Source organism: Amblyraja radiata, chromosome 1 (genome assembly GCF_010909765.2).
Source record: "Amblyraja radiata isolate CabotCenter1 chromosome 1, sAmbRad1.1.pri, whole genome shotgun sequence".
Taxonomy (NCBI): domain Eukaryota; kingdom Metazoa; phylum Chordata; class Chondrichthyes; order Rajiformes; family Rajidae; genus Amblyraja; species Amblyraja radiata.
The window spans coordinates 123,641,021-123,929,378 of NC_045956.1; the positions used below are offsets into that span (position 1 = coordinate 123,641,021).

Here is a 288,358-nt window from a genome sequence, read left to right on the forward strand (position 1 = left end):
ATTAAAAAAACGACAGACGGACTGCAGAGACCGCTGCGACGTGAGTCGCGCCGCCCACACAATTATTTCTCTTTCTACTGAAGCTGGCTGGTCTGCACATTTCTGGGGTTTTTCCAACATTTTCTGTTTTTATATAGGGATGATATATTATAGGTATGTTACAATACTTACCTTCAGCGGCGCTGCAATTCTGCCACTGGCCGTGTGCGCGATTTTGGTGCGTTTGAGAGGGGGCGGGGTTAAAACGCGTTTTTTTTCTTACCTTGTCCTGGATTATATTTGGTTGGAGTGCAAGATTTTGTTGAAGAATCGTTCCGACGGGCGTTCTGTCTATTTTTTTTTTAAATCGCCCGACTCGTTCAGCGCTGGAGTAATTTTAAAATCAGCTTCCGATGCCGTCTGCACTGACAACGGGGACGGATTTCATGTAGGTGACAGGTAAAAGAAAGCGGTTTATTTTTAAGTGTAAAAGTGGTCCTTAAGATACCTTTAGTTCATATTTTAAGTTGCGAAACGGTGATTTAGTCCCCATACCAATGGGCAGTGTTTTCCATGCAGATATGGGGGATCTAAATCACTGCAAACCACAACATTCCAAATGGTCGCGTTCCAGAAAAACCCACAGGCAAGTTGATTTAAATGGCCTTTAATTTACAGGTATTAAACATTAAATTCCTTCCATTTGGCCTATAAATCCATGACAATGAGATTTAAAAATTATGTTATATTGTGAATTATTGTGTGAATGTTATTTGGACACTTATGCTATTTAAAAATGTTAATCTATTCTTAAGAAATTGATAGATGTTTAGATCTAGTAATTGAATTTTATAATTAGCTACAATTAGGTAACTAACTAATATGCTTTAATTTCAAGTCATCTAAGTAAGATTGTTTCATATTTGTTTCAGAATGCTTCAATCTAAAATAACTGAACATTTCTTTTAGTTCTCTCAATTTTTAAGAAAGTTATGGCCATTTGACTGTCCTCGATCACAGCTTTTGTGTTAATTCAAGGGAAAAGCAATAGAGAACAAGATGCTAATTTCCGAGTATGAAAATGGCCATAACTTTTTAAATACTGAAGATATGAAAGTGAATTAGGTGACAAATTAAACTTCCTTTTATGCTTTATCTGATGGGATAAATTGCAGACTTGATTTTAAAAATCTCAAAATTTTGTAACATTGCTATATATTATGTATGACTTGATGAGCATGTGTGTCAGGCTTGCTGCTTTATATGGCAATGTTTTAAGCCTCTGTTCCAATACTAAATCCACTTCTCTTGGTTATTTTTTAGGCTTAATTTTATATTATTTACAACATTTGTGTATATACTGTTGCTTATTTACTGTCACATGTTTTAATGTTATTCCCCTATATATTAGAGCCCAATAATGCCGTGCCTGTGCAGTCGGTGGGCGGCACGACTTTCGTCAGCAGCGGCCTCTGCAGTCCGTCTGCGTTTTTATTATTTTATGTCTTTGTTTTTATGTAGTTTTTGTTATTTTTTGTTGGGGTATGTGTGTGGGGGGGGGGGGGGGTGGGGGTGTTGTGGGGGGGGGGTGGGGGTGTTATGGGGGGGAGCGGGTAACTTTTAAATCTCTCCCTGCACGGGAGACCCGACCTTTTCTTTGTCGGGTCTCCGTTGTCGTTGGGGCTGCAACGAGGAGCGGCCTCCAACAGGAAGACCGGGGGCTGTGGTGCCGACTACTCACCTCACCATCGCGGAGCTGGCCGAGTCCAGAGCGGGTGGAGCTGTGGTGGACGCTGCTGCGGCCCGACCCCCGGAGATTCGGTGGCTGCAACTGCGGGTCTGGCGGGCGGCACCGGGAGCCCGCGGGTCCCTGGAGGGAGACCGCTTTTCGGGGCTTCCGCAACGGCGACTTCTCCCGCCCGAGTTGCGGGGTTGAAGAGCTCCTGGAACGGGGCCTACATCACCGCCCCGCGCGGCTTGGAATGGCCGCGGGACTGCGAGCGCACGCCGGGGGCTCTAACACCAAGACCCGGTGTGCGACCTTGCATCACCCGGCGTGGCTTTAATGGCCGCGGGACAATTCGCCATCGCCCGCCGGGGGCTTTGACTTTGACTCTGACATCGGGGGGGAGAGTGCAGTGGAGAGAGAAGTTTTTTTGGCCTTCCATCACAGCAATGTGATGGATGTTTATGTAAATTATGTTGTGTCTTGGGTCTATTTGTTTGTAATGTATGGCTGCAGAAACGTCATTTCGTTTGGACCTCAAGGGGTCCAAATGACAATAAATTGAATTGTATTGTATTGTTGTGTTGTGTTTCTGGATTGCATTATTTAGATATAAAACCCTGGTTTCAGATTGAATCACATTTAGATAAAATTGAATATCATTGAAGACAACAGGACATTTGACCTCAGGACAATTAGGCTGTTTTCACTCTGTTCCTAGACTTTCCTTGCAACTTTTAAATTATGAATCAACTTCATGGCCTCCAGTCTTTGAAAGTTTTCCTTGAGTTTCGATTAAAAAACCTTATGACATTATTGAAGATGCAATCAAATCGGACAACCACAGAATAAAATCATTATCCCTTAATTTAATTATATAATTTTGGATATATAATTAAATGTCTTAGGTAGATAAAAATGTTGGAGAAACTAAGCAGGTGAGGCAGCATCTATGGAGAGAAGGAATAGGCGACGTTTCGGGTCTAGACCCTTCTTCAGACAGATGTATTTTTATTTTTTTTGCTAACTAGTGCTTTGCATTTTGTTGTCGATGTTAGGCATTGACTCCATCCTCTCTTCCAATTTCAATCCCATTTGATGTTATAAAGCTTTGAGACATAAAGCAGACATAAAAGATCAAGCCTTTTCACTGCAGCATAGGAGATATGTAGCAAACTTAAAAGATCAAGCCCTTTTCATTGTGCCATGACATAGAATCCGTGCCTGCAACATTTGTGGGACGTGCAAACTAAATGTAGAACTGATCACTTGTATAAACTGTTGGTGAAATTCAGGGAGAAGAATACTGATTGTTCCTGTTTACTGGTTCAGCACAGCCACTGGCTTACTTATGCCTGAATGTACTGAATAAAAATAAATAGAAAAACGTCAAAGTATTTGTCTATTGATATCATTCACAGTAATATCTCCCGTGCACATGGCCACAGTGCATCATGCCATAATCTGCCTCCAAACCCACAAGCTCAACATGTAAGCTGCTTCCCCGACCATAGGTAACAGTAATTACAAACTTGCACATTAAAAGACACAGGGAGCAATACTAGAATATCGACGCAACTGCTATTGTCTCCACAAGTTTATTTCATTTTTCAAACATACACATTAATTTACATATTTCACAGACAAACACAAAATAGCTGGTCTACTGTACAGTCTAAATTCCAACGAGAGGTAAAATATATTGTGCACATACATAACTTTCAGATTTAGGTAACAAGGTATTTTTAATGTTTTATAAAGGAATACAACATTGATCAAATAGCTGTTTTCAATAGTTCTATATGGTACCACCTCACAAAGCTTTCACAGGCAGTATTTCTCTGGTCGAACAGGTGTTGCTGGGAACAGGGGAATCAGAGAATTGTATTTATTTAACGGTAATCATGGTAACCACATTTCTAATAACACCTGCAAGCTTGAAACAATACTTTTGAAGAAAGGCATTAGTAAATTTTGTAGAATATACAGAAATAAGTCAGTTGTACTTCATTTCAAGTTTATCATCTATCAGAAAGGCCTCAGTAAAAAAATTGCCAGTTTATCTTCAGTCTGCACAATATCTGTTATCCTTTGACATGGACAGAAGAGACTGCAGGTGCTGGAATCTGGGTCAAAAAACAAACTCTTGTGGAACTCAGTGAGTCAAGCAGCATCTGTGGAGGCAAAGGTAAGGTCCATGTCACAGGTCGAGTCCAGTATTAGGGCTGATGCAGAGTTTCGACCCAAAATAAGGTATATCCATTTGGCTCCACCAATGCTGCTTGACCTGCAGAGTTCCTCCAGCAGTTTGTTGTTTGACCTGTAAACCTTAACTATGTGAAACCACATTTAAGCGCACCTAGATCACTACCTGCACCATATTGTCTTATTTCAACCTCAGGATCAGTTCAATCATAAGGTGTAGAATGTTTGTGATGATAAATTGAGAGATTTTTTCAAACTGTGCAAAATGAGCTGCATAATATTTATATTTGCAGATTTTCCGTTTATTTTGGATACCCAATGTCTAGTGACAGCATCAAGTACTCACATGTCAGATTCAGTAAAAACAGGTAGAAAACAATTCTCACCCTACTCTATCGTTCTGATGTGGCTGGACTCCAACCTTGGAATAATTATTGGATGTTGTCTATTATATTTTATGGAGCTTTCACTTTAAAGTTGCCAATTGGGGTCAGAATTAAAACTAGTTTAATATGGCCAGGATTTATTTCATTGTCAGGAAGTAAGAATATTATTAGTATCTCATTACTATTGGCTGGATTTCATTTGAGATCCTAGCAATTAATTTTAATATTTTTCCCATTCCTGGAAAATAAACAAATGAATTACTACTGTACAACATACTCATTCCTTACTGTTAGTCAACAACACAATTAGCTCTAAGACTTAAGGACCAATGATGAGAGTTCCAACAATTAAAACATTCTCACACAATCAAACATACATGCAATAGTCTGGTGACAGAATTTTACATTTACATAATGAAATTTCCCAGTCATTCCAACAAAACATTGTCACTGAACATGTCACAGAAATTCAGTAACTTCAGTACAAATAGCCTTTTCAAACACTGATTTACATTATGCCCACATACAATTACATAAGTCCCACATTGTCACTGAGAATTCTCAAATCACACACCATGCTTGCAGATAAGGCTACAGTGTATCGTCACCAGGGCTTGAAATGGCATCTACTTCAAGACACAAGGAGATTTTTCAATTTCTGATGGTATGACATGAATCCCCAGGATCAGGGGACTGAGTTATGAGGAAAACGTATTCAACCCTGAAAGGAAATGTGTGAGGATGATCTTGTATAAGTTTCAAGGTGAATATACATCTACAAAATGTAAAAAATATACTACATCACGGTGCACTATAATATTTGGGACACGTTCTACCTGTAACTGATGTTAGGAATTTCCTTTTCAATAGTATTCAATGTATGAGATGGATATTGGAGGCAATTTTTTGTGATCATTTGAGAGACAATTGGGCATAATGGTGGGTGAGATAAAAAAAGATCTCTAGATTAATCATCTAAGGCTGGCTGTTACACTGTCAAATATAATTATTAACAAAATATTTAACCATTTTAAAAACAGTTCAATTTGAAGCAAGTTGATGGTTGTGGGTCTGTCCCACATAGGCAACTTTTTAGGCGACTGCAGGAGACTATGCGGTCGCCACATGTTCACGGGTGGTTGCCGGGGAGTCGCTTTCATGGTTGTGAGGAGTTCCCGCATTCTGGGAACTAGTTATGGTCACATCAATTTTTTCAACATGTTGAAAAATTAGCGGCGACTAGAATGGAGAGTAGTGAGAATTCTCGTGCCGTAGGTGGGTCGCCAGGTGGTCGAAGGTTCTCTTAGGTTCTCATAGGTTGTAGCCGGTGCTGACCGGTGAATTTCATTGGCTCATTGGGAAAAAAAACCCAGTCGTTTTCAGAACCGGTAATGTTAATGTCCGCCGAGCTTCACAACCGTGTATCTCTGGCTTCTTAAAAGTTGTCACCACTCCTTCTCACCCCTCTCTCCCCCTTCTCCCTCTTTTAAAGTACACTGTGCTTTTTAGCTTCTTAATTACAGTGCCAACCTTCCTGTTCATCGCGGTGTGTCTATCACATTGGCTTTGCACCGTGTGAATTTCACGCAGACAGCGCTCCCCCCGCTTGCCCTGTCCCCCGCCTGCATAACGGGCTGGTGAAGAAAGCAATGTGTTTGTGTGTGTTCCACTCTGACAGTCGCCATTCCAGTTGCCAGTTTTTCAGGGGACTGCCGGCAACTTGACAGTCACTGGCAGTCGCCTGAAAAATCTCCTAAGTCGGACAGGCCCATTACTTTCCACAGTAGACATCAGGGGTGAATTTTGCAAGGTTTTTTCGTTTATCAGTTCTAACTTGGTAGAATTATGAAAGCAATATAAATTTATCCTGTAGACTACGGAGAAAATTCTGAACAACATTTTGGAAATAAAGGTAAAATTTAATGCCCAATGTTCCCTGACTAGTACTATCAATAGCTTGCAAATAACTAGAGAACTGACAGGGGAAGTTAAAATCAAAAATCATCATTAAAATATGTTAACTTCAAGCCCTGTTGTATACAACTTTGCACAGTTATCTGCATTGAATTAGAAATGCACCATATATTCTGAAATATTGCACTTAGTGGCCTATTGTCCCTCAATACAGAGGCTACACAAAAGTATAAAACACAGATCACTCCAGCACCAATGCATCATTTTACATTTGCTCCATTTAGATAAAAAATGTCAGACATCAGAAAGATAACTTGAACTACACTTAATATTACACAATCACGACACATTGTTTATTTGCACAAAAATACTTACCTTCTTGATTTGCTTTATTGATACGGTTGTTGATACAGCTTTATTAAATGCTGGCTAAACTGAGGTTTCTGAGCAACAACAAAAATTGTCAAACTAGCATTAAAATTACATGAAAGATGATGTAAATTCTCAGTGGATATAATTTTTCTTTAAGAATGCGGTAGGGTACGGCATTTTAAACAGATTTACATTCATGCTTTTCTCTACATTAATACGTGACAAACAATTATAACTAAGGCTGTCACGGATTGCCCTAGATTGGAAAGTGCAGCCACAAAAGCCAAGGTTACATTGCCATCTTCAGCTCCAGCGTTAGGGGGAGAATAGTTGATTGCCAGTGCAGTGGTGCATACTTACTTTGCCCATGCACTCACTGTTGATTTCTAGGATGCCCTGTAAGTTGTTGAACTGAAGGATTGGATGCACCGTGTATCTGTACTCAGCTATATACCAGCCACGGTTGATACATCTGACACTTACACAGTTATTCTAAAAGAGTTGTTTGTCTTCACTTAAGAGAGGTTAGGATTTTTTCTTTATTTATAAGTACATTTTGAGTTTTATTAATTAAGAGCCGTTTCACATTTTAAAGTGAATTTATCTTTTTAAGGTTTTTTAGTAATACTTGCTTTTTTATATTTTTTACAGGTTTCCAAATGTCTCTGATGATCTAAGGCATTGTCTGGGATAAGTAAGATCACACTAAATCCCCTGCATCCTATGGCCAAATCATATGCTCATAAGTGATAGGATCAGAATTAGGCCATTCAGCCCATCAAGTCTACTCTGCCATTCAATCATGGCTGATCTATCTTTCCCTCTCAACCCCATATTCCTGCCTTCTCCCCATAACTCCTGATACCCGTATTAATCAAGAATCTATCAATCTCTGCCTTAAAAATATCATCACAACCTATGGCTAAAACTTGCACATATTTAATACTAATGGTTGTAGAACAATTATTCCCATTACCTCCCCAAGGGCCATAAATGACACATACAAAATAAAAATAAAAACGGACAACAATTTTCAATCTTACAGGACAGGTTGTTGTAGATGGCCTACAATAGGTACTGTTTAATGACACAGGCCCAGGCTCTGCTTTCCAGTAATATTTGAAGAAGTCAATTTCAATCTGCAAGTTGTCCCAGTGAATCAACAGTTAGTCTGAACAAGTAGAATTGTAGTTCCCTCCCGGTACAACACAAGTGGTGTGAGATGAATGTTCCTACACCACCTAGCTTTAGTGAATTTGAGTACCAGGTCAGGGCCTCACTCTAGGGTTGAACTGGCATTATTTTTTGAACTGGAATTTTTTTTTTTGTCAGCACACATCCATAATTAATTCACAACAACATCAACATTTGTCAGGTAATGTTAGATCTGATACTGCTGGTATATATATTGAAAACACATTTACAAATACATATTATTCATCAAGGCATACTGTTAATTGGAATTGCTACCTTTTAAATGACATATGAATACTTACGGCTAGACAAGGGTAACAAACGTTCAAGCAATCAAGCTATGTTTACTCAGTATTTTAAATGCAAACATTTCCAGTGTTGAATTTTGTGCAGACTGAGGATTGGCTTTTTATCATCAATTCATCATCCAGAAAATACTTGAAAGGCCACATAAGTTTAGTAAACAGGGAAATCTTAAGTAATTTATAGATGTAGTACACTGAGTCTAGGAAGCTTTTGTTCCTAGGAACCCATTGTTCCTGTAACAGTCACACAAACCTTGAGTCTACAGATAAAACGCAGAATCAATACAATATTTGTAAAGGCTGACTAAGTGTCAGTATTAATGGAAGAGGTCTTAGGAAAGAGTACTGAGCACAGACTAGCAAAAAATAAATATAGATTGGTTTGTTTAATAATATATAGAGGCCAAACAGTTACATTTTCATGGACTAATAACTAAGGACTAATTTTTGTGATATAGACACAATTTGATTGCCTCCACATGTTTATGGACGTCACTAACAGCCGCAGTTTTGTTGCTGTGGGGGTGGGTTCTCTGTGAGTTTTGTGTTTTGTTTTCCTGCAGCAACAGTAGGATCTGTATCTAAACTCTCCAACATCTTCTCACAGATGATGTCAACAAGCCGCTCAAATGTTTGCTTGACGTTGATGTGATCCTTGGCACTGGTTTCAAAAAATTCAAAGCCTTGCAGAAAGAAAAAGAAAATATTAGTTCCTTAATGGACTGATTTTACGAACAAACACAAAAATAACTGCTTATGCTCAACATCTCAGCTGTTTTTTAGTCTGTAATTGATGAGTTCTGGCTGAACAATGTATTTGGAAGCATTCAAATGTTATCTGGAATAACGAGCGAAAAATATTTTGTAAATATGATTGACCCTGAAATGAAAAATCAGTGAGCCATATTTCCAAATGATTTCCTACTGTATTACAACTATAGGTACAATCTGTTTTCTATTCCTGGGCAGGAGTTTAGTTCCCACTGCCTGCAGCCTGGATACCACCCATGGATTATTCTCGATTCATGGGATGGCCACCACAGTGATTCTGGCAGTGCACGGTCTGGTGAGGTGGGAGAGAATGCAAGATCGCAGGGCTACTGCAGGGTGGGAACAGGGAGTATCCAACATGAAATAACCTCTTAAATGTCACACTCGACTTGTAACGCAATTGAAGTCAGTATTGATCCAAGGCTTTTTTTTAAGTAACACTGGTAAGATATTTTGTACCTTTCCACTCAAGTGGCAGTTTAAATTTAACAAGTCCCCTTTGTCAAATTTCCAATACCAATATCTGAGCAGTCGCTCAATGCTATCTTTGCTAGTACAGCTGCTGGCCCAGATCCCAGGTTCAAACCTGACCTCGGGTGCTTTCTATGTGGAGTTTGTTGCATATTTCCCCTGTGATTGCATGGATTTCATCCGGGTGCTCGGGATGCTTCCCACATCCCAAAGATGTGTGGGTTTGTAGATTAAATGGCATCTGCAGATTGCCCTGAATGTGTAAGGAGTGGATGGGATGATATATAACTATTGTGAATGGGTGATTGATGGTCGGCATAAACTCAGTGGGCCAAAAGGCCTGTTTCCATGCTGCATCTTTCAATCAAAAACTTACACAGCTTTTTTCTGCAGTCTGCCTTCTGAATTGTGCAGCTATTTTCACAAGACAGTGAATCACAACATATGTATGAACTGCACCAGCATTTTACATCATTTTTATTCTGAACTTGGGAATTCCTTTTGGTGAGTTAGCCATTGTGATAAAACCTCTTCAAGTTGCCTGGTGCTACCTGAGGCAAACATTTCCAGAGGATTCAAGCAATAGTCATAGAATATGGGCACCTTGTGAAAATTGGAAAGGACACAAAGTGGTGGAATAACTCAGCGTGTCAGGCAGTATCTCTGGAGAACGCGGTCAGGTGTCGTTTTGGGTCAGGACCATTCTTCAGATTATGTGAACGGAGCTTCTGAAAACTGTTCTGCCACTGCTGGTGCCTGGGTAGCCTTGTTATCTCCTTTCAGCATCAAGAGCAGGCACCCAAGGGTGCTTACTGGAGACCTCTTATCAATCGCACATTGTATGTTCTAATTGGGGCTGATGTTCACCAAGTCTCCTATGATCCACTTTCACTCCTGATTCCTCTGCATGGTATTTTACTCTAAATCACATGTTCCCCTTTTTGCCAGTAGTTGTATCTCTCTAAATGCTGAAGGGAGAGAGAGAAAGAAACACAGTTTGATGTGGTAGGTGAGAGGGTGGTGTGGTTTGCTGTAATAGAAGGGTCTTCTGCTCCAGCTTCCACTTGCATGACCTCTGATGGCTTTTCATCTGAAAAGAAAGGAAATTCGGGTTATCAGGTAGAAAACTTGAGCTATTCTGTGTAACACTTAAAGACCACGCCATGCCCTTTGTTGCAACTGTGTCTTAGCTGCTGAGCCAACCACTTGCCTTAATACTTGTCCATCCCCGGCAGCACTGTCAGCAGGTCACTGGAAGAACTTCAGTCTTCCTTCCTCAGGTCAGAATAGAGGTCTCGCATTGAGGTTGAGCAATGTTTTTTTCTGCGAAAGAAGAAGACATAATTAAAGCACTTCAAAAAATGTACCTATTGAATTAATTAAGTTTAATATAATGACAGTGGCAGCAGGCACACATGAGGAATGGCTTCTCATACATGCAGAGTGTGGGAGAGGTGCACTAGCAAGTTGCATATAGTAATGGGAGCAAGGATCATTGGTGCGGATTACAGCCCAGGAAGCGGGGTTAAGGTAAGGGATGATGGAGTGCGGTAAACAGCAAGTGCACCAAAGGAAAATGCTTACCTTAGCTGCCTTCCTGAGGAATTCCAGCTACCAAGAAGGTAGTGCACATCACCAATGCCACTTTCCTCCAATAAGTGCACATCACAGATCATAGGAGTTTTCTGCCACGACTTCAAGGAGAGTGTTCACTCTTCTCTGTATTTTAGTTAGCAGACCATCCAGGTTTAGTTCAGAAACATATGCTCCCACCCATCCACCCCCTCAACAAGGTCTGACTCCTGCCTTTGTGCCGTCAACGTCCCTTAAAGCAGAAGGAGGTTTGGTACCAAATCTCTGCATAGGGACCTTCTCAAATAGCTCTCCTAGCTGCCATGGTTACTTGCATCCCATCCTTGGGCACTATTGCTCCCCAGTATAATTGGTTTGCATTGCTGGCCTGCCTTGAATAACCTGAGGTAAGTGATCTCTGCTGAAGTCATTACGAAACCTGTAATTCCTCAAAAGATTATTAGTTAAAGATATACAGTTAAAAAACCCATCGCGGGGCTTGTCTCAACAGAGGCCCAGGAGCCGTTACAGAGGGAGGAGCGACCTCCGTGTGGTGAGTTAAAAAACCCATCGCGGGGCTTGTTTCAACAGAGGCCCAGGAGCCTTTACAGAGGGAGGAGCGACAAAAATCTGCAATGTTCCATTCGCAGATCACACTTCAATTTAAGGGGGCTGGTGGAAGCCTCTGATTGGTCGAACGGACTAGAGGAAGCAGCCGTTACAGGACTAGAGGAAGCAGCTGATTGGCTTGTATCCCGGGTAAGGCTTTATTGTATTCGGATAAGGGGGAGAATGAGGGCCAGGGCAGTTTACTGTTCTGGATGTCAGATGTGGGAGATCATGGAGTCTGAGTGCCCTCCAGACGTCCACATCTGCGCCAGGTGCGTCGAGATGGGGCTCCTAAGGGACCGTGTTAGGAACCTGGAACAGCAACTCGATGACCTCTGTCTGCTCAGGGAGAGCGAGGAGGTCATAGATAGGAGTTACAGGGAGGTGGTCACTCCAAGACCACGGGAGACAGAAAACTGGGTCACAGTTAGGAAGAGCAACGGGCAGAGGCAGGGACTGGTGAGTACCCCGGTGGCTGTACACCTTGAAAATAAGTACTCATGTTTGAGTAAGGGTGGGGGAGACAGCCTACCTGGGGGCAGCGACAGCGGCCGGGCCTCTGGCATAAAGACCGGTCTTGTTGCTCAGAACGGTAAGGAAAAGAAGAGGAGGGCAATTGTAATAGGGGACTCTATAGTCAGGGGGTCGGATAGGCGATTCGGTGGACGCAGACAAGAGACCCGGATGGTAGTTTGCCTCCCTGGTACTTGGGTCAGGGATGTGTCTGAACGGGTCCAAGAAATCCTGAAATGGGAGGGAGAGGAGCCTGAAGTTGTGGTGCATATAGGTACCAACGACATAGGTAAAAAAGGAGAAGAGGTCCTGAAAGAAGAATTTAGGGAGTTAGGTAGAGAGTTAAGGAGAAGGACTGCAAAGGTAACAATCTCAGGATTACTGCCTGTGCCACGCGACAGTGAGAGTAGGAATGGAGCGAGGTGGAGGATAAATGAGTGGATGAGGGACTGGTGCAGTGGGTATGGATTCAAGTTTCTGGATCATTGGGACCTCTTTTGGGGAAGGTGCGACCTGTACAGAAAGGACGGGTTGCACTTGAACTCGAGGGGGACCAATATCCTGGCGGGGAGATTTGCAAAGGCTACTGGGGAGACTTTAAACTAGTATGGTTGGGGGGAGGGACTCAAATTGGGAAAGCTAGCAGTCAGTGTGTGAGGCAGGAGGCAGAGAATGGTAGCACTCTGACCCAAAATGTAGGGGAGAGAGAAGAAAAAGACAATAAACAGAGAATAAGAGAAGGTGGGTTTCTTAAATGTGTATATTTTAATGCTAGGAGCATTGTAAGAAAGGTGGATGAACTTAGAGCCTGGATTGACACCTAGAAGTATGATGTTGTGGCGATCAGTGAAACATGTTGCAGGAGGGCTGTGATTGGAAACTAAATATTCCAGGATTTCGTTGCTTCATGTGTGATAGAATTGGAGGGGCAAGAGATGGAGGTGTTGCATTGCTTATCAGGGAAGATATTACAGCAGTGCTTTGGCAGGATAGATTAGAGGGCTCATCTAGGGAGGCTATTTGGGTAGAACTGAGAAATGGGAAAGGGGTAGCAACACTTATAGGGGTGTATTATAGACCGCCAAATGGGGAGCGAGAATTGGAAGAGCAAATATGTAAGGAGATAGCAGATATTAGTAGTAAGCACAAGGTAGTGATTGTGGGAGATTTCAATTTTCCACACATAGACTGGGAAACACATTCTGTAAATGGGCTGGATGGGTTGGAGTTTGTAAAATGTGTGCAGGATAGTTTTTTGCAGCAATACATAGAAGTACCTACTAGAGAAGGGGCGGTGCTGGACCTCCTGTTAGGAAATGAGACGGGTCAGGTGGCAGAGGTATGCGTTGGGGAACAGTTCGGGACCAGTGATCACAATACCATTAGTTTCAATATAATTATGGAGAGGGTCAGAACTGGACCTAGGGTTGAGATTTTTGATTGGAGAAAGGCTAACTTTGAGGAGATGCGAAAGGATTTAAAAGGAGTAAATTGGGACATTTTTTTTTATGGGAAAGATGTGGAAGAGAAATGGAGTACATTTAAAGGTGAAATTTTAAGAGTACAGAATCTTCATGTCCCTGTTCGGTTGAAAGGAAATAGTAAAAATCGGAAAGAGCCATGGTTTTCAAGGGAAATTGGACACTTGGTTCGGAAAAAGAGGGAGTTCTACAATAATTATAGGCAGCATGGAGTAAATGAGGTGCTTGAGGAGTATAAAGGATGTAAAAATAATCTTAAGAAAGAAATTAGAAAAGCTAAAAGAAGATATGAGGTTGCTTTGGCAAGTAAGGTGAAAGTAAATCCAAAGGGTTTCTACAGCTATATTAATAGCAAAAGGATAACGAGGGATAAAATTGGTCCATTAGAGAGTCAGAGTGGACAGCTATCTGCAGAGCCAAAAGAGATGGGGGAGATATTGAACAATTTCTTTTCTTCGGTATTCACCAAGGAGAAGGATATTGAATTATGTGAGGTAAGGGAAACAAGTAGAGTAGCTATGGAAACTATGAGATTCAAAGAAGTGGAAGTACTGACACTTTTGAGAAATATAAAAGTGGATAAGTCTCCAGGTCCGGACAGGATATTCCCTAGGACATTCAGGGAAGTTAGTGTAGAAATAGCAGGGGCTATGACAGAAATATTTCAAATGTCATTAGAAACGGGAATAGTGCCGGAGGATTGGCGTACTGCGCATGTTGTTCCATTGTTTAAAAAGAGGTCTAATAGTAAACCTAGCAATTATAGACCTGTTAGTTTGACGTCAGTGGTGGGAAAATTAATGGAAAGGATACTTAGAGATAATATATATAAGCATCTGGATAAACAGGGTCTGATTAGGAACAGTCAACATGGATTTGTGCCTGGAAGGTCATGTTTGACTAATCTTCTTGAATTTTTTGAAGAGGTTACTCGGGAAATTGATGAGGATAAAGCAGTGGATGTTGTATATATGGACGTCAGTAAGGCCTTTGACAAGGTTCCTCATGGAAGGTTGGTTAAGAAGGTTCAATGGTTGGGTATTAATGGTGGAGTAGCAAGATGGATTCAACAGTGGCTGAATGGGAGATGTCAGAGAGTAATGGTGGATGGTTGTTTGTCAGGTTGGAGGCCAGTGACTAGTGGGGTGCCACAGGGATCTGTGTTGGGTCCACTGTTGTTTGTCATATACATCAATGATCTGGATGATGGTGTGGTAAATTGGATTAGTAAGTATGCAGATGATACTAAGATAGGTGGGGTTGTGGATAATGAAGTAGATTATCAAAGTCTACAGAGAGATTTATGCCAGTTGGAAGAGTGGTCTGAAAGATGGCAGATGGAGTTTAATGCTGATAAGTGTGAGCTGCTATATCTTGGCAGGACAAATCAAAATAGGACGTACATGGTAAATGGTAGGGAATTGAAGAATGCAGGTGAACATAGGGATCTGGGAATAACTGTGCACAGTTCCCTGAAAGTGGAATCTCATGTAGATAGGGTGGTAAAGAAAGCTTTTGGTGTGCTGGCCTTTATAAATCAGAGCATTGAGTATAGAAGTTGGGATGTAATGTTAAAATTGTACAAGGCATTGGTGAGGCCAATTCTGGAGTATGGGGTACAATTTTGGTCGCCTAATTATAGAAAGGATGTCAACAAAATAGAGAGAGTACAGAGGAGATTTACTAGAATGTTGCCTGGGTTTCAGCAACTAAGTTACAAAGAGAGGTTGAACAAGTTAGGGCTTTATTCTTTGGAGCGAAGAAGGTTAAGGGGGGACTTGATAGAGGTCTTTAAAATGATGAGAGGGATAGACAGAGTTGACGTGGATAAGCTTTTCCCACTGAGAGTAGGGAAGATTCAAACAAGGGGACATGACTTGAGAATTAAGGGACAGAAGTTTAGGGGTAACATGAGGGGGAACTTCTTTACTCAGAGAGTGGTGGCTGTGTGGAATGAGCTTCCAGTGAAGGTGGTGGAGGCAGGTTCGTTTTTATCATTTAAAAATAAATTGGATAGTTATATGGACGGGAAAGGAATGGAGGGTTATGGTCTGAGCGCAGGTATATGGGACTAGGGGAGAATACGTGTTCGGCACGGACTAGAAGGGTCGAGATGGCCTGTTTCCGTGCTGTAATTGTTATATGGTTATATGGTTGTATATTACTCTAGTACCTTCCACATCTGCTCAGCATTTGCTTTAATAAGAAATATTGATAATTTGCATTAAAAATTGATGCCCAAATGAATAATTATAATTGAAGTATTTTCAATATGTAAAGTTTTCAACTTTTCAAATTCAATTTTCAAATTCAAATTTTCAAATTTCAATTTTCAAATTCAATCTACATCATTTAAATGTTAAAACCTTTTGAAGAACGTGGTGATTGGTGCTTAGTATTTTGTCCCTGGCACATTGCTTTTTTCAACCCAGGGAACAGGAGCATTGCAACTCAGAAAAGTGAAAAACTGCTGATGTTGGAAATCTCAAACAAATCAAATAATTGAAACACTCAGTGGGTCAGGCAGTATTTGCAGAAGGGCAGCAAAGTTTACATTTCAGGTCAATGACTTTTCCCAGAAAGGTCATAATTAAAAATGCCCTGTTCTTCAAATACACACCAGGGGAAAATTATAATAGCCAATTATATGCAGCCAACCTGCATATCTACGGGATGTGGATGGAAAGTGGAGCAGTCAATGGGAGAACATGCAAACTCCACACAGACGGTACCCGAAGTCGGGATTGAACCTGATAGAACAATATCAATTTATGAGAGGGATAGATAGGATAGGCAGGCAGAACCTTTCTCCCAGTGTGGAAATGTCAAATAGTAGAGAACATAGCTTTAAGCATAGATCATAGCTCTTGCTCTAGTATCTTTGGCTTTAAAGCCAGAGGGGCAATGTTTAAAAGAGATGTGTGGGGCAGGTTTTTTATTTACACAGAGAATGGTGAGTGCCTGGAGTGCGATGCCAGGGGTGGTGGTGGGGGCAGATGCAATAGTGGGATTTAAAATGGTTTCAGATAGGCATGTGATTATGTAGAGAATGGAGGGATAGGGTTCATGTGCTGGCAGAAGGAATTACTTTAACTTGACATTGTGTTCCACACAAACATTGTGGGCCTATGGGGCCTATTCCTGCGCTGCATTGTTCTAGTTTCTAATATTTAGAATAGTTTAAAAATATTTCTCATAAGGTTTACTTTCATGGCTAGTTTTATGGGAAATGTTATAAATTAAGGTATGATGCAATGGCTATCCTCCAAAGGTGCCTTATTGTAAAACATATCATATTTTGCCTTATTTCACCATGCTTGTTCTGCCTCTCTCAAGCAAGAGTGAACTACTACAAATGTGAAAGGCAAGCTCCGATCACCTGATATTTCAATGCCACACAAATAGATAAAGAACGCTGGGAATCAAATTTGGTTCAAGATATTCAAAACACGTAGAGGATGACTGTAACGAGGGGGTATTTCGATAAGAGTGTACATTATCAGCAAGATGTATTGAGGACTGGCCAAAATTAGTGCTAAACAAAACGATTCACTTTGCTCAAGCATACCAAGTTGGTCTGCCAGTTGTTTTCCTCTCTCCATCGATACAATTCTTTCATCCTCCATGTCACATTTATTGCCAACCAGTACAACTTGTGCATTGTCCCAGGAGTATGTCTTGATTTGGGTTGACCTGAAAGAAAATTGAGAAATATCTAAGTCAATCTTTGCATATAATTTCCCTATTGTTGTAAAGATAACATTATTAATATTATGTAAATTATAATTACTCACGCTCAGAAGATCTGTCTCGAGAGTAACTCGCATAACTACACTTGCCTTCAATTTCTCCATGATGTAAATGGAGGAATTTCATGAATGAACGATAACCATTTGCGGGTTGTTTCATGTCATTGGGGAAATGTGACCAGTTACTTCAAGGAGTGAGCTAAACATGCATGATTTCTGCATCAGAGTACACAGGATTACATCACTATACCATCATTGGACCAATACTGGGCCAAATGGTCTTCTTAGTGCACTACAAAGTACTGGAGGAACTCAAGTGGGTCAGGTAGCATCTGCGGAAGGAATGGACAAGTGGCGTTTTATGGAATGGACAAGAGGCGCTAAATACACATCTTATTTGAGCATGAGCAAAAGATGAGCAAAAGATCAGTGTGATACTTGCACATAATAAAGTACACCATAACATTTTGTGTCTTTTAAGTGACAAATTTAAGACCATCAAAAATCCTCTAAATCCTTTCCAACCAAGCAAATCCACTTAAAATTTGCTACCATATTACTACACAAGACATTTTATTTAATTTTCTATCAGCTAGGGCTATGGAATATAGTTGCTAGGAGACTTCATGGAATATTTTCCTTAATAAAATATTTAGCACACCGATTGATATGCTTTATATGCTCTTACTGCAAATAATATCAAATGATGACTAATAAGGAAGCACATCATCTTGAAAGATCAATTATTTTTGAAGTGATAATGTAATCTTTAAGAGGACAAAAATCAACGAATCAACTATATATGATATACTTTTCAAATAACTTTGAAAAGTATATCATATATAATTCCTGTGACAAGGAATTGTTTTGAGAAAATACTATCTCATTCACATCACGTCTGAAACTTTTTATCCACAAAAGTTCTGGGTAAGATAAAGCTGTAAGAAGAGCAAGAAAATGGGATTTTAATTTATTATGTAATTATGTAATGGCTTAGATGAATCGCTTTTACACATGGGAAACACTTCATTATTGAAATGATAGTGAATAATGAAATGACTCCTTGCAGTGAAACATCACAGACCAGTATCTGTGCTCATGATGCTCTATCAGGAATCTTTAAGGCCTTATCATCGTGCTACCTTTGGTCTGGTTTTCAATAATCCTTCATATTTCTTAGTCCGAAATTAATTTAATTATTTTTGCAGCTCTGCAAAGTAGCTTAATATTTAAAGTTGCTACATAAATGTTAAGTAACATTCCTCTTGGCTACGTTAGATGATCTAATAAATATATTTTTTTAAAGCAGCAGTGTGAAAACGATTTTTGTGCATACTATTGTGAACATTTCTGCTCCGAATGTTCTTGATTATCCATTCACACTTTGCAAAGATGAGAAATTAAAAGCTGCGATGAAAATTAAAACTTGAGATATAGTTCTGTCACCCTTGTGTGTTTATAACCTTTTCTAAAACTATCAGTAATTACATTGTGCTGAGAGTTTCTATATTGAAATTAAAATTGCCTGTATCTTAGACATTTTTTCAATATTATTACAATGATATGCTTCATAGGAACAGCTGAACAAATGAACTTGATATCAATGCATTTATTTCCAGAGTCCACATTTCCTACATTTGCTTTCAATGCTTCTGTTGTGACTCACACTGCAGAATGTTAGGCAGTAAATGAAGGAAAGGGTTGAGATTTGCATGGGTGGATTTACTCAGAGATGACAAAAGTTGCCCTGGAAACAAGAGTTATTGGAGGTTCAATCACTTCAGCTTAGTCACCACTCCTTTTTTGTTAAATGCTTCAATCAGTAGTGTTGATATTTTGTTAAGAGACCACATAGAGTTAGTACAATGATATGACAGGCTGCTCATTTAAAACTGATGTGGAAATTTCATGCCTGTGGGTGCGATGGAGACCATTTCATTCTATATATCTATGGTGGAGATAGATAAATATTTGAACGATCAGCTGGGTTATGGGGAACAGACGCAGAAGAGTTGATCAACTATGATCATATTGAATGGAGGGGCAGGCTTGAGGGATCTGGTTGCCCACTCCTGCTCCTATTTCCTTGTGTGCTTGTACGACAGTCTAATGAGAGCAATGTTCTCCCAATTCTATTTGGTTGCATAAATGCTTTATTAATTTGGGCAATTGTGAAAATAATAGCTCAGCCATTCTCAAATGTTGTTCCTGTAGCAATTGTAAATCATCAGCAGTGTGGAGTCAACATATCCTTGCTATTCAGTGACTTGGTTTCACAGCTGATTTCTCAAAGCTGCCTCTGTCTGGAACTATGCCTGTCTGATAATTCAAGCACGTAGCAAATTTTGAAAATGAAGAAGACCAGCATTCCTGAACTAGAAAAATCACTGATTAGTTCTTTAAGATGGGGGTCAAGGAAAAAGCGTTCACATCGTGGCCCTGTTTCCACAAATCTTTCCACCACCATGCACAAGAAACGACAAGCCAGACACCATTGTATGCAAATGCCGAGAAGTGTGTTCTGCTCTGGCTGAACAACTTCTAATCTTGTGCGTGGACTCGATAAGAAGAAGTTATTTAAGATTATGAGGAATGGAGGCTTTTCTAATAATCTTTGAGGATAATGGAGGATGATCTAACAAGACATTTTAAATTAATGTATCAGCTTTGCACTGCCATGGCCAATGCATTAAAAGTAGTAGGTAGTTTATCCATTTAAAAATATAATAAACTCAAAGGTTTTTGATACCTGTATAATAACAAATAAATCAATGCATACAAAAAGTCAATCAGAACACTGTAAAAAGAAGTGGAAATGCAAATGATCTTTCAGAAGAATTAGGGGGCGGCACAGTGGCAGAGTTGCTGCCGTACAGCGCCAGAGGCCCAGGTTCAATCCTGACTACAGGTGCTGTCGGAATTGGGGTTTTGTATGATTTCCCTGAGACCGCATGGGTTTTCTCTGGATGCTCCGTTTTTTTCCCACACTCCAAAGACCTGCAGGTTTGTTGGTTTTGGTAAAATTGTAAATTGTCCGTAGTGTATAGGTTAGTGTTAATGTATGGGGTGATCGCTAGTCAGTGGGCCGAAGGGCTTGTTTCCGCACTGTATCTCTAAATTCAAAGTAAGTAGTAAAAGCTATTTAAAGGCTCCTATGACAAGTTGAAATTGTGGACATATCATTACAGATGTATGTAGCGTGGTGCTGAGGGGATACAGGGAACAATTTGCATGTGAGTATAACCCTATTAAAATTGATAACTATGCATACAAAGAAAGAAAACAATTATAAACTGTGGAGGAAATGATTTATGATTCACCACTGGTTTTGAGAAGTAGCTGGATTTTATTTATGTCGATATTTAATAAAGTAAGCAAAAGTCTAATGGTACAGGATAAATGTCACTCATTTATAGGCAACAAGAAATACAAAGATAGACAAAAAATGCTGGAGTAGCGCAGCGGGACAGGCAGCATCTCAGGACAGAAATGTTAGTGTGGGAATGGGAGGTGGAGTTAAAATGTTAGAAACACATACATCTTCTTCCTGGTCAAAAGTAAATCTTCCCATCCATAATTTATTGCAAAGGAGCCAAGTACCTTTGAGAGGTACCGCTGGATCTGTAAAGGCTTATTGGGTGTTTGTAGCACACCAAATAGATTTTAATCAAGATAGAAAACAGTTGCAGGTTCAAGGTGGCTGGCCATGTGATCATTTCAATCATGGCTCGTCCCGGTCTAACCACCCCCCGTAGGCAATGCTGTGCCCTGCAAAATAACTTAAATCTCCGATTTGAAAGCAGACCTGTCTGTGAGTAATTGTATGAAAGATATTTATCCATTGATGAACGCTATTAACATCTTTGCTGAGATTATGCAGTTTGATTTTTATTTTCATTAAGAGCAGATCAAAGAACGGATTTGGTGACATTATTGTTGAATCATGTCATTTAGAAACAGACCTTTTAGCTCAATGTGTCGCTTGGACCATCAATGACTCACAAACTTTATTCTTTCAAGATGGCGCCGGTGTGTGTGGCTGCCCGTCTGTTGCTCTCACTGTTTTTGGTGTTTTTCCTTGGCACTATACAGTTAAAGTCTCTGCTGGTGTACGATCGTCAATCTCTCTTAGATCTTCAACATAATGTCGGTGCGTTTGATTATCGCGAACATAATACCTTGCCCCCGTTCCTATCGGGAATCTCGGGAATCCCGACTCACCTGGACTGGGCCTTGCCCCGAAGGAAGCGTCGCCGTCGCCGTGGAAAACGCAGCGGTCGACTGGTGAGGTTTAAATTGGGTGCGCCCGGACGCGGGCATCTCCTCCGGGGCCATGGGCGTCAGCAGTTCCTTTGTCAGCGACATCTTCGTGGGCATCGCCTCCGGGGTCTCCAGCCTGGTGCTCTTCAGCTGCCACCGGACCATCTCCTCCCGGGATTTCCGGGGCGCTGTCCGCCTGCTGCGGCCCGGAGAACTGGCCGGACACGCCGTCTCGGAGGGGACGGGGGCGGTCACCAGGTGCGCCGGCTCCTCCGGGTTGATCCTTTCTCCCCCCCCCCTTCTTACGATCAGAGGCTGTGGCGGGACCGGCCTCGCCCCCCCTGCTCTCCTCGGCCCCGCCACCGCGGGGTGAATCTCCGGAACCTGCGGACACTGCTCCGGGATCCCCGATCCGCTGATCTACAGAGTCCATCCCCTTCCAGGATTGGTTTGGTGAACGCCAGATCACTGGCAAACAAAACTTTTATCCTGAGGGATTTCTTCTGCTCCCGTGGCGTGGATTTCCTCTGTGTGACAGAGACTTGGATCGGTCCTGGTGAGTGCAGCGCTCTTATTGAAATTTTACCGGCTGGCTGTTCTTATTTCAACTCGCCGCGGATGTCGGGCCGTGGAGGAGGAACAGCGGCTATTTATAAAAATAACTTTAAATGCAAGCAGTGCGCTATATCATCCTCGTTCTCCAGCTTCGAAGCTACTTTATTTGAGGTGGGTCGCTCTGACCCGGTGCTTTGCGCTGTCATCTACCGACCCCCCAAATATCATAAGGACTTTGTGAATGACTTCTCTGATTTTCTGGCTGGGATTATGCCCAACTATGATCGTGTCCTTATGGTTGGGGACTTTAACATACATGTGTGCTGTCCTGATAAGCCATTGGTGAAAGCCTTATTGACTCTTTTAATTTTGTGCAGTGTGTGTCTGGTCCCACACACGAACATGGACATACACTAGACCTTGTTCTCTCTCATGGCTTGTCTGTGTTAAATTTGGAGATCTGTGATAGTGTGTTTCTGATCATATGCCCGTATTATTTGATGTTGGTTTCTCCTGTGCTGCAGTTAAACCTGGCGCTCCTGCTCGGCGCTGCTGCTGCCGGCCAGTTCTCTGCTGCTTTCGATCAGCTCTGTGCCCCCTCTGCTTCCACTTCTCTTGATACGGAGGAGATCAGTTCTTGGTTTCACTCCTCCTGCAGAACTATACTGGACTCTGTGGCTCCATTAAAAACTTTGCAGCCTAGAGCTAAACCCGAGCCCTGGTTCAGTGACGTAACTCGTACAGCTCGACGGGAGTGCCGCAAAGCTGAACGCAAGTGGAAGAAGGACAAGCTGCAGGTTTCATTTCAAATCCTAAAGGACTGCTGGCGTCATTACCAGAACACTGTTAAAGAGGCCAAAAGAGAATACCTGTCAAACATTATTGTGTCTAAGCGTCACGACCCACGTGTGCTATTTAAAATCATTGACTCTGTTCTTAATGCCCCACAGCCTGTCTGTCTGGAAGCATCGTTTGAAATGTGCAATGACTTCCTGCACTTTTTTATTAATAAGGTTGTTTCCATAAGGGCTCTCATTTTAGCTCCTGCCTCTGGCCCCTCTGTTTCTGTCCCATGCCTGGTGGTATTGGATAAGTTTGTGCCTGTGACATTGGCGTGTTTAGAGGATGTGGTTAGCCATATTAAGCCATCGGGTTCCCCTTGTGATGCTGTCCCTCCTCATCTTTTTAAAGAGGTTTCCCCCAGTATAGGGCAGTCGGTTCTTGCCATTATCAACAGCAGCTTGTGTTCTGGGGTTGTCCCCGTAAGTTTTAAACATGCAGTAGTGCAACCACTACTTAAGAAACCTGGCCTGGATCAAACTGTTCTGGCCAATTTTAGACCGATCTCCAAGTTGCCTTTTATTTCTAAAATTCTGGAGAAAGTTGTTTATGCTCAGCTAAAACTCTTCTTGGACGAGCATAATATTCGGGAGGTTTTCCAGTCTGGGTTTAAAACTATGCATAGCACAGAGTCAGCATTGCTAAGGGTTTTTAATGACATCCTCCTAGCTAATGATTCTGGTGATTATGTGGTTCTTGTCCTGCTGGACCTATCTGCCGCCTTTGATACAGTGGACCATGGTATCTTAGTATCTCGGTTACAACACCTAGTGGACATTTGTGGCAGTGCCCTGGAATGGTTCAGGTCTTATCTGGCAGACAGAACCATGTGTGTAAGCCTTGCTGGTTTTGAATCCTCCTCCGCTCCTCTGTCATATGGGGTTCCATAGGGCTCAATTTTAGGGCCCCTGCTTTTCTCACTGTACTTGCTTCCTCTGGGTTCCATTCTTAGAAAGCATGGCATCTCTTTTCATTGTTATGCTGATGATAGCCAACTATATATGCCGCTGAGGAAGGAAGATGCTTTTTCTGTAATATCACTTCTGTCATGTCTTGAGGACATTAAGTCCTGGATGGCCCTAAACTTTCTAGGATTTAATGAAAAGAAGACAGAGGTGATATTGTTTGGTCCCAATGGCTGCCGTGAATCTCCCCCTGTTGACTTGGGTCCCCTGGCACGGTATGTGAAGCCAATAGTTTTGAACCTGGGTTTTAAGATGGACAGTGATTTTAAATTAGATCATCAAATAGGCGCGGTGGTAAAGTCCAGCTTCTTTCATTTAAGGCAGCTGGCAAAGGTGAAGCCCATTCTTGAGCGGCAGCATTTTGAAACAGTAATCCATGCCTTTATTACATCTAGGCTGGATTACTGTAACGCACTCTATTTTGGAGTTGCTCGATCTTCACTGGCTCGTCTCCAGTTGGTTCAAAATGCTGCTGCTCGCCTTTTAACTGGAACTCGAAAGAGGGAGCACATAACGCCAATTCTGGCCTCCCTCCACTGGCTGCCTGTGCACTTTCGAGTTCATTTTAAGACTCTTTTATTTGTTTTTAAATCTTTAAATGGCCTCGCCCCGCCTTACCTCTCTGAGCTGCTTCATCCCTACGCTCCTGCCCGGTGCCTCAGGTCAGCTGATCAGCTGCTCCTGGAGGTACCAAGGTCTAAGCGGAAGCTCAGAGGGGATAGAGCCTTCTCTGTTGCTGCTCCGGCATTATGGAACACTCTGCCGTTGCACATCAGACAGGCCCCTTCACTGTCCATCTTCAAAACCAATCTTAAAACCCATTTCTATTCCTTGGCTTTTGACCCTGCATGAGACTTTGCTCCTGTTTTAGTGTTTTTAATGTTTTTTTTAAAATTGTTTTTACTCTCTCTTTTAATGTTTTTATTATCGTGTAATAATTTTTTGTCCATGATTAGTCATGTACAGCACTTTGTTGCAACAGTGGTTGTTTTTAAAGTGCTCTATAAATAAAGTTATTATTATTATTATTATTATTATTATTATTATTATTATTATTATTATTATTATTATTATTATTATTATTATTCTCCCTTTCATCTCACAAATGTTGCCCAGATTCTACCTCTCAAGGGACTATTTACAGTTACCAATTCACCTACCAACAGCCCAGATCTTTGAGGAAACCAGATCATCAGAAAGAAAGAAAGAAAGAAAGAAAGAAAGAAAGAAAGAAAGAAAGAAAGAAAGAAAGACAAACGAATACTGTGATATTCTGTTCTTCAGCATGTTATTAAAACCCCACACAGATTAATTGATGGGATTAGTATTTGGTGACATCCTTTGTGGTTTACATTATTTCATCAACCACTATCCTTTCAAATGTTTTCCATGCCCACAGTTAAAGAATACACCTTTAAGAAGAAACACTGCATTAACACCTCACCAAAAACTCAGTCAAAAAGCTGGTGTTTGATCATATTTTAAAATAGCTGAAGTGCAGAAAGAAATGGAAGCTTTAGCTTGGTGGGGCATACCTTCCACATTTACAGCTGATCCACATTGAGACTATACATATAATTTGTCTGCATTGTTAAGGTAACCTGGCTGGACAAAATCATCCTGGAATCAAGTGACATGAATCTAATCAGTGGCAGCTTCTTGCATGACCAAATCAGAACAAGGCCCCTGATTCTCAGTCTGAAGAAGGGTCTGAGCCGAAACGTCACCTAATCCTTTTCTCCAGAGATGCTGCCTGACCAGCTGAATTACTCCAGTTTTTTGTGTCTGCCCACAATCTAGCTCTGAGAAACTTCAAATGATTGTCAAGTGCTGGCCCAGTACCACTATTTGTAGGGCTTTCAAGGTTTTCTTGTGTTCTTGAAAATCCCTGACACGTGCTGTGCTCTGGCATTGGAGACCCCATGGAACACCTGCTCGGGAAAAATAAAACTGGTTTTGATGGACAGAATAGGTTAGGTTTAGGTTGCAGTCAGAAACAGGTGAATTGATCATGGGGAACAAGGACATGGCAGACCAATTGAATAACTACTTTGGTTCTGTCTTCACTAAGGAAGACTTAATTAATCTGCCGGAAATAGCAGGGGACTGGGGGTCAAATGACATGGAGGAACTGAGTGAAATCCAGGTTAGCCGGGAAGTGGTGTTAGGCAAATTGAATGGATTAAAGGCCGATAAATCCCCAGGGCCAGATAGGCTGCATCCCAGAGTACTTAAAGAAGTAGCCCCAGAAATAGTGGATGCATTAGTGATAATTTTTCAAAACTCTTTAGTTTCTGGAGTAGTTCCTGAGGATTGGAGGGTAGCTAATGTAACCCCACTTTTTAAAAAGGGAGGGAGGGAGAGAGAAAACGGGGAATTACAGACCAGTTAGTCTAACATCGGTAGTGGGGAAACTGCTAGAGTCAGTTATTAAAGATGGGATTGTAGCACATTTGGAAAGTGGTGAAATCATTGGACAAAGACAGCATGGATTTATGAAAGGTAAATCATGTCTGACGTGTCTTATAGAATTTTTCGAGGAGGAACTAGTAGAGTGGATAAAGGAGAACCAGTGGATGTGTTATATCTGGACTTTCAGAAGGCTTTCGACAAGGTCCCACATAAGAGATTAGTATACAAACTTAAAGCACATGGTATTGGGGGTTCAGTATTGATGTGGATAGAGAACTGGCTGGCAGACAGGAAGCAAAGAGTAGGAGTTAACGGGTCCTTTTCAGAATGGCAGGCAGTGACTAGTGGGGTACCGCAAGGCTCAGTGCTGGAACCCCAGCTATTTACAATATATATTAATGATTTGGACGAGGGAATTGAATATAACATCTCCAAGTTTGCGGATGACACGAAGCTGGGGGGCAGTGTTAGCTGTGAGGAGGATGCTAGGAGGCTGCAAGATGGCTTGGATAGGCTGGGTGAGTGGGCAAATGCATGGCAGATGCAGTATAATCTGGATAAATGTGAAGTTATCCACTTTGGTGGCAAAAACAGGAAAGTAGACTATTACCTGAATGGTGGCCGATTAGGAAAAGGGGAGATGCAACGAGACCTGGGTGTCATGGTACACCAGTCATTAAAAGTAGGCATGCAGGTGCAGCAGGCAGTGAAGAAAACGAATGGTATGTTAGCATTCATAGCAAAAGGATTTGAGTATAGGAGCAGGGAGGTTCTACTGCTGTTGTACAGGGTCTTGGTGAGACCACACCTGGAGTAATGCGTACAGTTTTGGTCTCCTAATCTGAGGAAGGACAATCTTGCCATAGAGAGAGTACAGAGAAGGTTCACCAGACTGATTCCTGGGATGTCAGGACTTTCATATGAAGAAAGACTGGATAGATTCGGCTTGTACTCGCTAGAATTTAGAAGATAGAGGGGGAATCTTATAGAAACTTACAACATTTTTAAGGGGTTGGACGGGCTAGATGCAGAAAGATTGTTCCCGATGTTGGGGAAATCCAGAACAAGGGGTCACAGTTTAAGGATAAAGGGGAGATCTTTTAGGACTGAGATGAGAAAAACATTTTTTAAACAGAGAGTGGTGAATCTCTGGAATTCTCTGCCACAGAAGGTAGTTGAGGCCAGTTCATTGGCTATATTTAAGAGGGAGTTAGATGTGGCCCTTGTGGCTAAAGGGATCAGGGGGTATGGAGAGAAAGCAGGTACAGGATACTTAGTTGGATGATCAGCCATGATCATATTGAATGGCGGTGCAGGCTCGAAGGGCCGAATGGCCTACTCCTGCACCTATTTTCTATGTTTCTATGTCTAGAAGGATATGGGCCAAATGCAGATGGGTGGCATTAGTGTTGATGGGGCATGTTGGTCGGCGTGGGCAAGTTGTGCCGAAGGGCCTGCTGCTACGCTGTATGACTTCATGACTCTCGATGACTCTATGACTGTGAGTCAGTAGCTAGGAATAGAATTTAAGAATATTGTTAAAAGGGCAAAGGAGGTGATTAAGAAAAGATTATTAGGCAACTAGTTGTTCAGACACTGAACGCCTTAACAGATGGATCCATTTTTAAAAACAACATTTGAAAAAGATGAAATTAAAATGGCACTTTCAAGGTTCAAGGTTTATATTCCTTAGGGTTAAATCATTAACGAAACGGAGGATAAAGGATTTTAAATGAAAAAAATGTCTTCAGCTCAGAGCCCTCAGAGAACAATCCCAAAACTGCTGAAAACACAGAAAACTGAAGAACAGACCTCTGAAGTGGATTCTGGAATGGCTACAAGGGCCAAGACTGAGATGGCTACTAAGGAGAAAAATGAAATGGAGGAGATAAAGAACTCGGTAAGAGAACTGAGAAAGGATATTGAGGATGGAAACTCAAAAATGATGGAAAATATGAATGTTAAATTGATGGAAAATATGTTGAACATTAATGCTGGTAATCAAAAAATTATTGACTGCATTGGCATTATACAAAAACGAATTGAGGATGTGCATGAATAGCTAATGGGGAGAATTAATAAAGGGGAAGAAAAATCTAAGAAGAAGTTTGAGGCTGTGCATGTAATTGTTTCTTCACAAGTAACTGCAATGAAAGACATGGAAACAGTTGTTGATCAAATGGCTGAAGATATGCAGGGAATGAAGTTAGAGCTAGACAGCCTCAAGAGTCAACTCGCTCAAGGCGCCAAAATTTATGAATACTGGGAGTAACTGAAGGAGCAGAGGGAAATAACGCCCGTGAGTTCACTGCCAACTTAATCAAAAAGGTAATCAATTTACCTGTGGAACCGGAAATTGAAGTGGCACATCGAATACCTAGATTTAAGCCAAGATCACAAGCAGATCCAGCCCACCCACGACAGATCATAGTCAAACTTCGGGACATTTCAGCACTGGAAGAGCTGATGAAAAAAATCAAATATGGAGTGAAGATGACCTTTGGAAACGACACTATCAAACTCCTCCGGGATTATCCCTATGAGATCGTGCAAAAGAGAAGAAAGTTCGCACAGACAAGACAGATTCTCCATGGAGTTAAAGATGTCAGATGTGGCGTTTTTTATCCGTCCAGGATGCGCATTACTTTCAAGGGAAAAGAGAAAACTTTCACTAATTCGGACGCATCTTATAAATATGCCCAAGAGATTGTGGCAGAAACAGAAGATTAATCAAGGCAGCAGGACGATATGGACAATTTCTTTCCTTTTATTACTTCACAGAGAACACCTGAAGATAAGGGAAGAAACACTATTCTCTAAAAGATTTAAATGGAAGAGCATTTCCACGTGCGCTGGTCTAGACACCTTATCTCCTTTGGACGCTTTGGAATTCAACTCAAGGACATTCTTTGTTCAAAATGAAGGAAAGACTGATAAGCAACGCAGAGACGAACAGCAGAGCCGAATGTGGAAAACATCACAAGGACAAATGGCGGTTTAAGATCTTAAAACAGCTTTACAAAATATAGAAAATTAACAATAATTAACAATACTAATATAGAAATATAAATGGAAACTAACCTGAACTATATAATGGGCAAAATGTAATAATGTGCTAAAAAGACTGACTAGCGCGTATATAGAGATAACAAATTTTTGAATTAAAGTAGATAATACTGAATGTTTAAGTGTTATGTAGTTTGTGTGGGGAAGGGAGGAGACTCAGGCACCTGGCATAATTCCAGGAGCCTGTTTCTGGTTAACCCTTACAGCTAACAGCTTACTATTATCAAAAGTATAACTAATTATAAATAATTAGTAGATGAAAGTGTTAGATAAATACATTTCACAGTAGCTGAACACAGATCTGATATGTCTGAATGAAATATATATATATATATATAGTGTAATTGGGTGAAATATAATTGATTTTGAAATGGTACCGCCCTCCTAGGTTTAGAGCAATAAAAGGAGCGGAGCTAATTGTACAACATCAACTTCGGAAGTCGAATAGATGTCGAATCCCACAGACGCGTGGGACACGCACTACAGTGTCGAATACTACAGACACTGTAATTTTACTTGTTCAATTTTTTTTTAAATCACAATATGTCACTACTATGTGTTTTTTTTTCAAGGAAAATCGCAAAAGGGATCTACCAAGGAAGTTGGTAATATAAACGCCCCCCAAATATCCAGAGTCCTGAGGTATGGATGCACCGTAATAAATAAGGGTATTAAAATCAGAGAAAATGCAAGATGATAAACAAAAGAAAATGGGAGGAATCACATTGTGTAGCTGGAATATAAGGGGTATTAATGAACCAATTAAAAGGGGCAAAATACTAGCTCAGTTGAAATCATATAACACGGACATTACTTTTCTACAAGAAACGCACCTTAAACATCAAGATCAGATGAGATTGAGGGCGAATTGGATAGGCCAAACATTTCACTCCTCATATACTTCGAAATCCAGAGGCACCGCAATCATTATTCGCAAAGGAATACCATTCAAATCAAAGAATATTATATCAGATAAGGAAGGGAGATATCTTATAGTTACAGGAGAGATCCATGCTATGCCAATCACCTTGGTAAACATATATGCGCCCAATTTTGATAATCCTCAATTTTTTAATAAAATCCTGAATACAATCGCAGAATTTAACTACCAAAATGTTATAATTGGAGGAGACTTCAACTGTGTTTTAGATCCGTACTTAGATAAATCGATGCAAAAACAAAGAGGTAATATGAAATCTAAAACTAGTGAACTCTTAAATACATATATAAAAAATACAAATATAGCAGAAGTCTGGAGGACCGCGAATCCTACTGGAAGGGAATACTCGTTTTATTCAATGGTACACAAAACATACTCATGTATAGACTACTTCCTAGTGGATACAAAACGAATCCCTTATACTATGAACCCTAAATATCACACCAATACGTTTCAGATCACTTTCGTTCTAAAATTAGAAGGAATGTCTATGAACAAATCGTTCTGGAGGTTTAACTCGCAAATTTTGAAAGACTCACAAGGGAGTATATATCTAAAAAAACAGATGGACCTATTTTTTGAGACAAATGATACACCAGATATATCGCCCACTTTATTATGGGAATCCTTCAAAGCATTATTAGAGGAGTCATTATCCCGTATCAAGCTTTTCAAAACAAAAAGAATAAGAATGAACAAAGACAATTAGAAGAACAAATCAGACAACTAGATAGAGATAATGCTAAAGATCCAACTATGGATAAACATAATAAAATTTTAATACTGAAATTTAAGCTAAATAAATTATTATCAGAGAAGGTTATAAGATTATTCCAAATTACAAAACAAGAACATTTCGAATTTGGGGATAAACCCCATAAACTTTTGGCACGCCAACTGAAAAAACGGGAAAAAGATCATGCAATTTTAAAGATTAAATCAGATAGAGAGGAATTATTAACACTACCTAATGATATCAATAAAAGATTTGCTCAATTTTACAAGAATTTATACACATCAAAAACGCTAATAGACAATAATAAAGTTTCAGAATTTTTGGACAATTGTAACCTTCCAAAACTAGAACTGAAGGAACAAGAGGAACTGGGAGCACAAATTACATCTAAGGAAATAGAAGACACAATAAACACACTTAAGAATAGAAAAACACCAGGACCAGACGGATTCAGTAATGAATTTTATAAATGTTTTTACGACATAGTTACACCACGTCTACAGAAAATTTATACATACGCTTAAAGAACAAATCTTACCTGAAACACTAGCAGAATCAACGATCACATTAATACTTAAAAAAGATAAAGATATAGAAGAACCAGGCTCATATAGAGCTATTGCTTTGTTAAATACGGATCAAAAAATATTAGCGAAAACACTAGCTAGATGACTAAGTCAATATGTTAGTAAATTAATAAATGAGGACCAAACGGGATTTATACCTAAGAGTCATTCATTTAATAACCTGAGACGTCTGCTTAACATAATGCACTCTCACAAACCTCAAGAACAAGAGTTATCTATCATTTCATTGGACGCAGAAAAAGCGTTTGATCAAGTAGAATGGGATTATATGATTAAAGTATTGCAAAAATTTCAAATGGGAGAGAACTTCATCGCATGGATAAAATTATTTTATAACAAACCCACGGCTAGAATATTAACTAATAATATACTATCTACAAAATTCCAATTAACAAAAATTAAAAAAAAATTAAAAAAATGTTTTTTAAAAAATCATTAACGAACTTCATTAAGGGTTAATAAAATTATGTTTTCATTAGGAAGAATGCATGGTTATAAGCAAAACTGATTTGGATAAATTATTCACCACAGAAATGTTCACACAGATTTTGGTTTATGTGAAGTGGAAGAAGTTGCTTCCTTGTATTGTGTCATTTTCAAACAAATGAACCCAATGCACTAGACTAGTGTAATGTGACTTTAAGGTTATAAATGAATCCTAAAGTGAAGATTAAACTTTGATATCATTAAAGTTGCATTAACTTCTAAGAAACCTTTTTTTAATCAGAGTTCCAATTTGTTTTTTTCTTGTAATGGCAAATAAGGTAATTGTTATATTCCGGACGGCAGAATGAATAACAACTTACACGCAGGTTGCCTGGATAACGAGAGAGAGCTTTATTACCCACCATTCCCTGCTTATATTGAACACCAACTAATTAACGTATACATGAATATATATGAATACATTACACTGCTCTCCTTTTTAAAGTATTAAATCTAAGTGCTCAGTTACAATTTTGTTGTTGTGATACTTGATTTAAACCAGTGTTTATGAAATTTTAAATGATAAAAATAATATATTTATTTTACATATCTACGCATTTTGTTTTACTTGTGCAGTGAGTTATTTAACTTACAACCCTAACCTGGCTACTGGTTTATGGATTCTGCCTGATCGTCTAACAGTAACAGGTGTAACAGGTTTAGGTGTTGACTCAACTGTAGGCTTGTTTGGCTCTGTTTTAGTACCCTGACTTTGACCAGAGGAATCTGTTTCTTTGTCTGTACTGACTGAACTTTGTGTTTCAATCACAGTGGTCTCTTCTAACTCACTTTCAGATAAAAACTCAGGGATTAGGACTTCATGCTCAGTTTTTGGTTCATTTTAGGCTGGAATCATTTGATCAACATGAACACTTTTGATCCTATCTCCAACTTCAACTAAGTATCTTTTTGCTCCACACACTTCCACTATTTTCCCAACATTCCATTTGTCTCCACTGGACTTGTTGGGAGGACTGAGAATACGAACCTGCTCATCTGGCTTGAAGTACCTCTCCTGTGGGAGTCTAAATGGCGTATTTGACAACTGTTTTTTCTCAACTCCCAAGGCCAAATTGGGTTGAACTAGACTTTGGCGTATTCTTAGCCTTCTCTTCATCAACAGTTCTGCAGGTGTTGTGTGTTGTGTGGTTCTGTACTTCTGCAAGAAACTAACCAAACAATGTTTCATGCTGAGCTTTGAACTACCCTGCAAAACCAAGGATTCCCAGATGTTCTACCATGCCCTCTGTGAATATCAGTAGATTATCCTGATTGCACACACAGGAATGCCTTGTAACATTTTGTCCATGACAGACTGGAACATTTTCGGGAAGGATTTCACACCATAGGGCAGCTTTGTATTTGAATACAAGCCCTTATGTGTGTTGATAGTTAAGTACTGAGTTGGGCATTGAGTTGGGCATAGGCGTGAGACAAATCCAGTTTAGTGAAGACTCTTGCTCCGCTAAGTTCTGCATACAGATCTTGCGAGGTTGGTAACAGATATTGTTCGTCATCAACGTCTTGGTTGAATGTGACTTTGTAGTCACCACATAGTCGAACAGAATAAGGCCATTCAGCCCACATGTCTACTCAGACATTCCATCATAGCTAATTTAGTTTTCCCTCTCAACCCCATTCTCCTGCCTTTGCCCCATAACCACTGACAGCCCTAATAATCAAGAATCTGTCAATCTCCAGCTTAAAAATATACATTGACATGGCCTCCGCAGCTGTCTGTGGCAATAAACTCCACAGGTTCACCACCTTCTAAAGAAATTCCTTCTCATCGTTTTTCTAAAGGTACGTCCTTTTATTCTGAGGCTGTGGCTCTGGTCCTAGATGCTTCTACTAGTGAAACATCCACTCCACATTCACTCTATACAGGCCTTTGACTGTTCGTTAAATTTCAATGAGGGTCCCCTCATCCTAAATTCCAGCGAGTACAGACTTCAAACGCTTATCATATGTTAATCCAATCATTCCTGGGATAATTCTCATAAATCTCCTCTGGCCCCTCTCCAATGCCAGCAGATCTTTCCTCAGATATGGGGCCCAAAACTGCTCACAATACTCCAAATGCGGTCTGATCAGCACCTTATAAAGCCTCAGCATTACAACCCTGTTTTGTATTGTAGCCCTTTCGAAATAAATGCTAGTATTGCATTCACCTTCCTTTGCAGCGATTTAACTTGCAAATTAACTTTCTGGGAATCCTGCACCAACTCCCAAGTAGCTTTGCACCTCCGATTTCTGAATTCTCCCCCCATTTACAAAACCGCCTATGCCTACTACCAAAACACGTGACTCCACACTTTGCTGCACTATATTCCATCTGCCACTTCTCAGCCCATTCTCCCAAGCTGCCCAAGTCCTTCTGCAGAGTCCCTGCTTTCTCTACACTACTTGTCCCTCTATCATTTCGTCTCAGAAACATTTGTTTTAAGAATTTTTACTTGGGTTCTTGAAGGTCATAAAATGAATCCTTCCGTTCTAATAAGCCCTTTTCGGCCAAACAACATACACAATTATAGGAGTGATGTCTAAATGGAGGCAAGCATGTTATTAATCAATTTTACCAGTTACATTAAAAAGCTAGAGGATAAGGATTCAACCCATTCTGCTGGGTTTTCATTTTTTTAATGACAATGTTTCAAAATTAATAGCTTTTGTTCAGGTGCACTTCGATTGGTTTAGATGATCTTTACGGTGTAGAATGTGCTTGTAGAGAGGCCTCTGGGCACGAAACAGTGACATAATTTTCTGTGCATCATGTACTTCAATTAGGCTGTGGGCCGAGGACCTTTTTCGTTCAAGTTCGTGACCCAACTCATGGAACTACCTGAATTTTTAACATATTGTGTAAAAATATTATATAAATCATACCTGAAACTCGTCAAGAACAAAACCTGCACATTTTTTAAAAATATGACAAAAAAAATCAATTTGTAATAATTGTCCAATTCCTGGTGGCGGCGCGACTCGTTGCAGCGGCTCCTACAGCCTGTCTGTCTTTTTTTATTTTTTGTCTAGTTAAATGTAGTGTTTGGTGTTTTTTAAATACTGGTTTTTAAATGTGTATATGTGGGGGGCGGGGGGGGGGGGGGGGGAGGGGGAAACCGTTTAAAGTCTCTTCCCTGTCCGGGAGACCCGACCTTTTCTCTGTCGGGTCTCCGTTGTCGTTGGGGCCTAGCACCGTGGAGCGGCCTCCAACCTGAACGACCCGGGGGCTCGGGAGACTGCGGATCTGCAGACTACTCACCATCGTGGGGCTGGCCGGCCTCGGAACGTGGGGAGCGGTGGTGACTCGCTGCTGCGACTCGACTCCTGGGGCTCGGAGGCTCCAGCAACGCAGCCGCAGGTCCGGTGGACTGGGACATCGGGAGCTCGCGGGTCCGGGGGGAGAGAGAGACCGCTTCCCGGAGCTCCCGCAGCGCGACTTCCCCAGCCCGTGTCGCGGGGTTTGGAACGACCCGGAGCGGGGTCATACATCACCCGGCACGGCTTCATGGCCGTGGGACATTACAGCGCCCGCCGGGGGCTCCAACTTTGTGACTTTTAGACCGGGAGCGGGGCCGTAAATCGCCCGGCACGGCCTAGAATGGCCGTGGGACTTATCATCGCCCGCCTGGGGCTTGGACATCGGGAGAGCAGGGGAGAGAAAAGACTTTTGCCTTCCATCACAGTGGGTTCACTGTGATGGATGTTTGTGTGAACTTAATTGTGTGTATGTCTGTAGGACATTGTTTTTGTTTGTATGGCTGTGGAAACAGAATTTCGTTTGAGTCTCACTGGGGCTCAAATGACAATAAATGTGTATTGTGTATTGTATCAATGCACGTTTGACATTGAGGTCGGGCACAAATTGACCAATCCCGCGCTTTGCTTTATGGATGCTAGGCACCTGGGATCATGGCTGCCTCCTCATTATATCAATAGCAATAGCAAGGTTTCCAAGGAATAAAGGTAATGCTAACCTTGCTGATAATTTTGTTTTTCAATTGATTTATTTTTATAAAGTTATGATGTAAAATGTTAAATAGAAATGATAAATAACAAATGTAGAGTTAGGGTTAGGGTTAGCGTTAGGGTCAGAGTCAGGGTTAGGGCCAATCGGTCAGTTGGTCGGTCAGTCGGTCTGTCAGTCGGTCGGTCAGGCTGGTCGGTAGGCCAAAGAAATGCTGTGGCAGATCGTTTGGGCTGTCGGTCGGCCGAAGGATGCTGTGGAGGATCTGTCGGGCCATCGGTGGGTGGTGAGAGTGGCCGGGCCGCCCGGTGGGTGGTGAGAATGGTCGGTCCGCCGGTGTGTGCTGAGAGTGATCGGACGGCCGGTGTTGCAGTTAATTAATGTGCAACTTTTGGCACTGACGAGTTATGACTTCCGTCTCAATTATATTTTATCTAAATCTGTGCAAAATTTAATGTAGTTCCGAGACATGGGTCACAAAAGTTGATTTCTAGACACATTTTTGATGCTCGGCCCACAGCCTAAATGTCATAATTCAGTAGCACAGGTATTATACATCAGAAATGACATGGGCTTCAAAAGCAAGAGCAGGCCTTCACAGGGCCTTGCTTAGTCATACTGAAACAATAACTTGAATCACCACCGATGTTCTCAATTCTTATGTCAGTTACCTCCTTTCTTTCATAATGAGGATGTCTGGCCCAGATTCAATCATCAGTGTCCATAAAGCACATCACCCATGGCAGATTGTATTATCAGTAATGAAAGTTGCATGGATCCTGATCCCATCATCTACCCAGCCACTACAGCCACCAGAGAAGGCCAAGACCAATCAACCCAAGCGGACTCACTACTTTAATAGAATCGCTGCTTCAGGAGTTGTACGCTTTGTGTTACCTGTGTAACTTGCAGCTGATGTGTAAATAATTATATATAAAGCCACATTGCTTGCATGCATATGTTTCTGCAAATAACATACCAACATAACATGGAGTCTACCAACATTCCCCCCACCACCACCACCACCTATAGTCCTACACAAAACTGGTTTGGATCCCATACAGGTATTTTGAATCAGACAGCATCAAATATGTGATCAGGTTCAATCAATTTCTAATTTAACAAATGATCTAAATGTTGACCCTGAGGAAGGCTGCCATTTGTACAACTACGGCAACCTACAGCTAATGTATTAATTATATGCCACACGCCGTTAAGAATGGCTAAAGTTTTGGCAGAGCTGATATTTCCCAAAATTATATATGTTTCATAGGTCAATAACCCCAGACTGATTAATGAAGAGATATTCCATGCAGCAGGTTTTGTTCATTAAACTCCTTAATTTTCACTAAACTTCATATACAAAACAAAAGGAGAACATTTGGAATCATTGTCAAATCTAGAAGTTGGAAAAGCACAGTCACAGATGAAAACTTACTTTCATCTTTTGCTCTTCCACGCTAATACACCCATTGCCACTTAATTTGCATTCCAGTCTCCTGATCTCCTCTAATCGACCACATCCACCTCTGCAATGTAGAGTCCCAGGTGCTAATGTACCACAACCTGACCAATGATTCTGCCAATCCTAATCCAGTTATTCATGCTGCTCCCATCCCTCACCACCGCTAATACCCTTCCCATCTATGTGTCTGTCAATCCTGCCCCCCACAACCACATTACAAAGGGTAACTCCCAATTGCCCCCCTGCTTCCAAAATATCAGGCTCCAAATTCAGCTGGCAACAGTCCAGGCTCAATTCAGCTTGTGACCAATATCTCTCTGAACCTGACCTCAGGGAAAAGCATCTGATTTAAGGTTTAAGGTTGCAAAATGTACAATTTGCAGTCCCTTGTGCCCAATGACATCAAATCCTCATTGTAGGATCAACAACAAAATTGCTGTGCACACCTTCAGCATCTTTGGGGGCATTTGAATCTCAATGCACTAGAACACCAGAAAATAGTAGATCCTTCAAGCCTGCCCCACATTAAATATGATCATAATTGGTCTATGTGGGCTTCAACTCTACTTTTGCCTTCTATGCCTTGATCTATCATATATTTGTCTGAAGAAGGGTCTCGACCCAAACATCACCCATTCCTTCTCTCCAGAGCTGCTGCCTTTCCCACTGAGTTACTCCAGCATTTGGTGTCTACCTTCGAATTAAACCAGCATCTGCAGTTCTTTCCTACACATATATTTACCCACCTCTGATGATTCACCATCTTCCACCACTAGTTTAGATAAACTATGGACTAATGGAAATAAATAGTAGGGGGTGGAAACACAAATAAAATACAGCAATATGGTATTTTTCTATTTTTATGTAGGCAATTGAATGAATAATGTTATAGATTTGATCATTCTCTCCCACCTCAGCATAGACAAAATATTATTTATTAAATTGGCAACCAAAGTAAAATATTGCACATTTATGAACAGGGAAAACCTGTTGACTGCTTCCTCCATAAAACTGGCAAATTGTTTGATATACTATTATTAAACTGTCAGGGAACTATTCAATTAAATGTCAGTGAACTGAAGAAGTTGACATTTCTAAGCCTAAATTAATAACCACACATTATGAAATAATGACAGAAATTATATATTTGGCGGCGGCTCGGGCACACCGCGACGCCCTGTGTCTCCCTAGAATGGGAAAAATAGCGACGATCCCCTTACCTGTTTCAAGGCTGCTCACTCGGAGCAGTCTTGTATCCATCTCGTACAGCCGACAGGAACTTCTGGACTTCGGTTCCTGCGGCTGCAACAACTTTCTGGGCGATCTCCGTCTTCCGTCTGAGCTCATCAGAGCAACAGAGCACCCGACTGGAGACCGCCAGGTGAGTCGCGGGATTGGAGACCGCCATCCGACCCGCGGAACCCAACCGACCCGCGGTCCTCACCCGACCCTCGGCTCTCACCCGACCCGCGGCCCTCACCCGACCCGCGGCCCTCACCCGACCCTCGGAGCCCAACCGACCCTCGGCCCTCACCCGACCCTCGGAGCCCAACCGACCCGCGGAGCTGGAGAACGCCAGGTGAGCCCCGGGGCTGGAGAACGCCACCCGACCCGTGGAGCTCACCTGACCCTCGCAGCTGGAGAACACCACCCGACCCGTGGAGCTGGAGAACACCGCGGAGCTGGAGACCGCCACCCGACCCGCTGGGCTGGAGAACGCCAGGTAAGCCCCGGGGCTGGAGACCATCAGCAGAGCCGCGGGGCTGAAGACCGCCTGCGGAGCCACGGAGACGCAGACGCGGAGCAACGGAGCGGCAGAACACCAGCGCGCACCAAGCCGGCTCGGCCGACCAGAAGCACCAACAGACGGCGACACGTAGGAAAACACCGCCGGGGACGCAGAGGTGGGTTAAAGGCCAGGTTAGAGCTAGCCCCACACAGGGTAGCGATTCCTAGCCTTTTCCTCGCCAACGTGCGCTCACTGGCAAACAAAATGGACGAACTCTGGCTAAGGATCACCTCCCACAACTGGATCAAAGACTGCAACATCCTGATCTTCACGGAAACTTGGCTCAACACCGACGTTCCTGATAGCGCCATCCAGCTATCGGGGCGTCATTTACTCCGAGCGGACAGGACATCAGACTCCGGTAAGACCAGAGGTGGGGGTCTGTGCATTTATGTAAATAAAGCATGGTGCTCGGACTCCACCATCATCGAGAGTCACTGCTCAGCTAACCTTGAGTTCATCTTGGTTAGATGCAGACCGTTCTATCTGCCCAGAGAGTTCACCTCCACTGTTGTGACTGCAGCCTATATCCCTCCTGATGCTAATGCCAAGCTTGCAATGAAAGAGCTGCATACTGCCATTAGCAATCAACAGACGCACAACCCCGAGGCAGCCTTCATTGTTGCGGGTGACTTCAATCACTCTAACCTGAAGACTGTACTCCCCAAATTCCACCAACATGTCTCCTTCCCCACTAGAGTAGACAAGACACTGGACAAAGTCTACACCAACATGGCTGAAGCTTACAAAGCCATCCCCCTCCCCCACCTTGGTCAGTCTGATCACGTCTCATTGTTCCTGCTCCCTAAGTACTCCCCACTCATCAGACGGGTTAAACCAACTGTGAGGACAGTTAAAGTCTGGTCAGAGGAAGCGGACTTCACACTTCAGCAGTGTTTTGGAAACACTGACTGGAAGGCGTTTGCAGCCCAGGCCACCCTTGACTCCCACACGGACATTGATTCCTACACATCCTCTGTTCTGGACTTTATAAACTCCACCATCAATAGTGTCACCTCCCTCAAACAGGTGACCATATTCCCGAATCAGAAGCCATGGATGAACAGCGAGGTCAGGCTACTGCTGAAAGCACGGGACACCGCTTTCAGGTCAGGCGATGCTCGAGCCTACAGCTCATCCAGGGCTAACCTGAAGAGGGGCATCAAGAAGGCCAAGCACTGCCATAAGCTCAGGATTGAGGAGCACTTCAACAACAACTCCGACCCCCGACGCATGTGGCAAGGCATCCAGGCCATCACGGACTATAGACCCTCCAACACCACCCCCACATTCAGCTCCTTCCTTGAGGAGCTTAATCACTTCTATGGCCGCTTCGACAGGGACAATCTAGAGACAACCATCAAGGCTGTGCTACCTGCCGATCACCAACCCCTCACACTCACCCCCTACGACGTATACGTGGCACTGAGTAGGACTAATGCACGTAAGGCTGCTGGCCCTGACGGCATCCCCGGGCGCGTCCTCAGGGCCAGTGCTGCGCAGCTGACAGACGTCTGGACTGACATCTTCAACCTGTCACTTGCCCAAGCAGTTGTCCCCACGTGCCTTAAAACCACCTCCATCATCATCACCAAGTGCTTCGAGAGGCTGGTCCTGGCACACCTCAAAAGCTGCCTACCCCCCACACTGGATCCCTATCAGTTTGCCTACCGCAAGAACAGGAGTACGGAGGTGCCATCTCAACGGCACTTCACTCCACCCTCTCCCACCTCGACAACAGAGACACTTACGTAAGAATGCTGTTCATCGATTACAGCTCAGCATTCAACACCATTATACCATCAAAACTGATCACCAAACTCGGTAACCTGGGCATCGACCCCTCCCTCTGCAACTGGATACTGGACTTTCTAACAAACAGACCCCAGTCTGTTAGGTTAGACAAGCACACCTCTTCAACCCTCACCCTGAACACTGGCGTTCCACAGGGCTGTGTGCTGAGCCCCCTCCTCTACTCCCTCTTCACCTATGACTGCACACCTGTACATGGTACTAACACCATCATCAAGTATGCAGATGATACAACGGTGATTGGCCTCATCAGCAACAATGATGAGTCGGCCTACAGGGATGAGGTCCAGCACTTAGCAGCATGGTGCGCTGACAACAACCTGGCCCTTAACTCCAAGAAGACCAAGGAGCTCATTGTAGACTTCAGGAAGTCCAGGGGCGGCACGCACACCCCCATCCACATTAACGGGACGGAGGTGGAACGTGTTTCAAGCTTCAGGTTTTTGGGAGTCAACATCTCCGATGACCTCTCTTGGACCCACAATACCTCAACTCTGATCAAGAAGGCTCACCAGCGTCTCTTCTTCCTGAGGAGACTGAAGAAGGTCCATCTGTCTCCTCAGATCCTGGTGAACTTCTACCGCTGCACCATCGAGAGCATCCTTACCAACTGCATCACAGTATGGTATGGCAACTGGTACACACAATTGCTGGGGAAACTCAGCGGGTGCAGCAGCATCTATGGAGCGAAGGAAATAGGCGATGTTTCGGGCCGAAACCCTTCAGCAGAAACCCTTCGGCCCGAAACGTCGCCTATTTCCTTCGCTCCATAGATGCTGCTGCACCCGCTGAGTTTCCCCAGCAATTGTGTGTACCTTCGATATTCCAGCATCTGCAGTTCCCTTTTGAACACATGGTATGGCAACTGCTCTGTCTCCGACCGGAAGGCATTGCAGAGGGTGGTGAAAATTGCCCAACGCATCACCGGTTCCTCGCTCCCCTCCATTGAGTCTATCCAAAGCAAGCGTTGTCTGCGGAGGGCGCTCAGCATCGCCAAGCACTGCTCTCACCCCAACCATGGACTGTTTACCCTCCTACCATCCGGGAGGCGCTACAGGTCTCTCCGTTGCCGAACCAGCAGGTCCAGGAACAGCTTCTTCCCGGCGGCTGTCACTCTACTCAACAACGTACCTCGGTGACTGCCAATCACCCCCCCGGACACTTATTATTATTTATTCAAATCATTTGCTATGTCGCTCTTCCAGGGAGATGCTAAATGCATTTCGTTGTCTCTGTACTGTACACTGACAATGACAATTAAAATTGAATCTGAATCTGAATCTGAATCTTAAGAAAGGAACTTGAAAAAGTTCAAAAATTGTCATCGATATTCAATAAGATTAACTCTCATTCTTCTAAATCCAATGAATATAGACCTAACCTGTTAAATCATTTCTCACAGGATGTGTTCTCCACATCTAGGATATTTTCAGTGAACTTCCCTGAACCATCTCCAATATATCTTCCCTTAAATATTAAGATCAACACTGTGTGTCGTAATATGTCATAAAAATAAGCTGTTAATCACTTTTTTATGGCCAGTGAACTTGAATATTAACAACTATTAATTATCCATACCCACCAAACATCCCGATATTAAGCTGGCTTGAGTTTGGTGAACAACTGTCTGAAGTCTGAACGGATCAGTCTGAAGAAGGGTTTCGGCCTGAAACGTTGTCTATTTCCTTCGCTCCATAAATGCTGCTGCACCCGCTGAGTTTCTCCAGCATTTTTGTGTACCTTTGGTGAACAACTGCTGCGTTGTCCCCAGTTTATCCTCTGGAGTCATAGAACCATATGTTTATTGGTCTTATGATCCTGGCCGTGAAATAAGCTAAGTCTCCTGTTGCCACTTGTCTGGGGCACTCCGTTTTTCATACATATGTGTGTACGAGAAGGCCTACCGGGAGGAGGTGGCTGGTCTAGCACTCTGGTGCCAGGATAACAGCCTCCTCTTGAACATCAAAAAAATGAAGGAGCTGATCATGGACTTTAGGAGGGCACATCATCCGAGGACGTACACTCCATTGAGGATAAATGGGGATCCTGTGGATAGGGTGAACTGTTTTAAATATCTGGGAGTCCACATCTCCGAGGATATGACATGGGCATCACACGCCTCAGCACTCGTGAGTAAGGCAAGGCAGCGCCTTTACCACCTCAGGCAATTGAGGAAATTCAGAGTGTCTCCGAGGATCCTCCAGTGCTTCTACGCAGCGGCGGTGGAAAGCATCTTGTCCGGGAACATTACCATCTGGTTTGGGAATTGCTCTGCCAAGGACAAGAAGGCTCTGCAGAGAGTAGTGCGTTCGGCCGAACGCACTATGGGAACTTCGCTTGCCCCCCTGCAGGAACTATACATCAGGAGGTGCAACGCCAGAGACAACAATATCATGAGAGACCCCTTCCACCCCTGCAACGGACTGTTCCAGCTTCTACGGTCAGGCAAACGCCTCCGTTGCCATGCGGTGAGAACGGAGAAGTTGAGAAGGAGTTTCTTCCCAGAGGCCATTCGGACTGTAAACGCCTATCTCACCAGGGACTAACTCTACTGAACGTTTTTCCTTCCATTATTTATTATGTAAAAGAATATGTGTGTTATGATTGTGTTTATAGTTTGTTTGGTTGTTTGGTTGTTTGTCTTTTGCACAAAAGTCCGCGAGCATTGCCACTTTCATTTCACTGCACATCCCGTATGTGTATGTGACAAATAAACTTGACTTGACGACTTGACGTACAGAAGGTTGTCTTCCTCCTTCATCATTTATGAGTTGTTGATGATTTGTTTCCACTACAATTCTGTTGAGATCTAGAGTGACTGAAAAGTACTATGCATGAAGGTGGGATGGGACAGGTGAGCGGGTCATCGCGTCATGGAATCATACCGCATGGATACATGCCCTTTGGCCCAACGCCCATGCTGACCAAGATGCTCCATCTACAATAGTCCCACCTGCCCATGCTTGGCCTCAAACCCTTTAAGTCTTTCCTATCCATGTACCTGTCCAAAAGTATTTTAAATGTTGCTATAGTACCTGCCTCAACTACCTCACTTGGCAGGTCATTCCATATACCCACCACTCTCGTGTGAAACAATTGCCGCTCAGGGTTCCTAACAAATATTTTCCCTCTCACCTTAAACCTATGTCCTATGGTTCTTGATTCTCTTACTCTACATAAAAGATTGTGGATTCACAAGCACCCCCTCATGATTTATACTCCTATTTAGGATCACCCCTCATTCTCCTGCGATCCAATGAATAAATTCCTAGCCAGACTAACCTTTCCCTATAGTGCAGGCCCTCACGTGCTGGCTATATCCGAGGAAATCTTCTCTGCACTGTTTCCAGCTTATGGAAAATAGAAAGGAGACCAAACCTGAATACAATACTCCAGATGTGGCCTCACCAATGTCTTGTACGACTGGAACATAACATCCCACCTTCTATATTCCATACCCTGACTGATGGAAGCCAACGTATACTGAAAGCTTCCTTGACCACCCTGTGATGCCACTTTCAAAGTCCTGTGTACCTGCAGTCCTAGATCCCTCTGTTCCACAACAATCCCCAGGGCCTTGCCCAATACTGTTCATTATTTGTCCTGGTCCTCCAGGAACTTCTACTGATGATTCCTGAGGTTATCAGTGCCTTCATTTTATCTTTTGAGTGAAAACATGCCAGAGGTTCTGAGGAGTTGGAGAGGTTAGCACATTTTGTCTGTCCTGGAGATCGTTTACCTTGTATGGCCTGCCTTTCAGAGTTGCTGAAACACGATTTGGGCTGTTTTACAGAGAATGTTGGCCATTATTAAAAAAAAGACATATTTATATTGGTATGTCTACCTTGCCAATGAATGAGCAGAGACAGCACTGTAGATCCATTCTAATACTTCTTCAATGCATTCTATTTTCTTTCATTGCCATAAAGTCATACAGCAGGGAACCAGGACCTTTGGTCCAACTTGCCTACACTGACCTGACATCAGAATTTCCCCTGAATAAGGGGATTAATAAAGTCTATCAATCAATCAATCAATGTCCCATCTACACTTGTCACACCTACCTGCATTTGGCTCACATCCCTCTAAACCTATTCTATCCATGTTTAAGAAGGAACTGCAGATGCTGGAAAATCGAAGGTAGACAAAAATGCTGGAGAAACTCAGCGGGTGAGGCAGCATCTATGGAGCGAAGAAAATAGGCAACGTTTCGGGTCTGAAGAAGGGTTTCGACCCGAAACATTGCCTATTTCCTTCGCTCCATAGATATTGCCTCACCCGCTGAGTTTCTCCAGTATTTTTGTCTATTCTATCTATGTACCTGTTTAAATGTTTCTTAAATTTGCGATTGTACCTGCCTCAACTACTTCCTCCGGAAATTCGTTCCATACACCCACAAACTTTGTGTAAAAAAAGTTACCCCTCAGGTTCCTATTAAATCTTTCCCCACTCACCTTAAACCTATGTTCCCCTACTCGATTCCCCTACTCTGGGGAAGAGATTCTATGTGACCTATTCCTCTCATGATTTTGTGCATCTCTATAAGATCACCTCTCATCCTCCTGTGCTCCAAGAAATAGAGTCCCAGCCTGCTCAACCTCTCCCTATACCTCAGGCCCTCGAGTCCTAGGCAACATCCTCACAAATCTTCTTAGCACCCTTTCCATCTTGATAACATCTTTCCTATAACATGGTGCCCAAAACTGAACACAATAAATGTGGCCTCACCAGCATCTTATATAACTGCAACATGACCTCTCAACATCCATACTCAATACTCTGACTGATGGCTAATGTGCTGAAAAAGCACATTTCAGCTGATGGTGGATTGGAATTTGTACTGAAAGTTTTCTTCCATTATAGTTGCCTTGGCCACTTGATAAACATGGTTTTCATCATTTGTCAGTCTATCTTTACACCTGTTTTGTATCAATTTAATAAAGGATTTCATTCTACATTTGATTTGCAAAAATAGATTTTTCTTCCAACCCTGCACTTGCAAACTCATAAATGTTATCAATAATTCATCAATTTTGAAATTATAATTAAAATATGTAACAGATATTGGTAAAATAATAACAATTTGACAAGTATATGGGTACTTCCTGTGAGATTTTACTTCATATGAATCAATTTCTGTAGAGTGCATGTCTGGTGATTCGCCAGCGTCTTTTATACTGATTTCCACAATTCCTCCATTTAGAAACACGAGGGGGCCACCCAGCCCTGCTCCACCATTTATCAAGAGCACAGCTGAACCATCTCAGCTCCATTTTCTGGCATATTCCCAGATTCCTTTTGTATCTAAAAATCTGTTAATCTCTGCAGTGAATAAACTGAACAACCAAGCCATCAAGGCCATCAGGTGGAGAAGCTAGAAGATTCATCATCCACAGAGTGAAGAAGTGTCTCCTCACCTCAGTCTTATTCTAAGTATTACCAGGATCATCCTGGGATCCCTGCCTCAAGACTCCGCATCCAGAAGAATTATCCTCCTTATATCCAGCCCATAACCCTAAAAACGTTTTGAATATTTCAATGAGATCGCCTCCCTTTTTTCCAAACTCTAGAGAATATAGATCTGGTCCATTCAATCATTCCGCATATAACAAACCCCCAATCCCTTGAACTAGTCTAGGAAATCTTTACTGCACTTGCACTTTGGCAAGTATATCCTATCTCAGGTAAGGTGATCAAACCAACATACATTACTGCACATGCACTCTCGCTAAAGCATGAAACAATTGAAACAAGTCTTTCTCATTCCTGCAGTCAAACCCTCTCGTAATCAAGTATAACTTACAAGTTACCCTAATTGAGATGGGAGGAGAGAGAGGGGAGGAGAGAGAGGGGGGCTGAGAGGGGGGGGGGGGAACGGAAGGGGGTGGAAAGGGAGGGGAGGAGGTGGGGGGAAGGGAGGGGAGGAGGTGGGGGGAAGGGGGTAGGGGAGGAGTGGAGGGGAGTGTGTGAAGGGGAGGGGGGGTTTAGGGGAGGGGAAGGGGGTGTAGGGGAGGGAGGGTGGGGAGTAGGGCGAGGCGGGGTGTGTGTGTGAGAGGAAAGGGGGAGGGGGTGAGGGGGGGGAGAAGGGGTAGAGACGAGAGCGGAGAGGGAGAAAGAGGAGAGGAGGGGGGAGGGAAAGAGAAGGAGGGAAGGGGGAAAGAGAGAGAGGGGAGAGAGGGGAGGAAGGGTGAGGAGAGGGAGAAGAGGAGAGAGAGCGAGGGAGGGGAAGGAGAGAGAGAGAGAGAGGGAAGAGAGAGGGAGAGGGAAGAGAGAGGTGAAGAGAGAGAGAAGGGGGGGACCTGAGAGAGAGAGAGAGGAGAGGAGGAGAGACTGGGGAGAGAGATGAGAGAGAGAGAGAGAGAGGAGGAGAGACGAGGAGAGAGATCTCGAGCCGAGACAGGAGGATCACGAGACTCGGCGAGAGAGGAGAGCGGAGATCGAGGACCTCTGGGCGAGAACGGGGACTGCTGGGAGAAGGAGAGGGAGTTGAGACGGAGCGGAGGGAGGACCTGACGATGAGAGGGGGCGAGGAGACAGGAGTCTGAGAGGAGGAGACCAGAGTGAGAGGGAGGAGGGGAGGGAGGAGGGGGGAGGGAGAGGGAGAGGGGAGGGAGAGAGGGAGAGGGGGAGGGGGAGAGGGGGGGGGGGGGGGGGGGGGGAGAGGGGGGGAGGGAGAGAGAGGGGGAGAGAGAGAGAGAGAGAGAGAGAGAGAGAGAGAGAGGGGGAGAGAGAGAGAGAGGGGAGAGAGAAAGAGAGAGAGGAGGGGGAGAGAGAGAGAGAGAGAGAGAGAGGAGGGGGAGAGAGAGAGAGGGGCGTGGGTGGCAGCTCGTGGGGGCCCAATCTGAGAACCGTGAAAAGCAACGGGGGGACCAGCCGATCGTGGCTTCCGCTAAGCGCACCCACCAGCGTGACAGAGCCGGGCCGGGGGGGGGGAGGGGGTCAGATGATCGGGCCTCCCCGGAGAGGAGGTCGTCCCCTGTGACGGATATAGAGGTGAGGGGAGAGAGTGAGGGAGTAGAGGGAAGGAGGTGAGAAGAGGAGGGGGGGGGGGGGGGGGTGGAGGGGAGCTGGGCAAGTGAGTGGGCTGCGAAATGCGGAGAGAGACAGAAGCGGCCTCTCACTCTCTGGAAACCCACAGCTGGAATGAGCGGGTGGGCTGGGCTTCACGAACTTCAAAAAAGGGCAGGCCTCTGGGTAGTGTTGTAGAGCAGAAGGATCTAGGTGCATGGTTCCTTGAAGGTCGAGTCGCAAGTAGATAAGGTGGTCAAAAAGGCTGCAGTGTAGGGGGTGGGGGGGAGATGAGGGTGAAGAGGGGTGGGGGAGGGGGAGAGAGGGGTGAGGAGAGAGGGAGATGGAGAGGGGGGAGAGAGGGGGGAAGGGGAGGAGGTGAGAGGGTTCGGGGAGGGGGTGAGAGGGTTCGGGGAGGGGTGAGAGAGGGGTGGGGGGAGAGAGGGGTGGGGGAAGGGGAGAGAGGGAGGAGGGGGGCGGAGGGAGGAGGGGGGAGAGGGGGACGGGGAAAGAGTGGGAAGAGTGTGGAGGGAGGGGGAGAATGGTAGGGGGGAGGGGGAAGAGTGGGGAGGGAGGGGTAGGGGGGAGAGAGGGGGAAGAGTGGTGAGGGAGGGGGGAGGATAAGAGTGGGGAAGGGAGAGGGTTGTGGAGGGGGAGGGGTGGGGGAAGGGGGGAGGTTCGATTTTATCATTTAAAAATAAATTGGATAGGTATATGGACGGGAAAGGAATGGATGGTTATGGTCTGTGCAGGTAGATGGGACTAGGTGAGAATAAGTGTTCGGCACGGACTAGAAGGCCGAGATGGCCTGTTTCCATGCTGTAATTGTTATATGTGTTATACGGTTATATCTCAGCGTACACAAGGTGGTGACTATAAATCGTGGACGCATTGGTGATAATTTTCCAATGTTCGATAGATTCTGGATCAATTCCTGGGGATTTGTGGGTAGCTAATGTTATCCCACTTTTCAAGAAAGGAGGGAGATGGAAAGCAAGACCAGTTAGCCTGACATCGGTGGTGGGGAAGATGCTGGAGTCAATTAGAAAAGATGAAATAGCGGCACATTTGGATTGCAGTAACAGGATCGGTCCGAGTCAGCATGAATTTACGAAGGGGAAATCATGCTTGACTAATCTTCTGGAATTTTTTGAGGATGCAACAAGTAAAATGGACAAGGGAGAGCCAGTGGATGTAGTGTGCCTGGACTTTCACAAAGCCTTCGATTATGTCCAACACAGGAGATTAGTGGGTAAAATTAGAGCACATGGTATTGGGGGTAGGGTATTGACATGGATAGAGAATTGGTTGGCAGACAGGAAATAAAGAGTTGGGATTAACGGGTCCCTTGCAGGATGGTGGGCAAGGCTCGGTGCAGAAACCGCAGCTATTTCCAATATACATTAATAATTTAGATGAAGGAATTAAAAGTAACATTAGCAAAGTTGCAGATGACACAATGCTGGGTGGCAGTGTGAACTGTGAAGAGGATGCTATGAGGATGCAGTGTGACTTGGACAGGTTGGGTGAGTGGAAAAATGTGAGGTTATCCACTTTGGTGGAAAGAACGGGAAGGCAGATTATTATCTGAATGGTGTCAGATTAGGAAAAGGTGAAGTTGAACGAGACCTGGGAGTCCTAGTACATCAGTCACTGAAAGCATGCAGATACAACAGGCAGTGAGGAAAGCTAATGGCATGTTGGCCTTCATAACTGGCGGGATTGTCATTTGCTGAGAGAATGGCGCAGCTGGGCTTCTACACTCTGGAGTTTAGAAGGATGATAGGGCATCTCATTGAAACATATAAGATTGTTAAGGGCTTGGACATGCTAGAGGCAGGAAACATGGTCCCGATGTTGGGGGAGTCCAGAACCAGGGACCACAATTTAAGGATAAGGAGTAAGCCATTTAGAACGGAGACGAGGAAACACTTTTTCTCACAGAGAGCGGTGAGTCTGTGGAATTCTCTGCCTCAGAGGGCGGTGGAGGCAGGTTCTCTGGATGCTTTCAAGAGAAAGCTAGATAGGGCTCTTAAAAATAGCGGAGTCAGGGGATATGGGGAGAAGGCAGGAACGGGGTACTCATTGGGGATGATCAGCCATGATCACATTGAATGGCGGTGCTGGCTCGAAGGCCGAATGGCCTGCTCCTGCACCTATTGTCTGTTGTCTATAACAAGAGGAGTTAAGTATAGGAGCAAAGAGGTCCTTTTGCAGTTGTACAGGGTGCAGGTGAGACCACACCTGGAGTACTGTGTGCAGTTTTGGTCTCCTAATTTGAGAAAGGACATTCTTGCTATTGAGGGCGTGCAGCGTAGGTTTACCAGGTTAATTTGCCGGGATGGCGGGAATGTACAGAAAATTGTGATGTGTTGCATTTTGGAACTTCAAAAAAGGGCAGGCCTCTGGGTAGTGTTGTAGAGCAGAAGGATCTAGGTGCATGGTTCCTTGAAGGTCGAGTCGCAAGTAGATAAGGTGGTCAAAAAGGCTGCAGTGTAGGTTCACGACGTCATATGATGAAAGAATGGAGCGATTGGGCTTGTATTCACTGGAATTTAGAAGGATGAGAGGCTATCTTATAGAAACATATAAAATTATTAAGGAATTGGACACGCTAGATGCAGGAGACACATGTTCCCGATGTTGGGGGAGTCCATAACTAGGGGCCACAGTTTACGAATAAGGGATAGTCCATTTAGAACTGAGATGAGGAAAAACTTTTTCAGCCAGAGAGTTGTGAAATTGTGGAATTCTCTGCCTCAGAAGGCAGTGGAGGCCGATTCACTGGATACATTCAAAAGAGAGTTAAGCCCCTGTCCCACTTAGGAAACCTGAACGGAAACCTCTGGAGACTTTGCGCCCCACCCAAGGTTTCCGTGCGGTTCCCGGAGGTTGCAGGTGGTTGCCGGAGGTTACAGGTAGTGGAAGCTGGTAGGGAGACTGACAAAAACCTCCAGGAACTTCCAGGGACCGCACGGAAACCTTGGGTGAGGCGCAAAGTCTCCAGAGGTTTCCGTTCAGGTTTCCTAAGTGGGACAGGGGCATTAGATACTCTTAGGGCTAGTGGAATGAAAGGGTATGGGGAGAAGGCAGGAACGGGGTACTGATTGTCGATGATCAACCATGGCTTGAAGGGCCGAATGGCCTACTCCTGCACCTATTGTCTATGTAACAATGTATCTATGTACCCTATCGTAGCCTCATCATATATTTTGAATAGTCCCATAAGATTGTATTGTTTTATTTAAGCAGCCAAGTGAGGGGCATCTCATCTGCGTGACAATGGAGGAGTACAAGGAAAAGAGCAAGCTGTACATGGTAGCCTGGGGAGAAAATAGTCAGGACATTGTAGTGGTGATAAATGCAGCAATTCAATTTTCTGCATCCTCTATTTCTGCCACTATCCTACATGATTTGGTATAGTGCAAAATGAAGACCCAATTAAACAGATTCAGAAAAGTAATCGAGGGAAATAAATTAGTTTAAATAATTAGTTAAAATAGAAAAGTAAGTGTATCTTATATTTTATTTTGTGTATCTTAAAAAATGATTTTGTTTACAATATATGTTTGACAAAAGTTGGGAATAATATATTGACTATGCTGTTTTTCCCTTTTGCACCTATGAATTCTGTATTGGTTCTATTATTTTTTGATTACGGAAAAAAACAAGAGAGCTGTGTAACATTTTAACACTTATTTTGAGACAGAAAATTTCCGAATCCACTTACTGGAGACAATGATCTAATCACATCAATCTGGTAAAACTGAATTGACATTAACAATGTGTCTATAACTGCACCCAGCCATGGCAACATTGGGAAATATTTTTTTTTGTAATACACTGGGATTAGGTTTGAACTTTCTGCCTCCAAGATTTGTTGTACAATATACAGTAATGAATTCCAGAGAAGATAATGAATGGAGCCCATAATAAATTCATTTTAAACTGGATGATGATCCTTCCTGCTGATTACATGACATAAACAACCACAAATGGCTTACCTTGAGGCAGTGTTAAGCCAACTGGATATCTATTTAATTGCCAACAGAGCCAGAGGGATTATGAAGGGAACATATTCTATATGGGAAGTTATTGAAATGTGCTTGCTTGGATGGTGAAAACAAATCCTATAGTAATTTCCCAGTAGGAATTAAGCATACACTTGTGAAGCAAAACCGGTGCAGAGCTGCAATGGGAAATGGGGTGGGGAATGAATGGCATTCTTCAAGAGTAGCGCAGGATCTTAGTCTGAATGGCATTAACCTGTGCTGGGGTGGGAGATTGCAACCTTCATGTGGTCCACCTTGTTTCGACTAATGTAACGTGCACAAACAAGATCAAATAGAACAAGTTGACCTTCAACTTTAGGCTGTGCACGCCATACTCAAGAAGATTAACCTGTGCTCTACAATTGAATAATTTTCTCATGCAAAATTGGAACAATATTGGCAATGGTGGTGGTGGAGCCAGTTATGATGTAAGTCACTTTTAAATGGGCACATGAATATATAGGGATTGGAGGGATATGGATCACGTGAGATCAACCAGAGGAGATTATTTTACTTGGCGTTGTGTTCGGCACCAAAATTGTGTGCCATAGGGGACTGTACCTATGCAGTTGAATTGTGCAAGTTATATCTAAACTATTCAACAAATATATCTCTCCATGAATATAGATCATAATTACTTTCACTAAAATTTATATATTCTTCTCTCCACCTCCATTGAAATCGTAAATTTGGTTTTTCTTTCTGAGTATTTGAAAATGTTCCTGGGGCATTCTCTTTCTAAGGTTTGCATTTCATTTTATCTTGTAAATTATTTAGGCTTGGGATTGCAGAAATATCTACCATTCATGCAGAAAACTCTGAAGAATATAAAATCGTGGATGGAATGAGTGTGCTGAATGACTATGAGGAAAAGTTTCTCATGTTTGTGTTACTCTCTTCCTCCGAAGAGGGGCAGTAGTAGACTTTCAACACTATTAAGCAAGTGGTAAATACTGTAGACCCTAAAAAGGAAAGGGGTGGAAGGTTACCAAGGGTAGATGGGAATAAGGAGCTGAGTTTACAATTAGATCAGCCATAACCTTGTTGGTGAATTGAACAGGTGTAAGAGGGTGAGTGGTCTATCTTGCTCTCAATTCATTATTTTTGGGTGTTGTGTGTAGCCATATTTTAATGACATGTCGTAGTTTTATTTACTCAATTTCCCAATTTACTGATTTACTACGAAGTGGCCCTTTGTAATTCTATGGTCACACCTAACTGCTGTTAAAACTGTGTCATTGAATCATACACCACAGAAACAGGCTCTTCGGGTAGCAAGTCAGAATCTTTTATTTAGGATGTAAATATCAAATACTAGTGGGCATAGCTTTAGGTTCAGAGGGGCAAAGTTGAAAGGAGATGTGAGGGCAAGTTTTTGAAGTAGATAGTGGGTGCCTGGAATGCGTTGCCAGGGGTGAAGGTGGAGGTGGTGTTGGCCATTTCACTTTTGAGCCATTACTTCAAATGGTGCTGAATGCTTGATTCACCATACTAACAAAAGTGATTTGCATTAGGCTTACACAAGCAAACAGCTTCACTATGACCATGCAATAAATTGGTACGGCGCATGTTTATTTGCACATTTGATCTTCAAACCAGTGGAATGTTTCATATATCTAACAAGCAGGTATTCTGCCATCAAATCCTTGATTCGAAACACGGTTTGGTTTGATAAATGCAGGGTGGATAATCTATGCTTAGATCAAGGATTTTATTGTCCCTGATCTCTCAGCATTGTTTAATAGCTGCATTGCTGCAATATTTAGCCTAGTTTTCTCATAGTTTCCATTCCATTTCATTTCAAAATCATTTGAAAATTTGTTAAAGGACAAACACAATTGACATTTACATTAGGCAATGAATACTTTACTACTGAAGCTTTAAGCCAGGTGAACAAATGTAGAATGAAGAGGGTGGAGGAAGAGGAGCTGAACACATGTTTTAGAGGGCAGAGCAGAGCCAATGATTGTATTGTGCATTGATCGCAATGGGATAAGCAGGCGCTATGACAAGGAATAGTTAGTCATAAAGAAAGAGAGAAGTGAAGCAATCAAAGTGTGTGGGTCGGTAGAGGTCAGAAGAGAACCGCTCAACACTTCAATCAGCCTTAACTCTTCACCTATTTTCCATTTAACCTCATAATGATAGTTATTTTAGCATGTTTTCATACAAAAAAAATTAGCAAGGCTCAGAATATGGGGGAGAGAGAAAATATTATTTTAAAGAGAATGGAGACAAGAGAGAGAAAGCACAAGGTCACATTTACCATTGACAATGCTACGGGGATCTGGTTATTGTTAAATGAAGAAAACTGACATCAACAATTGTCTGATCAAGCTGAAATGCAGTTCCTGACATGCAGTTTCTAAAATGAAAATCTTCATACTCACCAGTCCTGCACTGCATTGAAAGATTCTTCATTTGTGATGTCGTACATTAGGATAAAGCCCATAGCACCACGATAATAGGCTGTGGTGATGGTCCTGTAGCGTTCCTGCCCTGCTGTGTCCTACAAAAAAAACAAAGCTCAATCAATGAGGCTCTGAAGCTTACTTCAAATCTTTTTTGTTGTGATTCAAACATAACTGCTGTAAAACCACAGGGATCTGTATGATTTCAAATGTATTCAGAATATGTTGAAATGTATTGCCGTGCTGACATAGCTTGCAAATTGGATTTTATTTTTCATAAAACCTTAATATAAAAAACATTAATGCAAATAAGCCAAAGCTAGTTATACATGGATACCAAGTGCTGGAGTAACACTGTGGGGCAGGCAGCATCTCTGGAGAACATGGATAAGTGATATTTCGGGTGGGACCCTTCGTCACACTGATTGTGGTAGGTGGTGGGGGAGAAAGCTTGAAGAAAGGGAGGGGCTGGACAACTCCTAGCAAATTATATGCGGATACAGTTGAGGGAGTTTTGATACACAAATGGTTGCACAACGGCTAGAGATGAAAAGACAAAATGTGTGAGATAGAATTCGAATTGTGAAGCCAAAGGCAGGAATATAGGTGAAAGTACAGGAGATTTGATCACCTAGAAAAAAGTCCTGACCCAAAACATCATCTATCAATGTTCTCCAGAGATTTAGTTTTGTTTAAAGATACAGAAGGGAAACATGCTCTTCAGCCCACCGAGTCCGCTCCGACCAGCGATCCTCGCAAATCAACACTATCCTACACACAATTTACATTTATACCACACCAATTAACCTATAAACCTATCTTTGGAGTGTGGGAGGAAACCGAAGATCTCGGCGAAAACCCACACGGTCATGGGGAGAACGTACAAACTCCGCACAGACAGCACACACAGTAGTCAGGATCGAACCCGGGTCTCCGGCGCTGCACACGCTGAAAGGCAGCAACTTTACCACTGTGTCACCATGCCGCCCTGTTGCCACTGTGTTGCCTGATGCAACATTCTTGCACTTTGAGTTCTATCGAAAACTATCAATTGATTAGAAATGGTTATTGCATAGTTTATGATTTTCTGTAATGAGTTGTGATATATGTTTTTGTATCTGATATGTTGCTGCAGAAGGAGGAAGAATGATTTTGTCTGAAAACAACTTGAAGCATGAGCACTCTTCAGTTTGAATACGTAGCATTGGTCAATCAGAATGGATTTCTTGATGTATAGGGTTCTTGCTTAGTAAGATTTAATCCGGAAATGGTTCTCATTCAAACTCATTGATTCGGTTTAAATGCTTGGCAGCCATCAATCGCAGATTGCAAAAGAATGGGGAAATATTATACAAGAGTATTGCTCAAATGATAACTTCTGTGTGAGGAACTTATGTTAAGTTGCAAGAGATGGACTTGGAGCTGAGGTTTTCAGAAATACATAGTCCACAAAGAAATAAAGAACACACACCTAGGAGACAGATGGCTTATCATAACATGGAGATGTTGATGTAAATAGGCATAGCTTTGTTTGAAGCGGCTATAACTCTGTCAGAAGTTGTATTTGGTTTAGTTTGGTGTTTAGAGTATAGGTTATTGATGGGGTTCTTCTCAAGACATGAGCATCATGTGTCCTTTCTGTATGGCACATCTTTGAGCTCGGATGTGCAATAAAGGGGATTCGTGGGTGTCTATATTGGGTTGTGGGCACCAAGGCTAGATAATAGTCTGTGATCTGGTTTGTGCTGTTTAAATGTATTTATGTTGAGATAAGAGATAAGGCATAGGTGATGGTGTGTGACCTTTGTATAAGGGTGGTTTGTTATGTTTATAGAAAACTGAGAAAGTAACTGTTTTGATAATCTTCCATTTGCTGTGTGGAATGCTATTAGTGAGGAGGCCTTACATTCCTTTCGTCCAGAGATAGAAGGGGGAGGTTGGAATTAAACTAGACCCGAGCTTGGGCAGAAGCAATCAAGTGTGACAATTAGTGGCCTTTGTGTGGTTGGGGATTGTAGAAATAACTTAAGTCCTTACCACTTTGTAAGAATGGGGCAAAACGCATGTTTAATCCATAAGTAACTGTATTTTAACTATGAAGTAGGGAAATTATTTGTGAAGTGTATTGTGTATTAATTAGGATTGTAAGTATTAGACTTTGTTTAAATCTGAAGTTTTAGAAATAACTTTCTTTTCCAAAAGTGAAAATATATGTTTTGTGTTGTATGTATTGTGTGATTGCTGTATGATGTGTATTTTATATTCTGAGAGGTGGTCTCTGAGAATTAATTTTATATTTCTGTGGTTTTACTTCATTGAAATAAAATGATTTTGAGCAAAGAGGTTAAAGAAAACCACAGAGGAAAAAAAAGGTTGTAAAGGGGCCAGAAAATGGAAAATCATGTGACTATACGTGTTGTCAATCACTGGAAAGGATTTAGTTGATTGGTTGATGCAAATAAGCTAAATGTATGGTAAACCATAATGATTGGCTAATAGTTTGCCACTCCTTCTGTATCATAATTGTCTAATACCTATATAATGTGTTACGTTTGTATCAAAGCAGTAGTTCTTTCGACCTGCCCCAGAGTTTCTAGCTCTGTGTTGGAAGGTTTAAAGAATTATCCAGCGCTGTCAGAATAAAGAATTGATTTTAACAGCAATGGTTTGAATCAAGTTTTCTTGAATTGGACTGACAAAAGAACTCAGTTTAACAAGAACATAAACAAATAGCTCCATATTATTAAAAAAAAAGTTAAACTGTTCAGTTCAATTATTTAACAAACTCTGCAAATGTATTTTGGATATTTTCACCACACTTTGACCAGTAGATTTTTCTAAAGGAAGATTTACCTCTATAATCTTTGCTGCACTCTGTGGCTTGGCTCACTTTCATTGCAAAAGTCAAAATTCAGCCAAAAAGATAAACTTGAGATCATAAAGCTGCAGTGTTCTCATTGATAACATAATGATAATATAATGATAAAGGGATAATCAAATTTCTTTCCATGAATCAAGTAGTTCACTCTACTCCATTATTTGTAGAAGGTCTTTACAATTTTACACTGACCTGATCCTCCCATAATTATTTCATCTCTATATGGTATTAATCCCTGCCCTGACCCCTACTTTCAAATCCAGTCAATTTATGAATTAACATTTTTCACACAGTAGTTAATATCCGTATGCACTTGCTTGTATAGCCCTCAATTAAGTTCCCAACTGGATATTTGAGAAACCACAGCAGGTTATAGAAGAATCATATGCAAGAAGGCATACACTGATGCAGAAATCTTTCGTGTCAAATTCATGATGAATTATTGTGCATATTAAAGTATCACGCAGACAAAACTGTGTCGAGGACCACTGGCATTAAACAATCATAATAATGAAGAATAAGTGCAACAAAATTAGACATTTTTTCCTGAATACATAAATATTCAGCAAAAAAATAGGTGTTAATTGTTGCTGCACTGAGCTGTTCTTGGTTTTGAAAGAAGAAACCTTGAATCATCCTAATGGATACATAAACTTGCACGACTGAAGCATCACTTGTGACTCCGACACCTTGTGAAATGTTGTACCATCAATAAAATATAACTGTAATGTTCGAGCCCAAGTCTGAGTAATGGCATAATTTCCCATTCCAACGACAATTCTCTGTGGGGCTTTAATGCAACAACTACTGCCTTTCAATATCTAAACCTGTAAATGGAATATGGGTGTTTTGAGGCACTATCAGATCATTCACATTACTTCACCAAAGAAGGCCGACATCATCTTTTTTGATTATTCTAATTTATAAAGAGCAGGAAGAATCTGTCTAGATACCATTGCTAAACATGAACATACTAATTTCCCACACATTTACAGAAACACTGAATGAGTGCAGGACTGATCGAGGTCACACTGGAATCATGCACTGCTAACCCCATCACTCCTGGTTCTCAGCCGTTTCCCAACGCTGTTATGATTTTCGCCCTCAATTACCAATTGAATTTCACTTTTGAAAGTATCAAATGAACTTGTTACTACAACCATTTCAGATAATTAGTTCAAGAATACAATGGGTGATTGCCGCTAAAAAATTCTTCATGTCACTCCAGAGCCTTGTGCCAATTGCCTTAAATCAGTGTCCACGAATTTGTGGATATTCTTCCAATCGGACGATGGCTTCTCTTTTAGCACAGTTGAGATTCAAGATGTTTCTGAAAAGATTCATCAAATTATCTCTCACCTTCCCTCCTCGAAGGAAAATAATCTCATATTTTCTATTCTATTGTCAAAATCAAAATGGTTTATACCTGGGAGCATTCTGTTACAATTTCTCTGCACCCTCTGAAGGATCTTCTCCGCAAAACCTGATGCAAGACCGCTGATACAGCAGTTTGTAATTCCGATAGGTTCAATATTATCTCCAGCTTTCTTTCCATCTAGCTCAATTTTTAAAAACAAGAATGCTGCATTTTTAAATCACGTTCTCATCTTTAAAGATCTGGGTATACACATCTCAAAAAAGACACAAAATCTGGAGTAACTCAATGAGTTTATGCTTGTTTAAGAAGGAACTGCAGATGTTGGAAAATCAAAGGTAAACAAAAGTGCTGGAGAAACTCAACGGGTGCAGCAACATCTATGGAGCGAAGGAAATAGGCAACGTTTCGGGCCAAAACCCTTCTTCAGACTGATGTACGGTGGGGGGGGGGGGGGGGGAGAAGAAAGGAGAAAGGAAGAGGAGGAGCCCGAGGGCTGAGGGAGAGCTGAGAAGGGGAGGAGACGGCAAGGGCTACCGGAAATTGGAGAAGTCATTGGAGAAGTCAATGTTTATGCCGCTAGGGTGCAAACTGCCCAAGCGGAATATGAGGTGCTGCTCCTCCAATTTCCGGTGGTGCTCACTCTGCCCGTGGTGGAGGCCCAGCACAGAAAGGTCGGATTCGTGATGGGAGGGGACGTGCTGAGCCACAGGGAGATCAGGTTGGTTAATGTGGACCGAGCGGAGGTGTTTGGCGAAACGAACGCCAAGCCTACGCTTGGTCTCACCGATGTAGATCAGCTGACATCTAGATCTTGTGTTTTGTTTTGATAAACCAGCATCTGTAGTTTCTTGTTTTCTTAGTACATCCTAAGTTCCTCTGTTCCTGTATTCCTATCATAATTTGATTCCTTGATTTTATTGCCTTTTCGTGTTCTGTCAATAAGTATAACTTTGCCGTCCTCTGTGTTCAATTTTATCTACCATCTTTCTGTCCATTTCACCAGTCTCTGTGTCTTGAAGTCCATCACTATAACACCATCATAGCTAGGATTCGCTCTGGTATGGTTACATGAAAGTTCCAATAATTAACTCAGTTTAGTACATATTTAGTCTCATGTTAACCATATTTTCTTTAAAAGCTACAATTACTGTAAATAGCAAAACATCTAATTACAATGCAAGCAATACCTTCAACAACATATGTCTAAAAAAGGTATAAATAATTAATTTTATCAGGTAACTCTTGCAAAATGACAGTCATGTTTTGCAACCAATTATATATTATATATTTAGCTTTCAAGGTTCTGGCTTTTTAATTGTACATTGCAATATCTGAAAGATCAATTATAACATAAATATGATAATTTAATCATATTAATAACAGATGATTAACAATATATATTTGCAAAAATTGGTTTCAAAAGCAAAATACCACAAATTACTGGAAATCCGAGATATAGACATAAACATAGAAAATAGGTGCAGGAGGCGGCCATTCAGCCCTTCGAGCCAGCACCGCCATTCTTTGTGATCATGGCTGATCGTCCCCAATCAATAACCCGTGCCTGCCTTCTCCCCATATCCCTTGATTCCACCAGCCCCTAGAGCTCTATCTAACTATCTCTTAAATCCATCCAGTGACTTGGCCTCCACTGCCCTCTGTGGCAGGGAATTCCACAGATGAAATAATGGTATTTTCTATTCTTATTTGGAATTGTTTATATTCCTCACCTCAATTTTAGATTAAATTCACTTTTTTGTTCCAATTCGAAGCTCCACTCTAAAAATGGTATAGATCAGAAAGAGGACATTCGACACATGCCAATTCCTTCCACACCAATTTGTCCATTTCTTTTCCCTTGTTCTTTTTACCATATTTCCACTTCTATGTTCCTGCATGTTAATTCAATTCCTTTTTGAATCCCTGATTGTTTCCACTGCTTCTACAATCAGGAAATTATCATCAGATCATCATCCTTTTGCGTGTGAAAGTCAGTGGTTGGTAAGCAATTTCCAGTCATATGTAATGTCACTTAATTATAATGTGTGAGAAAACAGCCATATTGACTGTTCTTCTGATATTCTAACCTTCAGAAAAAGTACCAGGGGGAAATATTTGTCTCTGAATGTTTTCACTAAACATTAATGAATTTCCGACAGAGGGTACAATACACTACAGGGACTATACTATCTCAAACTCTGCTCATTAATGGTGTTTTTCTAAGTCAAATACTTAGATCAAACCACTTAATAAACCCACTGACTCCTATGGCTATCTGGACTACACTTCTTCCCACCCTGCTTCCTGTAAGGACTCTATCCACTACTCCCAATTCCTCCATCTACGTCGCATCTGCATCCAGGATGAGGTCTTCCAAACCAGGGCATCGGAGATGTCCTCATTCTTTCGGGAACGGGGGTTCCCCTCTTCCACTATAGATGATGCTCTCACCAGGGTCTCCTCTATATCCCGTAGCTCCGCTCTCATTCCCCATCCCCCCACTCGTAACAAGGACAGAGTCCCCCTTGTTCTTACCTTCCACCCTACCAGCCGTCACATACAACAGATAATCCTCCGACATTTTTGCCACCTCCAACGGGATCCCACAACTGGCCACATCTTCCCATCTCCTCCCCTGTCTGCTTTCCGCAGAGACCGCTCCCCCCGTAACTCCTTGGTCAATTCGTCCCTTCCCACCCAAACCACGCCTTCCCCAGTACTTTCCCTTGCAACCGCAGGAAATGCTACACTTGTCGATTTACCTCCCCCCTCGACTCCATCCAAGGACCCAAGTAGTCTTTCCAGGTGAAGCAGAGGTTCACCTGCACCTCCTCCAACCTCATCTATTGCATCCGCTGTTCTAGGTGTCAACTGCTCTTCATCAGTGAGACCAAGCGCAGGTTTGGCGATCGCTTCGCCTAACACCTCCGCTCAGTTTGCATTAAACAACCTGATCTCCCGGTGGCTCAGCACTTCAACTCCCCCCCCCACCCCACCCCCCCCATTCCGAATACAGTTTTTAAAATTAATTTATAGAATGTAATCCTTAATTGCTGTTAATTGCCATTGCGAAGATGCTAGCAGGCTGCCTTCATGAACTGCTGTGGTCCTTCTGGTATTGATACTCCCACCAAGCTCTTTGGTACAGGGGTGGTTCCAGGATTTTGATCCAGCTACAGGAGAACGGTTGTAAATGCCTCGACCTGGGCTCAGCCAACTCTAAGGAAGAGGAGGTTCTTGCAACTTAACAGCCCACCAGCATTCACAACCAGATATGATAGAACTGCATAGATTTGATCTGCTCCATTGGATTACTTAACTTTCTCTACTGAATGCTGCATTTACCATTCATCATGCATGCAATCCTGAGATGCACCAGTTTAGCTCCACATTTTTAGATATGCTTGATGCTGCTCCATTAGTATTTGGGGTTTTCTTGGAATAAAGGTTCATAAGCCTCCATTATATAAAAAAGACATTAAAGCACAGAGAGCAAAGTTTTCCAAAATAATTGGTGATCTTTGGATATTGAACCTTCCCTACAGTCTGATTATGTGATGGAATGGAAAAAAGAAAAATGGAACAATACAATGCCTGGCCCTTAACCAGGAAACAGAAGGCTTTTCAATACAATAAATTAGATACCAGGAGAGTTGCATTCAATGCCGTTACATTTAAAGACATTGAGTAAGCAGCGCACAGCTGTCATGTGCACCCCCCCCCCCCCAACCCCCCCCCCCCCCCAGTTCCATTGCCAAATAAAATAGGAGTTTCATTCATCCAATAATTCATTAAAATCAATAAATACTGCAATATTTCATAACAACTATTTGTTTTCTTGCTTATTTATTCAAGATCTATCTCAACTCCAGGTAACAAATGAAGACTGATCTTCCTAGAAATGTTTTTGCTGACTGACTTGAATGTAAAATGCTTTAAAAATGTCAATTTCTTGTAAAAGAATAGCTGCATCTAGGAATTGATCTGCTTGATCTCTCCACAATATACCTTTTCATTTTTGCATAACCTCCCCCATGTGTGATCAAGAAGAACCGTATGCTTCTAGCACATCATTGCCAGCAGGCCCAATATATAGGTTTAAATTAGTTGATCGCATATTATTGCAGGTGATCTGCAGAATTTTCGATTTTTATGCCAAATCTGGCATCGATATCACCTGTGCAAATTTTGTCCCTCTTCACTTGCTTATCAAGGAGCGACTTTGTAGTGTTACCATTAAAGAGAGCTTACTTTACCTACATGCTATCTGCCATCTTAGAAGGTCCAGGGCTGGGAACTGAATATTCAAGGATAGACGTCCTATCAAAAAAACAGACAGGTGGGCAGAGGGGGTGGGGTAGCTCTGTTGGTGAGGAATGAAATTCAGTCCCTTGCAAGGGGTGACATAGAAGCAGGAGATATAGTCAGTGTGGATAGAACTGAGAAATTGTAAGGGTAAAAAGACCCTAATGGCCTAGTCTTGCACCTATTGTCTATTGTCTATTATATATTGACAAAGATCACGATTCGCATCAACATTGACAGTGAGAGATAACAAAAGCTCATTGATCATTTGATGAATATCACTCGTATATCAATCCAACAGAAGCATCAGTTGCAGGTAGAACTGTTTGTTTTGCACATTTTGTTCCAATGTCTTCAATAGAATTGGTCATATGGGAGGAAAGCACAATTGACAGTTAATATTCCCACGTGTTTAGCACAAGAGATAGAACAAATTTCTCCACTAGTATTTTTCTCTCGAAATGAAACTATATTTTTGATTTTTCAACCATATGTAGATAATGCAGACTTTGAAAGCCATGAAAGTTTTAAGTGAAATGAAAATAATAATAAAGATCCACTCTTCACAACTGTACTCTTGGCATGCCATGGCACTAAAGTATAGCCTTTAATGACACTGAAGCACAAATTATTTGATAATAAACATTCTGCTCTTTGGGGTAACATGCTATGCATTAATCAGTTGCTGTGTTTCCTACATTACAACAAAGGTTACACTTCAGCAAGTTGCAAAACCAATTGGGATGTCCTGCAATTGTGCAGAATGCTATAAAAAGACTTTGATATACTTAGTTTGAAAAATATTGCTACCAGTTACTGCAGCATCGGACAAACAATTTAATCAAACGTTTAAATATATGCTGTGTGTTTGAGATTCAAAATTGCGCTGCAATATCATCAGTTCAGCCGAAATCCACCTATCAAAGGGCAGCTACAATGCTTTGATTAAATACCTTAGAATGCAAACTCAGGAAATAATCAGCACAAGAACCACTTATTGCTGAGCTAATTTGGAGGTTTGTTTTACATATAGCTGCATCAGCCCAATTTGTACTTCACAGTCCTCCCTGGCACTGTAGCATTTTATTTAGATACAGTGATGAATTTGTCCAGGCTGCTGGACAAACTGATCAAACTATGGCAGGCTGCTCTGGCCAAATCATTCATTTAAATCACTTTTATTGCATCCTGAATATAATTATAATAATAAGCCAGTTGGGTATTCCGAAAAACGGCAGAAATCATGGGATTTTTCAAAAGGTCATTCGAGAATAAAAACAGCGAACGGGGGTGCCTGGTAGTGGGGGAGAGAGGGGTGTAACAGGGAGAGAGAGGGGGTAGATGCGTGGGAGACAGGGAGAGATGGTGAGAGGTGGGGGAAGAGAGGTTTCTGACAGACAACCACTGGTAGAGCCATGGCTCATTGCTTTGAGGAGAGTTGAGAAAATGTCCTCAATCGAGAGAATGCAACTCTCGAGGGGAGATCTTAAAGAGGTATACCAAATCATGAGAGGAATAGATCGGGTAGATGCGCAGTTTTTTGCCCAGAGTAGGGGAATCGAGAACCAGAGGACATAGGTTCAAGGTGCAGGGGAAAGGATTTAACATGAATCCGAGGGGTAACTTTTTCACACAAAGGGTGGTGGGTATATGGAACGAGCTGCCAGAGGAGGTAGTTGTGGCTGGGACTATCTAATCGTTTAAGAAACAATTAGACAGGTACATGGATAGGACAGGTTTGGAGGGATATGGACCAAGCACAGGCAAGTGGGACTAGTGTAGCTGGGACATTGCTGGCCGGTGTGGCCAAAGGGCCTGTTTTCACACTGTATCACTCTAAGACTGACATATGATGAAAGAATGGGTCGACTGGGCTTATATTCCCTGGAATTTAGAAGGATGTGAGGGGATCTTATAGAAACATATAAAATTCTTATGGGATTGGACAGGATAGATGCAGAAAAAATATTCCCGATGATGGGGAGTCCAGAACCAGGGGTCAAAGTTTAAGAATAAAGGGTAGGCAATTTAGGTCTGAGATGAGGAAAAACGTTTTCACCTGGAGAGGTGTGGAATTCTCTGCCATAGAAGGCAGGGGAGGCCGACTCACTGGATGTTTTCAAGAGAGAGTTAGATATTGTAGTGACAGATATTCATATCGTTCAAGGAATCTTTCCTCTAGCCACTATGATTGAAGACAGGGGTTTAAGGGCCAGTCCCACTTACGCGATCTTTACAGGCGACTGCCGGCACCCGTGATAGGTCGCCAAAATTTTCAACGTTGAAAATTCAGCAGCGACCAGAAATACGCTACGACTCTTTGGAGACCTCTCACGATCATAGGAGACCTCTCATGACCATACAGCCTGTATGATCGTGAGAGATCTCCTATGGTCGTGAAAGGTCTCCAAAGAAGTCGTGAGATGTCTCCAAAAATACAGCGGCATCTTTCTGTTGAAAACATGTTGAAAATTTTGGCGACCTATCAAGGGTGCTGGCAGTCGCCTGTAAATGTCGCGTAAGTGGGACAGGCCCTCAAGGTGATTATCGAAATGCATTCACGAGCTCTCCACGAGACATTCAATACCGTTGAAAGATAAATCTTCAAAACACAGTCTCTTAATTAATATTTTCTTTATTGTCATAGTAAAAACAGTAAGATATTCATCTAAACGTCTTCTTGTTTAAGTACATTTTGATCTTACTCGTAGTCAAACTCATGCATGGTCGAAAGCTATGACTTCTCCCCCATGCTTCTTCAAACTAAACTAAACAAACTACCAGGTAGTCTGCGCGAGAATCCCAGCCACAAACATGCTTCAGACTACGTAATAAATCCCACCAACATCATTACAGGCAGATAAAATTTAAAGGTAACTGGTTATAGTTATAACACACTGAGTTAAGCTAAATGGCTACTACAGATATAGCTCTTAGGGCTAATGGAATCTAGGGATATGGGAGAAAGCCGAACCAAGACACTGATTTTAGAAGATCAGCCATGATCATATTCAATGGCAGTGCTGGCTCGAAGGGCTGAATGGCCTACTCCTGCACCTATTTTCTATGTTTCTATGAATACCATCAATATAGTTAAATATCATCCCTCGAGGTTCAACCTTAGTTGATGGACTTCAAATCATGTGCCTCTGCCTAACTTCATATAAAAATTTACTAAGTATTTTTGAATGGCCGCTTTCAGACTTGCACGACCAAAGGGGAAACATGTAGGGACCACATGCTCTATTACCCTGTGCATAGTAATTACCATCAGGGGGTTCTACAATGAGCCGAGAACTACACTTTTTACAGTTTAAAGTAATCTTGCACTGCAAACAGAGGGACATTATTGTTCATTTGCAGACTTATTAAAAGTTGCATTGAGGAGGACATGGATAAGAATGGAACATCTGAAGTACTTCTCTCCTCTTTGCCCCTACATTCAATTACTAGCTGCCCATTTTTAATAGCAATAAACAAGCTGCCTGTAGTTGGAAAACATTCCAGTAATTCAAATACTATCATGAAGAGGAAATCTAGAATATTGCAATAAATTGACTTATTTTTCCATGTTCCTTATTCAATCATTGCACCATTTCAAACTTCTTTCTATCTAATTCTCAGAAATTTAATATGTTCCGCTATTCTGTCATTACAAAAGGCAAAATAATTCAATTGATGAAAGTTATGTTTATATCCCCAAAAGATAATGATTTGCAAGGACATAGTTTACAACTGCCATCAGAACTAACGGCAAGACTTGCAAATATAGATACAGAAAATATAGATGAAAATATAGTTGACGGGTGAATCAGTTGAAACAAAATATCTATTTAATCTAGAACAACTGTGCCAGCAAATTATGACATTGATCTATTTATCATTGTTAGCTGTCATTAGACTAGAAGTGCTGCAAAAAGAAATCAGAATGAGTGCACTGGTGACAATCAAATAAAACCTGCACATCAATAAAGCATTGACAGAAATGTTAGAGACTATAATATCTACTGTCAAACTATGGAAACCATGGAAATTGATGATGCGTGCAAGGTGGATAATTGCTCCTCAGACAGTGCATGCGTTCCCTCATGGCTAACCATATATTTATAAAATTAATTCATCTCATCTGTTTCAATATGTTGCTCCCAGCACTCTAAATTAATCATCGAAACTCAAAAAATGTGTACATATTAAACATCTAGTTCTTCGTTGTGGTAGACACAAAAATCTGGAGTAACTCAGCATGTCAGGCAGCATCTCTGGAGAAAAGAACCAGGTGACATTTTGGGTTGAGACCCCTCTTTGTTTTGCTGGTGCAGTCACTGCTGCATAGATTCACCAGATTAATTCTACATTGTAGATTGTTCTAAGAAGAGAAATTTATTTTACTGACTGGAGTATAGAAGAATGAAAGATGATCCCAATGACTCATATTCCAGATTTACTTTTAAATTACTTAAACTCCATTGCTGGATTCATGTTCCTGAATCAATGGCTCAAATGTTGGGGAATTGATCTGGCAACTTAACCACAATGTTACTACATTTGTAAATACCAAGTAGGCTGTGGGCCGAGGAGCTTTATTCTGCAGTTTCGTGACCCAAGTCACCAAACTACATGAAATTTTCACATATTGTGTAAATTTTTTTATATAAATCACCCCTGAAACTCGATATGAAGAAGACTTGCACATTTTTATTAAATTAGAGAAAAACCGGAAAAATGTCGGGAATTTTTTAGTCCAATCAAAGCACATTTAACATTGAGTTGTCTGCCAGTTGGCCAATCACACGCTTTGTTTCAGGCTAGCACACAAAATGGCTGAGGGGGCTTCACAGATGCCTGTTTTACTGGAGATGTGTTGTTCTGTGGAATAAATGTCGTGGAAACTTGCAGCAGGTAATTGTATTTAGTGGGAAAAGCATTAAAAAGGCTGAAGAAAGTGCTGCGAAATGGATTAAAGTGCAAGAAAGCCTTCAAAGTCCCTGCTGATGTGCTGGAACACAAAGAAGGCCCCCATGAATCAACTCTAACTGAAAGGTGAGACTGAAGTCTGAATTTATGAAAATCTATCTGTATGGACTTTAATTAATTTAATTGCACCATTTTATAATGTGAATAAATTCATTCATTCATTCATTCATTCATTCATTCATTCATTCATTCATTCATTCATTCATTCAATCATTCATTCACTCACTCACTTACTCATTCATTCATTCATTCATGAAATTGAGGGCCTAAACTATAACACAGTCAATTAAACATTTTCACTAATGCCAGCTTGTAGTAGAGTAATAAGTCTTTAACAACTAATCTCGGAGCTACCTGCGAAAACTTACCGGGAAAAAGTGCTCCGACCGCGGGGCCTAGGTACTCGCGGTAAAGAGCGATCGATATCCCTCCGTTTTTCTCCCATTATCGTTAAACGGAGGTTTAAAAATCATAAAAACCGCACGTGCGCAGATCGATCTCCTCTCCTACCAGTCAGTGCCGCGTGGATTGGTCCACCCCTTCCTGCACCATCACGTCTTGACTGGAACTGAGGATGGCCAGCGGAGGTCTCCAGCCGGACATAATTTTCAGAGGAACCGGAAGCGGCCCAGCCCAGCCCGCCTGGCTCAGCCCGACCCGGCCCGCCGCAGTGTGGAGTCGCAGATGTCGCCAATTGGAAAGCGGACACTCTGATTCCGGCGGAGGAGAACGACCAGCGAGCAGCGCCTGCTGTGAGTCCCCATCGCACCGCCAGCTCTAGCTCCTTCCCCTCTGGTCCCCCTCGCTGGCTCCTGCCCCTCTCCCCCGTGATACGGTATGATACGGTACGATATGGTATGTTAGCATTCATAGCAAAAGGATTTGAGTATAGGAGCAGGGAGGTTCTATTGCAGTTGTACAGGGTCTTGGTGAGACCACACCTGGAGTATTGCGTACATTTTTGGTCTCCTAATCTGAGGAAAGACATTCTTGCCATAGAGGGAGTACAGAGAAGGTTCACCAGACTGATTCCTGGGATGTCAGGACTTTCATATGAAGAAAGACTGGATAGACTCGGCTTGTACTCGCTAGAATTTAGAAGATTGAGGGGGGGTCTTATAGAAACTTACAAAATTCTTAAGGGGTTGGACAGGCTAGATGCAGGAAGATTGTTCCCGATGTTGAGGAAGTCCAGAACAAGGGGCCACAGTTTAAGGATAAGGCGGAAATCTTTTAGGACCGAGATGCGAAAAACATTTTTCACACAGAGAGTGGTGAATCTCTGGAATTCTCTGCCACAGAAGGTAGTTGAGGCCAGTTCATTGGCTTATATTAAGAGGGTGTTAGATGTGGCCCTTGTGCCTAAAGGTTATCAGGGGGTATGGAGTGAAGGCAGGTACAGGATACTGAGTTGGATGATCAGCCATGATCATATTGAATGGCAGTGCAGGCTCGAAGGGCCGAATGGCCTACTCCTGCACCTATTTTCAATGTTTCTATGTTTCTATGCCCTCCACTCCCCCATGGCTCTTCCCCCGTCTTTTCTTCGAGCTCTCTAATGACCCCAGGAAATTAGTTTTATCTATTTACAGCTTTTGGAAAATAAATTGAAACTCAAAATGTTTTTAAGCTATATTGAGATGACATGAACCTCTCTATCATTATGAATTTTGAAAACGTCATTTTGTCTGTTGCTGTTTTTATACAGATTGAGGGCAAAACTATTGTCATGAAAATAATGTTAAAATGCACATTTGGGACCAAACTGAGCGCAGTTCAAAAAAAATTCAAACCCTTTATGGCTAAATGAGGTAAAGCAAGTTTCAATATAGGACATAATAATTTTTCAAATAAAAAAGAAGATAAACTTTGTGCCCAATTTGCACTTGAAAACAATATTTGCATTTGTTCATTTGGGAGTAAAGGAAAGCAAATAAATCATGTTTTGACACCAGTAAAGCCTGGTGAAATCGGTTGTACTCATCATTAATTGCAGATTTTACAAATAATATCAAAAATTCCATCCGAAAAGCAGCAATTCATTATTTTTTTCATTTTATGTTTGTTGCATTTTCATGTAAAAAGAATAAGAAACATTTCATTAAAATTTGAATATTGTAATTTGGAGAGTTTACAGACAGAAAAAGAAATGAGAAACGATAAACTGGAAAGTGGGAATAAGATGATAATGAGTTTAGGTTTTATAAGGTACAACTTTTAGTGCAGAATGGATGGAAATGAGGAATTAATTTTATTTCAAAATTATTGATATTAGAGAAAATGTGATGCAGAAAGAGAGAATGTTGACTTGCTAGAACACATACAAACAGCTACAGTATAAAGACCTCATGGTGAAGATGGAGAGGAGATTGAAAGCGGGTGGAGCAACCCACTTGCTTCAACAATGAATGTTAAAGTTTATAGTCAAAGAAAAATAAAGCAATTAGTAAACTAAAAATACATCACAGGGTTTCAATAAAACTGTCCTTGAGAATGTATTTTAGCAGGAGGAAAATACAAGTGTAACCTGCTAACAGACTGCTACATTATTGCAAGCAAAAAAAATAACAACTAATTTTCAACTTGAAATAAATTAGAGACAAGATATATAAAGCAATTATATTTCCAGTAAAAACCACAGAAGGACAAATAAACAGGCAAGACCCAATTAAAGTAGACAATGTGTGAAAAATACCTTCAACATTTCCGCTGTGACACCACCACCAGTCAACTTCATGTTCCCACCCCTTTTTGCTTACCACAGAGAGCGCTCTCTCCATAACGCCTTGGTTTACCCATCCCTTTCCACCCTTCTCTGCCCACTCCCTGGGCACTTTTCCATGAAACCGTAAGAGATATAATTAATGCCAGTCGCTACACCTCCTCCTACATGTCCATCCAGGACCCCAACAGCCCTTCCAAGTGAGACAGTTTCACGTGCACCTCTTCCAACTCATCGACTGCATTTGGTGCCCCTGGTGACCTTTCTGTCCTTGGTCTCCTCCACTGCCAGAATGACGACACTTGCAAACTGAAGGAACAACACCTTATGTTCCACTTGGGAAGCTTACAACACAGCAGTACGAACATTGAATTCTCCAATTTCAAACAATACCATCATCTCTTTCCGCGGATCCCATCACTCCCACCACCCTAATCACTTTCTCCTTTCCCCTCTTCCATGTGCTCATCTCCCAGCCCCAAGTCCTGCATTTCCCTTTCATTCCCCCCTCTTTCTGTTCTCCTGTCCTCTTCCACCCATATTTCTCCCTCTAGATTTATTTTTCACACCTCCTTTTCCTTCCTTATCTGACACCTTTTTGTCTCCTTTGTGTCCTTTTCATCTCTAGTCATTTGCGACTATTTCCACCTATCTATCAATCATATCACACTCATATCACCTGTATTCATTTATTCGAACCAAAGGCTGCAGATACTGGTTAATACACAAAAGGACACAAGGTGTTGGAGTAACTCAGCAGGTCAGGCAGCATCATCCCTGGAGAAAATAGATAGGTGACCTTTCGGGTTGAGATCTGAAATATTGCCTATCCATGTTCTCCAGGGATGTTCCCTGCCATTTATCACTTGCCAGGCTTTCACCACCCCAACCTCTCTTTTCTAGCTATCTCCCTCCTATTTCACCACTCTGAATTAGGGTCCTGACCTGAAATGCTTCCACATGCCTGATGTTAAGCACCTCCAACAGTTTGTTTTTTTTGCTCAAAGTTCCACCATCTGTAGTTTCTTGTGTCTCCAGAAGTTTTAGTTAACCCTCCCATTTCCTTATACCAACAAGAATACAGATAAGATCACATTCTGGAGAGTTGAATAAGAACATTATCTGTCTACTAAAAATGGTTGTGTCCACACGTGTGGTTTGCCTGCATACAACAAGTAGTGATGAATTAGATTAACATTTTACAATCTGCTTACAATCAAATTCACCCAGAGTGAAATTGTTCTTGGGCCGTGGTGCAAAATAGATGATAGTGAATTAGTAGGCTGAGAATCAGGCAGGATGAAAAATGCATGTTAACAGTTCAATACTTAGTGTTTACAGATATAAAAATACAGAAGAACAAAAAATATTTGACCCTTTTTATCCACATAAAAACAGTTTTTATCCACGAGTAGTTGCTCTACTCAACAGCCAAAAATCTGTAGCCTCCCTTTGATCTGGTATTTTGTTGGTTCACATGCTTGATCAATGGTGTTTTATCATTAATGTCTTATTATTATTATTAATGTTTAGTGTTTTCTGAGTCATTTGTAACTGTCACTGTATGTCATGTTGTTACTTGTGGGCGGAGCACCAAGGCAAATTCCTTGTATGTTAATACTTGGCCAATAAACTTACTTACTTAAAGCCACTCTTTTCAAAAAACATTTCTAACATTCTACACTAAAAAATATTATTTGGTGTTGAATAAGCTGCAGATGTTAATAATTTATTTCCAACCCAGTTGGGATCATCTTCAAAATATTCAGCCAGAAGAAGAATTTGCATATTCAACAATGCCTATTTAATCGGGAGCCTGGGATCTCTCGCCGAGATCGCCAGTGTTGGAGCTCCATCCAGCGCGGCCTGTCGGCTTTGGAAGCCGCGGTCTCCGGTAAGGAAGCGGCCGTTCCAGGCATCCCAAGCAGCTGAGAGGGTTCTCCCCAACGCCGGAGCACCATCACCCGCCAAAGAAGGGCCTGGAACATCGGCCCCCATAGCGGCGACTGCGGAGGCCTCAATAGGCCAGACTATGGGTGGACATGGGGATGTGGACTGGACTTTGTGCCTTCCCCCACAGTGAGAACCATTGTGGGGGATGTTTTTATGTTTATTGAAAAATTCTTTAATATTGTGTGTTATCTTTATCTGTGTGCTGTATGGCAAGTCAAATTGCACTACACCAGTTGGTGTATGTGATAATAATGTCCTTTGTCCTTTGTAATTTATACCAAAACATCCAAGGTCCTGTGGGTGTAGTAAATGTTATTTTCATAGAAGTATGCTGTAAACTAATTTTCAGCTGTGTGCTCATGGGTGGCTCATACTGTTGTGGGCATCAGTGCACCATTGAAAACAACCCCTTTTACAAAGTACCAGCTAGCAAGAGTATGTTACATTAGCAATCAAATAGATCAGTCGATTGAAGAGCAGAGCATATTTGTCATTTCCATATTAACTCTTTATGCTAATTCAAATAATTAATTAAATATATAATCCTCATTGTGTTGAGAGAGTTATATGTGTCCATTGCTTGCTTGTTTGAATATGTCATTTCAGTTGAATTTGAAAATGGAGAATATTGTGTGTTCGGAGTAAGGCCCTCTCACATGACCCGACACAACACATCTTCAGGGCTGCCAACATTGGGTGAGAGTTGGGAGTGCGAATTACAAGAGACCAAGCCCGAGGGAGCGTAGCGACTGGGGGGGGGGGGTAGCCTTCCACAGTAGAGCCCAGGCTCTGACCAACACGTGCAGCACATGACTGATCTTAGTGTCTTCATGTATGAAAATCAGATTATAATCAAACACGGCCCATGTTGACCAACCTGGGTCTCACTGCGGTACTACTCCTGACCCTGGCTCCAATTGCATACCTTCTCTCATTCCTGACCCTGAGTCCAGTGCTGAACACTCCCCTGGTCCCAGCTTTGACTGCACACCTAGTACTATTCCAGACCTTGAATCTGGATGCCACACTTGACCTTGCTCAAGTTTCCATCTGATTACTCCTTGAGGATGTTCATCTACATGTTCAATTAATAAACAACGAGATTGGGTGCTAGCGTGTGTGTGTGTGAGATGGAGGGTGTGTGTGTGTATGAGATGGAGGGTGTGTGTGTGAGATGCAGGATGTGTGTGTGTGTGATGGTGTGTGTGTGTGTGTGATGGAGTGAGTGTGTGTGTGATGGGGATGTGTGTGTGATGGAGTGTGTGTGTGTGATGGAATGCGTCTGTGTGTGTGAGCCCACCAGCCGTGAGTGACTGAGCTGCCAGCCCACCAGCCGTGAGTGACTGAGCTGCCAGCCCACCAGCCGTGAGTGACTGAGCTGCCAGCCGACCAGGCCCGAGTGACTGAGCTGCCAGCCCAAGAATCCATTCGGCCCACAGTCCATACTAGCCCTCTGGAAACCAGTCCCTTCAGCCCACAACACCCATACTAGCTCTCCAGAAAGCCCCTCCACCCCCTTACTGGACACCAATATTGAAATGGTGGAGAGATGGAATATTGCGTTGGGGAACCAGTCCTTCCATGTGAACATGGGACGCAATGGGTCCCCCTTAGTCTAGTATATTATATTTTCATTAACTTTATTCTCTCATTTAGAGGTTTCTTAATAGTCACACCATGAAAACAGACCTTTCGGTTCAACTCATCCATGCTGACCAAGAAGCCCCATCTAAGCTGGATGCATTTGACCACATTTGACCACATTTGACCCATCTATCTATATATTCTTTATATATAGTCTGCGCTCCTCGGGGGAATGCAGCAAATCAATGCTGACATTGACTACCTAAAAAGAACTATGGGAACTCAGGTAGCAGCCTGTGAAACATTGCGGGAGGTTTCTGCTAAACTCGACGGTCGTCTGACTGCTGTGGAGGGGCCCTGTGGCCCGGACGCTACTTTTTCGGCTGCCTGCCTTTCTGCGGTGGAGATACAACCGGGCCCTGCGCCCAGTGCGACAGGTCTTTACTCGGCTGTGATGGAGAAGCCGCCGGGCACTGATCCTGCCCCCTTCACTCCCTCTGTGGTTAATGGATGGTTGACAGCAATGCCAGGTGGGTCCGACGATACACAACCAGCCCAGCCTGAAGGTCCAGCCCTGGGACGAACGCAGACCCCCGTGGAGCATGGTGGTGAAGGAAGGGCGCCGACTGAAGCAGGTACCTGAGAACTCTGCCCATCGACGCAGCTACACCTCGCACTGTAAAAACTCCAGCGAGGCGTGTGAGAAAGAAGACCGGCATAATCGGGACTGGTGTGGGTAGCAATATACTGGCTGTCAAAACAAAGATGGTAAAGGTATTTGCTACAAAGTTTGATCTCAGCTTAGACGCCAACACTCTCAGTGACTACTTAAAAACGAAGCTGGGTCGGGAAGTGATATGTAGGAAAATAGAGATGACACAGAGTAGATTCAGCTCCTTCTGTGTCACTGCTGAATGTAATGATGTGGCGGAACTGTATGATCCGCAGCTTTGGCCCGCTGGGTCTTTTGTCCGACGCTACTATGAGCCTCGTCGCCCAAGAGGAGCAGACGGAGGTCCGTCTGGTCCAGAGGAAGCCCCTCGCTCTCAGGATGAGGAGCTGCTGCACGGTAATGATGCTGGGGTGCCTGTCGCATCTGTGGGCGAGGACGGGATGAATGCCAGCTGCTCCGCAGGGAGCGACAAAATACATTAAATGCATGTTGTTTCATACAACACTCGCGGCTTGCGAGTAGGACATTCTGCTACTGATAGATCAAGACGTTTGGTGGTGGACACACTGCTAGACCAATGTGACATTCTGTGCCTGCAAGAAACTTGGATGGCGAAACAAGATCTGGATAAGTTGAACACTCTACACATGAACTTCCATGGGGCTGGAGAGTCCACTACCGACCTCAGTACGAGGCTGGTTCGGGGTAGGATAGCTGGTGGTGTAGCTATACTGTGGAACATCAAATATGACTCACTGGTGAAGGTGGTGCGACTAAATGTTGATTGGGCCATAGGGCTGGAGTGTAATTATAATGAAAATAAATTTACTGTCTTAAATGTTTATACACCGTATGAATCATATGAGCATGAGGACGAGTTTTTGAACAGATTAGCTTTTATTCAGTCCTTTATAGAGGACAACAGCTCATCTTGTGTCTATGTCATGGGTGATTTTAATGCTGACTTGTCAGATAGCAAATCTTTATTTGCAGCACATATGCAGCAGTTTTGTAATGAGTCTAAATTAATTCTATTGAGTAAAGCTCTGTTGCCTGACACAAGTTTTACCTATGTTAGTGAAGCGTGGCACACAACATCTTGGTTAGATCATATTGTGACCACAGCTGATGCTCATGCCTCACTGGAAAAGCTGGAGATTTGTTATGAACTTGCCACCTCTGATCACATACCTATTGCTGCACGGTTAAATGTTGAGAATGTCCCCCTGCTGTCCAGTAATAATAATGCTGCTTCCTCAAGTAAACTGGACTGGTCAAAACTGAGCAGGGAGGTTATGGCCGGATACTCACTGCGAACGGACAGTTTTTTAAATAATATTGCATTGCCTCAAGAGGCCCTAATGTGCTCAGATATGAATTGTAAGGACGTGCAACGCGCTGAAAAACTCTGTGCCATGTATGATGTTATTGTGAAATGTCTCATTGCTTCCAGTGATCCCTTTTGTAAAAGTAAATGTAAGGTACCCAACATCAGACCTGGGTGGAATGAGTTTGTGGCTGAGAAGTACGCTGAGGGCAGACTCGCTTGCCAGGAAGCTACAGAATAACAACCTTACTAACTTCTGGAAAGAGGTCAAAGTTATGAATAATAGTAAAACACCCCTACCATCGGACATTGAAGGTGTTAGTAGCCCAGAAAAAATTGCTGAGAGTTGGCGTGAGCACTACCGTAACCTGTTTAACTGTGTTAAAAGTAACCCAGTTAGAATCAATCATGAACATATTGATCTCTCTGTAGATATGGTAGTTAGGGCAGCAGATGTCTATGATGCCATTAACATGTTGGATAACAACAAAGCCTGCGGTATGGACTGCATTAATGCAGAACATCTAAAATATGCCAGCTATAAGCTCTGCCCTTTGCTTTCCATGTGCTTTAATGGTTGTCTGGTTCATGGTGTCCTGCCAAATGCTATTATGTCTGTAATGTTAGTGCCTGTGCTTAAAGATAAGGTTGGTAAGCTCAACAGTATGGATAATTGCCGACCTATTGCTTTAGCCAGTATCTTATCTAAAGTACTGGAGAGAATACTGTTGACAAAGCTGGAAATGTTTGTCCTTACCACTGACAATCAGTTTGGGTTCAAAAGGAAACATGGAACTGACCTGTGTATCTATGCTCTTAAGAGATTGTGTTCAGGTACACAAGCCTGAATTCATCTGTATTTCTATGTTTTATTGATGCGTCCAAGGCATTTGATAGAATTAATCATGAACATTTGTTTGTAAAATTGCTAGATAGAGGTGCCCCTAAATTATTAGTGAGACTTTTAGTATTCTGGTATGCCCATCAAACGTTTCAGGTTAAATGGGACAATGTTGTATCTGCTCCATTCTGTGTTAGTAACGGAGTGCGGCAAGGAGGAATTTTGTCTCCTATTTTATTTAATGTTTATATGGACGAACTGTCAAATCAGATAAATAGGTTAAAAACTGGCTGTCTTGTGGGCAACACTATTGTTAACCATCTTATGTATGCAGACGACCTGGTCCTGCTCTGTCCATATAGTGCTGGGCTGCAGCAGATGTTGAAGGTGTGCTCTCAGTATGGCCTTGATTATGACATTAAGTACAACGCTAAGAAAAGCCGCATAATGGTAGTTAGGAGCGCTGAGGACAGGGAATCAACTTTTCCGACCTTTTATTTGTCAGACGGTCCTCTTGCTGTGTGTGAGGAAATTAAATACTTAGGTCATGTCATATCCGATGACTGGACGGATGACAAAGACCTTTACCGACAGCGCTGTAAAACTTATCTTCAAGCGAACATGCTTATAAGGAAGTTTATATGTGCTCTGACTCTGTGAAGTGTTCCCTGTTCAGAACCTACATCACACCGTTGTATACAGCCCAATTGTGGTCAAAGTATAAGAAAAAGAGTATGCAAAGACTCAAGGTAGCATACAATGATGCAATGAGGTTGCTACTTCGTGTCCCTAGGTGACATAGTGCCAGTCAATTGTTTGTGTCCACTAGAGTGCCAACCTGTGAGGCACTCTTAAGACAGCTGATGTTTAGTTTTATGTGTCACCTGGACAAGTCAGAGAACCACATAATAGAAGCCCTAGTCAGCCCTCTGAAAAGCTGCTATAGATTCACTTCTAGGCTAAGACTGCATTGGTGCAATAGCTTGTATATTTTATAGGCTAATATGCAATTTTTTTAATGTATTTTTGTATCTTATTTTTTTTCTGTTTGATGTGTTATATGGACCTGTGTCTGTAATAAAGCTTTAATAATAATAATAATATTACTAAAACTCTCATCTTGACCACTTCCTGTCGTTGGAAATAAATTTGCGCTAAAATGATCCCCCATAGCGCTACAATTTTTCGCCACCTTACTCACCATTCTCCTCTGCTGCAAGTCAAATAAGTTTTGTTCCGATCAGTGAAATAGTACAAAAGTTATGAAGGTTTTGAAGGTTCCCCCTCCCCCACAGCCCCCACTCTACCACACCTTCATACGCCCCCTCCCCCACACACCCTCTCCCCCACCCCTCCTCCACATTCCCCCACACCTCCCCTCCCCCACAACCCACCCTCCCCCACCCCCTACACCCTCCCCCAACCCCCACATCCCCTCCCCCCACCCCTCCCCCCACCTCTTCCGCAACACCCTCCCCCACACCTCCCCTCCTCCCCACACCCTCCCCCTACACCCTCCCCCCACCCCCAGACCCCCTCCCCCCACCCCGTTGGAGGGGACCAGGCCTCCCGTGTAATTGGAGCTTATATATGTTTGAATGCTTTTGATTCCCCTACTCTGGGTAAAAGAGTCTGTGCATTCAAATACTCAACACCCTAACTGATGGGCCAATGTACCAAAGGCCTTTTTGACCACTATCTGACCACTCACTATCTACCGATGATTGAACCTCTCTTTATTAATCTACCTCACTTTTAATAGTGTATCATTGTTTCTGGATGCCAGAGACATTTAAAACTCTTAAAATCACCGAGCTTACAGAGTTAAAACTCTTAAAATCACCTAGCTTACAGTTACCAAAGTTCCATTCCTAAATTTGCTGGCTATCAAATTTGACATGGGTGTTTCAGGGGCAGGGTCTTGGTACTGCAACACTCACCATCATTCCCAATCCTGTTGCTGGCTGCATGATATGAAGGTCACTGACAATAACTTTCTTATCTGGACTGAGTGCTGCTGTGGATAGACTGAAGGATATGATCCTGGGCCAGAGATTGAGATGCGATCATAAGATCATGAATTCAAAAATGAAAGAATCATAATTAGGTCATTCGGCCCATCAAGTCTACTCCACCATTCAATCATGATTGATCTTTCTCTCCCTCCTAACCCCATTCACCTGCCTTTTCCCCATAACCTCTGACACCTGTACTAATTAAGAATCTATCTATCTCTGCCTTAAGTATATCCACTGACTGCCTCCACAGCCTTCTGTATCTAATAATTCCACAGATTCACCGCTCTCTGACTAAAGAAATTCCTCCTCATCTCCTTCCTAAAAGAGCATCCTTTAATTCTGAGGTTATAACCTCTAGTTCTAGACTCTCCCACTAGTGGAAACATCCTCCCCACATTTACTCTATCCAAGCCTTTCACTATTCTGTACGTTTCAATGAGGTCCCCCCTCATTCTTCTAAACTCCAGCGAGTACAGGCCCAGTGCCGTCAAACGCTCATCACGTGTTAACCTACTCATTCTGGGATAGCAATAAAGTGTGAGTATAACCAGAAAGGTATTGACAGTCAAAATCTGAAATAAATGTAAATCTTACATTGGTCATATTAATACATGCTGCAGTTTTCTTTAGCCATGCTTGTGGAACCTCACTAAGTATACTTGTGTCTGTGGACCAATGTCATGCATAATAGGTGGTTTCCTCCATTAAATACTAGATTTACACATAATTTTGAATTTTATTCTTTCATTGCACATTCATTAAAAAAATGTTCATGCTGATTAGCTACTCGGAGTCAAGCTTTAGAATCAAAGCAGAGGGTATCTGGACGAATATTATTGGATTCATTCCAAGACATTAGTGGTTAATGCAATGCAGAGATCTGCAGACTAGCAAGGGTGTAATTTGATCCCTGTCATCTGTGTACAGTGAGTTATTATATAACGATGAAAGGTTTCAGCAGGCAAAGCTTCAAATTGGAACGTTTGATCCTGTTACAAATAGATTTCATGTATATAAAAGTCTGAGGTTAAAATTATGTACTTGGCTGTGCTTAATAACGCAGCAAAAATGCAGTTTGCAATGCAGTTTTTCTTTGCCTGTTGCCGATGGAAAGAGATTAAAAACCCCAGACTAATTCACCCAGGCAATTGCTGTCATGGAAGCAACATTTATAAAATTCAGAAGGTAATGGCTGGAAATTTAATTCTGACATGCTCTCCCTATGGCAAGGTTCCTCACCACCAGTGTGAGGAAATTTATTTCTGACATGCTCTCCCTATGGCAAGGTTCCTCACCACCAGTGTGCTATCACAAAACAGTCACAGAGACATTTACTTTAGTAGGTCTTTAAGGAATCTGAAATTGCCAATAATGGAAAAAAAAAGATCAGGGCCAATCTAGAGTTATTTGTTTGGAGCTGCTGAAACTTCAGTAAGTCCCAGACATCCATGTGTGCACTGCCAAATGCAGTAGTCCAACTTAATATATAACAGATGGAGCCTCATGTATGACTACTGTCGATTGCTGGACTTGATGGGCCCTGAAGTGTTGACATTACACAGTGTTTGCTGGAGAATTGCTGCTCAGATCCTATGCCAAGCCAAGCCTGATACCATTGCTGAGATCTTGTTGAATTCAAGAGGGATTCTAGGCCAGTTGTGAAGTGGTTTACAATGTTGAAGGCATACAAACCCTATTGAAATGCTTCACAGCTTCGACAAGAGAAAAAGCTGTGTCCTTATTTGCCTTCCATCACAGCCTATCCATCAGGGGTTCTCCAGGGGCAGATCCTAAACAATATACTATATACTGCCCAAGGACGAGTGGACATGTGGACCATGTGGACTGGCCCAAGCAGGGCCAACAAAATTACCACTTCACATCTGGACCAGATGCGTCTGAGCACAAGCGGTTGCATGCAGGCGGTGCCTGTTGGGCAGAGCACCAACATCTGTCCCATCATGTCTCTACTGATTCAGCATTAGCTTTTCTGGTGTCACTGGAAGATTAATATACAGGTCAAAAACTAAAAGCATTCTCAATAAACCTGGACAATATCCATTCTGCTTTATTAAGACTGCCTGTCCCCACATGTGGTGAAAGAAGACATACTTTCACCTAGAAAAGAACAATGAATGCAATAGCAGAATGCAAATTGCCAACATGAAACATATTCCTTGATTCTGTATAAATATCTTGGTCTTCCTTCAGCAGCTAGGGTGACATAAAGAAGAAGAAATTCTCCTTATGTGTGACTCTCACCCCAAGGCATGATTTTCTCCTGTTAAAGCAGCTTGGACTGAAGATCATGGAATTCCTTCCTTTGAGAAGATTGGGAGAATCCAGTTTATCCAATTGTACTCCAAGATCATTCCCATTGTGGGGAAAATGTTTCTTTTAACAGATAAAACTTATTCATGAACAAAATATTCATGAATTAATTCATTTCTATATGTATGCATTCCCTTTATCTAAATCTATTAAATTATTTATGACAGTACAGGTGCACAACCTTTTATCCGAAAACCTTGGGACCAGACACTTTTCGTAATTCGGAATTTTTCGGCTTTCGGAATGGAAGATTTTTAGCGTAGATTTTAACGGCTGGCTCAGTGGTAGAGTGCTCGGCTCATATCCGCAAGGTCGCGAGTTTGCGCCTCGATCCCGGCAGTTACTCGATCGCGGGTTTGAGTCTTCAATGTAGTTTTTTCTTGCAGAATAGGAGAGAATAGGGAGGGTTAGGCTGGGATCATTCTCGGCGAGATGATCTTAGTGCAGGAGACAAGTGTAGGAGAGGTGTACTGACTGTGTGGGCAGAACTTTGGAAGTGATTACCCACCATTCTCAAAAGCCGCTGTGTCTCCCTGTCCCTGGGATAGCAGGGGGCGATCAAACAGCACAATACCCCCCCTCCCCCTCCAACTCCAGAGGAACCCGCTCCCCGATGGGCCACTCCGGCGACAAGTGGCAGTTCGCCCACAGCCCGAGCTGCGCCACCCCAAGAACAAGACGTACCTTGCACACCATCAGCTTCTGCCCTTACGGGGAGCGTGTTCCTCTGGAGTTGGAGCGGGACTGGGCTGGAGTTGCTGATCTGGGATCTCCGTGCTTGCAGTGGGCCTGGGGGTCGGTGTCCTGATGAGGGGGCGCAGCTCGGGCTGTGGGCGAACTGCCACTTGTCGCCGTAGCGGCCCATCGGGGAGCGGCTTCTGGTGGTCCTGACGTCTCCGGCCAGTTTGCAGTTTTCCTCTGGAGTTGGAATGGGGCTGGGCTGCTGCTGGCTGTGGGTCTCTGGGATCTCCTTGCTTGCAGTGGGCCTGGGGGTCGGTGTCCCGTTGGTCCTGACGTCTCCGGTGACTGGCACGGTCCTGCTGGAATCGCCGACGCGAAGACAGTGTAAAGCCCCCGCGCCGGTGCAATGGGCGGGGAGCTGGAGAGGGGAGGGAAGGGGTCACACACATGGCCGGGAAGCAGAGTGGTGTAGGTGGGGTGAAACTGAAGGGAGCGACAATCTGCTGCTGCCTGCCCGCTGAGTTAAAAAGTTCCCACGCAAGACTCACGATACACTGTGTATCGTGAGTCTACCGTGGGAACTTTTTAACTCAGCGGGCAGGCAGCAGCAGATTGTCAATTATTAACCCTCCCGCGCAATATACCCTCACCTTCTCTTTTATGAATGGGGATTTAGTTCCCCTTTCTTCGAGGACCGACCGGAGGTTCCGCTGTCACCTCTGCGGGCCGCCCTCGGTGAACGTCTTCAAGGACCTTTCTTCAAGGACCGAAAAAATGTCCGCTATTCAGAGCTTTTCGTTATTTGGAATTTCGGATAAAAGATTGTGCACCTGTAATATACACACTTTTAAGATCATGATGTGCGTGCGTGCAGTGTGTGATATCTGGATTAAGACAACAAATATTTCACTAGAGTCTTCTTCAAATGGATGGTATGTTCAAAATTTCCTTTTACAATATTGTGACATTACTTCTGGAACTTTCTAGGCTTGTGACCGCATAACACTTCAGAGTCTAGAAGCCCAACTCCTGCTTTCGCACAAAGCAAATGCGATAACTCAGAAGCAAGTGATACACATCTTGACACCCCAAAGCCTTACCACAGGGGGAGTGTGATTAACTAAATTACCTGGCAAACTGCTGCTTTTATTTGTTTTTATTTACCTGCATTAAGGGATCATTTACAGTAGTCAATTAATCCACATTTTTGAGATGCGAGAAGAAATAGGAGGAAACCCACATGGAGCGCAGGAAACTCCACGCAGATAGCATCCGAAGTCAGGATTGAACTTGAATCTCTGGGATTGTGAGGCAACAACACTGTACCTCTGCACTGCCCTCAATATCAATGAGACATGGGCAATAAATACGGTATTTACCACTGATGTCAAGATCCTGAAAAAATAATAAATAGGAAAATTCTCTTGAGCTTCATCTTATCAAGGACTTCAAAATTTCTTCCTCCCTCCCTTTCTTCCTCCCTACCCACTCCTTTTCCTCAACAATATACGTGGTTAAATCCTTAACATTGCATCATTGATTAAAAGCAATGATAAAGAGTTAAAACATTAACCCTTTTACTCTCTCTTCTAAATTGCCTGAGCCGCAGAATATTTCAAGTTCTTATTTTTCCTTTCTGTTTATCTTATTTAATGCTTGCTTTTTAGGCTCTTTTGTATGCTGCAGATTTGAAAAACATAAACAGGGATTAGTTTGTGCTCCGTTTATCTGCAGGAAACCATTTACACATGACCAATTTGTGAATATTTTATTGCAAAAAATTTTACTTTGTAAAACAGGTACATTTTTGTAACAAATGTATATTTAGCCTTATGTCACCTCAAACACCTGGGATAAATTCCTTAGTTAGCAAAAGCATAAAGAGAAAGCTAAGGATGTAGTTTCCAGTTTCAATGTTGAATATCACAAAGGGCTTTGAAAGCCTGCGGATTAATGTGACCTTCTCATCTTACATGTATGCTCTCTTAAGCGTGCAGTCAGGTGGTCAAGACGACTTCGATGTAAATCTCAACAGCACACAAATGATTTATTTTCAAACAGAAATGAATAAATCTCACGTGCAAATATAAATGAAGACCAAATCGCAGTGTTATAGATTCTGTGCTGCACTCTGTATTAGGAAAATGACAGCACCACTAATTTATGCTCCATTTCTTCAAGGCAAATAACATCAGTCTGTTTCTATGTCATATGTGTTCATGAGATTATAACAAAGACCAATTGGCTTATTTTAACTCCCCGCGTAGGAAGAATCCCCAACAATGTAGCACTCAACTGGTTCTAAATGGGAAATATTATTTCAAATATTATTTGCTTTGTGTATGAATTAATTCTTTCTGATATTAACATTGCTTTTAGCCAAACATGATTAACCAGAATCATTGTTTTTGGAGGGGGGGTTTAATATTTTTCCTGTTTTAAAAGATGCATTCACTTGATTTATTTCAAAGAAAAGTGTTTCTTCTCAGTGCTGATGCAACAGATCAGTCTCATAATCTCATTGCACCATGCCTACAGGGCACCAATGGTTTTCATGAGAAAATTGGATATGGTACTTTGATTACGGTCAGGATTGAAGAATGTTAGCATGATAGCCTCTGACTTAAACATTGGTTATTTGATATCATAATTCAGCATTCTTTTCAGTTCTATGGAACTCCAAATTACCCAGTGTGGAAGAATGCATCATCGAGTCACAGTTTAGGAAATTAGGTTTGTGCATTCAATTTATTGTGCAAATGGTTTGGATCAAGCAGACTAACCTTTCTAACGAACACTTCAATCTATATTATACAGTATTCCTTTTAAGTGAAATAATGATGGAAAGAAATGCCCAAAAATGTATGACTAATTCATTGGAATGGTTCAAAGGATTATCTGGTGCACAACTATGCATGTTTTTCAATCAGTATCCTAATCCATTTTCTGTATTAATTTTTATAATCATTTGAAAGTTTTATCCTTTGTATAGGTTATGTTTTGGCGCCGTCCTGTAGGGGGTATGGCTGCCTAGCCTGCAGCTGTCTGTTTTTTTTCATCTCTTTTTCTTATTTTTAGTTAGTTTAGTGTTTTGTTTTGAGGAGTTCTAGCTTTTTTATGTGTGGGGGAGGGGGGGGGGGGGAGGGGGAAATAAATTTTCAGGGTCCCTACCTGGTCGGAGATGCAGCTTTTCTCCGGGCTGCAGCTTCGACCCGTCCCCGCGCCCTACCAGCGGGCCTGGAGCGGCGTCTCCTGAGGGGACCGCCTGGAGCTTCGGCATCGGCGGCGGCGGCGGCACCGGCTCAGCAGCGGCGGCGGCACCGGATCAGTGGCGGCGGCACCGACTCAGCAGCGGTGGCGGCGGCACCGGCTCAGAGTCGGCACCGGCTCAGCGGCGGCGGCACCGACTCAGCAGCGGCGGTGGCGGCACCGGCTCAGAGTCGGCGGCGGCACCGGCTCAGCAGCGGCGGCGGCACCGGCGGCAGCGGTACCGGCTCAGCATCGGCGGCGGCGGTGCTGCGGGTCGGAGGACGGCGGTGCAGCGCTGGAGCGCCATTGCGGGGCTGGCGGTGACTTCGCTGAAACTCCGGTAACTGGAGCTGGGTCCGTTGCGGAGCTGCGGGTCTGTGGAGCGGCTGCGGGCGGCGGCGCTGAACTTTCCATCGGGAGCCTGGGATCTCTTGTTGAGATCGCCAGTTGAGCTCCATTCGGCGCGGCCCTGTCGGCTCCGGAAGCCACGGTCTCGACTAAGGAGGCCCGACTATGGGTGGACATGGGGATGGGACTGGACTTTGTGCCTTTCCCCACAATGGGAACCATTGTGGGGGGATGTTTTGATGTTGAAACTATCTATTACTGTCATGTTGTATTCTTTTTTTATGTGCTGCATGGCAAAAAGAATTTCACTACACCTAAAGGTGTATGTGACCAAATAAAATTTGAACTTGAACTTGAACTTGAGGTCTTGGGTTATTTTTGTTTTCTTCAAATCAATTATTGGCTCAAATTTGGGATCTTCATGAATGAATAGTTTTAGTTTCTAAATAAATGCAACTCATTGATATACATTTATAGCAGCATCGGCCATTAGGACATTTCTGTGAGCAGTTGTGCTCGTCCTAGCTCCTCTGACGTTACACAGGGACACTAAGTGCTGGAGTAATTCAGCAGGTAAGGCAGCATTTCTGGAGAAATGGGGTTGAGAGGGAAAGATAGATCAGCCATGATTAAATGGCAGAGTACACTTGATGGGCCAAAAGGCCTGATTCTGCTCCTATCACTTGTGAACTTATGAGAACATGGATAGGTAACATTTCAGGTTGGAAACCGTCTTCAGATTGCCACTAATTTCAGTGCCACTCTGTTTCCTTAAGACAATTAAATCTAATCAATTTACTTCTTGAAGGCAGTCTAGAACTAGGGGAGATGGAATAAATTTAAAGGAGATTTGAGGGGTAGGTTTTTCACATGGGGAGTGGTGAATATCTGGAATGTGGTTCCCTGGAAAGTGGTGAAGGCAGATACAATTACAATCTTTATAAGTAATTTAGATGGTTGGGGCCATTCCTAGCCTGTAACCAAACGCCCTGGCCGCGATTTGAAATATGGATTATTATTTTGATTAATTATAAAAATTTCACACTTATGTGAGAACAAAAATACTGTAATTTTATAAGATAAGCATATTCTTCTCTTGTCTGGGGGAAAGTGTCTAAACTAGCAGATTCTGTCAAATATAAACACCCTGTCAGTTTACGCACAAATAATGCAGCAAGAATAGATTGGCCATCTCTTAATTCAATGGATTTGCATCTTGCTAGTTAAGGAGCACGTTTCATCAATTGTATTTCCTATTAAGGAGGGCTCCAAATTTCAGCCCAACTAAAAAGTTTAATAAAAGTGTAAATTGAGAAATTAAAAATCATTGGGTCTATGATTGGAATAGAGTTCAAACCTTGAAAGGGGAATTGGACTGCTTGGCTCTTTTTCAACTGACAGGGATTAGATTACGTTGATAAATCGCTCGAGATGTACTGGTGGGTAGGCTTCAATATCTTTATGTTTATGTCAAAGGCAAGGAGATATATTCAAATGGAATGTATGTTCAAAATTTCCCTTTACAATATTGTGACTGCATCTGATTTATTCATTCTTTGAAAGCAGCTCTTGTTTGGAATCTATGAATATATTTGCAATTGATTTATATTTGACTAGCTGTTTGCTTCTACCGATGGATATCAAGCCTGGCACTTAGAAGTTTCCAAAGGTATGTGATGTTGCAATATTCATTCTTTCAAATTATATTTCTCTTTCAAGAAAAGTTGCAAAGTAGGATGCAACACAAAAAATAATAGATGTAATGTCTCGGGTACATTAACTAGTGCACCATCTCTCAAAGATTCTACGACTATTATCATCCAATGCGTTGTTGTACGAACTATTCTCATCCTTTTACAGAACTCAGAAGCACATAACATATTGAAGAGCATTAGAAAAAGTGGTTTTCCATGTGATTGATTGGACCACAGTTTCTAATTGACTGACACACAGTGCATTCAATTATTTTTGTTGGGCGGTACAGTGGCACAGCTGGTAGAGCTACTGCCACACAGCGCCAGAGATCCAGGTTCGATCCTGACCTCAGGTGCTGTCTGTGTGGAGTTGGCACATTCTCCCTGTGACTACAAAGGTTTGCTCTCAGTGCTCCGGTTTCCTCCCACTTTCTAAGGACCTGCAGGTTTGTAGGTTATTTGGCCTCTGAAAATTGGCTCTGGTGTGCAGGGAATGGATGTGAAAATGGGATAACTTAGGACTAGCGTGAGGAGGTGATTGATGTTTGGTGTGATCTTGCTGGGTCGAAGGGCCTGATTCCACACTGTATCTTTCAATCAATCAATCAATTTGGTTGTGAGATTCCAGTAGCTCTTGTGGAAGCAGCCGGCACTGCAAATTATAGACATGGATATTTTTTTTGCTGGCCCTCCTGGTTTAGCCCTGGGGCAGTGGAGCTTCTGCTTACCTGCAGCATCTAGGGGTTGTGCATTATAGTTTTTGCATGTCCTTTGTGTTTCTAGAGTTGCTCTCCACAGGTTATCAGCAAAGAGAGAGAGTTGTGTCTCCATATTGTAACCTTATCAAATTCTTCCTATGTTACTGTGATGTAGAAATTTCAGCACTCATTTTAATTTAGTTTAGTTTAGAGATACAGTGTGGAAACCGGCCCTTCGACCAACTGAGTTCACGCCGACCAACGATCATCCATACACTAGATCTATCATACATACTTGGGACATTTTTTAGAGAAACCAATTAACCTACAAGCCTGCACGTCTTTGGAGTGTGGGAGGAAACCGGTGTACTCGGAGAAAACCCACAAATTGCCTGTCTATTTGGTCTCCAGCTTCAATTGAATTAGGCTCAAATATAAATATCTATTCCACTGATTGCTGACACCTAGTCAAGATCTTTTCATTGTACTCATTTGAATTTTATTTACAAAATACACCCATTAAATATTTGTAACCATTTTATTTATCCATCAATTTCAAATCTTTCATGCCTCTAAATTGTTTGCAGTGCAGCAGCAATTCTAGGAATAAGCTAGATGCCAGATAAAATTGCAATTGGTTCTCTACAGACCAATAATTGTGTAACTACTGCTCCGTATTTCTTAAGCTTTTACATACTCGTTTAACACAACCTATTGGGGCCAAGGAAAGAGCGTTCACGTCGCGGCCCTGTTTCAACCAATCTTTCCACCACCACGCACAAGAAGCACAAGAAGCGCAAGACTGACACCATTGTGCAGATGCCGAGAAGTGTGTTCAGCTCTGGCTGAACAACTTCTAATCTTGTGTGTGGACTCGATAAGAAGAAGAACACAACCTATTGATTACAGATTCAGCCATTTCAATTGACAGTGTCAAACCGTGCTCCTGGATAAAAATTACAAATCTTTTCACCCCTTTCCGGAATTAAATGTTTCATGGCATTGGCCTTGTCCAGCTTAGCTCTTATTTTAAGGATGTTTAAGAAAGAACTGTAGATGCTGGTAAAATCGAAGGTAGACACAAAATGCTGGAGTAACTAAGCGGGTGAGGCAGCATCTATGGAGAGAAGGAAGTCTGAAGAAGGGTCTCGACCCAAAATGTTACCAATTCCTTCCCTCCATAGATGCTGCCTCGCCCGCTGAGTTACTCCAGCATTTTGTGTCTACCTTCTTATTTTAAGGACACAGCTTCTGGCTTTTTTCCCTCCAAATTCAGAGAGTAACAAGTTAGAAAATGTCTTACAATATCAATCTAAAACATAAGCAAAACATTGTAGATGTTGAAAGCTGTAATAAAGTTTAGTTTGATCAATACACATCTGTTCACATAGTTTAGTTCATTTATTGCTGGTATTATTGTAGTGAATTTGCAAATCTACCTACCCTAAGACCATATACTTTTTCTGAAGCAATGTGGTGAGGAGTGAATCTATTACTTACTAGACTAAGTGGGACCCGTTGGGTCCCAGCATCACACAGGAGGGCTGGCCATCCAACGCAATATTCCACCTCTCCACCAATTCTAATATAGGTGGCCAGTTGGGGGGGGGGCTTTCTGGAGCACTAGTATGGGTGTTATGGGCTGAAGGGACTGGTTTCCAGAGGGCTAGTATGCAAATTGTGCGCCAAATGGATTCTTGGGCTGGCGTCTCAGTCAATCAAGCCTGTTGTGCTGGCAACTAACTCACTCACGGCTGGTGGGCTGGTAGTTGACTCACGGCTAATCCTTGAAATTCTATTTCAAGCAGGGTATAAGGCTACCAAATTCAAGTGCAGTTTCTTACCACTTCTAGCAGGGTGCAAGGCCACCAAATTCAAGTGCAGTTTCATACCATTTGAAGTAGGGTGCAAAGCCACTAAAGACAGCAAGTCGTGACCTCTCCCTCCTCCATCTTGCAGAGACCGAGCCACACCCACATTACCGGGTTTTATAACCCCTCCCCCCCCCACCGGAAAAGGTGTGGCTTTCATGGAGTGATTGACAGGAGAGAGATTCTCAACATTTTCTTAAAAACTAATAACACTTTTATTTTTCATTGATGGGAAGAATTCTCTGCACCTGCTCAGCGGAGGGGGACTGAGTAAGATGGCCAAAAATCACAGCCGTATGTGGTAGCGTTTTATCTAAAATCAATATACAGTGCAAACAGGAAGTAAGTGCATTTACAGTAGTGCCTTTTAACTTCAGGCCAAAGCACCCAAGCCACCATTTGCAGTAAGTAATGCATTTCAACTTCATGCCACCATTTGCAGTAAGTGGTGCCTTTCAACTTCAAGCCAATGCACCCACGCCACCATTTGCAGTAAGTAGTGGCTTTCAACTTCATGCCACCATTTGCAGTAAGTGGTGTCTTTCAACTTCAAGCCACACCCAAGCCATCATTTGCAGGAAGTAGTGCCTTTCAACTTCAAAGCTCCCAAGCCACCATTTGCAGTAGGTAGTGCCTTTCAACTTCATGCCACCATTTGCAGTAAGTAATGCCTTTCAACTTCAAGCCATTGCATCCACGCCACCATTTGCAGTAGGTAGTGACTTTCAACTTCAAGCCACACCCAAGCCATCATTTGCAGGAAGTAGTGCCTTTCAACTTCAAAGCTCCCAAGCCGCCATTTGCAGTAAGTAGTGCATTTCAACTTCATGCCACCATTTGCAGTAAGTAATGCATTTCAACTTCATGCCACCATTTGCAGTAAGTAGTGCCTTTCAACTTCAGGCCAATGCACCCAAGCCACCATTTGCAGTAAGTAGTGCCTGTCAACCTCATGCCACCATTTGCAGTAAGTAGTGCCTTTCAACTTCAAGCCAAAGCACCCAAGCCACCATTTGCAGTAAGTAGTGCCTTTCAACTTCAACTCACAATTTGCAGTAATAGTGCCTTTTCTACTTCAAGCCAAAGCTCCCAAGCCACCATTTGCAGTAAGTAATGCATTTTAACTTCAAGCCATTGCACCCAAGCCACCATCTGCAGTAAGAAGTGCCTTTCAACTTCAAGCCACACCCAAGCCACCATTTGCAGTAATAGTGCCTTTCAACTTCAAGCCAAAGCAACCAAGCCACCATTTGCAGTAATAGTGCCTTTCAACTTCAAGCCAAAGCTCCCAAGCCTCCATTTGCAGTAAGTAGTGCCTTTCAACTTCATGCCACGATTTGCAGTAAGTGGTGTCTTTCAACATCAAGCCACACCCAAGCCACACCCAAGCCATCATTTGCAGTAAGTGGTGTCTTTCAACTTCAAGCCACACCCAAGCCATCATTTGCAGTAATAGTGCCTTTCAACTTCAAGCCAAATCTTCCAAGCCACCATTTGCAGTAAGTAGTGCCTTTGAACTTCATACCAAAGCTCCCAAGCCATCATTTGCAGTAAGTAGTGCCTTTCAACTTCATGCCACCATTTGCAGTAAGTGGTGTCTTTCAACTTCAAGCCACACCCACGCCATCATTTGCAGTAAGTGGTGTCTTTCAACTTCAAGCCACACCCAAGCCACCATTTGCAGTAAGTGGTGTAGTTCAACTTCAAGCCACACCCAAGCCATCATTTGCAGTAAGTAGTACCTTTCAACTTCAAGCCACACCCAAGCCACCATTTGCAGTAAGTAGTGCCTTTCAACTTCAAGCCAAAGCAACCAAGCCACCATTTGCAGTAATAGTGCCTTTCAACTTCAAGCCAAAGCAACCAAGCCACCATTTGCAGTAATAGTGCCTTTCAACTTCAAACCAAAGCTCCCAAGCCACCATTTGCTGTAAGTAATGCTTTCAACTTCAAGCCAAAGCACCCAAGCCACCATTTGCAGTAAGTAGTGCCTTTCAACTTCATGCCACCATTTGCAGTAAGTAATGCCTTTCAACTTCAAGCCATTGCACCCAAGCCACCATTTGCAGTAAGTACTGCCTTTCAACTGCAAACCAAAGCACCCAAGCCACCATTTGCAGTAAGTAGTGTCTTTCAACTTCATGCCACCATTTGAGTAAGTAGTGCCTTTCAACTTCAGGCCAATGCACCCACGCCCCCCATTTGCAGTAAGTAGTGCCTTTCAACTTCAAGCCACACCCAAGCCATCATTTGCAGTAAGTAGTGCCTTTCAACATCATGCCACCATTTGCAGTAAGTGGTGTCTATCAACTTCAAGCCACACCCAAGCCACCATTTGCAGTAAGTAGTGCCTTTCAACGTCAAGCCAAAGCAACCAAGCCACCATTTGCAGTAAGTAGTGCCTTTCAACTTCAAGCCAAAGCGTGTCTATTGGTTCTAAAGCTTGCAAAAAATTGTCTATTGGTTCTAAAGCTTGCAAAAAAATGTCTACTGGTTCTAAAGCTTGCAAAAAATGTCTCTATTGGTTCTAAAGCTTGCAAAAAAATGTCTCTATTGGTTCTAAGCTTGCAAAAATATGTCTATTGGTTCTAAAGCTTGCAAAAATATGTCTCTATTGGTTCTGAGATATTTTTGCAAGCTTTAGAACCAATAGACATATTTTTGCAAGCTTAGAACCAATAGAGACATTTTTTTGCAAGCTTTAGAACCAATAGAGACATTTTTTGCAAGCTTTAGAACCAATAGACACTTTTTGCAAGCTTTAGAACCAATAGACATTTTTTTTGCAAGCTTTAGAACCAATAGACATTTTTTTGCAAGCTTTAGAACCAATGGACATTTTTTTGCAAGCTTAGAACCAATAGACATTTTTCTGCAAGCTTTAGAACCAATAGACATTTTTTTGCAAGCTTTAGAACCAATAGAGACACTTTTTGCAAGCTTTAGAACCAATAGACACTTTTTGCAAGCTTTAGAACCAATAGACACTTTTTGCAAGCTTTAGAACCAATAGACATTTTTTGAAAGCTTTAGAACTAATAGACACTCTTTTGCAAGCTTTAGAACCAATATACATATTTTTGCAAGCTTTAGAACCAATAGACACTTTTTTTGCAAGCTTTAGAACCAATAGACACATTCTGCAAGCATTTTAGAACCACTAAGGGCACTTACATTTGGGTAGACATGTGTTCAGTGTTATTCACAGCTCAGAGAAACGTGACCCTCTGCCTTCCTCCATCTTGAAGAGTGAGTGAGGCACACCACTTCCTGGTTTTATAGTCCCTCCCCCCTGCCGCCAGCGGGGGCAGCAGAGAGAATGGGTAATTTTGTAAAAACATTAATATCTCTGTCATTTTTAATCGACGGGAAAAATCCTCGGCACACATGCGGTGGAGTGGGGCTCTGAGCGAGGTGGCCAAAAATGACGGCCGTAGGTGGCGGCGTTCTCTCGGAATTCGCAGCACAGATGGCCAAAACCGGTCAAGAACAGACTTTTAGTAATATATAGATTATCCTACTTAATCAGTGTTATTAGAGTGATCAATAAACTGATTCATGTGATTAATGGGAAGGTACAGTCAATGAGTATGCTTATTTGATAATGTGCAAATCTTGCACTTCAAGAAAATAAAATGTTAGAATGTGTCTGCCTTTCTTGGTCAGTGGTAAGCCACCCTTGCTCACTGCCGTCTGCATATAGATCCCTTGGTAGGAACTATGGTGGAGGTGGGGGTGGGGGTTGGGGTTGTGGTGGGGATTGGAAGGCAGAACAAGCCCTGCATGTAAAGCAGGTGATGTTCATCATAATTGCAGTGATTTCCTAGTACGTGAGGTGGATCACGACAAGGTTGCCAAATGGAGGCAGTTTTAATAGGGGATAGAACAGAAGGAAGAAAAACTTGGTCGTCAAGTCAAAATGCATTGTAGTTCCTTGTGTCTTCATAAGACAATAAGTAGCAGATGCTGGAAATAAAAACAGAGACTGCTAGAAATAATCAACATGGCAGCATCTGTGGACAGAGAAACTGAGATAGTGAATCAGACTGACAATCTTTTTTCATTAGCAAGTAGACTGATTGGTTATTTCCCCTCCATAACCATTAGACCACCGACGTAGGAACAGGATTAGGTCTTCCAGTCCATCAAGTCTGCACCGCCATTCAATCATGGCTGATTTATTTTTCCCTCTCAACCCCATTCTCCTGCCTTCTCCCTGCCTTTGACACCCTTCCTAATCAAGAATCTATCAATCTCTGCTTTAAAAATACTCAAATGTCTTCGCTGCCACAGCCATCTGTGGCAATGAATACCACAGATTCAACAACCATGTGCTACCTTAACTGGAGATAAATTGTTTGAAATGTGTTTTAAAAGACCTGTCATGGAATAGAAAAGTGCAAACTTCTACTTGGAAACATAGAAAATAGGTGCAGGAGTGGGCCATTCAGCCTCTCGAACCAGCACCGCCATTCAATATGATCATCCAAAATCAGTACCTCGTACCTGCTTTCTCCCCATATCCCTTGATTCCGTTGGCCCCAAAAGCTAAATCTAACTCTCTCTTGAAAACATCCAGTGAATTGGCCTCAACTGCTTTCCGTGGCAGAGAATTCCACAGATTCACTACTCTCTGGGGGAAAACGTTTTTCCTCATCTCAGTTCTAAATGGCCTACCCCTTATTCTTGAACAACAACGCCAATGATTAACTATTCAATTGCAGAGTGGTTTCTGTAATTTTTCATCCACGAAGGATGTTGTTGCACTGAAAAAATACTGCACTGACAAGCTATGATAAAGTCAGTGTTCAAATAACATCTTTGTGCAAAGACAAAATAGTGGAATAAATTAAGCTTACTTGATTGATTATATGCTGAGACTGAATTTGTTTCTCCTATTTAACTAAATTAAGAACAAGATGCTGATGCACCACGTTCAGAGTTTCAACAAGTCAGCTTCACTAAGACAATAAATTGCTCTGTGAATTACATTGATTTCCTGTCATCATGGGCTGGGAAGTTCATCCATTTTACCTTCCAGTGTATTAGTTTCAGGCTCTTTCTATTAAAGATTAAGTGAATAAATTGATAGTTTCCAAGATAAATGTTTTTTTTAAATGTCCAAAGGTCCTCCATGATTTTATCTCAAAAGGAATGATGGAAAATGAATGTATTTTGCTTGCGAATTTTGCTGTCCAACCAAATCTAAGCATATTTTATGATGTTTCTGGTGCCTGTTTGGGAGAATTTGAACCTAACCTTCTAAAAGGAAAGTAATCAAGTGGAAATATTTAGTGTGCAAATTAACACAAGGGTGAATCATCAGGAAAAGAATTGGAGGACAGCATCTACTCAGAATTAATATTTTTCTGTGTCAGTTGGAATAAATACAAACTAGGCAAATTGGGCATTAAATAGGTTACTAATAGAAAATCTATTTTTCTAAATATATACACACCCAAGGAACCACAGATGCCGGAATCTTGAGCAAAACACGCTGTGTTGGAGTTACTCAGTGGATCCGGCAGCATCTGTGGAGGCTAGTGATGGAGTCTGAAGAAGGATTCCCACCCAAAATCTCACCTATCCATTCACTCCACAGATGCTGCCTGATCAGCTGAGTTACTCCAGACATTTGTGGGGGTTTTTTTTCGAATTGTGCGTTCATTTATATGAAGGGAGCATCACTGACAAAGCCAATGTTTATTGCCCACCTCCAACACTTAAGAAAAAGCTGCATAATGTAATTGCTGAAGTCCCTCTGTTGAAGCTGCTCCCATAACATTACTAGTTCTCTATGTGTCCAAGCTTTTGATATAGTGGAGGCAGAAAAAAACTGCTTCCACTTGGAGAGAAGAGCAGCACTAGAGTTCGTTATTGTAAGATTGTAAGCTCTGTACTATTATGATTGCTCGGCATACTTTGGTTTTTGCACTGATATGGGTTTGTTTACTTGGAATTACTGATAATATACCGCATAGTTATTGTTGTTGTGCCTAATGTGTTTATAAAGCTGGAACAATTAGAATTGTTCTGGTTCATATCTGGTGCATGTGACAAATAAACACTCCTGACACTTGAGGCTGTTAATTTGATCTCTAAATATATAATGCAATTGTGGGTTCACAAAGTCATGATTGGCTTTTAGCATGTAGTTGAATAAAAGTCAGTAGCTTGCCTTAATATTTAATAAGGTACCTGAATCAGGTAAAAGGAAGAAACATAAAAAGTGAAATATATAATTATACTAGACTAAGTGGGACCCGTTGGGTCCCATGTTCACACGGGAGGGCTGGTCCCCCAACGCAATATTCCACCTCTCCAACAATTCCAATATTGGTGGCCTGTAGGGGTGGGGGGGGGGGGGGGTTCTGGAGCGCGAGTATGGGTATTGTGGGCTGAAGGGGACTGGTTTCCAGAGGGCTAGGTTGGACATTGTGGGCCAAATGGATTCTTGGGGTGACAGCTCAGTCACTCAAGCCTGATGTGCTGGCAGCTCACTCACGGCTGGTGGGCGAACAGTTGACTCACGGCTATTCCTTGAAATTCCATTTCAAGCAGGGTGTAAGGCCACCAAATTCAAATGAAGTTTCCTACCATTTCAAGCAGGGTGCAGGGCCACCAAACTCAAGTGCAGTTTCATACCATTTAAAGCAGGGTGCAGGGCCACCAAACTCAAGTGCAGTGTCCTACCACTTTAAGCTGGGTTCAGGGCCACCAAACTCAAGTGCAATTTCCTACCACTTCAAGCAGGGTGCAGGGCCACCAAACTCAAGTGCAGTTTCATGCCACTTCAAGCAGGGTGCAAGGCCACCAAATGCTAGTACTGTTTAATGTCATTTCAAGCACGGTGCAAGGCCACCAAATTGAAGTGCAGTTTCATACCAATTCAAGTAGGGTGCAAGACAACCAAATTGAAGTGCAATTTCGTACCATTTCAAGCAGGGTGCAAGGCCACCAAATTCAAATGCAGTTTCATACCATTTTATACAGGGTGCAAGGCCATCACATTGAAATGCAGTTTCATACCATTTCAAGCAGGGTGAAACCACCATAAAACCACGCAAAACACCACATAACATCAAACTTACAGTTCAGTAGACATTCAGTGTGTTCAGTTGAATCACACCTCAGACAGAATCATGACCTCTCCCTCCCCCATCTTGCAGAAACTGAGCCACACCCACACTTCCAGGTTTTATAATCCCTCCCCCTCCCACCGGAAGGGGCGTGGCTTTCATGGCATGATTGACAGAAGATTTCCAACATTTTTTTAAACACTAATAACACTTTTATTTTTCATTGATGGGAAGAATCCTCTGCACCTGATGAGCGGAGGGGGACGGAGTAAGATGGCCCAAAATCACAGCCGTAAGTGGTAGCGTTTTATCTAAAATAAATATACAGTGCAAACAGGAAGTTGTCCAGTTACCGCCCCCAACAACCATTTGCAGTGCAGTATTTCAAAGCAGTTACCACCACCACCAACCATTTGCAGTGCAGCATTTCAAAGCAGTTACGGCCACCAACAACCATTTGCAGTGTAGCATTTCAAAGCAGTTACCGCCACCAACAACCATTTGCAGTGCAGCATTTCAAAGCAGTTACCACCACCACCAACCATTTGCAGTGCAGCATTTCAAAGCAGTTACCGCCACCAACAACCATTTGCAGTGCAGCATTTCAAAGCAGTTACCACCACCACCAACCATTTGCAGTGCAGCATTTCAAAGCAGTTACCGCCACCAACAACCATTTATAGTGCAGCATTTCAAAGCAACCATATTTTCATTTTCAAACCACATTTCATTTTCAGACACATAATCACTAGGGGCCCCACATTGAGGGCATCCTCGGCCTACAGTCTGTTTGTTTTTTAAATCTTTTTATTTTTTTCCGTCAGTTTTAAATTTATTTTGGGGAATCTTTAACTTTTCTATGTGGGGGAGGGGAGTAGAGTAAGGGGGAAACTGTTTCCCATTCGCTTTCTGGCGGGGACGCGACTATTCTCGGAGTCGCGTCCTCGCCCCCCTCCTCACGGACTACCACCTGGATTGGCGTGGCCTTTCCTGCCGGGGACCGGACCAGAGTTTCAACAGCGGCGGCGCAGCGCTGGAGTCACCACGGAGCTGGCTATGCCTACCTGGATCGCCGTTTGGAGCTCTGGAGCGTTGGGCCGCGGCTCCAACATCGCTGAGCTGTGGTTTGGGAGAGCTTCCAGCATGGCCAGCGCTGAACAACATCGCGGAGTCCTGGGGCCCTTTGCCGAGGGCCGCCAGTGTTGCATCTCCGCCCAGCACGGCCTGCGGTATTCGGGAGCCGCGGACTCCGGTAGGAGGTGCCCGACTCAGATGTCCAAGCCGCTGAGGAGGTCCTCCAGTCCTGACGTCAGACTTCCATCACCCCGGCGAGCGGACCTGAACCTCAGGCCACCCAGAGCAGCGAGTGCGGGGGTTTTGGGAGGCCTCCCGACCACGGGATGACAACAGAGGAGGATGACTGAATTTTTGGAGCCTTCCCTCACAGTGAGAATTTGATCCCTCTGTGTGCGGATGTCTGTGTTAAAAAAAAACTATCGTGTCCTGTTCTCTTTATTATTTATTTGTATGGCTGTATGGCGACCATACATTTCACTGTACCAATTGGTACGTGACAAATAAATGTATCTTGTATTAAGTGTACTCACAGTTGAGTAGACATGTGTTCAGTGTTATTCACAGCTCAGAGAGACGTGACCCTCTCGCTTCCTCCATCTTGCAGTGACTGAGTGAGGCAAAACACTTCCTGGTTTTATAGTCCCTCCCCATCCCACCAGCAGGGGCAGCAGAGAGAATGTCAACATTTTTTAAACATTAATAACTCTTTTATTTTTCATCGATGGGAAAAATCCTCTTGTCCTGCGCAGTGGAGGGGGACTCTGAGTAAGATGGCTAAAAATCACAGCCGTAAGTGGCAGCATTTTTTCAAAAATCATGAAACAGAAAAACAGGAAGTGGTCAAAATCTTACTTTTAGTAATATAGGTAAGTAATAGAAGCTGAAAAAGAAACTATAAATAAAATGAGAATGCATTTGTTACAACACCTCGAATGAACATTAAATAATTAACAATTTAACATTATTTATTGCTGGTTCAGGATTTGAAAACTAAACAATGACAATAGCAATGTCAAACATTTCTTTACAAATGATTAACAGGGAAACAAAGTACAATTAAAAATTGTATTTTGCCAGGTAAGTACATATAATTTCATAGGACAGAGAAATCTCCAACAGAGTAGCAGGTTAAACCTCTGTAACAATCCGTTTTAAGCAACATTTTCGCAACATGGAACACAGCATATGCATCATTTGGCACTGTTGGAAGTAGAATTACTAATTTTATGATTCCATCATGAACACTGCCAATTAGAACCACAGAACTTCCATTTAAGAAAAATATACATATGCAATTAATGTCAAGCAGAGCAGTACGTCAGCTTCCCTGCTAACACTGCAATGTTGAGTAAGACTGGGCAGTCAGATTGCAGCTGTAATTGTTTGCCCACCTGCAGCCTCACTAAACTTGCGCGGCAGAACTGAAGATGTGGCAGCTTGTTTTTCCTGTCTCGTTGGATTAATCACATTCATCACCACAGGAGAATGAAATGCCTCAGGTATACCAGGCATCTAAGCATTGGTGAGGAAGACCAATTTACTGGGATCAGTATATACAAAAAGGGCGAGAAATAGTACAAATTTTCATGTTAGTTTAAGATAGGGATAAGATGGAATTTCCCCTCTTCAAGGATACTCTTCTTGAAGGGGCAGTGGAAGCTGATTATTTTATTATTTTTATGGGAGAGGTACATAAGCTAGGGGGTGAAATGGGTAGATGGGAATGCAGAGTTTAGGTTATAAACAGAACAATGATCTTATTACCCTTTTCAGTGCCACCCCCGTGTATACTCGGCTCATGGCCAATAGTGGAAAAAAAACGTGGCAGTGAACAGGTTAAATGGCAGAGCTGACTTAAGTGGCCTACTCCTGTTCCTAATTCATGTGTGTGTGTCCTGCTACACATAATCTACGTCAACAATTTAGCTGAGGGAACCTAATGTCATATATTCAAGTTGACAGATGGAACAAACTAGGCACGAGTCAGGAGACTATAAGGCCACATAGACTAGCTCACTGAATGGGTGAGGACAGAGAGATGGAATATAAATGTGGAAAATGTGAAGTCATCTCCCTTGAGGCAGAAAACTGAATAGTCTTTTAACATTATAATTCAAAGGGGTCTTGGTATTCTTGTACACTAGTTGATGAAAGTAGGTGCAAAAGTGATTAAAAAACAAATTATATGTTGGATAGACACAAAATGCTGGAGTAATTCACCGAGTCAGGCAGCATCTCTGGATAAAAGGAATGGGTGGTGATTTGAGTCGAGACCCTTCTTCCGACTGAGGGTCAGGGGAGAGGGAAACGAGAGACATGGAAGGATAAGGTGTGAAAAACGAGAGATCAAAGGGGACGAAGTTGAAGGAAAATGTAGAGTAGATCATTGTTAGCTCGGGGAAGCTGACAATGAGGCATACAATGCAAACTGTAATCAGGCAGACAATCAGACTGGTCGCATTAGCCACATCGTCCCATCTCCACCCCATTCCGCTTTCCGCAGAGACTGTTCCCTCCACAATTCCCTGGTCAACTCGTCTCTTCCCCTCCCCAGGTACTTTCCCCTGCAACCGCAGGAGTTGCAACACCTGTCCTATACCTCCTCCCTACACTCCGTTCCAAGGAGCCCGACATTCCTTTCAGGTGAGACAGAGGTTCACTTCCACCTTCTCCAACCTCATCTATTGTATCCGCTGTATGACACTGGTATGTATACTGTTCAGACTCCTATATATCGGCGAGACCAAATGTAAACTGGGCAATTGTTTCGCTGAACACCTTCTCTCAGTCCGCCTCAACCTACGTGATCTCCCGGTTGCTCAACACTTTAACTCCCCTCACAATCCCAATCTGACCTTTCTGTCCTGGGCCTCCTCAACAGTCAGAGTGAGGCTCTACGCAAATTGGAGGAACAGCACCTCATATTTAGCTTGGGCTGCTTACAACCCAGCAGTATGAATATTGACCTCTATAACTTCAAATAAACCTTGCTTCTCCTCTCTCTCCATCCCTCCCCCATCCTAGTTCTCCAACCAGTTTGACTGTCCTCCTGATTAAATTTTACATTGTATGCCTTGTTGACAGCTTCCCCTAGCTAACAATGATCTATTCTACACTTTCCTTGAACTTCATCCCCTTTGATCTCTTGTTTTTCGCACCTTACCCTTTCCTTTCCCCTGACTCTCAGTCTGAAGAAGGTTCTCGACCCAAAATGTCACCCATTCTTTCTATCCAGAGATGTTGCCTGACCCGCTGAGTTACTCCAGCGTTTTGTGTCTATCTTCGGTGAAAACCAGCATTTGCAGTCTTTTCCTACAGAAATGAAATGTTGGCCTTCATTACAAGTGGTCTCAAATGTAAAGATTGACATAGAGTCTTGGTGAAGGTACACAAAATTGCTGGAGGAACTCAGCGGGTGCAGCAGCATCTATGGAGCGAAGGAAATAGGCGACGTTTCGGGCCGAAACCCTTCTTCAGACTGAAGAAGTCTGAAGAAGAAATTTTGTGTACCTTCGATATTCCAGCATCTGCAGTTCCCTTTTGAACATAGAGTCTTGGTGAGTCTGCATCTGATACACTGTGTACAATATGAGCTGATATGAAAAGAATTGTCTCACTTTCGCAACAGTGGATTTTATTTCGAAGTCACGTGAGTGACTACGTGAAGAGCCCGCCAGCCAGCAAATACGCGGACGCATGGCGCGCGAGTCGGAGCAGTTCGAAACTGCTCTGGCAGGTAAGTCAATTTTACTTCCAGCGGGCCGCTGCAATAGCGGGCCCGGAGTAGTTTGATGGAGGCGGCCGAGGTTTGGGCCGCCATTCAAGCTCCGCACGGGAGCATGCGGCTGAAATTGGAGGCCGCCGTGGGGCTCCATAGGAGCTGGGATTGCGGCTGCTGGCATCAGAGCTCGGAACGGGAGCAGGCAGCCAGATTTGGTGGCAGCCGTGGGGCTCCGTAAAGAGCTAGGATTCATAAATTGCGGCTGCCGGTGTAGCCAGGTCAACAATCGCTGCAGGAGCTTTAGCAGCAGCCGGTGAGTTAAAAATAGCCACAGCCAGGAGCTACCGCTCAGGTAAGCTCAGCTGCCGTAGCACCGAGCAATTTTTAAACATAGTTACTGCTAGCTGAGGGGCTCAGCTATGCTGCAGCAGCATATAGTGTATGCTTTATTTTTGGGCGGCTATAGAGTTGGCATTTATAGCGATTGCCACTCGGTCACGTTTGTGACTATCGTGGTAGATAGCATTCAAAGGTCATGTTTAATTCTTTGGCAATATAACGATATATCTTATCATTCCAACAAAGTTCATATTAAAAATGATAATTACAAAGGACTTTTATTAACACATACACCAATGGTGTAGTGAAATTGGACTTGCCATTGCAGTCCAGAGCTCCTGGCTTAGGAAGCTCCTATCAGACACCTGTGGGAGCTACACCTGGTGGCGTCATGGTAATTTCCGCTCACCAGAGGGGACTGTTGGAGATTCTTTTATAAGAGACTCCAACTATGTGGATATCGATAGAGCCGTCGAATCTCTGATTAATGGGGATATGCTTCTTTCCATCATATGAACGTAATTGCCTGTGACTAGCAGGGTTGCAGTATTTCTCCCACTATGTCTCGCAGACTATCGGGAAGAGGTGACTCCGATTATAATGCCGGTTCATCCGAGTCATATGGGGTCCAGAGGCGCTCCGGTCCTTCCCTGTAATACTCCGTTGGGGCTCCAGAAGGGAGCAAGGACTCGGAGTCACTAGCAGGTGCAACCTGTCTGGTAAGTATAATGATGATACCAACAGAGCACCGATCTGCACAGCTAGTCCAGGTTCGGCTGCTGAAGGGAGCAGCCTGACAACCCCGAGTCGGGGCAAAGTCAAAGCCAAGGCTGTGGGACTAGTCTTGTGGGATGATTTGGGATATCTATGGCAGATGTGATTGGGCGTTTGTCTCAATTAGAACATCTGATTAATCAGTTGGTGGTACACGAAATGCTCTGTGTTATGAAGGCTAGTCAGGCAGCAGCTCCTGGTTCAGGGTTGCAATATTCCTCCCACTCGGATGAAAGGAGTGGTGGAAATGGTGCCAAAGTATATGCACATATGCCTGAAGCAGCTCCTGGTTCAGGGTTGCAATATTCCTCCCACTCGGATGAACGGAGTGGTGGAAATGGTGCCAAAGTATATGCACACCTACCTGAGGCAGCTCCAGGTTCAGGGTTGCATAAGTCCTCCCACTCGGATGAAAGAAGTGACGGAGATGGTGCCAAATAATATGCTCTGTATTATGGAAGCATGCACAGTCAGTTCAAGTCATATGCCTGTAGCTACCTCTGGTTCAGGGATGGAATATTCCTCCCACTCAAAAGAATATCGGAGATGGTGTCACAAAATATGCTCTGTGTTATGGAAGCATGCACAGGCAGTCCGAGGCATATGCATGTGACAACGCCTGGTTCGGGGTGCACTATTTCTCCCACTCTAAGAGAGTGTCAGAGATCAGTATGGAACTGACTCCGAACATGACTCCGAACATGTCTATGTGCCTGAATCCCATGCTTTAATGCATGATGTGCAAGAATCGCATAAGGAAGAGTTGTCTGCTCTTGCCTCTAAATTTCCTGTTCCCTCGGCTCCAATAAGCAAATCGACCCGGGGTCATAGACGCTGGTAAGTGAGGTCTCGTTATTAACCTCCGTAAACTCCGAAATGGAGCAGTCTGTCGGCCCAGGGGGGGTTTTCACTGTCTCTGGGATAGATCCGGTTGATGCAGACATTGGCAAAATGCTCTGCATAGTAACCTCTGTAAGTTCCAAGTAGGAACAGTTTGGTTATCCTGGGTCAGGGTAGACCATCATGCAACTGGCTGGCCGTAGGGGTCATAGTGACCAGGGAAGCACTGCCTCATCATCTGTGATTGAGGTTATCAGACTGCTCAGTAGAATGAAGTAGTTGAAGTCTTCCTCAACATATGATTTATTTCTCCTCAGTTAGTAGAATTGCTGGTTCATTGGAATCATCATTGCCATCCTCTCTGGGATAGGTAGTTACCAGCAGGAAGCTGGTCGGGCATATAATGTAATTTTTATCTGACCTGCAGGTTCATGTTGTGAATCAACAATGTGTTTATAATAATCCATAGGCTCTCAATACCAGTATTCCTGATTGAGTGGCGGGTCGAAGAGATTGTGTTGTGCACTCTGGCGACTTAGACATGTGGTTTCAGTCAAAGGACTGCGAGGTAAAGCCTTGCATTATACTAATTTCCACTCTGAGGGAAAACGCTGAGTATTCGTGGTGACTCTTAGTCAAGAGTTGACAGGGAACTCGTATTCCCACATCAAAGGGAGACTGTGGTTTCAGCTCTAGTCATTAGGTTCTGATTATATGTTATCAGCTAAATGTATGAATAACTAGATAATGCATCTTCCACGTGTAGAAAAGCCAAAACATTTCCGTCCGTAGGATCAATAGAGGAACAGGGGTTCCGAGTGCAATCAGTGACAGCTCATCTGAGGATAAGTGGTCTGGCTAAGGACTAGAGGGCTATATTTCTGATACTTTTCAAGATTACAGAAACATGGTGCAGGCCGAATCGGGTTAGCATTTGGCTATTCGGATCATGGGTTTACTTACCCAGTTTAAGATGGATGATTGGCTTTCTGCAATTTAACTAATTCAGAGAATCGATCTTGTAGTTGCATACTCTGCCATATCTATACACATAAGGCACCGATTCTGCTGTTTTGATAACAAAGCTAGTGGTGAAAGCCTATGCTGCCCTACTCAGATTAAAGGGCATTGTGTCATCGAGTTTTAGGTAATATTCAAAAATGAGATCGGGGATGTCATTAGATATACAAGTGCACTCAGTTTGCTAGTACCTACGAGATGAAAGATAGTTATTTTTGGTATTCAATAGTCTCAAGATATTGCTGATGGCTCATTAGCAGCCGATAGAATGGATTTTCCCTTTCATCATACAGCATGAGGCTTATATAGTGCGGGTTAATAAATTATAAATTTGGTTGAATATGTCTGGGTATTTGCAGATAGAATTCTGCACAGTGTTGCATGAGTTATTGTCTAACAACAGTCTATTGGGACTATGGTCCGGTTAAGAACAATGGCCATGGATGCAAGTTAGCATCATGATATTAATAACCCATGTTTTTTCCTACCACTAATGGTTTATCTGTTTAAGTGTTTCACACACAGATTGGGTTACTGCATGAAACCATAGAGCTTTGAAGTCTTCACATAATCACTCACATGACTTCGAAATGAAATAGATAGATTAAACGAGAACTTACCGTTTGAAGTTTGATCTTTATTTTATGAGAAGTTGAAGTGAGGGATTACGTGCCCTCCACTCCCAACCCTACTTCTCATAAAGATCATTCGGTAGTTCTAGGCTCGTTAATCCTTCTATAGCTTAGGTCAGCAACTAGTCTGTGGTTTCATACAGCTGCTCTGAAGATTGACGCACATGCGGGCTAGTGGGCTCTTCACGTAATCCCTCACTTCAACTTCTCATAAAATAAAGATCAAACTTCAAACGGTAAGTTCTCGTTTAATCTTTCTATTCCGGAGGAATGTTTCCTCTAGAGGAAGAGCCTAGATCCAGATGGTCAAGTCTCAGAGGATAGCCAATTAGGACTGATGAGGAGGAATTAATCTCAAAGTGAATTGACAGCCCTGGAACGTTCTACTCCCAAACGCTGTAAAGTTTATCCAAATCAGAGATTGATAAATTACTCGATATTGTAACACAATATCTATTGTAAACAAGCTTCTCAGCAAAGATGGAGTTGGTTGCTAACAGCGCCACATGTCAAGCAAGCAGACCTGCATAGAAAAACAATTAGGTGCTTGGGAAAATGCTGGGGCTCACTTAGAATAACCAATAAACCATAGAGCCACCTGCAATTTAGCAAAAGGAATTAAAAAAAACATATTTTGTCTCAGAGACAGCCGAGAGTAGCTTTGTTTAAGAAGGAACTGCAGATGCTGGAAAAATAGACAAAAAATGCTGGAGAAACTCAGCGGGTGAGGCAGCATCTATGGAGAAAAGACATAGGTGACGTTTCGGGTCTAGACCCTTCTTCAGAGACAGCTGAGAGTAGCTTGGTGCCTGATGTAATAAAGTAAGTAATGTTTCAGCACAAAGAAGAACAGCAAGTTTTAAAAACAAAGTCAACTTTTGTTTGAAGGTTAGAGAAGAAGTGGGAATTAATAGTTGTGTAAGTGCATGTTGTGAGTGATCTAACAGGACTTTACCTTCGGGGACGAGAGAGGCACACCACCAGATTCAGGGACAGTTTCTTCCTAGCTGTTTTCAGTTTCTTCCCAACTGAACCATCCTATCACAACCAGAGAGCAGTGTTGAACTACTATCTACCGCTTTGGCGACCTTCGGACTATTCATGATCAGACTTTGCTAGCTTTACCTTGCACTAAACGTTATTCCCTTATCATGTATCTATATTCTGTAAATGGATCGATTGTAATCATGTATTGTCTTTCTGCTGACTGGGTTAGTATGCAACACAAACGTTTCACTGTACCTCGGTACACATGACAATAAATTAAACTAAACTGAGAGAATGCATCTTGGACTGTGATGCGAAATGGTGCCATTGTTCTAATTTTCCAGACCCAGCCATCGCAAATACAAGAGTTTCCGATGGGCACAAGGCCATGAGACTCGTTGATCGAATCAGTGAAGACACAACGTGCTGAAAAGAGTGGAGGTTGCTACTTTATTAATGCTGTTGCTGTATTTCACTATAATAAAGACAATTGATTGTTGCCCTGAAATGTTCTTTCTTCTTTCATTGACCTGAATCCTCAACACCTGGTCATAATTTCATTACAAAAATTCAGGGAATCACCTAATATGAGAATGGTTCATGAAAATGACACAGGGATAGAAGATTACCCGTGCCCTTGATGGATGGCAGAATGGGCTTAAAAGACTGAAATGTCAACTCCTGATTCTGATGTATTTTAATGATTATACAAGATACATTCAGTCTGCCAAAGCCTCATGATGAAGATTGCAAATGTTACACGATTTAAATAAAATAAATGGCAAAATAAGTTATTATAAATTAATGAACTTCATTTGAATGATATTAAGCTATTGACCTGTGTCTTAAATCAATTGAGCCACAGCCGGCAGGGTCCAAAACTCCAAAGATTCATTTCTCCCTTGAGTTTTTTACCATTTAAAAATCCATTCATCTGAATGGCAATAATCCATCATCAAGGTGAGAGGAAAATATGCACTAGAGAAAATAGAAACTGATTACAGAGTCTGTGTGGTTTTGAAAGAAAAGGTCGTGAATGCTTCACCTCAGGGTATTTCTCTTCATATGACTACTGGAGTGTTGGGGGAGGGGGGGAGGGGAGAGAAGATCAATGAAATCAATATTCATAAATTTTCAGGATGTAAGATTCCCATAGGATATTACCAATGAGAAGGTGAAGTGGGTGAGACAAGGTGAAATTTCCAATTGATTTGGTGCCTGGTGGCCTTGAGCAAAGATGAAAGGAATGGTCTCACTTTGGCAAGTGTAGTACATCCTAAACTGGACTTTGTATATGTCTGAAATTCTAGTATGCTCCATGTACTGCAATAATGAATTTTCTTTCAACAAAGATATCTGATCTAACTCTAAAAACAAACATCTCTTTGGACATAGTGCTTCCTATATGTTGGCATGTGTAAACAAATATACCACACTGCTTTCCAGCTTTGAACAAAACATGTGTCATCACTTTTCACAAATCTGAATGGTTTTGTAGAGTCCGTCTGTTGATTCACTTCCTCATTTGATTTGACCTTCTCAGTTGTGAACCCATCTCTGTTGTATTTGTTCCTGGGCCTGAGCAATATATCATTTCTCCAGTGTCTACAGATGTGTTTCTTACTGCATTCATTTGACACTAAATTTTGCCTTGTGCATTAATGTACTGCCTTTTCATAATGCAGATGTGGACATCTTCACCAAAGTCCTGTTGCTGACATCATACATGGTCACTAATCTAATAATTCTAGCTCTCAACAACAGTCAATATGGCTTTTTCTTTCTTGAATAATGCATTTTCCCCTCTAGGTTAGGCTGAATAAAGCTCAATCACAAATATAGAAACTATGAATTGACCTCTCTGCCTCAGCTGTACAGTATTTCCATAAGAAGTCAACCTTTTAGGTTTAGGCTTATTATTGTAACATGTACTGAGGTGCAGTGAAAAGCTTTGCAATCAATCGGATAATACTGTACAAAGATACAATCAGGCTAAACTCAAGCACAATAGGTAGAGCAAAGGAAAAGACACAGAGTGCAGAATATACTGTAGTTCTCAGTATTGTAGCTAACAGTTCTGGAGACAAAGCCCACTGTCCGCAATGGGATAGAGATTAATTGGACAGTACCCTATGTTTTAATTATGAAACTAGAATAAAAAGGTCTTGCAAAGAGATCCTCCTGCAGTTGTACAGGGCCCTAGTGAGACCACACCTGGAGTATTGTGTGCAGTGTTGGTTTCCGAACTTGAGGAAGGACATTCTTGCTATCGAGGGAGTACAGCGTAGGTTTACAAGGTGAATTCCCGGAATGGCGGGACTGTCATATGTTGATAGATTGGAGCGGCTGGGATTGTATACGCTGGAATTTAGAAGGATGAGAGGAGATCTTATAGAAAAATATAAGATTATTAAGGGTTTGGACACGCTAGAGGCAGGAAACATGTTCCCGGTGTTGGGGGAGTCCAGAACCAGGGGCCATAGTTTAAGAATAAGTGGTAAGCCATTTAGAATGGAGATGAGGAAAAACCTTTTCACACAGAAAGTTGTGTGTGGAATTCTCTGCCTCTGCCTGGTGGAGGCTGGTTCTCTGGATGCATTCAAGAGAGAGTTAGATAGAACTCTTAGGGATAGTGGAGTTAAGAGATATGGAGAGAAGGCATGAATGGTGTACTGATTGTGGATGATCAGCCATGATCACATTGAATGGTGGTGCTGGCTCAAAGGGCCGAATGGCCTACTCCTGCACCTAATGTCTATAAGATGTTGTTCTTCAAGGCTTCCTTGAGCATTTGAGCGGATCTCTCTGACGCTCCATTGAAAGCAGGATTCCACAGAAAAATGAATTAATTGAGATCGATTAACCTCTGAAAAGAACATGAATTCAACAGTTATCTATTCTCAGACACTAATTGTGCCAATATTCCATCTTAATAAGCAGTGATCGATCTCAACTCTTCAGTGACTGTACAAGAACACACACGTCTGATTATATCATGACTCAGTGTCAGTGCTGGAGGAAATGACTCTTCCCCTTCTGATAAAAATGAGCATGGACTAACTGTAAAGATTAAATTACTAATTTCCATCATGCTAATGATGTCTTAAGTGATATTGCTCCATATTGCAGGGAGATTGTACACTTTCTCTTAACTCTTTATCAACGTTTCATCAATGCACAAAATATATGGTAGTGACCTTCACATTGATGATATCAATTGAATCACGTGCAATTCCTGTGTGGAGAACACTTCGTATGACTACTTGCATGACAATATACTTGATATTTCAAAGCTGCAGTCAGAGATTAGTTGTAAAGCTTCATTTGGACACTTGGAATTTAGAAAGTTAGGTAACAGGACCTCCAGGTTGGTGACCTCAGGATTACTAGGGTTACAAGGGTAGGGTTTACAGGAGAAGACCGGACCATGTATTTTTCACATAGAGAGGGGTAATTGCCTCGGACATGCTGCTAGGGAAGGGTTAGAAGTAGATACAATAGTGGCATTTAAGAGGCTTTTGGTAGGCACATGGATGCACAAGGAATGGATGGATATGGATCATGTGCAAGCACAGGAGATTAATGTAGCTTAGCCTCATGTTCAGTAGAGACATTGCAGGCCAAAGGATGTGTTCCTGTGCTGTATTGTTTTCAAGTAAACATCACATTTTGCTCTTTAACTCTGAATGCACATTCCGTTATTATGTTTAAGAAAGAACTGCAGATGCTGGTAAATCAAAGGTAGACACAAAATGCTGAAGTAACTCAGCGGGTGAGGCAGCATCTATGGAGAGAAGGAATTGGCAACAATGTCAGGGGAGGGGGCGGGACAATAAAAATGTAGGCGGAGATAGTAAGACTAGTGGGAGAACTGGGAAGGGGGAGGGATGGAGAGAGAAAGCAAGGGCTACCTGAAGTTAGAGAAGTCAACGTTCATACCGTTGGGGTGCAAAGTACCCAAGCGAAATATGAGGTGCTGTTCCTCCAATTTGCACTGGGCCTCACTCTGACAATGGAGGAGGCCCAGAACTGAAAGGTCAGATTGGGAATGGGAGGGGGAGTTAAAGTGCTGGGCCACCGGGAGATCAGGTAGGTTAAGACGGACTGAGCGGAGGTGTTCAGCGAAATGATCACCGAGCCTGTGCTTGGTCTCGCCGATGTAGAGAAGTTGATACCTGGAACAGTGGATAGAGTAGATGAGGTTAGAGGAGGTGCAAGTGAACCTCTGCCTCACCTGGAAAGACTGTTTGGGGCCTTGGATGGAGTCGAGGGGGGAGGTAAAGGGACAGGTGTTGCACCTCCTGCGGTTGCTGGGGAGAGTACCTGGGGAGGGGGTGGTTTGGGTGGGAAGAGACGAGTTGACCAGGGAGTTGCGGAGGGAACGGTCTCTGCGGAAAGCAGAAAGGGGTGGAGATGGGAAGATGTGGCCGGTAGTGGGATCCCTTTGGAGGTGGCAAAAATGTTGGAAGATTATATGCTGTATGCGATGGCTGATGGGGTGGAAGGTGAGGACAAGGGGGGAGGGGGAGGGGGAGTAAGAGCGGAGCTGCGGGATATTGAGGAGACCCTATTGAGAGCCTCAACTATAATGGAAGAGGGGAACCCCCGTCCCCTAAAGAATGAGGACATCTCTGATGCCCTGGTATGGACATCAGTCTGAAGAAGGGTCTCGACCCGAAACGTCGCCAATTCCTTTTCTCCATAAATGCTGCCTCACCGGCTGAGTTACTCCATCACTGTGTCTACCTTCCGTTATTATGTTATTTATTCTCTTCAAAAGGCAATTTTCTTCACTTTTGATCACTGGTCTCAAATTTAATACATTTTTTCCTGTTATATCCTTAATATTACTACTGTTCCTTTTGATGAACTGTCTTGTTATTTTTCAGAATTTCCTCTGTGCACTTGATCGGGTTTTGCTTGTTCAAGTTCCTTCTGTTTACTCTGTCTTCATAGTTTTTTTTTGGTAACCCAGGGAACGCATAAAATTAGATCCTCTGGCTTTCTAGTGTTTCCAGAAGGGCTTTTCAAACACCACCCAAGCCGAGTGGTTACGGTACATTCTATGTGGGGGTTTCATCATGATAATTTAGTGGACTCCTTCAACTTTAATTCCTCAAAAATTGTGTCAGGAGATGAAATGTTCTGCAATAAAATGTATCCTCCTAAGCAGATTTACCCTGGCCGCAAAGTCCAATTAAGTTAAGTGTTTGCTAATTTACTGCAGCAACCACAATGCAAATTGGTGAGAGTGACTTGCAAAACACTGTATTTTATTTGCATTGTAATCTATTCGCACAAATATGTTTTGTCAGTGCTTCTTGGAAACGAATAATATTTATCAAATCTGTTGGTCAAAGTGCAGGAACAACCTTCACAATCTATCATGCATGAATTTATTGGTCTCTTTCTGCCGTGTATATACTCATCACAAAATGGAAGCAGATAAAAAAAGGATCATTTCCATTCAGTTTTCACTTGAAAATGAATCTAATTTTATCATATCACAAAAATGCTAACTTTATCAAGGTACCTCCAACAATGACACACTCTGAGCTGGAAAAATCAATTCAACCAAATCTCTACAGTACTGTTAACTCTACAAATTCATTGCAAATAAATGAAGCATATTTTGTAGGAAAGAAACAAGCTTTTAAGCCCAAGAAGCACATGGTGGTGTTCATCTTGGCACACCCTCCTTCTGACATGCGTCATCTCACCTTCCCTTTTTTTTCGTAGGAAGGAACTGCAGATGCTGGTTTAAACCGAAGTAAGCCACAAAATGCTGGAGTAACTCAGTGGGACAGGCAGCATCTCTGGATAGAAGGAATGGGTGACATATTGGGTCAAGACCCTTCTTCAGACTCCTGTCTGAATAATGTCAGATCAGTCTGAAGAAGGGTCTCGACCCCAAAACGTCACCCATTCCTTCTATCCAGAGATGCTGCCTGTCCCGTTGAGTTACTCCAGCATTTTGTGTCTATCTTCCCTTTTTTCCTCAAGTCTGGTGGGTATCTGGAATGCGTTGCCAGAGGAGGTAGTTGAGGCAGGTACTATAATAACATTCAAAAGACATTTGGACAGGTACTTGGAGGGGAAAGGTATAGAGGGATATGGTCCAAATGTGGGCTGGTGAGACTGGTGAGACTGAAGCATCAAGGTGGTAGGGGCAAGTTGGGCTGAAAGACCAGTTTCTGTGCTGTATTTTATGTGCCTCATTTATGCGGTGATCTTATTTGTTTTTAAATAGAATCTTAATAGTGACTCAGATAATGACATAGAGTTTAATAAAATTAAAGAATAAATTATAGCAAAAATACTTAATTCAAGAAAAAATACGAAATGTAATGCTCTCTCATGTTACATATATTTGTAAATTCCCAACCACTACCATCATTTCAATGTTAATAAGAGCTCACTATTCAAGAGTATTGTTAAGTTTGTACATGATATTGTTAGGCCTCTAAGAAATAAATGGGCAGTGTGCCAAAAGAAGCTTTCTGCCACTCACTGTGCAGCAGTGGGGAAGCAGAAATACTACCGACTACTGTTGCCAAAACCATTCAAATGCCAATTGTCTATGCAAGGCTGAAGAGCAAATCATTTATTTGTTTGAGAGTGCAAGATGATTGCTTGTGACTCCTTCTCAGATCTACCAATGCTTGGGCTGTTATCATCAGCAGCCAACCCCCTCCAGAAATCTGCTTCAGACTCCCGCAATCATTAATCTATCTGCCACTCCCACCCACCAGCTGATAGCCAGGAGCAAGGCTGTGGCCGCCAGTGTGCATTTTTACTGTAATTTCTAGTTTGCACCCACCGGCTCTGTAACTAATCTGCCCATCTACTCAGTGGGAATCAGCAGGTCCTATCATTAAGATCAGGATATTAAAACAGTTAAACAATCATTTGAAGTCTAAAGGGCCTGTCCCACTTGGCCGTCATTTGCGCCGCATTTACACGTCATAAGTAAAGTAGGTTGACGCGTCATCACGCACAAATCACGCGTCATCATGCCGTCTGGTGCATGTGACGTCATTAGAATACCCTGCGGCGCGCGGCGGCGCATGGTTACGCATGGTGACGTAACCATGCGGCACCATGCGATACACGTGAGGCATCGGGATGCCAGCATGCGACGCCAATGCGATATGTCATGCAGGTGGCGCGCGAGGATTTCGTGCAGCGCGAGGATTTCGTGCAGCACAAAATCCTGGAGCGGCGTGCAATACCGCGCGCAACTCCACACTCCTGCACGCCTCCCCATGCTCCCGTCCCATGCTACCCACACGCTACCCGTGCGTCACAACGTGACAACCACATTTTTGGAGATCGTGTAAATGGCGCGCAAATTACAGCGAAGTGGGACAGGCCCTTTAAGTATGTCTGCTTTAAATATAGAATATGCAGCAAGGTTAGCTGTTAACACCCATTTCCATTTACCCTTGAGTAAGTGGTGGTGGACTGCTGCAGTTCCAGTGTTGGTGCTACAAAGCTGCTCCTGGTGATAGACAATAAAGTCTCTCATTGGAATATATGCTGTCCCTGCCACACGATGTTTCTTCCAAATCAATAACTGCAGCAATACTGAGCAATCAGTTGTGAGATTGGACGTGCTTTCCCTGCCAGTGTTGGACCCAAGGGCATGAGAACTTGCATTGTTCTGACTGAATGTTATGAGGTGTATAATTTTATAGAGGTGTATACATTTTCATATAGCTCTTATGGGGCCACTCAATAAGAACTATATGAAAATGTCTCACCGCTTGCTGATGGGGTGTCCTATCTGTCTCAGCTGAAAATCAGTGCACGGTTGACAGCCGAACATAATGTTTCAGTAGCAAGAATACACCAGGCCGTTGTTTATACAGTCTGAGAGACAGCTCTTCCACTGTTGATGTCATCAGATGTTTTTGAGGAAGATTGACTTGATCGACTAGGTGTCTCTTTGCCTAGTCGGAAATGTGCAGATAGGTCAATGCAGGTGACCTCTGTAATCAGTTATAGAGTCATAAAGATATACAGCACGGAAACATGCTGACCAAGATGCCCCATCTAAGTTAGTCCCATTTGCCCGCGCTTGGCATATATCCTCTATCCTTTCCTATCCATGTACCCGTCTAAGTATCTTAAATGCAGTTATAGTACCCACCTTAACTACTTCCTCTGGCAGCTTGTTCCATCTACCGACCAACCTCCGAGTGAAAAAGTTGCTCATCAGGTTCCTATTAAGTCTTTCCTTTCTCACCTTAAACCTAAGTCCTCTGATCTTGATTCCCTTACGCTGGGTAAAATTTTATCTACATTTACCCCATCAATTCCCCACATGATTGTATACACCTCTATAAGATCATCCAAGCAATAAAATCCTAGATTGTCCAATTGTTGGAGGATAGCTAATGTTATCCCACTTTTCAAGAAAGGAGTGAGAGAGAAAACAAGGAATTACAGACCAGTTATCTTTCCCACTGACTTCGGTGGTGGGAAAGATGCTGGAGTCAATCATGAAAGAGGTAATAATGGGGCATTTGGAGAGCAGTAAAAGGAATAGTCCAAGTCAGTATGGATTTATGAAAGGAAAATCATGCTTGACTAATCTTCTGGAATTTTTTGAGGATGCGACAAGCAAAATGGATGAAGGGGAGCCAGTGGATGTAGTGTATCTAGACTTTCAGAAAGCCTTTGATAAGGTCCCGCATGGGAGACTGGTGACTAAAATTAGAACACATGGTATTGTGGGTAGGGTGTTGACGTGGATAGAAAATTGGTTGGCAGACAGGAAGCAAAGAGTAGGAGTGAACGGGTCCTTTTCAGAAAGGCAGGCAGTGGCGAGTGGAGTGCCGCAAGGCTCGGTGTTGGGGCCACAACTGTTTACCATATATATTAATGCTATGGAAGAGGGAACTAGGAGCAACACTAGCAAGTTTGCGGATGACACAAAGCTAGGTGGCAGTGTGAACTGTGAAGAGGATGTTAGGAGGTTGCAGGGTGACCTGGACAGGTTGAGTGTGTGGGCAGATGCGTGGCAGATGCAGTATAATATAGATAAATGTGAGGTTATCCACTTTGGTGGCAAATGCAAGGGGGCAGATTATTATCTCAATGGGGCTAGGTTAGGTAAGGGGATGGGTACGGCGAGACCTGGGTCTCCTTGTACACCGGTCACTGAAAGCAGTGAAGAAAGCTAATGGAATGTTGGCCTTCATAACAAGAGGATTTCAGTATAGGACTAGAGAGGTTCTTCTGCAGTTGTATAGGGCTCTGGTGAGACCACATCTGGAGTATTGTGTACAGTTTTGGTCTCCTAATTTAAGGAAGGACATCCTTGTGATTGAGGCAGTGCAGCGTAGGTTCACGAGATTGATCCCTGGGATGGGATATGAGGAAAGATTGAAAAGACTAGGCTTGTATTCACTGGAGTTTAGAAGGATGAGTGGGCATCTTATAGAAACATATACAATTATAAAAGGACTGGACAAGCTAGATGCAGGAAAAATGTTTCCAATGTTGGGCGAGTCCAGAACCAGGGGCCACAATCTTAGAATAAAGGGGAGGTCATTTAAGACTGAGGTGAGATAAAACTTTTTCACCCAGAGAGTTGTGAATTTGTGGAATTCCCTGCCACAGAGGGCAGTGGAGGCCATATCACTGGATGGATTTAAGAGAGATTTAGATAGAACTCTAGGGGCTGATGGAATCAAGGGATATGGGGAGAAGGCAGGCACGGGTTATTGATTAGGGATGATCAGCCATGATCACAATGAATGGCAGTGGTGGCTTGAAGGGCCGAATGGCCTCCTCCTGCACCTATTTTCTTTTTTTTTCACTTTAGTCTTTATTGCTTTTATGCAAACACAAATAAAACACAAATATGATGATGAAACATACAACAATGCAGTGAAACATACAACAGTGCAGTGGGGGTTCAGTTTACAATTAATTATGCAGTATACAGAACTATTTTCTCATTAAAACATTTTCCAATAACTTGCATTATTGTCAATAAAATTATACAGTGTTGATGTCTTTATTTCTATACCTAATCTATTTTTCCCATTTTCTGTTAAACTCGTCTTCTTTCACTCTTAAAGAATATGTAATTTTCTACATGACAAATATTTCCTGTACGATGTCTAACCATTGTCTAAGTCTGGGTGTGTCCGCTGCAAGCCAGTTTCTTGTAATGGCCTTTCTGCCAGCAGTGAGTAGGATTTTAACCAAATATTGATCTTCCTTCAGCACCACTGTATTTATGTTTCCCAGGAATAAAATGGAACACTTCTTGGAGACTATATATCCTAATACCTCCTTTAATTCTGAATTCACTCTGTCCCAAAATGGTTCTATTTTTGGGCAACTCCAGAAGATATGTGCATGATTTGCGTCTGTTTGGCCTCATTGCCTCCAGCATGTTTGCTGCCTTAGAATTTGCTTGCTTTTTATGTTAGGCGTAATAAAGAAACGAATCAAAAATTTCCAATTAAATTCTCTCATTTTTGTGATTTAGTGGATGTCTGTAGTGATACACACATATGATGCCATTCTTCTTCTGAGATTGTGATGTTCAATTCCTTTTCCCACTTAAATTTTACATTAAATGTAGTTTTAGCTTGACATTCCATTCAACTATGATAACGTTTAGAAATAATCCATAATGTTTTTTGATTATACGCATTAACTATCACTTCTATCACTGGATTATTTTCTTCTAGTGCCTCCCTTTTTACTTTTTTATTGTAATAATCACTCAGTTGGAGGTATCTAAACAAGTCTTGGTTCAAAAGTGCAAATCTATCCTTCAAATCTTGAAAACTTCTTAGGTTTCCATTTTCAGTAACAGTACAAAATGCAGTCATTCTTTTCTTCATCCACTCTTTAAATGTTGAACCATACATCCCTGGTTTAAATTCATTATCCAAAGCTATCCATCTTAAACCTTTTGTCGTGTATTCAGTTTAGGTTGGCTGGTAAGAGTGAACCAGGTTTCTAAAGTAAATATCGTTATTGGATCGATTATACTCCTGATATGTCCAGGAAATGTTTTTTCTCCCAAGAGTGTTTGGATGTGGAAGTCAGGGATACATGCCTCAATCGCTTTCCACCTAGCTATATAGCTGTCCTCACACCAATTAATTAGTGGTCGAGGTTGGGCTGCATAGAAATATATCCTAAAATTTGGAAGTGCCATTCCACCTTTGTCCTTTGGCAACTGGAGTGTAGTGTATCGAATTCTGGCCTTCTTTCCTCCCCAAATTAATCTAGATATTAATTTATCCCATTCCGTGAATTGTTTTAATGGTATCTCTATTGGCAGAGATGGAAACAAGTACAATAGCCTTGGCAAAATATTAATTTTCATCACATTTATCTTACTACTAAAATCCATTGGGTAGGTGGACCATCTTTCTATATCCTTTCTTATGTTTTGGTTGATGTGATTATAATTGGCCCCATACAACATTGATATATTTTTTGTTATATGTACCCCTAGGTATTTGATTGATTTTGAATATCATTGAATATGATACTTTTGCTTGATTTCTTCTGGAGGAGCACAATTAAATAGGAGGGTTTGAGTTTTTTAAATATTCACTTTATATCCTGCATAAAAATTAAATTTCTCTATGATTCCCATCATCCTTGGAAATGAGGTGTTTACTTCCGTGCACCTATTTTCTATGTTTTTATGTTTCTTAACCTCTTCCCATAGCTCAGAGCCTAGGGTCCTGCCGACATCTTCATAAATCTTCACTGCATTCTTTCCAGCTTAATGACATCCTTCTTATACTGTAGCAGGGTGACCAAAACTGAACCCAATGCTCCAAATGCAGGAATTTAAACCAGCATCTGCAGTTCTTTGTTTCTGCTCCAATGGCTGCTTCAGCCACATCCTGTACTGTCTGTCCTTGCTACACGGTGCTTATTCTCAGTCAGGTTCATACTGCAGAAATACTGATTCGCCAACTAATAGGACACTGCCATCAGTGAAAATTCATAAGTACTTTAATTGCCAGTGTTGGAGCTAAGGGCATGAGAACTTGCATGGTCCAGATTGAATGTTCATGACTCCTGGGGCCACTCCATGAGAACTACATAAAACTGCCACTGTTGCCGATGGCAGTGTCCTATTAGTTAGATATGAAAGTCAGTGCATGGCTAACAGCTGAAAGAAATGTTTCAGTAGCAAGATTATGCCAGGCCGTTGTTTATACAATCTGCGAGACAACGCTATCCCTTTAGTTTAGTTTAGAGATACAGCGCAGAAACAGACCCTTCGGCGCACTGAGTTCGCAGCAACCAGCGATCCCCACATTAACACTATCCTAAACACACTAGGGACAATTTGCATTTATACCAAGCCAATTAACCTGCAAACCTGTATGTCTGGAGCATGTGATCTCAGAGAAAAGATCTCAGAGAAAACCCATGCAGGTCAGGGGATAACGTACAAACTCCATATGGACAGCAGCCGTAGTCGGGATTGAACCCGGGTCTCTGGTGCTGTACAGCAGCAACTCTAAAGCTGCGCCACCGTGCCGCCTAAGTTGATGGCATCAGATACTTTTGTGGCACGTCGACATGATCACCTAGGCGTGTCTTTGCCGCTTCATAAATGTGCACTTGGGTCAATGCAGGTGATCTCTGCTATCAGTTATGTAAAGGAGACATATCCTAAATGGATCAGATGAACTTTGAATACAGTCCAGTAGTTTCATTGCCATCAGCTTATTTTTCATCAATTAAATTTTGTTACCGGATTTTAAATTTACCGATCTCATTCATAGGATTTCAACTTGTATACGTGGGTTCCTTCATATTTAAATGTTAGATTTATATTTTGTACCAGAAATCCTGAAACACTTAAGTATTTATCATTGCAGCATATCAATAGTTATTTTTAGTTAAAAATGTCAGATTTCCATTTCATCCCTCAACTATCTTTAATTCCTGTATTCCATTGAAATCATATGACATTGAACAACAGTGACTGCAGGCATTTTTGTGGCAACATTACAAATGAGTCCCAAGGTAGTTCACTAAATCAGATTTCATCTCAATTGGCTGGCAGCCATTTATATAGAGTTTATGGTAAGAAGCTCGTGTTGACTATGAAGTCCAAGAGTTCCACAGAGATCAGTCTATCATCATAACGATAAAACAGCTATTAACAAAGCTTTTAGAATCTGACTCTTTCATGAAACGTATTAGTAATTGGAGGAACTCAGTGGGACATGCATCATCTAGCACAGCTTCAATTTAGTTTATTGTCACGTGTACCGAGGTATAGTGATAATCTTTTGTTGCATGCTAACTAGTCTGCGGAAAAACAATACATGATTACAATCAAGCCATTTACATTTTCTAGATACATGATAAGGGCAAGGACACGTTTAGTGCAAGGTAAAGCCTGTAAAGTCCAATCAAAAATAGTCCAAGGGTCGGCAATGAGGTAGATAGTAGTTCAGCACTACTCTCCAGTTGTGGAAGGATGATTCAGTTGCCTGATAACAGCTCTGATAAATTATCTCTGAATCTGGAGGTGTACGTTTTCACACTTCTATACCGTTTGCCGGATGGGAGAGGGGAGGAGAGTGAGTGGCCAGGGTGCAATTCGTCCTTGATTATGCTGCTGGCCTTTCCGGGACATGGTATAAATGGAGTCAATGAAAGGGAGGTTCGTTTGTGCGATGGTCTGGGCGGCGTCCACAATTCGCTACAATTTCTTGCGGTCTTGGATGGAGCTGTTCCCACACCAAGCAGTGATGCATCCTGATAAAATGCTTTCTATGGCACATCACATAAAACAGTACAGCACAAGAACAGGCCCTTCAGCCCGCAATGTGCTGAACATGATGCCAAGCCCAACTCTTATCTGCCTGCACATAATCCATATCCCTTCATTCCATACATATCCATATGCTTATCCAAAAGTCTCTTACAAGTCACTAGCGTGACCTGCACCATCACACTATGGCAGCATATTTCAGGCACTCACCACCCCCAGTATAAAAACCGTCTTCCTCATATCCCCTTTAAACTTTACCCCTCCTACCTTAACGCTATGCCCCCTAGTATTTCATATTTACATAATGGGAAAAGGGTCCTGACTGTTTACCCTATCTACGTCTCTCATAATTTTGTATTATTCTATCAGGTTTCCCTGCAACCTCCGGTATTCCAGAGAAAACGATCCAAGTCTGTTCAACCTCTCCCTGTAGCTAATACCCTCTAATCAAGGAATAATTCTGGTAAACCTCCTCGGCACTCTTTCCAAAGCCTCCACACTTTTCTTGTAATGTGGCAACCTGAACATCATGCAATATTCCCTATGCTTCCCATAAAGCTGCATCATTATTTCCTGACTCTTCTGTTCAATGTCCCGACCAATGAAGGCAAGCATACCATAAGCCTTTATCATTCTATCTACTTATATTGCTGCTGCCAGGGAGTTATGAACTTGGGCCCCAAGATCCCACTGTGCATCAATGCTGTTAAGGGTCATGCCATTAATTGTATATATTTTCCCTTACATTCGATCTCCCAAAGTACCACTCTCCCACCACACTCGGATTAAATCTCTAGAGGGAAATGGACAGACATTGTTTTTGGTTGGGACCCTTCTTCAGCAGAGTAGGGGGAGGAAGCTGGAAAAGTGAGGTGGAGATGGGACAAAAAGCTGTCAAGTGATAGGTGGATACAAGTGAGGAGGAGAGGATCGATAGAGGCGTGAAGTAAGTGACAAGGCTAAAGGTGAAAGAAAGACAAAAAGGTGTCAGATAAGGAAGAGGCATGAAATGTAAAACAGATGGAGGCATATTGGTGGAAGATGACGGGGAAGATAAAAGAGAAATATGGGAATCAGTGTTGGGAGATTAATGTACAGAGGGGAAAGGAGGAGGATGACTGGTGACTAGGTAGGAGAATATCCCACATTTCCTATTTATACTCCCCCTCATTCCTCTCTCACCTGTCCCCTCCCACCCATATTCCTCCCCCCCCCCCCCCCCCCCCCCCCCCCGGCTTTATCTCACTCCTCCTCTTTCCTTATCTGATCCCACATTTCCCTTTTTCCTATCTCTTTCCCCTCTCTTTGTAATTACAGATTGATATCACACGGTTTATTTTGCATTGCTAATCATGCCAGCATTTTACTGAGGTTCAAGGCTGTGGATAGGCTTTAACTTTTAAATAACAACCCCCTTGTGAATGTAATAGATCATATGTATAGACCAATGTACTCTTTACCTCACACCAGAAATGCCACTAACTGCTTGGGTGGCTGTATGAATTTTAATCTGCTATGGACAGCACAACCTGACAGAGGAAATAATGTTCCTGTCCCAATTCTGTCACACATTGCTGGCCTCCCAAGCGCATGGAAAAAAACAGTGAGCCAAGTACCAAAAAGCTGATCACAATTCCTGGGTACATTTGGTTAGGGATTTTGGCTTAGCAAAAATTCAACCTTCACCCATATTCAGCAGCATAGCCCCATAGGCAGAAGAACATTAGCGTTATTTTATTAATGGGAATTTTTAAATATGTATCAGGAAGGATTTGTTTAGCATATTCATTTATTTATTTGAGGATTTAGACTTTAGTTAGAATTGCATTCAATTTCTTCGATAATTTGGTTATTTTGACGGTTGAAAAATGATGCCTAAAGATCTAAGGTTTTCAAAATTCTTTTGCATAGTGAAATGTATTTTGCACTATTTGAAGAAATTAATTTAATTAATTAAAAACTTATTCCTAAATGTAATCAAGTACCACCAGTTCTTGTGTAGGAAAGAACTGCAGATGCTGGTTAAACCGAAGATAGACACAAAAAGCTGGAGTAATTCAGCGGTACAGGCAGCATCTCTGGAGAGTAGGAATGGGTGACGTTTTGGGTCAAGACCCTTCTTCAATCTGAAGAAGAAGGGTCTCGACCTGAAACGTCACCCATTCCTTCTCTCCAAGGATTCTGCCTATCCCAGAGTTACTCCAGCTTTTTGTGACTATCAGAGGCATCTATTCTGGATCAGCACACATTTGAATGTCACTCACTTTAAAGTTCTTTCTCACACATGTAGCTTGTGACTGGAACATGAAAGGCCACTCGTGCAGAAGCAGTTTGTTACAATATGGGCGAAGCTTGCTTCTTTCTGCACAAGTTAAAGAAGAGCTGTGATGGAGTTTGATACTTGAATTCCCTTGCAGATTATTGTAAAATCAGATTATTGTAAAAAAAAAATTAAGATCAACACATGCCAAAAATCTGAAATAAAAACAGAAAAGACTCAAAAAGCAGACACAGAAAGCAGGTCATTCAGAGTCTATGAAGAGAGAATCAAAGTTAAAGTTTTGGTTGATGACATTTCAGGTCAATGTAGGCGAGGCCTTTTTAAATTATTAAATTATTCCTTGTAACTAGTCAACTCCTCACAAAACTTATTTTGGACTTCCTTTGCACCTTCCACTATAAGAACCTGTCATGCAGGCACATGCCGTCAGGATAGGCAAGGTAGGCACTGCCTACCCTGACTAAAATTATTAAATGGCAATTATTAAATATAAATAGTAAAGGCATGGGAAAATTATGCCTATCGAAGAGATCGATCTCTTAGGTAGGCATAATTCTCCGTGCCTTTCAACCGCAGTACTTGTAACACGGGAAGGTCTGTGCAGCCCACGTGCCGTCAGCGCTGCTTCAAGCCGACAATTTCAAGCGGAGCTGAAGGCAGCTGAAATTCTGCCTTTGCTGTATTGCGCAGGCGCAGCAACCTTCTGCGCATGCTCAGCGCGAGTTTCTTGGCGGGTTTTTCAAATATGGATTGCCATTATTTTAAGAGTATCTTAGGAAACAAAGAGTGAAGAATGGAGTTCATGTACCAATAACGAGGTAAGTACATTTCTTGGTGCTTTATGTTTTTAAATATTGTATTTCCTGGGGTGGGTGGGGTGAGCTCCTTTCACAGTGTTTGGGGAGTCTGGCCCAGGGTAAAGTTGCGGGGAGGGCAGGAGCATTGTGAAGGAGGGGATCGGGGCCAGTAACCCACTTGCGATGCTCCGGGCACGGAGCCACTGCATTTTGGCCGAGGAGTGAATTAGCTCGGGTGGCAGCGAGTGGCCGCCGGGACTGACAGTCCCTTCTGCCGGTCCCCGCTCACCTCTGGCAGTGCTCTCCATTTGAAAACCTCTCTCCTGCCACTCGCTGGCTTCGCTCATATCAGACGCTTCCCGCAAATCCTTAAATTCCGACAGCGCACTCAAGGGACCAATTGAGGTTACTCGGCTGTCGGAATTTAAGGATTTGCGGGAAGCGGCTGATATGAGCGAAGGGGTTGTCTGGTCCTGGCAGCCACTCGCAGCCACCAGAGCTAATTCACTCCCCGGCCACAATGCGGTGGCTCCGTGCCCGGAGCGTCGCAAGTGGGTTACATATGAGCGAAGCCAGCCAGCGGCAGGTGAGAGGTGTTCAGATGGAGAGCACTGCCAGAGGAGAGCAGGCCAGCAGAAGGCGCTGAAGTGGCAGCCGGTTCTGCTGTCGGGTCCCGGCGGCCGCTCGCAGTCACCCAAGCTGCTTTGTTCCCCGGAAGTGGCGTCCAGTTCTGCTGTCTGTGCCCGGAGCGCTGTGGCAGTGGTGAGTGAGTCTGACATGATCTCCGACCTTCTCCTTTTCAACACTCCTGCCCTCCCTGCATCTTTAACCCCTGGCACAGACTCCCCACACGCTGTGAAAGGAACTCTCCCTTCAATTTGACCCTTGAATTAGTACAATACAATACAATACAATACAATACAATACGGTTTATTTGTCACATTGCACATAAAGTGCAAGTGAAATGAATATGTCAGCAGCGGTACAATTATAAAGAACACACACAAAAACACAATAAAAATTTAACATAAACATCCACCACAGCATTCATCACTGTGGTGGAAGGCACACAATTTGGCCAGTCCTCCTCCATTTTCCTCCATTTAGTATTGTCATTCAATAAGATGACAACTGATTCAATGTCCCAGTGTGCTCCCTTTTCCCCCACCATCTCTCCACCTACCTTCATCCTCCGTCCCCCACCCATTCAGTAATTAAAAAATGAAGGAGATTTAGAAGCCTTGGGAAAATTGAATTGTTACTTATTTTTATTTTTTACGGAGAGAACAATCTGCCGGCTGACTGCCTACCTTGAGTAATTACTCACGGCACATGCCTGCTGTCATGATAACATCTATGACTCAAATCAAAACTTATTGTTAAAGGTAATTGTAACTGATCCGCTAATATACCCTGATCCAAAATCACCATAGAACAGTACAGCACAGGAACAGGCCCTTCGGCCCACAATATCCATGCCCAACATGATGCCAAGTTAAACTAATCTCCGCTGCCTAAACATCTAACCCAAACTGTTATTCAAAATTTCCTACACCCCCAAATGAAGTTCTGAACCTCTCTCTCCCACAACCCAAGACCCCATGGCTACAGTCTGAAACACTGCAGAGGTAAAGGGTATGGCTAAGTATATTGGACACAACCCTCAAGGTATTTCTAGTGAGCAATGGATTATTATTGCAGATCGGCAGACACAAATAAATATATTAACCCCTCTCCTCTACTTAGCCAAACATGTCACTCATAACTTTAGAAACGCAGGATAAATTCTACCTAATGAATTTGTCTGGAAATAGATGAAATCATCCTATTTTTAATTATTCTCAAGTTGTGATTATTTTACCAGTTTTTAAGCTGGATCAGAAAACCTAAAGATTTCAGTCCCTCAAGCTTCCTAACAGAACACTTTTCATTTAAAAAGTTATATTATTCTTTATAAGTGTCTGGGGATAAACAATAGTCCCCAGATATACCGGTACTTTGCTGTCATGAAATTTTGTAATCAAATTATAATATATTTCACTCCCTTCTATCAGCACAGATAAAGACCGTGGGTCATTTCCCCGGGAAATTAAGAATGGAATACAATTCCTGTTCAGATCTTTGATTCATTTTTAATCAGAAGTATCATCTGTAATTCAGTTATTATGCAACAGGAAGTAACAGTTGGTTATGTGTAAGAAAGAATTGCAGATGCTGGTTCAAATAGAAGGTAGACACAAAATGCTGGAGTAACTCAGCGGGACAGGCAGCATCTCTGAAGAGAAGAAATGGGTGACGTTTCGGGTTGAGACCCTTCCTCAGACTGATGTCAAGGAAGTGGGCGGGACAAAGATAGAATGTAGTCGGAGACAGTAAGACTGGTGGTATAACTGGGAAGGGGAAGGGAATGGAGAGAGAGGAAAAGCAAAGGTTACTTGAAGTTAGAGAAGTCAATGTTCATACCGCTGGGGTGCAAGCTGCCCAAGCGAAATATGAGGTGCTGTTTAGACGCCAATTTGCGCTGGGCCTCACTCTGACAATGGAGGAGGCCCAAGACAGAAAGGTCAGATTGTGAATGGGAGGGGGAGTTAAAGTGCTGAGCAACCGGGAGATCAGGTAAGTTAAGATGGACTGAGCGGAGGTGTTCAGCGAAACGATCGCCAAGCCTGCGCTTGGTCTCGCCGATGTAGAGAAGTTGACATCTGGAACAGCGGATACAGTAGATGAGGTTGGAGCAGGTGCAAGTGAACCTCTGCCTCACCTGAAAAGACTGTTTGGGTCCTTGGATGGAGTCGAGGGGGAGGTAAAGGGACAGGTGTTGCATCTCCTGCGGTTGCTGGGGAAAGAAACTGGGGAGGGGTGATTTTCGATGGGAAACTCAGGGATTTTCGGAGGGAACGGTCTATGCGGAAAGCAGAAAGGGGTGGAGATGGGAAGATGTGGCCAGTAGCGGGATCACGTTGGAGTTGGCAAAAATGTTGGAGGATTATATGCTGTATGTGACTGCTGATGGGGTGGATGGTGAGGACAAGGGGGACTCTGCCCTGGTTACAAATGCGGGGAGGGAGAGTAAAAGCGGTGCTGCGGGATATAGAGGAGACCCTGGTGAGAGCCGCATCTATAATGGAAGAGGGGAACTCCCGTTCTAAAGAATGAGGACATCTCCGCAGCCCTGGTATGTAAAACCTCATCCTGGGCGCAGATAAGGCGTAGATGGAGGAATTTGGAGTTGGGGATAGTGTCTTTACAGGAAGCAGGGTGGGAAGAAGTGTGGTCTAGATAGCTATGGGAGTCAGTAGGTTTGTAGTAGATGTCGGTCAATAGTAACAGTGGGTTGATCAGTTATAAATATTTTGCCTCGGATTCAAACAAGGTTATTATAAATTTCACAATGGAGTTGTAGGAGCTTATTGTGTGTGGCAGCAGAGCGGTTATATTACAGCACTTGTGTTCAAAGTCTGCACTATTGATCCACAGACATCAATTTGAATCCCACCACAAAAGATGGGAAATTTCAATTCATGTAATTTAATGAATCTGGAATAAAATGGCACCATTCCTGATGGTGACAATTAATCTATCATTTAATTAATGTTCGTCAAGGGAAGAAATCTGTTCATCAAGACTCATCTATCTATCTGAAATGGGTTGGAGAGTAATTAGACTTGGGCAATAAGTAATGAGTTTCACATTGTGTAAACAAATTAAACTCAGGTGAGTTCAGTCAAAGGACATTTACTGATATCAATTTTGAAGGCAGTCTGACTAATGGAGTATGTGCTCCTGTAACTCTGAACATTGTGGATCAATGTGGATCAATGTGGTCCTATGTGGATCAAAATCCAAGTTTGATAATGAAGCTGTGCTGTCAGACCCACTGAGTTACTCCAGCCTTTTGTGTCAATCTTTGGTTTAAACCAGCATCTGTAGTTTCTTCCTACACAACCATCTAATAATGGGACTGGAAATTGTAACAGAGGAAAACAGAGAGAAATGATGTGTAGGAAGGAACTGCAGATGCTGGTTTAAACCGAAGATTGACACAAAATGCTGGAATAACTCAGTGGGCCAGGCAGCATCTCTGGATGAAGGAATGGGTGACGTTTCGGGGTGAGACCATTCTTCAAACTGATGTGTGGAAGTCCCAAAAGCTGTTGGAGGTGTACAATTCATTAATACATTAAAACAAACTGCCAGTTATTATTGCAGGTAGACACAAAATGCTGGAGTAACTCAAAGGGTGAGGCAGCATCTCTGGAGAGAAGGAATGGGTGACGTTTCGAGTTGAGACGCATCTGAAAGTTAGTTATTAATCAATTGTTGTCATATTTAAGCTTTCCTGTTGTAAAAAGCCAAATGTATTGCATGATGGGATTTGGCCAAATCATCATGACAAAGTTTTTTTCTTACGTAAGTTGAATAGTTCACAGCTCTCTTACAAGTTTTTTATATAAGTAGAAATGTTTTATTCCAATTTCAAGGTTGCAAGGTCAGTTTATTGTCACGTACAAACTAAGGTACAGTGAAATTCGAATTACCATACAGCCATGCTAAAGAAAAGCAACATGACACACAACTACATAAAAGTTAACATAAACATCCACCACAGCGGATAAGAAGGGGCCAGTGGATGCCATTGGGATGACTGGCTTTTGGCAAAGAGTGAAAAACAACTCCATATTGGAGGTGGCTGATGGTTTCTGGTACATGACCTTGTGCAATTGGTATTATGTCTGTAGGTATATTAACCCTGGTTTTCTGGCATTTCTTTGAGTGTGCTGCTGGAGTATTCAGACATAAAACTGTTGCCTCTGGGTCTCTAGGTCCACACCCGTCAGACGTAAAATTAAAGCTCTGTATGGTCTTAAGAATTTGTACTTTGTCTATCAATTAAGTGAACTTTTACACATCTTCAGAACGATGTCAGGGGAGGGGGCGGGACAAAGATAGAATATAGGCGGAGACAGTAAGACTAGTGGGAGAACTGGGAAGAGGAAGGGGATGGAGAGAGAAAGCAAGGGCTATCTGAAGTTAAAGAAGTCAATGTTCATACCGCTGGGGCGCACATCAGACAGGCCCCCTCACTGTCCATCTTCAAATCCTCCCTAAAAACACATTTTTATTCTTTGGCTTTCGACACTGGTTGAGGCATTGCTCTTGTTTTTAGTGCTTTTAATGTCTTTTAATTTTTTGTGTGTTTTTTATAGTCCTTCGTTTTACGGTTATAATGGTTTTTAATTGTTTGTAATAGCTTTTTGTTCATGAGTTCTCATGTACAGCACTTTGTGGCAACTGCAGTTGTTTAAAGTGCTTTATAAATAAAGTTATTATTATTATTAAACTACGCAAGCAAAATATGAGGTGCTGTTCCTCCAATTTGCGCTGGGCCTCACTCTGACATTAGACAATAGGTGCAGGAGTAGGCCATTCGGCCCTTCGAGCCAGCACCGCCATTCAATGTGATCATGCCAAATAATCTATCGAAGAGAACATTGAGGCTCTCTACAAAACTATGAGTTAGAGTGGAAGATGTAGAAGCAGAAGTAGGCCAGTCAGCCACTTGTGCTTGTTCCACCATTAAATCAGATTACGTTTTACTCTTTCTTGCACCTTTGTTTAGGTCATTGGACCAGATCTATGCAGCATATTTTTAATGTGGTTTCACGAGGTTTCTGTACAATTGGGTGGCGCCAGCAATGGCTGCCTCGCCAACAGTCTGCATGTCCCTTCCTTCTTCTGTTGTTTGTATATGTTAAATGTATGTTTTTAGTGTTATTTAGCTTGTTTTATGCGGGGGAGGGGGGGAGTTGGGAGAAACCGTTTCTTATCTCTTACCTCGATGGAGATGCAATTTTTTCGGTTTCGTATCTCCGTCCGCACTGCGGTTTAACATCGAGGAGTTAGCGGCCTTTGCTGGAGATCAATTTCGAAAGCGCCACTGCGGGAGTCTGCGGGACTTTAACATCACGGAGTCCGCAGTCTCTGGTCAGAGACTGACTTTGGGAACTCCAAGCCGCAGGAACTTCAACCGCCCCAACGCAGGGGCTTTGACTGCCCGACACAGTAGCTTTGATCGCCGGCAGCGGGAGCTTCGATTGCCCCGACTGCAGATGTTTAGACTGCCCTGACCAGGGGAGAATAAAAGAGGAAGTAGATTGGACTTTATTGCCTTCCATCACAGTGAGAAACTTGGGGAATCCACTGTGGTGGATGTTTATGTTAAATTTTATGTAGTTGTGTGTCTTGTTGCTTTTCTTTAGCATGGCTGTATGGTAATTCGAATTTCACTGTACCTTACTTTGTACGTGACAATAAACTGACCTTGCAACCTTGACATTGGAATAAAAAATTTCTACTCATACAAATCAACTTACAATAGTGGTTGATATAGCATTTGCCATCCTAAATATTTGCTGTACCCACATGCAAACTCTCAGTCATTCATATAAAAGCATACAGATCCCTCTGAACACAAACACCTTTTAATGACTCAATATTTAGAAATGGTGGATCGTCTTACATATTTCCACATTATATTCCATCTTCCATGTCCTTGCTCAGCCTGTCTAGATCCTACTGCGATCTCTCCGTACACCTCCCACACTGCCAGCTATTTTTGTATCTTCAGCAGACTTGGATATATTACACATAACCTCTTCATGCAAATCATTTTTTATAGATTGTGCACATATGGGATCCCAGCAACAATCCCTGTAGTAACTTCATAAACATAACCTATCAATGTGAAAAGTGCCCATTAATTCTTCCTTCTTTGCTTTCTGCCTGGTCTACTTGTCAGGCAGTTCCTTGGAATCAAAGATGCCTAACTTCCAGTTCGATTTTGTCAATTATGTGGTGATTGATGTAGCCGTAAATGTGGGAACTGCAGTTTCCTCCACAGATAAGGTATGGGATACCTGAGGAACTGGGTGGGTGGTTTATAAGATGGTAAGGGCGCAATACCACACCAAGTATGTTCTCCACTTTGTGTGGCTGTGGAGTAGGAATTCCCTGGAGGCAGTGGGCACATTACATTTTCTCAAAGAGGCTTTGAGAACATACTGGAAATTTATCATCTGTTCTCTTGTTGATCTCTTCCCAAACATTGTTTAGAGTTGAGTATCTGCTTTGGAACTCCGGTTTCGGGCAAGTGAATGATGTGCCGTCTAAATGACCTGACAGTGTGTAATTAGAGCTTCATCGCTTCAAATAATGGCTTGAGCAATTGTTAAAGCTGTTCACTTATCCAGTGAATTCAGAGGATTTTGCAAAAATAGATTGGTGGTGCCTTACGATGCCTATAGAAGATAAAACAAGTCTCAGTTGCATGTAAAAGGGCAAGGATCACACAAGTCTAGTAGACCAAGAATTTTGTGATGTCTTGATTTTCAAATAACTTTTTCTCAATAGACGAAAAGCTGTGCTGGTGAACTTAAAACTGTGACAAATTCCATCATTGACATCTGGCTTCAATGACAGGTGGATCAAGAGGTAAAAGAGGTGGTCCACATTTTCTAGGATCGCACCTTGAATCTTTGTCTTATGGATATTTGGGTGGAAGGACCAACCTATTGTATGCTTAGTGAAAGGATTCACCATGAAATGGAGCACAGACTACAAGAGCATGGTTAAAAACTGTCCTCAACCCAAGACACGGAATTAATCTTACTATTAATACAGTTCAGAAAGGTTGTGGATTTTCTATGTATCTGAAACTTTGGATAAGCAAAATACAGTTCCTGTGCAATGGCCATAATGGACATCAGACAATAATAGATAAGAGATATTGCGGTGAAAAAATGTTGGAATTATACAGAAATTCCTAGCCAGGAAGGAATATGAGGTTAATTTTTACTGCATAAGAGCTCTGGTGAAACAATCTTTACGCTTTACAGGTACAATGCAGAAACAGGCCCTTCGGCCCACCAAGTTCATGCCGACCAGTGATCACCCCATACACGAACACCATTCTATACATTAGGGACAACTTACAATATTACCCAAGCAAATTAACCTACAGACCTGTATGTCTTTGGAGTGTGAGAGGAAACCAGAGCACCCAGAGAAGATCCACATGGTCACTGGGAGAATATCGAAGTGGGCATGATGGGCCGGACCACCAAATACTGCTCCTAGAACTTATGAACATAAGAATGTACAAACTCCGTACAAACAGCACCCATAATCAGGATCGAACCTGGGTCTCTGACGCTGTAAAGCAGCAGCTTTACCACTATGCCATTGTGCCATCTCTTAAGGGCCTGTCCCACTTGGGCGTCATTTGCGCGTCACGCAGTTGGCGAGCGAAGATTTTGTGAATCCAAAAATCCTGCGGCGCCGCGCGCAACCGCGCATCACTGCCTACATCACCACGCACCATGTGCGCATCGTGCGTCGTGACGCGTAAATTATGTCGCGTAAATGGCGCACAAATGACGCCCAAGTGGGACAGGCCCTTTAGTCCTTTTGCCCAGAATTTCCCACAATCCCTTTAAATGAGTTCTTTGTCAATTACTGACACTTTGAGACTGGAAAGCTAACAGCTAGCTGGAATGAATAATTCCCACCTTCTGTGACCACGAGGGATTGTCTTTGGTTGCACTAGTATTATGGCTATTATTTTATTGAATTTATATTTAAAATATTAGATATTATCTGTGTGCATTGTGTTTACGGGCCTTCAGGCTGCAGCAAGTAAGAATTTGATTGTTCTGTTGTCAGTACATATGATAATAAAATACTCATTCCCTCTTGAAAATTAAGAGAGACAAATAATTGATGTGAATCCAGGACAGAAACTGGGAAACAATGGCTACAGATAACAAGGGTCATATTTGAATAATAATGAAAAGTGAGGGATGATGATGCTGAACTAAAAGGAAAATATCAATGAAAGCAAAATGTTAGCATGCCAAGCCAGCATATGTTTCATTTATGACATTTGTGATAAATAATGGGAAGTAATGCCTTTTGGTAGATTCTAAAAACATTTTCATCAAGCCTCAAGAGTAATTAAATATATTTCTGGTAAACTAGCAGTTCCTAAACCTTCCATGTTCCTTGCTAACTGATTGTTTATCACAGATGATATTACCATAACTACAGCAGGGCAGGAGCTATTATGTTCCATGCCATCTTTGATTATCTTTAATTATACATATACCTGTGATCTTAAATCTAATTTGTAATCCAAAATGTATGCAGTTGTCTTTTTGTAAGTTAATCAACAATGCATTAACTGCCTTCTGCTGCGGTCCTGTTTCATATTTTATTTCCACGGCTTTCCTGAGAATGCAGAGGTGGGGGCCTAACAAGAGGAGCATTACAGGGGGAATGATGAATGGAGCTAGTCTTGGTCATAGCTGGCTCATTGTTAGAGATTTGATTAAATATCATGCTACAGACAATGCAAAGTTACATTTACCTCCCCTATAACTGTCTTAAGAAATAGCCAAAATTTATAATATTTTCACGAAAATAAGCCCTGAATAAGCAGTTGTAGGGAAATACACTTGCTGGAATTTATTGCCTCTGACTTGCTGGGATGTGAGAACTTTTCTCACAGCGAAAGGCCCGTCACCAAATGCACATTTTGGGACCCATTTCATTTGAATGCGAAAATTTGGTCAAGAATGAATGAGAAACGTCCCTTTTTGGCAGCGGCCTTCATTCAAGTGGTGTATTAGTAAGGAGCTCTTCACCTGGAAATCTCTCCCCTCTGACCACACACACACACGCACTGTATAAAAATATCCCTGCAGGAATAGCCATGGAGATCAGAATGCTATATACACTGTATCAACTTATTTCTCAGTTCACTGTATCCCAAGGACATTTGTAAAGTTTACTTCAACGCATATTTAATTAAAACTTGCAGAGGTCAATCATGGTCAACAGAATATGATTGCTAGTATTGTCCATATCTACTGCTTATTTATGTCGTTCCTTGAAATCGTGGACGCATTGGTGATCTTTATCCAATGTTCTGTAGATTCAGGATCAGTTCCTGTGGATTGGAGGGTGGCTAATGTTATCCCACTTTTTAAGAAAGGCAATAGACAATGGGTGCAGGAGTAGGCCATTTGGCCCTTCAAGCCAACATCGCCTGAGAGAGGTGGGAGAGAGAAAACAGGGAATTATAGACCAGTTAGCCTGACATCGGTGGTGGGAAGATGCTGGAGTCAATTATAAAAGATGAAATAGCAGCACATTTGGATAGCAGTAGCAGGATCGGTCTGAGTCAGCATGGATTTACAAATTAGTCAATCATGTTCGACTAATCTTCTGGAATTTTTTGATGATGTAACTAGAGTAGGGATTAACGGGTCATTTTCAGAATGGCAGACAGTGACTAGTGGGGTACCACAAAGCTCAGCGCTGGAAACGCAGCTATTTACAATACCATATTTCCCGGCAATGAAGACGCACCTACGTCGAAGACGCACCCCCAATGTAAGTTGCTAAATTTTGAGAAAATGATGGCAGGACAGGATCAAGGGTTTGGTTTAGTCCAGGGGTCGGCAACATCGCCTGCGTGCCCGGGACTGCCTGCAATTCCCAGATTCCTCGCATCCCCGGGACGAGCTGTGGAGCTCTATGATCTTTGCTTCCGCTCGCAGCTACCCGAGCTACTTTCCTCCCGAGCCACAATGCGGTGGCTCCGCGCACGGAGTGCTGCAGCAGCGGTGAGTGAATTGCTGGCATGATCCCCTACCCCCACCATCTCAATGCTCCTGCCCTCCCCGCAACCTTACCCCTGACGGCCCAGCCAATTTGTGCATCCCAGGCCATGCTGACCCGAGCCAGACTCCCCATACACTGTGAAAGGAACTCTCCCCAGCGACGCTGTCCTTTTACAGCCGCTTCCCATCAGCTGCCAGCAATGAGGGATACACTGAGGGATACTGATGGATAGCCAAGTCTATCTTTCTTGGCTAACAACCTAACCTTCTGCCTCCAAGATGCAGGTAAATTTTTGTGACTTTTTGTGGGTAAGGCACGAAATAAGGGTAAAAAATAGCGTCTTCATTGCCGGGAAATACGGTATATATTAATGATTTAGATGAAGGGATTAAAAGTAACTAGCAATTTGCGGATGACACAAATCTGGGTGGCAGTGTGAACTGTGAGGAGGATGCTAAGAGGATGCAGGGTGACTTGGACAGATTGGGTGAGTGGGCAGATGCCTAGCAGATGCAGTTTAATGAGGATAAATGCGAGGTTATCCACTTTGGTGGCAAAAAACAGGAAGGCAGATTATTATCTAAATGGTGTCAAATTGGGAAAAAGGGAAGTACAACGGGATCTGGGGGTCCTTGTTCATCAGTCACTGAAAGTAAGCATGCAGGTACAGCAGGCAGTGAAGAAAGTGAATGGCATGTTGGCCTTTATAACAAGAGGATTTGAGTATGGGAGCAGAGGTCGTCGTGCAGTTGCACAGGGCCCTGGTGAGACCACACCTGGAGTATTATGTGCAGTTTTGGTCTCCAAATTTGAGGAAGGACATTCTTGCTATTGAGGGAGAGCAACGTAGGTTTACAAGGCTAATTCCCAGGATGGCGGGACTGTCATATGTTGATAGAATGGAGCGGTTGGGCTTGTATACTCTGGAATTTAGAAGGATGAGAGGGTATCTTATTGATAAGATTAAGTGTTTGCATACGCTAGAGGCAGGAAACATGCTCCCGATGTTGGGGGAGTCACAGGGGCCACAGGTTAAGAATAAGGGGTAGGCCATTTAGAACGGAGATGGGGAAATACATTTTCACACAGAGAGTTGTGAGTCTGTGGAATTCTCTGCCTCAGAGGGTGGTGGAGGTCGGTTCTCTGGATGCTTTCAAGAGAGAGTTAGATAGAGCTCTTAAAGATAGCGGACTCAAGGGATAAGGGGAGAAGGCAGGAATGGGGTACTGATTGTGAATGATCAGCCATGATCACATTGAATGGCAGTGCTGGCTTCAAGGGCTGAATGGCCTACTCTTGCACATATTGACTATTGTATTGTTGGGGTATAATGGCTCTTATCAGTAAACAGATTTTCCAGCCATTTTTATTTTTTTAATTAACTGTTATTATTAACTTTCATTAACCTTCACAACGTTCAACAGACCAGATTGTACAGAATATAGAAACAGAACTGGGCTTAGAAGTCACAATATGCTCAAAATTCTAAACAGTGGAAACACTTGATATGTAGGTCATGTTTGTTACAGCTGTCTGACCAGATAATGTTAGGTAACCTTGAACTAAGCCTCACAGAGCTAACATTTTATTCAGTTCAAAAGCATTCAACTTTGGTAGCGGCAGAAACATTTTTTTCTTTGCCTAATTTTGCTTACAAACACATTTTTCAATTAATTTCCAGATGAAAATCACATATTAACAAATAAAATACACAAAATGGATTGTCAGTCAGCAACACAATTATCACTACACTCTCACCAATAATTAGGACTTTTTCTCAGGATTGTGTAATTCCAAATGTCTCAACATAGGCAACGCAGGTTAAAATTAATGAGCCAGATCATACTTCACAGAAAGCTGTCATTCCGTTGGGAACTGATGCCCATCTGCCCTCTTCCTTCATGAGTTGTCACGGTCGTACTGGGGAATGGGGCCTTTGGTTCTTCTGCATGAGACCTGGTCGCCAGTGCGGCCTGCGATACTTTGTAGAAGAGCCAGAAATTGGAGGTCTCCGACACGGCCCATCCCGCAGTACCCCAATAGATTTTCTTGGCCCCGGGGATCATTGGTGATGTTGGGGTTGTGGCAAATGCAAGGTGTGGGCTGTCTCGAGCTCGATATGAAACAATCGGGCAAATTATTTACAATGGTGACACAAGGAACAGCAGATGCTGGTTTACCAAAAAACACCCCACAAAGTGTTAGAGGAGCAGCAGTCCAAGCCGGATCTATGGAGGGAATGGACTGATGACATGTTGGGTTGAACTTTCTTCATATTGATTTGAGGTGGATATATCCCTCCAGACATCAGGCTTTACATGTCGCTCCTCTTCTCTCTGTATCTGACACCATTTAATCTCTTTTGTCACTATTTCTATCCAACTGCTAATTCAAATATCCACACTTGTATCCTCCTATCATTTGTCAGGGTTTGTCCCACCCTCCACTTCTTTTCTTGACCGGCTTATATTCGTTGGAATTTAACAGGATGAGAGAGGATCTTATAGAAATGTAAAATTCATAATGGATTGGACAGGCTAGATGCAGGGAAAATGTACCCGATGTTGGGGGAGCCCAGAACCAGGGGTCACAGTTTAAGAATAAGGGGTAGGCCATTTAGGACTGCGATGAGAAAAAAACTTTTTGACTCAGCGTTGTGAATTTGTGGAATTCTCTGCCATGGAAGGCAGTGGAGGCCATTTCACTGGATGTTTTCAAGAGAGAGTTAGATAAAGCTCTTTGGGCTAACGGAATCAAGGGGTATGGGAGGAAAGCAGGAGTGGGGTACTGATTGTGGATGATCAGCCATGGCAGTATTGAATGGCAGTACTGGCTCGAAGGGCCGAATGGCCTACTCCTGTACCTATTTTCTATATTTCTATGTTTTTCAAGCTTTGTACACCCCCCCCCCCCCCCCACCTCCTCCCCTCACCTCCCCCCCCCCCCCCCCCCCTCCACTACAATCAGTTTGAACAAGACTCTCGATCCGTAACCTCGCCTGTCCATGTCCTCTGGAGATGTTGCCTGACCCGCTGAGTTACTCCAGCGTTCTTTTTAAATTATTTCCATTTAAATTCATGTTTATGTTCAGACCAAAAGATATATAATATCGTTAATTTGCATGGACATCCAGTGCACTGCTCACCAGAATTGATGCAATATGGTTTTGGTTGTTGGGGTACTGTGTTAAAATTTTGTTGTAACTTCCACAGAACAAGCATTGCACCTTTTCATTGTGGCATCAAGATTTCCTATCCCAAGGCCAGGAGGTCATTATTGATAGGGTCCATAGGTTCAGAGGTTGGAATATTACTTTAGGCTGCAGGGGGATTGAAGATCGGGAGACTTTTGATGGAATCATCTGAAAATTAGAAGCCCGACAGGCGAGTTGTTGAAGAGGGTGGGGAGATCTCATCAGATTGTTGGATGCAGCGGGAAGATCGTGCAGTTATGGATGGGCACAGATCAGGAGGTTGGATGTGGACATAATTGTGGACCTCTATGGCCACTTGTAATAATCAGAACTTGGGAGTAATCACATCCAGTTTCACGCCATTTTAAGGTAAGAAGTGCATAATGCATAAATTTTCAATATATATATATATAGTAATTAGAAATGTAGATACTATGCATTCCCTCGGCAGATGTTCAGTGCATCCAGAGGTTGTTTCTCAAATTCAGATAAACCATCTGTCCTCCTTTTTCCTGCATTTCATTTCATTTCGAATTATTTATTTCCTTGCACATTGTCTAATAACAAGATGCTATTGCTTATGTTGAATGGTTTAAAATTACAGGCCTGCTTGTTATTCAGAAATCATTGCATAATGTGCTTTCCTAAAGGGCCTGTCCCACTTGTGCGTCATTTGCCCGTCACGCAGGTGGCACGCGAGGATTTTGAGAACCTCAAAATCCTGGGGCGCCGTGCTACCACGCGTCACTACATACGCCACCACGCCTCACCACGCGCCGTGCGCGCGTAATGCACGCGTCGTGACGCGTAAATGATGTCGCGTAAATGACGGCCAAGTGGGACGGCCCCTTAACATTTCAATTTGAGTAGGGTTTGCACACTGTCCATTCTATCATATGGGTTTATCCGGGTGCTTCAGTTTCCTCTCGCGTCCCAAAGGAGTGATGGGCAGCGTTAATGGTTTTATTTGCAAGCTGTCGCCAGTGTGTGTTGGTGGTAGGAGAATTATGGTGAGGTTGATGAACATGTGAGAAAATCAATGGGGGAATGGGATTGATGGCAATGCTCTGAGATGTTGGCATGGCAACCTTCTACATCGAGCATATTAGCTTTACAAACCCATAAAGCACTAAGTGAAAATGCATCCTTTTTAAGTAAAGAGACAAGAACTGGATACAATTCTCCAAGTCCAGTCACAGCAATTGCAGGTAGCCTTACATAATTCTTGCAAATAATGCAAGTGTGAAAAGGGAAGGCATCTAATTACTAAAATGAGCAACTGGTTTATAATTGGTTGGAATGTATCCAACAGTGGTTCTGTGTTAGACATCCCAGCAATTGCTGTGAAGCTTCATCCTCCTAAGTCCCCAATATCCCATATCCTACATCCAAATCATAGGGTGTAAAGCTATCAACTTAGAAATAAATGCAATCTCCTTCAGATGTGTGCCATAGCATCAACTGCAAACAGAATACCGGAAGAGGAAGTCACTGATATTGCCAATCAATGCTTCTGCCTGGCTTAGATAGTACATAGACATGGAAAAGTACAGCACAGGCCCACAACATCTGTGCCGAACATGATGCCAAAATAAACTAATCTCATCTGCTACACGATCTATCCTTCCAATCCCGGTATATTAATGTGCCTTTCTAAAAGCCTCTACAATCCATTATTGTATCTACATCACTTCTCCAGACTACCCATTCCAGATACCCACTTGTCCGTGTCACTAAACTGCTTCCTCCTGGTTTAGTCCAACGTCATCCTAGGTTCCTGCAGATCGCACAATAGTACTGACACTGCACTGCCAATTGCTGAATAAGGATTTCCATGGCAGTACAGTAAACAAACAGGAGACTATGTGTCAGCTCTGTAAGAGAAATAATTCCAACCTAATAACAGTGATGGAGTTGGCGCAGTCAAAAGCAATATTATCAGTGATGTTCTAAAAAATCTCATAGTTCCTGCGTCATGCACACAAACAAATAGCAAGGCAGTCTGTGCTGAGAATAAAAAGGAGGCCCGAGCAATCAAATTCAGGGTAATTAATTACCAACAGGAGTTGGGCATATTTAATCATGCATACATTGTGAGGCATAGGCTGAAAATGTTAAATAAACTGGACACATCATTTAGAGATCTCAACATTCCAAGTGCAAATTACTGAACCAGTTTAACAGATTATTTTCCCCATTTGTTAATCATGAAATAAATTATATTTACTGTAATCCCTTGCATTTTCTTTGGAGCACGCTGCAAACACTATTTTTGTTTGCTTAATCTTCTACTCCTTTGTCAAATGCATCAAATGATAGGCATGTCAAACACTGACAGTTGTTATAATTGACAAATGGCATAATTACTTGTCAGTAAATCTCTGTTCACCTATCACTTACAGTGTTATGGTGAAAGAGCAGGGAGCAGACAACATGGATTTGTCTTTAGGTATGATAGACATATCAGGTTCCTTCTGCACAATGTGACTCTGTGCGGATCATTTTAACCATGGATGAAAGATTACAGAATTTTTACCATGATGACAATACTTTCAATGTTCAAAGTTAGCTTCACTTTGGTTCTGTAATGTCGTATAGTAGCCAGCATAAAATATTGCTAAGGTTAACCATAGAACTTATGATGTTACATAGATAACATGGGTCAACCACAAACTATTCTCACATAAATGCTACAGATGTAAATCCTTGTGAAGGCATTTTGTGATTTTGTACTTAAACTGATTTTATCTTGATTTATTCCCATCCACATTAATCGTGCGTTTCCTATATCTTCACCTTTCTTTAAAAACGGAACAATCCTCCTGCATTGACAGTCTTGGAAGGTTTAGTAAAAAACAATATACATCTACAAAACTAAAATCATAATACTACTAAATTTGCTGCCCATTTGGTCAATATTTTATTCAATTATTTAATTTTAGTAAACAATGACTGGCTTGCACTTATCATTCGAAAACTGTTCCCTTGGAAAGTCATCGATATGACACAATTCCACTGTTTCCCCGTCTCCAGGGTGCTGATTATATCCAACAGCTTCCATTTTAATTTCAATTTTCAAATTCCAGTTGCCATTCTATTTCCTTTCGAGAACTTCAAAAATCAAACTAATTTGCATAATGGAACTGCAGATTTACAAAATAGAGATGTGAAGTAATGTAGTAACTCAGCAGGTCAGGCAGCATTTCTGGAAGACATGAATAGATAACATTTTGGGGGTGGAATTTGCCAATGTTATGCAGCTAACAACCCCCCCCCCCCCCCCCCTCTCTCTCTTCCCTGTGCCCCACATGCATAATTAAATCATGAAGGGTTTGTACAGAGCAGTTGTGGAGAAACTATTTCCCTTAGCAGATAGTCAAGGTCATGGAACATAGGATTAAAATGATTGACAGAACAACCAAAAGTGATGGATGGAATTCTTTATTAATGCAGAGCATGGTTAAGGTAGGAAATGCATTGTTCGGGCAGATTCAAATGTAGCATTCAAACGGGAGGTGGATAAGTGTCTGAAAGATAGAATTTGGGGGGAGGGACTGGCGGAGTGCCTATAAATGCTCCCTTAATTGTCCCATTGGCCCAAAGGGCCTCCATCCAGGCTTTCCCAGTTTGTGATTCTTCAAGTAGTGAATGGCAAAGAAACTTACATGATCCTGTGTGGCAGGTCCCATCATGATGTTCATGATGTTCGTAAAGAGTATGTTTATTTGCTTTTAAAATATTGTACATCAAAGCCTAATCCACACGGACCTGTGAATAAGTTGAATCACTTTGCGATAATAAGCTTGTCAATGTATTGCACTTTACTGAAAATTGTAATTATGCAGCAAGTGAGTAAGAATGGGTTTGTTTCATCTGCCAACATTTTAGCTGGCAGCACCTACAGGGCAGCAATGTGCTAAATGTCTAACTCCATAGGTAGTCCTCACACAACATCCAGACCTTGAAGCAGTCTTTCAGCAACCCAGAATAATGCATTGTAATAGGCTAGTAATAGAGGCAAAAATAAATCTGAGTACCATAGATAGATTACATGTTTAAAAACACTCTCCTTCCTAATGCAGACATTGTGTCGCAGGATTTAAAATATCCATACTCACCTGTAGAAAGTACATCAAATTAATTAAATTACTTTGGTAAAAATTAATTACCATCATTTTTAGCAAATGAGTGACTATTTACATTCAGTTGCACGTGAAGTTCTCTAACCATAATATAACATTTCCTTCCAATTCTCCAGCCCAATGCAGTGAATATTAATTTCTTGTTCTGAATGACTGATTGTTTAAAGTGTCATTGCTCTCGGAAGAGATAATCAGACGGAAATGAATAATCTGTTAAAGTTACAGTAACAATTTCTCAACCACACTGGCATGGATCATCATGTTTATTTAGTGTTGTTCAACTGTATGGGTGTAACCCTTCCTCTTAGCTGGCTTAGTTGATCTGTGTCAGTGCAGTTTTAGGTATCTTACAATTGTCTTTCTGGAATAGCAAATGTAGAAATCTGGCATTATTCACATCTTGATTCTGTTTTGTGAACCTTCCTAATAAGTGCCATTCTCATTTAATACCCAAATATATGCACATATTATGCTAAAATGCTCAAACAAAATGACTGCATGTCAACAAAATTCATGCTGGAATGATCACTTGCACAAGTAGCAACGAGTGCTCCAAGCTTTTTGCACCATATTCCAATGAGAACTCATAGGAGAGAATGGATTACAACTAATGGAGAAAATTCCTGCTGAATGTCACATAGCAATACAGAACACACATTTATTGTTCATTTCACTCCATTTCAGTTCCTTTTCAGTCACACTCTGAAACATTCCAATCTGCTATGTAATGTAAAAGGATCATGCTTTATGTTTTATTTATTTCTCCCATGCATTATATTTGTCACTTGTCGAAACTGTCCATGCACCAATCATACAATAAGAACTTCTCTGCAGATAGCATTTCATAAAGTCACAGGAGAGGCAACTGAAATTACAGCAATACTGAACGGATCGTTTGTCTCCATTTTCTTCTGAGAAGTTTCAAATATAACCTACTGAAAGAAATGACAACTGTAAAATAAGTCCATTCCATTAAAAAGCATGGAACACAAACATCGGTCCTTGATCTATGCCATTGCTCATGCTGCTTTTGAACATCTTCCTATCTTACCATATCAATATGTATTACAATGTCTTTTTCCATCATAACACTTATCAAACTTCCTGTTGAATACATTTATGTTACTCATTTGATTTGTTCCACTAAATTGCAAGTTCTATATCCTAACATCTCCCTGGTGCTACAAAATGTTTTACTAGACTTATTAGTCTATTCTATTCATAAAGCAATGAGGTCTGACATTGTGAAATACAATGGAAATTGGGGAAACTGTTCTGCAGGTCAATTGAGATCTGTCTCCACAGATGCCACATTGCTTGTGGACTATTTTCTGTATACATTTTACAAGTTCACAAGTTATAGGAGTAGAATTAGACCAGTCAGCCCATCGAGTCTACTCCGCCTCTGCTTCCCAATTCCATTTTCCTGCGTTCTCCCCATAACCCTTGACACCTTTTCTTAGCAAGAAGTTGTCTATCTCTGCCTTAAAAATATCCACTGACTTGGCCTCCACACCCCTCTATGGCAATGAGTTCCACAGATTAACTACCCTCTGATGAAAGAAGTTCCTCCTCACCTCCTTTCTAAAAGAACGCCTTTTAATTCTGAGGCTATGACCTCTGGTCCTGGACTCATCCACCAGTGGAAGCATCCTTTCCACATCCACTCTATCTATGCCTTTCATTATTCTGTAAGTTTCAATGAAGGTCCCCTCTCAACCTTCTAAACTCCAGCGAGTAGAGGCCTAGTGCTGTCAAGTGCTCATCATACATTAACCTAATGTTTACCTTGCTGACATGTGGAGATATCTATCACATTGAACAGTTTCACAATCCCAAATTTCTCTGATAGATCATCACTGACTTCTTTATGAAGTACAATGGAATATAATTTCAAGTATGTGGCTAGAACTTAAATATTGTAACTTCTGAGGAAAGACTGAGCAGTTTGGGAGATCTTTTAGTTGGAAAAGGAATATCTGTGGCAAAATTGATGGAGGTCTTTAAATTTGTAGAAGGGTTTATTTGGACATGGAGAACGCATTTCAATTTGTGAAAGATTTCAGAATTTTAATCTAACAGTTTTTGACCCAAGCTAGCTCCTAAGACCTTATATGCCATCCCTGGGTAACAAGCAAGTTCTGTCTTTGCTGATGCCCATAGACCTGTGCCGCATGAGTGAACGAGCAATCACCAAGAGTGAGGGGGGCCGTTGGTGAGCCATCGGTGAGCAAGGTGGGCCATCGGTGAGCAAGGTGGCTGTTGGTGAGCGCGGGCAGTTGTTGGACAGTGAGGTGGGCCGAGAGCAAGGGAATCATCGGAAAGCAATGAGGGCTGTCGAAGAACAAAGGGGGTATCTGGTTGAGCAGGGGGGTGGTGCTGAGAACAAAGGGGGTATCTGGTTGAGCAGGGGGGTGGTGCTGAGAACAAAGGAGGGCGGGGTGACTGGCAGTAGTTAAAACTGTTCGGTAACTTTGTTGGAGCCAAAATGTGGCAACAGTTGTGTACTGCCTAGGTGTGGTCTGCCACATGATTTTACCGGGTTGTATGCAAAACCAAGCAGTTCACTGTACCTAGGTACATGTGACAATAAAGTAGCATTGAATATGGTGATTTTGTTATTAAGTTAAAAAGGACAGGAAATTATGATATGGGAACCATACTTCCACAGTATTGTAATGAATGGCATCTAAAGCACAGAAGACTGTTAAGAGAGAATTGGAGAGACGGAGAGAGAACTAATTCTATCATTCATGGAAATCAACATGTGTGCATTGGACTTTAATAATATTATGGAGTTTGTTCATATGTAGGGGTGTCCATAAGTCAAGCATTCATAACCCAAAGACAGCCTGTAGATAGAGAATTGGAGAAAATGTGCTGCAACATCAGAACATTTGAACCAGATATTACTGATGTGTTTATGGTGATGCTTAGTATGAGAGAAAATGGAATAGAGTAATCGAGACACAGAGGAGAGGTAATTAGATTGTGGGCGCATGCAACACCATCACAGATCAGTTAAACCAACAGTGCTTTCAGTCCAATATAATTATAGATCTCAAATGTAAAAGGAAAAATATAAATCTTTTCTCCTTCGTCACTGGTTTCATTGTACGGAGAACAAAAAATAGTTGCTTCACTGCCTATTAATTGGCAGAAAGACAATGAATAATTATCTTAAAATTAGAATCTATATAACTTTAAGGCAGTAATATGATTAATTGGATTACACTCTCACAGATATATCCATTGCGTATCAAACAGTATTCAAAGTATATACTGTGGATATTTCACAATTTGGTCTCCATCTATATATTACTAAAAGTCTGTTCTTGACCGGTTTTGGCCCACTGTGCTGCGATTTCCGATAGAACGCCGCCACCTACGGCCGTCATTTTTGGCCACCTCGCTCAGAGCCCACGTTTGCCTTCCTGGACCAGAGGATTTTTCCCATCGATGAAAAATCAGAGAGATATTAATGATTTTTTTTAAATCACCATTCTCGCTGCTGCCCCTGCTGGAGGGAGGGGGAGGGACTATAAAACCAGGAAATGTTGTGCCTCACTCAGTCTCTGCAAGATGGAGGTCACGTCTCTCTGAGCTATGAATAACACTGAACACATGTCTACTCAACTGTGAGTGACCTTAATGTGGTTTGAAAATAAAAATATGGTTGGTTTGAAGTAAAAAGGCACTGCCTGCAAATGGTTGTTTGGGGGGTTTGGGTTGAAGTAAAAAGTTGAAGTCTCCCCTCCTCTCTCTTCCCACCTCTCTCCCCCCCCCCTCACTCTTCCCCCCCCCCCCTCTCTCTCCCTCCCCCCTTCCCCCCTCCTCCCCCTCCTCCCCCCCCCCCTCCGTCTCCTCCCCTACCCCACCCTCTCCTCCACACCCCCTACCCCCTTCTCTCCACCCTCCCCCCTCCCCCCTCCCTTACCCCACCCCCATCAGCACCCCCTCTCTCTCCCCCTCACTCAGCACCCCCTCTCTCTCCCCTCTCTCTCCCCCCTCTCTTCCCCCTCTCCCCCCTCTCTCTCTCCCCTCTTTCTCTCTCCTCCCCTCCCTCTCTCCCCTCCTCCCCCACCTTTCCCCCCTCACCCACCCTCCCTCTTCTCCTCCCCTCCACCCCCTCTCCCTCTTGCCCCTCTCTCTCGGTCTCTGCCTCTCTATCTGTCTCTGCCCCTTCTCTCTCTGCCCTCACTCTCTACCCCCGCCCCCGCCCCCCCCCCCTCTCTAGATGTGACTGCAAGTTGGGGGCTATGCGTCAGTAGATAGGGTGCTTATGGGGTAAAAGGAGCAAATTAATAATATTAATATAATATATAGGGGGGTAATTAGCGTGTGTGGGGGGGGGGGGGGAGAGATAGTTAGTGTGTGTGACGCTGCATGCCGCCTCCCCCCCCCCCCCACAACCGCACGTTGGGGGAACAGACCCAACGGGTCTGCAATTGGTCTAGTCTTAATTAAATATTGCCCAGCCATGCCGGTTTTGTAAAAGTGATGGACTGGTCCTCTTATGTTTATGTGTCATGCTCATGATATTGCACCAAGATTATAAAATTGTCCCTTCTGATGTATGCTTTTTTTTTTTTAAAGACAGCAAGCTTGTTCAGTGTTAGATAAACATTTGATGATTAAAACCCAGAATGAAACACTCAGCATGAGGGAATAATTTATCAACACTCAGGAGTTTTTCTGACCATTATCTAAAAAATGTTAACAACTTGAGCCACTGTTACTGATCAATTCTATATGCTTATAATGCATTCTTATTAAATCTAATAAAGTATGTACAACACACAGCAGAATACGTAATAGCAAAACATGCGTCTCTTTACATAATACCTTGTCCCAGCAATTTACTCATTTGACATGAAGAGGTACGATGCACTTAAGCAATGAAAATCCACCCCATCAAATTAGGCAATCAAGCTGTCAATTTAATGACATCCAATTTGACCCATTGCAGGAGACAGCTGGGACTACATTATCATATCAGTGTTCTGATTTTAATCTTTTCACAAAACTGAAAAAGGCAAAGAAAATACACCGACCAGGAAACTTGATCACATCAGCACATCACAATATGTCTTAATTCAATATCACTCACATGTCATAGCTTGCTAATTGTTGATGGATATTACAAGTCTGGATGTTTTCAATTCACTTTGAGCTATAATGTTGGTCAAGAGAGGCCTACTTTCACCCCACTGTTGTAGTTACAGTGCAAATTAAGCATCAGTTTAGAAATGGGCCCCAATCTGATTATGAAAGTAATCCAAATGGGAACTGACTTTAGGGGCCATGTTACCTACTCCTACTTCTATTGCACACGTTTTCCACATTTGATTTAACTCGAATTACAGTGCCCTCCATAATGTTTAGGCCAAAGACCCATCATTTATTTATTTGCCTCAGTACTCCACAATTTGAGATTTGTAATAGAAAAAAAATTACATGTGGTTAAAGGGCACATTGTCAGATTATTAAAAATTTTAAAAGGCCATTTTTATACATTTTGGTTTCACCATTTAGAATTTACAGCAGTGTTTATACATAGTCCCCCCATTTCAGGGCACCATAATGTTTGGGACACAGCAATGTCATGTAAATGAAAGTAGTCATGTTTAGTATTTTGTTGCATTTCCTTTGCAGGCAATGACTGCTTGAAGTCTGCGATTCATGGACATCACCAGTTGCTGGGTGTCTTCTCCGGTGATGCTCTGCCAGGCCTGTATTGCAGCCATCTTTAGCTTATGCTTGTTTTGGCGGCTAGTCCCCTTTAGTTTTCTCTTCAGCATATAAAAGGCATGCTCAATTGGGTTCAGATCAGGTGATTGATTTGGCCACTCAAGAACTTACCATTTTTAGCTTTGAAAAACTCCTTTGTTGCTTTAGCAGTATGTTTGGGATCATTGGCTTGCTGTAGAATGAACCACTGGCAATGAGTTTTGAGGCATTTGTTTGAACTTGAGCAGATAGGATGTGTCTATACACTTCGGAATTCATTCTGCTACTACAATCAGCAGTTGTATCATCAATGAAGATAAGTGAGCCAGTACGTTTAGCAGCCATACATGCCAGACCATAACACCCCCACCATCGTGTTTCACAGATGAGGTGGTATGCTTTGAATCTTGGGCAGTTCCTTCTCTCCTCCATACTTTGCTCTTGCCATCACTCTGATATGTTAATCTCCGTCTCATTTTTTCCAGAACTGTGGTTGCTCTTTTAAGTACTTCTTGGCAAACGGTAACCTGGCCATCCTATTTTTGCAGCTAACCAGTGATTTGCATCTTGCAGTGTAGCCTCTGTATTTCTGTTCGTGAAGTCTTCAGTGGACAGTCGTCATTGACAAATCCACACCATACTCCTGAAGAGTGTTTCTGATCTGTCGGACAGGTGTTTGGGGATTTACCTTTATTATAGAGAGAATTTTTCTGTCATCAGCTGTGGAGGTCTTCCTTAGCCAGCCAGTCCCTTTGCAATTAGTATGCTCGCCAATGCTCTCTTTCTTCTTAATGATGTTCCAAACAGTTGATTTTGGTAAGCCTAATGTTTGGCTGATGTCTCAAACAGTTTTATTCTTGTTTCTCAGTCTCATAATGGCTTCTTTGACTTTCATTGGCACAACTTTGGTCCTCATGTTGATAAACAGCAATAAAAGTTTCTACAGGTGATAGAAAGACTGGAGGAAAGACTAGGTGCTGAGAGCTCTCTCATACCTGCATTAAGGAGGCAATTAAACACACCTGAGCAATTACAAACGCCTGTGAAGCCATGTGTCCCAAACATTATGATGCCCTGAAATGGGAAACTATGTGTAAACACAACTGTAATTTCTACATGGTGAAACAAATATGTATTAAAATGGCCTTTAATAAAATCTGACAATGTGCACTTTAACCACTAGTGATTTTTTTTTGCATTACATATCTCAAATTGTGTACAGAGGCAAATAAATAAATGATTGGGTCTTTGTCCCAATCCTATGGAGGGAACTGTGTTTGAGTCCTTGTCATCTACTTTACACTCCATGTCAGGAATCTGTGTAAAGATTTTAAAGCTTTGCTTAGATGTTAAAAATAACAGCATGTGAAATGCATGACACAATTTTGCAGATAGCAAGGAACTATGTTTTTTTTTCATGAATGATGCATGGTGTTCCAATAATTGAAAACCTAACCAGATTTATTTTTGAATTTTGAGTGTCATAATTGCCATAACAGCACATATTGCCTTCCCCAGCATGACATTTATGAATGTCCTGACCTGAATACAGTGATTACAGACTGAACTGACACCAGAGATTCAATTTACCATTATTTATTCCTAATAATTAACAGTTGTTTCATTGAACGTCAATTCAATGGGAAGAAGAAATGAATCCAAGACACCATTCCATCCATATCCACTGTACAACTAACCCAATACATTTTGCTGGGCAAGGAAATGTTACACTAAAAGGAATTTACAGATCATTTAGTTGTATGCAACCTAAATTACATAGGAGATTAAATGAGGCTCTGGAGTACTTTTAGCAAACACAGTGAGATTGATCGGCTAAACTGTGTTTATTTAAATGCAGGGAATAGAACAGGGAAAGGTGATGAACTTAGAGCCTGGATCAGAGTATAGAATCATGGTGTTGTGGCCATTACAGAGACTAGGTGGTCCAGGAATTGTTTAAGAAAGTTGCAATCACTCGGATGGGATTGTACTATAGCCCCCCCCCGTAGGACCGTACAATATAGAACATAAAACAATGCAGCACAGGAATGGACCCTTTGGCCCACAATGCATGTGCTGAACAAGATGCCCAGCTGAACTGATATCATCTGCCTGCACATGATCCATATCCCTCTAATCCCTGCAGTTCCATGTGCCTTTCTAAAACCCTCAAGATGCCCAGCTGAACTGTCATATCTGCCTCCACCACCAACCCTAACAATGAGTTGCAGGCCCCCCCGCACATTTCTATTAAACTTTCCCTCTCTCACCTTATAGCTATACCTCCAGTGTTTGGGCATCTCCACCCTGGGTAAAAGGTTCTTGCCTTATATATGCCTTTCATAATTGATATTCTAAGAAGTCTCCCCTCCACATCTGATGTTCCAGAGAAAACAATCCAAGTCTGTTCAACTTCCTGTAGCTGAAACCCTCTAATGCAGACAGCATTTTGGTAAACCTCTTCTGCACCCTTTCTTTCACATATTTCCTGTAATAGGGCGACCAGAACTGCATGTCATATTCCAAATGCAGCCTAACTAAGGTCCTATAGAGCTTCACCATGACTTCCTTACTATTGTACTCACTGCCCACAACAATGAAGGCAAACATACCATACGCTTACTTTACCACCCTATCGACGTGCTGCCACCTTTTCTAAGCTATCAACTTGGTCTCTAAGATCCCTCTGCACATCAATGCTGTTATGGGTCCTGCCATTAACTACATACTCTCTCCGTACATTCAATCTCTCAAAATGTAACACCTTGCCCGGATTAAACACCATCTACCATTTCTCCATCCACTTCCACAGCTGATCTATATCCTGCTGTATTTTCTGACAGCCTTTTTCGCAGCCTGCAACGCCTTAAATTTTGGTCTCTTCAGAAACATACTTACCATCCCATCTATATTTACATTTAGATCATTTGTACATATCGCAAATAGCAGAGGTCCCAGCACAAGATGCCTGCGGAACTCCACAGACCTCCAGCCAGAATATCTACCTTCCATCACAACCCTCGGTTCTCTATGAATAAGCCGGTTACAAATCCATATGACTAAGTCATCATGATTCCTATGCATCTTAATCTTCTGGATCAGCCATCCATAGGAGACCTTATCAAAAGCCTTACTAAAATTCATGCATTACACCAACCAACTTTCATCAATCTCCTTTGTCACTACCTCAGAAAACTCAATTGAGTTTGTGAGACACAACCTGCCCTGTATCTACCACCTCTATTACAAACCTTCTGACTCTCACAGCTATCTAGACTACACTTCGTATTACCCTGCCTCCTGCAAAAACTCTATTTCCTACTCCCAATTCCTCCGCCTCCGTCGCATCTGCGCCCAAGATGAGGTGTTCCATATCAAGACATACGAGATGTCCTCATTCTTTAGGGAACAGGTTTTCCCAAATTCTATCATAGACGAGTCCCTCACACGTGCCTCCTGGGTATCCCTTAGCTCCTCCTCCCTCCCAGTTGCAACAGGCACAGAGCCCCCCCCCCCCCTAGTCCTCACCTATCATCCCATCAGCTGTCTCATACAGCACATAATCCACCAAAATTTTCATCACCTCCAACGGGATCTCACGACTATTCACATCTTCCCATGCTCAGCACAGACATTGTTGGTTAAAGGAGCTTTTCCAGTGCTGTGCTGTTTTATGTTCTGCATATATATATAAACTGATTCTACATGTAGTTATAATACATTTGGAAGCCTAGTTATTCTAAATACACAGACCAAGTGAGAAGGTCTCATGCAAGCACAACTCATTGTAAGCTACTCGATATCTGTTATGGCAACCAAAGTTATAAGGGTATCAGTGTAAAACATGCAATTAAAAGAGAGATAAAAGTGTGACTTTGAAATTCTGACAACCAATTATTATACGACTAAATACAATGCTGACTAAACTGGCTATTAAATCAAGCTGATTCAATGTATGAATCTCTTACTCATGGCTCTGTTTCAAATACCATACAATGTTCAGTATAATGTTATGTTTGAGGTTTTAGCATTGTTAAGGAAATATTCTGGACCATTGACTGATGTTACGGGTATCTCAGTGGCAGTGTAACCTGACACAACAGATATTGTCATAATCTGATTGTACACAAAACCAGACAGCACATGCAATCAAAACTCTGTACAGAAAAGGGAAACAACTGTTCCAATAAGGAAATTATCTCATCTATTGGTCTTTACACTTTTATAATGGAATTATCCACTGGCGTCATCTCAACATTGATGATGAGCAGAAACAGGCTATTTGAGCAGCTTTTACTAACATATTGTATCTGGTTCTTTTTGGTTCATTGAAAAATACTCCTATAGCATATTCCTTCAAAATCATCTTTTTATAAATACATTAACACATTTTATAATAAAATAAATATTATTTAAAAAAAACAATCCTATCAGTAAAGTCACACACAGTCAATGATTATTATAATTTTGCCATCATTTCACAAAATACAAGATGATTTCTGCATGACAGAGTCTATCTTTTTCCATCCAATTTTTTAATGAACAAATCATTTATTTCAATGCTGTCCACAAAAAGATGAGTGAAGGTCAATTTGGTCATGTTTCCAATGCAACCAATAGTTAATATACAAATAAATGCCTAAAATAAACCAGTACAATCTTTGCACAGTATATTTTAATCATGTTATTCGAATACGATTCCCTAAAGTGTGTCTTTAAATAGAGGCTAGAAAAGAGAAGACAAGTAGGGAATCACAGAAGTACATCGCAAAATAATTAAAAATACTTTTTTCATTCTTGAGAGCACCTGATGACGGTGAAACCTGAAAAAAGGGTGGCTTATCCAAAATCAAGAGCGACTACAAATTTGAAAGAAAATAACCTTTGGATTTCTGTCCCTAACTGCCATCTCCAGACTTTCTACATGATCTCTTCAAACCAGTTTTAGTTAATGCCCTTCTGTACAGAATCACCATTTAGCCTTTATTATGCTAAATTATTCAGACTTGAGTTACAAATATTTTTTAGCTATTTGGTGAACTAAAACTACCAGAGATTTTATTTATTAGATCAATGTAAAGATCGGGAGGGAGGAGAACACACAGTCGACATCACTCCTTTCAGCAACTAAATAAGTGCACCCAATTTATTTATATTTCAGAGAAAACAGCATAACCTTTACGACTGCCAATTTAAAGCATCCATTGAATTTAAAAATGAAAGAATTCTAAACTGATTCATAGCAAACTGAGATGCATGAAAAATTCCAACTGAGTTGATAGATACATGAAAAATTGAAGAAGCCTAAAACAAAAATCATATGCATTAACTTACCCAAATTTGCAACTTAATCCTTTTCTCATTCCTGAAGACGGTCTTTACCTTGAAGTCAATACCAACGGTGCTTACAAAGGCAGATGTAAACGAATCATCAGCATAGCGGAAGAGAAACGACGTTTTCCCAACACTGCTGTTGCCAATGATCAGTAGCTTAAACATGTAGTCAAAGTTCTGGTCAGCTGTGTCCTTCTGAACAAATCGAGAATCCTGTGTCGATGCCATCTGGAATACAGAGTACCTTCAAATAATACATTCGCCGCAAACATACACATCAAATAAATATTTTGAACAAGAATTATGTCAAAGATTCATAAATAATTAGAGGTAGCTAAATTAAAATAATACATGTCATCATGTCGAGTCTTTCTGCTGACTGGTTAGCACGCAACAAGAAGCTTTTTACTGTACCTCGGTACACGTGACACCAACTAAGCTAAACTAAACATGGCTGTGTTATATCGCAATTACCAGTAAGCAGCCAGGGATACAATTCTGGAATTTACCGAAAAATATACTGCTGTTGAAAGTTTAGTTAAACTCTCAGCAATTTAACAAAATGGTGGCAAACTTTATCCCAGTTTCCTCTGTAGCAAATCATTTTCTCTGAACTGGTACCATCATTCGTGAGAAACTAATAATGTGATCAATGACACTATCAACTGGGCACCGTTGCAATTAAAATACAGCGGTCCCTGAAATTAAAATACAGTGCTCCCATACAGCTCCTTCAGTTGGTGCTGGATAAAAGCTGGTCCATCAACAGTGAAACATCACAAGGACTATCAAGGACATCTGCAGAAACTAAGGTGAAAGGATGCAGGCTTCTGACATCCACAGACGAACCAGGTGTGGGGGAATTGCCGAGAACAAAGGGGAACCCAGCGTGGGAGGGCCGCAGAGGACAAAGGGGAACCCAGCGTGGGGTGGCTGGCTTTACTGGGGTCAAGGGTGCAGGTGGTTCTTTCGGCCTACGCCGATGAAGTCCTTTTGATGTTCACCGACCCTGTTGACCTGCAGAGGATGTGTGAGTGCCAGAATGTTTTCTCAGCTGCATCCTCCGCCAGGATCAACTGGGGGAAGTGTTCTGGTCTCTTGGTGGGTCAGTGGCAAGTGGACTCCCTGCCGGAGGAGATGACAGCTTATGCGTGGAGCACCACGCACCTTCTCTACCTGGGGGTCTACCTGAGTCCTACTGAGGGGGCTTGGCCTGCGAACTGGAGGGAGTTGAAGGCTAAAGTCGTTGCCCGGCTAGGGCGTTGGTCAGGCCTCCTTGGCGTGCTCTCTTACCGGGGTGAGCATTGGTCATAAACCAGCTGGTGGCTCTATGTTGTGGTACTGGCTGGCCACTCTGGTCCCGCCCACTTTATTTGTCACCATGATCCAGAGGAGGTTGATGAACTTCTTCTGGGGAGAGAAGAATCAATGGGTCTCTGCAGGGATTCTGAGTCTCCTGTTGAAGGAGGGCGGTCAGGTGCTGGTTTGTGTCCGTACCCAGGTGGCGGCTCTCTGTCTTAGAACCCTGTGGAGGTATATGTATTCCGAGTGTCCTCATAGATGGCACGCGCTGGCGACGTATTATTTCCGCCAGAGTTCCTGCCTCCAGGAGGGTACACTGCTCCCGGTAGCGGGCATCAGTCGACACACTAGGCGGGAGTTACCTGACTTTTATCGAGATATACTTAAAGCCAGAAATCTGTTCACCTTCAGCCAGGGCGCTTCTCCACAGGGGGCGTTGTGGCTGCAAGGATGACTGGTCCTCACCCTGTCACGGTGGGTATTGATGGAGAGGAGTGAGCGTGGAGCGATTCCGGCCAAGCTTACCCCCGCTCCGTCGGAATTGCTCATAGGACCTATGGCCCGGGTCCTTACCCGAGAGCCAGCCGCACGCAACATGTGCCGCCTTTCCAAGTTGCTGTTCCGTGACGCGGAGAGGCGTGTACTGTACAGGCTGCTCCTGCACACTCTGCACCTCCTCACCCTTGTCTTCCTTCCAGACACGCCCTGGCGGTCCGTGTTACCACCTGACGGCAGGAGTGGTCCTCACTGGAGATCTCTCTATAAGGGATTCCTCCCCATTTACATCAGGGATCTGGGGTGGAGAGTACTGTACATGGCTGTGGCTTGTAACAGGTACTTGAGCCGGTTGACGGACTCGCCAGCCACCAGGCACTTCTGCGGCGAAGAGACCGCATTCCATTTGTACATGCAGTGTGAGAGGTTGCAGCCCCTGTTCGACTATCTGAAGAGGCTTTTCCTCAAATTTTGGCTACATTTTAGCCCCACACTCCTGATATTTGGGCATCCGGTACAGAGGGGGGAAGGTCGGGAGGGAGGGGGAGGGGGGGATCTCCCTGTCCTTCTGCTCCTGGGCCTGGCCAAGATGGCCATTCGCGGGTCCAGGCAGCGGTTAGTAGACGGCCGCACCAGGGTTGACTGCCTGCCCCTTTTCCGGGCCCACATCCGTGCCCGCGTGTCCCTGGAGAGGGAACATGCGGTGTCCACGGGGACTTTGGAGGCCTTCCGTGAATGCTGGACGCCGCGGGAGGTTGAGTGTTTTGTTGATAAAGTTGGGGTTATATCAATTTGATGATCATTAGTTCGTAAAACTGTCAACATAGGCAGTCTTTTATTGTGCTAATTTGTATATTTATTTTTATTTTTTTGAATAAAAGTATTTGTATAATAAAAGCGGGGGGTGGGGGGGCCGCAGAGCACAAAGGGGGACCATCGAGGACTAAATGGAAAACTATGCAACTTTGTCAGCACCCTATATGTGGCGACTCTTTGCAAACCTTCGGTATGCAAAACAAAGAATCTCACTGTGACATGTCATATGTGATAATTAAGTATAATTCATTCAATCTAAAATGTTTCATTTTAAAATCTTCTTGGTGTACCTGCCTCAACCACCTCATCATCTGGTACTATACACGCAATTCCCTCTGCATGTAAAACCTGCCACACATATCCCCTTTAAATATTCACACCTTAAATCTATACCCTCTAATATTAGATGCCCCAATCCACGTAAGAAGACTGTGACCATTCACATTATCCATGTCTCTCATATTATAAACCTGAATAAGATCACCACACAGCCTCATTCAACCTCAATAAGGCCTCCCTTCTTCCTTCAACCTATCTAGTCTCTCCTCAAGAGGCAATAACCTCAAGTCATCAATCCATCCATCCAATATCTGCGAATCTTTGTTACACCATCTCTAGCTTTATCATATCCTTCTCAGAGTAGTTATACAAATGTTGGTTAGCCCAACACTGTGAACTGCATACTATATTCCAAGTGCGGCCCAACCAACATTTTGTACACTGTAACATGTCTCAACTCTTGTACTGAATGCCTCGGTCCATAAAGTCAAGCATGTCATACGCCTTTTTCACCATCCTGTTTGTTACCATTTTTATGAAACAATGTACTTGTACCCCGAGGTCTTTGTGTTCAACAGCACTCGCCAGGACCTTGCCATTTATTGTATGTCCTGAATTAAATTCCAAAAATGCATCACTTCATACTTGTCTGACTTAAATCCCATCTGCCATTCCTTTCACAATTTTCCCAGTTGGTTAGTTGACCTTTTTTGGTGTTTTCTGCAAACATACATTCTCCTCCAAATCATTAATATATGTGACAAACCACAGGGAACCCAGCACTATCCCTACAGAACATCATTGATCACAGGTGAAAACAACAATCCACGACCGCCCTTTGCCTTCCACCATCAAGGCAATTTGGTATCCAAGTGGCTAGCACACACTCCATAATCCTTTGGACCAATCCACCATTGTGATCTTGTCAAAGCACTTGCTAAAATCCATGTCACAGAGAAGACCATGTAGACAGTGTCTACCACCCTGTCCTCATCTATCCTCTTGCTCATCTCCAAAATACTCAATAACATTTCTCTAAAATGATTTGTCCACACATAAAGCCCTGTTGACTATCTCTAATCCATTCCTGCTTTTCCAGTAGCTTTCCCATCACTGATGTTAAGATCATCTGCCTGTGGTATCCTGGTTTGTCCTTGCAGCCCTTCCAGAATGCACCTGCATTCTAACGTTAAATGAATCATATTTAATGAGTCATCCTCCTGTCTTCCGGTAACTTACAAATTACTAATCGAAGACAGTTTTCAATTTCAAAAGTTTCAATAGATTTAGCAATGAATCATAAGATCCTGTTAGTTTTCTGAATTATTTGCACCTGCATCCTAACGTTAAATGAATCATGTTGTAGAACAGCCAGATCCCTCTGTATTTTAATCTGCACTTCCTCTGCAATCTCTCAGAATTATTTGTATTTGGAAAGATAACATGATCCTTTATTTTTCCTGACAAGTAGAAATTTTCAAATGTTCCCACATTATATTCCATTTGTTAGGCCTTTGTTGAGTGTCGGGTTTTATTTGATTAGCAAAGCAACCAGGAGCTGAAGGAATCTTGTAGTGCATTTGGTGGGTAAGATCTGGAATACACTGTTCAAAGGACAGAGGAAGTAGACTCAATACGAAAAAATAAATTCAAAATTGAGTTTACTGGAGAAAAATATTTTTTAAAGATAAGCAGCAGACTTGGTTTAATTTGGATAGCACTTTCAAAGCCAGCAAAAGTGCAATGAGATGAATAACTTATTTCCACGCTGTTTGATTACATATGCAATATATTTATAAGATCAGATTGTAACCTTTTTTTTTCTACATGGAGATATTCCAGCAACTAGCATCGGTTTTTTTTTTAAACCGTCCCCATCTACAATAGATGTTTAAATAAAAAGTAATCTTTTGAGTAACTTGCAATTAATTCGATAATCCACTGTATTGCATTTCTAACTATATCCACAGTCCTCAGGCAATGCTGCCTTTCATAGGATCGAAAGCCATGAAGCTCAAGTGAAGAGTATGATGGAATACTGTCCATTTACTTCTTCACCACCAGCCATTTGATCTTGGACACTCCACCACTATCAACATCCACTACCTTCATCATTAGTGCACTGTGGATGCAGTACCACCTGCAAAATTAAAGGACATCGGTAAAACCTCCTTCACCACAATGGACAAATGCAAGAACCGCTTGGGAAAGCTTTGATCTGCAGCCTTCCAAGTCACACACCATCCTGGTTTGGAGGTATCACCATTCTTTCATTATTATTGGGTAAGAAAGCAAAGAGATGAGGAAGAGGAGTGAAGAGAGGGACAATAATTTTTCAGCTTAAAGAAGGAAGTGATAGGCTGAATGGGCATTAGTAGTTGATAAAAACACAAATGGGAAGGAACAAAGAAAGGGAGTGGAAAACAGAATGGAGAGCTAGGGGATGAAGAGACGAACATGGTGAAGCATATGTACACAACAGTAAAATGGAAACTGACACATTTACTTTCTCATTATATCTGTGCCAACTACAGTCAGCAATTCCAATATATGCACAAAGAGCACTTTGAAAACTAAACAGTCAGATTCCCAGTTCAATGCTGTAAAAGCAATAAACAGGCAGCAGGCTGGAGAGAAATGCTGAATGGGAGCTGGAGTAGTCCACATCCTCTTCTGTCTGTGATTCCATGCTCAGAGATTATGGTTTGTGTGCATTATAACTCACCACACCTGCCATTTCTTCATATTTCTTATTATGCTAGCCTGGCATACATTTCATTGACGACTTAGTTAGAAAAAGAGGAATATAGAAAATAGGTGCAGGAGTAGGCCATTCAGCCATTCGGCCATTCAAGCCAGCACCACCATTCAATATGATCATGGCTGATCATCCAAATGCAGTACTCCATTCCTGCTTTCTCCCCATAGCCCTTGATTTGGTTAGCCCTAGTTGACCTAAAATTGATGAATTGCAAGGGATAGTTCCCAAGTCTACCGCTTTTATGTAAAATAGAGCTATCTTAATTCAGTTAGACTCCAACTACAAAATTCCCTTGGTCTAGATTCACGCAGAGGAAGTAATTTCTCCACATCCAATCCTATAAAATCACTTTGTTTTAAAAAACCTCAATTCATTTCCCTTCTTTCCTGAATGAAATATAATATTTAACCAACACATCTCTGTCATTTAACCTTTTTTTAGCACAGTATCATTCTGATATTTTCTGTTTTGCACTCCTTTAACACAAATGTACCTTTTCCTTCAAGCCCAAATTTGATTAATCATAGTCATGAACAGGCCCTTTGGCCCAACTTGCCTGCACCGACCAACATGTCCCATTCACACATCCTGGTTGCCTGCATTTGGCCCATATTTCTCAAAGCCTATCCTATCCATGTACCTGTCTAACTTTTTCTGAAACGCTACAATAATACTTTCCTCAACTACCTCCTCTAGCATCTTTGTGTAAAGGTTACCCCTCAGTTTCCTAATAAATCTTTCCCCTCTCACCTTAAACCTATGTTCTCTGTTGTTGATTCACTTACTCTGGGCAAGGGGGTCTGTGCGTTTACCCGATCTATTCCTCTCCTGATTTTGATCACTTCTGTAAGATCATCCCACATCCTCCTGCGCTCCAAGGAATAGTGTCCTTGCCAGCTCAACCTCTCGCTCAGGCACTCAAGTCATGGCAACATCTCATAAATCTTCTCTGCGCCCTTTCCAACTTGACATCTTTCCTATAACATGGTGCACAAAACTGACAACAATACTGTAAATGAGGCATCCCCAGAATCTTTTGTAACTGCAACATGACCTCCCAACTTATTCTCAATATTCTGACTGATGAAGGCCAATGTGCCGAGAGCCCTTTTGACCACCCTACCTACGTGTGACACTACTTTCATGGAAATATGTACCTGCACTCCTAGACCTCTCTGCTATACAACACTCCCCAGAGCCCTACCATTCACTGTATAGGCCATGCCCATGCTAGACCAAAATGCAACACCTCATATTTCACTGTATTAAATTTCATCAACCATTCCACAGCCAACCTACCCAATCGATCAAGATCCTGCTGCAATATTTGGTAACCATCTTCACTATCTACAATATCACCCACTTTTGTGCCATCTGAAAATTTCGCTAATTGGGCCTTACACATTCCCATCCAAATCATTGACATAGATGACAAACAGCAATGGGCCCAGCACAGAACCCTGAGGCACACCACTAATCACAGGCCTCCAGTCCGAAAAGCAACCTTCCACCATCACCATCTTCCATCCATGAAGCCAATTTTCTATTCATTCAGCTATCTCTCCTTGGATTCCATCGATCTAATCTTCCAGAGCAGCATGCCATGCAGAACCTTGTCGAATGCCTTGCTGAAATCCATATGAACAACATCTACAGCTGTGCCCTCATCAACCTTTTTGGTTACATCTTCAAAAAACGCAATCAGATTTGTGTCACATGAACTCCCACGTATAAAACCATGCTGATTATTCCAAATCAGTCCCTGTCCATCTAAATGTATTTATATCTTATCCCTCAGGATATTCTCCAGTAACCTTCCAACCACAGATGTTAGGCTCACTGGCTTACAGTGCCCAGGCTTTTCCTTGTAGCTATTCTTGAATAGAAGCACAATAGTAGCCACCCTCGTCTTATGGCACCTCACCATTAAATAACAACTTGTACATTTCAGCCAGGGCACCTGAAAATTTACTGCTAGCTTCCCACAATGTCCTTGGATATATCCAATCTGTCCTTGGAGATTTGTCTACCTTCACACCCATCAGGACCTTCAGCACCTCGTGAACCGTAATACTGACTGCTGTCAAGACACTTCCATCGATTGCTGCAAATACCCTATTCCTCATGTCTTTCGTCACTGTAAAAACAGAGGAGATACACTTGTTGTGGACCTTGCCCATCTCCTGTGGCTCCATGCAGAGTTGACCGCTTTGATTCCCGAGGGGTCCCACTCTCTCTCTGATGTGTGTCCCAGATGAGGTTTGACCAAGGCATGATACCATAATGCATGATTTTCTCAGTGAAATACAAGCAGAAAATGCTAGACATATTCAATCGGTTAGGCAGCCATCGTGGAGTGAAAAACTGTCAAAATTTCATTAAATCTGTTCTTTCTCACCATAAATTTTGTGTGATATAATGAACATTTCCAATATTTTTCCTTTTTATTACTGTCCAGTATCCACAATGTTTTTCTTGAACATAATTAACCCTCTGTTGCATTCAATACAGACATAAGGGATTGAGGAGGAGATGGGAATTTCAGGAAAAAGTATTGAGACTAAAGGAAAAGAGGTAACAGGAAATGGGATGGAGTAAGTGCAAATGATCATTCTCCACAGTACATTGTTCAGCAACAGAAAAATCAAAGCCTTCCGGGAAATAAAGCAGTAAGAACGAAATGCACAGATAGAAGTGAGACTTAATGTCACGAAGTTCCAACAAAATATCCTTGGGCTCTCCTATAATATTTGGGTATTTTTTCAGATGATTTTCCCCATTCCCCATCCACCTAATAGATTTTCAGAGGAAGGCAGCAAAGCAAGTATAAGAGCTGTTGGCAGAAGACTGCAACTCACAGGGGCTCTAACATTTTACACCCGCAGTAGAAGTAAACACTATGCTTTTCAATCATTTAAACTTTTCTGACAATATTGCCATGGGTGCCTCCTTCAACACCCTATCCAAGCCTTCGTTATTCCCATCATCCCAGAATAGCTTTACAACAAAGGATTAACCTACTGGCACCTGATATCCACAGCATCCATCTTCTATCAAGAGACATTGCCCAGCAATAAAAAAGGGAGCAATGAAAATATGAAAGGACATGGATCTAAGGTGGTAAAATGGTGTTCATTTTGATAATGTAACTGAATGACAAATAGTATGAACTACTCTTATTTTTATGACCAGATGATAATTTCCCGTTTACATCACAGGGTCAATGAGGATAAATGCTCACCAAGCTAATTAAACATGGTCCAATTTCAGTGTGGCACCATCTGGAATGTAATGTCAAATGTTGTAATGGATGGTGCATTCGTAAATGCAATCATTCTGGGAGGCAAGAGACTGATTCTGTCATTTCTTTATCTTTGACTTTTATAATTTACTTAAAGGATAACATCGTGATATATCCTAGAATAGCTTAAACTATAAGAGAGAAATAACGTTAAATTGATGCTAGCCATTCTACCAGTGCTTAGCCGGAATATTTTCTGTGCAGAAATACCTTTTGTCTTGTAGCTAGGATGGAGAGCGTTGGATAGCTACACGACACATTGTCTATTATATAAACTGCTTATAGGACAAGAATTAGAACATTTCTGCAACTTGTAATAGCAGATAGTATCATTTAGGGTCCACTACTACTAATTCAATTAGTCCTGGCAATTTAACCAAATGTAACTGTTAAACATAAACCTTCTTACAATTTAAAGTTTCCAAGAACTTATGTAAATTCCATTGTGTGCCAATTCAACAAAACATTTTTCCCAAATTGTGTAACAAACAAAAGTATATGTTTCAATTATTTAGTCAGTGGCACATTAAAATATTGAGAATGGTCCACAGAATAGTTTTCTAACATCATAGCAATTTTGTTTTGAAATTGGATTTTAATACAGAAATTAAATATGCTACAGTTCTGTAAAACTTGATTTCAGGACAAAATATAGACAAACATATTTATTATTCCACTTGATAATGATAGTCTCAGAATGTAGGCTGCTCAGATTGGAAATCGTTTAAACTCTAATTTTACCAGAATAAATCTAATGGATTTCAAAACGTGCAGAATATCCTTTCGTTGGAATTTGCGTCCCATTTCATTAACGATTGCACACCAATATACGAAAAAGTCGGTACATTCAAGTCAAATGGATGTGCTTCCTACACTGCAGCTCAGACATCTTGGTAACTGACTGTACCGCCCAAATTAATTGCAAGAAAAATGCATACGATTATTATGAGAGACAATGTCCAAATAGTAACCAAATAGTACAAATTAATTAAGCAATCCCGATGCAGAAATTCATCTGTCATCACAATTTCGTCCACCTTCTGGTCATATTCCTTCGATCTGAGCAGCTCTTAAACGCTATAAGATATTTAACACCCATCGACGGAGGATTTCGGTCTCGGAGAAAAAGGTTGTTCATATTTCAAAAATAACATCTATCTCAACGCGAGCATGTGAAATCCTTGCAACTGAACAACTCCAATTGACAAGAAGAACTGTGAAATAGACCGATTTATTTGGGAAAACCTTACAAATTGTGTCTTCGCGCAAGTTATTGTCATTATGTTTAAAATGTTGCATTTGCGATCAGGATCGATGTGAGTGAGCTTCCTTGGCGTTTATAAAGCAAGGAGGGAAAGGGTTTATCTGGTCGGCGTTTGCATTTGCCATCTGGTGCGTGATGTGAGATGTTGTACAGACCTGCATTGGTGCTTCGTGCCTCATGCTGCCGGAGCCTGTGCTGAAAGCCGAGCGAGCACAACGAGCCGCTTCCCTCCCGCTGCCACCCACTTTTGTATTGGCACCACGCCCGAGTTGCGCATGTGCGATTGCTGCAGCGCACTCTGGGACCTGTAGTCATCTTGTATCGCGGCCGTCTCTGGACAATGGGAGAAAATAACTTGTCCCCCAACCGACTACAACTCCCGGCACACCTGCCCGTGTAACAGCCGTGGAGAACAGGCTGCAAGCTCGGATGCGAGCAGCGATGCTTTCCTTGCATCTTGTGGCATCGACCTGCGGAACCAATCTGACGGAAATTTTGCAAAGCGTTGCTATACCTAAAAATAATGATTCGGTGTGCATAAAGTCAGCTGCTATGTGTTTTATTAAAAATACTTACATCCTTGGTAAAATATGTTGTGCTGAAATAAACCATGTGGAATATCATTAAGGTGTGCGTGAAGAAAATTGATTTTGTACTTATTTAAAGACAGTGTGGTTAAGTGTAGTTAAGGGGAAAGCAAATAATCTGATTATTTGTCGCGAAATTTCCCAAGAATGCGAAAGACCACAGCCTTTTCTGATATTACGGAAACTCGGCCTTTAAAGAGGAAGCCCGTGAGTATAGTTACAAGCAATGCCTCACCTTCCCATACAGTTCCATTCAATCCCGTAATTTAAAAAAAAAATGTGGGTAAGAGGATAAACAGATCAGGAAAAGTAGTTGGCTGGTGCTTTAGCTGGCAGTTCGCGGCGAGGCATGTACATGGATTCTCATTCCAGTCTCGGTGTGTGAGCTACGAGTTGTTGGCACTGAGCGCTGTAAGTACAGGAGAAAGCAGACGGCACATCAGGATCCGCGTGTCTTCCTGCTGCGATGCCCAACACAAGCCTGTCGACTAGTTTCTGCCGTGCTAGGTGTCCTTTGTCTACAGAGGAAATGTTTATTATAGCAGATTAACGGACAGCATAGGAGGATAATTTGGGCTGGGTGTGGCCAAAACTTCATGGGAAAGGAACTGTTAAAAAAGAACTTGGTTCCCATTTCTCTCCCGTTTCACCTTACCTTTAATTAGTGGCAGCCGCAGTTTTTTTATTTATGAACAGCCGCCTAGCTATATCTATCTGTCAGAGGACGCGCGGCTGTTCGGTCTGTTACGGGCGGGACTTTCATCGGTCATCAGTGGGTCAAGGCAATGAAATTCCAGGCTAATCAATGAACGGGGAATTCAACCACGGCCTCAGCTGATTGATTGGATTCCCCGAATAGATAAAACTCCTCACAATTAATAGCAGTGCAGCTTTCATATTTTTTCTTATTTGTTAAAATAAATATTAAATCCGAGAAATTATTCGATTATGTTATTCGATTGTTTGGATGAGCCGCAAGTCTATTTTTTCATGTAAGCTTTATTGAAACAAATGCATTGTTATGATTTGTGTTTTGTTACTGTATTGATACTAGGTTATAATTTATTAATGTGCCTGAGATTCTTAATAATCAAGAGACGGCGATGTGCGGCCGTCAGGCCGATCAGATCTGGGCCTCGCGGATCATAGCAGCGAGAAATTGTCAAACAGCGGACGAACCGCAGGCAGCGATTGATGTCAAACGTTGTCAGAGATCAAACGCAGTGAACTGCGAAGTACAGGAGCAATGATTATTAACTCGACACAAAAAGCAGTTTCATATTTCCAATCGAGCAGTACATTATACATCGGGAAAATACATTTATTGTTTAGTATTGAACTTAGGAAAAGTAAATTCAGATGAAGACTATTAAAAAGAATAATAACGTTGTTTACATTTCGAAATCGTGGGGAAATTTTTGCTTTGCTATGGCAACTAAATGCAAATATGCAAGCAGACCAAACACCGCAACACTCATATGGTTATCGTGTTTCTTCTGTGTTCCCGCAATAAATAAAATTACGACGGAATGGTTCCCACTGTGAAACGGTGGCGATCACTTTCAATAGATGAATGGCAAAAAAGGGTGATTTTAACGTAGCATTAGTATTGGGCTCAGTGGATTTTGATGCGCCCAAGACAACATATAAATTATCCTAGCGTCCTGAACTAGTTACCATATTTACTGTTACTGAATTAATAATCCTGGGTCAAACGCTAGCAAAACAGTTTTAAGTATTTGGTTTTAGTTTAAAATCATTGAATTAGGCCATCGTAATATCCAGTAGCTACACACATATTCCCCACTGTACAGGATGAATACACATTGCTTGCTGAATTGTGCTGGCTCACAAGTGATATCGGTCCTGTGCCAATTATATAAAATTCAGAATACAGAAGTGGGCCGTTTAGCCCACAAAAGAGGTCTACAATTAAATGGCAATTTCCACCACTAGGTCCTGAGCCCAGCAGTCACCGCTCCTCAAGTATCACGAGGGTTACTGTCTTTACCACCCTTTAAGGTGATGTGTTCCAGACATCTGGATTAAATAAATAATATTCTAATTTTCCCACTAATCCTTCCACCTATTATCCAAATCTATGTCTAATGGTTTTCTGGCCACTCTGCTATTGCCTTCCTATTTACTTTAGCTTAGCTACCAATAATTATATTCACCTCAGTGAAGTATCTCTCAACCTTCTGGGTTCCAAAGAGAGCAACTGTCCTCCAACCAATAACACCACACCCTTCTCACATCATCCTCCCAAATAACCCCAGGAGTTGCTACCCCTGCTCTTTAACTTATTAACCTCCAACAATTCAGGCACTCAAACACTTCATCTAGTGATTCACTTGCATTTCTGCCAATTTAGTGGTACCCACGGTGCCCAATGTCCATCTGCACTGGAGGATCTGCACTCATAATGGGTGACAGGTTAGCAGAATATGTCCATTAAGTACACCAGTTACTGATCACTTCAATTCTCCAGTCCACTTCCACTCTGATCCCTCTGTGTTTGGCCTGCTTCGATCTTTGTGATCCAAAATTCATTTCAACTATTTCAGACAATGAACATTTAATATTTGTATCAGAACTGTGTATATGAGCAGGTAATGTTCCAACAGTTCAGCTAGTCAGACAGCATTAGTGAAGGTGGAGCACATAGATACTGCTGACTCAGCAGGTAAATTTGCTCTTTTTCTTTACCATGACTGATTCCTGATCTGCTTTCATTTCATATTTTTCCTGATCTGCTTTCATTTCCTATTTTTCCCATCCTTAACTAGTTCCGATATGACCTGATCTACCTCTTCCCATAGATGTTGACTGAACTGCCAAGCTTTCGCAGCATTCCCCTTTGTTTCAGATATCCAACAATGACTGAGCTCTGTCTCACAAATCCAGCAGGGATTGTTTCTCTTCTCCATGCATATCTCCTCCAAACAAATTGTTTTTAACAAGCTTTCTGCACATCATAGTCAACACCAACATTTTCTTCTGTTGATCTGCATTCTCATGCAAACATTCCCTCGGTTATCTCCTCCCCTGCTATTTTTCTGCAATTCTCCTACAGTGTCCTGGTTCTGAAGGAAGGTTATTGACCTGAAACATTAACTCTGTTTTGCTCTCCATAGATGTTGCTTGACCCTTTGAGTATTCTCAGTCTCTACTTTTATTTCACATTTGCAGCATTTGTAGTTATTTGTTTCATGTCCCCTTGTTTATCTAATCTTTTTTTTCATATTCCAGTCCTGGCAAAGTCTTTGTACATCTTTGCATCATCATCATCATCGATGTAGTCACATCTTTCCAGGAATATGGCGACCAGAAAACTGTGCACACTTCTCAAACTGTTGCCTGACTCGTGTTATATATATTAGCTGCATAATATTTTTTGTATCATGTGCAAACATTTTTCATCACGCCCCCGAGTCAAATTTCTAAATAATTTAATATAGAAACATAGAAATATTGATAATAGGAGCAGGACCTGACTCCCCATTCTCAGCATCCAATCTGCCTAACCTTGTCAGAATGATGTAAGTTTCAATTAGATCCTATAAAGAATTAGTATTCTTTATAACAAGTGAAAATAAACTAAAATAAATATAATTTGATCTAATCCAGGTGTTCCCAACCTTTTTCGACCCTTTACCCCAGGCAACTTTAATAGCACATAAACATGTTATTTCACTTATTTATGAACAACTAATGATGAACTGATAGTATACCAGAACCAAAAACAGTCAGTCAATGAGAAAAGATATGTACAAATCCAGAATCAACAAAGTTGCCCCCTGGGTAGCGAAATTTACCCCCTGGGGGTAAATGTACCCCAGGTTGGGAACCCTAGATCTAATCTGTCCTCTTATAGAATCAGTCATATACTGTAGCAAGAAAACAGGCCCTTCAGCCCAACTTGCCCACACCGACCATTTTAGGAATCAATCTAGTGAATCTTTCTTGCTCTCTCTCAATGGTAAGTCTCCTTTCTCAGCTCAGAAAACACAAAAACACTCCGCAATCTAACAATGCCCGACATAATTGTAAATAGACATCCTTCCTGCCTTCCTCAAATATACTTGCTGTTTTAGTTAACACACTAATTGCCTTCTTAAATTAGTACGGGTGTCAATGTTTATGGGGAGAAAGCAGGAGTATGGGGTTGAGAGTGAAAGATAGGGCAGCCTTGACTGAATGGCATGGTAGACTTGATGGGTCAAATGACCTAATTCTGCTCTTAAATTTATGAACAAATTCTTGCCTCATCTACATGTTTGCAGTATTTTTAGTGACTAGTATACACGAGCATCCAAGTTGTTTTGTACATTAAGGGATCCTAATCTAAGATTATTTATTATTATTATTATTATTATTATTTATTTATCTATTTTTAATTTTTATTAGAAGCATTTGTACAGAGATAAAACATTCGGCATCTAAAATTATACAATTATTGTACAGCTTCATTTTTATCCTTATAACCTAAACCATGAAAATGAAAAAAAGAAAAGTAAAAGATAACAAGAAAGAAAAAAGAATAGGTGAAAAGATAGATTGAAAAAGAACAAAAGAAAGTCCCCTAAACTACCAAGGTAGTGTGGCAGAAAGATATAGAAATAAGAAGAAAGAAAAAGAAAGGTGGAGATATACCTTGCCTCTTGTCCCCCCCCGCCCACCTCACACAACCCAGCATCGGATTTAAATTTAAATTTGTGTTGCTCCATGCTATTGTTGTAAGAATTCAGTAAAGGGTGTCCATGTCTTGAGAAATTGATCTAGTTTTTCCGCCAAGACAAGCTAATGTTTTCCAAATGTAGTGTCTCGGACATATTTGTGATCCACATCTTCACTGTAGGGAGTGTTGGCTGTTTCCAAAATTTAAGTATTATTTTTTTCGCCACGTCTTTGAAATATTGTTAACTCAGAACAGGCCTCTGACATACCTAGTGTGATCAATTTTATATCGGGATCCAATTTAGTTTTAAGTATTTTGGAAAAGATATCAAAAATTCCCCCCAAGAAGTTTTGTAATTTTGTACAGGAAACAAAAGAATGGGTTATAGTTGCTTCTTGGAGGAGACATTTATCACAGATAGGAGAGACATTTGGGAAGATCTTGTTCAATTTAGACTTTGAATGATAAAGTCTATGCAGTATTTTAAATTGGATTAGTGAGTGCTTAACATTAAGAGAACAGTAATGTATATATAGAAGACCTTCCTCCCAACTATCCTTTGAAATTGTTAAACCCATTTTGTCTTCCCAAGCTCGCCTATTTATTTCCGACGATGGGTTATGCAGATTTAAAAGGATATTATAGAAGTACGATATTAACTTATTTGAATCCGCCTTTCTGTTCATGCATTCGTCTAGTATATCTGGACTCATGGAGTGACAATCTTGCGTGTGTATTTTCACATAGTCTCGTATTTGAAAATATCTGAAGTATTGACTACCTTTCAAATGATATTTCAATTGTAATTCTTGAAACGAGAGGAAGGTCCCCAACTCATTAAGGTCACCCAGCATTTTAATTCCTAAGCTTTCCCATTGTACAAACACCTTGTTTAAAGTAGACGGTTTAAACGAGGGATTATTGGCGATTGGTAAGAGGAGAGATAAATTTCTCAATTTAAGGGTTGATTTCAACTGTTTCCAGATTCGTAAGGTGATATGGATTATCGGATTTTTCTCATACGTTGATTTCTTCAGATGTATTGGAGAGAGAAGAATCGTGCCTATATTGAAAGGCGGACAATCTTCCCTCTCCATTTTTAACCAGTTTACTTGTTGGCATGTATCGTCCATCCAGTAGATTAAATTTTTAATATTAGTTGCCCAGTAATATAGAAGAAAATTTGGGAGAGCCAATCCACCAATTTCTTTAGGTTTGCATAAATGTCGTTTGTGAATTCTGTGAGTTTTATAATCCCAGATAAAGTTTGTAATCACAGAGTTGAGTTTAAAAAAAAAAAGTTTTTAGGGAGGTTTTACTGTTGATTGAAATAGGTACAGGAGTTGTGGAAGGAAAATCATCTTTATGGCATTTACTCTACCTATAAGGGAAATCGGAAGTGTTTTCCAAAATTGAATAAGGGCATTTAGTTTGGTGATTAATGGTGGAAAATTTGCTTGAAATAAGGAAGGATATGTTCTAGTCACGTAGACTCCAAGATATTTAAATTTTTCCGTGGCAATTCTAAAGCAAAATTTTAGGAGTTGTGAAGAGTCTTGAGGTTTTATCGGCATAATTTCACTTTTGCTCCCGTTTATTCTATACCCTGAGAAGGAGCCAAATTGTTCTATGAGATTTAGTATATTTGGGATACTGACTTGGGTGTTAGTAATATATAATAGTGCATCATCTGCATATAACAAAATCTTATTATTAGTATATTTAGTATTATAGCCATGAATGCTCGGATGTACTCTTATATTTTCAGCTAGGGGTTCTATAGCAAGGGCAAATAACATTGGTGATAATGCACACCCCTGTCTATTTCCCCTGTATAATTGAAATTTAGGTGAGAGAGTTTGATTAGTAAGTATTCTGGCAGTCGGATTGTTATATAACACTTTATCCATGAAATATAATTTCCTCCTAATTGGAATTTTTGCAATACTGTGAAGAGATATTCCCATCTACTTGGTCAAATGCTTTTTCTGCATGTAAGGAAATAATTGATAAGTTTCCGTTTATCGTTCTGTGTGAGTACATTATATGAAACAAGCGTCTCAAGTTATTGATTGAATGTCTCTTGGGTATAAACCCAGTTTGATCAGAGTGTATTAATTTACTAACGTACTTACTTAGTCTTCTTGCCAGGGTTTTAGCTAATATTTTCTGATCTGTATTTAAAAGAGCTATTGCTCTATATGATCCTGGCTCTTCAAGATCTTTATCTTTTTTGGGTATCAGTGTAATAGTTGATTCGGCTAAAGTTTGTGGTAACGTCTGTTCTTTAAATCCGTTCAGTGGCGGCGTGACTCACCCGTTGCAGCGGCCCCTACAGCCTGTCTGTCTTTTTTTATTTTTTGTCTAGTTAAATGTAGTGTTGGTGTTTTTTTTAAATACTAGTTTTAAATGTGTATATGTGGGGGGCGGGGGGGGGGGGGGGGGGGGGGAGGGGGAAACTGTTTAAAATCTCTTCCCTGTCCAGGAGACCCGACCTTTTCCCTGTCGGGTCTCCGTTGTCGTTTGGGCCTAGCACCGTGGAGCGGCCTCCAACCTGAACGACCCGGGGGCTCGGGAGACTGCGGAGCTGCGGACTACTCACTATCGTGGGGCTGGCCGGCCTCGGAGCGTGGGGAGCGGTGGTGACTCGCTGCTTCGACTCGACTCCTGGGGCTCGGAGGCTCCAGCAACGCAGCCGCAGGTCCGGTGGACAGGGACATCGGGAGCTCGTGGGTCCGGGGGGAGAGAGAGACCACTTCCCGGAGCTCCCGCAACGCGACTTCTCCAGCCCGTGTCGCGGGGTTGGAACGATCTGGAGCGGGGTCGTACATCGCCCAGCGCGGCTTCATAGCCATGGGACATTCCAGCGCCCGCCGGGGGCTCCAACTTTGTGACATTTAGACCGGGAGCGGGGCCGTAAATCGCCCAGCACGGCCTAAAATGGCCGTGGGACTTATCATCGCCCGCCTGGGGCTTGGATATCGGGAGAGACATGGAGAACAGGGGAGAGAAAAGACTTTGCCTTCCATCACAGTGGGTCCACTGTGATGGATGTTTGTGTGAATTAAATTGTGTGTATGTCTAGGAAATTGTCTTTGTTTGTATGGCTGTGGAAACAGAATTTCATTTGAGCCTCACTGAGGTTCAAATGACAATAAATTGTATTGTATTGTTGTATTGTATTGTATATATAAAGGGCTTGTAAACGAGGAGAAATTAATTTGTGACATTTTTTATAAAATTCTTTACTGAACCCATCTGGGCCTGGCGTTTTACCATCATTCAGTGATTTAATAGTCTCTTCAATATCTTTTATTGTAATCTGCGCTCCTAATTCTTCACGTTCCGCCGCATCGAGTGACGGAAGATTGCAATTGTCAAGGAAGTTTTTAATCTTTATAGTTTCTACTGAAGTTTTAGATGTGTATAAATTTTGATAGAATTGTAAAAATCTTTCATTGATATATTTAGGGAGTGTAAGCAGCTCACCTTTTTCTGATCTAATTTTTTGAATGGTATGATCTTTTTCCATTTTTCTCAGTTGACGTGCCAAGAGTTTGTGCGGTTTGTCACCAAATTCAAAGTTTTTTGCTTAGTATATTGAAATAACAATGACTCTTACAGAAAGAACTTGATTTAACATGAATTTTAATACTGCTATCTTATTGTGTTTGTCAATAGAGGGATCGGTAGCATTTTCTAAATCAAGCTGTCTAATCTGTCCCTCTAATTCTGATTGTTCCGACCTGTTTTTTTTAATTTAATATGCTTGATATGAGATAATAGAACCTCTGATAAAGGCCTTAAAAGATTCCCATAATAGAGAGGCCGAAATACCAGGTGTGTCATTTGTCTCATAAAATAGTTCCATGTTGCTTAAAATATTCACAGCAACCTGGATTGCTTAATATTTGAGGATTAAATCTCCAGAACGTTTTTTTATTATGCATTCCTTCTGATTTTAAGGAGAATGTTAATGGACAGTGATCGGAAAATATATTATTCTGATATTTGGGATTTATTGGAGGAGGCGCTGTCCTGAACGGCTGCCTGTCCTGCAGCTGTCCGTTTTTTCCCCTTCTTTTTTATTATTTTTAGTTCGTTAAGTGTACAGTCAGGGGGTCTAAATCTTTTATGTGTGGGGGGTGGTGGGGGGGAAGGGGGAAACTGCTTTTCTAAGTCCCTACCTGGTCGGAGGGGTTGCCTTCCTCCGAGCAGCGACTTCGACCTGTCCTTGCGGCCTACCAGCGGGTCCTGGAGCGACGTTTCCCTGAGGGGACCTGGCCAGAACATCGGCTTTGGCGGCGGCGCAGAACGTCGGCGTTGGCAGCGGCGGCGCAGAACATCGGCTTTGGCGGCAGTGCATCGCTGGAGCGTTATTGCGGAGAGGGCGATGCCTTTCCTGGGTCGCCGCGCTGGGACTCCAGTATGCTTGGTACCGCCGAGGAAAACATCGTGGAGCCGCGGTTCTGCGGAGCGGCCAGCTGCGACGTTGAACTTACATCTCGCCGAGATCACCAGTGTGCGGAGCTCCGTCTGGCGTGGTTTGTTGGCTTGGAAGCCGCAGGCTCCGGTGGGAAGGCGGCCGTTCCTGGCACCCCAAGCTGCTGGGGGTTCTCACGACGCCGGAGTACCATCACCCGGCGAGAACATCGGGCGCCGTGGCGGCGACTGTGGAGGCCTCAATAGGCCAGACTATGGGTGGACAAGTGGATGGGGACTGGACTTTGTGCCTTCCCCCACAGTGGGAATCACTGTGGGGGGATGTTTTGGTGTTGAATTTCTTTATGAATACTGTGTTGTATTTTTATTAGTGTGCTGCAAGGACATCAGAATTTCCCCTGAATAAGGGGATTAATAAAGTATTTATCTGTCTATCTATCTATCTATCTATCTATCTATCTATCTATCTATCTATCTATCTATCTATCTATCTATCTATCTATCTATCTATCTATCTATCTATCTATCTATCTATCTATCTATCTATTGTAAAACCAAAAAATAATCAATACATGTATACGATTTATAAACGGCTGAATAAAAATAATATTCTCTTTCGGATGGATTAGCAATCCTCCATACATCGGTTATGTTTGTGTTTTTTATGTAAGTGTTTAGATGTTCGTTGGATTTTGATTTTATATAACATCCCCTTTGCTGTGAGGATTTATCCAAATATTGGTCCAGTATACAATTGAAGTCTCCCCCAATTATCAGATTTTGCTGGGTGAAGTCTGAGATTATATTATTAAAGAATTGTGGGTTGTCAAAATTGGGGGCGTAGATATTCACCATATTAAGTGGAGTTGAATATAACTCCCCGGATACTATAATGTACCTACCCTCCTTATCGGCTATGGTGGCTTTGTGTTTGAATGGTATGCCTTTACGAATTATGATTGTAGTACCTCTAGCTTTAGAAAGGAAAGTAGAATGATGTAATTGACCAATCCAGTTAGCCTTCAGCCTGTTATGAGCTCCATCCTTGAGATGCGTCTCCTGTAAAAATATTATATCAGTATTAATAGATTTTGGATGGGCTAAGACCTTACCCCTTTTAATTGGCTCATTGACCCTGACGTTCCAACTACAAAAGGTAATTCCTCCAGTTTTCCTAGAAGGATCGTCTTGCATTAAAGCTTACATGGTTTCCCTAGTTTCAAATGGAGTAACACAATATTTAAAATACGACTTTTGGTTGCTGGGTGGGTGAGTCCAATTCCAGACCCTCCCAAGAAAAAGTGCCTTAAAAAAGATAGATACAGACTGTGACAAGCAAGTTAAAATATTTTTTAAAATGTAAAAAATCACAGCATATAGACATGCTGGTGGGATAATTCTTGTAAACTTACGTAGATGTTAGTTTAAATTAGTTCTGCCCCTTGCAGAGTAATAATTTAAAAAAAGGGACTGAGCAGAACAGAGTATAGCAAAAAAAACCCAGAATATTTGGTAATTAGATTAATATATAGTACCTTGGAGCAGAAGTCCCTTTTGGCCTTTTTGATGGCCTTACCAAGGTCGTATCTGGACTTCTTGTAGACCACTGTATCATCAGACATGAATGCCCGGTGTCTGGTCTTCAGAAGAGTGCGGATCTCAGAGTTCATCCAAGGCTTCTGATTGGGAAACACTCGGAAGCATCACCAATAGGGTGCCGACTAATCAGTTCTGCATTCTATCGTTTCCAGGTCTATTTCTTTCCGTTCCATTCGGATTTGGATTTTGGGTTTTCTTCAGTACTTCAGTAAATTCTATATATTTACTAGAACATCCTACACGGACAGGATATAAATATGGGATATTTAAACATGTACTGGCACTGTGGAGTTGTGAAGAGAAATCATATCTCAATAACGGATAATGGATTTATTGAGCAAGGAGCTTGATTAGGAGAGAGTTTGATGAGGGCAGTGTATTTTTTGTACTTTATGTTTATATTAGCAAAACTTTTGATAAGGTGCCATTTGGCAAACTGATCAAAAAGGTGAAAGCGCATGGATCCAAAGTAATTGGTTTGGTGATGGGAAGCAAAGAGTATCAATTAGTGTTTTTGTGGTTGAAAGCTATTCCAGGTGGGATTCCAAAGAGTAGAATCCTCAGTCCCTTATATTACATAAACTAAATTAAAGAATATATACAAAGTGATAATATTAAGTGCAACATGATTCCCAGACATAGCAAATAGGTGCAGGAGTAGGCCATTCAGCCCATCGAGCCAGCACCGCCATTCAATATGATCATGGCTGATCATCCAAAACCAGTACCCCATTCCTGCTTTCTCCCCATATCCCTTGATTCCATTAGACCTAAGAGCTATAACTAACTCTCTTGAAAACATCTAGTGAATTGGCCTCCATTGCGTTCCACAGATTCGCAACTTGCCGGGCGAAAAAGTTTTTCCTCATCTCAGTCCTAAATGACCACCCCTTATTCTTCAGACAAAATAGTAAACCTGATGATTGACAGCAGTTTAGCTTTTAGCAATAAATGACAAAGAAAATGATTAAAATAGCAAAAATAATGTTTGAAAATAAACTTGCCGAGAACTTTAAAGTAGAATATGAATAGAGAGAGATTATTCAAGTATGGATGGTAACAGTTGATGAAATGATCATTCATAATGGGAAACAAATCGGTGGGCGGCGCGACTCTCGTCAGCAGCGGACTCTGCAGTCCGTCTGTGTTTTATTATTTTTTGTCCCGTTTTTATGTAGTTTTTGTTATTTTTTTTGTTGGGGTATGTGTGTGGGGGGGTGTGGGTGGGGTGGGGGTAACTTTAAAATCTTTCCCCTGCACGGGAGACCCGACCTTTTCTTTGTCGGGTCTCCGTTGTCATTGGGGCTGCAACGTGGAGCGGCCTCCAACAGGAACGACCTGGGGCTCCAGTCGCGGAGCTGCCTACTCACCGTCGTGGGGCTGGCCGAGTTCGGAGCGGGTGGAGCTGTGGTGGAGCGCTGCTGTGACCCGACCTCCGGAGATTCGGAGGGTGCAACTGGGTCTGGCGGACGGCGGCACCGGGAGCCCGCGGGTCCCTGCTGGGTGACCGCTTTTCGGGGCTTCCGCAACGGCGACTTCTCCCGCCCGAGTTGCGGGGTTGAAGAGCACCTGAGCGGGGCCTTACACCATCGCCCCGCGCGGCTTGGAATGGCCGCGGGACTCTGCGAGCGCACGCCGGGGGCTCTAACACCAAGACCCGGTGCGCGACCTTGCATCACCCGGCGTGGCTTTAATGGCCGCGGGACAATCGCCATCGCCAGCCGGGGGCTTTGACTTTGACTCTGACTCTGACATCGGGGGGGGAGAGTGCAGTGGAGAGATAAGTTTTTTTTGCCTTCCATCACAATGATGTGATGGATGTTTGTGTAAACTGTGTTGTGTCTCGGGTCTTTTTGTTTTGTAATGTATGGCTGCAGAAACAACATTTCGTTTGGACCTCAAGGGGTCCAAATGACAATAAATTGAATTGTATTGTAAAGAAATGGCCAACAAATTAAACAAATACCGGTTCTGTTTTCACAGAACACAAGGAACTTTCCAAAGAGTTTGGGAAACAAAATTTTAAAGATGTTGAGAAACTAAAATCAATTTGTATGAGTGAGTAATTACAGTCATTTGGAAAATATCACCAGTATCAGACACATTCGATATGAACTTCTGGAAAAGATCACGCTTTACAATATCTACTGGAGATTTTGATGGTGCAACTGTGAGAAAGCTCTGGTTAAAATCTGTGGGTGTTGTGTACTAGGACATTCAGAAATTTGTTGATAAGATTCCATTTGAAAGATTAGCGTGTAAATTAAAATACACTTTTGGAGATACATTATTGACATTGATTGCAAATTGGTTGACCGACAGGATACAGCGAGTAGGAATAAATATACGCCCATTTTAGGTTGGTGGATGGTAACTGGTAGGGGACCAGAGGGGTCAAACCTTGGGTGTCAGCTATTCATTCATAGTATATATTAACAATTTAGATAAGGAAATAAAATGTAATATTTTGAAATTTCCCAATTACTCTAAGCAGGGTGGGATTGTGAGAGGGGTCAAGGCAACTCAATGGATTGAGTGCACAAACTAAATAATTGCAAATGTGGATAAAAGTTAAGTTATCCCCTTAAGCAGCAAAAATTGTCTGAAGGCTCCGAAATGGAAAGGACTCAAATGCAGGAAAAAATCAATTATCAAAAGCCTTGCTAATATAAACGTAAAGTACAAAAAATACACTGCCCACATCAAACTCTCCTAATCAAGCTACCTGCTCAAAAAATCCATTATCCGTTATTGAGATACTATTTCTCTTCACAACTCCACACTGCCAGTACATGTTTAAACTGTGCATATAGGATGTTCTAGTCAATATATTGAATTTGAGTTGTTGGAGAGGTGTTTTGCTAGAATTATATACAACACTAGCTAAACCACCTTGTTCTAGTCTGGTCATCATATTATTGGAAAGATGTGATTATGCTGGAGAGGAGATTTAAGAAGATGATGCTAGGATAGCAAAAGGTTTATACTGTCTCTTGGAATGGATGTCACTAATTTGCCCAATACTGAGAAAAAACTAACTGGCCTATTGCTTCATCTCTTTTTAACAATAATACCACATTAGCAGTCCTCTAGTCCCCTGGATGTAATCTTGTGGCTGGAGAGGACTGGAACATTGCAGCCAGAGCCTGCACAAATCCCCCTCCTGCTTCTGTCAATAGCCTGAGATATATTTCATATGCCTGATGATTTACCCATTTTTAAATGTGAAAAACCCTTTTCTGAATCACTTTCAATACTTAAATCTCAGTTGCTATGGAAATTAACCCCTTTTCACGTGTAACAGTAATAGACAATAGACAATAGGTGCAGGAGTAGGCCATTCGGCCCTTCGAGCCAGCACCACCATTCACTGTGATCATGGCTGATCATCCCCAATTAGTACCCCATTCCTGCCTTGTCCCCATATCCCCTGACTCCGGAGTATCTGAAAGTATCCAGAGAACTGGCCTCCTCCGCCCTCTGAGGCAGACAATTCCACAGACTCACAACTCTCTGTGCGTAATAAACTGACCTAAAACATCTTAAATGGGCAGTACATCAGGATCTTAAATAATTTGTTCCCCTCATCATGCACTCTTCCTCTTGCATTATCTGTAATTTCTGTGACAATTTTTTTAACTGAATGGGGAGGAATAAAAGTCTAACAAATAAAGGACCCTTATGAGTCTCCAAAGAAAATTTGGATTTGCACATGGTTTTAAGAGCTTTTCCTGGGAAACTTTCCACAGTTTATTTTAAATGCATTATTAATTATCAATAATTAAAGGTTATAGATGATCCCAACCTGAACAAGAAATGTAGGGGTGGCCCTCTTTCTTAACATGGAAACTTAGAAAATAGGTGCAGGAGTAGGCCATTTGGCACTTAGATTCAGCACTGCCATTCATTGTGATCATGGCTGATCAGCCACAATCAGTAACCCGTGCCTGCCATCTCCACATTTCCCTTGATTCCGCAAGCCCCTAGAACTCTATCTAACTCTTTTAAATTCATCCAATGAATTGGCCTCTACTGCTTTCTGTGACAGAGAATTCCACAAATTCACAACTCTGGGTGAAAACGTTTTTTCTCATCTCAATTTTAAATGGCCTCCCCTTTATTCTTAGACTGTGGCCCCAGTTTCTGGGCTCCCCCAACTTTAGAAACATTTTTCCTGCATCTAGCTTGTCCAGTCCTTTTATAATTTTATACATTTCTATAAGATACCCTCTCATCCGTCTAAATTCCAGTGAATACAAGCCCAGCCTTTCCAATCTTTCCTCATATGACAGTCCCGATATCCCGGGGATTAACCTTGTGAATCTACGCTGCACTCAATAGCAAGGATGTCCTTACTCAAATTAGGAGACCAAAACTGCACACAATACTCCAGATGTAGTCTCACCAGGGCCCTGTACAACTGCAGAAGGACCTCTTTACTCCTCTACTCAACTCCTCTCGTAATGAAGGCTAACATGCCATTAAATTTCTTCACTGCCTGCTGTGTTTACTTGTTTACTTTCAGTGACTGGTGTACAAGGACACCCGGGTCTCGTTGCACTCCCCTTTTTCCTAATCTGACACTTTTGGGAAAATAATCTGCCAATCTCATTTCATTCAATACCTCATCCTTATTGCCTTAATTTACAAGTTCACATATTATAGTAGAAGTAGGACATACAGCCCATCGAGTCAACTCCGCCATTCAATCATGGCTGATCTCTGCCTCCTAATCCAGTTTCCTGCCTTCTCCCCATAAGCCTTGACACCTGTTCAAATCTAGAATTTGTCTATTTCTGCTTTAAAAATATTTACAACTTTACAACTTAATTACAACTGAAACATTTTAATTCTTGTTGGCGAAGGTTGTCTAAAAATCATTTTAGTTCCTATTATGTTCTACATTTTTCTTAATTATCCTGTACATTCCTATGTGTGCAAAAGCTTTTCTAATTTATTTGATTTTACTTCCCAACATTTTTTTTCATAACATCATTTTGCTTTTCCAATCTCCTTCTTAATTTCTCACATATTCTGTATTCCTCTCCATTTTCTGCCATATTGTATTTTTAATGTCTGGCAAAGTTTTCCTTTTGCCTCGTCCAGCCCCTCTGCACTATATTCCAGTGGGGGCAAATATCCCCTTGTCTTTGAGCGAACATGTTCATTCCAAACTTATTGAATCTCCTTAAAAGTCTCCCATTTTTACCGCAATTACTTCAATTTAAAGTACTATATCTAGTCTAATTTTGCTAAATCACTCTTGTGTTCAAATGTTTATTCTTATTTACCTTTTCCATATCAATGCTAAATCAAACTGAATTATGATCACTACTGCAAACAATGCTCTCCCTGTAACATTCCTTCCACTTCCCCAATTTATATCTTAAACTAAAGATTTGTGTTTCCTTTCCCCCTTATCACCACCACTCCACTCCCAGTTTTTGGGCTTGCAATATACAGGTCAAAATGGTCTCATGTTTAGTTTAGAGATACTGCATGGAAACTGGCCATAGGGCCTACCGAGTACGCACCGACCAGCGATCCCCGCACATTAATACTACTACTATGGACAATTTACAATTATACCAAGTCAATTAGCCTACAAACCCGTATGTCTTTAGTGTGTGGGAGGAAATTGGTGCTTCCGGAGAATATCCACGCTAATCACGGGTAGAAAGTACAAACCCCGTACAGACAAGCACCCGTAGTCAGGATCGAATCTGGGTCTCTGGTGCTGTAAAGCAGCAAATTTACCACTGTGCCACCATGCTGCCCATACTCTGAATGTGTTCTGGTTAATGTTAGGATAATTGTAATCATCCATTATTATTGCCCTAGTGCTCTTGCATCTGCCAGAAATATGTTGCCAGATGTGTTCTTCTTATTCCTCAACTGTTTGGAGATCTTCTTTACATTCCCAAAAGTGTGATCACTCTTATTGTTCCTTGCTTCAACACTTATCAGGATGACTTTCAATTAATTTCTGACGTGACAATGGCAGCAAAAATACAGATTCTCAGGAATTACTTTTATAATGCATGACAGTGTTATACTATGGATCTGTAGTCTTTTATTACATATGCTGCAATTAAAATATGTATTGTGACAAAGTAGATATAGGAAATTGTTGTTAAAAAAACAAAAAGGATTCAGGAACAGAGGTTTCTATTTAGTCCTACTGTCTGCCACTCATCAACACAATGACTATACATCACCATTTCATTATTGAAAATTTCAGTTGACCTGGAAACCTTGGGTTTTTAGGTAAATTAGTTCAATATTCAGGATTTAAAAAATACAATTTTATTCCTAAATGCCCCAGTTCTAACTTTTGAGATTGCATTCTTTTGGTCCTAATTCCCCATGAAGAGGAGATAATTTATCTTTATCTACCGAAGAGTTTCGATCCGAAACGTTGCCTATTTCCTTTGCTCCATAGATGTTGCCTCACCCACTGAGTTTCTCCAGCATTTTTGTCTACCTTCGATTTTCCAGCATCTGCAGTTCCTTCTTAAACACGTAATCATTTGATTATTTTGAACATGATTCTTATTATATTTCTTCTGTCCTCTAACCTCACCTCATATATTGCCCCTTTACACCTGATGACTGGGCACTATTTCCCTTCCATTGCATATATCTATCTATATCTATCTATATATTACTAAAAGTCTTCTCTTGTTTGGACGTCTGTCTGTGTGCGATCTCAAGGAATTATGCCAAAATGGCACACAATTGCAAAACATTTTTTGCACCACTTTACTCACCATTGACCTGTGGTGGTTTGTATCAAGTTTTGTTCAGATTGATGTTATATTTTACAAGTTATCACATTTCTTAATTTACTAAATCCACTTTGATAATCACTTCAACACTTCATTGCTGGCAGTTGCAGCTGTGATGTCACAATGGAAACTCACAGTCCTCCACCCAACATTTGCAACAATGTTGCCATCATAGAATACTTAGTTGTGGTCCTGGCAGTAAGTGATTGAACAGAAGTGGGAGGGGCCAGGGATAGTGGAATTTGAATTGGAAGGGCTGGAGGAGGCAGGGGAAGTGCAATTGGGTTTTTTAAAATTCCAGTGCTTGAAATCTTACGTTGGGGAACGGGTTGCATTGGGGGACATAGGCCTCCCTTCGGGGTTATGGTGTGAGTGGTGGAGTATTACGTTGGGGGAATGGGTGAGTGGTGGAAACGGGTTGTGCTGGGGGAACGGGTGAGTGGGGAATTATTGTGTTGGGGGAATGGGGCCCAATGGGTCCCACTTGGTCTAGTATATTACTAAAAGTCTCATTTTGTTTGGACATCTGTCTGTCTGTCTGTGTGCGTGCAATCTCAAGGAACTACGCCAAAACTGTACACAATAGCATGAACATTTTTGCACCACCTTATTCACCTTTGCCCTGTGCACCACCTTATTCACCTTTGTTCTGTGGTCAAGTATCCTTCAGATTTTATCTTATTCTAGACTAAGTGGGACCCGTTGGGTCCCAGCATCACACAGGAGGGCTGGTCCCCCAACGCAATATTCCACCTCGCCACCAATTCCAACATTGGTGGCCAGTGGGGGGGGGCTTTCTGGTGTGCTAGTATGGGTGTTGTGGGCTGAAGGGACTGGTTTCCAGAGGGCTAGTATGGACATTGTGGGCCGAATGGTTTTTTGGGCTGGCGGCACAGTCACTCAAGCCTGTTGTGCTGGCAGCTCACTCACTCACGGCTGGTGGGCTGGCAGTTCACTCACAGCTATTCCTTGAAATTCCATTTCAAGCAGGGTGCAAGGCCACGAAAGACAGCGAGTCGTGACCTCTCCTCCATCTTGCAGAGACTGAGCCACGCCCACTCTTCTGGGTTTTATAGTCCCCCCATTCCCACCAGAAGGGGTGTGGACAGGAAGAGAATCTCAACATTTTTTAAACATTAATAACACTAAGAATTTTATTTTTCAGCGATGCGAACAATCCTGGGTACCTGATGAGCGGAGGGGGACTCTGAGTAAGATGGCCAAAAATCACAGCCATACGTGGTAGCGTTTTTTCTAAAATCAATATAAAGCGCAAACAGGAAGTGGTCAAGATTAGACTTTTAATTATATAGAAGGCAAGGCAACTTTAATTAGGCAAGGCAACTTTAATTAGGCAAGGCAATTTTAATTAGGGAAGGCAACTTTAATTAGGCAACACAGCTTTAGCATTTCCAAACCAAAGGCAACACAGCTTTAGCATTTCCAAAACAAAGGCAACACAGCTTTAGCATTTCCAAACCTAAGGCAACACAGCTTTAGCATTTCCAAACCAAAGACAACACAGCTTTAGACATGTGTTCAGTGTTATTCATAGCTCAGACTGAGAGACGCGACCCTCTCGCTCCCCCATCTTGCAAAGACTGACTGAGGCACTCAACTCTTCTGGGTTTTATAGTCCCTCCGGAAGGGGCGTGTCCTTCAGGAGAGAGAATCTCAACATTTTTTAAACACTAATAACTCTTTCATTTTTCATTGATGGGAAAAAATCCTCTTGTCCTGCGCAGCAGAGGGGGACTGAGTAAGATGGCCAAAAATCACAGTCGTATGTGGCACCGTTTTTTCTAAAATCAATATACAGAACAACAGGAAGTGGTCAAGATCAGACTTTTAGTAATATAGATTTCAAATGTTATTGACTGATTTACAAAACCCCAATTTGTGAACAATATCTTCCCTGCGCATACAACTTGGGCTAGATCACATCTCTGGAAATTATAACTGGAAATGAGAATATGGTTAGTATCAAGTGCTGATCAATCACATGGCCCAACTTGGAGTAATCCCCCCAAACCTAGTATTGAAGGTTGGATGCCAATTCTGGAAGGACGAGTCCAGTCTGTAGCCATTTTGTAGTCATGTGGCAATTTTGGTTAGCATTGGCTTTTATCAGATATCTGAAGGCCAACTGTTAAAACCTGCAGTAATTTGCTTGGTTTAATATTTCAGTTAACTGGTACCATAGAAACATAGAAACATAGAAAATAGGTGCAGGAGTAGGCCATTCGGCCCTTCGAGCCTGCACCGCCATTCGATATGATCATGGCTGATCATCCAACTCAGTATCCCATCCCTGCCTTCTCTCCATACCCCCTGATCCCTTTAGCCACAAGGGCCACATCTAACTCCCTCTTAAATATAGCCAATGAACTGGCCTCAACTACCTTCTGTGGCAGAGAATTCCACAGATACACCACTCTCTGTGTAAAAAATGATTTTCTCATCTCGGTCCTAAAAGACTTCCCTCTTATCCTTAAATTGTGACCCCTAGTTCTGGACTTCCCCAACATCGGGAATAATCTTCCTGCATCTAGCCTGTCCAACCCCTTAAGAATTTTGTAAGTTTCTATAAGATCCCCCCTCAATCTTCTGAATTCTTGTGTGTACAAGCCGAGTAATTTGCTTGGTTTAATTTTTCAGTTAACTGGTACCAGAAGTTTAAAAAAAATCACCATATTTATGTAATGTATTACAAGCAATTGAAGTTCAACTTGATGAGCTGACAAATGAAGTAATTGCATTTAACAATAATGATCTTAAATACATGGTGAGAATCCTAATGGTAGGGAGTATCTTCTAACAGCTGCATGTGTAAATGCATGTGTGTGTGATTACGTGATCCCCATGTGCATTTGTGTGTGTGTGTGTGAGACGTGGAGAGCTCCTGTTTTTAGCAAAAGTACAAATAAATTTGAAAGGCATGATGCTAAAATATCCCATCACTGCATTTTCTATTTACTGTTTACTTCCTCTCAGGTGGCACTTGTTTGAACTGGTTTATAATTAGATCGTTTATTATAGCGTGCAATTTGTGGAGATGTGGCACTTGGGCATATCTTGGTGATGGTGAGTAATTTACTCTGATCCAATTTCTGCAGCAAGATCTGCTTTAGACTATTCACCAGTTTGTCTGATGCTCTGAAGCAGGAAATTTGTTCACTGTAATTTAAATAAACGCTGTACACTTCCTGCTCATTTCAGTAGGAGATCAATACTCAATGTGTGTTCTGGATAGTTAATTTGATACTCACTGTTTGAACAGACTCGGGACTGTGCTCAGTATTAACTTTCATAAACCCATTTAGTTCGGTCATCCTGACCTAAACTAACTTAAATGAGATACTCTTTGCGGAATGGAAACCATTAACATAATTTAATGCAATCTCGAGCTCACAGGTAGATGATTTAGCTGGTTGACACAAAACGACACAAAGTACTGGAAGTGGGCGAGGGGTGTAGAGAAGTCACGACATTTGATGTCACACCAGCAGTTGGATAATAAAGAATCCAGAGAGGGTAGAGTGAGGGGAGTGAAGAGGATAGTCTGAAGAAGGATCCTGACCTGAAGTGTCACCTATCCACGTTCTCCAGATATACTTCCGGACCCGTTATTCCAGCACTTTATGTCATTTTAGATGATTTAGCTGCTGTTTACAAGTTCCCTGATTACCACGTCTGGTCTGAAGAAGGGTTTCGGCCTGAAACGTTGCCTATTTCCTTCGCTCCATAGATGCTGCTGCACCCGCTGAGTTTCTCCAGCATTTTTGTGTACCTTCGATTTTCCAGCATCTGCAGTTCCTTCTTAAACAATTCCCTGACTACCATTTCATCTGTTAATAAGCCTTTTGATGGGGACTGAATATTTAACATGACTTTGACAAGCAGAGCAATGTTTATCTGTTGCAGAAATCTGAATGCCATTGGATTTTTATATCAGTAAACATTTTAACAGCATGATTCCAAAGTATTCAACATAAATGTGGGAGGCTAAATAATCCTTTGAGATTTAGATGTTTTAGTTAAAGAATGTATGGAATATGCAGCTAAGGAATGCGGTGAAGATGAATTGTGTGGGAAAGAATGATGGGTGTCTGATAAAAGATTTTGAGAAGTGTCATGATGTAGGGTCCAGCCAGCTGAACACAATTGTCATTTCCAGAAGAGAGACACAAAATGGTGGAGTAACTCAGCAGGACAGGCAGCGTCTCTGGAGAGAAGGAATGGGTGATGTTTCGGGTCCAGTCCTGTTTGCCTTTGTCATCTGCAGTATTCTGTGGTAAATATATAGTGTGCTGCTGGTGACAGAGATGAAGTAAGTCTAAACTGCCAATATAATAGTTTTGTAAACCTTCAACAGGAAAGAAATTTAGTAATTTGCTTTGCTCGCCAACTATTCTCCCAAAATCAAAATGTCTGAAATTTATTGAATGGCACTTTAAAAAAATGTAGCCCAAAACTATTATGAAAACCTTTGTCCAGAGAAAAATACCAGCAGCTCAGGCTTTAAAAGCACTCCAACATGACTGGAGGTAAAATAAATCATGACATTTAATGCCACAGGAATGCTGCTGTGAGACATGCAATATTTGGTTGGGCCTTATTAAAGCCTTCTGAAGTTAGTAGAGAAAAACTGCTGAGAAGCAGAAAGGGTCATAAATGATAGGCGGAGAATTAGGCCATTCGGCCCATCAAGTCTACTCTGCCATTCAATCATGGCTGATCTATCTCTCCCTCCTAATGCCTTCTCCCTATAACAACTGACACCCGTACTAATCAAGAATCTATCTATCTCTACCTTAAAAATGGCAGAGTGGCTACCTCACAGTGACCCAGGTTCGATACAGACATCAGGTGTTGTCTGTTTGGAGTTTGCAAATTCTTGCTGTGGGTTTCCTCTGGGTGCTCCAGTTTCCTCCCGCATCCCAAAGATGTGCAGGTTTGCAGGGCTAATTGGCTTCTGTAAATGGCCCCTCAGTTGCAGGGAGTGGATGCAAAAATGCAAAGAAGCAGTGTGAACAGGTGATGGTCGGCATGGACCTAGTGGACTGAAGGCCCCGTTTCCATGCTGTATACTTAAATTCAAAAATGTGTATGTTTTTAACTGGGTGCTATGTCTTGCAATAGGAAGAATGCTTGCATGGTTGCTCTCTTGTGTATATGGTCCCAATACATGACTTCAGCAACAGGTTTAGTTTAGTTTTGTTTAGAGATACTGCGCAGAAAAGGCCCTTCGGTTCACCGGGTCCACGGGTTCACCAGCAATCCCCACATATTAACACTATCCTACACACACTAGGTAATTTTTACATTTACCAAGCCAATTAACCTACAAACCTGTATATGCAGGTCAAGGGGAGAACGTACAAACTTCATACAGACACCACCCGTGGTTGGGATCGAAGCCGGGTCTCCAGGGCTGCAAGCGCTGTAAGGCAGCAACTCTACCGCTGCACCACTATAAAGTTACTGCGCAGGAACAGGCCCTTCAGCCTACCAAGTCCATGTCGACCAATGATCACCACACACTAGCACTATCCTACACTCGGGTCAATTTACAACTTTACCAAGCCAATTAACCTACGTTTTTGGAGTGTGAGAGGAAACCAGAAAACCCACGCAGGTCCAGACAGCACCCATAGTCGGGATGGAACCCGGGTCTCCGGGGCTGCAAGCGCTGTAAGGCAGCAACTCTACTGCTGCACCACTGTGCTGGTGCAGTTAGAGGTGATCTAACTGTTACACCACTGTATTTTTGTCTTGCCTTATTCCATTTTGTAGCCCAATTCTACACTTACCTTTATTTCCACAACTAAAGGAAAAAGGAGGCCAGACTGTGAAAATCCATTATCTGTGATGAGCTCTACTTTTTAAAACCAGTATCTGACTGTGTGGACAACTTCCCACTAATTGGCCACTCGGCAGCATCTCTCAGGGTGAGCTTTGAGGTGAGTAATTGTATTCTTTTGGCATTGATTCCAGCAGTCATTAGAGGGCGCATCTCTGGATGAAAAATCATGACTTTATATATACTTTTATATAAATATATACTTTTGATGAAATTATTCCAGTGGAAGATATTCCCATACAAACCATTTTTCAAAGAATGCTGCACCAATTCCCATTCCACCCTCTGCACAATGAACTATTAAAAATGGTGAAGTTAGATACTGGGTGATATGGGGTTATGGGGAGAAGGCACGGGAATGGGGTTGGGAGGGAAAGATAGATCAACCATGATTGAATGGCGGAGTAGACTTGAAGGCCGAATTCTGCTCCTATAACTTATGAACTTATAGTTCATAGAATTAAGGGCAGTGGGGATCTGGCAGAGAGGAGGAGCTGAGTCCTGGGTTAGAAGAGCTATGATCATACTGAATGACTAAGCAGGTCAGGCAGCATCTGCAAATAAACAAAAATAGTTCATTTTTTAATTCAACCGTGTTTCGGTGGTGATGTCACAAGACTGTAAGGAAATACGAGCAGGAGTAAGTTACCTGAGCCCTCAATCATGTCCTGCTGCTCAATATGGTTATAGAAACATAGAAACATAGAAAGTAGGTGCGAGAGTAGACCACCAGGTCCGTCGAGCCCGCACCGCCATTCGCTCATGGCTGAACACTAAACAGACACACTTACCCACAAACAGTAGACACAAGACACAGAACACAAGACACTACCCTCCCCTTTATACCGCTATCACCCCTCTCCACCCCAAGAACCGCGTGATCTCCTGGGGGAGGCAAAAAACCGGATAAAAACCCAGGTCCAATTCGGGAAAAAAATCCGGGAAATTCCTCTCCGACCCCAATCCAGGCGATCGACACTTGTCCAGGAGATCACTCAGGTCTTACTATACTAACCATACCTAGGTCCATATCCCTGCCCTCTCCCCGTAGCCCCTTATCCCCTTGGCAGCTAAAAAACCATCTATTTTAGACTTAAATATATTTAACGTTTCTGCTTCCACTGCTCCCTGGGGCAGTGAATTCCATAAATTAACCACCCTCTGGGTGAAGAAGTTCTTCCTCATCTCAGTTCTAAAAGAGCCCCCCCTTATTCTGCAACTATGTCCCCTAGTTCTAGTTTCCCCGATCATTGGGAACATCCTCGGTGCATCCACCCGATCAAGGCCCCTCACGATCTTATATGTTTCAATGAGATCGCCTCTCATTCTTCTAAACTCCAAAGAGTAGAGTTCCAGCCTACTTAACCTTTCCTCATATGTCAATCCCCTCATTGCAGGAATTAATCTTGTAAACCTTCGCTGCACTGCCTCCAGGGCTAGTACATCCTTTCTTAAGTATGGAATATGGCAATAATCATGCTACTATTACTAAAAATAATGGTTCAAGTTTGTTTTTTTTACCTTGCAATGGAAAAATATTGCTTCTGAAACAATATTTCAATTTAGGCTGAATAAAGAATAAATGTGGGTTTTTTTCCATCCTACATAATTAACTCTATTCAATCCTCCAAGATTCAATAGCAGGTCTGGGGATGTGCATGCTAAAAATAGAATAATATTGTACGATCTGCTGCATCGCGATGGTATGAACAGAAGGCTTCAGTAACAGTCATTTTTCGCACATTTACACATTTGCTGGTTATGCTTCAATGCAACTTCTCCTTTCTGCTCTGGTGCTTTCAAATATTTATAAACGGAACAAAAATGACTGTCTATTCTTTCCTCCTTTACGCATGTCCTTTTTCCTTCAGATCATACTGTTTATATTTTCACAGGGAACTGGATATCGCAAGGAAGAGGATGATATGAATACGCATGGGAACATGTGAACGAGCAGTGGAAGTGGGTCACTCGACGCCTCAAGCCTGTCACTTAATGAGAACATGACTAATCTGACTGTAACCTCAACTCCGCATATTCATGGTATACTTTCACCCCTTTGCCTTCAAGAATCTATACACCTCTACCTTAAAAATATTCAAAGACATGGCTTCCATTACCATTTGAGGACCAACTGATTTTAGATGATCAGCCATGATCATATTGAATGGCGATGCTGGCTCGAAGTTCCGAATGACCTACTACTTTCTATTTTCTATGTTTCTATGTTTCTATGTTTCTAAGCTTGATTTGATACTGAAGCAAAAAACAAATTGCTGATGGAACTTAGAGGGTCAGGTGGCGTCTATGGAGGGAAATGGACAGTCGTTATTTTGTGTTGACTGATCAGATGCCGAACTGGAGGAGGCAGAGTCCCTCATTCCACAGTATCCAAAATGCGCTGAGTTTTTTGTGCCACCTTATTGTTGAGGGTATTGTAATATGATTAACAACAGATGACTCAGCGAAGCTCCATTAAGATTTTATGCATTGAAGGCAAGCTTTTATAACTTGAGTAAATTTTGCTGCACTACCACTTTTGGCTCTTGTGAACTACTCTCCACAAATGAGGTTGCAAAATGCATAGGAAGGAATGGCAGATGCTGGTTTAAACCAAAGATAGACACAAAAAGCTGCAGTAACTCAGCGGAACAGATGTCTGAAGAAGGGTCTCGACCCAAAACGTCACCCATTCCTTCCCTCCAGAGATGCTGTCTGTCCCATTGTGTTACTCCTGCTTTTTGAGTCTATCATAAGGTTGCAAAATGTTTTGCTGCGGACTTGGAACTTTACAGCACAGAAGAAGGCCCTTCGGCCCACAATTTCTGTGCCAACCATGATGTCAAATTAAATAATGAAAAGGGTTCAGTTTTTTATAAAGGAAAAGAGAGATGAAATACTCAAGTTGTATTGTACCATTTAATGATTCTGGTCATGAAGGACTTCATTCCCTTTTCTTTTGCAGGTAATGAGCAAATTTGTAATGCTGGTTATGTGCTGTAATCACAGTTAACAGCAGGTGGAGGGAGTTTAATATGCTCTCATGATGCAATGGAGGATTATGCATATGCTCTCATGATGCAATGGAGGATTAGTGGTAATTATGATACGCTCATTTTGAAGTCATCCAAATTAATCCAGAATGCCTTCAGCATCTTTCACAAACTTGTACCTGCCTGCGCTGTTGTCAGTAGAAACAAAGAACTTCAGATTTAGTTTTGTTTATTATTGTCACATGTACCAAGGTGCAGTCAAAAGCTTTTTATTGCATGCTATCCAGTCAGCGAAAAGATTATATATGATTACAATTAAGCCGTGTACTGATACATGATAACACGTATAACGTTTAGTGCAAGTTAAAGTCCAGTGAAGTTCAATTAAAGTTAGTTCTAAGATCTCCAATGTGGTAGATGGGAGATCAGGACTGCACACTAGTTGGCAAATGTACAGTTCAGTTGCCTGGTAACAGCCGAGAAGAAACTGTCCCTGAATCTGGCGGTATGTGTTTTCAAACTTCTGTACCTCTTGCCTGATGGGAGAGGGGAGAAGAGGGATTGACCGGGATGGGACTGGTCATTGATCATGCCTTGCCGAAAGCATGAAATGTAGATGGAGTCCATGGGAGGAAAGTTGGTTTGCGTAATGGTCTGGGCTACGTCCAAAACTCTGCAAATTCTTGGATGTAGCTGTTCCCAAAACAAGTTGTGATGCATCCTGATAAAATGCTTCCAACAGCACATCTGTAGAAGTTGGGGAGGGTTGTTGGGAACATGCCAAACTTCCTAAGGAAGTACAGGCATTGGTGTGCTTTCATGGCCATTGCTTCAATATGACTGATCCAGGACAAATTATTGGTGATATTTATTCCTAAAAACCTTGAAGGTTTCATCCATCTCTACTTCAATGCCATCAATGTATACCAGGGCGTGTGTACCGCTTCACTTCCTGCAGTTAATCATAATATCCTTTGGCTTGCTGTCATTGAGTGAGAGGTTGTTGTCTTAACACCAGGTTATGAGGATCTCAAACTCCTTCCTGTACTCTGTATCAACATTATGTAATATCCGGCCCACTACGGCGGTGCCATCTGCGAATTTGTAAATTGAGTTGGGTTGGTATTTGGGTTCACATTCAGGAATGTATAGGGAATATAGAAGGGGGTGAGAATGCATCCTTGCGGGGCGCTCCAGTGTTGAGCATTATCATAGAGGATGATTTGTTACCTAACATCACGGATTATAGTCTGTTGATCAAGAAGTCAAGGATCCAATTGCAGTGAGAGTCCTGACTCCATGTTCCATGAGTTTGGAGATGATATTTGAAGGAATAATGGATGCAGCTTGGATGGGATAATGCAGATGCTGGTTTACAAAAGAAAACACAAAATGCTGGAGTAACTTAGCAGGATAGGCAGTAACTTTAGAGAACATGGATAGGTGATGTTTTCGGGATCCATCTTCTTGGATATGCTGGATAGGCTAGGACTTTGTTTTTTGGAACATAGGAAACTGTGGGGTGACCTTATTAAGTTGTTCCAGATCATGAGGGACATAGATAAAGTGAGTGTTTAAATAATTTTCCCCAGTGTAGATTCTAAACCTGGACGAATCTGAAGAAGGGACCCACAACGTCACTGAAGATAATGGTTCCACCGTTGTGTTACTCCAGCACTGAGTTTTCTCTGGACTGTTTATAACATTAAAAAGTTGGTATCTTGGTATCTTGTTCAAAACCTTTCGGTGGCAAAATTCTCCACCAAGTTAGGTTATGAAAGATTTCTCTCAAACATTCTCCTCAATCTTATTTTTCATATGATCTCCCCCCCCGCGTCCCCCATAATGCTGTTCTGCAACAAAAAAAACACACACACACACAAAGTGCTGGAGTAACCCAACAGGTCAGGCTGCATCTCTGGAGTGCATGAGTAGGTGGCTTTTCAGATGTGGAGAAGGGTCCAGACCCAGAACATCACCCATTCATGTCCTCCAGAGAAGCCACCTGACCTGCTGAGTTCCTGAATGACTACTGAACATGACTCTGTAATGCTGAGATATGCTCTCCATATGCAGCATATACTGGGAAGCTGAGCACTCACACTGACCACCCAATGGTAACCCCAAAGTCTCCCTTCCATGGCCAGATCTTACCCATGTAAGATCTGACTAGCTGCCAGTGTTTATTGACCACAGACGGCTCACCATTTGGAGGGGGGAATAGAAAATGCAATAGCCTTTAATAGCTTTTCTTTCTGTAATGTCCCTTTCTCTGATGATAAGTGCAGTGGAAACTTAACCCATTGGGATCTTTGTTCAAAGTGGAAAACAAATTCACTTTCTGATGCCGAAACAAAATCATTTTATGTTTTGACAATCTATCTTGAGATAAATATTTCATGAATATAATTTGGATCAATTATATTTTAAATGCTTTTAACAATAGTAAATTATATAGTTGTATAATGCACATGTGCTCTGGAGAATATGATAACTTCCTGACTGAAATGCCTGCTAATGGGCTTTGATGCTTCGGTATTATTTGTAGTTTTCACTGAAACATACAATGGTTGGCCCTTCATTTCATTGTCTGATCAATTACTCCACAGAGTAATCATGTGATCTACTTCAAAGCCCAACACTGAATAACATGCAAATCAATAGCTGAAGTGACACTTCATATCATCACCATGCCGAATGTGTGCAAACATCAAGAATCAAATGTCTTCAATGGCTGTCAGTAGCAAGTGTGAGAGCAATAGCGAGAGCAAGCTTACAACAGCCGTCAAGGTAGAGGTGGTGATTCTGATCTGTCTTTAATTAATATTAATATCATCAGGAATTTTGAGGACAGTGAGCAACCACTTCTCTGGAGAGTCATATGGCACATACTTGTATACGGAATCATGTAAAATGTGTACGTGTATCATAGAGCTAGTGGTCACACCGTTTCACTGTTTTGTATACCTAGCATTGACCAGACAGAAATTGATAACTTGTATCTGCTGTTTGAACATAGAACATAGAGGAGCATTGCACAGAAATGGGCACTTCAGTCCCCAATCACCATGCTGAACATGATGCCACGATAAACAAATCTCATCTGCCTGCACATGATCCACATTGCTCCATTCCTAGTTCATCCATGTGCCTACCTAAAAACCTCTTGAGCAACAATATCGTATCTACCTTCACCACCCTGACAGTGCATTCCAAGCACACACCACCCTCAAAAAATGCTCCACGCATCTCCTTTAATCTTTATTCCTCCCACTTAAAGCAAAGCCCTGGAGTCTTTTACATTGTCATCCTGGGAAAAAGGTTCTGATTGCCTACTCTTTCTGTGGCTCTAATAATTCTATATACTTCTATCTGGTCTCCCCAAAAGGTCTGGTGTTCCAGAGAAAGCAATACAAGTTTGTCCAACCTCTACTTGTAGCTAATTTGAAAACTAGACTGGAAAAAATACACTAGAGAAAGGGACGAATAAGTTGATGATAAAGTTATACCTGGAAAGTGGCAGAATGTGATGCTTCGACTGAGAACTTCCTCTGGACATCACTCACACAAGGGAGATAAAATAGGGCTGCAATGCCTTGTGGCATTATTTATGAAACAATCTCACAAATCCAAGTTTTTAAAGAAGTAACCATAAAGGTTGATGAGGGGAAAGCTATTGTTGTCTATATGGGGTTCGGCATGGCAGGCTGCTCTGGAAGGTTAGGTCGCATGGGATCCAGGGAGAGCTAGTCGACTGGTTAGAGAATTGGCTTCATGGAAGGAAGCAGATTGCGATGGTGGAAGGTTGTTTTTCGCACTGGAAAACTGTGACTAATGGTGTGTATCAGGGATCAGTGCTGGGCCCATTGCAGTTTATGGTTTCTATCAACAAATTGGATGAGAATATGGAAGGTATGATTAGTCAGTTTTCAGATGACACTAAAGTAGGTAGTATCACAGATAGTGAAGATGGTTATGAAAAATTACAGCAGGATCTTGATCAGTTGGGTAAGTGGGCTGAGGAAGGGCTAATGGAGTTTAATGCAGATAAATGTGAGGTGTAACATTATGGGAAGCCAAGCTAGGGCAGGATTTTCACAGTGAATGGCAGGGGCCTGGGGAATGCTGTGTAGCAGAGGAATCTAGGAGGGTAGGTACATAGTTCCCTGAAAGTGGAGTCACAGGTAGATAGGGTGGTCAAGAAGGCTTTTGGTACATCGGCCTTCATCAGTCAGTACATCAGTTGTGTATTGTAGTTGGAACATTACTTTATAGTTGCTACACACTGATGTGGTCACATTTCGATTACCATGTTTATTTATGGTCACCGTGCGATAGCAAGGGTGTTATTAAGCTGGAAAGAGTGAAGAGAAGATTTGTGAGGATGTTGCCAGGGCCTGAGCTATAGGGAGGTTGGTCAGGTTAGGACTTTATTCTGGAGAGTGCAGTAGGCTGAGGGGTGATCTTATTGAGATGTATAAGGTCATGAGGGGAATAGTGCGGGTCAAAGTACAGGCTCATTTATCCAGAGTAGGGGAATCAAGAACATGAGAACATAGGTTCTTGATGAGGGAAGAAAGATTCAATAGGAACCTGAGGGGCAACCTTTGTACACAGAAGGCAGTGGGCATATAAAACAAGCTGCCAGAGGAGGTAGTTGAGGCAGGTACTATAACAAATATAAAAGTAATTTGGACTGGTACATGGATAGGAAAGGTTTAGAGGAATATGGGCCAAACATGGGCATGTGGGACTAGTGAAGATGGGACATCTTGCTCAGCATGGGCAAGTTAGCCTGAAAGGCTTATTTCTGTGCTGCATGACTATATGCCTCTATGAAACAGTCTAGGATTTGGAAGCAAGATTAGCATGTGGCCCTGGAATTCTATAGAACTTTGCCTGTTCTCATTTGTTCTGGAGACTGGTGACGTTTGGGGCAGAGACCTTCAAACTGAAGAAGGGTCATAACCTGAAATGTCACCTACTAGCCATGTTCTCCAGAGATGCTGCTTGGGCCTGCTGAGTTACTCCAGCACTTTGTGTTGTTTTGTGTATTATCCATCAACAGCAGTTCCTTGTTTCTACTTTCAGTTCAGGCTTTGTACATGAAAGTGAATTAAATGAAACCTTAAACTAATAGGTCTTTCACTCTCATGATCCTGGAATATAGTGGTTAAAAAGGAAGCCGCTCCCTGGGATTTCCTGGGATTTGCAGTGGTGCATAGAAATTTGGCAGCACATGTTAAACACACATGCAAATCTATCAGTCCTTATTATAATACGATGGTGAGAACTCCAGTAAATTCTTGAAATGTAGTGTTTATTTCCTTTGACAGTGGAAGTTTGAGCATATTGAGAGTCTCAAATAGTTCATACCACAATATACTATGATTAGGGTCATTAGTTATTTAACAAACTATTCCAAGCACATCACAAGCAAGGATACAGCCACATTCCTACCTCTAGAAATTGTCCTCTATCTGCAGGCAACTGGCAAATGTGTTCGAAAGAAAGCTGTTCAGTACCAGGTATGTCACCCAATCATTGAACTTAATAAAACTTATATATGTGCAACCTTTACAGAATAGGAGGGATATGGATTATGTGCAGGCGGATGAGATTAGTTTACCTTGCTTCATGTTCGACACCGACATTGTGGGCCGAAGGACCTGTTCCTGTACTGTACTGTTCTATGTTCTAATAAATATTGATTCCACTGCTATTGTGTTAAAAGGTCTCAAAGTATTTTACACAATTCCTTTCCTCAAAAATTGTTGTTCTTATGAATGCAAAAATGACAGACATTGGGCATTAGCAACATCGCACAAACTCTGACAAGGTAACTAGTTAATTTATTTTTGTACTACGTGTTAATTGAGAGGCAAATATTATTTATAACATTGTGTGTCTCCTTGCCATTTGTGCTGTGATGTGAGACATAAAATTTGCTGGGAATTTAACAGGTGAAGCTCAGCGGTTTAGAGAGGGCTGGGACCTAGTGTTATTGGGTTTCTGCCTGAAGGATTTCCTCCAGGGTATGGCTGATCAATAACATGAACACTGTTTCTCTTTCCATGGATGCTGCTTCACTGCTGAGTGGCTGCAGTAATTTCTAATTTCATGTTGAATTCCAGTATTATCAGTACTAGGCTTGACAAGTGAAAAGCAGGTGATTCACACCAATTATTACTCTTCTGCCCTAAACAAGCTGGATCAACAATAGGCCAATAAATCCAGATGTGCAGAGTTGTACAAGTGGAGTCTATGGAAAAGGTTCAGCCCAAGCTGGACACAAAGTGCTGGAGTTACTCATCACCAACTTGAGGCCTGATCTTGTGCTCTGGTCGAACTCTCAGCGCATGGTGTATTTTGTGGAGCTCACAGTCCCTTGGGGAGGATGCTGTGCAGGAAGTCTTCGAAAGAAAGAAACTGCGATATACAGAGCTTGCAGCGGAGGCAGAACAGCGGGGCTGGAGAGCTAAGATCTGCCTGGTAGAAGTTGGATGTCGAGGATTCATGGCAACCTTAAGACTGATGAAGGACCTGGGGATCAGCGGACAAGCCCTACGCCAGGCCATCAAAGAAACATCACGGGTGGCAGAGCCAGTGGCTCTGGCTGAAGAGGAAAGACACCATTTGGTCTCCCAAATAACCGACTAGACAGATGCAGAGGGGGGTGGTTCTGGGACACCAGAATGCACCGCTGAGCCTACTGGAGACGTTGTGGGTTCAATCAGCGAAACGTCGATGAAAGTAGGTGCCCACTTGATAACCCCAATGACGTGTCTGCCTAGCCTTTCTCAACATCGGAGGAGCATAGGTGAGTGCAGAAGGCTCCCATCATGATCGGGAGTAAATTGATATTTGGCACTTTGGACTTTTAACATCTAGTCCTGTGTATTTGTAAACATCAGGTCAGGCTGCATCTCAGGAGAACAAGGATATGTGATATTTGGGGCAGAGACCTTCAGACTGAAGAAGGGTCACAACCTGAAATGTCACCCAGCCATGTTCTCCAGAGATGCTGATTGGCCTGCTAAGTTACTCCAGCACTTTGTGTTCTTTTGTGCATTATACATCAACAGCAGTTCCTTGTTTCTACTTTCAGTTCAGGCTCATCGCTTTGTACATGAAAGGGAATTAAATAAAACCTTAAACCAATAAGTCTTTCACTCTCAAGATCCTGGGTATCTACCACAACCACTTGCTTTGGCTGCAATTATCTGGATATTCATAAATCTGTATAGAAATGGAAAAGTTTATATTCCTTTCTAATGCAGAGGAATAAATACATTGAGTTACTATTGGATTTGTTTTTAATGTACATGGTCCTATTCGTAACTTGAAGGGGAGACTATCCTGAGCTTTCAGATTGTGTAGACATTGGTGATGTCACATTGGTGTGGTGTTCAGTTTTGGTCACCCTATCATAGGATAGATGTTATAAAGCTGGAAGGAGGGCAGAAAAGATTTACGAGGATATTGCTAAGACTCAAGAGCCTGAGCTACAGGAAGAGGTTGAGCAGAATAGAACCTTATTCCTTGGAGCGCAGGAGGATGAGGGGTGATCTTACAGAGGTGTACAAAATCCCAAGAGGATTAGATAGTGTAAATACACAATCTTTTACCCAGAGTTGGTGAAAATGAGACCCAGAGGACCCAAGTTTAGTAGGGGGGGGGGGGAGAGATTTAATAGGAAACTGAGGGGCAACATTTTTACACAAAGAGTGGTAGGTATGAGCTTCCGGAGAAGGTTGTTGCGGCAGGTGCTATCACAATGTTTAAGAAATATTGAGACAATTACATGGATAGGAGAGGTTTAGAGGGATATGGGCCAAATGCAGGCTGGTGGGGCTAGAATATATGGGGCATGTTTGTTGTTGTAGGCAAACTGGGCCGAAGAGCCTGTTTCCACACTGACTCTGACTCTTTAGCGCTGATTTTTTTTTCAGCACTGATAGAAACATTAATCTAAAGAGGTCAGGCTTGATACTGTATTTCCAGCCTGATTTAACAGTGAGTGTCCCTCAAGATATCAAGAACACATGAGAAAACATGTGGCCTGTGAATGAGGAATAACTCTTGCCAACAGTGTTGAGTGGTGTAGTGCAGACTTGTGTAGATCCATTAGAGAATAAAAGCTGATTATAACTTTCTCTGCTTGCCAATTCACTTTCAGTATTAAAAAAAGTGTGAAGTGATACATCTTTGTTGGATGTTCAATTCCGTTGGCAACTCTCAGCAAATGAAGCAGCCCGTGTTGTGGAAGGCAGTGATTTCAATTCAAGAAGCGCTGGCAACATTAATGAGAAAAGGCAGATCTGTTCCTTTGGCACTAAAACCAGGTTGGCAACAGTTGCCTGACAAATTGAATGACATGGGTGTGAGGCAAGGGTTTAAGCTGATAAATGAGATGGGAGATTCACTAAAAGTAAACTTCCTAATATAAATAAAGTTGAGCCGAGCAGTGGTTCTGGTGAAATCAAGCATATTGTGTCAGGAAGATTCAAAGGTGGTTTCAGAATTATTGATTAATTTGTTATAAAAAAGAAAAAATAATCAGCAAAAAATAGAAAAACACTTAATTAATAAACAAATGTATATAAATTCATACAGCTTCGTAAATGGATAGGTACATTATTGTCACACATAAATAAATATACTTTATGTGGTCTTCCAAATATTTAAATATTCAGCTTGAAACGCAAGCACATGGTGTGCTGCAGTAACTTATTGTGTCCAGCAGAGACCATCAGCAATTTCCATAAATGTTAATCCGCCCTCTAGTGGAATTTGTAAGAGCTAAATTTGTTCTCATATTAAAAGACTTAATCATGCTCGGCATAGTTTGCTGATACAAGATTTGCAGATGCTGGGCTCCAATGCAGAGTTATGATGCTGAGAACAATATCCTCCATTGTGTATCATCATCTTTGATCTACCAGCTCCCCAGACTCAGCGGTCCAGCCTGAAGGGTTCTCCATCCACCGTATGGACCGTACACTGGCATCTGGGAAAGGGAGAGGAGGGGGCGTCTGCCTCATGGTCAACTCTGCGTGGTGCTCAGACGTGGCAGTCCTGTCCAACTCCTGCTCTCCACACCTCGAACATCTGGCGGTGAAGTGCCGTCCCTTCTACCTTCCGAGGGAATTCACCTCCATCATCCTGACTGCGGTCTACATCCCACCCCAGGCAGACGTCCGGCTGGCACTGGAGGAGCTGCACGCCGTGGTCAACAAACACCAGACGTCTTACCCCAAGGCATTTACCACCATTGCTGGGGACTTCAATAAGGCAAACCTAAAGAAATCACTCCCTAACTTCCATCAACATGTCTCCTGCTGCACCAGAGGACCAAACACCCTCGACCACTGCCACACCACCATCAAGAATGCCTATTGTTCTATCCCTCGCCCTCACTTCGGTAAATCTGACCATACTGTTACTGTAGGCTGCTTCTTCCTGCCTACAGGCAGCAATTAAAGAGCGCACCCCCAGAAGTGAGGACAGTGCATGGTAAATGGTAGGGTATTGAAGAATGCAGGTGAACAGAGGGATCTGGGAATAACTGTGCACAGTTCCCTGAAAGTGGAATCTCATGTAGATAGGGTGGTAAAGAAAGCTTTTGGTGTGCTGGCCTTTATAAATCAGAGCATTGAGTATAGAAGTTGGGATGTAATGTTAAAATTGTACAAGGCATTGGTGAGGCCAATTCTGGAGTATGGGGTACAATTTTGGTCGCCTAATTATAGGAAGAATGTCAACAAAATAGAGAGAGTACAGAGGAGATTTACTAGAATGTTGCCTGGGTTTCAGCAACTAAGTTACAGAGAAAGGTTGAACAAGTTAGGGCTTTATTCTTTGGAGCGCAGAAGGTTAAGGGGGGACTTGATAGAGGTTTTTAAAATGATGAGAGGGATAGACAGAGTTGACGTGGGTAAGCTTTCCCCACTGAGAGTAGGGAAGATTCAAACAAGGGGACATGACTTGAGAATTAAGGGACAGAAGTTTAGGGGTAACATGAGGGGGAACTTCTTTACTCAGAGAGTGGTGGCTGTGTGGAATGAGCTTCCAGTGAAGGTGGTGGAGGCAGGTTCGTTTTTATCATTTAAAAATAAATTGGATAGTTATATGGACGGGAAAGGAATGGAGGGTTATGGTCTGAGCGCAGGTATATGGGACTAGGGGAGAATACGTGTTCGGCACGGACTAGAAGGGTCGAGATGGCCTGTTTCCGTGCTGTAATTGTTATATGGTTATATATAGTACAGAGCTGGTCAGTTGGGGCAGATCAACAACTCCAGGACTGTTTGGAGTCTGTAGACTGGGCAATGTTCAAGGACTCGGCAACGGGCTTGAACGAATACGCCACAGTCGTTACAGACTTCATTAAGAAATGTGTGGAGGACTGCATCCCCACCAAAACCTTCCGAGTGTTTCCCAAACAGAAACCTTGGATGAACTTTGAGATCCGCACTCTTCTGAAGACCAGACATCGGACATTCATGTCTGATGATACAAGAAGTCCAGATACGACCTTGGTAAGGCCATCAAAAAGGCCAAAAGGGACTTCTGCTCCCAGTTGGAGGATGAGACAGATGTTCGGCAGCTGTGGCGGGGCCTGAATGCAATCACCTCCTACATGGTGAAACCAGCAGGTAGCTCAAATGTCGGCGAAACATCACTCCCTGATGAGCTCAATGCATTTTACGCACGCTTTGATAGGGAGAACACCGATGTGCCTTCCCGAGCCCCCATTCGCTGTGATGGTATTTCAGTCTCAGTCACAGAGGCCGACGTTAGGAAATCCTTCAGAGAGGGGTGAACCCTCGAAAAGCGCCTGGACCTGATGGTATACCTGGTCGTGTTCTAAAAACCTGTGCGGACATTTTCAACCTCTCACTTCTGAGGTCTTAGGTTCCCACCTGCTTCAAAAGGGCATCAATTATACCAGTGCCCAAAAAGAGTAAGATGACGTGCCTCAATGACTATCGATCAGTGGTACTGACACCTGTGGTGATGAAGTGCTTTGAGAGGTTGATCAGGGTGCAAATCAACTCCTACCTCGACAAAAACCTGGACCCACTGCAGTTCGCTTACCGCCATAACAGATCAACGGTGAATGCGATCTCGCTGGCCCTCCAATCCACTCTGGACCACTTGGACAACAAAATCTCATATGTCAGGCTGTTATTCATTGATTACATCTCGGCATTTAATACTATCATCCCCTCCAAGCTGGTTAGCAAACTCGCAGAACTGGGTCTCTGCGCATCCCTCTGCAATTGGATCCTCGACTTCCTCATTCACAGACTCAATAACAATCAGCATGGGAGCACCTCAAGGCTGCGTGCTCAGTCCCCTGCTGTACTCACTCTATATTCATGACTGCGTCAAGGAGGACTCTCTCTAACTTCTACAGGTGCACAGTAGAGAGCATGCTGACCGGTTGCATCGTGGCTTGGTTCGGCAACTAGAGCGCCCTGGAGAGGAAAAGACTACAAAAAGTTGTAAACACTGCCCAGTCCATCATCGGCTCTGACCTTCCTTCCATCGAGGGGATTTATCGCAGTTGCTGCCTCAAAAAGGCCGGCAGTATCATCAAAGACCCACACCATCCTGGCCACACACTCATCAGTACAGGAGCCTGAAAATTGCAATGACCAGGTTCAGGAATAGCTACTTCCCCACAGCCATCAGGCTATTAAACCTGGCTCGGACAAAACTCTGACCCATTATCTGTTATTTGCACTTTATCAGTTTATTTATTCAAGTGTGTATATATTTATATAATGGTATATGGACACAATGATCTGTTTTGTAGTCAATGTCTACTATGTTCTGTGTGCTGAAGCAAAGCAAGAATTTCATTGTCCTATCGGGTACACATGACAATGAACTCACTTGAACTTGAACTTGAACTTGAGTTTGACATGGTTGTATTTATATATAGTACTAGACTAAGTGGGACCCGTTGGGTCTCATGTTCACACGGGAGGGCTGGTCCCCCGACGCAATATTCCACCTCTCCACCAATTACAATATTGGTGATCAGCGGGGGGGCTTTCTGGAGCGCTGGTATGTGTTCTTGGGGTGGCAGCTCAGTCCCTCAAGCCCGATGTGCTGGCAGCAATACAATACAACACAATACAATACAATTCAATTTATTGTCATTTGGACCCCTTGAGGTCCAAACGAAATGCCGTTTCTGCAGCCATACATTACAAACAAATAGACCCAAGACACAACATAATTTACATAAACATCCATCACATTGCTCTGATGGAAGGCCAAAAAAACTTATCTCTCCACTGCACTCTCCCCCCCGATGTCAGAGTCAAAGTCAAAGCCCCCGGCGGGCGATGGCGAATTGTCCCGTGGCCATTAAAGCCACGCCGGGTGATGCAAGGCCGGACACCGGGTCTTGGTGTTGGAGCCCCCGGCGCGCGCTCGCAATCCCGCGGCCATTCCAAGCCGCGCGGGGCGGTGCTGTAAGGCCCCGCTCCAGGAGCTCTTCAACCCCGCAACTCGGGCGGGAGAAGTCGCCGTTGCGGAAGCCCCGAAAAGCGGTCTCCTTCCAGGGACCCGCGGGCTCCCGGTGCCGCCCGCCAAACCTGCAGTTGCAGCCACCAAATCTCCGGGAGTCGGGCCGCAGCAGCGTCCACCACAGCTCCACCCGCTCTGGACTCGGCCAGCTCCGCGACGGTGAGGTGAGTAGTCGGCACCACAGCCCCCGGTCTTCCTGTTGGAGGCCGCTCCTCGTTGCAGCCCCGACGACAACGGAGACCCGACAAAGAAAAGGTCGGGTCTCCCGTGCAGGGAGAGATTTAAAAGTTACCCCCTCCCCCCCACACCACCCCCACCCCCCCACACACATACCCCAACAAAAAATAACAAAAACTACATAAAAACATAGACATAAAATAATAAAAACGCAGACGGACTGCAGAGGCCGCTGCTGACGAGAGTCACGCCGCCCACCGAAATGATGGCTCACTCACTCACTCACTCACCGCTGGTGGGCTGGCAGTTGACTCATGGCTATTCCTTGAAATTCCATTTCAAGCAGGGTGCGAGGCCACCAAATTCAAATCCATTATCCTACCATTTCAAGCAGGGTGCAAGGCCACCAAATTCAAGTGCAGTTTCTTACCACTTTGAGCAGGGTGCAAGGCCACTGAATTCAAGTGCAGTTTCCAACCACTTCAAGCAGGGTGCAAGGCCACCAAGTTCAAGTGCAGTTTCATAACACTTTCAGCAGGGTGCAAGGCCACCAAATTCAGTGCAGTTTCATACCACTTCAAGCAGGGTGCAAGGCCGCCAAATTTAGTGCAGTTTCATACCACTTCAAACAGGGTGCAAGGCAGCCAAATTCAAGTGCAGTTTCATACCACTTCAAGCAGGGTGCAAGGCCGCCAAATTCAAGTGCAGTTTCATACCACTTCAAGCAGGGTGCAAGGCCACCACATTCAAATGCAGTTTCATACCATTTCAAGCGTGGGTGAAACCACCATAAAACCACACAAAACACCAAACTCACAGTTCAGTAGACATTCAGTGTGTTCAGTTGATTCACAACTCAGACAGAGTCGTGACCTCTCCCTCCCCCATCATGCAGAGACTGAGCCACACCCACACTTCCGGGTTTTATAACCCCTCCCCCTCCCACCGGAAAAGTGTGATTGACAGGAGAGAGATTCTCAACATTTTTTAAACACTAATAACATTTCATTGATGGGAAGAATCCTCTGCACCTGCTGAGCGGAGGGGGACTGAGTAAGAGGGTCAAAAAGTGGTAGCGTTTTATCTAAAATCAATATACAGTGCAAACAGGAAATTAGCCAAAGGACCCAAACCACCATTTGCAATAGTGCCTTTTAACTTCAAGCCAAAGCACCCAAACCACCATTTGTAGTTGTGCCTTTTAACTTCAACCCAAAGCACCCAAGACACCATTTGCAGTAGTGCCTTTTTACTTCAACCCAAAGCACCCAAACAACCATTTGCAGTGCATTTTTACTTCAAACCAACCATATTTTCATTTTCAAACCACATTAAGGGCACTCACAGTTGAGTAGACATGTGTTCAGTGTTGCTCAGAAAGACGTGACCCTCTGGCTTCCTCCATCTTGCAGAGACTGAGTGAGGTACGCCACTTCCGGGTTTCATAGCCCCTCCCCCCTCCCACCAGCAGGGGCAGCAGAGAGAATGGCAAATTGTTAAAACATTAATATTTCTCTGATTTTTCATCGATGGGAAAAATCCTCCGGTCCCGGAAGGCGGAGGGGGGCTCTGAGCGTGGTGGCCAAAAATGACGGCCGTAGGTGGCGGCTTTCTCTCGGAAATCATTGCAGAGCGAGCCAAAAGCGGTCAAGATCAGACTTTTAGTAATATAGATTATCTGATTGGATAGCATGCAAAGCAAAGCTTTTCACTTGCCTCACTACATGCGACAATAATAAACCTGAACATGAAACATTCCTTTGCTGCTTGACCTGTTGCGTTCCTGCAGGTGGTTTTTAGGCTTACTATTAATCACTCAATGATCCCTTCCCTCAGCAGTTTCCAAGAATGACTTGTTTCCATTCTTGCTTTGAGCAATGGAATATGTCTCTTCATGAATACTGTTAACATTCAGTGGCCATTACATGCACAGAGTGATGCCTAAATCAATGGTCAGATGGTCCAAGATGATTAGAGATCTTCAGGCTGAGCTGCACAGACTTTGTCGACTTGTGTACATGCAGAAACACACGCACGCACGTACACACATCCACTCTCATAGTATTGCCCTAGGTTTTGGCCCTCATTCTTCACTCATCCACCCTAATCCTCTCCCTCCTCTGCCCCCCCCCCCCCCCTCTCAATCTCTGTACCTCTGACCCTTTCCTCAAAGGCCTCCCTCAGTCTCCGATTTGGTCCTCCTGCTTCTCAGATTCATCTGTTTATTCATTGGGTAAGAATGTTCCTGGCAAGGCCATTCCTAATAGCTCGCGAGCTCATTTTAGAGGATCACTTCGGCAACCACATGAACCCAGAGGCAAAGTGTCATAGAGTTGTACAGCTTGGAACCAGGCCCTTGGTCAAACTTGCCTATGCCGACCAACATGTCACAACACTAGTCCCACCTGCCTACATTTTACCCATATCACTCTAAACCTATCAATTCCATGTACCTGTATAAACACTGTGATAGTACCAGTCTCAAATACCTCCTCCGGCAGCACGTTCCATAATACCTGCCATCCTTTGTGTAAACATGTTGCTATTAAATCTCACCCCCTCCCCCATCACAAACTTATGTCATCTGGTTCTTGATTCCCTTACTCTGCATATAGGCTCTGTGGATTTACCCTATCTATTCCTCTCAAGATCTTATACACCTCTATAAGATCACCCCACATCCTCCTGCGCTCCAAGGAATACAGTCCTAGCCTGCATTACCTTTCCCTATAGCTCATGCCCTCAGGTCCTGGCATACTTTCTTTGTAAATCTTCTATGCAGCCTTTCCAGGTTAAGTGAGTGGGATCATGGACAAAGTAGCTAAAGAGAATGGATATCAGTGAGATCGAGGTTTTATAGTTACCATTTACAGTATTATTATAATACCATGTGACACTGAATATCACAAATGACAAGTATGTTGAAGTATTAAAGGAGAATAACATTTAATTATCCAGAGCATCTCCCGATCCAGCATCACTGAAGTGCTGAGTGTGCTGGATTATTTTAGAGCACAGGGAGATAAAGGCCTCGATTCTTACACATCATCATTTTGGTGTGAAAACACTGAATGATGTTACTTGAGCAACAGAAGGGTCTCCAGAGATGCTGCCTGTCCCGCTGAGTTACTCCAGCATTTTGTGTGGATATTCAGTGATGAAACTGACTGTTCCAGCAACATGTCCTCAACTGATGCACTGCAAGCCCTCACCCTCTCAGTGTGTAGCACAGCGGGTGCAATCTTCACAGGCAGCTTCTTAAAGGGATACACCACTATTACTGAACAAATGGAGGCAACAGGAGATGGTGCAGAAGAGGTTCACCAGAATAATCAATGGGTTAGCAGATATTTGCTACAAGGAAAGCCTGAATTATTTTCCCACGCACTCTGAAGATTGAGGGCCTAATTGAGATTGTCGGTCAAGTTGCCTGTTCCTGTGCTGTACTTTTTATGTTCTCTGGAACACCACAGAGGAAACCCACATGATCACATGGAGAATGTGTAAACACCACACAAACAACACCAGAGGATCGGTTCAAACACTAATACAAATAGGATCAAGTGCAGCAACACAGAAGTATTCTCCTGTGACAGAGCTCAGTCTTGAGTGTCTGCATGACAAACCTCATGTTGTTCATGTAAATAATGTGCTCTGCTCAAAAGAGCAACGAGGTTAATTAGAGCCGAGTTTTAGGGATGCTGACTTGCGGGAGGATGTTGGATCACTTCCTTTGCAGGATTTTGTATTGGTGGTTTCTCTCTTGAGCCTTGGGTCTCTGTGGGTAGCCCAGGTCTTGGAAGAATTTAGAAGAGGGAGAACTTCATTATAGCCAGAAGACCGGGAGGTTGGTGCTGGAACTGAGGCACTAATGTTCAAATAATATGTCCCTTAATCGTCCAGAGACTATGCTGACACAATGATGGTTGGTCTTTTTTGTGCTTCTCTGTGGATTGTCACCTTGTCGTGGTGGAGAAGCTTGTGTGGTCCTGAGATCCTGAGAGCGATGCCGTCTGGAGCTATGCTCCTGGTAGGGCCACCTATGGTCGAGTGGGAGGTCTCTGAGAAAGAGCAATCCAACCAAGATCTCAACGGTGGAACAGGCGGAGGATGATGGTGTAGCGGCGCCTGCTGGCGCACGCAGGTATCGAACCCGGCGTTCGGAAGCCGCGGTCACGTGATTCGGGAGGGGCTGCTTGTTTTCGCGCGGTTTTGTTTTCGCGCGGCAGTTCAGCACTGACCACCGTTGTGGCCAGACGTGTCAAGAGAGCCTGTAAACTGAAGAGTGAATTTCCGAATAAAAATTTGTTCAACAATTCAGTTGTCATTCTTGCGACCGCCAAATTGGTGACCCCGACCTGTCTAGCCGTCGTTAGACTAATGGATCATGCAGGAAGACTACGTTACCCCAGAATCGGCCGGCACGCGGCAGGGCTCACCGGGTTTCAAATTGCCATCGTTTTGGCCTGACCAACCTCAGGTGTGGTTCGCCCAGATTGAGGCACAGTATCACCTCCATCGCATCGTAGCGGACGATACTATGTACTTCCATGTGGTGGGGCATCGCCACAGGATGTTAGCCCTGATGGACGGGCATCGCCCATGTCCGCTCTTCGAACAGGCGTTCCTAGAGCAGATGCCTGACGAAGTCCAACTGATGCTCGCCGGAGCTGATTTCAGCGACCCCCAACAGCTCGTGGAGAGAGCTGACGAATTCGGCCCAAACGAACGCCTCTATGTCCGTGATCACCATTCCGGCCACCGTTTCCTGGTGGAGTCCGGTGCCATTGCTAGCATCCTACCTCCGAGCGCCCGAGATACTCGCGTCTGTAAGGTAGGACCCGTCCTCTCGGCCGTTAATGGGAGCGACATTCGCACTTACGGTACGCGGACCCTGGAGTTAAATTTCGACTCCCACCCGTACAGGTGGATGTTTACCGTTGCTGACGCCGCCCAACCGATCCTGGGGGCCGATTTCTTGCATGCGTTCTCCCTGTTAGTCGATGTGCGAGGTGGACGCATGGACCTGTGCCCTGCCAAGCCGCGCAATCCATCCACACCCCTACATCAACACGACGAGGTAGCTGAGATCCAGCAACCTTTCGCAACCCTGCTCGCAGACTTCCCAGGGTTGCTTACGCCCCGGTTCGATGGGGCCGTGCCCCGTCATGGCGTGGTCCACCACATTCCCACCGAGGGCCCACCAGTACACGCCCGCGCGCGCCTCCTCCCGCCCGATAAACTGCGCATCGCACGAGATGAGTTCCAGCTTATGGAGGACATGAGGATTGTTCGGCAGTCGGATAGCCCTTGGGCTTCCCCGCAGGACATGGTGCCCAAAGCGTCCAGGGGTTGGAGACCTTGCGATGATTACAGGCGTTTGAACGTGGTAACCATAGCAGATTGGTACCCAGTCCCGAACATCCAGGTTTTCACGGCTCATCTGGAAGGCGCAACCTTCTTCTCGAAGGTCGACCTTATTCGTGGGTATAATCAAATTCCAGTTCATCCCGACCACGTCCCAAAGACGGCCCTTTCGGCCTTTTCGAATGGCTCAGAATGCCTTTTGGCCTGAAGAACGCTGCTCAGGCATTCCAAAGGTAATGGATCAGGTCCGTCGGGGTTTGCCGTTCATATTCATCTACCTCGATGATATCCTGGTGGCCAGCAGCTCGCAGGCAGAGCACGTCAGGCACCTCCGCCTGCTTTTCGAACGGCGGCGCAAATACGGGTTGGTGATCAACCCCACGAAGTGCCAGTTCGGATTGCTTTCCATTTCATTCGTGGGTCACAGCATTTCCTGCCTCGGCGCGCAGCCGCTGCCCGAGAAGGTCAACGCTATCCGTCGCTTCCCGAGGCCCCTATCTGTCAAGGGCCTGCAGGAGTTTATCAGGATGGTTAATTTCTACCACTGATTCGCCCCGTCAGCAGCCGCCAACATGCGGCCGTTGTTCTAATGTCTGGCCGGTAAGCCCAAGGACCTGGTCTGGTCCAAGGAGGCGGAGAAGGCGTTCGAGGGGGCTAAGACTGCATTGGCCAACGCCACTGTGCTGGAACACCCTATGGCATCAGCCCAAATGGCCCTCACCGTGGACGCTTCCGACGTCGCGGTAGGCGCCATCCTCGAGCAACGAGTAGGTAGTCGCTGGGTGCCACTGCCGTTTTTCAGCAGGCAGCTGCGAGCCCCCGAAGTTAAGTATAGCGCTTTAGACCGGGAACTCCTTACGCTCTAACGAGCAATCCGCCATTTCCGTTATTTCCTGAAGGGGTGAGCGTTTACCGCATTCACGGACCACAAGCCACTCACGTACGCGTTGACCAAGGTATCCAATCCCTGGTCTGTTAGACAGCAGCGGCACCTCGCCTACATTTCCGAATTCACATATGATGTTCGGCATGTGGCGGGGAAGCTGAACATTGTGGCTGACGCGCTGTCCCGCCCGGCACCGCCCGAAGTATCAGCGTTAAGTCTAGGCGTGGATTATGCGGAGCTGGCCGCTGCCCAACAGGCAGATGCCGGCATGGCGGTTTGCCGCAATGCTGAATCAGGACTCAAGCTGGCTAAAGTGCCCTGCGGCGCTGCCGGCGTGCGAGTCCTTTGCGATATCTCCACGGGCAAAGCCCGCCCCATTGTCCCGATTGCTTGGAGGCGTCTGATTTTTGGCACTATCCACAGCCTAGCGCACCCGTCCATTTGCGCCACCTCTGCCCTGGTCGCGTCCAAGATCATCTGGCATCGGTTGAGGAAGCAGGTCGCAGCATGGGCCCGTTCCTGCATCCCATGCCAGACTTCCAAGGTGCAGAGACATGTGCGCTCGCCTGTGCAGGATTTCGCTGTCCCGGACGGCAGGTTCCTGTACATTTATGTCGACCTGGTGGGTCCCTTGCTGTGTTCGCGCGGGCTACTCACCTACTGACTATCATGGATAGGTTTACCAGGTGGGCGGAGGCGATACCGTTAATGGATACCTCTGCTGGATCGCTCGTTTCGGGGTTCCCTCTGATATCAATACTGATCGTGGGGACGTCCACCGGCCGTTTTGCCGCATTCTGCACGTGTTACCCCCGGTTATGTTTCTCCGGTCCCCTTTGTTACGCTCGTCCCTCGTTCGCATTTTTCGCATCCGAGCGGTTCTGTTTTGCCGGCCCCTACTGTTATGCTCGCCCCGCGACCTCGGATTACGCGTTCCGGTCGAACCTTCCGGTTACCTGTGCGTTTCCGTACCATGGATTCTGGGGGGGGGGGGCATGTAGCGGCTCCTGCTGGCGCACGCAGGTATCGAACCCGCCGTTCGGAAGCCACGGTCACATGACTTGGGAGGGGCTGCTTGTTTTCGCGCAGTTTTGTTTTCGCGCGGCAGTTCAGCACTGACCACCATTGTGGCCAGACGTGTCAAGAGAGCCTGTAAACTGAAGAGTGAATTTCCGAATCAAAATTCGTTTAACAATTCAGTTGTCGTTCTTGCGACCGCCAAAATGACACACTTTAGTGGAGCGTCACAATGGCTGGAAAAGCAGATGAAGGCTGCAGAAGAAATGGGTCTCCGGTCGTCTTGGACTCTATGCCACTGGATCCTGACCCAGATCTGTCAAGGACCGTGTGGTGGCTGTCTGTGCACCAGTCTCCCCACGTTAAACAAAGTCAAGCACAGGCATCCACCCTAACACCCTGGATGAAGTCCTATGGATTGTGAGATCTGGAAGCCCCTAGCCATGAGCTGGCATATCAGAAGGTGATTGCTAGATTCAGTCGCTGGACTCTTGGAATGAGGCAGAAGAGCCCTGTGGCAGCTGCACCCACGGCTGAGCCGTCCTCTTTAGGATCCACTCTGCTCACCCCACTTGGGGAAAGGGCTAGAAAAGGTGCCCTAAAAATAGCCTGCCTCAAACTTACCGACTGGATTACCGCGTCCAGAGGTATCACCACACACAGTCAGCCTGGAGGAAATCCGTGCAGGAAGGAGCTGCGCGTCATGAAATGGAGCTACGCCGTGTCGCAGAGACAAAGCGACAGCACCGTAAGGAGAGAGAGAAGGGGGCTCGACCACTACCAACCACTGCCAGTCTCCACTGCCCACGTTGCACCAAGGTGTGTTGATCGCGGATCGGCCTCTCCAGACATCTGCAGACCCACGAATGGATGACCCTATGGAGAGGAGAGGACAGTCATACTCGTTTCGAGTGACCGCCGATGATGATGATGATGATGGTTTCATCACCGATGCTTGCCTTGTCCAAGAAGTACCACCCCAGATATGAAAAGTAGTCAGCATGTCCCCAAGTCTCACCATGGACCTTCATTGTCATAAGGTCATAAGTGATAGGAGTAGAATTAGGCCATTTGGCCCATCAAGTCTACTACGCCATTCAATCATGGCTGATCTATCTCTCCCTCCTAACCCCAATCCCCTGCCTTCTCCCCATAACCCCTGTCATCTGTACTAGCAGAGATAGAATTTATCTATCTGCCATAAAAATATCCACTGCCTTGGCCACTACAGCCTTCTGACTGAAGAAATTTCTCCTCATCTCCATCCTAAGAACATCCTTTAATTCTGAGGCCTCTAGTCCTAGACTCTCCCACTAGTGGAAACATCCTCACCACATCCACTCTATCCAAGCCTTTCACTATTTTGTGTGTACAGGCCCAGTGCCGACAAACGCTCATCATAGGTTAACTTACCTATTCCTGGGATCATTCTTGTAAACCTCCTCTGGACCCTCTCCAGAGCCAGCACATCCTTCCTCAGATATGGAGCCCTAAATTGCTCGCAATATTCCAAATGCGGCTTTACCAGCACCTTATAGAGCCTCAACATTACACCCCTGTCCATTGTCCACTGGTGTTGTTATGGTGTTGTCTTCTTCTTCTTGTTGTGTATGGCGTGCACAGCCTAAAGTTGTAGGACTACTTATTCTATTTGATCTTATTTGATTGTGCACGCCAGGTTAATTGCATTCGTTGAAACAGGGTGGACCACGTGAAGGTTGTAATCTCCCACTCCATATATGGTGTTGTCTGATGACACCACATCTAGAGTATTGTGTACAGTTTTAGTCTCCTAATTTGAGGAAGGACATCCTTGTGATTGAGGCAGTGCAGCGTAGGTTCACGAGATTGATCCCTGGGATGGCGGGACTGTCATATGAGGAAAGGTTGAAAAGACTAGGCTTGTATTCACTGGAGTTTAGAAGGATGAGGGGGTATCTTATAGAAACATAAAATTATAAAAGGACTGGACAAGCTAGATGCAGGAAAAATGTTCCCAAATGTTGGGCGAGTCCAGAACCAGGGGCCACAGTCTTAGAATAAAGGGGAGGTCATTTAAGACTGAGGTGAGAAAAAACTTTTTCACCCAGAGAGTTGTGAATTTATGGAATTCCCTGCCACAGAGGGCAGTGGAAGCCAAGTCACTGGATGGATTTAAGAGAGAGTTAGATACAGCTCTAGGGGCTAGTGGAGTCAGGGGATATAGGGAGAAGGCAGGCACGGGTTATTGATAGGGGACGATCAGCCATGATCACAATGAATGGCAGTGCTGGCTCGAAGGGCCGAATGGCCTCCTCCTGCACCTATTTTCTATGTTTCTATGTCAAGTGGTTGAGGCAGGTTGGTAGAGGACCTTTGCCAAATCTCATACAAATAATGACTGGTCAGGTTGAGAGTTTCGGATCACCATTCTTTGTAGGAATTTGTTCATTTTCCATCCAAAGCAATAGATCAGTGTACAGGATATGGTAAATTTGTTGACATTTCTTCAGCAATAAAATGCTGGAAACACTCATCAGATCAGGCTGTAGTTGTGGAAAGACAAACAGAATTCAGGTCAAAGACCCTATCAAAATCCTTCATCTGAAATAAATGTCAGATCTTTCATCAGACTTTCGCTCATTGTTAAGTTTAGTTTAGTTTAGTTTAGTTTAGAGATATAGCATTTAAAAAGATGCCCTCAGCACCCTGAGTCTGCGATGACCAGCGATCCCTGTACACGAGCACTATCCTACAGACTAGAGACAATTTACAATTTTTTTTATCAAAGCCAATTAACCTACCAACCTGTAGGTCTATGGAATGTGGGAGAAAACCGGAGCTCCCAGAGAAAGCGCATGCAGTCACGGGGAGAACGTACAAACTCTGTACAGACATCACCCATGGATCGAACCCGGGTCTCTGGCGCTGTAAGGCAGAAACCCTACCGCCGTGCCATTGTGCTCCAATGTCTGGAAATACAGCAAATGCTGCAATCCAAAATTAAAGGGGAAAGCACAGGAAAACAAGTGGATCATCAGAGAGTCCATGCGGAGAACTGGACAGGGTTAACTTTCCAGGTCTATGAGTCTAGCCAGTTCCAATCAGCATTGTACATGAAATGATTAGGAGGAGCAACAGTCACAGAAAGTGTGGTGGTGCATGTCTTGGTAGCTGACGTTGTATTTAAATGTATCATGTGTTAATATGAGTCAGAAAGGTCAGTGGACACATGTTGCCAAGATGTAAAGGAATGGCAGAGGAATAAAACAAAGCATTTAAGTTCAGTGTCCTTGAAGTGTGTTTATTACATTTGGATCCAAGAGAGAATCTGACAATGCACAACAGGAAAAGTCTGAAAATAATTACAATAAAGTGAGTTTAAAATCCTTGAGCTTAGTTGTACCACCTCTCCAGACTTTGTTGTTGCATGAGTTTTAGACAATAGACAATAGGTGCAGGAGTAGGCCATTTGGCCCTTCGAGCCAGCACTGCTATTCAATGTGATCATGGCTGATCATCGCCAATCAGTATCCCGTTCCTGCCTTCTCCCCATATCCCCTGACTCCGCTGTTTTTAAGAGCCCTATCTAGCTCTCTCTTGAAAGCATCCAGAGAACCTGCCTCCACCGCCCTCTGAGGCAGAGAATTCCACACTCACCACTCTCTGTGAGAAAAAGTGTTTTCTCGTCTCCGTTCTAAATGGCTTACTCCTTATTCTTAAACTGTGGCCCTTGGTTCTGGACTCCCCCAACATCGGGAACATGTTTCCTGCCTCTAGTGTGTCCAAGCCCTTAACAATCTTATATGTTTAAATGAGATTCCCTCTCATCCTTCTAACTCCAGAGTGTACAAGCCCAGCTGCTCCATTCTCTCAGCATATGACAGTCCCGCCATCCCGGGAATTAACCTTGTAAACCTACGCTGCACTCCCTCAATAGCAAGAATGTCCTTCCTCAAATTAGGGGACCAAAACTGCACACAATACTCCAGGTGTGGTTTCACTAGGGCTCTGTACAACTGCAGAAGGACCTCTTTGCTCCTATATTCGATTCCTCTTGTTATAAAGGCCAACATGCCTTTTCTTGTCTGTCTCAGAGAAAATAGTTCCCTGGAAACATATACTCATGAAAAAAAAAATAGCTTCATTCAAAACATTATAAAGTAGATGGCCAAGCATAGGGCAATAAGGATATGTTTCCTCTTATGCTTTCTTTTGCTTGCACTATTTGTTGCAATTGTAGATGGCACTGTGACCATCTTTAACAAATGGAGAAGTCTTGACCTGTAACATAAAAAAGTGGCAGATGTCAATGTAATTTGAACTATTGTGGTGCTCTCTAATACTAGGGACATGGTACTTTCTCCAAATCCACATCAACTCTAACCGCACTAATAAAGAAGAAGTAAGTAAGAATTTAAATGAGTACAATATTGTAAAAATATTTGGTTGTTTTTCTGCAGATTTGTATATTGAATATCGACATAATTACACTTCATGCAAGTCCATGAAGAGGTCACCAAGAGGGCTGATGAGGGCCCGGCAGAGCCGATCACAAGATCCTGTGGTGGATAACAGCTTGCATTGTGCAAAATGGCATCAGTTGTTTCTTGTCTTCGGCTTCTTAGGTATTCCCATGGGTTGGGGAGGTGTTGCTGGGGTATCAGGCAGCTGATGAGGAAATGTGGGACATGCAGATACTGCCACAGGGTGAGACAGGTGATGCTTGACAAGATGCTTGACAAGATGCTTGACAAGATGTCAAAGGAGTTGGAGGAATTGAGTGAAATCCAGGTTAGCCGGGAAGTGGTGTTGGGTAAATTAAATGGATTAAAGGCCGATAAATCCCCAGGGCCAGATAGGCTGCATCCCAGAGTACTTAAGGAAGTAGCTCCAGAAATAGTGGATGCATTAGTAATAATCTTTCAAAACTCTTTAGATTCTGGAGTAGTTCCTGAGGATTGGCGGGTAGCAAACGTAACCCCACTTTTTAAGAAGGGAGGGAGAGAGAAAACGGGGAATTACAGACCAGTTAGTCTAACATCGGTAGTGGGGAAACTGCTAGAGTCAGTTATTAAAGATGGGATAGCAGCACATTTGGAAAGTGGTGAAATCATTGGACAAAGTCAGCATGGATTTACAAAAGGTAAATCATGTCTGACGAATCTTATAGAATTTTTCGAGGATGTAACTAGTAGCGTGGATAGGGGAGAACCAGTGGATGTGGTGTATCTGGACTTCCAGAAGGCTTTCGACAAGGTCCCACATAAGAGATTAGTTTACAAACTTAAAGCACACGGCATTGGGGGTTCAGTATTGATGTGGATAGAGAACTGGCTGGCAAACAGGAAGCAAAGAGTAGGAGTAAACGGGTCCTTTTCACAATGGCAGGCAGTGACTAGTGGGGTACCGCAAGGCTCAGTGCTGGGACCCCAGCTATTTACAATATATATTAATGATCTGGATGAGGGAATTGAAGGCAATATCTCCAAGTTTGCGGATGACACGAAGCTGGGGGGCAGTGTTAGCTGTGAGGAGGATGCTAGGAGACTGCAAGGTGACTTGGATAGGCTGGGTGAGTGGGCAAATGTTTGGCAGATGCAGTATAATGTGGATAAATGTGAGGTTATCCATTTTGGTGGCAAAAACAGAAAAGCAGACTATTATCTAAATGGTGGCCGACTAGGAAAAGGGGAGATGCAGCGAGACCTGGGTGTCATGGTACACCAGTCATTGAAAGTGGGCATGCAGGTGCAGCAGGCAGTGAAGAAAGCGAATGGTATGTTAGCTTTCATAGCAAAAGGATTTGAGTATAGGAGCAGGGAGGTTCTACTGCAGTTGTACAGGGTCTTGGTGAGACCACACCTGGAGTATTGCGTACAGTTTTGGTCTCCAAATCTGAGGAAGGACATTATTGCCATAGAGGGAGTGCAGAGAAGGTTCACCAGACTGATTCCTGGGATGTCAGGACTGTCTTATGAAGAAAGACTGGATAGACTTGGTTTATACTCTCTAGAATTTAGGAGATTGAGAGGGGATCTTATAGAAACTTATAAAATTCTTAAGGGTTTGGACAGGCTAGATGCAGGAAGATTGCTCCCGATGTTGGGGAAGTCCAGGACAAGGGGTCACAGCTTAAGGATAAGGGGGAAATCCTTTAAAACCGAGATGAGAAGAACTTTTTTCACACAGAGAGTGGTGAATCTCTGGAACTCCCTGCCACAGAGGGTAGTCGAGGCCAGTTCATTGGCTATATTTAAGAGGGAGTTAGATGTGGCCCTTGTGGCTAAGGGGATCAGAGGGTATGGAGAGAAGGCAGGTACGGGATACTGAGTTGGATGATCAGCCATGATCATATTGAATGGCGGTGCAGGCTCGAAGGGCCGAATGGCCTACTCCTGCACCTAATTTCTATGTTTCTATGTTTCTATGTTTCTATGCGTCTATGGGTCATTTTTAAAGGTGTTGGAAAAGAGTGAGAGGGAAAAAGAAATAGGGAAGACATTCTTATAAAAAAGGTGCCACAGTGGCACAGCGGTGGAGCTGCTGCCCTCACAACACTAGAGACCCAAGTTCAATTCTGACTATGGGTACTATCTGTACGGAGTTTGTACGTTCTCTCTGTGACCATGTGGGTTTTGTCGAGTTGCTCCAGTTTCCTTCCACACTCCAAAGACGTACAGGTTTGTAGGTTTATAAGCTTTGGTAAGAATACAAACATCTGTGACATTATATATAGGAAAGAACTGCACATGCTGGTTTAAATAGAAGGTAGACATAAAATGCTGGAGTAACTCAGCGAGTCAGGCAACATCTCTGGAGAGAAGGAATGGGTGACGTTTCGGGTCTGAAGAAGTGTCTCGACCTGAAACATCACCCATTCCTTCTCCCCAGAGATGCTGTCTGACCCGCTGAGTTACTCCAGCATTTAGAATAGAATAGAATGCCATTTTATTGTCACTATACACATGTACAATGAGATTAAAAGCAGTTCGTACTCAGTTCAGACATGTAATTAGTTCAAAAAACAAAAAACAAAACAAAAGGGGGGGGGGGGGGGGGGGGATAAGGTGCACAATTCTGCGGCGCTATATACATATCTATAAAAAGACAATGGGTGAAGAGAGTGAATAAATAGGATTCCTATATACAGTATGGGTTATTGCACATATTAAAAATTACAGTTACAGTACAAATTACAGTAGGTGGACAGATGGAAGTCCGGGGGTTAGGCTGTGAAGTCAGTGCATGTGTGAGTTCAGAGAGGTTATGGCTTTTGGAAAGCAACTGTTCTTGAGTCTATTTGTCCTTGTTCTGATGCACCTATAGCGCCTCCCTGAGGGCAGCAGGTCGAACAGACCAAACGCAGGATGGGAGCTGTCCTTGATGATGTTCTTCGCCTTGCTGAGGCAGCGGGAGGTGTAAATGTCCATCAGGGAGGGGAGAGGGCAGCCAATGATCTTCTGTGCTGCCCTAACTACCCTCTGCAGCCTCTCCCTGTCTGCCATGGTGCAGCTGCCGTACCATGCTGTAATGCAGTATGTCAGCAGGCTCTCAATGGACGAGCGGTAGAAGGTCAGCAGCAGGTTAGAGTCCAGGTTGTGCTTCCTGAGGACCCTCAGGAAGTGCAGCCGCTGCTGAGCCTTCTTGTTGACCGCTGTGATGTTGTCTGTCCAGGAGATGTCAGCGGAGATGAGGACGCCGAGAAACCGGAAGGTGTAGACCCTCTCCACACACTCGCCGTTGATGTATAGGGGGGCTAAGTCGGTGCTGTGCCTCCTGAAGTCGACAATGAGCTCTTTTGTTTTCTTGGTGTTCAGAGCCAAGTTGTTTTCTGAGCACCAGGCTGTCAACTTCAGGACTTCCTCTCTATAGGCTGCCTCGTCTCCCCTTGAGATGAGTCCGACTACAGTAGTGTCGTCAGCAAACTTGACGATGCGGTTGTTGTTGTGGGCCGGACTACAGTCGTGGGTGTAGAGACAGTATAGGAGGGGGCTTAGCACACAGCCCTGTGGGGAGCCGGTACTCAACATGCGAGTGGAGGAGAGGTGGGGGCCGAGTCTCACAGTCTGGGGCCGGTTGGTGAGGAAGTCCTTTATCCAGGCACATGTGAGAGTGGGGAGGCCGAGAGTGACCAGTTTGTTGATGAGAATGTCCGGAATGATAGTATTGAAAGCTGAGCTGTAATCCACAAAGAGCATCCGGACGTAGCTCTGCCCCTGCTCCAGGTGGCTCAGCACAGAGTGGAGAGCTACGGTGATGGCGTCTTCTGTGGATCTGTTTGGGCGATAGGCGAATTGGTGGGGGTCGAAGTCTGGAGGGAGATAGTCCTTGATGTGCTGGAGGACCAATCTCTCGAAGCACTTCGTGATTACCGGAGTGAGGGCCACGGGACGGTAATCATTTAGGCTGGTGATGGGAGACTTCTTCGGCACTGGGACGATTGTGGCTGATTTTAGGCAGGACGGAATAACTGCCTGGTCCAGGGAGAGGTTGAAGATTCTGGTGAAGATGCCGGTGAACTGGTGGGCACACGCTTTAAGCACCCTACCAGGTACTCCATCTGGGCCGGTAGCCTTCTTGGGGTTCACTGCCAGGAGCACCCGTCTGACATCGTGCTCCCTTACAGTGAGTGGAGTAGTACAGGAGCCAGGTGAGGGTGGGAGCAGGGCTGTAGCAGATGGGTGCTGCTGTTGTGATGTTTCAAAGCGGGAAAATAAGCAATTTAGCTTCTCTGCCAGCGGCGCACTCAGGTCTTCTGTCGTTGTGGCACAGCCTCTGTAGTTTGTAATGTCTTGTATGCCCCGCCATACCTCCCGTGTATTATTGCTGGACAGGTGGGACTCTATGCTCCTCTTATGGTCCGCCTTGGCTTTTTTAATTCCACTTTCCAGATCGGCTCGAGCAGCCCTGTACAGAGCTCTGTCACCTGACCTGAAGGCAGCATCGCGGGCTCTGAGGAGTGGGCGGACCTGGCTGGACATCCAGGGTTTCTGGTTTGGGAAAACCCGAATGTTCGAATATGTCCCAGTTTGTCTGTGTAAAGCAGTCCTGTAGTTTGGAGAGTGCATTTTCCGGCCAGGTTGTAACAGACTTTATGGTGGGCCTGGCACTGCGTCTGAGGGGGGTGTAGGCTGGGGAGAGCAGGAGGGAGAGATGATCTGACTGGCTGAGTTGGGGGAGGGGAATGGCTCTATACACATGCTTGATATTGGTGTAGACATGATCCAGCGTGTTCTCCCCTCTAGTAGAACACTTGACATGTTGATAAAATTTCGGCAGTACAGTCTTCAAGTTGGCCTTATTAAAGTCCCCTGCAATTATGTGAACACCTTCGGGGTGGGCCCGCTGCTGTTCGGTAATGGTGTTCAGCAGGAGAGAGAGCGCCGTATTTACATTGGCGTCGGGTGTAATATACACAGCCGTGACAATCACTACTGTTAGTTCTCTCGGTAGAAAAAAAGGCCGGCATCTTACAGACATGTACTCGAGGTCAGGGGAACAATGTTTGTCTATGATTGTCCCGTTGTTGCACCAGTTCTCATGCACGTAGATACAGAGGCCCCCTCCCCTGCTCTTATAGTCCTGTCCCCGCGGAGTAGAAAGCGTCCTGCTAGCTGCATGCTAGCATCAGGTATTCCCGGGTGAAGCCAGGTTTCGGTGATAATCAAAACACAGCAGTCACGAACATATCGATTTCCAGCGAGTTGTAATTCCACGTCATCCATTTTATGAACCAGGGATCTGGCATTGGAGAGATACAGGCTCGGTAGAGGTGGCTTATGTGGTTGTTTTCTTAGCCTTAGCAAAACACCGGACCTGCGGCCTCGCTTCTGCTTCCTCTCCCTCCTCCGTCTGCGCCGCCTCCTAGACCCGACAACAATCCACGGGGAGCCCGATGGTCTCGCTATGTCGTCTGGAGTGTTATGCGTGTGATGAAAGACATTCGAAACAGATGTCTGATGCTGGTCACCGATGTCCATGAGGTTCTGGCGGGTGTAGCGGGTGTAGCGGGTGTAGCGGATGTTCGCAGAACCGATAGTGAAGACGTACACGGACAATAAAACGTACACGAACAACAAGAAAGAGCACCGAGACGGAGAGCCGTGAGCCGCTGCGACCGTGCGCCCCGCCATTTAGTGTCTATCTATGATGTCATGCTAATCATGGTGGAGGTGATCTCTTTATGGCAGCCAGGACATGTCTTAATCATACTGGCAGATAGCATTAAGGATAATCCCAAGGGATTTTATAAGTACATAAAGAGAAAAAGGATAACTAGCGTGGGAATCAGTGGTGTGGAGCCACATGAGATGAGCAAGATGTTATTGGAAAGATGTTGTCAAGTTGCAAGGGGCACAAAGAAGATTTACGAGGATATTGCCAGGACTCGAGGGTCTGAGCTTTGGGGGGAGGTTGAGCAGGCTGGGACTCTATTCCTTGGAGCGCAGGAGGATGAGGGATGATCTTATAGAGGTGTATAAGATAATGAGAGGAATAGATCGGGAAGACGCAGAGTCTTTTGGCCAGAGTAAAGTAATCAAGAACCCGAGGATATAGGTTTGAGGTGAAGGGGGAAAGATTTAATAGGAATCTGAGGGGTAAGTTTTTCCCACAAATGTTGGGTGATTGGAACAAGCTGCAAGAGGAGGTAGTTGAGGCTGGGACTATTGCAACATTTAAGAAACAATTAGACAGGTACATAGATGGGACAGGTTTAGAGGGATATGGGCCAAACTCAGGCAGGTGTGACTAGTGTAGATGGGACATATTGGCCAGTGTGTGTAGGTTGGGCTACAGGGCCTGTTTCCACATTGTATGACTATGACTCAATATTTTTTGTCCAATATGGACCTGCTGGTCAACAGTCACCCATCTGTGGTACCAGAATCTATCTGAGCAATGCTTTCATAATACGCCCTCTCTGGTGCAGACTTTATCTTGCAGCTCCATTTATATAATGATGCCTTAATGTTTATTGTTTGTTGCAAATTTTGCAACATACCTTCTTATTCCTTCCTGCATACCTTTATTATAAATTGTGATCAACTAGCGCCAAGTCCTGATGACTATTTGACACAATTTGCCCGCCAGAAAAGTTTCCCCCCCCACCCTCATCCTTCCCCCTGCTCTCCCCACACCGCCACCCACTAACTTTGACTTTAAACCACAACTAATTGCCCACTGCTTACAATTTTATATCCTGGCTAGTATCTGGCCTGCTCACTTGAGGTGTGATTCACTGACAAGCAAATCAGTTCTCTACCCCTGGAGTCTGAGCGTCTTAGCTGCTACACGGTTGGCATGAGTCCAAGATGGCACACACTCAGTCATTGCTGATTTCCTGCTGACCTTATAAATCCCATCTGGAGCTCTGGTGAAGTGACTGTGGATCTTGAGGCAAACATTGTCAGGCTGCAGATAGTTTTATCAATTGGCTCAGCTATGTGACCAATATCAGGGGACATCAATTGTCATGCCATTGACATGCTTTTAAATACAGGAGGTGAAACTGCCTAGTGCATGCCAGTATCATGCTTGTTCAGCCTGGAAGTAAACTACTACAGATTCGGTTATGTTGAAGCAGCTGTGAGAAACAGACCGCCAAAGATTCTGGATTTGGTGCCCATTCCCCCATTTTACTTTTGCCAACACATCAGGAAGTTAAAATCCTGTACATACACTCAAGTATGTGCTCTCTCCGCTGCAAAGTTTACCACTTGAGGTGCTACTTCACAACGTTTCTACAGCTAAATTGAATTTTGAATCGGGACCAGAAAGAGAAATTGCTGGAAGTCTTCCAATATCTCTCAAGAGAGAAACAGGTCAAGGACCCTTCATCAAAAAGAAAATTAGGATCCAATGGTGTTTTAAAGTACATAACTGAGGAGGGGTGGAGAGAACCAAGGGAATGTCATTGAAGGGGTGAAGTCTAAAGTTGTCAAATAAAGACTGAACAGGAAATAAGCCAAAGAGCTAATTGAAACTGAGGTATCTAGCAAAAGAGAAAATGGGTAAGTAAGTAAGTAAGTAAGTAAGTAAGTAAGTAAGTAAGTAAGTAAGTAAGTAAGTAAGTAAGTAAGTAAGTAAGTAAGTAAGTAAGTAAGTAAGTAAGTAAGTAAGTAAGTAAGTAAGTAAGTAAGTAAGTAAGTAAGTAAGTAAGTAAGTAAGTAAGTAAGTAAGTAAGTAAGTAAGTAAGTAAGTAAGTAAGTAAGTAAGTAAGTAAGTAAGTAAGTAAGTAAGTAAGTAAGTAAGTAAGTAAGTAAGTAAGTAAGTAAGTAAGTAAGTAAGTAAATTGGCCAAGTATTCACATACAAGGAATTTGCCTTGGTGCTCCGCCCACAAGTAACAATAGGACATACAGTGACAGTTACGAATGACTCAGAAAACACTAAACATTAATAACAATAAAACATTAATGATAAAACACCATTGATCAAGCATGTGAACCAACAAAATACCAGATCAAAGGGAGGCTACAGATTTTTTACTGTTGAGTAGAGCAACTACTCGTGGATAAAAACTGTGTTTATGTCTGGCTGTGGCAGCTTTGACAGTCCGGGGTCGCCTTCCAGAGGGAAGTGATTCAAAGAATTTGTGGCCAGGGTGAGAGGGGTCAGAGATGATCTTGCCCGCTCGCTTCCTGACCCTTGCAGTGTACAGGTCATCAATGGAGGGAAGGTTGCAGCCAATAACCTTCTCTGCTGATCGGACGATTCGCTGCAGCCTCCAGGTGTCGTGCTTGGTGGCTGAGCCAAACCAGACCATGATGGAGAAGGTGAGAACAGACTCTATGATGGCCGTGTAGAATTGGACCATCATTGCCTGTGGCAGATTGTGCTTCCTCAGCTGCCGTAGGAAGTACATCCTCTGTTGTGCCTTTTTGACTGTGGAGTCGATGGTAGTCGACTTAAGGTCCTTGGAGATGATGGTTCCCAGGAACTTAAAAGACTCCACAGATATGAATGTGGTGTTGTTGATGGTGTGTGGGATGAGGGGAGGGAGAGCTCTCCTAAAGTCTACAATCAATTCCACTGTCTTAAGAGCATTGAGCTCTAGGTTGTTATGAACAAAGATCCTATAGCGGAGCAAGATAGGCCACTCTTGCGAAGTGAAATGGGCTGACGTGTAGTACGCTACGGAGGGGATCCTGGGCATTTTTCCCCGCCCATTTTAGTAACCGGAACCTACCCGACTCGCAGTGTAATCAACGTTGCGGGGGAACAGTTTGTGTGTGTGATATAGGGTTAGATTCTTAATTCTGTCAGTTCATACCTGTTAATTCTTGTCAAGAATAAAATTTGACACTGGTAATTGTCGTTTTTAATGTTTTGTAAATCATTTTTTAAATGGCTCATAAGCTGTGTTTGAGTTGATTTTGTCGTAAAAGGAACCTACCCGACCCGAACCGACTCGCAGGGTATTCTACGTTGCGGGGGAACAGTTTCTGTGTGTGATATAGGGTTAGATTCATAATTCTGTTAGTTCATAATTCTGTTAATTCTTGTTAAAGAATAAAGTGTTTATAACCACGCATACATGAATGTGATATAGATGTATATAATCATATAACACACACAATTATATTTGTTCTGATTTTTATATCCAATGATGAACTTTATTTCGGACATTAAATAATAAACATTGTAAACCTCCCCGCAACTTCACACACGCTAGGCCCTATCCCACCCCTCAACTCCCCCCCCCCCCCCCGACACTCCCTCGCCTCCCCCCACACTACAATGTCTCCCCCCACTCCTATGCTGTCGTCCCTTAACCCACCAGCCCCCAACCCCACATCTCTCCCCATGCTCTCTGCACCCCGGCTCCTACCCCACCTCTCTCTCCCAAAGATCTTATAGCGGAGCTCCGCTATAAGATCTTTGCTCTCTCCCTCCCCCGGCCCTACCCAACACTCCTGCGCCACCACTACCCCACTTGCACTCCTCCCCTCCTCTCTCCCCGCTGCCCCGGGCCATGCACCCCCTCTCCACGCCCAGGCCTCCCCGCTGCCCCGGGCCGCGCACCCCCCCCCCCCCCCCCCCAGGCCTCCCCGCTGACCCGGGCCGCGCACCCCCTCCCCCCCCCCCCCCCCAGGCCTCCCCGCTGCCCCGGGCCGCGCATCCCATCTACCCGCCTAGGCCCCAGGCATCCCCGCTGCCCCGGGCCGGGCACCCCCTCTCCCCCCCAAGGCCTCCCCGCTGCCCCGGGCCTCACACCCCCTCTCCCCGCCTAGGCCCCAGGCCTCCCCGGCCGAAGATACGGGAGCGGAGGCGGAAGCAAAGATCCGACCTTTGGCTGGAAGCCAGATGGCGGAACAAGATCGCGGAACAAGATGGCGGAGGCTGGTTGCTAAAATGGGTCCTATAATCATCCACAAATCTGCCCTTGACCGTACTACTTGTTTGCGTAGGAGTAGGCCATCTTGCTCCGCTATAGGATCTTTGGTTACAAAGGCACCAGGACATTGTCAGGTCCTGGAGATTTCCGGCTTTTTTGTCCTCTGAAAAGCCTCTCCACCTCCTCTATTTTTATTGTTGATGATGGAGAAGTGATGTTGTGCATTGAGGGTGATTGGGTGTGAAGTGGTGATTGGAGGGGGGAGGGTGTAGAAGGGCCCAGTCTTTGCAGAATGAGGTCAGGCTGTGAGTGGGTGTGAAGTGTTGATTGAGGTGGGAAATGGTCCAGTCTTTTCATACTGGAGTCTTGCCTTAAGTAGGTGTGAAGCGGTGAATGGGAAGGAGAGGGTGCAGGGTCCATTCTTTGTAGACGGGTCTGGCTGTGTTGGTTTGGGACAGGGGGTGGGGGGGTGTGTGGAGGGGGTACCAGGGTTATGTTTCTGATTTTGAAACCTGCAGTAAAACTCATTCAGGTCGTTGGTCAGCTGATGATTGTCCAAAGAGCGGGGGGCTTTCCTCTTGTAGCTGGTAATTTCTTGCAAGCCCTTCCAAACTGAAGAAGAGACACTAGCTGAGAACTTGCTTCTCAACTTCTCAGAGTACCTTTCCTTGGCAGCTCTGATTCCTCTTCTTAGCTTGTACTTGGCCTGCCTGTAGAGGTCTAAATCCCAGCTCCTGTAGGCCTCCTCTTTAGACCGCCGGAGCTGTCTGAGGTCTGCAGTGAACCAGGGCTTGCTGTTGTTGAATCATGTCCAGGTCTTAGTTGGAATGCAACTGTCCTCGCAAAAGCTGACACATGATGATACAGCGCCCGTATACTCATCGATGCTTGTGGTTGCTTCCCTGAACACATTCCAATCTGTGCAGTCAAAGCAGGATTGTAGGTTCTCAATGCCCTAGCTTGTCCACCTTTTCGTTGTTCTGACCACAAGCTTAGCAGCTTTCAGCTTATGCCTGTAGGTCGGAATAAGGTGAACTAGACAATGATCAGAGAGACCCAGACCCACCCGGGGAATAGAGCGATATGCGTTCTTGATTGCCGTATAACAGTGATCGAGTGTTCTCTCCCCTCTGGTGGGGTTTTGGTGGTTACCAAAAGTTGTCAAATTCTATGTTGAATCTTAAGGGCTGCAATATGACCAGACTGGAGATGAGGTACTATCCTCAAGCTTCCATTTGCCACGGTTAGGACATTTTCAGAGGCCAAAGGAAAATAGTCAAAGAACGGGGTTAACTTGTGAGTGTTAACCTTCAAAAGAGAATGGAGGTAGCTGCAAACTGGTTAACAATTCACAATTGGTTTCTCCACCATGGAGGAGACCATGTTATTAGTAGAGAATGCAGTACTTTATATCAAAGGAAGCACGTGAATTGCTGATTTGGAAGATCAGTTTGTGTTCCTGATGGTGGGAAGAGATAAGATTAAAAGCAAGACAAAAATGCTGGAGAAACTCAACGGATGAGGCAGTATCTATGGAGCGAAGGAATTAGGCAACATTTCAGGTCGAAACCCTTCTTCAGACTTAAAAGCAAGTTCTGCATCTCCTGGAATTGCATGGGGAAGTGGTAGTGAGAATGGGAGTGATTGGTAGAGTTAGAAAAATTTAGGTGTAGGTTTATTATTATAATAACATGCACTGAGGCACAGTGACAAGGAAGTCACAAAGGGAATTCAATTGGACAATCTATATGTATACCCTTGTTAAATTCAGATGCTAATCCTGCACCTTCAATCATGCCTCTAAACCAGCTCAGACTAATGCCTGTTTTGACTAAGTAAAGGCTTAAAGAACAAATTCAGACGGCCCGCCTCCTGCCCAGCTGATTGGTGAGTATGATGTCGGGACCAGCCCCGCACAACTCCAGACGGCTCCGCGGTTGGAAGTGCGACCGGCCCCGCGAGGCCGTACGCCTCAAGTCACCACATTTGGTCACGCTAGACGCATGCAATCGCATGCTGGTGGGACAGGCCCTTTAGGCTTTAGACTGTAGGCTCTTTGGCCCACTGAGTCCACGCTGACCAGCGATCACCCCATAGACTAGCACCATCTACAAACCCGTATGTCTTTGGAGTGTGGAAGGAAATTGGAACACCTAGAGAAAATAAACATGGTCACAGGGAGAATGTTCAAACTCCACACAGAGAGCACCCATAGTTAGGATCAAACTTGGGTCTTTGGTGCTGTAAGGCAGCAACTCTATCGCTCTGCCACTGTGCCACCTGCTTGTAGTGGACAGTGGCATCCTTTGCCACAAATTCACTCAATTATTACATTGAATTCAGGAGGTGGTGGTGTTCTGTTACTTTATGATTGACCTCTGTGGATTAAAGAGCAGGAAAGCATTAATTAAGTGCGTAACATTGATACTTTAATGCACTGGTGCAGTGAAGAATAAATTCCTTATCTATATTTTCATTGTAAACCAAAATGTTGTAATCATTCTCAATAACAAACTGTAGGATGTATGCACGATAAAGATAATGTGATGATCACTTGCATCATCCCTCCTGACATTCTGTCAATGCAACAGCTGACTATATTTCAGCTTTCCTCATCTCTTCCCCCTTCCTCAACACCACATACATGCACACTTACTTTATTATTCAGTTTAACCATTTTTATACTTTTCTCCTCTTATGTATCCCCAGTAATCCTACACCATGGATTAGTGGGGATACATTGGAGGAGGGATTATTTGGTAATCATAATGTTCTGCCAAGTAAGGTGGTGACCTGCACAATTCAGCCTTGGATTTCCCTAACCCCCAGGGAAGCCTGCCCAAAGATGTTGTTTGGGAATCTCCATTAGGATTGTATGTATGGTGGCAACATTTACTTTGTTCCTACAATAAGTATGATAGTGAAAAGGCTACATTAATAACCCAACCCAAAAATCTCTCAAAAAGACACCAAGTGCTGGAGTAACTCAGCAGGTCATGCAGCATCTCCAGAGAACATGGATAGATAACACTTCGAGGCTATCGTTCAGGAGTTTCTTCCAGCCTCTGTAGTCCTTTTGATAATAATACTACTACGTGATGTTGTAGGAAGGATTCAGAGATTTGGTCATGCGATGTAAAAGAAATGGCTGTGTGTTTCCATTAACCTATGGTGCATGGATGGGAGTGAAACAGAGAGGTGATGGTGTTTGCATTATCTTGCTGCTCCTATCCTCCTTGTTGGTAAATGCTGCTGGGTGGGTTGCCAGCAGTGGTTTGCAAAGGGGTGGAGGGGAGGTTGAAGGTTAATGGTGATAGTGGTTGATGAAAGATTGGTGAGCTGGTCTAGTGCATTCTATCGAAAATGTGAGAGGTGCTACTACATTTAGAGACCAGGGTCCATGTCAATTCACCATTTCACTCTGGATGTTGAACACCTTACCTCACTACAGGTATTCAAGTCAATGAAGAATATTTTATCATGCTCATCACAAGCCTTGCAGATAGGGAAAGCATTAAAAGGCAAGGAAGTGAGTCAACAATTTCCTCTAATATTATAGCCCTATGCTGACATATTGGTGATGCTTCATAATAACAGAAGAACAGAAGATAAAGATAATCAGAGCAGAGTAAGTTACCAGGTACCTTAAACACCCTCTGCCATTCAATGTGATCATAGTCATTTCTACTGGCCTCAACTCTTCTGTGTCAGTTCCCCCAAAATCCTCAATCGCTCAATCTATCAAATATTTATCTAACTCCACCTTCAATAGCTAACGGTCAGGCTTCCAGCACTCCACCACTCAAAATCTCCCAACGCATTTACAGTTCCCTTCAAACACACCCCAGATATTTCAGTATTTTTGCTCTGTCGTTTCTAGAAGTCACATTTTGGAAGCCTATAGACTACTTCCACCCATTACTTCGTCCCCTTACCATTCAGGATTTCAATCCAAGCCAACTCTACATTACTATCCACTCATATCACAACCCAACCTCACTCTTGACCACGAGTCACCACCGTCAATTTCCACTGTGGGCGAGCTTCACAGGGGTGCTGCTTAATTATTAAAGGAGGTTGTAGAGCAAACACAAGTGTAGCAGACATCTTCCGACTCTGAGAAGCCATGGTTACGGCTGTTAGTTTATCAGTCTTTTGGTGCTGTATGAAAATTAGAAACCCAGGAAACGAGTGATATTGCAAAATGTGCATTAATGTTAGACCACACCAGGGTAGACTGGAAAACAAATACATTTGAAAACAATACAGACAAATGTTGTGAAAAAAGTTTTTATGCACACTATTTCCAACAAGATATGGCAGATTGTCCAAAATAGGTTCCTTGAATTAGTAAACAGCCTGTGGTGGAAATGAATGTGTTATTTAAGCAGCATTGTGAAGTGACCAAATGCCTACATGTTGAAAAAGACTATAGGATGTGGTTTTCTGGGCCTGGTGGAAGTAAATTAAGAATTGACCAGCTGGAGATGCTAAGAACTGATAAAAACTAGTGATATGTGAAGCTGCAAAATTCACAAGCATTGCAAATAATAAAACAGTCATCTTACTGGAATAAAGTTTAGAAGGAAGTTAATGATTAAATACAGCTAAATAATGACCAAAGCTCAGACTTATCAACTTGTTCTTTGAAGTATACAAATATAAACACAAATACGTATTCATATTTATGGCAGGAAGTGCAGTAAAATAGTAAGATTAAACGAGAACTTACCAGTTTGAAGTTTGATCTTTATTTTATGAGGAGGAACGTTGAGGGACTACGTGAAGAACCCGCTTACGACGCATGCGTGTCATTCTTCAAAGCAGCGGTGTGGAATCACAGATAACTATAATGACTAAACATAGTAAGATTAGACAACAGATACCAGTTCAGACTATGATCAAGGGTGGGAGCGGAGGGCACGTAGTCCCTCAACGTTCCTCCTCATAAAATAAGGATCAAACTTCAAACTGGTAAGTTCTCGTTTAATCTTACTATTTTACTTCGGAGTCACGTGAGTGACTACGTGAAGATTTTAAAGCTCTGTGATTTCATGCCGTGGAACGAGTCCATGCATCACATCTGCCTTGATTTTTGGGGAGAGTAGAGTTAACAACATTAGACATCAATACGATATTGAAATCCAACAGTAAAATTATGAACACCAATTATTGCCCCTATTTATGGGTCTATTATATTACAGAACTTAAATTTGTTTCTGTAAATGTTTCAGGTTCAATGACTGGTTTGTTATAAAGTTGTTGGAAAATTCCTCCGTTGGCCATCCTGCTGTCTTGAGGATTTGGTCCATTGGTACGTCCAACTTCATAGCTGCTAATGTAGCTGCAGCCCTGGTGGAGTGAGATTTGAAATGCTAGTTCCCACTCCAGCCTATTTAGGACTTGTTTTAGCCATCCAGAGATGGTCTGGACTGTCACTGTTTTAAATGGCTGTTAGTAGCTGATTAAAGTGACATTCCTCCCCTCTGATGATCTTAGTATACTTCAAGTATGATAGTAAGTGTGTTATAATACAGAGACGACCATCCGTAGGGTAGGCCCTGAATTGTTTTTTAGGCCTGCTGACCCCTGTCTGTTCTGTATGACTATTACACTGATGTAAACCTTAAATTCCAGATGAATTAATCATGTTGTCCAACCTTGTTTTCTGTCGTGACTGGACCCTTGTGGCGTGACCAGGACCATCAGCATGACTGTTTTCATAGTCAGTTTCCGTAGGAACAGAGCTGTAGCTGGAGACCAGTTTCTTAACATGGTCAGTACAATGCTCACATCCCATATTTGGGAGTACCTGGTTCTTGGGGACTAATTTTAAAAATGCCCCTCATGAGTTTGTTTACCAGGGTTTGTCCCAACAGAATGCCGCTCTGTACCTTCGACAGGTATATTGACAGAGCACCTCTGGCGCAGTTGATGGCACTATGACTGAGCCTCTCATCGTAATGGAGGCTTGCCAGGAATTCCAGAACAGACGGGATGTTCATAGATCTGTGGGTGATGATTATTGTTGTGACAGTACTTCCCATTACTAGATGATACCAAGTACTGATGTTTGGGTGGACTGTCTGTGACCCGCTGAAATAATTCCGCATTCGGTCCGTCAGTCCCAGGTGTAGAAGAGGTGCTTTCAACTCTAAATAAATAGGTTAATATATAATAGTGACGGGTAACTCCCCTTGTTGCGGGAAGACCCAGTAAGTTAGGTCTATGATGGATGGTGATGTATGGTTCTGACCCATGTTGATATCACCAGTACCCCGGTTGCGTAGGGCAATCAGGTATATCAAGATTCGAGACGTGAAGTCTATAGTTTCTTCCTAAATAACCGACTGATGAGGCAAAGGGAGGGATGCATAAATGATCCCCTAATCAGCGAAGATACATCTGAACCACTGCCCCAGGTTCTGGCTCCCAAGAACATAATTTGATAACTGGTAAGAGCATGGATGTGAATAGGTCGTTATCTGGTGTTCCATACCAGCTGTTCCAGCAATACATATTTTATCCAACATCCATACAGAGTTTTTAGACTTAGCGTGACCTGTTGTCTGCCACTAAATTCAGTTTTCCTGGTAGTTGGAAGCTGATATCCAATCTCTATCTGGATACGCTATTAATCCAGATTAATACAGACAGTGACTCTAAGACTATTGCCTGCATCACAGTGTGGAGGTACCCGGTGAACTCACCGCGGCGGATGCCAGCCCGTGTCCATTGTGTGCTGCTATTATTACATGTATGGCTGCAGGCAACAACATCTCGTTCAGACCGAAAGGTCTGATTGACAAGAAGGATTTAATTCAATTCAATTCACAAATAGTGTTGGCCAGATAGTCACATGGTGTCGATATGTTTCTACCCATATGGTTGACATATGCTACTCCGGTGGTGTTGTCAATTTGTAGATTAACATACTGGTGTTATAACCCAAAACAATTTGACTTAAAGCCATGACTAGCTCTCACTTCCCCAGGTATATATGCCCAACGTTAGTAGTGATGCCTCCTGAGCATTCCATCTCCCCCACAGCTGGAGATGGAATTAGTAGCATCCCAATCCAAGGCCCATCAGTATGTGGTTCCATAGACGGGTAACTGTGTTTGGTTGTTTCATAAGTCTGTCAGAATGACCCCCACATAATTTCTTGAGTGACACGTGTAGCGCTCTGTACTATGATTATGTAAAGGTCCGATATCATGTGGCTGTCACACAGCCCCTAATGCCAATTATTCTACTACCAGTCTGATGGCTGGTTTAGTTCCCTGGAAGCCTCCATAAAGGCTGTACCCTTTCTTACGGCAAAGTACTGCCATGTGAAGAGTGTTAACGGTGGACCGCAGACGATCTGTTGTGTTAAATACATCTGTGGGCACCTTCAATGAGTCCTATATAGCAAGCGTATTTTAATACCATGCTTGCCATGTAGTACCCTAGGATCAATCCCTTAGTTGCACCAAAGGTTCCCATTTGTAATGAATATAAAGTACGAAGTATTCAAATTAGTCAATCTAAGATGAAGTGGCAACCACCTCTAAATTATGAGAAGGATATTTAGGACACGAATCCCTGTGATTCGTGTGGATGTCCTCCATAAGTCCTATAATATATGGGCACTGTAGTTCAGTATGCGCTTTAGTTGTTTCTTTCCCTGTAAGCATGAACATTCAGTTCGGTACATGCTGAACTGGAGGATAATGGAATGAAGAATTCCAAGGTATACCCCTGTACTTCTGAATTTTAAGTGTCGGTAGAATAATTCTATGCATACAGATAGATCTGTTATCCACTACCAACCTCCCTGGTTCCTATTAGTAGGTTAGTTACTATTTCGGCATCCTCCGTGGTCGTTGAGGTGCCGGTGTCTGATGAGGGTAGCACATTTCTCAGGAAGTAGTTTTTAAGACGTTCCTTAATGTGTCCCAGAGTTCCCTCGATGTGAAGATCTTTCCCTGTTAAGATAAGATGCCTCCAAATTTTAATATTGGAGGTTGGGAGGTTCCAGGTTTTCATCTGTTAGGACTTAGAACATTCTTTCGTTTCAATTCCCTGCCCTACCATGTTTAGGTTGATACTGGGAACATTCAGGTTTTGCAGTTCCCTGATGGTAAGTGTTTTCCCATATGTTTTCCGCACCCTAAGTGTACTAGGGGTATGTTCTGCTCCCCTGTTCAAGTGGAGCCCACACTTGACCCCCTATACTCCCCTCTGAGAAGGGAGAACACTGTGCAGCCCTACAAGAGGTACCGCTGTAGGACTTACTAGCTGCCCCTCTGTGACTAGTCTCCATCTCATGGAGCTGCCACTTACATGCTCCAACAGCCGCTCCAGCTGGTCCCGATGCTCTCGGGCACCCAACCGGCTCCAATGCACATGATCACTGGCCATCGCGGCTGCTCCTGAAGCCGTTACTCCTGAGGCTGCTCCTGCTGCAGTTCCTGCAGCCAGCCCAGGATTGAGTCTCGGTGTTCCCCTCTGATGAGTGAGAAACTCTGTGCCGCCCCACAAGGAGTACTGCTGTGGGGCTTATTAGTTGCCCACTGTGGCTTTGCCACTTTGGAGTATTTCCACTCTGCAGCCCCACAAGGGGTACTGCTCCTGCAGCCGGTCCAACCGGCTCCAATGCTCTCGGGCACTGGCCGCTCCCGGCTGCTCTTTATCCTGCATGCTGCAGCCGCTACAACCGACCTCGGTGCTCACGGACACCGGCCGCTCACGGCTGCTCGTCATGCTGCAGCCGCTCCAACCGACCCCGGTGCTCACGGGCACTGGTCGCTCGCGGCTGCTTAATTTCTCCTGCAACCGGTCCAACCGGCTCCAATGCTCTTGGGCACTGGCCGCTCCCGGCTGCTCTTTATGCTGCATGCTGCAGCCGCTACAACCGACCTCGGTGCTCACGGGCACCGGCCGTCACGGCTGCTCGTCATGCTGCAGCCGCTCCAACCGACCCCGGTGCTCACGGGCACTGGTCGCTCGCGGCTGCTTGCCATCTCCTCCAGCCGCTCAAACCGACCCCCATGCACACGGGCACTGGTCGCTCGCGGCTGCTCCTCTCCCGACCGGCCGGGGCCGGCGCGGGAGCGAAGTCGGGAGCGAAATCGGGCACAGCTGTTCCCATTACGGGAGATCAGCGTGCCGTTTGCTGCTGCTGCTGCCGGCTGCCCGCAATTTTGCAGGTTCTCCCCCGCCATCTTTCTCGCTCCTTCCAGCGCCTCGGACCCATGTATAGGTCCGTGGGGCTGTAGTCCGAGTCATCGGTAATGCCTGCTCCAGACATGCTCCACCGCTGTCGGCGTGCTCCTGGAGCTGAAGTCGGCTCCGGCTCCCGTTTTAAGGGAGATAGCAGTGCCCCGGCCGTTGCTGGCTTCCTGCAGTTCTGCAGACTCTCCCCAGCCAGTTCTCATCAGCCTTCTGTAGAAAGAAAAAAGGTAAGTAAAAGAAACGACGTTCCCTCACCTTACTGTTGCAGGTTCAACCCCTGCCGTTTGGGAGGAACGTCCTTCCTCCAGCAATGACGAGTTTGAATGCGTGTAGCGTAATGACACGCATGCGTCGTAAGCGGGTTCTTCACGTAGTCACTCACGTGACTCCGAAGTAAAATTACAGGTGCTAACTGCGTTGTGATTTTAGCTGCCTGCTAAACACAAAGGGCTGGAGAAATTCAGCTAGGCCAGGCAGCATCTGCAGAGGGAATGGACAGATGACATTTTGGGTTGGGACCTGATCTGTTTGAAAAAGGGTCTGGACCCAAAATGTGGTCTGTCCATTCCCTCCACAGATGCTGCCTGGTCTACTGAGCTCCTCCAGCACTTGATGCTTTTCTCTAGGTTCCAGCATCTGCAGTTTCTGATGTCTCAGTGTTAGCTGCCTGACAGGAATTAATCTTCTCACCATAGTCTTCAGAACTCTTGCAGTATTTTCACTGGATGTTTTGTTACCTTTACCTTATACATCTTTTCAGAGAGTTGTGATCCTGTTGGCTTCACTCCAAGGTTGAACATTTCATTATTCATAATTGAGAGCTATGAGTACCAGGGCGGTCACAAGTCTCCTGAAGAAGAGATTTGTTACTTCATTACTTTGTGGGGCCCTTCACAATACTTTAGAGTTTATAGATAGTGTGGAAACCGGTCCTTTGGCCCATGTTGACCAGCGATCATCCCGTACACACTAGGGACAATTTAAAGATTTTTACTCAAGCCAATTAATCTACAAACCTGAACGTCTTTGGAGTGTGGAAGGAAACCCACGCGGTCACAGGGAGAATGTGCAAACTGTCAGATTCATTTCTTTTCAAGTCAAATTCACGTCAATTGTCAGTTCTGTCAGAGAATCATATGGCATGGAAACAGGTCCTTCGGCCCAACTTGCCCACACTGACCAACATGTCACATAGACACTAGTCCCACCTGCCTGCGTTTGGCCCATATCCTCCCAAACCCATCCTATCCATGTACCTGTATAAATGTTTCTTAAATGATGCGATGGCACCTGCCTCAACTACCTCATCCGGCAGCTCGTTCCATTCACCCTCCACCCTTTGTGTGGAAAAAGTTACACTTGGGTTCCTATTCAATCTTTCCCCCCTCACCTTAAACCTATGTCCTCTGGTTCTCAATTCCCTAACTCTTGGCAAGAGACTGAGAGTCTACATAATCTATTTCTCTTTCGATTTTGTACACCTCCAAGATCACCCCTCATCCTCCTGTGCTCTGAGGAATAGAGTCCTAGACTGCTCAATCATGCACTATAGCTCAGGCCCTCTAGTCCAGGCAACATTCTTATACATTTTCTCTGCGTCCTTTCCAGCTTGACAACATCTTTACTATAGATAGAATCTGTACTTGCCACGCAACCAGGGTTGGTGGTATTTGGGAGTGCACTATATCTGGGCACTATATCACAGTGCCCAGAACTGAACACCAAAATTTGGCCTCACCAATGTCATTAACTGCAACACAACATCTCAACTTCTACTGTATACTCAATACTTTGACAGAAAAAAGCCCAATGTTCCAAAACGCCTTTTTGACCACCCTATCTACCTGTGATGCCAATTTAAACAAACCGTATCTGCACTCCTAGATCCCTCTGCTCTATGACACTCCCCAGAGTCCTACCATTCACTGTGTCGGTCCTGCCCATGTTAGTCTTCCCAAAGTGCAACACATCACATTCCAGCAACCATTCCTCAGCCCCCCTGATCAAGATCCTGCTGCAATTCTTGACAATCATCTTCACTATCTACAATACCACCCACTTTTATGGACAATTACAAACTTGCTAACCATGCCATGTACATTCTTGTACAAATCATTGATATAGATGACAAACAACAATGGGCCTAGCACTGAACCCTGAGGCACACCACTAGTCACAGGCCTCAAGTTTGAAAAGCAACCTTCCACCTTCGCACTCTGCTTTCTTCCATGAAGCCAATTTCCTATCCATTCAGTTATTTCTTCTTGGATCCCATGTGATCTAATCTTCCAGAGCAGCCTACCATGCAGAACCTTGTTGAAATCCATATTTACATCTAGTGTTCTGCCATCATCAATCCTTTTTGTCACATCAAAAAACTCAGATTCGTGAGACATGACCTCCCATGTACAAAACCACGCCGACTATCCCTAATCAGCCCTTGTCTGTCTAAGTGTATGTACATTATATCCCTCAGAATACTCTCTAGTAACTTTCCAACCACAGGTGTTAAGCTCACTGGCCTGCAGTTCCCATCTTTTTTCAATGCAGCGCTTCTTGAATAGAGGCACAACATTGCCACCCTCCAGTCTTCCAGAACATCGCCTCTATTTAATGACAACTCATAAATCTCAGCCAGTTTCCTCTCTAGCATGTCCCATATAGCCTCACGAGACAAACTGTCCATAATGACAAATTGTTCAAGAAGTCGGTCAGAAGTCTGTCCCCTGCGATGGAGATGGTGAGGTCAAGGAATGATAGGGAAGTGTTGGAAATGGTCCAGGTGTATTGGAGTGCCATAATGACACCTCTGACCAATACTGTGAAATCTTCCTTAATCAATAATGCAGTCTCTCTCCCAACTCAGCTTACTGAAGCCATACACAGAGCAGTGCTGAACTGCTATCTATCTTATTGGTGACCTCAGACTATCCTTGATCAGACTTTGCTGGGTCTTCCTTGCACTAAACATTATTGCTTTATCCACCGTCGATGGCTCAATTGTAATCATTTCTGCTGACTGGATAGCACACAACAAAAGCTTTTCACTGTCCCTCAGTACACATGACACTGAACTGCTCTCAATAGGCTACGCCACTGCACCTTGCCTTATTCTTTTTTTTAAAATCGCATGTATTTATTTATTTATTTATTAAAAGTATTGTACATACATCTTAATCATAATGTGTAACATAATACATTTCGTGTACAACTTCTCCTTTTTTTTAAACTTTAAGCTGTAATAGAAAAAGAGAAAAGAGAAAGAAGAGAAGAATGAGGATAGTAGTGAAGTGTAGTCCGCAGTAATTGCCGTTAAATGAATGATGATGTTTAAGTAAACTGCGTGCTTGAGAATGTGAAAAAAAAAGGAAAGAAAAAAGAAATGAAAACAGGCCCCAAAGAAAAGAGGGCCTTAGAAAGAGAAAGGAAATAAGTAAAAAATCCAAAGAGGGTAGAGCTAAACAAAAAAGAAAGGGAATGTGCCTGATTCATAACGATTCACACCCATCACCTAGTTCTAAAACAATAACTTTCTAGGGTTAAGCTGCACCATATTACACTTGTAACAAATCAATAAAAGGTGACCATATTCTTAAGAATTGTTCTTGTTTTCCTGCAAGAACGAGTCTCATTTCCTCGAGATGTAGTATTTCCAATATTCTTTTTAATTTGCTACTCAATTAACCAATTTGGATGCTGCAACCAGTCCAACGGTTCCCTTTAAATTGTCCTGCCTCTCATTAACTGTCTTCGGCTGACTGGGCTAATTGCATTGTTTTTATAATGCTCCTGCTTCTATCACACTGAAATACTTGTCTCACGAATGTGGAGGCTTCATCACTATTTGCTGCATCCTGGTCAACCTTATGACCAAAGAAGACAGCTGGTGTTGGAAGAGGAGCAACCAGACTTGGATCCTGGGAAGCGCAAGGTAGAGCCTGGAGAGCAGCAGGAACAAGAGAAGGAAAAGGAAGTGGAAAAATAGAAGGCATATGTCTTGCACAGCCTGGTGGAATGGAGGATTTTGGCACTGACCATGTAAGAAATAAGAGTTCACCCAAGTGAAGCAGAGATCCACTTCTTGCAGTCTAATGTTTTGCATTGTGTGTTCACAAGGTGGTCTCCTCTATATTAGAAAAAAACAAACAAATTTAGTGATAGCTTGTTCAGTCTGCCCAAGTGACCCAATAGACATTAGGTGCAGGAGTAGGCCATTTGGCCCTTCGAGCCAGCACCGCCATTCAATGTGATCATGGCTGATCATCGCCAATCAGTACCCCGTTTCTGCCTTCTCCCCATATCCCCTGACTCCGCTATTTTTAAGAGCCCTTTCTAGCTCTCTCTTGAAAGCATCCAGAGAACCTGCCTCCACCACCCTCTGAGGCAGAGAATTCCACAGACTCACCATTCTCTGTGAGAAAAAGTGTTTCCTCGTCTCCGTTCTAAAAGGCTTACTCCTTTTTCTTAAACTGTGGCCCCTGGTTCTGGACTCCCCCAATATCAGGAACATGTTTCATGCCTCTAGCTTGTCCAAGCCCTTATATGTTACAATGAGATCTCCTCTCATCCTTCTAAACTCCAGAGTGTACAAGCCCAGCTGCTCCATTTTCTCAGCATATGACAGTCCCACCATCCCGGGAATTAACCTTGTAAACCTATGCTGCACTCCCTCAATAGCAAGAATGTCCTTCCTCAGATTAGGGGACCAAAATTGCACACAATACTCCAGGTGTGGTCTCACTAGGGCTCTGTACAACTGCAGAAGGACCTCTTTGCTCCTATATTCGATTCCTCTTGTTATAAAGGCCAACATGCCATTCGCTTTCTTCACTGCCTGCTGTACCTGCATGCTTACTTTCATAGACTGATGTACAAGGACCCCCAGATCCCGTTGTATTTCCCTTTTCCCAACTTGATGCCATTTAGATAGCAATCTGCCTTCCTGTTTTTGCTACCAAAGTGGATAAACTCACATTTATCCGCATTAAACTTCATCTGCCATGCATCTGCCCATTCCCCCAACCTGTCCAAGTCACACTGCATTCTCATAGCATCCTCCTCACAGTTTACACTGCCACCCAGCTTTGTGTCATCTGCAAATGTGCTAATGTTACTTTGACCCCATGTATTTGGTTCTCTGTCACTTTAATTCTCCATCTTGCTTCCGAACTCCATATCAAATTCTCCAACTTAGGTCACTGATGAAACTGGCCACCTCTGCTTGCCATCGTGCTGGCTCAGTTTGTCTGCTTCTTTTGTGTATACTGAAAATCAACTTTTTTGAATTTAATTATTTTGGCTTCCAGTTTTCAAACTATCATCAAACTCTATCTAAAGTTCCAATTCTATGCTTGTTTCTATCTCCTGGATGCAATGTATTCACCCTTGCCTTAACTCAGAAAATTTATGAAAATATAATAGTTTGTTAGTGGTTTTCATGCTCCAGCCCCAATAATCGGTCATTCATCTTTTTGATTTAGCAAATGCATCTAAGTTTAAAACTGTTACATTTTTAACATAATTGATATCCAGACTTTAATAATATTGTGAAGCTGCTAGGCAAACTACTAGCATAGCAGTAGAAGATATAATATTCAAATTTTACTCCAGGTGCTCCCAGTAACTTCATACGCTCTCAGTCTCTATATTAATTCACGACTGTACAGCCAAATTTGGCTCTAACTCCTACAAATATGCAGATGACACCTCTGTGGTGGGCCGAATCACTAACAGTAATGAGACGAAGTACAGGAAGGAGATAGAAAACGTGGCAACATAATGTCAGGAAAATGACTGCTCCCTTGATGTCAGCAAGATGAAGGGGCTTGTTGTTGGCTTTGGGCATGTCCTAAGTATTAGGAGTAGAATTAGGCCATTCTGCTCATCAATTCTACTCTGCCATTCAATCATGGCTGATCTATATCTCCCTCCTAACCCCATTCTCCTGCCTTCTCCCCATAACCTGTGACACCTGTACTAATCAAAATTCTCTATATCTGCCTTAAAAATATCCACTAAGCCTCCACGTCTTTCTGTGGCAAAGAATTCCACAGATTCGCCACCCTCTGACTAAAGAAATTTCTCCTCATCTCCTTCCTAAAAAAACGTCCTTTAATCCTAAAGCTATGACCTCTAGTTCTAGACTCTCCAACTGGTGGAAACATACACTCTATCCAAGCCTTTCACTATTCTGTCTGTTTCAATGAGGTCCCCCCTCATTCTTCTAAACTCCAGCGAGTACAATAGACATTAGGTGCCATTTGGCCCTTCGAGTACAGGCCCAGTGCCGTCAAACGCTCATCATAGGTTAACCTACTAATTCCTGGGATCATTATTGTAAACCTCCTCCTCTCCAGAGCCAGCAAATCCTTCCTCAGATATGGTGCCCAAAATTGCTCAAAATATTCCAAATGCAGCCTTTGCCAGTGCCTTATAGAGCCTCAGCATAACATCCCTCTTTTTGTATACAAGCCCTCTTGAAATAAATGTGTTTGCTTTCTTTACTACCGATTCCACTTGCAGATTAAATTTTGGGGAATCCTGCGCCAGCGCTCCCAAGTCCCTTTGCACCTCCGGTTTATGGATTCTCTCCCCATTTAGAAAACAGTCTATGCCTTTATTTCTACGACCAAAATGCATGACTCCACACTTTGCTACACTATATTCCATCTGCCACTTCTCTGCCCACTCTCCCAACCTGTCCAAGTCCTTCTGCAGAGTCCCTGCTTTCTCGACACTACCTGCTCCTCCACCTATTTTCGTATCTTCCAACTTCAGGGAATGTGGCTGGCATTCATGCCCCAATCAGCATCAATGGTGCTGAAGTGGAAAACGGTTGAGAGCTTCAAGTTTCTTGGCATTAATATTACCAACAATCTGTCGTGGACCAACCACATTGACAGCCAAGAAGGCACACCAATGTCTCTACTTCCTATGGAAACTGAGGACATTTGGCATATCTCCAATGACCCTTAAGTCTTTACAGATGTACCATAAAAAGCATACTGTCAGTGCCATCAGAACTTGGTTTGGCAACAGCTCTGCTGAAGATCGCAAGACATTGCACAGAGCAGTAGATGTAGCCCAGTCTATCACACAGACCAGAGTTTCCACCATTGACTCCATCTACATATCATGCAGCCTCAGAAAAGCAGCCAACATAATCAAAGATGTCACATTCTTTCTTATCCCTGCTCCTTTCGGTCAGAAGGGACAGAAGCTTGAAAGCATGTATTACCAGAATCAAGAACAACTTCTTCCCCTATGTTAGAAGGCTTCTGAATGGCCCTTCCATAAGCTAGGATACTGACAGATTCACCTCCACCCCATTGCAGACATTGGACTTTGTTCATTTAAATTGATGCCCTACAATGCTGAGAATTATATTCTGCACTCGTTATCTGTTGCTTTGCTCTATATATTGTTCTAGCATTAGACTTGATTTAATTTATGTATAGTAGTCAAGTCACATTTATTTATATAGCACATTTAAAAAACAACTCTCGTTGGACAAAGTGCTTTACATTTGTTATAAGAATAGTATAAACAAACAAACTACATACATATATACATATAGCCCTCGCTCAGTGGACGTCAGGAAAGGCTTGGGAGTATAGATAAGTTTTTAGTCTTGACTTAAAGGAGTCAATGGAGGGGGCAGTTCTGATGGGAAGGGGGATGCTGTTCCACAGTCTAGGATAATAGTATTATCTGATCTGATTGTCTAGCATGCAAAATAAAGCTTTTGGTACATGTGACAATAATAAACCTACACCTGAACCTCACTGGAGTTTCAGTTTGGGAGTCTAGGTCACCATCTTTCTCCTAGTTGTGAGTGGCTTGGCTCGGTCCATGAACCCTCCTGCATCACAGAACTAAACAAACTCTCATTTGGTTTAAGATGCCATTGTAAGGGACTACAGTTCACACTGTAACCTGTAAGGCACTTAATTTGTATGTGAAACATTTCATTACTTCACCTTATTCTCAAGGGTAGAAATAAGAGATATATTAGCAAAACCAAATGATGCTGCTTAATTGACCAACAATTATAAGATAATTACTTAGTTCATTTCCTGGACAGTGCTGGACAGGATGTTGAGCACTTAACTGAAATATAATATAATTTGGTCCTGACCCACAGCCACAAATGAAACTGAACTACAGTGGAGGAAGTTAATTTACTCATCTTTATTGCAGCATTCAGTCTGTTCCATAATGTACCTAAAGTTCCACCACCACTGCTCCATGTGAGACATGATCCCACATAGTAACCTCTCTTTGTGAAGTAGTTCCTGTTCAATTTACATCTTAAACCCGCTGCACTTTGGCCTATCCTCGCAAGTTAACAAATCAAATTTCAGGTTTTAACTTTTCCACTCCATTTGCTTTCATCCATATCTCTGTACGCAATCACAAGTACAGCCGCCGCACAGTCAAAGGGATCTGCAGGAGTCATTGCTTCAAAAAGGCAGCTAGCATCGTCAGAGAACCCCACCACCCTGACCACGCTCTCATTACTCCTGCCATCGGTATATTCCTGAAGGTATAGGAGCCTGAAAATTAACGTCCAGGTTCGGGAGCAGTTTCTTCCCTGCAATCACCAGGCTATTAAGCATTGTAACCTCCAAATAAGCTTCCGATACATTACTTGATACATTAACTTATTTACAGGCAATGAGTATTGCAGATTCTTTTCACTGATACTTGAGCAGTTCCCTTATTCTCCACTGTGCCTTTTTGTTGTTACAAAATGAGGAAGAATTTTCGAGCTTGAGACACAGAACAGGACAATGTCCTTGGACTAGTTGTGGAGGCCAAGATATTGAGTATTTTTAAAGCGGTGATTGATAGGCTTTTGATTAGTAAGGGCATTAAACATTACTGGGAGAAGGCAGGAGAATGGGGTTGAGAGGGAAAAATAGATCAGCCATGATTGAATGGTGGAGTAGACTCGATGGGCCAAATGGCCTAATTTTGTTCTTATGGTCTACTTGCAGCAGCATAACAGATTGGTGAACAAAGGGAACATTTGTCTCCAGGAACAGGTTGATCCTGAAGTGGAAGTGGCGGCGCTGTTGAACGGCTGCGGCTCGCCAGCAGTCCGTCTGTCTTTACTTTTTTTGTTGTTTTTTTGTCTTGTTTTAGTCAAATTTTAGTTATTAGGTTGTGTTATGTGTGGGAGGGGGGGCTGAAACATGGTTTTCTGTCTCTCCCTTCGGGGGAATGCGACTCTTTCTGTCGTATCCCCCCTTCTCTGCCTCTGTCTGCACTGAGGCCTAATGGCGGAGCTGACGGCCTCCAACCTGCGACCGACCTCGAGGCTCCGGAAGCAGAGCCAGCCAGGACTTACAACGCGAGGCTGGCCGAATTCGAGCTGCAGCGGCGTTCCGGTGGCAGCGGCACGACTCGGGGCTGAGACGGCGCTCCGGTGAGGGCGGCCCGGCTCGGGGCTGAGACGCCGCTTCGGTGAGGGCGGCCCGACTAGGGGCTGAGACGGCACTCCGGTGAGGGCGGCCCAGCGCGGGGCTGAGACGGCGCTCCGGTGAGGGCAGCCCGGCTCAGAGCTGGGACGGTGCTCCGGTGGCTGAGGCGGCATTCCGGCGGCGGCGACCTGAATCCGGGGCTCGGCCGCGGGCCAGTGGACGACATCGTCGGGAGCTCGCAGGTCACAGGCTGGTGCCTGATTTCCGGAGCTCCCGCGGCAACAGCTGCGTCCGCTGGACTGGAGGGTGGCAGCTTCGACCACCCCGGGCCGCGGAGCTTGAACCGGCCCGTTCGCGGAGCTCGGTTGAGCCGCGGGACTGACCATCGCCCGGTGGGGTAACAACATCGGAGGCCTGGATCGCCTCAGCGCAGAGGGAGAATGAGGAGGGAAGAGACAGTAACTTTAAGACTTTTGCCTCCATCACAGTGAGGAGGTGCCTGGTGAACTCACTGTGGTAGATGCTAATTTGTGTTTATTGTGTGTTTTGTTGTTTATTATTATATGTATGGCTGCAGGCAACGACATTTCGTTCAGACCGAAAGGCCTGAATGACAAATAAAGGATCTAATCTAATCTAATCTAATCAATGACAGGTGCCAAATTAGTATTTAGTTAGATGAGAACAGGACCAGGTTAGGTTTTTGTAGTTCACTAAGGCCCTATTCTGTTTATCTGCACTTGAGGAAATAACATCAAGGAGCCATTGCTGAGAGTTTATTTGTCAGAATACGGAATAGGAAAACATGTTCACATAAAGAGTGGGCAGGTGGAGGAATTCATTTTAAGAGAGAATTGCAAGCCCCTTGCAACTGGGGTGGAATAAAAATAAAATTACAAAAAAAAAGTAAGGAAGGTTGACACAGTAGGTTGCTTTGCAGCTCCATAACTCCGGTTTAATTCTGACCTCTGGTGCAGGCTGGGTGCATTTAAAATGTTCTCTCTGTGACTGTGTGGCTTTCAACTTGGTGCTCTAATTTTCGCTCACTTCCCACAGACTTGGTTCGCAGGTTAACTGATGATTGTAAATTAGCCCTCGTGTAGATGAGCAGTAGGAGAATCAGTGTGGTGGGAGGGAAAACCTGTTGTCGCAAATGGGAGTGAAATCCAGCTTACATCGGATGGGCCAAATGGTCTCTTTTTATGTTGTGAGCAAAATAAGATAAAAGAGGGTGGGGGGGATGGAGAGACAACATCAGCATTTAATCTGCAGCAAAGAACTGCAAATGCTGGTTTAAACCAAGGATAGATATATAACGCTGAAGTAACAGCGGATCAGGCAGCATCTCTGGAGTCTGAAGAAAGGTTTTGAACCAAAATGTCACCTATTAATTTTCTCCAGGGATGCTGCCTGATCTGCTGAGTTACTGTAGCATTTTGTGTGTACTATCAGTATTTAACCTGCATGAATGGAAATGAGAAGGAAGAATATGGAAAAAGTAAATGTGATATATAATATTTATTGATATGTTTGGTTTGATAGGCCTGCTTTGTTATTGTAACATATTTGTATTTTTATATAAGGTTGAATTACTATGTTAAACGCTCTGTGAATGTCAATAGATACAGCTCCCTCCTGTCCTGGAGAATAGCTGGTCGAGCCATAGACTGTAATCTTTGGCAGGAACTCAGAGTGCAGCCAGTGCAGGACTGATAGCTGCATTATAAAAGTAGCTGAACATTTATTTAGCTCAATTAAATCTAGCTGATACAAATCAGTTCAGCTTTTTTTTTTGCACTGTTGTTGTTTGGATAGGTTTTGCTGATATCATTAGACCACTGTTAGTGCAGGTCTAATCACGGCATGGCTGAATTGTATCCTTTCCCATATATGCCACATCTACTGCTCTTGCTATTCTGCAATGAAATACTAGCTCTAATTACTTGAGAGAGCAATTCAATACTGACTGGCATTCAGCCTGATTTACCACAGACGTACAGTGCAACTTTTCACAAGACAATTAGCAAGCCTCACATAAACATTGTGTGGGAAGTAACTGCAGATGCTGGTTTAAACCAAAGATAAACACAAAAAAAACAGAGTAACTCAGCGGGTCAGGCAGCATCACCAGAGATGCTGCCTGACCCGCTGAGTTACTCCAGCTTTTTCTATCTCGCATAAAGATTGGCTGCTTGATCCAGTGTCCACCCATTATACACCAGAAAGTTTATTTTAAGCAGTGTCAGAGTCAGAAGTCATAACTGCAGAAAGGAGGTCAGAACTCTTCACTAACTACATAGTCCCTCATCTAGTTAATCTTGTATGAGAGCATTTACACTCTTTCTGCCAATACCTTTGTAAGTCTATCTGGTGAGTAGCAGCACCATATACACCAAATCTCATTATGGCAAAAGGGGAACTTAGGTAAATCTGTAATAAACTGTTGCTCCCACCAATGCTCACGATGAAGTTCTCCGTATGTCATAAAAGTCAATCTGGTTCACTTTAGGGGAAGGCATCTGCCATCCTTTGCTGGGGTCTGGCCTCGATGAGGCTGTAGGCCTAAATGACATCGTTGGTACTAAACTTACACTTGCATTAAACTAGTTCTGGGTTATTTAAGGACAGATGATCAATAATGATGAAGCCAGCAATTGCCACATCCAAGCACTAAAGTAAATAATAACAAAATAGTAGTTATGTTGTTGCTTATCTTAGTATTTTGGGATTAGAAAGAGTTAAAATATTTGACGTCTCCAAGCAAAAGTACTGGAAGTGATTGTCAACAGAAGACACAGTTGGCCTAAATATTTAACCTGCTATTGCCAAAATACCCTGCTCATCCTGCTGTAATAGACAGAAAAAGCTGGAGTAACTCAGCGGGTCAGACAGCATCTCTGGAGAAAAGGAAGAGGTGACATTTTGGGTTGAGCCCAAAACGCCACCTATTTCTTTTCTCCAGAGATGGTGTCTGACCCGCTGAGTTACTTCAGCTTTTTGTGTCTATCTTTGGTTTAACCCAGCATCTGCAGTTCCTCCCTGCACAATCCTGCTGTATTTCTCTGTTGAAATGCAAATTTCTCGATGGTGATAATGTAATCGAATGCGATATAATTAATCCGTGCTATTAGGAAGGCAGAAAAGAAAATCAGCAACAACAAAAAATCATAGAACCATTTGTTACATGTGATTTGCAGCTCCTGTGCAGAAAAAAAAGATTCTTGTTATGTTGTGATTTGAGTTTTTAATTAATTTTCGGAACGGCTGATCATAATTCAGCTTGGCATTTCCTCTGGGGTAGATCATTTTGTGCCCAGGAAATGATCTGGTTCCATAAACCAGATCCATCTGCAGCGAAGGCACAAAACCTCCTTCCTGAGCAGAAGGCCTCCAGGAATCAGCTGGATATCAAAAGTGAATGAATCCTCTGTTTGTAATTCTATAATTAAGGACAGCATTTTGTCAGCTCCCTTTAACCCTATAATCATCTTCCCAAGATATAATTGGAAACTATTCATTGGAACCTATTTAGTATGTTATAGAAGGAGGCCACTCAGCCTGTCGGGACCCTGTTAGTTCCGAAAAAAGCAATCCCTTCAGTTCCATTCCCCTCTTACATCTTCTATCATTTCAGCATCATGTTTGACCCACCCCACTATATTTAAAAATACTAGTTTAATGGAAATACATCCATCTTTATCCTGGGAAAAATAACTGGTACTTGAAAATAGGTAGATGCACCAAGTGTGTTTTAGTTAGATTGATTTGTTAGTTAAATTAGTTAGTGAGTTAGTTTGAATATCAGATAAAATGTAACCAATGCAAAATTGCAAAATTCCATCCCTGCTTTATGAAAGCATTACCGTTATTTACACATTTTAACAGAAGTTCAAATTAGATGAGTGTGTTTCATACATATTGTTGCTTGCCACACAGACAGCTTTACTACCCATCGCTCCATGTGAGCTGGAGTCAGGAATATCGGGATGAAAGAGATAATGGTGCATGGATCTCAGACAACTCCTCCACATGGAGCGGACTGGCCATATGCAATGGTGGCAAACCCTGAGCCCTGACAATCAGCAGCAGCAGCATCATGGCACAGATCAAGGGATCGTGAGTTGCACTTACCACTACATAGAAGCAGCTGCCTGCAAAGAGGTTTCACAGACTGAACAATGACAAGGGATGGTTTTTAATGCATTAATCAATAATCACAAGGGGAAACTTCATTCTACCAGGTTTCTCTGCATTCTGCATGGTTGTTAAACTGAGTTAATAATGTAGGCTGTAAATCGGGTATTTTGATCCAATTTCTACAGTCCTGTAAATGATGTGTGCTAGCCATTGAATAGACAGGTTCCACAACTAAGGTAAAGCATGTCCATGATTGTGCTGATATACCAGGTTCATTCAATTCTTGATCTTTGCTGCTGTTTATTAAAGACGAATATGAAAGGTTAGCTTGCGGCTGTGTCATATTTAGGTAGGTAGCTAATAGACTCCGTTGTACTTTGTTGATGCAAAGGATAAGGTTGGGATGAATGTGTGTTTAGGAACTGTTGCGGTGGATTTGCCTGGCTCTGATGCAGACCCCACGTACAGAAATATTCTGCATTGTTGACACATCCAACATCAATGCTTCCTCAATCTCTTTCAAAGCCTGTGCCTGTGTGAATTTAAAACAATGATAGATTTTCACTTTGAAATCAATGGAAATAATAATTAAAAACATACAAAGTACTGGAGTAACTAAGCAGGTAAGGCAGCATCCCTGGAGAACGTGGACAATGTTTTGGACTAAAGCAACAGGTCTGGCAGCATCTGTGGAGGGAACGTATAGGTGACGTTTCGGGTCGGGACCCTTCTTCAGAATGATTGTAGCGGGAGAGGGGATAGAAAAGCTGGAAAAGAGAGATGGGACCAGGACCAAGCCAGGCAAGTGATAGGTGGATACAGGTGAGGGGGTTTGATTGGCAGATGAGTGGAGTGAGTGAAAAAGGCTAAAGATGAAAGGGAGACAAATCAGTGTCAGATGAGGAGTGAAGGCTGATGAACAAGCTGCCAGAGGAGGTAGTTAAGGCTGGCACTATCACATCGTTTAAGAATCAATTAGACAGGTACACGGGTAGGACAGGTTTCGAGGGATATGGACCAAGCACAAGTAAGTGGGACTAGTGTAGCTGGGACATTGTTGGCCAGTGTGGGCGAGTTGGGTCGAAGGGCCTGTTTCCACACTGCATCACTCTATGACTTTGAGGAATATGATATAAAGCCAGAGGGATGGATATAGATGAAAGATGATACGGGAAGAAAGAGTGGTAGGAGAGTGGGAGAAATGGGTGTGAATTGAGGGGGGAGGGGGTACACGGGTAAAAGAGGTTGGGTACTTAAAATTAGAGAATTCAATGTTTATACCTTGATTGTAAGCGGCCCATGCTGAAAATGAGGTGTTGTGGGCTTGTTGGGTTTGGATAAGTTGCAGAGAGCTTGCACCTAATGAAACATTGATAAGATAGTGAGCTCAGGAGGACAGAGATGCAGATTTCAGGGGCCGAACCAGTAAAGGAAAGATATCAACCTAATGTAAGCAGTTCTCCCAGAGCATCAGAAATAAGCATTGAGGATGTAAGCATTGTGGATGTAAGTATGGAGGAGTTTGCATCAGTCATTTTGCATGTTGTCAGCACCCTACTGTGCACTTACTGTAATAGTTTTCTCCAGAGATGTAGTAGATGGAAATATGCTCTGTTTTGGGCAGCACATGATCCCGTGTAGAGTTTGATATGCACATTGGAGCTGCAAATGGACAAGGCCTTTTAATGCAACACTCAGCTTCAACAGATAATTGGAAGAAGGTTAACCTGACCTGACGGTATTGGCAGGTCAGGTATTGGCAGCTACATGACAAGTACCTACCCAGGACATGCTGTCTGTTCCCCTGAACTAATGCCATCAATAGAGTTAACTGCGCCAAATCCCCCTTCGGCAGCCAAAATGCTGCGGTCTATAGGCAAACTCTCAATGGATCAAGGACCCAGAAGCTGCATGCCAGGAAGTAGTTCAAGCATCCAGGAACAGACAACACAGATGACCCAACAAATGTCAAGCTCAGGTGGACACAAAATGCTGGAGTAACTTAGCGGGTCAGGCAGCATCTCTGGAAAAAAGGAATAGGTGTCGTTTCGGTTCGAGAACCAAATATCAAGCTCCTCAAGACATTCCTCAGGCTTTCCCTACACCAAACCTAATGTCCTTCAAAATCTCTGTTCTTTTGATGCATCACCCAGAGAGCAATATTACCAGTGAGGTGGTATAAAGACAGTACATACAATGATAAAATGACCAGAGAAAGTTCTTGCACAAGGAGGCATTGCAGCCACAACTTTTATTTATATCGCTATCTGAATGTAAAAATGAGTTTGAAATGCTTGTAAGTAAATTGAAGATTAAATATGGTATGAGAAGAAACGGCAGGAAGGGGATGATCAAATGTTCAGGCCATATTGTACTCTGTCTTTTAAATGGAGACGGTGACAGATAAAAGATCTGGAAAAGGATTCAAACATAAAACAGGCACAATTTATTTTTGTTGTTGCTGACTATTTTGACACCATTTCAATTGTAACACAGCCTGGTTAGCTGAATTTCATCAGTTCAAAAATGCGCAAATAACAAGAACAAGAATAAGAATACTGTCTGTATTACGGTCGAGAGGTGTGGGACATCCTACGGTGTATGAGAGTTGATAAATCTCCTGGGCCTGATCAGATATATCCAAGGACACTGTGGGAACCTAGAGAAGAAATTGCGGGAGCCCTGGCTGAGAAACATGAATCATCGTTAGACAAGGGTGAGGTGCTGCTTGACTGGAGGATGGCTAATATTGTGCCTTTATTTAAGAAAGGCTGCAAGGAAAAGCCTGGGAACTATAGGCCAGCGAGCCTAACATCTGTGGTAGGTAGGTTACTGGAGAGGATTCTGAGGAATAAGATATATATGCATTTGGATAGACGGGCTGATTAGGGATCGTCATGGGAGAACGTTGCATTAATTTATTATTTGCGGAAGTATCTTGAAGGTTGACGAGGGCGGGGCCATAAACATTATCTATATGGAATTCAGCAAGGCTTTTGATAAGGTTCCTCGTGTTAGGCTGGTCTCCAAGGTTAGATCGCATGATCCAAGGAAAGTTAGCTAACGATGCAGACTTGGCCTCATGGAAGGAGGCAAAGGGTGTTAAGCCTTGGACTGGAGGCCTGTGACATATGGTGTGCTTAGGGATCAGTGCTGGGCCTCTTGCTGGTTGTGATATATATTAAGAATTTGCTTAATAATTTGGACAAGGCATGATTAGTAAGTTTGCAGATGCCACTAAAGTAGGGGTAGTGAAGATGGTTATCAAAAATTATAGCATGATCTGCTGGGCAAGTGAACTGAGGAGTGGCTCATGGAGTTTAATGCAGATAACTATATTAATGATCCACCATGGACGTTCTACTGAGGGAGAAAGGGGTGCTTCTCTGAGAAATGGAACTGCACTGAGCCTTTTTAGACCATCAACACATCATACATATTTTGAGATAATGCGCTGCATTATTCAGGACATAGAGCAGAGAGCATACAGCACAAGAACAGGCCCCACGGCCCACAATATCTGTGCTGAACATAATGCCAAGATAAACTGACCTCATCTGTCTGTATGTAATCCATATCCCCCAATTCCCTGCATATCTATGTATCTATAGACGATCTTAAGTGTCACTTTCCAATCCGCCTCCACCACTACCCTTGCAAGTGTGTTCCAGTCACTCACCACTCTTTGTGCAAGTAACTTGTTCCGCACGTCTCCTTTAAACTTTGCCCTTTAAACTAAAGCTATGCCCTGTAGTCTTTAATATTTCATCCTGAGGATAAGATTCTAACTGTCTACCCTTTCTACAGTATGTCTCTCATAACGTTATCTCATCCTCTCTACATCCGGCATTCTAGAGAGGACAATCCAAGTTTGTTTAACCACTCCTTGTTGCTAATAAGTAACATTCTGATCAACTCCTTATTTTAGATCTGAGAAGTACATTCATTTTTAATGTTTTTATTCACATCACATATTTCGTCACTTGAAGTTAACTTACTCGTATTTATGGCTATTGTGCGAAAAAACGCACAAATGCTAGAGTTAAATATGCACTTTGTTTTATTAAGAAAAATGAAAACACAATGAGAGCAGACTCGCTTGCCAGGAAGCTACAGAATAACAACCTTACTAACTTCTGGAAAGAGGTCAGAGTAATGAATAACAGCAAAACACCCCTACCGTCTGACATTGAAGGTGTTAGTAGCCCAGAAAAAATAGCTGAGAGTTGGCGTGAGCACTACTGTAACCTTTTTAACTGTGTTAAAAGTAACCCAGTTAGAATCAATCCTGAACATATTGATCTCTCTGTAGATATGGTAGTTAGGGCAGCAGGTGTCAATGATGCCATTAACATGTTGGATAACAACAAAGCCTGTGGTATGGACTGCATTACTGCAGAACATCTAAAATATGCCAGCTATAAGCTCTGCCCTTTGCTTTCCATGTGCTTTAATGGCTGTCTGGTTCATGGTGTCTTGCCAAATGATATTATGTCTGTAATGCTAGTGCCTGTGATTAAAGATAAGGCTGGTAGGCTCAACAGTATTGATAATTACCGACCTATTGCACTAGCCAGTATCTTATCTAAAGTACTGGAGAGAATACTGCTGACAAAGCTAGAAATGTATGTCCTTACTACTGACAATCAGTTTGGGTTCAAAAGAAAACATGGAACTGACCTGTGTATCTATGCTCTTAAAGAGATTGTGTTCAGGTACACAAGCCTAAATTCATCTGTATTCCTATGTTTTATTGATGCGTCCAAGGCATTTGATAGAATTAACCATGAACACTTGTTTGTAAAATTGCTAAATAGAGGTGCCCCTAAATTCTTAGTGAGAATCTTAGTGTTTTGGTATGCCCATCAAACGTTTTACGTTAAATGGGACAATGTTGTATCTGCTCCATTCTGTGTTAGTAACGGAGTGCGGCAAGGAAGAATTTTGTCTCCTATTTTATTTAATGTTTATATGGACGAATTGTCAAATCAGTTAAATAGGCTAAAAACTGGCTGTCTTGTGGGCAACACTATTGTTAATCATCTGATGTATGCAGATGACCTGGTCCTGCTCTGTCCATATAGTGCTGGGCTGCAGCAGATGCTGAAGGTGTGCTCTCAGTATGGCCTTGATTATGACATTAAGTATAACGCTAAGAAAAGCCGCATAATGGTAATTAGAAGCGCTGAGGACAGGGAATCAACTTTTCCGACCTTTTATTTGTCAGACAGTCCTCTTGCTGTGTGTGAGGAAATTAAATACTTAGGTCATGTCATATCTGATGACTGGAAGGATGACAAAGACCTCTACCGACAGCGCTGTAAAATTTATCTTCAAGCCAACATGCTTATAAGGAAGTTTTATATGTGCTCTGATTCTGTGAAGTGTTCCCTGTTCAGAACCTACATCACACCGTTATATACTGCTCAATTGTGGTCTAATTACAGGTGCACAACCTTTTATCCGAAGATCCAAATAACGAAAATCTCCGAATAGCGGCCATTTTTTCGGTCCTTGAAGAAAGGTCCTTGAAAACGTTCACCGAGGGCGGCCCGCAGAGGTGACAGCGGAACCTCCGGTCGGTCCTCGAAGAAAGGGGAACTAAATCCCCATTCATAAAAGAGAAGGCGAGGGTATATTGCGCGGGAGGGTTAATAATTGACAATATGCTGCTGCCTGCCCGCTGAGTTAAAAAGTTCCCACGGTAGACTCACGATACACAGTGTTTCGTGAGTCTTGCGTGGGAACTTTTTAACTCAGCGGGGCAGGCAGCAGCAGATTGTCGCTCCCTTCAGTATCACCCCACCTACACCCCTCTGCTTCCCGGCCATGTGTGTGACCCCTTCCCTCCCCTCTCCAGCTCCCCGCCCATTGCACCGGCGCGGGGGCTTTGCACTGTCTTCAAGTCGGCGATGCCAGCAGGACCAAAGATCTTATAGCTCCGCTATAGGATCTTTGAGCAGGACCGTGCCAGTCACCGGAGACGTCAGGACCAACGGGACACCGACCCCCAGGCCCACCGCAAGCACGGAGATCCCAGAGACCCACAGCCAGCAGCAGCCCAGCCCAGCCCCGTTCCAACTCCAGAGGAAAACTGCAAACTGGCCGGAGACGTCAGGACCACCAGAAGCCGTTCCCCGAGTTGCGCCCCCTCATCGGGACACCGGCCCCCAGGCCCACTGCAAGCACGGAGATCCCAGAGACCCACAGCCAACAGCAGCCCAGCCCCGCTCCAACTACAGAGGAACCTGGGTTGCGGATGACGGGGCGCAGCTCGGGGCGTCGTAGGGGCCCATCGGGGAGCAGGTTTCTGTTGGTCCTGACGTCTCCGGCCACCTGCCATCTTCCGGGAGCTGTACCGCCCTTGCAGGAGAGTGGGGTTGTTTGCAGTTGCAGAGGGAGGGGGCAAGGGCGGTACAGTTCCCCGTCTCAGCTCCTGTCCAGGGGGGTGGCCGGAGACGTCAGGACCAACGGGACACCGACCCCCAGACCCACTGCAAGCACGGAGATCCCAGAGACCCACAGCCAGCAGCAACTCCAGCCCAGCCCCGCTCCAACTCCAGAGGAACACGTAGGGGCAGAAGCTGATGGTGTGCAAGGTACGTCTTGTTCTTGGGGTGGCGGATGAGGGGGCGCAGCTCGGGCTGTGGGCAAACTGCCACTTGTCGCCGTAGCGGCCCATCGGGGAGCGGATTCCTCTGGAATTGGAGGGGGAGGAGGGTATTGTGCTGTTTGATCGCCCCCTGCTATCCCAGGGACAGGGAGACACAGCGGCTTTTTAGACTGGTGGGCAATCACTTCCAAAGTTCTGCCCACACAGTCAGTACACCTCTCCTACACTGCATTTCATACAGACATTTATTCTGCTAGAAAAAAACTACATTGAAGACGCAAACTCGCGACCGAGTAACTGCCGGGATCAAGGCGCAAACTCGCGACCTTGCGGATATGAGCCGAGCACTCTACCACTGAGCCAGCCATTAAAATCTACGCTAAAAAATTTCCATTCCGAAGACCGACAAATTCTGAATTACGAAAAGTGTCTGGTCCCAAGGCTTTCGGATAAAAGGTTGTGCACCTGTATAAGAAAAAGAGTATGCAGAGGCTTAAGGTAGCATACAATGATGCAATGAGGTTGCTACTTCGTGTCCCTAGGTGGCATAGTGCCAGTCAATTGTTTGTGTCCACTAGAGTGCCAACCTGTGAGGCACTCTTAAGACAGCTGATGTTTAGTTTTATGTGTCACCTGGACAAGTCAGAGAACCACATAATTGAAGCCCTAGTCAGCCCTCTGAAAAGCTGCTATAGATTCACTTCTAGGCTAAGACGGCATTGGTGCAATAGCTTATATATATTTTAGGCTAATATGCAATTTTTTAATGTATCTTTGTAATTCTTTGTACTGTTTGATGTGTTATATGGACCTGTGTCTGAAATAAAGCTTTAATAAAATATGTATAAAATCTTCTCTGCTATGTTTTGGAGATGTCTATGTATGATATGGTCAATTATTAAACGGTGCTCTTCACCTTATCACAGACTGTTCATCCTTTGTTACATTTCTGCCCGCTCTACTCCTTCCTCTTTTCTTTCAGGTTGCACTTGCTTGAAGACCATTCACCACTAGTGTCTTTCTATTTTGGTGAAAGTTCATCAACATAAAAAAATAAAAGTTATTATCTCTCTGACAAGTACTGATTGGTCTGCTAAATTGTTCCAATATTTTGAGATTATTTTTAGAAAGCCAACACTTATTCTTATTCTGTCTATACGTTGTGGGTGTCACAGGCATTGTTGGTGTTAATTGTTCTTGTGTGTGTGGGTACTGACCAGCTGCTTTCTTGACCTGCAAAGTTCATGATGAAAGATCCATGAGCAGCACAGTGGTGTAGAGCTGCTGCCTCACAGCTCCAGAGACCCAGGTTCGATCTGTCCTTGGATGCCGTCTGCGGGGAGTTTGCACATTCTCCCTGTGACTGCATGCGTTTCCTTGAAGAGCTCCGTTTTCCTCCCACATCCCAAAGATGCAGGGGCTCGGACGTTAATTGACCTTTGTAAATTCCCCCTGGCATGTAGGGAGTGGATGAAAAAGTGGGATACCATAACACTAGTGTGAATGGGTGATCTATGGTCAGTCTGGACAGCGTCCTGGAGTTAGACACAAAGTGCTGGAGTAACTCAACGGGTCAGGCAGCATCTCTGGTGATAAAGGTAACGTTACGGATCAGGGCCCTTATCCAGACTCCTGGCAACCCGGAGTGACTGCTCATTAGTAGGTGTATAAAACAAAGATAGATACAGAGGAGCAGCTGTGTTGGAAGCTACTCTGAGGAGGCTAAGTGCCGTGGGGAGAATATGTGCGAGGCTTTGGCTCCAGATCCTTCCGCAGAGTGCGATGGGTGGGATAAGGTATAAGGTCATAAGTGATTGGAGCAGAATTAGGCAATTCAGCCCATCAGGTCTACTCCACCATTCAATCATAGCTGATCTATCTCTCCCTCCCAACCCCATTCTCCTGCCTTCTCCCCATAACCCCCGACACCCGCACTAATCAAGAATCTACCTATCTCTGCCTTAAAAATATCCATTGACGGCCTCCACAGTCTTTTATGGTGATGAATTCCACACATTCACCACCTTCTGTCTGCTCTGTGCTTTTTCTTCCCTTTCCTAAATTTTCTTTAGTGCACTTTGGTAAAGATGGCGGTTAGGGCAATCGTGTGCTCCTCCTGCAGGATCTGGGAAGTGAGAGACGTCCGGTGTCCCTGAGGACTACACCTGTGCAAGGTGTATCCGGCCGCACGCAGCTCCTTAGAGACTGCACTAGGGGACTTGAGCCGTAACCGGATCAACTCAGGATCATCCGGGAGACTGTGGAGGTCGTAGGTAGATGTTACAGTGAGCCAGTCATGCCCAGGGTACTGGCAGAAAGTAGGTGGGTGGCCAGCAGGAAAAGGAGTGGGTACCAAGTACTTGAATCCCCAGTGGCCAGTCCCCTTAACAACACGTATACCCCTTTGGATACTCGTACGGGCGGTATGTCCATTCAAAGGAGAACAGCAGTAGTCAGGTGTTGTGTCGAGCCTGGCTCAGAGGCACAGCAGGGAAGGGTGAAGACAGGCAGACCATAGCAATAGGAGTACCCATTAGTTAGGGGCACAGATAGGAGATTCCTTGGTAACAAATGAGACTCCGGGATAGTGTGTTGCCACCCTGGTGCCAGGATCCTGGATATCTTTGAGCAGCTGCAGGACGTTCTCAAGGGGGAGGTTATGTTGCACAAATGACATAAGTAGAAAAAAGGGATGAGGTCTTGCAAAGTGAAATGGGAGTATTGTCCCTGTCCCACTTAGGAAACCTGAACGGAAACCCCTGGAGACTTTGCGCCCCACCCAAGGTTCCCAGAGGTTTTTGTCAGTCCCCCTACCTGCAACCTCTGGCAACCACGTGCAACCTCCGAGAACCGCATGGAAACCTTGGGTGGGGCGCAATGTCTCCAGAGGTTTCCGTTCAGATTTCCTAAGTGGGACAGGGGCATTAGGCAGTAGATTACAAGCCTGGAGCCCGAGGATAGTAACCTGCAGATTACCCATGTTGCTGTGTGCATGGGTGGGGTGAAATAGGAAGATAGGACAGATGAATGTGTGGGTCTGGAGTTGGTACAGGGGGCATGGATTCAATAGCTCAATAATTGTTTATCCCCAGCATGCAAACTTCTTTATTAGCCTATGCACACAAATCTGATGCACCAAAAAAATACCAACAATCTGTGTCTCCGATTGCTGGTACTGAATGCTTACAACGCCACCCTGGCTCACAATGGCACTGAAAAACATACATATAGAAGTTGATTATTGATTAACCTATACAAATCTCCTGTTTAAACAGAGCAGACCATTCTCTGTTGTTAAGCACAGATACTGCACCGTGTGTAAACATATCCAATTCATCGCCCCTCTTTGTGTAAAAACTACATTCATTATTCATTCAGCCACTGTTTTCTGGATGAATATTATTCATTTTGTTTCTTTATCTATGATTCCAGATTTAATAAGCAGCACAAACCACCTGCACATGCTGTTGACTGAATCGAGTTTGAATTCACCTTCTTGACAGCTCATGGAGGGAAATTGCTGGATAAAGTTGGTCAGCTGTGTAGCTGTAAGTTTCTAGGAACTTCTTGTAAATCCTAACTGGATGTTTCACCTGGACATCTTAACTGGATGTCAAAGCTGTCAAAAACAATACAATACAATACAATACAATACAATACAATACGGTTTTATTCGTCACAAGTGAAATGAATTTACCAGCAGCGGTACAATGTCGGTTCACAATGAATGTTTCTACTTCAGAAATATTCAAAAGCGTTCCATATCTTTAAAAATATATATTAACAGGTTGAAAAAGTATTGACAAAATTTACGACAGATAGCCAAAGCACCTGGGGTGGCACAGTGGAACAGTTGCTGCCACACAGTGCCAGAGACCCAGGTTTGATCCTGTCTACGCTGTCTGTACGAAGTTTATACGTTCTTCCTGTGACAGCGTGGGTTTTTTCCTGGTGCTCCAGTGTACTCCCACATTCCAAAGAAGTGCGGGTTTTTAGAATAAATTGGCTTCTAAAATTTGTCCCTAGTGTGTAGGGTAGAAATAATGTATGGGTGATTGCTGGTCGGCATGGACTCGGTGGGCCGAAGGGCCTGTTTCCATGCTGTATCTCTAAACTAAACTAAACACTTAGATACAAAATGCTGGAGTAACTCAGTGGGTGAAGTTAGAGAAGTCAATGTTCATACCGCTGGGGTGTAAACTACCCAAGTGAAATATGAGGTGCTGTTCCTCCAATTTGCGTTGGTTGAGCCTCACACTCTGACAATGGAGGAGGCCCAGGACAGAAAGGTCAGATTGGGATGGGAGGGGGAGTTAAAGTGCTGACCAACTGGGAGATCAGGTAGTTTAAGGCGGACTGAGCGGAGGTGCTCAGTGAAGCGATCGCCGAGCCTGCGCTTGGTCTCGCCGATGTAGAGAAGTTGACACACATCTTCCCATCTCCACCCCTTTCTGCTTTCCACAGAGACTGTTCCCTCCGTAACTCCTTGGATAACTCGTCCTTTCCCACCCAAACCACCCCTTCCGCAGGTACTTTTCCCTGCAACCGCAGAAGATGCAACACCTGTCCCTTTACCTCCCCCCTCGACTCCATCCAAGAACCTAAAATGTCTTTCCAGGTGAGGCAGAGATTCACTTGCACCTCCTCAAACCTCATCTAATGTATCCGCTGTTCCATGTGTCAACTTCTCTACATCGGCGCGACCAAGCGCAGGCTCTGCGATCATTTCGCTGAACACCTCAGCTCAGTCCGTCTTAACCTATCTGAACTACCAGTGGCCCAGCACTTTAACTCCCCCTCGCATTCCCAATCTGATCTTTCTGTCCTGGGCCTCCACCGTTGTCAGAGTGAGGCCCAGAGCAAATTGAAGGAACAGCACCTCATATTTAGTTTGGGTAGTTTACACCCCAGCGGTATGAACATTGACTTCTCTAACCAGAAAGCCCTTGCTTTCTCTCCTTCCCCTTCCCCTTCCCCTTGGACACACTAGAGGCAGGAAACATGTTCCTGATGTTGGGGGAGTCCAGAACCAGGGGACACAGTTTAAGAATAAGGAGTAAGCCATTTCGAACTGAGACGAGGAAACACTTTTTCTCATAAAGAGTGGTGAGTCTGTGGAATTCTCTGCCTCTGAGGGCGGTGGAGGCCGGTTCTCTGGATGCTTTCTAGTGAGAGCTAAAAATAGCGGAGTCAGGGGACATGGGGAGAAGGCAGGAGCGGGGTACTGATTGGGGATGATCAGCCATGATCACATTGAATGGCGGTGCTGGCTCGAAGGGCCAAATGGCCTACTCCTGTACCTCTTGCCTATTGTCTATTATCTCCCTTCTCAGTTCTCCCACCAGTCTTACTGTCTCCACCTACATTCTATCTTTGTCCCGCCCCCTCCCCTGACATCAGTCTGAAGAAGGGTCTCCACCCAAAACTTAGCTCATTTTGTGTCTACCTTTGATTTTGCCAGCATCTGCAGTTCTTTCTTAAACACTTAAATATATTTAAAATATGCAAACAAGCTAAAACAATCAGTGGAATACTGAAAGCCATTGTAATCCCTTCTGTCGAAATCAGTCGCTTCACAGGATCTAATGTGGAAAAAATTGATCAGGAGAGTTTGCATAAGCAGTGAGGAATTGTTTTAGTACCAGAATCCATAAGGAGTGCAGGCAGATGCTTCTGGCTGGTAGCCACCCTTCTCTGTTTAATTTAACAGATGATCCAACATCACCCAAAGCTTTCATTCTCCCCACAAGCTGCACACTGTGCAAATATACCTGGTGTAAAATGCACTTCAGCAGCTCAGCATGTTTCTCCAACCACCTCTCCCAAACCCATGACTTCCTCCTCCTCGAAGGAAAATGGCAGCAGGAGCAGTGGAATTCTTCCTTGCAGGTTTTCTTCCATCCCACCAGTCTTGCTTGGAAACGTATGGCCTTTCCTTTATTCATTTTTAGAGGATTCACCAGTTACGTTTAATTTATGTATTCTTGCAAAATCAATGTGTGATGAATGTATAATTAATGAAAAATATGTTATGTGCGCTATCTGTGTCTGTGCCTCTAATGCTGCTGCAAACATGTTTTCCTTGTACCTGCACCTCACCGTACTTTTGCATGTGACAATAAGCTCGACTTGACTTGATTGAAGGAAGCAGTGGTCTAAAAAGGAGTCTCTCTAACTGAATTAACATCTTGAAAGATTAACCATGAGAGTGCATTCAACAATGGACATTCTTATGCTCTTGTTATGGAAATCCTCAGCTTTCTGGCACATATTTGAGGAAAAGGCGCAAAGATATCTTAAATGTGAGCCCTTCTCCCATGATTCTTGATTAGTACAGATGTCAGAAGTTATGGGGAGAAGGCAGGAGAATAGGGTTAGGAGGGAGATAGATCAGCCATTATTGAATGGCGGAGTAGACTTGATGGGCCGAATGGCCTAATTCTACTATTCCTTGTGACCTTATGATGTGCTAACATGGTTACTATCCAATTTTTATTTAAAAATTTCAAGTTTTTATTCAAAATTTCAAAAAGGCAGGAAGCTCTAAGGAATGACCACATTATGTGAGAACTGCTTGTGTGTTTTTTCTGTGACATGTTTGCTGATGTGGCTCAATCACAAATATTCTCCAGCAACTTTAATCCACAGCAGCTGATTCTCTGCAAATGGACAATGTAAAAACCTCCTACACATAGGAAATAAATCTGCTCCCCATTCTTTTCTACATTAGGGTAATTAGAATTTTAAAAGAGCTGGCACTTTAATGCTTTGGTGGATATATTGAATTTTAATTTATCTTATCTCAACAGAACTATTTACAGCATTTCATTGATTTGCCCACTGGCAATGTTACCCGACCAACAAACTTGGTGGATATTTTACTTTCATCAGGTTAAAGTGGTCTCTTACATCTATCTGCAAAGATCACTTAATTTCTTGCTTCTTGTGTTATTAACCCTTTAATTATTGTTTACCACAAAAGGACACAAATTGCAAGAGTAACTCAGCAGGTCAGGCAGCATCTCAGGAGAAAATGGATAGGTGACATTTAGGGTCACGACCCTTCTGCAGTCCACACCGTCTCATATCCATGATGTGAGAACCAGAAGGAGGTAGCGATGGAAGCGAGGATGATGGAAGGCAATGATTAGTACAGAAGAGAATCCAAAGTACCATCGGGAATGTGGTGCAGGGAGAATGCAGCACAAAGTCCTTGCTTAAAAGAGAGAGAATTTTAAAATAACGGGTGGAAAACTGGAACAAAGTCAACTCTTGCTGGAAATAGCATGTGTTATTATTTACGAACAATTTAAGATCAAAAAGCCAAATGAAGTTTCAGTCTGAGTTCAGAGGTGGGATGAACAAACCTTCCAGTCCGAGCGGCGGACAGGTCTGTGACTCGTATATCGGCGCTGAGGCTCGACTGGCGAGATCGACGTCAGACAGAACCGGTGGTGGGTGACTCCATTATCGGAGGTGCAGACAGGAGATTCTGTGGCGACAGGCGAGACTCGAGGAAGGTGTGTAGCCTCCCTGGTGCCAGGATCCAAGATGTCCCTGACCAACTTAAGAACATCCTCGAGAGGGAAGGGGAACAGCCGGAAGTAGTTGTGCATGTTGGCAAAAATGACGTGGGTAAGAAGAGGAAGGAGGTTCTGCAACGTTAGTATAGAGAACTAGGTAGGAGGCTGAAAAGCAGCACATCTAGGGTGGTTATCCATGGGTTGCTTCCAGTACCTCGTGCTAGTGAGGGTAGGAACAGGGAGATAGGGGATCTGAATGTGTGGCTGAGAAGTTGGTGCAAGGAGCAGGGATTTAGATTTCTAGATCACTGGGAACTCTTCTGGGGCAGGGGTGACCTGTACAAAAGGGACGGGTTGCACCTTAATTAGAGGGGGACCGACATTCTGGCAGGCAGGTTTGCTCGTGCTACACGGGTGGGTTTAAACTAAACAGATGGGGGGGGTGGAGTCAACAACTTGGAAGCATATGTGTGCAGTTAACGGGGAAGAGACTGTAGGAAAGGTCACATTTAAACTAACAGAGCAGGGGGATGGGACCCAATGCAAGGAGACAGAGGGACATAAAAGGACAACAGAAGCAAAAGGTAGAAGGGAGATAAGAAAAACAAACCTGAAAGCTTTGTGCCATAATGCGAGGAGGTGGATGAATTGAATGTGCAGTTAGTAGTTACGGAATATGATATAGTTGGAATTACAGAACCATTTGCTCCAGGGTGACCAAGGTTGGGAGTTAAACATGCAGAGGAGGTATACAATAGGAAGCATTAGTTAGCGATTTTGCTGTGCAAAGCTCATTGAGCAACAGTGACCATAATATGGTTGAATTCTGAATTAGGTTTCAAGATCAGTTTATTGTAACATGTACCAGTTACGGTACAGTGACATTTTAGTTACCATACAGCCACACTAGGTGAAAACCAACAAGACACACAACCACATAAAAGTTAACATAAACATCCATCACAGTGCATTCTCTGGAATTCTCTGCCACAGAATGTAGTTGAGGCCAGTTCATTGGCTATATTTAAGAGGGAGTTAGATGTGGCCCTTGTGGCTAAAGGGATCAGTGGGTATGGAGAGAAGGCAGGTACAGGATATTGAGTTGGATGATCAGCCATGATCATATTGAATGGCGGTGCAGGCCCGAAGGGCCGAATGGCCTGCTCCTGCACCTATTTTCTATGTTTCTATTCCACATTCCTTACTGTGATGGATGGCAATAAAGTTCAATCTCCTTTTCTTTCTTCTCCCGCGGTCGGGGCAATCAAACCATCCGCAGTCGGGATGATCAAAGCCCAAGTAGCTGATGATTGAAGCCTCCATCGGGGTGATCGAAACTCCCGCGTCGGGGCAGTTGAAACTCTCTCCGCGACATGGAGCTCCCGAATCGGCCTTTTCTTACAAGAGACCGCGGGCTTCACGATGTTAAAGTCCACAGGCCATGCGGTTGGAGCTTCAATCCCCGGCAAAGGGATCGCAAGCCCCGCGATGTTAAAGACCCGCAGACTCCCGCGGCTTGGAGCGCCCATCGGTCTCCAGGATAGACCGCCAACTCTATGATGTTAGACCACAGTGCGGACGGAGATACGATACGGAAAAAAATCACATCTCCCTCGAGGTAGGAGATTGTAAAAATGTTTCCCCTGACCTCACCCCAAACCCCCCCACATAAAACAAACCAAGGAACAATAAAACATACATTTAACATGTGCTAAAAATAACAAAAAAGAAAAACGGACAGGCAAACTGTTGGCGAGGCAGCCATTACTGGTTAGGATGGAAAGTGACACGGTTAATTCAGAGACTTGGGTCATGAACATAAAGAAAGGAGACTTTGAAGGTATGAGACAGGAATTGGCTAGGATAACTTGCAAATTATTCTTAAAGGGTTGATGATGGATCTAATGGGAGGGAGGAACTGAAGGGAATCCACATTAATCAGTAAATCGTGTTAGGTAAACTGTTGGAACTGAAGGCAGATTAATCCCCAGGGCCTGATGGTCTGCATACCAGAGTAATCAAGGAGGTGGCCCTAGAAATCCAGGCTGTATTGGTGATCATTTTCCACTGTTCTCTCGACTCTGGATCAGTTTTTTAAGAAAGGAAGGAGAGAGAAAACAGGGAATTATAGACCAGTTAACCTTACATCGGTTGGGGAGATGATGCTTGAGTCGATTGTTAAAGATGTTATAGCAGCGCATTTGGAAAGCAGTGACTGGATCGGTCAAAGTCAGCATGGATTTATGAAAGGGAAATCATGCTTGACTAATCTTCTAGAATTTTTTGAGGACGTAACAAGTGGAAAGCATATGGGAGAGCCAGTGGATGTGGTGTATCTGCACTTTCAAAAAGCCTTTGACAAGGTTCCACATAAGAGATTTGTAAAATTAGAGCACATGGTATTGGCGGTAGGGTATTGACATGGAAAGAGAACTGATTGGCAGACAGGAAACAAAGAGTAGGAATAAACGGGTCCTTTTCAGAATAGCAGGCAGTGACTAGTGGTGTGCCACAAGGCTTGGTGCTGGGACTCCAGTTATTTACAATATATATTAATGATTTAGACGAGGGAATTAAACGTGACGCTGAGATTTAGAATAAGGAGTAAGCCATTTAGAACGGAGACGAAGAAACTTTTTCTCACAGAGAGTGGTGAGGCTGTGGAATTCTCTGCCTCAGAGGGCGGTGGCGGCAGGTTCTCTGGATGCTTTCAAGAGAGAGCTAGATAGGGCTCTTAAAGATAGCGGAGTCAGGGAATATGGGGAGAAGGCAAGAACAGGGTACTGATTGGGGATGATCAACCATGATCACATTGAATGGCGGTGCTGGCTCGAAGGGCCAAATGGCCTACTCCTGCACCTATTGTCTATTGAGATCTACTCTGGCTGCGATGCACCGGCACCAGCAAGACCTTGCTTTGACTCTCCCGAAACTTTGGGCCTCACTCACCCAGACCTGCAACGGACCCCAACTCTACTTCATCCTAGGGAAGATCCACGTCTTCAATCAACAATTCCTGTCCCACCTGAACTCCACCAAGGACCTTAAACTCGCCCGCCTCCTGGCTGCTCCTGCCACTGACACTCCACGACTCGACTGACTGCAGGCCCTGGGTCCCAACTCTGGCCCGCGCTGCCTGCCCGAGTCCCGCGATGCCATCTTGGCAACGAGGAGCAGCACCAGCATTCGTCGCCTCTCTGACCGACCTCAGGCCCAGACAACAGAGGATGCCGCCTTCACCAACCTCCACGTCGATGCTGCCGCTGCCTTCACATGCCTACAGATGACGCCGATCCTCGCTGCCTCACCGGTAACTCTCACTATCGCCCCTTCCCCGATTCCTCTGACTATCGCCATCATAACGTTACCGCCCAACCTCGCCGCCCCACTGGGCCCGTCGAACCTCGCCGCCACACCGGGGCCTACTCACCGTGCCGCACCACTAGGCCCATCGAACATCGCCATTGCACTGGGCTTGCCACACCTCGCCGCCCCACTGGGCCCGTCGAACATCGCAGCCACCACACCGGGGCCTACTCACCTTGCAGCCCCACCGGGCCCGTCGAACATCGCCATTGCACTGGGCTTGCCACACCTCGCCGCCCCACTGGGCCCGTCAAACATCGCAGCCACCACACCGGGGCCTACTCACCGTGCCGCACCACTAGGCCCATCGAACATCGCCATTGCACTGGGCTTACCGCACCTCGCCGCCTCACTGGACCCGCCGAACCTCGCCGCCTCACCGACCATCCGCCCACCGAGACCTCCCACACTTTGCCCGCTGACCCGGACTCCACTCTCCGCGGGCTTCCACCATTGACCACACCAACCCTCGCCACTCTACCGCTCTCCAACATACTGCAGCCGTCGCCTTACCTGCATCCTTGGCTCAGCACTGGACCTGTAGTTTCCACGCTGCAGACTCCAACTCGCCTGGGTTTGACTGCGCTGGGTCCTATTGCTAGCCCCCCTAACCTAGGTGGTTGTTACACGGGGTTTTCCCCTTCCCCCTCTAACCCGGTGACCACAGCTCTTCCCCACCCACACTCTAGTCCTCAGGCCCCCTCCCTTCCTGAGAACTAGGGGTCACAGTTTAAGAATAATGGATAGGCAATTTAGGACTGACATGAGGAAAAACATCTTCACCCAGAGAGTTGTGAAACTGTGGAATTCTCTGCCACAGAAGGAAGTGGAGGCCGATTCACTGGATGTTTTCAAGAGAGATTTAGCTCTTAGGACTAAAGGAATCAATGGATAAAGGGGAAAAAGCAGGAACACAGTACTAATGATTAGCCATAATCATATTGATCGAACGGCCTCCTCCTGCACCTATGTTTCAATGTTTCTATGAATGCTTAGTGTGGGCTCTGGGTTTGTCATCACGCAATCTGCAGCTTTGCATGAAGGTTTTAGACAATAAAATGGATACCATTACAACACTCGTACAGTTGAAACTATTGGTGAAGAGATAAATAATCTTATTATCACCATAAAGCCTGATGGCAACCTCCATGTTGTATGGAGACACCAGTTTGTTAATTGATATAGATTATGAAGTGGTCTCGCTAGAATTTAGAAGATTGAGGGGGGATCTTATAGAAACTTACAAAATTCTTAAGGGGTTGGACAGGCTAGATGCAGGAAGATTGTTCCCGATGTTGGGGAAGTCCAGAACAAGGGGTCACAGTTTAAGGATAAGGGGAAAATCTTTTAGGACCGAGATGAAGAAAACATTTTTCACACAGAGAGTGGTGAATCTCTGGAATTCTCTGCCACAGAAGGTAGTTGAGGCCATTGGCTATATTTAAGAGGGAGTTAGATGTGGCCCTTGTGGAGAGAAGGCAGATACAGGATACTGAGTTGGATGATCAGCCATGATCATATTGAATGAACTCCTGCACCTATTTTCTATGTTTCTGTTTCTATGTCTATCAGCTGAGGTTCGGGCATCACTCAGTACCAGAGGACACAGGACTGTATTCCACCACAAGGAACCTTATGTCCAGAAATGGCTCTAACATTGCCATCAAACCATAGGAGGGGTGGGGGGTGGGGGGTGGGGGGGGGGGGTGGGGTGTGTGTGTGTGTGTGTGTGTGTGTGTGTGTGTGTGTGTGTGTGTGTGTGTGTGTGTGTGTGTGTGTGTGTGTGTGTGTGTGTGTGTGTGTGTGTGTGTGTGTGTGTGTGTGTCCCCCAATTCATCCGTCACCACATCTGCTCCCATGAGGATGAGGTGTTCCACACCAGGGCATCGGAAATGTCCTCATTCTTCAGGGAACGGGGGTTCCACTCCCCTACCATAGATGAGGCTCCCACCAGGATCTCTTCAATACCCCGCAACACTGCTCTCTCTCCCACCCCCCCCACTTGGAACAAGGGCAAAGTCCCCCTAGTCCTCACCTTCCACCCCACTAGCCGTCACATACAACAAATAGTCCTCCGTCATTTTCACCACCTCCAATGTGACCCCACCACTCGCCATATCTTCCCAACTCCCCTCCTGTCTGCTTTCTGCAAAAACAGCACCCTCCGTAACTCCCTGGTCAATTATTCGCTTCCCACCCACACCACCCCCTCTCCGGGCAACCGCAAGAGATGCTACACGTGTCGCTTTACCTCCCTCCTCGACTCCAATCAAGGACCCAAGCAGTCATTCCAGGTGCGACAGAGGTTCACCTGCACCTCCTCCAACCTCATCTATTCATCCGCTGCTCTGGATGTCAGGTGATCTACATCGGTGAGACCAAGCGTAGGCTTGGCGATCGTTTCGCCGAACACCTCAGCTCGGTCCGCATTAACCAACCCTGTGGCTCAGCACTTCAACTCCCCCTCCCATTCCGAATCCGACCTTTCTGTCCTGGTCCTCCTCCATTGCCAGAGTGAGCACCACCGGAAACTGGAGGAGCAGCACCTCATATTCCGCTTGGGCAGTCTGCAACCCAGTGGCCTGAACATTGACTTCTCCAATTTCCGGTAGCCCTTGCTGTCTCCTCCCTTCTCAGCTCTCCCTCAGCCCTCTGGCTCCTCCTCTTCCTTTCTTCTTCCCACCCCGCCCCCACCCTGCATCACCCTGCGTTGCCTATTTCCTTCGCTCCATAGATGCTGCCGCACCCGCTGAATTTCTCCAGCATTTTTGTATACCTTTGGTTTTCCAGCATCTGCAGTTCCTTCTTGAACACCACCCATTAAATCAATATGGGCCAAACTGTTGCTCTCCAGATATTAGTCATTATCATTAACTTTCTCACTGTAATGCTGTTTCATTAAAATATATGAATACATTTTACTAATTCAAACATTTCACATGAATAATTAAAAATAATAATGATAACATCCAACAATATTATACAGGTGCACAACCTTTTATCCGAAGATCCAAATAACGAAAACTTCCGAATAGCGGACATTTTTTCGGTCCTTGAAGAAAGGTCCTTGAAAACGTTCACCGAGGGCGGCCCGCAGAGGTGACAGCGGAACCTCCGGTCGGTCCTCGAAGAAAGGGGAACTAAATCCCCATTCATAAAAGAGAAGGTGAGGGTATATTGCGCGGGAGGGTTAATAATTGACAATATGCTGCTGCCTGCCCGCTGAGTTAAAAAGTTCCCACGGTAGCACGATACACAGTGTATCGTGAGTCTTGCGTGGGAACTTTTTAACTCAGCGGGCAGGCAGCAGCAGATTGTCGCTCCCTTCAGTTTCACCCCACCTACACCCCTCTGCTTCCCGGCCATGTGTGTGACCCCTTCCCTCCCCTCTCCAGCTCCCCGCCCATTGCACCGGCGCGGGGGCTTTGCACTGTCTTCATGTCGGCGATGCTAGCAGGTCAGTGCCAGTCACCGGAGACGTCAGGACCAACGGGACACCGACCCCCAGGCCCACTGCAAGCACGGAGATCCCAGAGACCCACAGCCAGCAGTAGCCCAGCCCCATTCCAACTCCAGAGGAAAACTGCAAACTGGCCGGAGACATCAGGACCACCAGAAGCCGCTCCCCGATGGGCCGCTACAGCGACAAGTGGCAGTTCGCCCACAGCCCCCTCATCGGGACACCGACCCCCAGGCCCACTGCAAGCACGGAGATCCCAGATCAGCAACTCCAGCCCAGCCCCGCTCCAACTCCAGAGGAACACGCTGGATGGGCAGAAGCTGATGGTGTGCAAGGTACGTCTTGTTCTTGGGGTCGCGCAGCTCGGGCTGTGGGCGAACAGCCACTTGTCGCCGTAGCGGCCCATTGGGGAGCGGATTCCTCTGGAGTTGGAGGGGGAGGGGGGTATTGTGCTGTTTGATCGCTGCCTGCTATCCCAGGGACAGGGAGACAGGACGTTCACCGAGGGCGGCCCGCAGAGGTGACAGCGGAACCTCCGGTCGGTCCTCGAAGAAAGGGGAACTAAATCCCCATTCATAAAAGAGAAGGTGAGGGTACATTGCGCGGGAGAGTAGGAATCCCAAGACAAAGTTGAGTGAGCGTTCACCGAGGGTGGCCCGCAGAGGTGACAGCGGAACCACCGGTCGGTCCTGGAAGAAAGGGGAACTAAATCCCCTTCATAAAAGAGAAGTGGAGGGTATATTGCCCGGGAGGGTATATCGCCTACCTGGAAGAAACCGGACATTTTTCCCAGGATGTCGTCTGCACACCAAAGCTCACCAAAGCTCACGTTTGGCGCCAAACGCACGTCGCCTCTGCTGCACACGGATATAAGAGTGTGAAAATGTCCCCTAAGGGCATGTAGCCCCGCTAGGGTGACATGAGTGCGAGAGGTGATTCAATGCTGCGGTCACATTTATAAATTCAGGAATTCATTCAAAACACTGCATTTCATACATACATTTATTCTGCAAGAAAAAACTACATTGAAGACTCAAACTCGCGACCGAGGAACTGCCGGGGTCAAGGCGCAAACTCGCGACCTTGCGGATATGAGCCGAGCACTCTACCACTGAGCCAGCCATTAAAATCTACGCTAAAAAATTTCCATTCCGAAGACCGACAAATTCCGAATTACGAAAAGTGTCTGGTCCCAAGGCTTTCGGATAAAAGGTTGTGCACCTGTACTGTGAAGTTGTGCAGCATGCTGTTCACTCAGTATAGTGGCATCAACCCCACTCCAGCAGGAAGTAATTCCACAGCACTGCTTGCCGCAGATGAAGGTTTTTGCTTGGGACTGCATTATTGAATTAAAGAGTCACAGGTGGACCATCGGGTCCATCCACAATTACTTGTATTTACTCCATGGATTTGCTGTCTACTCTTCATGAGTCTGCCGTAATGTACCACCAGATTTAGAGCTGTCACAAGTGTCTATCTGCTAGCACCAAGATACAAATCAATAATCATCAATTTGGTGATATTTAGCTAATCAATGTCTTGTTGGTAAAGTGAATACATTTTTGACATATAGAGTAAAGGCTAGAGAAAAAAAATAGGCGAGCTGCTATTTAAACTCCACATGACTTCCTGTTGATTTCTTTCTCTTTGGTCAAGAAAGAAAGAGTCGGTAACTCAGAACCTGTTCTGTGTTCCCAAATTGACTATATGTTGGCCCATGAAGTCCATGAATCAATCAGTTTTTTTTTCTTTACCTCTATCTGGAAATATGGCTTTAAAAATAGAGTAAGCAGAAAACAGCACAATGTTTCTCCATGGTTTATCCATTTGCCCTCATAACAGGATATTGTCCTTGGTAATTATTTTTGTTGTTGAAAGTCACAAGGATAAATTGCACCACCTTTTCGATTGCATTGGACATTGCATGAAATGTAGATTTTGCTCCTGTCATAGTTGCATTATGTTTTTTATTAATAACAAATATTACTTAGGCATTTTATTAACATTTGTTGAATAAATATAACACAGTCAAATGATCTTTGTATTCCATTGAATAATATTGCAGAATTTACAACTTTCCACTGGCTATTTATTCACTTGGAATAATGTAAGTATCATCTTCTTCATCGTAGATCTGGCCTGTATAATTGCAGTAGACAGGTGAGTCACTTGCAAATGGATTATTTTCATAAATGGGTTCATCGATATCCATGGACTGAAAAACATCAAACTGCTCAGAAGCTTCAGCTGGTTCGCAGGCTGATGTTATTGTACAATTTTCTTCTTGGCTGATGGGATCCATCATAACATTTTCATAATTTCGTTCAGCATATAGTACATTATTGACTTGGCAGCTTGGCAAGGCATCCGAATTACAAAACTGCTCAGAAGAAGAATTCACCAAGGGAGGAACGTACATGCTTTGTTGAATATCTGGTGGGGTTGCATTCACTATTCTGGTACACGATCTGAATAAATTAATTCTATGCGACTTAGTACATAGATAGATCCAGATCAGTAATCCAGCTAACAGTACAAGAAGGGGAAAGACTGTTGATAAAACAATTTTTGTATTTGGAGTTGTTTCAGCAGTAGGATAGGAACCATTGCTCTGGTTTGAGTTCATTAAAGCCTCTTGAGATAGATACCTGAAATACAAGATGAGAAATATTTTATAGCGTAGATGTCATTTTACATATTTTTGCAAAATCCAAAATGCAGAAAATACCCAACATCGGTTCACGTATCAGCACAAAGGCCCATCAGCTCAGTTTATTGCCACAAATGCTGCCTGGCTGCCTGCTTGGCCTGAATAGAGTGGGTGTGGAGAGGATGTTCCCACTAGTTGGAGAGTCTAGGCCCAGAGGTCATAGCCTCAGAATGAAAGGGCGTTCCTTTAGGAAGGAGATGTGGTGGAATTTATTTATTCAGAGGTTGGTGAATCTGTGGAATTCATTGCCACAGAAAGCTGTGGAAATTTGATATTTTTAAGACAGATATGATAGATTCTTGATTATTATGGGTGTCAAGGGTTATGGGGAGAAGGCAGGAGAATGGGGTTGAGAGGGAAAGATAGATCAGCCATGATTGAATGACAGTGTCGACTTGATGGGCCAAATGGCCTAATTTTGCTCCTATCACTTATGAACGAAGTGTTTCCTGCATTTACTGTTTTACATATTACATATGATGCAGTAACCTGTAACGGGAATGCCTTTATCTGCAGACTTCCCTCCAAGTCTCAAACTACATATTGTGATGTCTTCAATATTGCTGGGGGAGTCTTGGAAGTCCATGTATTGTGGGGACATGGGAGTAACTTCATTAGCATGGATTGAAGTTATTCAAGTCCACAGCTCTCCCCTCACCATCCCACCCCACCAATATGGGCAACTATGGATGAGTGAGAGCAACTTGTATTTTATGTAAAAGTCAATTTCCGGGAATGTTTCTTCCAAGAAGAGGAAAGAAAGTTTTCTGAAAATGGGAATACAATAAATAAAGCTAAAGAACAATGGATAGCAGACCTTTACAATGCTGAGGCCAGGCACCAGCTTGCGGGCATCTCCTCACACCTATCCCTTGACCATGACCCCACAGATGTACACCAGGCCATCATCTCCCAAACTGTTTCTGATCTCATCACCACTGACCACTTCCTCTACAAAGCCTCCAATCTTATCATTTCCCAGCCCTGCACTGCCCGCTTTTGTTTGCCCCCCCAAAATCTATAAACAGGACTGCCCTGGCAGACCCATCATTTGTACCTGCTCCTGCTCCACTGAACGCATCTCCACATACCTCGATTCCATCCCATCTCCCCTTGTCCAGTCCCTTCCCACCTTCATCCGAGACACCTCGCCTGCCTTTCAATTATTCAAATAACAATAGATTTCTAGGCCGCCATTGCCTCATCTTCACCAGGGATGTCCAGCCCCTTTTCTCCTCCATCTCCCACCAGGACCGTCTGAGGGCCTTCCATTTCTTCGTCCAACAGAGACCCAAGCAATTTCCCTCTTCTAACACTCTCATCCATCTGGCAGAACTTGTCCTCACCCTCAACAACTTCTCTTTTGATTGGAATTTGAACTTCCCAAGGTACAATTCCCGATGTCACTCAATGCAGGTATAGTGTCAGTGCTGGACTGTGGTAAAATATAGGGTAGTGGACAGTTTGTACAGAATGAGACCGATATTGTCTTTGGGGTTTCAGTCAGAATCTTTGGATCTGAGTCTGTCGTCGGAGGGGTTTTGTCCAGAATCTTTGGTCTGCAGAGAACATTTCCTGCAATTCTTGCCAGAGCTTTGCAGATGCTTGAATAGCTTCACTGCCTTATACACGGACGTCTTTATGATTTTGCAGCTGCAAATTATTTTCCTGGATTTGAAAGTTTTCTAATCCGTGGTGATTCCCAAAACATCTTGATGGCAGATGGAGCATAATGATGGAAGCTGCCGAGCCCCGCCCTTCCTATCCCCAAGGGCTGGAGGGGAGCGTGATGGGATTCAAGATGGCAGCGACGGATGCAAAGACGAAGGGCTGGGAAGCAGGCAATGTAGTGCACCCCTACAATTGGGTGGGTCGCTAGAGGCCCTGCAGCAACTTGGATCTTGGCTGGACCAGGAGCTGCTCCATGTGGCCGAAAGCATGGACTGGATGTGACCTGCATTGGCACAGATCATTGGTGGAAGACAACAACACCACCAGGCCAACAGGCCTTTATGGCCAGGTTAAGAATTCTGTACTTCTACCAGCAATGACTTCAAAATGGTGACTCTTGTCTACTGTCTCAGTGTACTATTCCTATCCACTTGTACTGAATCTAAAATGTGCTTATGTATAGAAATATCAAGTATTCACTCCACTCTACCTTCTGGTGCTAAGTTCATGCTTTACGCAGTTCTAACCATTGTGCTGTGGTCTTCCCAAGCATATGGGGAGACACAATTATGGGCATACACTTGATCCAAATAATTCAAATTTGAATTCTGGGAAAGACGGAAGTGCAAATACAACTTTGGGACATTGGAGAAGAATATGATTTTTGGATGGATGGTAAATTGTAAAGACAAAGGGGCAAGGATTATGTGCTTTCATGAGATAGCTGTTCAATGAGATTCTCATGAAGGCTAAGGAGATAGTACCTGAGCAGAGAGAACCACTAACATTAACAATGGGGCCAGGAAGGGAAGTTAGTTGGTCAATGTTTAAAAGGTAGGATTGAGTGACATTGGGGAAAATATGCAGGGAAATCAGATCAAAACTAGAGAATGATGTGAATTTGTGGAAAACTCTGGAAACCTAAGTTTGACCAAGTAATTTGGGGAAAAGAAGCGACAGAGGCATATGAATATATATACTTGACGATAGTGTTTAGGAAGTTATAGGCCACTTGTCAAGATCAGAATCAGAATCAAATTTTATTCGCCAAGTATGTTTTGCAACATACGAGGAATTTTACTGACCAGGTCAGTCATACAATTAAAAGCAACAGAATCAAAAACATATTTAACATGAACATCCACCACAGTGACTCCTACACATTCCTCACTGTGATGGAAAATAAAGTTCAAGTCTCTTCCTTTGTTCTTCCTTGGTCGAGGGCCTTGAGCCCTCCATTGACGGGATGGTCTTGACTCCCGTAGCCGGCGGCGTTCGGGGCCTCTGCATCGAGACGTTCAGCTCCTGCATCGGGGGGATGTCAGCTCCCCCGCGCTGGACGATTGAACCTCGCGTCATGGCTAGTCGAACCTCTGTGGCGTTGGAGCTCCCGACTTGCCTCTCCCGAGACTTCGAGCCCTTGTTGTTAAGTCCGTGGTGGGAGCGATCCCAGGCAAGGGATCCACTCCGATGGTAAGTCTGCGCCCCACGGGACTCACGACAGTCCGAGGCGGCTCCCAGCTCCAGCGATGGTAGGCCGCAGAGTGCCCAGAGAATGTGATCCGAAAAATGATCACATCTCCGGGAAGGTAAGAGCTTGAAATAAAGTTTCCCCCGATCCCCTTCCTCGGCCCCCCACATAAAACAAACTGAAGAACATAAAAACAAACATTAAACGGACGCTAAAAATAACAAAAAGTTGAACAAACGAACAGACTGCCGGCAGGGCTAGCCATCTCCCCGGCGCCCCTAGTGGTATGGGATTGTAGTAGACAGGGAAGAGGAATTGAAGAAGATGGTAGGGGCTTATGGGAGGGGAAATTGTTATGGTCCAATGTGATCCAGGACCACCACAAACAAGAGCAGAGCCTCAATGTGTTCCTTGGGTTCCAACTCGACCTGGATCAGCAATGAATAGCTGGTTTTCTGTAAATTTATTTTAAGTCTGAGTAAAGAGAGATGATATTGAGGAAGTGTCAAGGAAGTGGTCAAGATTAGAGTGATGAAGGAAAGCAGGAAACGGAAAGCTTCTCAGCCACATCTGGAGTCAGCAAAATGCTACCGTCTCCCCTTTGTTTTGTTAGTGTGTTGGCTTGTCCATCGGTTCAAGAGATATGACAATTCCAGGGAATGGACATACTCAAATCAAAGCCTCCCTGTATTTTTTGTTCAGATCCGAAGTTGGTCCCTAGTTTTATGAGCATCATTGTCCTATTTAAACTGGTCTTGGGAGTCAAAAGCGATCACGGCAAAAGAAAAGCCATGTTCTTTGGCACGTGGTTTGACTGATCCCATGTTCCCTTCATTGCCAGGCCCACTTAGGCAAAGATACTGGGAGTGTAGATCGGTGGAAAGTAGGGCATCTGGCAAGGTATGGGTGGAGAGTATTGTTAAGTTGAAAATATTCCTCTTGTTCATGGAAAAGAACCTGGTTATCGGATGCGTCTTGCTTCTAGTGTTGCACAGTTGTAACCCATACCCTGCTTTTTATTGCACCAGTTAGTTGAATCAACTTTGAAGAACTTTGTAACCATACGCAATAGGTTCTTTTGCACTTCTTCAATCATATTTGAATATTTGGGATCCATACCTTCCATCTGAGTTGACCTTTTTTACTCCTTCAACATAATCCTTTGGAAATTCTGTAGCAATGGCCGAGTCGGACAGGAAGAAAGTGTCATGTTGGTCTCGGTCAGCATGCTGCTGAGGTTGGAAGACAATAGACAATAGACAATGGACAATAGGTGCAAGAGTAGGCCATTCGGCCCTTCGAGCCAGCACCGCCATTCAGTACCCCATCCCCAATCAGTACCCCGTTCCTGCCTTCTCCCCATATCCCCTGACTCCGCTATTTTTAAGAGCCCTATCTAGCTCCCTCTTGAAAGCATCTAGAGAGCCTGCCTCCACCGCCCTCTGAGGCAGAAAATTCCACAGACTCACCACTCTCTGTGAGAAAAAGTGTTTCCTTTATCCGTTCTAAATGGCTTACTCCTTATTCTTAAACTGTGGCCCCTGGTTCTGGACTCCCCCAACATCAGGAACATGTTTCCTGCCTCTAGCGTGTCCAAACCTTTAACAATCTTATACGTTTCAATGAGATACCCTCTCATCCTTCTAAACTCCAGAGTGTACAAGCCCAACTGCTCCATTCTCTCAGCGTATGACAGTCCCGCCATCCCGGGAATTAGTCTTGTAAACCTACGCTGCAATCCCTCAATAGCAAGAATGTCCTTCCTCAAATTAGGGGGCCAAAACTGCACACAATACTCCAGGTGTGGTCTCACTAGGGCTCTGCACAACTGCAGAAGGACCTCTTTGCACCTATATTCGATTCCTCTTGCTATAAAGGCCAACATGACATTCGCTTTCTTCACTGCCTGCTGTACCTGCATGCTTACTTTCATAGACTGATGAACAAGGACCCCCAGATCCCGTTGTACTTCCCCTTTTCCCAACTTGACGCCATTTAGATAGTAATCTGCCTTCTTGTTTTTGCTACCAAAGTGGATAACCTCACATTTATCCGCATTAAACATCATCTGCCATGCATCTGCCCACTCTCCCAACCTGTCCGAGTCACCCTGCATTCTCATAGCATCCCCCTCACAGTTCACACTGCCACCCAGTTTTGTGTCATCTGCAAATTTGCTAATGTTACTTTGAATCCCTTCATCCAAATCACTGATGTATATTGTAAATAGCTGAGGTCCCAGCACCGAGCCTTACGTGGGAAAAGCGAGTCAAAGTTCCAAAACAAACTCTCATTGAAGTTATTGGTAGGTACTTATGTGAAACGTGAAACTGAATGTCCCTGAAAGTTCAACCAAGGCAGTTCATAGTTCAAAATTTAGTTGGAATTCATAGTGTTCAATAGCCTGATGGTTGTTGGGAATAAGCTGTTCCTAAATCTGGAAGTTACAATTTCTAGACTCCCAGACCTTCTTCCTGATTGCAGAAGTGAAATGAGAGTGTGACCAGAATGGTGCGTGTCCTTGATAATGCTGACTGCCTTTTCAAGACAATGGTTCCTTTAGATCCCTTCGATGGTGGGGAGGTCAGTACTCGTGATGGACTGGGCAGTGTCCAGCACTTTTTGTAATCTTCTCGTTTCCTGGACATTCAAGTTGCCAAACCAGGCCGTGATTCAACCAGTAAATATGCTCTCTACTGAACACCTGTAGAAGTTTAAGAGAATATTCATCTACATACTGAATCTCTTCAAGCTTCTGAGAAAGTAGATGCGTCAATGTGTTTTCTTTGTGATTGCATGAAAGGAAGTTGGTTTGACTGACTGTTGCAACACACAATTGCTTTGTTTTTTGCATGATATCTGTTTTTTTATTTATTGAACTTTTTTATGTTCATAAGTTCAAGTTCTCAGAGCAGAATTACGCTATTTGGCCAATCAAGTCTACTCTGCCATTCAATCATAGCTGATCTATCTTTCCCTCTCAGCCCCATTCTCCTGACTTCTCCCCATTACCCCTGACATCCATGGTCGCCATATGTTCGCGGGTGGTTGCCGGGGAGTTGTCTTCATGGTTGTGAGGAATTCCAGCATTCTGGGAACTAGTCACGGCCACATTATGATCGCCTTGAATTTTTCAACATGTTGAAAAATTCGCGGAGAGTAGCGAGAATTCTCGTGCCGTAGGCAGGTAGCCAGGAGGTCCTCGTGGGTTGCCAGGCGGTCAAAGGTTCTCATAGGTTCTCGTAGGTTGTAACCGGTGCAGACCGGTGAATTTCATTGGCTCATTGGGGAAAAAAAAACTTAAGCAGTAGTTTTCAGAACCAAGGTTAACCGACCGGTAATGTTAATGTCCGCCGAGCTTCACAGCCGTGTATCTCTGGTTTCTTAAAAGTTGTCTCCACTCCTTCTCCCCACTTCTCCCTCCTCTCCCCCTCCCCCCTCTTTTAAAGGACTTACAATACACTGTGCATTAGCCGTCTTAATTACAGCTCCAACCTGTTTATCGTGGTGTGTGTCTGTATCACATTGGCTTTGCACCGTGTGAATTTCACTCAGACAGCGCTCCCCCCGCTTGCCCTGTCCCCCACCTGCATAACAGGCTCGTGAAGGAAGCGATGTGTGTGTGTGTGTTCTACTCTGACAGTCGCCATTCCAGTTGCCGGTTTTTTAGGCGACTGTCGGTAAATTGACAGTCACTGGCAGTCGCCTGAAAAATCGCCTCGGTGGGACAGGCCCATTACTAATCAAGAATATGTCAATCTCCACCTTAAAAATATCCATTGATGGCTCCCCAGCCTTTGGTGGCAATGAATTCCACAAATTCACCACCCACTGATTAAAGAAATTCCTCCTCATCTCCTTTCTAAAGCTACGTCCTTTCATTCTGAGGCTATGGCCTCTGATCTTGGACACTCTCACTAATGGAAACATCCTCTCCACCATCACTTCATCCAGGCGTTTCACAATTCGATAAGTTTTAATGAGGTGTTTTTAAGTTTCTTTATTGAGTACTGTGTTTGCAAACCTGTTGTTTGCTAGAAGTAAAAATTTCATTGTTCTGTTTCGGAACATTTGATAATAAACATTTAACTCGTGACTTAACTCTCTTAACTCTCTTTTAAATTGAGATCCAAAATAATACTATGTCCAAATCTCTAGAGAAAGGTGCAGGTATGTGGGAGGAAATGTTCACTGTCATCCCGACCAAGTTCCCCAATGTGCCAAGGTTCTACCTGTTCTAATGGTCCTCATCGAAAATTTTGTGTAGAAAACCACCTTTGATGCAAGTCAATCAGCCTGTAGACTGTATCAACTGTCCTGGAGGCTCTGTATGAAAAGATGCCAGATAGTTTACGGAGCAGAGTATTGAGTCATTTGGTAAGTTGCCCAGAACTCCCAAACGAGCTTTGCTCGAGTGGTGGTGAGACAATACCTCACCAATAGATTCTTCATGCACATCCAAGTTTCAATCCCATCATGTTCTACCCGGCCGTTCCAGGTGGCCCAGCCGCCGAGAGGACTCTCCCGACGCCGGGGCAAGACCACCAGACCACAAGACCACAAGAACGGCCAGGAACATCGGGCCTCCGTAGAGGCAATTGCGGTGGCCTCAATAGGCCTGACTTTGGGGTGAACTTGGGGTGGGGACTGGACTTTGTGCCTTCCTCCACAGTGGTATCCATTGTGGGGGGATGATTTTTTTGTCTAATGTAATCCTGTAAGTCTGTGTCCAAGATGGCTGCCGTGAAGGGAGAGTGAACGCTGGCGCGCTTTGGCTGCCGCTGCTCTCTCTTCACACTGTGTTTTTGATTTTCTGTTTTTGGACTGAATTTTGTTTTTAATTTGTGTCTCTGTGATGTCTTTATTACTTATTTTATTCTGATTATATGTTTTTATTTCTATGAATCTATGTAAGGTGTCCTTGAGATGTCTGAAAGGCGCCCATTAAATAAAATTTATTATTATTATTATTACCCTTGGGATGAGAAAACTGGGAATTCCAGAATGTTACCAATGGTTTGCAAAGCATCAAAAGTTACTGCCTTGATCAAAAGGGTGAAACACAAAAGGCCAGGAACTACAGGCCAGTTAGTTTATCATCAATTATGGGCAGATGGTAGAGTTAATAAACAAAGAAGAAACAGCTAATCTTTTAGAAAACCTTTGATAACTTAATCCAATCAACATGGTTTTGTGAAAGGGAAAAGTATATCTGTTCCTTATCCTGCAGAAGTGCAGAGTCGTTTCATCAGTTTCTGTTTTTAGTCCAGTAAATGTAGTGTATTTGGACTTCCAAAAGGCATCTAATAAAGTGCCATATGAAAGGCTAGTGGTGATAGTATTGGAGGAAATGTGTTTGCATTAAGTGAAAACTGGCTATCATGTAACTGAAAAGGGAATAATTAGGTCCTTTACAGGGTGGAAGGATGTAACTCGCTATAGGTGTAGGAAGGAACTGCAGATACTGATAGACACAAAATGCTGGAGTAACTCAGTGGGACAGGCAGCATCTTGGAAGAGAAGGAATGGGTGACGTTTTGGATTGAGGCTCAGTTTAGGTTTAAATTTATCATTGTCACATCTACCCGTGAGAAAATTTGTTAGTGGAATTCTTCAGGGATAGGTTCTCATACAATGAAACATACAAGGTTAATTCCCAGGATGGTGGGACTGTCATATGCTGAGAGAATGGAGCAGCTGGGCTTGTACACTCTGGAGTTTAGAAGGATGAGAGAGGATCTCATTGAAACATATAAGATTGTTAAGGGCTTGGACACACTAGAGGCAGGAAACATGTTCCCGATGTTGGGGGAGTCCAGAACCAGGGGCCACAGTTTAAGAATAAGGAGTAAGCCATTTAGAACGGAGACGAGGAAACACTTTTTCTCACAGAGAGTGGTGAGTCTGTGGAATTCTCTGACTCGGAGGGCAGTGGAGGCAGGTTCTCTGGATACTTTCAAGAGAGAGCTAGATAGGGCTCTTAAATATAGCGGAGTAATAAATACACCAAAGGATGTATTTGATAGGATGGCATCTTTGGCCTCACAAAAGCGCAGAGAGATGTTGTAAACCTTTAGGAAGCGTAATTTAGAGGATTCAACGGTTGAAAGATCTGCAGCGACTAGTTTGGATGAGGAAGGATAAACAAAAGACTAGAATCAGAAAAGCATGTGGTTGAAAACAGAATGTATGCCTGAAAGAGGACTTAAGCCGTTTTATTGAGATCAGGCACATGAAAATGCTGATTAAAGTATTATCAACTTGAAACATTAACTCTCTCTCTGCAGTAGTTCCACCATTTTCTATTTTTATTGCCTAGATATGGTACTCGCGTTCAAAGAATTATTAACTAAATTAAGGACTGGAAAAACATGGCGGATTTGTTGGTATTGTTCATATTCACGCCTGACTGATCTACTCTCCTGCCAAGATAAGCGTCTGTATTACACCTGCCTGCAACAAAGCTTGCCCATATATCTGCATATCCAGTAACTCCAGTACCCAGTAGCCATTCATAGGAAAGCAAACACAATCGCTCTGTTTAAAACACAAAGCGCTGGAGTAACTCAGCGGGTCAAGCAGCATATGTGGAGGGAATAGATGGGTGACATTTCGGGTTGGGACCTTTCTTTAGACTGCTTAAGTCTGAAGAAGGATCCTGACCCGATACGTCACCTATCCATTCCCTCCAGTGATCCTGTCTGTCCCGCTGAGTAACACCAGCATTTTGTGTTTTACTCATATGATTTAATCAAGTTTTCAGCATCTGTCGTTCTCTGTGTCACAATCTCTCTGTTAGGTTTCTTGTGTTCCGGTGTGATATTAAAGGTTCTTTAAAAATACTCTGGGTTAAGCTGTCACTTTATTTTCCCAAATGCTCATCATTTACCAGACTATTGACTTCATTTAACCACTTAATAATATATTTATCTTCAACATATGTTTAAAAAAACACTTTCTAGATTATGCTTATACATAACAATATTTACAAGCTTAAAATCTGGAGATTAACATTATGCAGTTATTCTTCAATATTACGGTTAGATGGAAACCCTGGACAAAAGTATATCTCTTTCTGAATCCATTGAAAGAAAAGTTGTGTGACCAAAAAATCATTTAAATGAACAAATTTATAAACTAATAACTTGCCTTTGGGTGAAATGAAGGGAGCAGAAACTCTCCTCAGTTTGCTCGTGCTGGTTCTGTCAGCCTCAAAATGTTTACTTGTGAGCATGTTCTCGCTGTGGGGAACTATTGGCTGGTGCAGATGACTAAATAGATTTTTCAACCACAAAGGAATGAATTCTTATTTCCTTGACTAGCGTTCACAAACTACATTTCCTCATTTACCATATCTGAAAACCTTGAAATATTGAACCTCATTTAGGCTTATTTGAGTTGGTGGCCTGAAGAGCCTCCAATCAATGAGAATTAACTATTAAAAAATCCCTCCTTAATCAAATACACATATATAAAAGTATACAGATAAAAAGTAACAGTTAGCCATTTCCAATACATTCACCACACATCAAAATTCTCTCAAGCATATTCGATGTTTTATTTTTATGGGGAATTTTATACTTGAGTTTTATGCTTTTAAAGCACAGTCCTTGATAACTTAAAATAATTTAGTTATGATAGCTTGAGTTAGTTGACTGCGGGGGCAGATTCTTTGTTTTGGGCTTCTTTACATGCACCAAATCCATGTAATATTTGCAAATGAATACTTGGAGACTTAATTTCACTTTTGTCTGATGCTTATTATTTGTTGCCAAAAGCACTGATGTCCATTTGGATCTTTAGGATAGCATCGTGGTGCAGAGGTAAAGCTGCTACCTCACAGCGCCAGAGACCTGGGTTCAATCCTGACCTTGGCTGCTGCTTGTGCAGAGTTTGGACGTTCTCCCAGCATGGGTTTTCTCCAGGTGCTCCAGTTTCTTCCCACATCCCAAAGACATGCAGGTTTGTGGGTTAATTGGCTTCTGTAAATTGCCCCTAATGTGCAGGAACAGGGATAACATGGGACTAGTGTACAGGTGAATGATGGTCGGTGTAGAGTCGGTGGGCTTAAGAGCCTGTTTCCATAGAAACATAGAAAATAGGTGCAGGAGTAGGCCATTCGGCCCTTCGAGCCTGCACCGCCATTCAATATGATCATGGCTGCTCATCCAACTCAGTATCCTGTACCTGCTTTCTCTCCATACCCCCTGATCCCTTTAGCCACAAGGGCCACATGCTGTATCTCTAAACGAAACTAAACTAAACTAATTATTTGCAAAATCGGTCAAAAGCTTTGTATTTGGACTTGCAAATAAGCATTTGACCAGGAACTGCTTAAAAGACTTGTGGCACAAGTTGAGAACTCATGGTATTAGAAGATGTGTGCTCATTTGGAGTGAAAATTGATATCATAGAAAGCAGAGAATTGGAATAAATGGGTCTTTTGCACCTTGGAGGTTTGTAACTACTGGAATTTGAATACTCCTGGGCTCAATTCTTGACTATTGGGTACTCCATTTAATATTGCACGGAATCCTGAAATCAGAATTGAATATAAAGCTCACAGCTGCTATTTCAATGCCATGCTGAGCACTGGGAAGCAAGTCGGAGCTTAAAGAAGTCGCTATGTGGCAACTATAGTAGAAAAAAGCTGTCTTGGTGACACAGGAAAAGGTGGGGGAAGGGACAGTATGCTGTTCTTTTGAATTGGTTTTGACACTATCATGGTCAAGTTTACTTAGAATAACTGTTGCTTTATTGCATATTTTTTGTTCCTGTATGACTACAGCTTTTAAGAATTTTATTGTTCCAGTTAAAATAGGACAAGTAAACTCTCTTGATTCACGAATGTCTGGGGAACTCCACAGTGGCATAGCAGTAGAATTGATGTTTTACAGCGCTTGCAGCGATGGAGACCCGAGACTCTGGGCGCTGTCTGTACGGAGTTGGTACATTCTCCCCGTGACTGCGTGGGTTTTCAATGCCATGCATTAGGTTAATTGGCTTGGTGTATGCGTAAATTGTCCCTAGTGTCTGTAGGATAGTGTTAATGTGTGGGGAACGCTGGTCGGTGCGGACTCGGTGGGCTGAAGTGCCTGTTTCCACGCTGTATCTCTAAACTAAACTAAACTAAACTCAACAGGAGATTAAACTGACCCAATGTGCTCCTAATTCTCCAGGGAGAGATCAACGAAGGTCAAAAATCCCATTTTATGCAGATGGGAGTGTAAACATGGATTGAAGGACCTGACATTACCAGGCACAATACTGACATGGGGCAAATGTCCACTGTATAACCATGGTTTGTTTCCAGAAGTCCCTGGTTCAATTTCACAATTTCATCCTAATTGATAAGGTGATCTAAGCCGAAGAAATTGCATTCATGCACAATCTGCGCAGAAACAATGAATGCTATTAAATCAACTCTCTATTTGAGTGTCTCAGCAAAAAAATCCCTTAACTGCTCTAAAGCTAACCAGAAATGCTGTTTGTCCAATATGAGCATAAACAGCTCATCAAAATCATTCCCTTCCATTTTGATCGGAAACACGTCTTCAATAGACCAACATTAGCACCTCTGGTGATTACAGGGTGACCATGAAGGGAGTAAATGCTAATGGAAACAGCTTCCTTAAGTACACCTGTTCATGAAAATATTTAGTTGCATGAATAAATCCAATGGACCGGTGCAATGTATGTAACAACCTTCAAAAATCAATTGCTTTATCAACGTTGTCCTGAAGACAGAGTTACTCCTTTCCAAATCTGAAAGGCAATGATAACTTGAGCAAGATTGGTGCGTCAGAAGGATGGTGAGGGAAACTGAATAACCAATAGGTAGCGGCCATGACAAAATGTGAGTAGCTATACTGGATGTCATCAGGAATGAGCATGTCGGTTTTGATGCACAACTACCTTTGACAAATGCTTCTGACAAAGACAGCGGACCAATTTTTTTCCTGCCTGTGCATTTATACAATTGCTGTGTGTAATGATGCTAACTGCATAGTTCATTATTTCTCACTTCAGCAGCGTACTCCCTTTTGTGAACTGTTAGACCCATTTAAGGCCAGCCTTTCTTGTTCTGAAGAAGGGTCCCATCCCGAAAAGTCTCCTGACCATTACTTCCTCATTAGATGCTGCCTGACTCACTGAGTTCCTTCAGCTCTTTGTGTTTTGTTCAAGATTTCAGAATCTGCAGTTTCTTGTTTAGTTTAGTTTGTGTCATGTGTGCCAAGGTATGGTGAAAGCATGTTGTTGCATGCTAACCAGTCAGCAGTAAGACTATGCATGTTTACAATTAAGCCATCCACAGTGTACAGATACATGATAAAGGGAATAATATTTTAATGCTGAGGTAGCCTCCTGGCGGGCCATGTGGTGAAAAGTTGTCTCCCGGCAGGCCGCAACTTGCTGCCGCGGCAACGAGAACGAGAACGAGCCCTGGGAAGTTGCCGCTGAGCCTGGTTGTCCAATATGAGCATAAATCTGATCTCCCCGTCCAATGGAGCAAGTAAGCAGACCGGCGGAGGGAAGCAGGGCAAGGCCTCGACGGTGGAGAGGGCCGCTAGAGGGCCAGCCTGGGTCTGGGGCTGGAGCTCAGCCCAGGGACCCAGTGAGCTGTGGCAGTTTCCCAACCGCAGTCCTGGCTCACCCGGAGAGGGAAGGCCGCTGAGCCTGGCCCCTGCTCACCCCGTGGATCAGGAATTGGAGAGGGGGTGGAAGGAGACGGCGACAGCAGCGGACACTGGACAAAGGGGAGAGGAACTGGGGGGAAGGGGGATCTTACCTTCCACCCCCTCAAAGTCGGCTGCAGTGGGGAACGAAGTCTGAAGAGGGCCAAGCATGAAGAGCGACACTGGATCGCGGGACGACCAGAATGTAGGAGGAGATGGCCGCAAAGGGCCTAGTAAAGTCCAATTAAAGATAGCCCATGGATCTCCAATGAGGTAGATAATAGCTCAGGACCGCTCTCTAGTTGTTGAAAGGATGGTTCAGTTGCCTAATAACAACTGGGAAGAAACTGTCCCTGAATCTGGAGGTGTGCTTTGTTACACTTTTGTACCTCTTGCTTAATGGGAGAGGGGAGAAGAGGGAGTGACCAGGATGTGACTCATCCTGAATTATTATTATGGTGGCCTTGCCGAGACAGTGTGAAGTGTAAATGGAGTCAATGGACGTGAGTTTGGCATTGCTTTGAAGCTCAGCTGCCCCTCTTACAGGAGAGGCACATTGTGGTTGCAACATTTGAGCTGTTAATATGACTTGCGGGGACATTCAGAACTAACATGGGAGAAAGGAGGCTCCATAGTTTTCCAACACAGCACATGGGAACAAGATGCAGGGGCGTGGAGATTGTCTCCGGCAAGGCACTGCAAAGACACAGCAGAAACTACTTTGAAAGTCAAGAGAGTAAAGTCAAGAGTGTTTAGTGTACCAATAACAGAATAACTTTATTCTTATTTGCTGCAGCTTAACAGGCCTGTAAACGGAATAACGTACAGATAGTATTTAATAATCAAAAATACAATAAATTAATAACTGTTACTAAGTTACTAGGCCAGGCAATGCCAGTGGTCAAAGGATAAGGGGCTGGATGAAGTGTTTCATGATGTTTAGTGGCTTCACACATGACCAAGATCAGTATCGACCTTTTCAAAAGTAATTTCCTATCAAATATACCACCAAGCTCAAACACCGTACCACGCATTACACATCACTGGTAAACTTGACACTACAGATTTTTTTCCTGATACACAGGACACATACATGCACACTTGCCATGCTGCAAACTTCACACGCAGCTCTCACTGACCGCACACACATTCAGCTCTGAAAGGCACATCACCAAAATAGAAGTTCCTCCTCCTTTGTACCCATTGGACATTTGGAATTTAATGTTCCAACGACACCAATATTTTTTGATGCTTTTTGAACTGAATAATGAGAGTCTTCTATCTGGTCTTCGACTTTACTTTAGACTTAAGAGATACACCATGGAAAGAGGCCCTTCGGCCCACCGAGTCCACGCTGAACAGCGATCACCCCGTGCATACTGCACTATCCTACACAGTAGGGACAATTTACAATTTTACCAAAGACAATTAACCTACAAATCTGTACATCATTTGAAGGTGAGAGGAAAGCAGAGGGAGAACATAGAAATAACCAGGGTTTCATGAGTCTACAGTGGCACAGCTGTAGAGTTGCTGCCTCACAGCACCAGAGACCCAAGTTTGATCCTGACTACGGGTGCTCTATGTATGGAATTTGTATGTTCTCCCTCTGCTTTCAGGTGTTGGGCCTGCTGCTTCAACATCATGGAGCTGTGGTATGCAGAGCTCCCAGCCTCGGGCCGCACTGATTTCAACATTCTGGAGCCCAGGGAACCCTTTGCCGAGGGCCGCGGTCTCCGGTAGGAAGTGGCCAATTCGGAAGTCCAAGCCGCTGAGAATGTTCTCCCGTTCCGACGTCGGATGGTGACTCCCAAATTTCATTGCACCAATTGGTGCATGTGACAATAAGTGTCTCTTGAATTGAATGTGGAATATTAAGAAATAAAGAAACTACAAATACACTAAGAGCAAAAATGTTTTTTTCTCGCCTTCTTCATAGCAAAATCATCCAGAAGTTCACCAAGATCTGTTTGCCTAAGTTTGTCACTCGCAATGCACAGAATGTTCAATGCAGACAACCTCTTGAGACATTGTGGACCTTAATTCATGTTTAATTCTTTTGAGTCTTGAAAAATACCTCTCTGCCGAGCAGTGGATAACCATTAAGCTAAGAAACAGCCGCTAGATTGCTTCCACATTAGGGAAGGCCATCTGAATTGTTTCCTTGTATATAATTTGATAACGGTCTGTATGAGACAGAGAGTGCTCTTCTGTATGCCCATGGCTTTGTCTCATGTACGAGTGAAACTGCAAAAATTCATCAGTAATTTTCAGGTCAACATCTTCTGGGTATGCTTCCATCAACCGTTCAACACCTTGCTGAATTTCTTGTTTAGATGCGGTCAGATTAGCAAGAAAGGGAAACTGTTGTGCAACTTCATTGTACACAGTACCTCTTCTTTTTAAATTAATTTCAAGTGCATCTAGTGTAGGAATAAAGGATTTTATCCTAAACTTATCTCTTGAAGAGTTTATCTAAAGCATCAGGACCAGGTGCACCTCCATCATTTCCTTGCAATTTCCTTACTCTTTGTCTCCCTGTAACAGTTCTGTAGTTAACATCTGACAAGGTGGCCTTTGCTTGTTGCTCAAGTTCATCAAAAACTTCTCTAATTTTGCTTACAAAATCCTGAAGTGAACTGTACAAACTTGCACAAGTACTCAATAACAGTTTGGATTTCTGAATGGCTTTGTTGACTTTGTGGAAATAACCTAGCAGACGGGTTCAAACATGCAGCATAAACACAAATTCCAGTTCTTCCATTTTCTGCAAAAGATTGTTAGCTTGAAGCCCGGTATCACCCTTCACATTAACATCAGAGTACAAATAACTAAGGGCATCAGTGTTAGCGCTGTAACTTTCCAAAATAGCTTCTGTGGCTTTTGCATGTGCCTCCCACCTAGTGTCTGACAATTTTTTAGGCACTTTTGACTGAGGTTGCAAAAATGATTTTAGAACTGCCCATTTCTTTGTGGAGGATGAAAAGAAGGTATAAATGTCATTGATAATTCCTGCATCAAGGCAGCAATCAACAGTCGAACAGCCCATCAAATTTAATGAGTGAGCAGCGCATGGAATAAACCTTGCAAATTTGTTTATTTCGAGGATTTTTTGCTGCATACCCTTGTATTAGGTATGTTGCAAAACCTACCTTCAGCGGCGCTGCAGATCTGTCGCTGCCCATGTGCGTGATTTTGCCGCCTTTGAGAGGGGGGCGGGTTTAAAACGCGATTTTCTCTCGGCTATTCAAATCGAGGTTGTTCAGCCGACTTAGTTGCTGACGAAAAATCGCTGCGAGGTTCGTTCGCTGCTGCTATTTTTAAACTTAATTGGTTAATTTAATTGTTATAGTAGGTTAAAAATTATCCTCTAAACCCGCGACCGCCGACAACGGGACGGATCTCATGCAGGGGACAACGGAAGGTAGGTTGTTTATTTTTACATTAAAAAGCGCTTCTTAAGATCCCTTTATACAAAATTTTATGTTGCGAGTAGCTAATTTGGGGGCCCATTAAATCCCGCAGTATTTTTCTGGGCATATGGGGTACAAATCCACCGCAATGGAAACGTTCCAAACCAGCGTGTTCCACAGAGTTCCACAGGATCCCACTCGAATGCTGATTTAAATGGCCATTAATTTACAGCAATTGAACACTAAATTCCTTCCATTTGGCCTATAAATTAATGTCAATGAGATTTAAAAATCATGTTTTATTGTGAATTCTTGTCTGAATGTTCTTTGGACACTTACGCTATTTAAAAATGTTAATCTTTCCTTAAGAAATGGATAGATGTTTAGATCTAGTAATTGAATTTGGGAATTAGCTACAATTGAGTAACTAACTAATGATATGCTTTAATTTCAGGTCATCCAAGTAAGCTTGTTTAATATTTGTTTCAGAATGCTTCAATCTATAATAACTGAAAATTTATTTCAGCTCTCTTAATTTTTAATAAAGTTATGGGCTTTAGACTGTCCTCGATCACAGCTTTTGTGTTAAGTCAATGGAAAATCAATAGGGAACAAGATGCTAATTTCAGAGTATGAAAATGGCCATAACCTT

At 43.3% G+C, this 288,358-nt stretch overlaps 1 protein-coding gene across 3 annotated transcripts; it reads right to left on the reverse strand.

Moving 5' to 3' along the window:
• Nucleotides 1-6,711: 6,711 nt before the first annotated feature.
• Nucleotides 6,712-163,967, reverse strand: rab3c (RAB3C, member RAS oncogene family). 3 transcript variants are annotated; one of them, XM_033030157.1, is made up of 5 exons: nucleotides 163,579-163,967; nucleotides 152,539-152,766; nucleotides 54,578-54,696; nucleotides 17,067-17,191; nucleotides 6,712-8,764 (listed from the first exon to the last, which is right to left on the reverse strand). In XM_033030157.1, exons 1-5 carry the CDS (start codon nucleotides 163,594-163,596, stop codon nucleotides 8,577-8,579), a joined length of 678 nt encoding a protein of 225 aa, XP_032886048.1. In that variant the 5' UTR covers nucleotides 163,597-163,967; the 3' UTR covers nucleotides 6,712-8,576. The 3 variants fall into 3 exon arrangements, with proteins under 3 accessions (XP_032886048.1, XP_032886039.1, XP_032886057.1); XM_033030148.1 differs by lacking the exon at nucleotides 163,579-163,967 and adding an exon at nucleotides 162,912-163,019; XM_033030166.1 differs by lacking the exon at nucleotides 163,579-163,967 and adding an exon at nucleotides 153,832-153,858.
• Nucleotides 163,968-288,358: the final 124,391 nt, after the last annotated feature.

Coding starts and splice junctions, on each gene's coding strand:
- rab3c (XM_033030148.1), bottom strand. CDS start 162,935: ATGAGGCACGAAGCACCAATGCAG. Junction 17,192..54,577: donor TTCAATGCAGTGCAGGACTG/GTGAGTATGAAG, acceptor ATTTTCTTTCAG/GTCAACCCAAATCAAGACAT. Junction 8,765..17,066: donor ACAACTGGCAGACCAACTTG/GTATGCTTGAGC, acceptor TCTTTCTGCAAG/GCTTTGAATTTTTTGAAACC.